We start from the raw sequence: 281462 nt of genomic DNA, 5'->3' as shown, positions 1-281462 counted from the left end.
CAGCACAGCGTCTTGTGGAAGCAGCAGCAGACCTGTGCCACAAGTCTGACAGAATAAAGCTTCATCTTCCAAAAGAGCTTGGAGAAAAGGGCTGGAGAGGCAGGATCATCCTTTTGACACAGGCTTTTGATGTCCCCTTTTGTTACTACTTGAAGATACTTGCTCCTTGAGAAGAGAGAGACTGAAGCCCAGTGCTTGTTCCCAGAAATAAGCAAGCTTTCCTGCTGCTGATCTGCTCGGGTAAAGAATGTCCCGTGGCTTTACCTGCTTCTGGATGAGATGAAAATCCTTGCCGTAGGTGTGGAAAGCCTTTTGGAAGGACTCCTTCTCCTCAGGTGTCCATCTATCAGAGCCTGGCAATAAAAAGCAGCGGCTAGTAAACAGATCCCTTGATCCACACCAAGTAGATTCCTCTGGCTGCCGAAAGAAAACGGTCGCAGGCCGTCATTCACGTGGGTGTACGTGTCTGCTCCCTCAGAAGGTCGTGAAGACAAGAGCAGGCATTGCCCGGAGAGAAGGATTGGAAAACAAGTAAAGCTGAAGGACTAGATGCTGGTGCTTTGCCCACCCACAGAGGAGACAAGACCTTGTGCTGGTGTTAAGCACAATTTCTTGAAGCAGAAACGCTTGCCACAACAATGAAGGGGACGGCAGCATCTGTCAGGGACGCAAGAAGCTCTGCTTTGCCTACCTGCGTAATGATAATCAGCCATGGGATGGCCTTGAGCTGTTGCAGGCCCCTCTGAGAGCAGCATCTCCAGAGCCTCCTGCAAGATCAAGAGGGAAAAGGCTTTAGCCGCCCCAGCACATTAAAAATGAGCCAAAAAATCACAGGTGCTGCCTTTCAGCTCCTTTGCCTCTCCAGACATTCAAGCGACTGTATCCCATGTGGGTGAAACACTGGGATTTGCTCCCAGTCCCTAGTTTTTGCTGCCCAACCCTTTGATCCTGGTCCCCAAGAGTGGCCTTTTGCTCACCAAGCTGAGGATTTTGCTGCTCCTGCAGCCAGAATGGCCTCAGCTGAGTGAGGCTTCTGGGAATTTCCCCTCCAAATGTCTTAGAGAAGCCAAATCTCCAGGCCATTTACAAGGCAGCAGGACCTTCCGCCGCCGCCGCCTCCAGGAGGGAGATTCTCCCTGCTGGAGCCCTTTGGGCTCAGCCCTGACGCAGCTGGAGGAGACCCAGCAGGCAGCAAGTGCTCTGCTCCCTGTTAAGACCCTTCTTCCAAGAGCAGCCAGGAAAGGCTGTCCCAGTGCCCAGGCCTTCTGCATTCCCTGTGCCCTCTCCTCTGCGCCCAAACAGCCGCTTCTTACCGGAACGCTGCCGCGTGCCTGGTGCAGGCAGTGCAGGGCGCGCTCCAGGTTAGCTGCTGCCCCGGGAATGCCACGGGAGCTGGCCATGTCCAACAGTTCTCTTACTGCAAGCACAAGAAAAAACCCACCAAAAGTCAGCCTGGAGGCCAGCAAAGGGCAAAGGTTGCCATGCAAGGCAGAAGGAAAGGCCGGCAGCTAAAGACAGCAGCTTGGAGAGAGAGCATGAAAAGGAGAGCAAAGACAGAGCCAGCTGAAGCAAGGGCCCACGCAGTGCTGGCTCTCCCTCCAAAGCAGCTTCTGTAAGAAGAAGTGGGGGCCAATCTCCCCTCTTCCAGTGGCAAACGGCCCTGACCAGTTTGGAGAGCAAGGTGCTTGCTCTTTCTCCTTGCCTCTAACACTTCTACATGGGAAGATGGGCGAGACAAGGAGAGAAGCAGAGCCTGCAAAAGGCTGCCTTTTTAGGCATAAGGAGCCTTTTCAAGACCCAAGTAGCTCAGGGCTGGAAGCAAAGCTTGAAGCAAAGCTACCTCTGTCAGGTTTTTCCATGTCAGAGTCATCCTCTCCCCAGGGCTTCCAGACCAGGGTTGCAGGCTCTTCATCCTCACTTGGTGCTCTGTTCTGCAGCTCTGGGAGCTCAGCCTGAAAGTCGCTGCCAACATTGATGTGTCTAAAGGAAGAAGGAGGTGGAGGTGAGAAAGGCAAGTGGTCAAGAGAGCCTTGCTGTGCACCCACAGGCTTGAACCAATCCCAGCCTGACTGTGAAAGAGCAGTTCTCCTCCTCGCCATTCCTCCAGTTTGCTGTCCTTTAACCCTAGGCCAAAACTCACGGCTGAATCTGGGCTCTTGCTTTCCTTTTCATTGTGCCTCTCCTTTCCACCTGAAAGAGATCAAAGCAATGCTCCAGTTCAAAATCCTTCTGCCAAGGATGTGTCAGTAGCCTTCCTTCTCATCCTCATCATTGCAAAGCCCGAGCTCCCGTGTCCCAGCTCCTTTCTCTTTGCTCTCATTGCTGCCTTTTTGACATGGAATGTCCTAGGCAGGACCCTCCAGCAGTCAGCAGCTTCCTCAGGAGGGCAAGCAGAAGGCCATGCACTACTCTCTTCACTCCCGGGGCCACGGAGAAGAGCCAAGAGAATGGCAGGGGAGATGTGCCAGTGCAGGCTTAGGTTGGATCGAAGGAAAAGCTTCTTCAGTCAGAGGCTGCTTGGGCACTGCAACAGCCTCCCCAGGGAAGGGGGCACAGCACCAAGGCTGACTGAGCTCCAAAAGTGTTTGGACACTGCTCTTGGGCACAGGCTGTGATTGTTGAGGCTGCCCCGGGCAGGCCCTGCAGTTGGGCTCAGTGATCTTTCAGAATCCCTTCCAAGGCAGAAAATTCTGTGCTACTGTGATTGTGCTCTTGAGGAGATGGCATTTGACGGCCGCCCCTGAGCATGAGGTAGAACCAGCCCTACGTGCACTGAAAAAAGAATCTCTAAAGATCTTAAAATAGAATGGATCTATAGGCGATGTAAATACGTAAGTAGATAAGAATTGCTGATCCCAGATGGTTTTTGAAGTTGAAAGCCTGTGTTTGCAGAGAAGCCCAGTCAAATGCTTCCATGCCCTGAACGACAGGGATGCCAGAGGAGAAGTGCCATCATTGTGGTGTTTGAAGCTTTGGAGCGGGTGTGAGCAGAGTCAGGGCATAAGGGGATTTGTTGACACTGAAGCCCTGACCTGCTCAGCCAGGAACAATTTGTTTTGGGGTCAGCACAAGATAGTTTGAGGACTGAAATGGGTGCCAAGAACGTTTAATCAGGTGATGCGTGGACGAGGATCTGCAACTGCACTGGGACACCTCTCTAGGTCCTCTATGGAAAGGTCTGTGTTTCCCCTGGAGGCAACACAATTCCTTCAGAAGCTGCACCCTGCTTTCACGTGGAAGCTCGTCTGGGGAAAGTGAGCACGCAGCCTGTGTGTCGTGCTTGGTGGGAGAGGCAGCTGGAGCCTCCTGCCCTTGTGCTAGTGCTTTGAGGGCAAACGGGGATTTTCTTACCTTGGAGGGTTCCCAAGTGCTCTGGGGATGCCCGGAGGCAGACGAGGAGACCAGGATGTCGGTGCAGAGGCCGGGTCTGGCGCTGAGTGCAGAAGGCGGCTGGTCAGGGACAGCCCAGGAGCTGATCCTGCAGCTGCTGCTCCAGCGCTGCTCCAGCAGCATTCCAGCAAGGGCCGCAGGAGCAGGAGACAACGACAGTTGCTATGGGCACAGCCCAACATTCCATCTAGAACCCCTGGGGGAGCCATGGGACAGAAAGAGGCATGGGCCGCCTCTGCCCCTTGTACTTCTTCTGCTGCAAGTTTGCTCTGAGAAGCTTCCCATTGGGCCTTTTCTCCTCAGTCGTCTGATGAGACGGGCAAAAGCAGTGCAGGGACAGCCCTGGCTCTTCCCGGTGCTTCTCTGCAAGGTGCCTCCAGCTGAAGGTGCACAGGAGCCTGCCTCTGTGCAAGGGCCCAGACCTCATCTCCTGCCCTGGAGAACCAGAAGGGCTCCTCCCACTGGCTCTCCTCCAGCTCTGAGAGGAGCTGGAATTTGCAAGTTGCCTAGCGCAGAGCCAACTCCAAAGCTTCCTCTCAAAGTGGAGGCATTCATCCTGCCCCCTTTCTCAATTCTCCTTTTGCTGCCCAATAATGTCACTGCATGGTTTCCCTCCTTTGGGCCTCTGAGCTGGTCTCTCACCTCATCACTCCTCCCTTGAAACTTGGAGAAACAGGATCTTTTTCAGGCCAACTGATGGGGACACACACACACACACCCAGGGACAGCACACGGGCATTTCTCTAGCAAACATTCAGGCAGAATTTCTAGATCCCTCTTCCAGCTCCCTTGGAGAAGCTCGGTGGTTGTCCCAAAAGACTCTGGCATTCCTCTAAGGAAGCAACACTTACAGAATTGCCTTTCCACACTGCTGGCCTTCACATTGCTTTTAACGCCTAGATCCCAGATATGAGAAAAAGCCAGGCAGCTTTGCTGCTTTCCTGCCTGTCCTTAAGGAAAAGCAAATCTTGCTTCAGTCCCAATCTTGCTTCCTTCCCAGCCTGCATGTTACCCACTGGCCAGCAAACTGAGGGGGCAGCTGGAACAAGTCCCACTGCAAGGCAGATACTTTGTAGCCTCCAAAGCCCACCTGCACCGGCTCCATCAGACAAGGGCAAGCTTGCCTCGGCTTCCCAGAAGCAGCCTGCCAATTGCCCCCTCCCTCGCCCCCTCTCCATCCACCCTCCACAGCCCCTGCCACCAAAGCCTTGCTAGGCAGGGCCATTTGCTGGCCTCCATAAAAGAGTGACTTGGATTCTTCTTTGGCGCAAGTGCCCCAGCTGTGACAAGTCAGAGGATAATGATCACACCCGCTCGGCTTTAGCTAAGGAGATTGCTGGAGGCCCAGAGCGGGACACTGGTCCTTTCAGGAGAAACTGCAACTGAACTAGCCATGCCTTTGTGGTGCATGCCGATAGGAATTGGATAGAATCGGAGGGCTTAGAAACGTCCTCCAAGCTGGTCAGCTCCATCAGTCCCCCAAAATGAAAGAAATTTTTCTGTCTGGGCTCCAAAAAGGACTCAACCCGCTGCTTTTATGCCAGAAAATATGGTGAGACCAGACCACTCATCTAGATGCAATTCAGTGAATTAAACAAAGCCTCCCTTTCCACTCCCAGCTGAGATGTTGAGGAATCAAAGGCTGAAGCCCCAGCGGTATTTCACTGGCAGTAAAGGAGACACACCTCAGGAAGTCCTGCCAGCTGAGCAAGGGGCTGGGCCTGGGGGAGGTGGCGCCTGCCCAGCTTCTTCTCTCAGGGCAAGTGCCGTCTTTGCAACACCAGGCAAATGGAACAAACATTGCTGGAGTGCTTTCATACAGACAAACAGACAAAATAGAACAAACATTGGTTTAATGATAAAGACAGATTAGGTCTCAACAAAGGCAAAATGACAAAGAGCATATGGCAGAGCATACAAAACACCCAACCTCTGACATTTACTGATAAATCTAATAATACTAATGAGTCCTGAATAATACTAATGTACCTTAACTACTAAATTGAGGAGGTTACTATCATGTAAACTAACTAAGTAGAAGATTAAACAACCCAAAAAGCTTAAAAAACAGTCCTATTCCTATCTAACTAATATCTAACAGTTGTATTCCTATCTAACTAATCTGCCTAACTCTTGCTAGCCCTGGACAACCTGCAGGGTTGTCTAATTTGGTCTTTTCTTCTTGGGGAGAGGCTCTGCTGTCTTCCGAGGCCGATGTCTTCTGCTGTGTTTGTTCCTTTCCTTCATGCTTTCAAACACCCTGCAAGATAGGAAGCAAACCATCCATTGCTCACGCTAGTACACACCATGAAACCAAGTGCCAAGATCTCCGTTTGAGTATGAATTTCTGTCTTTTCGGGCAGTGGCACATTTGTCAATGGATCAGCACCATGAGTCTGATGGTTCTACTTTCAATGCCTTGAAATGTCTTCCTCCTTTTGCTGCATCCTCTTTTGAATTTGATCAGCAGCATCAAACCAAGCTTTGATGGATCTATTCCTACTTGTATCAACTGTGTCTTGTTGGGGCACGGCAAGGTTTCATTGTGAAGGCTGGGTTTTACCTAAGCTCTTTGGGTTTGAGGTGGGTGTTAAGCTTGAGCACGGCTGCCGGGGGCGATGCTGCAAGTGCCCCCAGCTTCCCCTGCGGTGCCTTTGAAAAGGGTCAGCCCCTTTTAGTCCAAAGGCGCAGCTTTGAGCAGAAAGAGGAGGAACTTGCGCACCGTTTGCACTGCCCGCAGGGAAAGGGGCCTCCCGCCGAAGGGGGCGGCTGGCGCGGTTGGCAGCAGGGACACTGGGCGCTGCGAGCCCTCTTGCGGCTTCTCTTCCCTGGCTCCCCGTTCTCCTTTCTGGGAGGGCTTTTGCTCCTCTTTGCTTTGCCCACGCTCTGGAAATCAAAGAGTCCTTATCAATGCTTCCTTCCTCTCACAAAGCTGGAAATCAGAGCATCCAGCACAAAAATCTATCGGCCTAAGCAAATCCTTCCAAAGCCTCAAGAGCTGAGAAAACGGCTGCCTTTGCCAATGGGCTGCGGCGGGCTGCCAACACAGAGCTTGGAGGAAAATACTCCTCTTTTCTACAGGCCAAAGGGGTGGGAGAAAGACCTGGCTATTTAGAGCTCTACATTTCTTATTTCTACCTTTCTGCCTAACATCTATTTCTCTCTGCTTTTCCTCCACAAATGTCTAGGCAATGGCATTTCAATTCAGTCCAATTAGGGTAGACACATGCTTAGCCATTTTCTAGTCCCCAAAATAATCTCCCTCCCTATCTCTCTCTCTCTCTCTCTCTCTCTCTCACATGATGGGAAGCAAATTGCTCTTTGCCGCTAAGGAAAGATTTAGGGGAGCCACAGCACCAGCAGCTCCTTCTTGGGGACTATGCTGGCATGCTAGAAAAACTCCCTGAAAATCTGCAGCATATCCACAAAGGCAGCCTGGACTGCTGATGTCAGCAAGCAGTGGGGAATTTGGGGTCTGATTGGAGTCAGCGAGGGTGCCAGCCCTTGAGAAGCCCATCTGTAGAGAGTCAAAGCCCATTTTGGTGGCGGTGCTGCTTTCTTGGGTCAAAGTTAGGCTCCAGAATTGCATACTTCAGGGCAGCAGCACAAGGAAGGCCCGGGCAGCATCTGCTGTGCCTTTCCCAGCACATGGGACGATGTGATCCTGGCAAAGGGGCATCTGGCATGGCTCGCCAGCAGCTTTTCTCCCCTTCTCCCAGTTTCTCGACCTTCCTGGCACCTCTCCATTTTCTTGCCCCTCACCTGAGCAAGAGTGCTGGCAAGTTTATGCTCCTTTTTCCAGGAGTAGTAGTACTCCACACACTGGGCCACGGTCTTAGTCTGGATCTGTTGTGAAGAGAAAAAGAAGGAATCGAAAATGGTGTCGGGTGCACTGGGGAAAAAGTAGACTATGGAGTGAACTAGGAAGTAAAAGCATGAATGAAATGGAGTAGGGTGTAAAATGAAATCAACATGGAGAAAGAGAGGCATCATGCAATGTCTTAAACCCTGTATGATGCTAGGTGCTAATACACGCAATGCACAGATCAACAACAAATCCACCTAGCACAGTTCTTCTTTCCCCGCTTCACTCCAGTTATGCCAGCACAGCGTCTTGTGGAAGCAGCAGCAGACCTGTGCCACAAGTCTGACAGAATAAAGCTTCATCTTCCAAAAGAGCTTGGAGAAAAGGGCTGGAGAGGCAGGATCATCCTTTTGACACAGGCTTTTGATGTCCCCTTTTGTTACTACTTGAAGATACTTGCTCCTTGAGAAGAGAGAGACTGAAGCCCAGTGCTTGTTCCCAGAAATAAGCAAGCTTTCCTGCTGCTGATCTGCTCGGGTAAAGAATGTCCCGTGGCTTTACCTGCTTCTGGATGAGATGAAAATCCTTGCCGTAGGTGTGGAAAGCCTTTTGGAAGGACTCCTTCTCCTCAGGTGTCCATCTATCAGAGCCTGGCAATAAAAAGCAGCGGCTAGTAAACAGATCCCTTGATCCACACCAAGTAGATTCCTCTGGCTGCCGAAAGAAAACGGTCGCAGGCCGTCATTCACGTGGGTGTACGTGTCTGCTCCCTCAGAAGGTCGTGAAGACAAGAGCAGGCATTGCCCGGGGAGAAGGATTGGAAAACAAGTAAAGCTGAAGGACTAGATGCTGGTGCTTTGCCCACCCACAGAGGAGACAAGACCTTGTGCTGGTGTTAAGCACAATTTCTTGAAGCAGAAACGCTTGCCACAACAATGAAGGGGACGGCAGCATCTGTCAGGGACGCAAGAAGCTCTGCTTTGCCTACCTGCGTAATGATAATCAGCCATGGGATGGCCTTGAGCTGTTGCAGGCCCCTCTGAGAGCAGCATCTCCAGAGCCTCCTGCAAGATCAAGAGGGAAAAGGCTTTAGCCGCCCCAGCACATTAAAAATGAGCCAAAAAATCACAGGTGCTGCCTTTCAGCTCCTTTGCCTCTCCAGACATTCAAGCGACTGTATCCCATGTGGGTGAAACACTGGGATTTGCTCCCAGTCCCTAGTTTTTGCTGCCCAACCCTTTGATCCTGGTCCCCAAGAGTGGCCTTTTGCTCACCAAGCTGAGGATTTTGCTGCTCCTGCAGCCAGAATGGCCTCAGCTGAGTGAGGCTTCTGGGAATTTCCCCTCCAAATGTCTTAGAGAAGCCAAATCTCCAGGCCATTTACAAGGCAGCAGGACCTTCCGCCGCCGCCGCCTCCAGGAGGGAGATTCTCCCTGCTGGAGCCCTTTGGGCTCAGCCCTGACGCAGCTGGAGGAGACCCAGCAGGCAGCAAGTGCTCTGCTCCCTGTTAAGACCCTTCTTCCAAGAGCAGCCAGGAAAGGCTGTCCCAGTGCCCAGGCCTTCTGCATTCCCTGTGCCCTCTCCTCTGCGCCCAAACAGCCGCTTCTTACCGGAACGCTGCCGCGTGCCTGGTGCAGGCAGTGCAGGGCGCGCTCCAGGTTAGCTGCTGCCCCGGGAATGCCACGGGAGCTGGCCATGTCCAACAGTTCTCTTACTGCAAGCACAAGAAAAAACCCACCAAAAGTCAGCCTGGAGGCCAGCAAAGGGCAAAGGTTGCCATGCAAGGCAGAAGGAAAGGCCGGCAGCTAAAGACAGCAGCTTGGAGAGAGAGCATGAAAAGGAGAGCAAAGACAGAGCCAGCTGAAGCAAGGGCCCACGCAGTGCTGGCTCTCCCTCCAAAGCAGCTTCTGTAAGAAGAAGTGGGGGCCAATCTCCCCTCTTCCAGTGGCAAACGGCCCTGACCAGTTTGGAGAGCAAGGTGCTTGCTCTTTCTCCTTGCCTCTAACACTTCTACATGGGAAGATGGGCGAGACAAGGAGAGAAGCAGAGCCTGCAAAAGGCTGCCTTTTTAGGCATAAGGAGCCTTTTCAAGACCCAAGTAGCTCAGGGCTGGAAGCAAAGCTTGAAGCAAAGCTACCTCTGTCAGGTTTTTCCATGTCAGAGTCATCCTCTCCCCAGGGCTTCCAGACCAGGGTTGCAGGCTCTTCATCCTCACTTGGTGCTCTGTTCTGCAGCTCTGGGAGCTCAGCCTGAAAGTCGCTGCCAACATTGATGTGTCTAAAGGAAGAAGGAGGTGGAGGTGAGAAAGGCAAGTGGTCAAGAGAGCCTTGCTGTGCACCCACAGGCTTGAACCAATCCCAGCCTGACTCTGAAAGAGCAGTTCTCCTCCTCGCCATTCCTCCAGTTTGCTGTCCTTTAACCCTAGGCCAAAACTCACGGCTGAATCTGGGCTCTTGCTTTCCTTTTCATTGTGCCTCTCCTTTCCACCTGAAAGAGATCAAAGCAATGCTCCAGTTCAAAATCCTTCTGCCAAGGATGTGTCAGTAGCCTTCCTTCTCATCCTCATCATTGCAAAGCCCGAGCTCCCGTGTCCCAGCTCCTTTCTCTTTGCTCTCATTGCTGCCTTTTTGACATGGAATGTCCTAGGCAGGACCCTCCAGCAGTCAGCAGCTTCCTCAGGAGGGCAAGCAGAAGGCCATGCACTACTCTCTTCACTCCCGGGGCCACGGAGAAGAGCCAAGAGAATGGCAGGGGAGATGTGCCAGTGCAGGCTTAGGTTGGATCGAAGGAAAAGCTTCTTCAGTCAGAGGCTGCTTGGGCACTGCAACAGCCTCCCCAGGGAAGGGGGCACAGCACCAAGGCTGACTGAGCTCCAAAAGTGTTTGGACACTGCTCTTGGGCACAGGCTGTGATTGTTGAGGCTGCCCCGGGCAGGCCCTGCAGTTGGGCTCAGTGATCTTTCAGAATCCCTTCCAAGGCAGAAAATTCTGTGCTACTGTGATTGTGCTCTTGAGGAGATGGCATTTGACGGCCGCCCCTGAGCATGAGGTAGAACCAGCCCTACGTGCACTGAAAAAAGAATCTCTAAAGATCTTAAAATAGAATGGATCTATAGGCGATGTAAATACGTAAGTAGATAAGAATTGCTGATCCCAGATGGTTTTTGAAGTTGAAAGCCTGTGTTTGCAGAGAAGCCCAGTCAAATGCTTCCATGCCCTGAACGACAGGGATGCCAGAGGAGAAGTGCCATCATTGTGGTGTTTGAAGCTTTGGAGCGGGTGTGAGCAGAGTCAGGGCATAAGGGGATTTGTTGACACTGAAGCCCTGACCTGCTCAGCCAGGAACAATTTGTTTTGGGGTCAGCACAAGATAGTTTGAGGACTGAAATGGGTGCCAAGAACGTTTAATCAGGTGATGCGTGGACGAGGATCTGCAACTGCACTGGGACACCTCTCTAGGTCCTCTATGGAAAGGTCTGTGTTTCCCCTGGAGGCAACACAATTCCTTCAGAAGCTGCACCCTGCTTTCACGTGGAAGCTCCTCTGGGGAAAGTGAGCACGCAGCCTGTGTGTCGTGCTTGGTGGGAGAGGCAGCTGGAGCCTCCTGCCCTTGTGCTAGTGCTTTGAGGGCAAACGGGGATTTTCTTACCTTGGAGGGTTCCCAAGTGCTCTGGGGATGCCCGGAGGCAGACGAGGAGACCAGGATGTCGGTGCAGAGGCCGGGTCTGGCGCTGAGTGCAGAAGGCGGCTGGTCAGGGACAGCCCAGGAGCTGATCCTGCAGCTGCTGCTCCAGCGCTGCTCCAGCAGTGTTCCAGCAAGGGCCGCAGGAGCAGGAGACAACGACAGTTGCTATGGGCACAGCCCAACATTCCATCTGGAACCCCTGGGGGAGCCATGGGACAGAAAGGGGCATGGGCCGCCTCTGCCCCTTGTACTTCTTCTGCTGCAAGTTTGCTCTGAGAAGCTTCCCATTGGGCCTTTTCTCCTCAGTCGTCTGATGAGACGGGCAAAAGCAGTGCAGGGACAGCCCTGGCTCTTCCCGGTGCTTCTCTGCAAGGTGCCTCCAGCTGAAGGTGCACAGGAGCCTGCCTCTGTGCAAGGGCCCAGACCTCATCTCCTGCCCTGGAGAACCAGAAGGGCTCCTCCCACTGGCTCTCCTCCAGCTCTGAGAGGAGCTGGAATTTGCAAGTTGCCTAGCGCAGAGCCAACTCCAAAGCTTCCTCTCAAAGTGGAGGCATTCATCCTGCCCCCTTTCTCAATTCTCCTTTTGCTGCCCAATAATGTCACTGCATGGTTTCCCTCCTTTGGGCCTCTGAGCTGGTCTCTCACCTCATCACTCCTCCCTTGAAACTTGGAGAAACAGGATCTTTTTCAGGCCAACTGATGGGGACACACACACACACACCCAGGGACAGCACACGGGCATTTCTCTAGCAAACATTCAGGCAGAATTTCTAGATCCCTCTTCCAGCTCCCTTGGAGAAGCTCGGTGGTTGTCCCAAAAGACTCTGGCATTCCTCTAAGGAAGCAACACTTACAGAATTGCCTTTCCACACTGCTGGCCTTCACATTGCTTTTAACGCCTAGATCCCAGATATGAGAAAAAGCCAGGCAGCTTTGCTGCTTTCCTGCCTGTCCTTAAGGAAAAGCAAATCTTGCTTCAGTCCCAATCTTGCTTCCTTCCCAGCCTGCATGTTACCCACTGGCCAGCAAACTGAGGGGGCAGCTGGAACAAGTCCCACTGCAAGGCAGATACTTTGTAGCCTCCAAAGCCCACCTGCACCGGCTCCATCAGACAAGGGCAAGCTTGCCTCGGCTTCCCAGAAGCAGCCTGCCAATTGCCCCCTCCCTCGCCCCCTCTCCATCCACCCTCCACAGCCCCTGCCACCAAAGCCTTGCTAGGCAGGGCCATTTGCTGGCCTCCATAAAAGAGTGACTTGGATTCTTCTTTGGCGCAAGTGCCCCAGCTGTGACAAGTCAGAGGATAATGATCACACCCGCTCGGCTTTAGCTAAGGAGATTGCTGGAGGCCCAGAGCGGGACACTGGTCCTTTCAGGAGAAACTGCAACTGAACTAGCCATGCCTTTGTGGTGCATGCCGATAGGAATTGGATAGAATCGGAGGGCTTAGAAACGTCCTCCAAGCTGGTCAGCTCCATCAGTCCCCCAAAATGAAAGAAATTTTTCTGTCTGGGCTCCAAAAAGGACTCAACCCGCTGCTTTTATGCCAGAAAATATGGTGAGACCAGACCACTCATCTAGATGCAATTCAGTGAATTAAACAAAGCCTCCCTTTCCACTCCCAGCTGAGATGTTGAGGAATCAAAGGCTGAAGCCCCAGCGGTATTTCACTGGCAGTAAAGGAGACACACCTCAGGAAGTCCTGCCAGCTGAGCAAGGGGCTGGGCCTGGGGGAGGTGGCGCCTGCCCAGCTTCTTCTCTCAGGGCAAGTGCCGTCTTTGCAACACCAGGCAAATGGAACAAACATTGCTGGAGTGCTTTCATACAGACAAACAGACAAAATAGAACAAACATTGGTTTAATGATAAAGACAGATTAGGTCTCAACAAAGGCAAAATGACAAAGAGCATATGGCAGAGCATACAAAACACCCAACCTCTGACATTTACTGATAAATCTAATAATACTAATGAGTCCTGAATAATACTAATGTACCTTAACTACTAAATTGAGGAGGTTACTATCATGTAAACTAACTAAGTAGAAGATTAAACAACCCAAAAAGCTTAAAAAACAGTCCTATTCCTATCTAACTAATATCTAACAGTTGTATTCCTATCTAACTAATCTGCCTAACTCTTGCTAGCCCTGGACAACCTGCAGGGTTGTCTAATTTGGTCTTTTCTTCTTGGGGAGAGGCTCTGCTGTCTTCCGAGGCCGATGTCTTCTGCTGTGTTTGTTCCTTTCCTTCATGCTTTCAAACACCCTGCAAGATAGGAAGCAAACCATCCATTGCTGACGCTAGTACACACCATGAAACCAAGTGCCAAGATCTCCGTTTGAGTATGAATTTCTGTCTTTTCGGGCAGTGGCACATTTGTCAATGGATCAGCACCATGAGTCTGATGGTTCTACTTTCAATGCCTTGAAATGTCTTCCTCCTTTTGCTGCATCCTCTTTTGAATTTGATCAGCAGCATCAAACCAAGCTTTGATGGATCTATTCCTACTTGTATCAACTGTGTCTTGTTGGGGCACGGCAAGGTTTCATTGTGAAGGCTGGGTTTTACCTAAGCTCTTTGGGTTTGAGGTGGGTGTTAAGCTTGAGCACGGCTGCCGGGGGCGATGCTGCAAGTGCCCCCAGCTTCCCCTGCGGTGCCTTTGAAAAGGGTCAGCCCCTTTTAGTCCAAAGGCGCAGCTTTGAGCAGAAAGAGGAGGAACTTGCGCACCGTTTGCACTGCCCGCAGGGAAAGGGGCCTCCCGCCGAAGGGGGCGGCTGGCGCGGTTGGCAGCAGGGACACTGGGCGCTGCGAGCCCTCTTGCGGCTTCTCTTCCCTGGCTCCCCGTTCTCCTTTCTGGGAGGGCTTTTGCTCCTCTTTGCTTTGCCCACGCTCTGGAAATCAAAGAGTCCTTATCAATGCTTCCTTCCTCTCACAAAGCTGGAAATCAGAGCATCCAGCACAAAAATCTATCGGCCTAAGCAAATCCTTCCAAAGCCTCAAGAGCTGAGAAAACGGCTGCCTTTGCCAATGGGCTGCGGCGGGCTGCCAACACAGAGCTTGGAGGAAAATACTCCTCTTTTCTACAGGCCAAAGGGGTGGGAGAAAGACCTGGCTATTTAGAGCTCTACATTTCTTATTTCTACCTTTCTGCCTAACATCTATTTCTCTCTGCTTTTCCTCCACAAATGTCTAGGCAATGGCATTTCAATTCAGTCCAATTAGGGTAGACACATGCTTAGCCATTTTCTAGTCCCCAAAATAATCTCCCTCCCTATCTCTCTCTCTCTCTCTCTCTCTCTCTCACATGATGGGAAGCAAATTGCTCTTTGCCGCTAAGGAAAGATTTAGGGGAGCCACAGCACCAGCAGCTCCTTCTTGGGGACTATGCTGGCATGCTAGAAAAACTCCCTGAAAATCTGCAGCATATCCACAAAGGCAGCCTGGACTGCTGATGTCAGCAAGCAGTGGGGAATTTGGGGTCTGATTGGAGTCAGCGAGGGTGCCAGCCCTTGAGAAGCCCATCTGTAGAGAGTCAAAGCCCATTTTGGTGGCGGTGCTGCTTTCTTGGGTCAAAGTTAGGCTCCAGAATTGCATACTTCAGGGCAGCAGCACAAGGAAGGCCCGGGCAGCATCTGCTGTGCCTTTCCCAGCACATGGGACGATGTGATCCTGGCAAAGGGGCATCTGGCATGGCTCGCCAGCAGCTTTTCTCCCCTTCTCCCAGTTTCTCGACCTTCCTGGCACCTCTCCATTTTCTTGCCCCTCACCTGAGCAAGAGTGCTGGCAAGTTTATGCTCCTTTTTCCAGGAGTAGTAGTACTCCACACACTGGGCCACGGTCTTAGTCTGGATCTGTTGTGAAGAGAAAAAGAAGGAATCGAAAATGGTGTCGGGTGCACTGGGGAAAAAGTAGACTATGGAGTGAACTAGGAAGTAAAAGCATGAAGTAAATGGAGTAGGGTGTAAAATGAAATCAACATGGAGAAAGAGAGGCATCATGCAATGTCTTAAACCCTGTATGATGCTAGGTGCTAATACACGCAATGCACAGATCAACAACAAATCCACCTAGCACAGTTCTTCTTTCCCCGCTTCACTCCAGTTATGCCAGCACAGCGTCTTGTGGAAGCAGCAGCAGACCTGTGCCACAAGTCTGACAGAATAAAGCTTCATCTTCCAAAAGAGCTTGGAGAAAAGGGCTGGAGAGGCAGGATCATCCTTTTGACACAGGCTTTTGATGTCCCCTTTTGTTACTACTTGAAGATACTTGCTCCTTGAGAAGAGAGAGACTGAAGCCCAGTGCTTGTTCCCAGAAATAAGCAAGCTTTCCTGCTGCTGATCTGCTCGGGTAAAGAATGTCCCGTGGCTTTACCTGCTTCTGGATGAGATGAAAATCCTTGCCGTAGGTGTGGAAAGCCTTTTGGAAGGACTCCTTCTCCTCAGGTGTCCATCTATCAGAGCCTGGCAATAAAAAGCAGCGGCTAGTAAACAGATCCCTTGATCCACACCAAGTAGATTCCTCTGGCTGCCGAAAGAAAACGGTCGCAGGCCGTCATTCACGTGGGTGTACGTGTCTGCTCCCTCAGAAGGTCGTGAAGACAAGAGCAGGCATTGCCCGGAGAGAAGGATTGGAAAACAAGTAAAGCTGAAGGACTAGATGCTGGTGCTTTGCCCACCCACAGAGGAGACAAGACCTTGTGCTGGTGTTAAGCACAATTTCTTGAAGCAGAAACGCTTGCCACAACAATGAAGGGGACGGCAGCATCTGTCAGGGACGCAAGAAGCTCTGCTTTGCCTACCTGCGTAATGATAATCAGCCATGGGATGGCCTTGAGGTGTTGCAGGCCCCTCTGAGAGCAGCATCTCCAGAGCCTCCTGCAAGATCAAGAGGGAAAAGGCTTTAGCCGCCCCAGCACATTAAAAATGAGCCAAAAAATCACAGGTGCTGCCTTTCAGCTCCTTTGCCTCTCCAGACATTCAAGCGACTGTATCCCATGTGGGTGAAACACTGGGATTTGCTCCCAGTCCCTAGTTTTTGCTGCCCAACCCTTTGATCCTGGTCCCCAAGAGTGGCCTTTTGCTCACCAAGCTGAGGATTTTGCTGCTCCTGCAGCCAGAATGGCCTCAGCTGAGTGAGGCTTCTGGGAATTTCCCCTCCAAATGTCTTAGAGAAGCCAAATCTCCAGGCCATTTACAAGGCAGCAGGACCTTCCGCCGCCGCCGCCTCCAGGAGGGAGATTCTCCCTGCTGGAGCCCTTTGGGCTCAGCCCTGACGCAGCTGGAGGAGACCCAGCAGGCAGCAAGTGCTCTGCTCCCTGTTAAGACCCTTCTTCCAAGAGCAGCCAGGAAAGGCTGTCCCAGTGCCCAGGCCTTCTGCATTCCCTGTGCCCTCTCCTCTGCGCCCAAACAGCCGCTTCTTACCGGAACGCTGCCGCGTGCCTGGTGCAGGCAGTGCAGGGCGCGCTCCAGGTTAGCTGCTGCCCCGGGAATGCCACGGGAGCTGGCCATGTCCAACAGTTCTCTTACTGCAAGCACAAGAAAAAACCCACCAAAAGTCAGCCTGGAGGCCAGCAAAGGGCAAAGGTTGCCATGCAAGGCAGAAGGAAAGGCCGGCAGCTAAAGACAGCAGCTTGGAGAGAGAGCATGAAAAGGAGAGCAAAGACAGAGCCAGCTGAAGCAAGGGCCCACGCAGTGCTGGCTCTCCCTCCAAAGCAGCTTCTGTAAGAAGAAGTGGGGGCCAATCTCCCCTCTTCCAGTGGCAAACGGCCCTGACCAGTTTGGAGAGCAAGGTGCTTGCTCTTTCTCCTTGCCTCTAACACTTCTACATGGGAAGATGGGCGAGACAAGGAGAGAAGCAGAGCCTGCAAAAGGCTGCCTTTTTAGGCATAAGGAGCCTTTTCAAGACCCAAGTAGCTCAGGGCTGGAAGCAAAGCTTGAAGCAAAGCTACCTCTGTCAGGTTTTTCCATGTCAGAGTCATCCTCTCCCCAGGGCTTCCAGACCAGGGTTGCAGGCTCTTCATCCTCACTTGGTGCTCTGTTCTGCAGCTCTGGGAGCTCAGCCTGAAAGTCGCTGCCAACATTGATGTGTCTAAAGGAAGAAGGAGGTGGAGGTGAGAAAGGCAAGTGGTCAAGAGAGCCTTGCTGTGCACCCACAGGCTTGAACCAATCCCAGCCTGACTGTGAAAGAGCAGTTCTCCTCCTCGCCATTCCTCCAGTTTGCTGTCCTTTAACCCTAGGCCAAAACTCACGGCTGAATCTGGGCTCTTGCTTTCCTTTTCATTGTGCCTCTCCTTTCCACCTGAAAGAGATCAAAGCAATGCTCCAGTTCAAAATCCTTCTGCCAAGGATGTGTCAGTAGCCTTCCTTCTCATCCTCATCATTGCAAAGCCCGAGCTCCCGTGTCCCAGCTCCTTTCTCTTTGCTCTCATTGCTGCCTTTTTGACATGGAATGTCCTAGGCAGGACCCTCCAGCAGTCAGCAGCTTCCTCAGGAGGGCAAGCAGAAGGCCATGCACTACTCTCTTCACTCCCGGGGCCACGGAGAAGAGCCAAGAGAATGGCAGGGGAGATGTGCCAGTGCAGGCTTAGGTTGGATCGAAGGAAAAGCTTCTTCAGCCAGAGGCTGCTTGGGCACTGCAACAGCCTCCCCAGGGAAGGGGGCACAGCACCAAGGCTGACTGAGCTCCAAAAGTGTTTGGACACTGCTCTTGGGCACAGGCTGTGATTGTTGAGGCTGCCCCGGGCAGGCCCTGCAGTTGGGCTCAGTGATCTTTCAGAATCCCTTCCAAGGCAGAAAATTCTGTGCTACTGTGATTGTGCTCTTGAGGAGATGGCATTTGACGGCCGCCCCTGAGCATGAGGTAGAACCAGCCCTACGTGCACTGAAAAAAGAATCTCTAAAGATCTTAAAATAGAATGGATCTATAGGCGATGTAAATACGTAAGTAGATAAGAATTGCTGATCCCAGATGGTTTTTGAAGTTGAAAGCCTGTGTTTGCAGAGAAGCCCAGTCAAATGCTTCCATGCCCTGAACGACAGGGATGCCAGAGGAGAAGTGCCATCATTGTGGTGTTTGAAGCTTTGGAGCGGGTGTGAGCAGAGTCAGGGCATAAGGGGATTTGTTGACACTGAAGCCCTGACCTGCTCAGCCAGGAACAATTTGTTTTGGGGTCAGCACAAGATAGTTTGAGGACTGAAATGGGTGCCAAGAACGTTTAATCAGGTGATGCGTGGACGAGGATCTGCAACTGCACTGGGACACCTCTCTAGGTCCTCTATGGAAAGGTCTGTGTTTCCCCTGGAGGCAACACAATTCCTTCAGAAGCTGCACCCTGCTTTCACGTGGAAGCTCGTCTGGGGAAAGTGAGCACGCAGCCTGTGTGTCGTGCTTGGTGGGAGAGGCAGCTGGAGCCTCCTGCCCTTGTGCTAGTGCTTTGAGGGCAAACGGGGATTTTCTTACCTTGGAGGGTTCCCAAGTGCTCTGGGGATGCCCGGAGGCAGACGAGGAGACCAGGATGTCGGTGCAGAGGCCGGGTCTGGCGCTGAGTGCAGAAGGCGGCTGGTCAGGGACAGCCCAGGAGCTGATCCTGCAGCTGCTGCTCCAGCGCTGCTCCAGCAGCATTCCAGCAAGGGCCGCAGGAGCAGGAGACAACGACAGTTGCTATGGGCACAGCCCAACATTCCATCTGGAACCCCTGGGGGAGCCATGGGACAGAAAGGGGCATGGGCCGCCTCTGCCCCTTGTACTTCTTCTGCTGCAAGTTTGCTCTGAGAAGCTTCCCATTGGGCCTTTTCTCCTCAGTCGTCTGATGAGACGGGCAAAAGCAGTGCAGGGACAGCCCTGGCTCTTCCCGGTGCTTCTCTGCAAGGTTCCTCCAGCTGAAGGTGCACAGGAGCCTGCCTCTGTGCAAGGGCCCAGACCTCATCTCCTGCCCTGGAGAACCAGAAGGGCTCCTCCCACTGGCTCTCCTCCAGCTCTGAGAGGAGCTGGAATTTGCAAGTTGCCTAGCGCAGAGCCAACTCCAAAGCTTCCTCTCAAAGTGGAGGCATTCATCCTGCCCCCTTTCTCAATTCTCCTTTTGCTGCCCAATAATGTCACTGCATGGTTTCCCTCCTTTGGGCCTCTGAGCTGGTCTCTCACCTCATCACTCCTCCCTTGAAACTTGGAGAAACAGGATCTTTTTCAGGCCAACTGATGGGGACACACACACACACACCCAGGGACAGCACACGGGCATTTCTCTAGCAAACATTCAGGCAGAATTTCTAGATCCCTCTTCCAGCTCCCTTGGAGAAGCTCGGTGGTTGTCCCAAAAGACTCTGGCATTCCTCTAAGGAAGCAACACTTACAGAATTGCCTTTCCACACTGCTGGCCTTCACATTGCTTTTAACGCCTAGATCCCAGATATGAGAAAAAGCCAGGCAGCTTTGCTGCTTTCCTGCCTGTCCTTAAGGAAAAGCAAATCTTGCTTCAGTCCCAATCTTGCTTCCTTCCCAGCCTGCATGTTACCCACTGGCCAGCAAACTGAGGGGGCAGCTGGAACAAGTCCCACTGCAAGGCAGATACTTTGTAGCCTCCAAAGCCCACCTGCACCGGCTCCATCAGACAAGGGCAAGCTTGCCTCGGCTTCCCAGAAGCAGCCTGCCAATTGCCCCCTCCCTCGCCCCCTCTCCATCCACCCTCCACAGCCCCTGCCACCAAAGCCTTGCTAGGCAGGGCCATTTGCTGGCCTCCATAAAAGAGTGACTTGGATTCTTCTTTGGCGCAAGTGCCCCAGCTGTGACAAGTCAGAGGATAATGATCACACCCGCTCGGCTTTAGCTAAGGAGATTGCTGGAGGCCCAGAGCGGGACACTGGTCCTTTCAGGAGAAACTGCAACTGAACTAGCCATGCCTTTGTGGTGCATGCCGATAGGAATTGGATAGAATCGGAGGGCTTAGAAACGTCCTCCAAGCTGGTCAGCTCCATCAGTCCCCCAAAATGAAAGAAATTTTTCTGTCTGGGCTCCAAAAAGGACTCAACCCGCTGCTTTTATGCCAGAAAATATGGTGAGACCAGACCACTCATCTAGATGCAATTCAGTGAATTAAACAAAGCCTCCCTTTCCACTCCCAGCTGAGATGTTGAGGAATCAAAGGCTGAAGCCCCAGCGGTATTTCACTGGCAGTAAAGGAGACACACCTCACTTAGTCCTGCCAGCTGAGCAAGGGGCTGGGCCTGGGGGAGGTGGCGCCTGCCCAGCTTCTTCTCTCAGGGCAAGTGCCGTCTTTGCAACACCAGGCAAATGGAACAAACATTGCTGGAGTGCTTTCATACAGACAAACAGACAAAATAGAACAAACATTGGTTTAATGATAAAGACAGATTAGGTCTCAACAAAGGCAAAATGACAAAGAGCATATGGCAGAGCATACAAAACACCCAACCTCTGACATTTACTGATAAATCTAATAATACTAATGAGTCCTGAATAATACTAATGTACCTTAACTACTAAATTGAGGAGGTTACTATCATGTAAACTAACTAAGTAGAAGATTAAACAACCCAAAAAGCTTAAAAAACAGTCCTATTCCTATCTAACTAATATCTAACAGTTGTATTCCTATCTAACTAATCTGCCTAACTCTTGCTAGCCCTGGACAACCTGCAGGGTTGTCTAATTTGGTCTTTTCTTCTTGGGGAGAGGCTCTGCTGTCTTCCGAGGCCGATGTCTTCTGCTGTGTTTGTTCCTTTCCTTCATGCTTTCAAACACCCTGCAAGATAGGAAGCAAACCATCCATTGCTCACGCTAGTACACACCATGAAACCAAGTGCCAAGATCTCCGTTTGAGTATGAATTTCTGTCTTTTCGGGCAGTGGCACATTTGTCAATGGATCAGCACCATGAGTCTGATGGTTCTACTTTCAATGCCTTGAAATGTCTTCCTCCTTTTGCTGCATCCTCTTTTGAATTTGATCAGCAGCATCAAACCAAGCTTTGATGGATCTATTCCTACTTGTATCAACTGTGTCTTGTTGGGGCACGGCAAGGTTTCATTGTGAAGGCTGGGTTTTACCTAAGCTCTTTGGGTTTGAGGTGGGTGTTAAGCTTGAGCACGGCTGCCGGGGGCGATGCTGCAAGTGCCCCCAGCTTCCCCTGCGGTGCCTTTGAAAAGGGTCAGCCCCTTTTAGTCCAAAGGCGCAGCTTTGAGCAGAAAGAGGAGGAACTTGCGCACCGTTTGCACTGCCCGCAGGGAAAGGGGCCTCCCGCCGAAGGGGGCGGCTGGCGCGGTTGGCAGCAGGGACACTGGGCGCTGCGAGCCCTCTTGCGGCTTCTCTTCCCTGGCTCCCCGTTCTCCTTTCTGGGAGGGCTTTTGCTCCTCTTTGCTTTGCCCACGCTCTGGAAATCAAAGAGTCCTTATCAATGCTTCCTTCCTCTCACAAAGCTGGAAATCAGAGCATCCAGCACAAAAATCTATCGGCCTAAGCAAATCCTTCCAAAGCCTCAAGAGCTGAGAAAACGGCTGCCTTTGCCAATGGGCTGCGGCGGGCTGCCAACACAGAGCTTGGAGGAAAATACTCCTCTTTTCTACAGGCCAAAGGGGTGGGAGAAAGACCTGGCTATTTAGAGCTCTACATTTCTTATTTCTACCTTTCTGCCTAACATCTATTTCTCTCTGCTTTTCCTCCACAAATGTCTAGGCAATGGCATTTCAATTCAGTCCAATTAGGGTAGACACATGCTTAGCCATTTTCTAGTCCCCAAAATAATCTCCCTCCCTATCTCTCTCTCTCTCTCTCTCTCTCTCTCACATGATGGGAAGCAAATTGCTCTTTGCCGCTAAGGAAAGATTTAGGGGAGCCACAGCACCAGCAGCTCCTTCTTGGGGACTATGCTGGCATGCTAGAAAAACTCCCTGAAAATCTGCAGCATATCCACAAAGGCAGCCTGGACTGCTGATGTCAGCAAGCAGTGGGGAATTTGGGGTCTGATTGGAGTCAGCGAGGGTGCCAGCCCTTGAGAAGCCCATCTGTAGAGAGTCAAAGCCCATTTTGGTGGCGGTGCTGCTTTCTTGGGTCAAAGTTAGGCTCCAGAATTGCATACTTCAGGGCAGCAGCACAAGGAAGGCCCGGGCAGCATCTGCTGTGCCTTTCCCAGCACATGGGACGATGTGATCCTGGCAAAGGGGCATCTGGCATGGCTCGCCAGCAGCTTTTCTCCCCTTCTCCCAGTTTCTCGACCTTCCTGGCACCTCTCCATTTTCTTGCCCCTCACCTGAGCAAGAGTGCTGGCAAGTTTATGCTCCTTTTTCCAGGAGTAGTAGTACTCCACACACTGGGCCACGGTCTTAGTCTGGATCTGTTGTGAAGAGAAAAAGAAGGAATCGAAAATGGTGTCGGGTGCACTGGGGAAAAAGTAGACTATGGAGTGAACTAGGAAGTAAAAGCATGAATGAAATGGAGTAGGGTGTAAAATGAAATCAACATGGAGAAAGAGAGGCATCATGCAATGTCTTAAACCCTGTATGATGCTAGGTGCTAATACACGCAATGCACAGATCAACAACAAATCCACCTAGCACAGTTCTTCTTTCCCCGCTTCACTCCAGTTATGCCAGCACAGCGTCTTGTGGAAGCAGCAGCAGACCTGTGCCACAAGTCTGACAGAATAAAGCTTCATCTTCCAAAAGAGCTTGGAGAAAAGGGCTGGAGAGGCAGGATCATCCTTTTGACACAGGCTTTTGATGTCCCCTTTTGTTACTACTTGAAGATACTTGCTCCTTGAGAAGAGAGAGACTGAAGCCCAGTGCTTGTTCCCAGAAATAAGCAAGCTTTCCTGCTGCTGATCTGCTCGGGTAAAGAATGTCCCGTGGCTTTACCTGCTTCTGGATGAGATGAAAATCCTTGCCGTAGGTGTGGAAAGCCTTTTGGAAGGACTCCTTCTCCTCAGGTGTCCATCTATCAGAGCCTGGCAATAAAAAGCAGCGGCTAGTAAACAGATCCCTTGATCCACACCAAGTAGATTCCTCTGGCTGCCGAAAGAAAACGGTCGCAGGCCGTCATTCACGTGGGTGTACGTGTCTGCTCCCTCAGAAGGTCGTGAAGACAAGAGCAGGCATTGCCCGGGGAGAAGGATTGGAAAACAAGTAGAGCTGAAGGACTAGATGCTGGTGCTTTGCCCACCCACAGAGGAGACAAGACCTTGTGCTGGTGTTAAGCACAATTTCTTGAAGCAGAAACGCTTGCCACAACAATGAAGGGGACGGCAGCATCTGTCAGGGACGCAAGAAGCTCTGCTTTGCCTACCTGCATAATGATAATCAGCCATGGGATGGCCTTGAGCTGTTGCAGGCCCCTCTGAGAGCAGCATCTCCAGAGCCTCCTGCAAGATCAAGAGGGAAAAGGCTTTAGCCGCCCCAGCACATTAAAAATGAGCCAAAAAATCACAGGTGCTGCCTTTCAGCTCCTTTGCCTCTCCAGACATTCAAGCGACTCTATCCCATGTGGGTGAAACACTGTCATTTGCTCCCAGTCCCTAGTTTTTGCTGCCCAACCCTTTGATCCTGGTCCCCAAGAGTGGCCTTTTGCTCACCAAGCTGAGGATTTTGCTGCTCCTGCAGCCAGAATGGCCTCAGCTGAGTGAGGCTTCTGGGAATTTCCCCTCCAAATGTCTTAGAGAAGCCAAATCTCCAGGCCATTTACAAGGCAGCAGGACCTTCCGCCGCCGCCGCCTCCAGGAGGGAGATTCTCCCTGCTGGAGCCCTTTGGGCTCAGCCCTGACGCAGCTGGAGGAGACCCAGCAGGCAGCAAGTGCTCTGCTCCCTGTTAAGACCCTTCTTCCAAGAGCAGCCAGGAAAGGCTGTCCCAGTGCCCAGGCCTTCTGCATTCCCTGTGCCCTCTCCTCTGCGCCCAAACAGCCGCTTCTTACCGGAACGCTGCCGCGTGCCTGGTGCAGGCAGTGCAGGGCGCGCTCCAGGTTAGCTGCTGCCCCGGGAATGCCACGGGAGCTGGCCATGTCCAACAGTTCTCTTACTGCAAGCATAAGAAAAAACCCACCGAAAGTCAGCCTGGAGGCCAGCAAAGGGCAAAGGTTGCCATGCAAGGCAGAAGGAAAGGCCGGCAGCTAAAGACAGCAGCTTGGAGAGAGAGCATGAAAAGGAGAGCAAAGACAGAGCCAGCTGAAGCAAGGGCCCACGCAGTGCTGGCTCTCCCTCCAAAGCAGCTTCTGTAAGAAGAAGTGGGGGCCAATCTCCCCTCTTCCAGTGGCAAACGGCCCTGACCAGTTTGGAGAGCAAGGTGCTTGCTCTTTCTCCTTGCCTCTAACACTTCTACATGGGAAGATGGGCGAGACAAGGAGAGAAGCAGAGCCTGCAAAAGGCTGCCTTTTTAGGCATAAGGAGCCTTTTCAAGACCCAAGTAGCTCAGGGCTGGAAGCAAAGCTTGAAGCAAAGCTACCTCTGTCAGGTTTTTCCATGTCAGAGTCATCCTCTCCCCAGGGCTTCCAGACCAGGCTTGCAGGCTCTTCATCCTCACTTGGTGCTCTGTTCTGCAGCTCTGGGAGCTCAGCCTGAAAGTCGCTGCCAACATTGATGTGTCTAAAGGAAGAAGGAGGTGGAGGTGAGAAAGGCAAGTGGTCAAGAGAGCCTTGCTGTGCACCCACAGGCTTGAACCAATCCCAGCCTGACTGTGAAAGAGCAGTTCTCCTCCTCGCCATTCCTCCAGTTTGCTGTCCTTTAACCCTAGGCCAAAACTCACGGCTGAATCTGGGCTCTTGCTTTCCTTTTCATTGTGCCTCTCCTTTCCACCTGAAAGAGATCAAAGCAATGCTCCAGTTCAAAGTCCTTCTGCCAAGGATGTGTCAGTAGCCTTCCTTCTCATCCTCATCATTGCAAAGCCCGAGCTCCCGTGTCCCAGCTCCTTTCTCTTTGCTGTCATTGCTGCCTTTTTGACATGGAATGTCCTAGGCAGGACCCTCCAGCAGTCAGCAGCTTCCTCAGGAGGGCAAGCAGAAGGCCATGCACTACTCTCTTCACTCCCGGGGCCACGGAGAAGAGCCAAGAGAATGGCAGGGGAGATGTGCCAGTGCAGGCTTAGGTTGGATCGAAGGAAAAGCTTCTTCAGCCAGAGGCTGCTTGGGCACTGCAACAGCCTCCCCAGGGAAGGGGGCACAGCACCAAGGCTGACTGAGCTCCAAAAGTGTTTGGACACTGCTCTTGGGCACAGGCTGTGATTGTTGAGGCTGCCCCGGGCAGGCCCTGCAGTTGGGCTCAGTGATCTTTCAGAATCCCTTCCAAGGCAGAAAATTCTGTGCTACTGTGATTGTGCTCTTGAGGAGATGGCATTTGACGGCCGCCCCTGAGCATGAGGTAGAACCAGCCCTACGTGCACTGAAAAAAGAATCTCTAAAGATCTTAAAATAGAATGGATCTAGGCGATGTAAATACGTAAGTAGATAAGAATTGCTGATCCCAGATGGTTTTTGAAGTTGAAAGCCTGTGTTTGCAGAGAAGCCCAGTCAAATGCTTCCATGCCCTGAACGACAGGGATGCCAGAGGAGAAGTGCCATCATTGTGGTGTTTGAAGCTTTGGAGCGGGTGTGAGCAGAGTCAGGGCATAAGGGGATTTGTTGACACTGAAGCCCTGACCTGCTCAGCCAGGAACAATTTGTTTTGGGGTCAGCACAAGATAGTTTGAGGACTGAAATGGGTGCCAAGAACGTTTAATCAGGTGATGCGTGGACGAGGATCTGCAACTGCACTGGGACACCTCTCTAGGTCCTCTCTGGAAAGGTCTGTGTTTCCCCTGGAGGCAACACAATTCCTTCAGAAGCTGCACCCTGCTTTCACGTGGAAGCTCGTCTGGGGAAAGTGAGCACGCAGCCTGTGTGTCGTGCTTGGTGGGAGAGGCAGCTGGAGCCTCCTGCCCTTGTGCTAGTGCTTTGAGGGCAAACGGGGATTTTCTTACCTTGGAGGGTTCCCAAGTGCTCTGGGGATGCCCGGAGGCAGACGAGGAGACCAGGATGTCGGTGCAGAGGCCGGGTCTGGCGCTGAGTGCAGAAGGCGGCTGGTCAGGGACAGCCCAGGAGCTGATCCTGCAGCTGCTGCTCCAGCGCTGCTCCAGCAGTGTTCCAGCAAGGGCCGCAGGAGCAGGAGACAACGACAGTTGCTATGGGCACAGCCCAACATTCCATCTGGAACCCCTGGGGGAGCCATGGGACAGAAAGGGGCATGGGCCGCCTCTGCCCCTTGTACTTCTTCTGCTGCAAGTTTGCTCTGAGAAGCTTCCCATTGGGCCTTTTCTCCTCAGTCGTCTGATGAGACGGGCAAAAGCAGTGCAGGGACAGCCCTGGCTCTTCCCGGTGCTTCTCTGCAAGGTTCCTCCAGCTGAAGGTGCACAGGAGCCTGCCTCTGTGCAAGGGCCCAGACCTCATCTCCTGCCCTGGAGAACCAGAAGGGCTCCTCCCACTGGCTCTCCTCCAGCTCTGAGAGGAGCTGGAATTTGCAAGTTGCCTAGCGCAGAGCCAACTCCAAAGCTTCCTCTCAAAGTGGAGGCATTCATCCTGCCCCCTTTCTCAATTCTCCTTTTGCTGCCCAATAATGTCACTGCATGGTTTCCCTCCTTTGGGCCTCTGAGCTGGTCTCTCACCTCATCACTCCTCCCTTGAAACTTGGAGAAACAGGATCTTTTTCAGGCCAACTGATGGGGACACACACACACACACCCAGGGACAGCACACGGGCATTTCTCTAGCAAACATTCAGGCAGAATTTCTAGATCCCTCTTCCAGCTCCCTTGGAGAAGCTCGGTGGTTGTCCCAAAAGACTCTGGCATTCCTCTAAGGAAGCAACACTTACAGAATTGCCTTTCCACACTGCTGGCCTTCACATTGCTTTTAACGCCTAGATCCCAGATATGAGAAAAAGCCAGGCAGCTTTGCTGCTTTCCTGCCTGTCCTTAAGGAAAAGCAAATCTTGCTTCAGTCCCAATCTTGCTTCCTTCCCAGCCTGCATGTTACCCACTGGCCAGCAAACTGAGGGGGCAGCTGGAACAAGTCCCACTGCAAGGCAGATACTTTGTAGCCTCCAAAGCCCACCTGCACCGGCTCCATCAGACAAGGGCAAGCTTGCCTCGGCTTCCCAGAAGCAGCCTGCCAATTGCCCCCTCCCTCGCCCCCTCTCCATCCACCCTCCACAGCCCCTGCCACCAAAGCCTTGCTAGGCAGGGCCATTTGCTGGCCTCCATAAAAGAGTGACTTGGATTCTTCTTTGGCGCAAGTGCCCCAGCTGTGACAAGTCAGAGGATAATGATCACACCCGCTCGGCTTTAGCTAAGGAGATTGCTGGAGGCCCAGAGCGGGACACTGGTCCTTTCAGGAGAAACTGCAACTGAACTAGCCATGCCTTTGTGGTGCATGCCGATAGGAATTGGATAGAATCGGAGGGCTTAGAAACGTCCTCCAAGCTGGTCAGCTCCATCAGTCCCCCAAAATGAAAGAAATTTTTCTGTCTGGGCTCCAAAAAGGACTCAACCCGCTGCTTTTATGCCAGAAAATATGGTGAGACCAGACCACTCATCTAGATGCAATTCAGTGAATTAAACAAAGCCTCCCTTTCCACTCCCAGCTGAGATGTTGAGGAATCAAAGGCTGAAGCCCCAGCGGTATTTCACTGGCAGTAAAGGAGACACACCTCACTTAGTCCTGCCAGCTGAGCAAGGGGCTGGGCCTGGGGGAGGTGGCGCCTGCCCAGCTTCTTCTCTCAGGGCAAGTGCCGTCTTTGCAACACCAGGCAAATGGAACAAACATTGCTGGAGTGCTTTCATACAGACAAACAGACAAAATAGAACAAACATTGGTTTAATGATAAAGACAGATTAGGTCTCAACAAAGGCAAAATGACAAAGAGCATATGGCAGAGCATACAAAACACCCAACCTCTGACATTTACTGATAAATCTAATAATACTAATGAGTCCTGAATAATACTAATGTACCTTAACTACTAAATTGAGGAGGTTACTATCATGTAAACTAACTAAGTAGAAGATTAAACAACCCAAAAAGCTTAAAAAACAGTCCTATTCCTATCTAACTAATATCTAACAGTTGTATTCCTATCTAACTAATCTGCCTAACTCTTGCTAGCCCTGGACAACCTGCAGGGTTGTCTAATTTGGTCTTTTCTTCTTGGGGAGAGGCTCTGCTGTCTTCCGAGGCCGATGTCTTCTGCTGTGTTTGTTCCTTTCCTTCATGCTTTCAAACACCCTGCAAGATAGGAAGCAAACCATCCATTGCTCACGCTAGTACACACCATGAAACCAAGTGCCAAGATCTCCGTTTGAGTATGAATTTCTGTCTTTTCGGGCAGTGGCACATTTGTCAATGGATCAGCACCATGAGTCTGATGGTTCTACTTTCAATGCCTTGAAATGTCTTCCTCCTTTTGCTGCATCCTCTTTTGAATTTGATCAGCAGCATCAAACCAAGCTTTGATGGATCTATTCCTACTTGTATCAACTGTGTCTTGTTGGGGCACGGCAAGGTTTCATTGTGAAGGCTGGGTTTTACCTAAGCTCTTTGGGTTTGAGGTGGGTGTTAAGCTTGAGCACGGCTGCCGGGGGCGATGCTGCAAGTGCCCCCAGCTTCCCCTGCGGTGCCTTTGAAAAGGGTCAGCCCCTTTTAGTCCAAAGGCGCAGCTTTGAGCAGAAAGAGGAGGAACTTGCGCACCGTTTGCACTGCCCGCAGGGAAAGGGGCCTCCCGCCGAAGGGGGCGGCTGGCGCGGTTGGCAGCAGGGACACTGGGCGCTGCGAGCCCTCTTGCGGCTTCTCTTCCCTGGCTCCCCCTTCTCCTTTCTGGGAGGGCTTTTGCTCCTCTTTGCTTTGCCCACGCTCTGGAAATCAAAGAGTCCTTATCAATGCTTCCTTCCTCTCACAAAGCTGGAAATCAGAGCATCCAGCACAAAAATCTATCGGCCTAAGCAAATCCTTCCAAAGCCTCAAGAGCTGAGAAAACGGCTGCCTTTGCCAATGGGCTGCGGCGGGCTGCCAACACAGAGCTTGGAGGAAAATACTCCTCTTTTCTACAGGCCAAAGGGGTGGGAGAAAGACCTGGCTATTTAGAGCTCTACATTTCTTATTTCTACCTTTCTGCCTAACATCTATTTCTCTCTGCTTTTCCTCCACAAATGTCTAGGCAATGGCATTTCAATTCAGTCCAATTAGGGTAGACACATGCTTAGCCATTTTCTAGTCCCCAAAATAATCTCCCTCCCTATCTCTCTCTCTCTCTCTCTCTCTCTCACATGATGGGAAGCAAATTGCTCTTTGCCGCTAAGGAAAGATTTAGGGGAGCCACAGCACCAGCAGCTCCTTCTTGGGGACTATGCTGGCATGCTAGAAAAACTCCCTGAAAATCTGCAGCATATCCACAAAGGCAGCCTGGACTGCTGATGTCAGCAAGCAGTGGGGAATTTGGGGTCTGATTGGAGTCAGCGAGGGTGCCAGCCCTTGAGAAGCCCATCTGTAGAGAGTCAAAGCCCATTTTGGTGGCGGTGCTGCTTTCTTGGGTCAAAGTTAGGCTCCAGAATTGCATACTTCAGGGCAGCAGCACAAGGAAGGCCCGGGCAGCATCTGCTGTGCCTTTCCCAGCACATGGGACGATGTGATCCTGGCAAAGGGGCATCTGGCATGGCTCGCCAGCAGCTTTTCTCCCCTTCTCCCAGTTTCTCGACCTTCCTGGCACCTCTCCATTTTCTTGCCCCTCACCTGAGCAAGAGTGCTGGCAAGTTTATGCTCCTTTTTCCAGGAGTAGTAGTACTCCACACACTGGGCCACGGTCTTAGTCTGGATCTGTTGTGAAGAGAAAAAGAAGGAATCGAAAATGGTGTCGGGTGCACTGGGGAAAAAGTAGACTATGGAGTGAACTAGGAAGTAAAAGCATGAATGAAATGGAGTAGGGTGTAAAATGAAATCAACATGGAGAAAGAGAGGCATCATGCAATGTCTTAAACCCTGTATGATGCTAGGTGCTAATACACGCAATGCACAGATCAACAACAAATCCACCTAGCACAGTTCTTCTTTCCCCGCTTCACTCCAGTTATGCCAGCACAGCGTCTTGTGGAAGCAGCAGCAGACCTGTGCCACAAGTCTGACAGAATAAAGCTTCATCTTCCAAAAGAGCTTGGAGAAAAGGGCTGGAGAGGCAGGATCATCCTTTTGACACAGGCTTTTGATGTCCCCTTTTGTTACTACTTGAAGATACTTGCTCCTTGAGAAGAGAGAGACTGAAGCCCAGTGCTTGTTCCCAGAAATAAGCAAGCTTTCCTGCTGCTGATCTGCTCGGGTAAAGAATGTCCCGTGGCTTTACCTGCTTCTGGATGAGATGAAAATCCTTGCCGTAGGTGTGGAAAGCCTTTTGGAAGGACTCCTTCTCCTCAGGTGTCCATCTATCAGAGCCTGGCAATAAAAAGCAGCGGCTAGTAAACAGATCCCTTGATCCACACCAAGTAGATTCCTCTGGCTGCCGAAAGAAAACGGTCGCAGGCCGTCATTCACGTGGGTGTACGTGTCTGCTCCCTCAGAAGGTCGTGAAGACAAGAGCAGGCATTGCCCGGGGAGAAGGATTGGAAAACAAGTAGAGCTGAAGGACTAGATGCTGGTGCTTTGCCCACCCACAGAGGAGACAAGACCTTGTGCTGGTGTTAAGCACAATTTCTTGAAGCAGAAACGCTTGCCACAACAATGAAGGGGACGGCAGCATCTGTCAGGGACGCAAGAAGCTCTGCTTTGCCTACCTGCATAATGATAATCAGCCATGGGATGGCCTTGAGCTGTTGCAGGCCCCTCTGAGAGCAGCATCTCCAGAGCCTCCTGCAAGATCAAGAGGGAAAAGGCTTTAGCCGCCCCAGCACATTAAAAATGAGCCAAAAAATCACAGGTGCTGCCTTTCAGCTCCTTTGCCTCTCCAGACATTCAAGCGACTCTATCCCATGTGGGTGAAACACTGTCATTTGCTCCCAGTCCCTAGTTTTTGCTGCCCAACCCTTTGATCCTGGTCCCCAAGAGTGGCCTTTTGCTCACCAAGCTGAGGATTTTGCTGCTCCTGCAGCCAGAATGGCCTCAGCTGAGTGAGGCTTCTGGGAATTTCCCCTCCAAATGTCTTAGAGAAGCCAAATCTCCAGGCCATTTACAAGGCAGCAGGACCTTCCGCCGCCGCCGCCTCCAGGAGGGAGATTCTCCCTGCTGGAGCCCTTTGGGCTCAGCCCTGACGCAGCTGGAGGAGACCCAGCAGGCAGCAAGTGCTCTGCTCCCTGTTAAGACCCTTCTTCCAAGAGCAGCCAGGAAAGGCTGTCCCAGTGCCCAGGCCTTCTGCATTCCCTGTGCCCTCTCCTCTGCGCCCAAACAGCCGCTTCTTACCGGAACGCTGCCGCGTGCCTGGTGCAGGCAGTGCAGGGCGCGCTCCAGGTTAGCTGCTGCCCCGGGAATGCCACGGGAGCTGGCCATGTCCAACAGTTCTCTTACTGCAAGCACAAGAAAAAACCCACCGAAAGTCAGCCTGGAGGCCAGCAAAGGGCAAAGGTTGCCATGCAAGGCAGAAGGAAAGGCCGGCAGCTAAAGACAGCAGCTTGGAGAGAGAGCATGAAAAGGAGAGCAAAGACAGAGCCAGCTGAAGCAAGGGCCCACGCAGTGCTGGCTCTCCCTCCAAAGCAGCTTCTGTAAGAAGAAGTGGGGGCCAATCTCCCCTCTTCCAGTGGCAAACGGCCCTGACCAGTTTGGAGAGCAAGGTGCTTGCTCTTTCTCCTTGCCTCTAACACTTCTACATGGGAAGATGGGCGAGACAAGGAGAGAAGCAGAGCCTGCAAAAGGCTGCCTTTTTAGGCATAAGGAGCCTTTTCAAGACCCAAGTAGCTCAGGGCTGGAAGCAAAGCTTGAAGCAAAGCTACCTCTGTCAGGTTTTTCCATGTCAGAGTCATCCTCTCCCCAGGGCTTCCAGACCAGGGTTGCAGGCTCTTCATCCTCACTTGGTGCTCTGTTCTGCAGCTCTGGGAGCTCAGCCTGAAAGTCGCTGCCAACATTGATGTGTCTAAAGGAAGAAGGAGGTGGAGGTGAGAAAGGCAAGTGGTCAAGAGAGCCTTGCTGTGCACCCACAGGCTTGAACCAATCCCAGCCTGACTGTGAAAGAGCAGTTCTCCTCCTCGCCATTCCTCCAGTTTGCTGTCCTTTAACCCTAGGCCAAAACTCACGGCTGAATCTGGGCTCTTGCTTTCCTTTTCATTGTGCCTCTCCTTTCCACCTGAAAGAGATCAAAGCAATGCTCCAGTTCAAAGTCCTTCTGCCAAGGATGTGTCAGTAGCCTTCCTTCTCATCCTCATCATTGCAAAGCCCGAGCTCCCGTGTCCCAGCTCCTTTCTCTTTGCTGTCATTGCTGCCTTTTTGACATGGAATGTCCTAGGCAGGACCCTCCAGCAGTCAGCAGCTTCCTCAGGAGGGCAAGCAGAAGGCCATGCACTACTCTCTTCACTCCCGGGGCCACGGAGAAGAGCCAAGAGAATGGCAGGGGAGATGTGCCAGTGCAGGCTTAGGTTGGATCGAAGGAAAAGCTTCTTCAGCCAGAGGCTGCTTGGGCACTGCAACAGCCTCCCCAGGGAAGGGGGCACAGCACCAAGGCTGACTGAGCTCCAAAAGTGTTTGGACACTGCTCTTGGGCACAGGCTGTGATTGTTGAGGCTGCCCCGGGCAGGCCCTGCAGTTGGGCTCAGTGATCTTTCAGAATCCCTTCCAAGGCAGAAAATTCTGTGCTACTGTGATTGTGCTCTTGAGGAGATGGCATTTGACGGCCGCCCCTGAGCATGAGGTAGAACCAGCCCTACGTGCACTGAAAAAAGAATCTCTAAAGATCTTAAAATAGAATGGATCTATAGGCGATGTAAATACGTAAGTAGATAAGAATTGCTGATCCCAGATGGTTTTTGAAGTTGAAAGCCTGTGTTTGCAGAGAAGCCCAGTCAAATGCTTCCATGCCCTGAACGACAGGGATGCCAGAGGAGAAGTGCCATCATTGTGGTGTTTGAAGCTTTGGAGCGGGTGTGAGCAGAGTCAGGGCATAAGGGGATTTGTTGACACTGAAGCCCTGACCTGCTCAGCCAGGAACAATTTGTTTTGGGGTCAGCACAAGATAGTTTGAGGACTGAAATGGGTGCCAAGAACGTTTAATCAGGTGATGCGTGGACGAGGATCTGCAACTGCACTGGGACACCTCTCTAGGTCCTCTATGGAAAGGTCTGTGTTTCCCCTGGAGGCAACACAATTCCTTCAGAAGCTGCACCCTGCTTTCACGTGGAAGCTCGTCTGGGGAAAGTGAGCACGCAGCCTGTGTGTCGTGCTTGGTGGGAGAGGCAGCTGGAGCCTCCTGCCCTTGTGCTAGTGCTTTGAGGGCAAACGGGGATTTTCTTACCTTGGAGGGTTCCCAAGTGCTCTGGGGATGCCCGGAGGCAGACGAGGAGACCAGGATGTCGGTGCAGAGGCCGGGTCTGGCGCTGAGTGCAGAAGGCGGCTGGTCAGGGACAGCCCAGGAGCTGATCCTGCAGCTGCTGCTCCAGCGCTGCTCCAGCAGTGTTCCAGCAAGGGCCGCAGGAGCAGGAGACAACGACAGTTGCTATGGGCACAGCCCAACATTCCATCTGGAACCCCTGGGGGAGCCATGGGACAGAAAGGGGCATGGGCCGCCTCTGCCCCTTGTACTTCTTCTGCTGCAAGTTTGCTCTGAGAAGCTTCCCATTGGGCCTTTTCTCCTCAGTCGTCTGATGAGACAGGCAAAAGCAGTGCAGGGACAGCCCTGGCTCTTCCCGGTGCTTCTCTGCAAGGTTCCTCCAGCTGAAGGTGCACAGGAGCCTGCCTCTGTGCAAGGGCCCAGACCTCATCTCCTGCCCTGGAGAACCAGAAGGGCTCCTCCCACTGGCTCTCCTCCAGCTCTGAGAGGAGCTGGAATTTGCAAGTTGCCTAGCGCAGAGCCAACTCCAAAGCTTCCTCTCAAAGTGGAGGCATTCATCCTGCCCCCTTTCTCAATTCTCCTTTTGCTGCCCAATAATGTCACTGCATGGTTTCCCTCCTTTGGGCCTCTGAGCTGGTCTCTCACCTCATCACTCCTCCCTTGAAACTTGGAGAAACAGGATCTTTTTCAGGCCAACTGATGGGGACACACACACACACACCCAGGGACAGCACACGGGCATTTCTCTAGCAAACATTCAGGCAGAATTTCTAGATCCCTCTTCCAGCTCCCTTGGAGAAGCTCGGTGGTTGTCCCAAAAGACTCTGGCATTCCTCTAAGGAAGCAACACTTACAGAATTGCCTTTCCACACTGCTGGCCTTCACATTGCTTTTAACGCCTAGATCCCAGATATGAGAAAAAGCCAGGCAGCTTTGCTGCTTTCCTGCCTGTCCTTAAGGAAAAGCAAATCTTGCTTCAGTCCCAATCTTGCTTCCTTCCCAGCCTGCATGTTACCCACTGGCCAGCAAACTGAGGGGGCAGCTGGAACAAGTCCCACTGCAAGGCAGATACTTTGTAGCCTCCAAAGCCCACCTGCACCGGCTCCATCAGACAAGGGCAAGCTTGCCTCGGCTTCCCAGAAGCAGCCTGCCAATTGCCCCCTCCCTCGCCCCCTCTCCATCCACCCTCCACAGCCCCTGCCACCAAAGCCTTGCTAGGCAGGGCCATTTGCTGGCCTCCATAAAAGAGTGACTTGGATTCTTCTTTGGCGCAAGTGCCCCAGCTGTGACAAGTCAGAGGATAATGATCACACCCGCTCGGCTTTAGCTAAGGAGATTGCTGGAGGCCCAGAGCGGGACACTGGTCCTTTCAGGAGAAACTGCAACTGAACTAGCCATGCCTTTGTGGTGCATGCCGATAGGAATTGGATAGAATCGGAGGGCTTAGAAACGTCCTCCAAGCTGGTCAGCTCCATCAGTCCCCCAAAATGAAAGAAATTTTTCTGTCTGGGCTCCAAAAAGGACTCAACCCGCTGCTTTTATGCCAGAAAATATGGTGAGACCAGACCACTCATCTAGATGCAATTCAGTGAATTAAACAAAGCCTCCCTTTCCACTCCCAGCTGAGATGTTGAGGAATCAAAGGCTGAAGCCCCAGCGGTATTTCACTGGCAGTAAAGGAGACACACCTCACTTAGTCCTGCCAGCTGAGCAAGGGGCTGGGCCTGGGGGAGGTGGCGCCTGCCCAGCTTCTTCTCTCAGGGCAAGTGCCGTCTTTGCAACACCAGGCAAATGGAACAAACATTGCTGGAGTGCTTTCATACAGACAAACAGACAAAATAGAACAAACATTGGTTTAATGATAAAGACAGATTAGGTCTCAACAAAGGCAAAATGACAAAGAGCATATGGCAGAGCATACAAAACACCCAACCTCTGACATTTACTGATAAATCTAATAATACTAATGAGTCCTGAATAATACTAATGTACCTTAACTACTAAATTGAGGAGGTTACTATCATGTAAACTAACTAAGTAGAAGATTAAACAACCCAAAAAGCTTAAAAAACAGTCCTATTCCTATCTAACTAATATCTAACAGTTGTATTCCTATCTAACTAATCTGCCTAACTCTTGCTAGCCCTGGACAACCTGCAGGGTTGTCTAATTTGGTCTTTTCTTCTTGGGGAGAGGCTCTGCTGTCTTCCGAGGCCGATGTCTTCTGCTGTGTTTGTTCCTTTCCTTCATGCTTTCAAACACCCTGCAAGATAGGAAGCAAACCATCCATTGCTCACGCTAGTACACACCATGAAACCAAGTGCCAAGATCTCCGTTTGAGTATGAATTTCTGTCTTTTCGGGCAGTGGCACATTTGTCAATGGATCAGCACCATGAGTCTGATGGTTCTACTTTCAATGCCTTGAAATGTCTTCCTCCTTTTGCTGCATCCTCTTTTGAATTTGATCAGCAGCATCAAACCAAGCTTTGATGGATCTATTCCTACTTGTATCAACTGTGTCTTGTTGGGGCACGGCAAGGTTTCATTGTGAAGGCTGGGTTTTACCTAAGCTCTTTGGGTTTGAGGTGGGTGTTAAGCTTGAGCACGGCTGCCGGGGGCGATGCTGCAAGTGCCCCCAGCTTCCCCTGCGGTGCCTTTGAAAAGGGTCAGCCCCTTTTAGTCCAAAGGCGCAGCTTTGAGCAGAAAGAGGAGGAACTTGCGCACCGTTTGCACTGCCCGCAGGGAAAGGGGCCTCCCGCCGAAGGGGGCGGCTGGCGCGGTTGGCAGCAGGGACACTGGGCGCTGCGAGCCCTCTTGCGGCTTCTCTTCCCTGGCTCCCCCTTCTCCTTTCTGGGAGGGCTTTTGCTCCTCTTTGCTTTGCCCACGCTCTGGAAATCAAAGAGTCCTTATCAATGCTTCCTTCCTCTCACAAAGCTGGAAATCAGAGCATCCAGCACAAAAATCTATCGGCCTAAGCAAATCCTTCCAAAGCCTCAAGAGCTGAGAAAACGGCTGCCTTTGCCAATGGGCTGCGGCGGGCTGCCAACACAGAGCTTGGAGGAAAATACTCCTCTTTTCTACAGGCCAAAGGGGTGGGAGAAAGACCTGGCTATTTAGAGCTCTACATTTCTTATTTCTACCTTTCTGCCTAACATCTATTTCTCTCTGCTTTTCCTCCACAAATGTCTAGGCAATGGCATTTCAATTCAGTCCAATTAGGGTAGACACATGCTTAGCCATTTTCTAGTCCCCAAAATAATCTCCCTCCCTATCTCTCTCTCTCTCTCTCTCTCTCTCACATGATGGGAAGCAAATTGCTCTTTGCCGCTAAGGAAAGATTTAGGGGAGCCACAGCACCAGCAGCTCCTTCTTGGGGACTATGCTGGCATGCTAGAAAAACTCCCTGAAAATCTGCAGCATATCCACAAAGGCAGCCTGGACTGCTGATGTCAGCAAGCAGTGGGGAATTTGGGGTCTGATTGGAGTCAGCGAGGGTGCCAGCCCTTGAGAAGCCCATCTGTAGAGAGTCAAAGCCCATTTTGGTGGCGGTGCTGCTTTCTTGGGTCAAAGTTAGGCTCCAGAATTGCATACTTCAGGGCAGCAGCACAAGGAAGGCCCGGGCAGCATCTGCTGTGCCTTTCCCAGCACATGGGACGATGTGATCCTGGCAAAGGGGCATCTGGCATGGCTCGCCAGCAGCTTTTCTCCCCTTCTCCCAGTTTCTCGACCTTCCTGGCACCTCTCCATTTTCTTGCCCCTCACCTGAGCAAGAGTGCTGGCAAGTTTATGCTCCTTTTTCCAGGAGTAGTAGTACTCCACACACTGGGCCACGGTCTTAGTCTGGATCTGTTGTGAAGAGAAAAAGAAGGAATCGAAAATGGTGTCGGGTGCACTGGGGAAAAAGTAGACTATGGAGTGAACTAGGAAGTAAAAGCATGAATGAAATGGAGTAGGGTGTAAAATGAAATCAACATGGAGAAAGAGAGGCATCATGCAATGTCTTAAACCCTGTATGATGCTAGGTGCTAATACACGCAATGCACAGATCAACAACAAATCCACCTAGCACAGTTCTTCTTTCCCCGCTTCACTCCAGTTATGCCAGCACAGCGTCTTGTGGAAGCAGCAGCAGACCTGTGCCACAAGTCTGACAGAATAAAGCTTCATCTTCCAAAAGAGCTTGGAGAAAAGGGCTGGAGAGGCAGGATCATCCTTTTGACACAGGCTTTTGATGTCCCCTTTTGTTACTACTTGAAGATACTTGCTCCTTGAGAAGAGAGAGACTGAAGCCCAGTGCTTGTTCCCAGAAATAAGCAAGCTTTCCTGCTGCTGATCTGCTCGGGTAAAGAATGTCCCGTGGCTTTACCTGCTTCTGGATGAGATGAAAATCCTTGCCGTAGGTGTGGAAAGCCTTTTGGAAGGACTCCTTCTCCTCAGGTGTCCATCTATCAGAGCCTGGCAATAAAAAGCAGCGGCTAGTAAACAGATCCCTTGATCCACACCAAGTAGATTCCTCTGGCTGCCGAAAGAAAACGGTCGCAGGCCGTCATTCACGTGGGTGTACGTGTCTGCTCCCTCAGAAGGTCGTGAAGACAAGAGCAGGCATTGCCCGGGGAGAAGGATTGGAAAACAAGTAGAGCTGAAGGACTAGATGCTGGTGCTTTGCCCACCCACAGAGGAGACAAGACCTTGTGCTGGTGTTAAGCACAATTTCTTGAAGCAGAAACGCTTGCCACAACAATGAAGGGGACGGCAGCATCTGTCAGGGACGCAAGAAGCTCTGCTTTGCCTACCTGCATAATGATAATCAGCCATGGGATGGCCTTGAGCTGTTGCAGGCCCCTCTGAGAGCAGCATCTCCAGAGCCTCCTGCAAGATCAAGAGGGAAAAGGCTTTAGCCGCCCCAGCACATTAAAAATGAGCCAAAAAATCACAGGTGCTGCCTTTCAGCTCCTTTGCCTCTCCAGACATTCAAGCGACTCTATCCCATGTGGGTGAAACACTGTCATTTGCTCCCAGTCCCTAGTTTTTGCTGCCCAACCCTTTGATCCTGGTCCCCAAGAGTGGCCTTTTGCTCACCAAGCTGAGGATTTTGCTGCTCCTGCAGCCAGAATGGCCTCAGCTGAGTGAGGCTTCTGGGAATTTCCCCTCCAAATGTCTTAGAGAAGCCAAATCTCCAGGCCATTTACAAGGCAGCAGGACCTTCCGCCGCCGCCGCCTCCAGGAGGGAGATTCTCCCTGCTGGAGCCCTTTGGGCTCAGCCCTGACGCAGCTGGAGGAGACCCAGCAGGCAGCAAGTGCTCTGCTCCCTGTTAAGACCCTTCTTCCAAGAGCAGCCAGGAAAGGCTGTCCCAGTGCCCAGGCCTTCTGCATTCCCTGTGCCCTCTCCTCTGCGCCCAAACAGCCGCTTCTTACCGGAACGCTGCCGCGTGCCTGGTGCAGGCAGTGCAGGGCGCGCTCCAGGTTAGCTGCTGCCCCGGGAATGCCACGGGAGCTGGCCATGTCCAACAGTTCTCTTACTGCAAGCACAAGAAAAAACCCACCGAAAGTCAGCCTGGAGGCCAGCAAAGGGCAAAGGTTGCCATGCAAGGCAGAAGGAAAGGCCGGCAGCTAAAGACAGCAGCTTGGAGAGAGAGCATGAAAAGGAGAGCAAAGACAGAGCCAGCTGAAGCAAGGGCCCACGCAGTGCTGGCTCTCCCTCCAAAGCAGCTTCTGTAAGAAGAAGTGGGGGCCAATCTCCCCTCTTCCAGTGGCAAACGGCCCTGACCAGTTTGGAGAGCAAGGTGCTTGCTCTTTCTCCTTGCCTCTAACACTTCTACATGGGAAGATGGGCGAGACAAGGAGAGAAGCAGAGCCTGCAAAAGGCTGCCTTTTTAGGCATAAGGAGCCTTTTCAAGACCCAAGTAGCTCAGGGCTGGAAGCAAAGCTTGAAGCAAAGCTACCTCTGTCAGGTTTTTCCATGTCAGAGTCATCCTCTCCCCAGGGCTTCCAGACCAGGGTTGCAGGCTCTTCATCCTCACTTGGTGCTCTGTTCTGCAGCTCTGGGAGCTCAGCCTGAAAGTCGCTGCCAACATTGATGTGTCTAAAGGAAGAAGGAGGTGGAGGTGAGAAAGGCAAGTGGTCAAGAGAGCCTTGCTGTGCACCCACAGGCTTGAACCAATCCCAGCCTGACTGTGAAAGAGCAGTTCTCCTCCTCGCCATTCCTCCAGTTTGCTGTCCTTTAACCCTAGGCCAAAACTCACGGCTGAATCTGGGCTCTTGCTTTCCTTTTCATTGTGCCTCTCCTTTCCACCTGAAAGAGATCAAAGCAATGCTCCAGTTCAAAGTCCTTCTGCCAAGGATGTGTCAGTAGCCTTCCTTCTCATCCTCATCATTGCAAAGCCCGAGCTCCCGTGTCCCAGCTCCTTTCTCTTTGCTGTCATTGCTGCCTTTTTGACATGGAATGTCCTAGGCAGGACCCTCCAGCAGTCAGCAGCTTCCTCAGGAGGGCAAGCAGAAGGCCATGCACTACTCTCTTCACTCCCGGGGCCACGGAGAAGAGCCAAGAGAATGGCAGGGGAGATGTGCCAGTGCAGGCTTAGGTTGGATCGAAGGAAAAGCTTCTTCAGCCAGAGGCTGCTTGGGCACTGCAACAGCCTCCCCAGGGAAGGGGGCACAGCACCAAGGCTGACTGAGCTCCAAAAGTGTTTGGACACTGCTCTTGGGCACAGGCTGTGATTGTTGAGGCTGCCCCGGGCAGGCCCTGCAGTTGGGCTCAGTGATCTTTCAGAATCCCTTCCAAGGCAGAAAATTCTGTGCTACTGTGATTGTGCTCTTGAGGAGATGGCATTTGACGGCCGCCCCTGAGCATGAGGTAGAACCAGCCCTACGTGCACTGAAAAAAGAATCTCTAAAGATCTTAAAATAGAATGGATCTATAGGCGATGTAAATACGTAAGTAGATAAGAATTGCTGATCCCAGATGGTTTTTGAAGTTGAAAGCCTGTGTTTGCAGAGAAGCCCAGTCAAATGCTTCCATGCCCTGAACGACAGGGATGCCAGAGGAGAAGTGCCATCATTGTGGTGTTTGAAGCTTTGGAGCGGGTGTGAGCAGAGTCAGGGCATAAGGGGATTTGTTGACACTGAAGCCCTGACCTGCTCAGCCAGGAACAATTTGTTTTGGGGTCAGCACAAGATAGTTTGAGGACTGAAATGGGTGCCAAGAACGTTTAATCAGGTGATGCGTGGACGAGGATCTGCAACTGCACTGGGACACCTCTCTAGGTCCTCTATGGAAAGGTCTGTGTTTCCCCTGGAGGCAACACAATTCCTTCAGAAGCTGCACCCTGCTTTCACGTGGAAGCTCGTCTGGGGAAAGTGAGCACGCAGCCTGTGTGTCGTGCTTGGTGGGAGAGGCAGCTGGAGCCTCCTGCCCTTGTGCTAGTGCTTTGAGGGCAAACGGGGATTTTCTTACCTTGGAGGGTTCCCAAGTGCTCTGGGGATGCCCGGAGGCAGACGAGGAGACCAGGATGTCGGTGCAGAGGCCGGGTCTGGCGCTGAGTGCAGAAGGCGGCTGGTCAGGGACAGCCCAGGAGCTGATCCTGCAGCTGCTGCTCCAGCGCTGCTCCAGCAGTGTTCCAGCAAGGGCCGCAGGAGCAGGAGACAACGACAGTTGCTATGGGCACAGCCCAACATTCCATCTGGAACCCCTGGGGGAGCCATGGGACAGAAAGGGGCATGGGCCGCCTCTGCCCCTTGTACTTCTTCTGCTGCAAGTTTGCTCTGAGAAGCTTCCCATTGGGCCTTTTCTCCTCAGTCGTCTGATGAGACAGGCAAAAGCAGTGCAGGGACAGCCCTGGCTCTTCCCGGTGCTTCTCTGCAAGGTTCCTCCAGCTGAAGGTGCACAGGAGCCTGCCTCTGTGCAAGGGCCCAGACCTCATCTCCTGCCCTGGAGAACCAGAAGGGCTCCTCCCACTGGCTCTCCTCCAGCTCTGAGAGGAGCTGGAATTTGCAAGTTGCCTAGCGCAGAGCCAACTCCAAAGCTTCCTCTCAAAGTGGAGGCATTCATCCTGCCCCCTTTCTCAATTCTCCTTTTGCTGCCCAATAATGTCACTGCATGGTTTCCCTCCTTTGGGCCTCTGAGCTGGTCTCTCACCTCATCACTCCTCCCTTGAAACTTGGAGAAACAGGATCTTTTTCAGGCCAACTGATGGGGACACACACACACACACCCAGGGACAGCACACGGGCATTTCTCTAGCAAACATTCAGGCAGAATTTCTAGATCCCTCTTCCAGCTCCCTTGGAGAAGCTCGGTGGTTGTCCCAAAAGACTCTGGCATTCCTCTAAGGAAGCAACACTTACAGAATTGCCTTTCCACACTGCTGGCCTTCACATTGCTTTTAACGCCTAGATCCCAGATATGAGAAAAAGCCAGGCAGCTTTGCTGCTTTCCTGCCTGTCCTTAAGGAAAAGCAAATCTTGCTTCAGTCCCAATCTTGCTTCCTTCCCAGCCTGCATGTTACCCACTGGCCAGCAAACTGAGGGGGCAGCTGGAACAAGTCCCACTGCAAGGCAGATACTTTGTAGCCTCCAAAGCCCACCTGCACCGGCTCCATCAGACAAGGGCAAGCTTGCCTCGGCTTCCCAGAAGCAGCCTGCCAATTGCCCCCTCCCTCGCCCCCTCTCCATCCACCCTCCACAGCCCCTGCCACCAAAGCCTTGCTAGGCAGGGCCATTTGCTGGCCTCCATAAAAGAGTGACTTGGATTCTTCTTTGGCGCAAGTGCCCCAGCTGTGACAAGTCAGAGGATAATGATCACACCCGCTCGGCTTTAGCTAAGGAGATTGCTGGAGGCCCAGAGCGGGACACTGGTCCTTTCAGGAGAAACTGCAACTGAACTAGCCATGCCTTTGTGGTGCATGCCGATAGGAATTGGATAGAATCGGAGGGCTTAGAAACGTCCTCCAAGCTGGTCAGCTCCATCAGTCCCCCAAAATGAAAGAAATTTTTCTGTCTGGGCTCCAAAAAGGACTCAACCCGCTGCTTTTATGCCAGAAAATATGGTGAGACCAGACCACTCATCTAGATGCAATTCAGTGAATTAAACAAAGCCTCCCTTTCCACTCCCAGCTGAGATGTTGAGGAATCAAAGGCTGAAGCCCCAGCGGTATTTCACTGGCAGTAAAGGAGACACACCTCAGGAAGTCCTGCCAGCTTAGCAAGGGGCTGGGCCTGGGGGAGGTGGCGCCTGCCCAGCTTCTTCTCTCAGGGCAAGTGCCGTCTTTGCAACACCAGGCAAATGGAACAAACATTGCTGGAGTGCTTTCATACAGACAAACAGACAAAATGGAACAAACATTGGTTTAATGATAAAGACAGATTAGGTCTCAACAAAGGCAAAATGACAAAGAGCATATGGCAGAGCATACAAAACACCCAACCTCTGACATTTACTGATAAATCTAATAATACTAATGAGTCCTGAATAATACTAATGTACCTTAACTACTAAATTGAGGAGGTTACTATCATGTAAACTAACGAAGTAGAAGATTAAACAACCCAAAAAGCTTAAAAAACAGTCCTATTCCTATCTAACTAATATCTAACAGTTGTATTCCTATCTAACTAATCTGCCTAACTCTTGCTAGCCCTGGACAACCTGCAGGGTTGTCTAATTTGGTCTTTTCTTCTTGGGGAGAGGCTCTGCTGTCTTCCGAGGCCGATGTCTTCTGCTGTGTTTGTTCCTTTCCTTCATGCTTTCAAACACCCTGCAAGATAGGAAGCAAACCATCCATTGCTCACGCTAGTACACACCATGAAACCAAGTGCCAAGATCTCCGTTTGAGTATGAATTTCTGTCTTTTCGGGCAGTGGCACATTTGTCAATGGATCAGCACCATGAGTCTGATGGTTCTACTTTCAATGCCTTGAAATGTCTTCCTCCTTTTGCTGCATCCTCTTTTGAATTTGATCAGCAGCATCAAACCAAGCTTTGATGGATCTATTCCTACTTGTATCAACTGTGTCTTGTTGGGGCACGGCAAGGTTTCATTGTGAAGGCTGGGTTTTACCTAAGCTCTTTGGGTTTGAGGTGGGTGTTAAGCTTGAGCACGGCTGCCGGGGGCGATGCTGCAAGTGCCCCCAGCTTCCCCTGCGGTGCCTTTGAAAAGGGTCAGCCCCTTTTAGTCCAAAGGCGCAGCTTTGAGCAGAAAGAGGAGGAACTTGCGCACCGTTTGCACTGCCCGCAGGGAAAGGGGCCTCCCGCCGAAGGGGGCGGCTGGCGCGGTTGGCAGCAGGGACACTGGGCGCTGCGAGCCCTCTTGCGGCTTCTCTTCCCTGGCTCCCCGTTCTCCTTTCTGGGAGGGCTTTTGCTCCTCTTTGCTTTGCCCATGCTCTGGAAATCAAAGAGTCCTTATCAATGCTTCCTTCCTCTCACAAAGCTGGAAATCAGAGCATCCAGCAGAAAAATCTATCGGCCTAAGCAAATCCTTCCAAAGCCTCAAGAGCTGAGAAAACGGCTGCCTTTGCCAATGGGCTGCGGCGGGCTGCCAACACAGAGCTTGGAGGAAAATACTCCTCTTTTCTACAGGCCAAAGGGGTGGGAGAAAGACCTGGCTATTTAGAGCTCTACATTTCTTATTTCTACCTTTCTGCCTAACATCTATTTCTCTCTGCTTTTCCTCCACAAATGTCTAGGCAATGGCATTTCAATTCAGTCCAATTAGGGTAGACACATGCTTAGCCATTTTCTAGTCCCCAAAATAATCTCCCTCCCTATCTCTCTCTCTCTCTCTCTCTCTCTCTCACATGATGGGAAGCAAATTGCTCTTTGCCGCTAAGGAAAGATTTAGGGGAGCCACAGCACCAGCAGCTCCTTCTTGGGGACTATGCTGGCATGCTAGAAAAACTCCCTGAAAATCTGCAGCATATCCACAAAGGCAGCCTGGACTGCTGATGTCAGCAAGCAGTGGGGAATTTGGGGTCTGATTGGAGTCAGCGAGGGTGCCAGCCCTTGAGAAGCCCATCTGTAGAGAGTCAAAGCCCATTTTGGTGGCGGTGCTGCTTTCTTGGGTCAAAGTTAGGCTCCAGAATTGCATACTTCAGGGCAGCAGCACAAGGAAGGCCCGGGCAGCATCTGCTGTGCCTTTCCCAGCACATGGGACGATGTGATCCTGGCAAAGGGGCATCTGGCATGGCTCGCCAGCAGCTTTTCTCCCCTTCTCCCAGTTTCTCGACCTTCCTGGCACCTCTCCATTTTCTTGCCCCTCACCTGAGCAAGAGTGCTGGCAAGTTTATGCTCCTTTTTCCAGGAGTAGTAGTACTCCACACACTGGGCCACGGTCTTAGTCTGGATCTGTTGTGAAGAGAAAAAGAAGGAATCGAAAATGGTGTCGGGTGCACTGGGGAAAAAGTAGACTATGGAGTGAACTAGGAAGTAAAAGCATGAAGTAAATGGAGTAGGGTGTAAAATGAAATCAACATGGAGAAAGAGAGGCATCATGCAATGTCTTAAACCCTGTATGATGCTAGGTGCTAATACACGCAATGCACAGATCAACAACAAATCCACCTAGCACAGTTCTTCTTTCCCCGCTTCACTCCAGTTATGCCAGCACAGCGTCTTGTGGAAGCAGCAGCAGACCTGTGCCACAAGTCTGACAGAATAAAGCTTCATCTTCCAAAAGAGCTTGGAGAAAAGGGCTGGAGAGGCAGGATCATCCTTTTGACACAGGCTTTTGATGTCCCCTTTTGTTACTACTTGAAGATACTTGCTCCTTGAGAAGAGAGAGACTGAAGCCCAGTGCTTGTTCCCAGAAATAAGCAAGCTTTCCTGCTGCTGATCTGCTCGGGTAAAGAATGTCCCGTGGCTTTACCTGCTTCTGGATGAGATGAAAATCCTTGCCGTAGGTGTGGAAAGCCTTTTGGAAGGACTCCTTCTCCTCAGGTGTCCATCTATCAGAGCCTGGCAATAAAAAGCAGCGGCTAGTAAACAGATCCCTTGATCCACACCAAGTAGATTCCTCTGGCTGCCGAAAGAAAACGGTCGCAGGCCGTCATTCACGTGGGTGTACGTGTCTGCTCCCTCAGAAGGTCGTGAAGACAAGAGCAGGCATTGCCCGGGGAGAAGGATTGGAAAACAAGTAGAGCTGAAGGACTAGATGCTGGTGCTTTGCCCACCCACAGAGGAGACAAGACCTTGTGCTGGTGTTAAGCACAATTTCTTGAAGCAGAAACGCTTGCCACAACAATGAAGGGGACGGCAGCATCTGTCAGGGACGCAAGAAGCTCTGCTTTGCCTACCTGCATAATGATAATCAGCCATGGGATGGCCTTGAGCTGTTGCAGGCCCCTCTGAGAGCAGCATCTCCAGAGCCTCCTGCAAGATCAAGAGGGAAAAGGCTTTAGCCGCCCCAGCACATTAAAAATGAGCCAAAAAATCACAGGTGCTGCCTTTCAGCTCCTTTGCCTCTCCAGACATTCAAGCGACTCTATCCCATGTGGGTGAAACACTGTCATTTGCTCCCAGTCCCTAGTTTTTGCTGCCCAACCCTTTGATCCTGGTCCCCAAGAGTGGCCTTTTGCTCACCAAGCTGAGGATTTTGCTGCTCCTGCAGCCAGAATGGCCTCAGCTGAGTGAGGCTTCTGGGAATTTCCCCTCCAAATGTCTTAGAGAAGCCAAATCTCCAGGCCATTTACAAGGCAGCAGGACCTTCCGCCGCCGCCGCCTCCAGGAGGGAGATTCTCCCTGCTGGAGCCCTTTGGGCTCAGCCCTGACGCAGCTGGAGGAGACCCAGCAGGCAGCAAGTGCTCTGCTCCCTGTTAAGACCCTTCTTCCAAGAGCAGCCAGGAAAGGCTGTCCCAGTGCCCAGGCCTTCTGCATTCCCTGTGCCCTCTCCTCTGCGCCCAAACAGCCGCTTCTTACCGGAACGCTGCCGCGTGCCTGGTGCAGGCAGTGCAGGGCGCGCTCCAGGTTAGCTGCTGCCCCGGGAATGCCACGGGAGCTGGCCATGTCCAACAGTTCTCTTACTGCAAGCACAAGAAAAAACCCACCGAAAGTCAGCCTGGAGGCCAGCAAAGGGCAAAGGTTGCCATGCAAGGCAGAAGGAAAGGCCGGCAGCTAAAGACAGCAGCTTGGAGAGAGAGCATGAAAAGGAGAGCAAAGACAGAGCCAGCTGAAGCAAGGGCCCACGCAGTGCTGGCTCTCCCTCCAAAGCAGCTTCTGTAAGAAGAAGTGGGGGCCAATCTCCCCTCTTCCAGTGGCAAACGGCCCTGACCAGTTTGGAGAGCAAGGTGCTTGCTCTTTCTCCTTGCCTCTAACACTTCTACATGGGAAGATGGGCGAGACAAGGAGAGAAGCAGAGCCTGCAAAAGGCTGCCTTTTTAGGCATAAGGAGCCTTTTCAAGACCCAAGTAGCTCAGGGCTGGAAGCAAAGCTTGAAGCAAAGCTACCTCTGTCAGGTTTTTCCATGTCAGAGTCATCCTCTCCCCAGGGCTTCCAGACCAGGGTTGCAGGCTCTTCATCCTCACTTGGTGCTCTGTTCTGCAGCTCTGGGAGCTCAGCCTGAAAGTCGCTGCCAACATTGATGTGTCTAAAGGAAGAAGGAGGTGGAGGTGAGAAAGGCAAGTGGTCAAGAGAGCCTTGCTGTGCACCCACAGGCTTGAACCAATCCCAGCCTGACTGTGAAAGAGCAGTTCTCCTCCTCGCCATTCCTCCAGTTTGCTGTCCTTTAACCCTAGGCCAAAACTCACGGCTGAATCTGGGCTCTTGCTTTCCTTTTCATTGTGCCTCTCCTTTCCACCTGAAAGAGATCAAAGCAATGCTCCAGTTCAAAGTCCTTCTGCCAAGGATGTGTCAGTAGCCTTCCTTCTCATCCTCATCATTGCAAAGCCCGAGCTCCCGTGTCCCAGCTCCTTTCTCTTTGCTGTCATTGCTGCCTTTTTGACATGGAATGTCCTAGGCAGGACCCTCCAGCAGTCAGCAGCTTCCTCAGGAGGGCAAGCAGAAGGCCATGCACTACTCTCTTCACTCCCGGGGCCACGGAGAAGAGCCAAGAGAATGGCAGGGGAGATGTGCCAGTGCAGGCTTAGGTTGGATCGAAGGAAAAGCTTCTTCAGCCACAGGCTGCTTGGGCACTGCAACAGCCTCCCCAGGGAAGGGGGCACAGCACCAAGGCTGACTGAGCTCCAAAAGTGTTTGGACACTGCTCTTGGGCACAGGCTGTGATTGTTGAGGCTGCCCCGGGCAGGCCCTGCAGTTGGGCTCAGTGATCTTTCAGAATCCCTTCCAAGGCAGAAAATTCTGTGCTACTGTGATTGTGCTCTTGAGGAGATGGCATTTGACGGCCGCCCCTGAGCATGAGGTAGAACCAGCCCTACGTGCACTGAAAAAAGAATCTCTAAAGATCTTAAAATAGAATGGATCTATAGGCGATGTAAATACGTAAGTAGATAAGAATTGCTGATCCCAGATGGTTTTTGAAGTTGAAAGCCTGTGTTTGCAGAGAAGCCCAGTCAAATGCTTCCATGCCCTGAACGACAGGGATGCCAGAGGAGAAGTGCCATCATTGTGGTGTTTGAAGCTTTGGAGCGGGTGTGAGCAGAGTCAGGGCATAAGGGGATTTGTTGACACTGAAGCCCTGACCTGCTCAGCCAGGAACAATTTGTTTTGGGGTCAGCACAAGATAGTTTGAGGACTGAAATGGGTGCCAAGAACGTTTAATCAGGTGATGCGTGGACGAGGATCTGCAACTGCACTGGGACACCTCTCTAGGTCCTCTATGGAAAGGTCTGTGTTTCCCCTGGAGGCAACACAATTCCTTCAGAAGCTGCACCCTGCTTTCACGTGGAAGCTCGTCTGGGGAAAGTGAGCACGCAGCCTGTGTGTCGTGCTTGGTGGGAGAGGCAGCTGGAGCCTCCTGCCCTTGTGCTAGTGCTTTGAGGGCAAACGGGGATTTTCTTACCTTGGAGGGTTCCCAAGTGCTCTGGGGATGCCCGGAGGCAGACGAGGAGACCAGGATGTCGGTGCAGAGGCCGGGTCTGGCGCTGAGTGCAGAAGGCGGCTGGTCAGGGACAGCCCAGGAGCTGATCCTGCAGCTGCTGCTCCAGCGCTGCTCCAGCAGTGTTCCAGCAAGGGCCGCAGGAGCAGGAGACAACGACAGTTGCTATGGGCACAGCCCAACATTCCATCTGGAACCCCTGGGGGAGCCATGGGACAGAAAGGGGCATGGGCCGCCTCTGCCCCTTGTACTTCTTCTGCTGCAAGTTTGCTCTGAGAAGCTTCCCATTGGGCCTTTTCTCCTCAGTCGTCTGATGAGACGGGCAAAAGCAGTGCAGGGACAGCCCTGGCTCTTCCCGGTGCTTCTCTGCAAGGTTCCTCCAGCTGAAGGTGCACAGGAGCCTGCCTCTGTGCAAGGGCCCAGACCTCATCTCCTGCCCTGGAGAACCAGAAGGGCTCCTCCCACTGGCTCTCCTCCAGCTCTGAGAGGAGCTGGAATTTGCAAGTTGCCTAGCGCAGAGCCAACTCCAAAGCTTCCTCTCAAAGTGGAGGCATTCATCCTGCCCCCTTTCTCAATTCTCCTTTTGCTGCCCAATAATGTCACTGCATGGTTTCCCTCCTTTGGGCCTCTGAGCTGGTCTCTCACCTCATCACTCCTCCCTTGAAACTTGGAGAAACAGGATCTTTTTCAGGCCAACTGATGGGGACACACACACACACACCCAGGGACAGCACACGGGCATTTCTCTAGCAAACATTCAGGCAGAATTTCTAGATCCCTCTTCCAGCTCCCTTGGAGAAGCTCGGTGGTTGTCCCAAAAGACTCTGGCATTCCTCTAAGGAAGCAACACTTACAGAATTGCCTTTCCACACTGCTGGCCTTCACATTGCTTTTAACGCCTAGATCCCAGATATGAGAAAAAGCCAGGCAGCTTTGCTGCTTTCCTGCCTGTCCTTAAGGAAAAGCAAATCTTGCTTCAGTCCCAATCTTGCTTCCTTCCCAGCCTGCATGTTACCCACTGGCCAGCAAACTGAGGGGGCAGCTGGAACAAGTCCCACTGCAAGGCAGATACTTTGTAGCCTCCAAAGCCCACCTGCACCGGCTCCATCAGACAAGGGCAAGCTTGCCTCGGCTTCCCAGAAGCAGCCTGCCAATTGCCCCCTCCCTCGCCCCCTCTCCATCCACCCTCCACAGCCCCTGCCACCAAAGCCTTGCTAGGCAGGGCCATTTGCTGGCCTCCATAAAAGAGTGACTTGGATTCTTCTTTGGCGCAAGTGCCCCAGCTGTGACAAGTCAGAGGATAATGATCACACCCGCTCGGCTTTAGCTAAGGAGATTGCTGGAGGCCCAGAGCGGGACACTGGTCCTTTCAGGAGAAACTGCAACTGAACTAGCCATGCCTTTGTGGTGCATGCCGATAGGAATTGGATAGAATCGGAGGGCTTAGAAACGTCCTCCAAGCTGGTCAGCTCCATCAGTCCCCCAAAATGAAAGAAATTTTTCTGTCTGGGCTCCAAAAAGGACTCAACCCGCTGCTTTTATGCCAGAAAATATGGTGAGACCAGACCACTCATCTAGATGCAATTCAGTGAATTAAACAAAGCCTCCCTTTCCACTCCCAGCTGAGATGTTGAGGAATCAAAGGCTGAAGCCCCAGCGGTATTTCACTGGCAGTAAAGGAGACACACCTCAGGAAGTCCTGCCAGCTTAGCAAGGGGCTGGGCCTGGGGGAGGTGGCGCCTGCCCAGCTTCTTCTCTCAGGGCAAGTGCCGTCTTTGCAACACCAGGCAAATGGAACAAACATTGCTGGAGTGCTTTCATACAGACAAACAGACAAAATGGAACAAACATTGGTTTAATGATAAAGACAGATTAGGTCTCAACAAAGGCAAAATGACAAAGAGCATATGGCAGAGCATACAAAACACCCAACCTCTGACATTTACTGATAAATCTAATAATACTAATGAGTCCTGAATAATACTAATGTACCTTAACTACTAAATTGAGGAGGTTACTATCATGTAAACTAACTAAGTAGAAGATTAAACAACCCAAAAAGCTTAAAAAACAGTCCTATTCCTATCTAACTAATATCTAACAGTTGTATTCCTATCTAACTAATCTGCCTAACTCTTGCTAGCCCTGGACAACCTGCAGGGTTGTCTAATTTGGTCTTTTCTTCTTGGGGAGAGGCTCTGCTGTCTTCCGAGGCCGATGTCTTCTGCTGTGTTTGTTCCTTTCCTTCATGCTTTCAAACACCCTGCAAGATAGGAAGCAAACCATCCATTGCTCACGCTAGTACACACCATGAAACCAAGTGCCAAGATCTCCGTTTGAGTATGAATTTCTGTCTTTTCGGGCAGTGGCACATTTGTCAATGGATCAGCACCATGAGTCTGATGGTTCTACTTTCAATGCCTTGAAATGTCTTCCTCCTTTTGCTGCATCCTCTTTTGAATTTGATCAGCAGCATCAAACCAAGCTTTGATGGATCTATTCCTACTTGTATCAACTGTGTCTTGTTGGGGCACGGCAAGGTTTCATTGTGAAGGCTGGGTTTTACCTAAGCTCTTTGGGTTTGAGGTGGGTGTTAAGCTTGAGCACGGCTGCCGGGGGCGATGCTGCAAGTGCCCCCAGCTTCCCCTGCGGTGCCTTTGAAAAGGGTCAGCCCCTTTTAGTCCAAAGGCGCAGCTTTGAGCAGAAAGAGGAGGAACTTGCGCACCGTTTGCACTGCCCGCAGGGAAAGGGGCCTCCCGCCGAAGGGGGCGGCTGGCGCGGTTGGCAGCAGGGACACTGGGCGCTGCGAGCCCTCTTGCGGCTTCTCTTCCCTGGCTCCCCGTTCTCCTTTCTGGGAGGGCTTTTGCTCCTCTTTGCTTTGCCCACGCTCTGGAAATCAAAGAGTCCTTATCAATGCTTCCTTCCTCTCACAAAGCTGGAAATCAGAGCATCCAGCACAAAAATCTATCGGCCTAAGCAAATCCTTCCAAAGCCTCAAGAGCTGAGAAAACGGCTGCCTTTGCCAATGGGCTGCGGCGGGCTGCCAAGCCAGAGCTTGGAGGAAAATACTCCTCTTTTCTACAGGCCAAAGGGGTGGGAGAAAGACCTGGCTATTTAGAGCTCTACATTTCTTATTTCTACCTTTCTGCCTAACATCTATTTCTCTCTGCTTTTCCTCCACAAATGTCTAGGCAATGGCATTTCAATTCAGTCCAATTAGGGTAGACACATGCTTAGCCATTTTCTAGTCCCCAAAATAATCTCCCTCCCTATCTCTCTCTCTCTCTCTCTCTCTCTCTCACATGATGGGAAGCAAATTGCTCTTTGCCGCTAAGGAAAGATTTAGGGGAGCCACAGCACCAGCAGCTCCTTCTTGGGGACTATGCTGGCATGCTAGAAAAACTCCCTGAAAATCTGCAGCATATCCACAAAGGCAGCCTGGACTGCTGATGTCAGCAAGCAGTGGGGAATTTGGGGTCTGATTGGAGTCAGCGAGGGTGCCAGCCCTTGAGAAGCCCATCTGTAGAGAGTCAAAGCCCATTTTGGTGGCGGTGCTGCTTTCTTGGGTCAAAGTTAGGCTCCAGAATTGCATACTTCAGGGCAGCAGCACAAGGAAGGCCCGGGCAGCATCTGCTGTGCCTTTCCCAGCACATGGGACGATGTGATCCTGGCAAAGGGGCATCTGGCATGGCTCGCCAGCAGCTTTTCTCCCCTTCTCCCAGTTTCTCGACCTTCCTGGCACCTCTCCATTTTCTTGCCCCTCACCTGAGCAAGAGTGCTGGCAAGTTTATGCTCCTTTTTCCAGGAGTAGTAGTACTCCACACACTGGGCCACGGTCTTAGTCTGGATCTGTTGTGAAGAGAAAAAGAAGGAATCGAAAATGGTGTCGGGTGCACTGGGGAAAAAGTAGACTATGGAGTGAACTAGGAAGTAAAAGCATGAATGAAATGGAGTAGGGTGTAAAATGAAATCAACATGGAGAAAGAGAGGCATCATGCAATGTCTTAAACCCTGTATGATGCTAGGTGCTAATACACGCAATGCACAGATCAACAACAAATCCACCTAGCACAGTTCTTCTTTCCCCGCTTCACTCCAGTTATGCCAGCACAGCGTCTTGTGGAAGCAGCAGCAGACCTGTGCCACAAGTCTGACAGAATAAAGCTTCATCTTCCAAAAGAGCTTGGAGAAAAGGGCTGGAGAGGCAGGATCATCCTTTTGACACAGGCTTTTGATGTCCCCTTTTGTTACTACTTGAAGATACTTGCTCCTTGAGAAGAGAGAGACTGAAGCCCAGTGCTTGTTCCCAGAAATAAGCAAGCTTTCCTGCTGCTGATCTGCTCGGGTAAAGAATGTCCCGTGGCTTTACCTGCTTCTGGATGAGATGAAAATCCTTGCCGTAGGTGTGGAAAGCCTTTTGGAAGGACTCCTTCTCCTCAGGTGTCCATCTATCAGAGCCTGGCAATAAAAAGCAGCGGCTAGTAAACAGATCCCTTGATCCACACCAAGTAGATTCCTCTGGCTGCCGAAAGAAAACGGTCGCAGGCCGTCATTCACGTGGGTGTACGTGTCTGCTCCCTCAGAAGGTCGTGAAGACAAGAGCAGGCATTGCCCGGGGAGAAGGATTGGAAAACAAGTAGAGCTGAAGGACTAGATGCTGGTGCTTTGCCCACCCACAGAGGAGACAAGACCTTGTGCTGGTGTTAAGCACAATTTCTTGAAGCAGAAACGCTTGCCACAACAATGAAGGGGACGGCAGCATCTGTCAGGGACGCAAGAAGCTCTGCTTTGCCTACCTGCATAATGATAATCAGCCATGGGATGGCCTTGAGCTGTTGCAGGCCCCTCTGAGAGCAGCATCTCCAGAGCCTCCTGCAAGATCAAGAGGGAAAAGGCTTTAGCCGCCCCAGCACATTAAAAATGAGCCAAAAAATCACAGGTGCTGCCTTTCAGCTCCTTTGCCTCTCCAGACATTCAAGCGACTCTATCCCATGTGGGTGAAACACTGTCATTTGCTCCCAGTCCCTAGTTTTTGCTGCCCAACCCTTTGATCCTGGTCCCCAAGAGTGGCCTTTTGCTCACCAAGCTGAGGATTTTGCTGCTCCTGCAGCCAGAATGGCCTCAGCTGAGTGAGGCTTCTGGGAATTTCCCCTCCAAATGTCTTAGAGAAGCCAAATCTCCAGGCCATTTACAAGGCAGCAGGACCTTCCGCCGCCGCCGCCTCCAGGAGGGAGATTCTCCCTGCTGGAGCCCTTTGGGCTCAGCCCTGACGCAGCTGGAGGAGACCCAGCAGGCAGCAAGTGCTCTGCTCCCTGTTAAGACCCTTCTTCCAAGAGCAGCCAGGAAAGGCTGTCCCAGTGCCCAGGCCTTCTGCATTCCCTGTGCCCTCTCCTCTGCGCCCAAACAGCCGCTTCTTACCGGAACGCTGCCGCGTGCCTGGTGCAGGCAGTGCAGGGCGCGCTCCAGGTTAGCTGCTGCCCCGGGAATGCCACGGGAGCTGGCCATGTCCAACAGTTCTCTTACTGCAAGCACAAGAAAAAACCCACCGAAAGTCAGCCTGGAGGCCAGCAAAGGGCAAAGGTTGCCATGCAAGGCAGAAGGAAAGGCCGGCAGCTAAAGACAGCAGCTTGGAGAGAGAGCATGAAAAGGAGAGCAAAGACAGAGCCAGCTGAAGCAAGGGCCCACGCAGTGCTGGCTCTCCCTCCAAAGCAGCTTCTGTAAGAAGAAGTGGGGGCCAATCTCCCCTCTTCCAGTGGCAAACGGCCCTGACCAGTTTGGAGAGCAAGGTGCTTGCTCTTTCTCCTTGCCTCTAACACTTCTACATGGGAAGATGGGCGAGACAAGGAGAGAAGCAGAGCCTGCAAAAGGCTGCCTTTTTAGGCATAAGGAGCCTTTTCAAGACCCAAGTAGCTCAGGGCTGGAAGCAAAGCTTGAAGCAAAGCTACCTCTGTCAGGTTTTTCCATGTCAGAGTCATCCTCTCCCCAGGGCTTCCAGACCAGGGTTGCAGGCTCTTCATCCTCACTTGGTGCTCTGTTCTGCAGCTCTGGGAGCTCAGCCTGAAAGTCGCTGCCAACATTGATGTGTCTAAAGGAAGAAGGAGGTGGAGGTGAGAAAGGCAAGTGGTCAAGAGAGCCTTGCTGTGCACCCACAGGCTTGAACCAATCCCAGCCTGACTGTGAAAGAGCAGTTCTCCTCCTCGCCATTCCTCCAGTTTGCTGTCCTTTAACCCTAGGCCAAAACTCACGGCTGAATCTGGGCTCTTGCTTTCCTTTTCATTGTGCCTCTCCTTTCCACCTGAAAGAGATCAAAGCAATGCTCCAGTTCAAAGTCCTTCTGCCAAGGATGTGTCAGTAGCCTTCCTTCTCATCCTCATCATTGCAAAGCCCGAGCTCCCGTGTCCCAGCTCCTTTCTCTTTGCTGTCATTGCTGCCTTTTTGACATGGAATGTCCTAGGCAGGACCCTCCAGCAGTCAGCAGCTTCCTCAGGAGGGCAAGCAGAAGGCCATGCACTACTCTCTTCACTCCCGGGGCCACGGAGAAGAGCCAAGAGAATGGCAGGGGAGATGTGCCAGTGCAGGCTTAGGTTGGATCGAAGGAAAAGCTTCTTCAGCCACAGGCTGCTTGGGCACTGCAACAGCCTCCCCAGGGAAGGGGGCACAGCACCAAGGCTGACTGAGCTCCAAAAGTGTTTGGACACTGCTCTTGGGCACAGGCTGTGATTGTTGAGGCTGCCCCGGGCAGGCCCTGCAGTTGGGCTCAGTGATCTTTCAGAATCCCTTCCAAGGCAGAAAATTCTGTGCTACTGTGATTGTGCTCTTGAGGAGATGGCATTTGACGGCCGCCCCTGAGCATGAGGTAGAACCAGCCCTACGTGCACTGAAAAAAGAATCTCTAAAGATCTTAAAATAGAATGGATCTATAGGCGATGTAAATACGTAAGTAGATAAGAATTGCTGATCCCAGATGGTTTTTGAAGTTGAAAGCCTGTGTTTGCAGAGAAGCCCAGTCAAATGCTTCCATGCCCTGAACGACAGGGATGCCAGAGGAGAAGTGCCATCATTGTGGTGTTTGAAGCTTTGGAGCGGGTGTGAGCAGAGTCAGGGCATAAGGGGATTTGTTGACACTGAAGCCCTGACCTGCTCAGCCAGGAACAATTTGTTTTGGGGTCAGCACAAGATAGTTTGAGGACTGAAATGGGTGCCAAGAACGTTTAATCAGGTGATGCGTGGACGAGGATCTGCAACTGCACTGGGACACCTCTCTAGGTCCTCTATGGAAAGGTCTGTGTTTCCCCTGGAGGCAACACAATTCCTTCAGAAGCTGCACCCTGCTTTCACGTGGAAGCTCGTCTGGGGAAAGTGAGCACGCAGCCTGTGTGTCGTGCTTGGTGGGAGAGGCAGCTGGAGCCTCCTGCCCTTGTGCTAGTGCTTTGAGGGCAAACGGGGATTTTCTTACCTTGGAGGGTTCCCAAGTGCTCTGGGGATGCCCGGAGGCAGACGAGGAGACCAGGATGTCGGTGCAGAGGCCGGGTCTGGCGCTGAGTGCAGAAGGCGGCTGGTCAGGGACAGCCCAGGAGCTGATCCTGCAGCTGCTGCTCCAGCGCTGCTCCAGCAGTGTTCCAGCAAGGGCCGCAGGAGCAGGAGACAACGACAGTTGCTATGGGCACAGCCCAACATTCCATCTGGAACCCCTGGGGGAGCCATGGGACAGAAAGGGGCATGGGCCGCCTCTGCCCCTTGTACTTCTTCTGCTGCAAGTTTGCTCTGAGAAGCTTCCCATTGGGCCTTTTCTCCTCAGTCGTCTGATGAGACAGGCAAAAGCAGTGCAGGGACAGCCCTGGCTCTTCCCGGTGCTTCTCTGCAAGGTTCCTCCAGCTGAAGGTGCACAGGAGCCTGCCTCTGTGCAAGGGCCCAGACCTCATCTCCTGCCCTGGAGAACCAGAAGGGCTCCTCCCACTGGCTCTCCTCCAGCTCTGAGAGGAGCTGGAATTTGCAAGTTGCCTAGCGCAGAGCCAACTCCAAAGCTTCCTCTCAAAGTGGAGGCATTCATCCTGCCCCCTTTCTCAATTCTCCTTTTGCTGCCCAATAATGTCACTGCATGGTTTCCCTCCTTTGGGCCTCTGAGCTGGTCTCTCACCTCATCACTCCTCCCTTGAAACTTGGAGAAACAGGATCTTTTTCAGGCCAACTGATGGGGACACACACACACACACCCAGGGACAGCACACGGGCATTTCTCTAGCAAACATTCAGGCAGAATTTCTAGATCCCTCTTCCAGCTCCCTTGGAGAAGCTCGGTGGTTGTCCCAAAAGACTCTGGCATTCCTCTAAGGAAGCAACACTTACAGAATTGCCTTTCCACACTGCTGGCCTTCACATTGCTTTTAACGCCTAGATCCCAGATATGAGAAAAAGCCAGGCAGCTTTGCTGCTTTCCTGCCTGTCCTTAAGGAAAAGCAAATCTTGCTTCAGTCCCAATCTTGCTTCCTTCCCAGCCTGCATGTTACCCACTGGCCAGCAAACTGAGGGGGCAGCTGGAACAAGTCCCACTGCAAGGCAGATACTTTGTAGCCTCCAAAGCCCACCTGCACCGGCTCCATCAGACAAGGGCAAGCTTGCCTCGGCTTCCCAGAAGCAGCCTGCCAATTGCCCCCTCCCTCGCCCCCTCTCCATCCACCCTCCACAGCCCCTGCCACCAAAGCCTTGCTAGGCAGGGCCATTTGCTGGCCTCCATAAAAGAGTGACTTGGATTCTTCTTTGGCGCAAGTGCCCCAGCTGTGACAAGTCAGAGGATAATGATCACACCCGCTCGGCTTTAGCTAAGGAGATTGCTGGAGGCCCAGAGCGGGACACTGGTCCTTTCAGGAGAAACTGCAACTGAACTAGCCATGCCTTTGTGGTGCATGCCGATAGGAATTGGATAGAATCGGAGGGCTTAGAAACGTCCTCCAAGCTGGTCAGCTCCATCAGTCCCCCAAAATGAAAGAAATTTTTCTGTCTGGGCTCCAAAAAGGACTCAACCCGCTGCTTTTATGCCAGAAAATATGGTGAGACCAGACCACTCATCTAGATGCAATTCAGTGAATTAAACAAAGCCTCCCTTTCCACTCCCAGCTGAGATGTTGAGGAATCAAAGGCTGAAGCCCCAGCGGTATTTCACTGGCAGTAAAGGAGACACACCTCAGGAAGTCCTGCCAGCTTAGCAAGGGGCTGGGCCTGGGGGAGGTGGCGCCTGCCCAGCTTCTTCTCTCAGGGCAAGTGCCGTCTTTGCAACACCAGGCAAATGGAACAAACATTGCTGGAGTGCTTTCATACAGACAAACAGACAAAATGGAACAAACATTGGTTTAATGATAAAGACAGATTAGGTCTCAACAAAGGCAAAATGACAAAGAGCATATGGCAGAGCATACAAAACACCCAACCTCTGACATTTACTGATAAATCTAATAATACTAATGAGTCCTGAATAATACTAATGTACCTTAACTACTAAATTGAGGAGGTTACTATCATGTAAACTAACTAAGTAGAAGATTAAACAACCCAAAAAGCTTAAAAAACAGTCCTATTCCTATCTAACTAATATCTAACAGTTGTATTCCTATCTAACTAATCTGCCTAACTCTTGCTAGCCCTGGACAACCTGCAGGGTTGTCTAATTTGGTCTTTTCTTCTTGGGGAGAGGCTCTGCTGTCTTCCGAGGCCGATGTCTTCTGCTGTGTTTGTTCCTTTCCTTCATGCTTTCAAACACCCTGCAAGATAGGAAGCAAACCATCCATTGCTCACGCTAGTACACACCATGAAACCAAGTGCCAAGATCTCCGTTTGAGTATGAATTTCTGTCTTTTCGGGCAGTGGCACATTTGTCAATGGATCAGCACCATGAGTCTGATGGTTCTACTTTCAATGCCTTGAAATGTCTTCCTCCTTTTGCTGCATCCTCTTTTGAATTTGATCAGCAGCATCAAACCAAGCTTTGATGGATCTATTCCTACTTGTATCAACTGTGTCTTGTTGGGGCACGGCAAGGTTTCATTGTGAAGGCTGGGTTTTACCTAAGCTCTTTGGGTTTGAGGTGGGTGTTAAGCTTGAGCACGGCTGCCGGGGGCGATGCTGCAAGTGCCCCCAGCTTCCCCTGCGGTGCCTTTGAAAAGGGTCAGCCCCTTTTAGTCCAAAGGCGCAGCTTTGAGCAGAAAGAGGAAGAACTTGCGCACCGTTTGCACTGTCCGCAGGGAAAGGGGCCTCCCGCCGAAGGGGGCGGCTGGCGCGGTTGGCAGCAGGGACACTGGGCGCTGCGAGCCCTCTTGCGGCTTCTCTTCCCTGGCTCCCCGTTCTCCTTTCTGGGAGGGCTTTTGCTCCTCTTTGCTTTGCCCACGCTCTGGAAATCAAAGAGTCCTTATCAATGCTTCCTTCCTCTCACAAAGCTGGAAATCAGAGCATCCAGCACAAAAATCTATCGGCCTAAGCAAATCCTTCCAAAGCCTCAAGAGCTGAGAAAACGGCTGCCTTTGCCAATGGGCTGCGGCGGGCTGCCAAGCCAGAGCTTGGAGGAAAATACTCCTCTTTTCTACAGGCCAAAGGGGTGGGAGAAAGACCTGGCTATTTAGAGCTCTACATTTCTTATTTCTACCTTTCTGCCTAACATCTATTTCTCTCTGCTTTTCCTCCACAAATGTCTAGGCAATGGCATTTCAATTCAGTCCAATTAGGGTAGACACATGCTTAGCCATTTTCTAGTCCCCAAAATAATCTCCCTCCCTATCTCTCTCTCTCTCTCTCTCTCTCTCTCACATGATGGGAAGCAAATTGCTCTTTGCCGCTAAGGAAAGATTTAGGGGAGCCACAGCACCAGCAGCTCCTTCTTGGGGACTATGCTGGCATGCTAGAAAAACTCCCTGAAAATCTGCAGCATATCCACAAAGGCAGCCTGGACTGCTGATGTCAGCAAGCAGTGGGGAATTTGGGGTCTGATTGGAGTCAGCGAGGGTGCCAGCCCTTGAGAAGCCCATCTGTAGAGAGTCAAAGCCCATTTTGGTGGCGGTGCTGCTTTCTTGGGTCAAAGTTAGGCTCCAGAATTGCATACTTCAGGGCAGCAGCACAAGGAAGGCCCGGGCAGCATCTGCTGTGCCTTTCCCAGCACATGGGACGATGTGATCCTGGCAAAGGGGCATCTGGCATGGCTCGCCAGCAGCTTTTCTTCCCTTCTCCCAGTTTCTCGACCTTCCTGGCACCTCTCCATTTTCTTGCCCCTCACCTGAGCAAGAGTGCTGGCAAGTTTATGCTCCTTTTTCCAGGAGTAGTAGTACTCCACACACTGGGCCACGGTCTTAGTCTGGATCTGTTGTGAAGAGAAAAAGAAGGAATCGAAAATGGTGTCGGGTGCACTGGGGAAAAAGTAGACTATGGAGTGAACTAGGAAGTAAAAGCATGAAGTAAATGGAGTAGGGTGTAAAATGAAATCAACATGGAGAAAGAGAGGCATCATGCAATGTCTTAAACCCTGTATGATGCTAGGTGCTAATACACGCAATGCACAGATCAACAACAAATCCACCTAGCACAGTTCTTCTTTCCCCGCTTCACTCCAGTTATGCCAGCACAGCGTCTTGTGGAAGCAGCAGCAGACCTGTGCCACAAGTCTGACAGAATAAAGCTTCATCTTCCAAAAGAGCTTGGAGAAAAGGGCTGGAGAGGCAGGATCATCCTTTTGACACAGGCTTTTGATGTCCCCTTTTGTTACTACTTGAAGATACTTGCTCCTTGAGAAGAGAGAGACTGAAGCCCAGTGCTTGTTCCCAGAAATAAGCAAGCTTTCCTGCTGCTGATCTGCTCGGGTAAAGAATGTCCCGTGGCTTTACCTGCTTCTGGATGAGATGAAAATCCTTGCCGTAGGTGTGGAAAGCCTTTTGGAAGGACTCCTTCTCCTCAGGTGTCCATCTATCAGAGCCTGGCAATAAAAAGCAGCGGCTAGTAAACAGATCCCTTGATCCACACCAAGTAGATTCCTCTGGCTGCCGAAAGAAAACAGTCGCAGGCCGTCATTCACGTGGGTGTACGTGTCTGCTCCCTCAGAAGGTCGTGAAGACAAGAGCAGGCATTGCCCGGAGAGAAGGATTGGAAAACAAGTAAAGCTGAAGGACTAGATGCTGGTGCTTTGCCCACCCACAGAGGAGACAAGACCTTGTGCTGGTGTTAAGCACAATTTCTTGAAGCAGAAACGCTTGCCACAACAATGAAGGGGACGGCAGCATCTGTCAGGGACGCAAGAAGCTCTGCTTTGCCTACCTGCGTAATGATAATCAGCCATGGGATGGCCTTGAGGTGTTGCAGGCCCCTCTGAGAGCAGCATCTCCAGAGCCTCCTGCAAGATCAAGAGGGAAAAGGCTTTAGCCGCCCCAGCACATTAAAAATGAGCCAAAAAATCACAGGTGCTGCCTTTCAGCTCCTTTGCCTCTCCAGACATTCAAGCGACTCTATCCCATGTGGGTGAAACACTGTCATTTGCTCCCAGTCCCTAGTTTTTGCTGCCCAACCCTTTGATCCTGGTCCCCAAGAGTGGCCTTTTGCTCACCAAGCTGAGGATTTTGCTGCTCCTGCAGCCAGAATGGCCTCAGCTGACTGAGGCTTCTGGGAATTTCCCCTCCAAATGTCTTAGAGAAGCCAAATCTCCAGGCCATTTACAAGGCAGCAGGACCTTCCGCCGCCGCCGCCTCCAGGAGGGAGATTCTCCCTGCTGGAGCCCTTTGGGCTCAGCCCTGACGCAGCTGGAGGAGACCCAGCAGGCAGCAAGTGCTCTGCTCCCTGTTAAGACCCTTCTTCCAAGAGCAGCCAGGAAAGGCTGTCCCAGTGCCCAGGCCTTCTGCATTCCCTGTGCCCTCTCCTCTGCACCCAAACAGCCGCTTCTTACCGGAACGCTGCCGCGTGCCTGGTGCAGGCAGTGCAGGGCGCGCTCCAGGTTAGCTGCTGCCCCGGGAATGCCACGGGAGCTGGCCATGTCCAACAGTTCTCTTACTGCAAGCACAAGAAAAAACCCACCGAAAGTCAGCCTGGAGGCCAGCAAAGGGCAAAGGTTGCCATGCAAGGCAGAAGGAAAGGCCGGCAGCTAAAGACAGCAGCTTGGAGAGAGAGCATGAAAAGGAGAGCAAAGACAGAGCCAGCTGAAGCAAGGGCCCACGCAGTGCTGGCTCTCCCTCCAAAGCAGCTTCTGTAAGAAGAAGTGGGGGCCAATCTCCCCTCTTCCAGTGGCAAACGGCCCTGACCAGTTTGGAGAGCAAGGTGCTTGCTCTTTCTCCTTGCCTCTAACACTTCTACATGGGAAGATGGGCGAGACAAGGAGAGAAGCAGAGCCTGCAAAACGCTGCCTTTTTAGGCATAAGGAGCCTTTTCAAGACCCAAGTAGCTCAGGGCTGGAAGCAAAGCTTGAAGCAAAGCTACCTCTGTCAGGTTTTTCCATGTCAGAGTCATCCTCTCCCCAGGGCTTCCAGACCAGGGTTGCAGGCTCTTCATCCTCACTTGGTGCTCTGTTCTGCAGCTCTGGGAGCTCAGCCTGAAAGTCGCTGCCAACATTGATGTGTCTAAAGGAAGAAGGAGGTGGAGGTGAGAAAGGCAAGTGGTCAAGAGAGCCTTGCTGTGCACCCACAGGCTTGAACCAATCCCAGCCTGACTGTGAAAGAGCAGTTCTCCTCCTCGCCATTCCTCCAGTTTGCTGTCCTTTAACCCTAGGCCAAAACTCACGGCTGAATCTGGGCTCTTGCTTTCCTTTTCATTGTGCCTCTCCTTTCCACCTGAAAGAGATCAAAGCAATGCTCCAGTTCAAAATCCTTCTGCCAAGGATGTGTCAGTAGCCTTCCTTCTCATCCTCATCATTGCAAAGCCCGAGCTCCCGTGTCCCAGCTCCTTTCTCTTTGCTCTCATTGCTGCCTTTTTGACATGGAATGTCCTAGGCAGGACCCTCCAGCAGTCAGCAGCTTCCTCAGGAGGGCAAGCAGAAGGCCATGCACTACTCTCTTCACTCCCGGGGCCACGGAGAAGAGCCAAGAGAATGGCAGGGGAGATGTGCCAGTGCAGGCTTAGGTTGGATCGAAGGAAAAGCTTCTTCAGCCAGAGGCTGCTTGGGCACTGCAACAGCCTCCCCAGGGAAGGGGGCACAGCACCAAGGCTGACTGAGCTCCAAAAGTGTTTGGACACTGCTCTTGGGCACAGGCTGTGATTGTTGAGGCTGCCCCGGGCAGGCCCTGCAGTTGGGCTCAGTGATCTTTCAGAATCCCTTCCAAGGCAGAAAATTCTGTGCTACTGTGATTGTGCTCTTGAGGAGATGGCATTTGACGGCCGCCCCTGAGCATGAGGTAGAACCAGCCCTACGTGCACTGAAAAAAGAATCTCTAAAGATCTTAAAATAGAATGGATCTAGAAGCGATGTAAATACGTAAGTAGATAAGAATTGCTGATCCCAGATGGTTTTTGAAGTTGAAAGCCTGTGTTTGCAGAGAAGCCCAGTCAAATGCTTCCATGCCCTGAACGACAGGGATGCCAGAGGAGAAGTGCCATCATTGTGGTGTTTGAAGCTTTGGAGCGGGTGTGAGCAGAGTCAGGGCATAAGGGGATTTGTTGACACTGAAGCCCTGACCTGCTCAGCCAGGAACAATTTGTTTTGGGGTCAGCACAAGATAGTTTGAGGACTGAAATGGGTGCCAAGAACGTTTAATCAGGTGATGCGTGGACGAGGATCTGCAACTGCACTGGGACACCTCTCTAGGTCCTCTATGGAAAGGTCTGTGTTTCCCCTGGAGGCAACACAATTCCTTCAGAAGCTGCACCCTGCTTTCACGTGGAAGCTCGTCTGGGGAAAGTGAGCACGCAGCCTGTGTGTCGTGCTTGGTGGGAGAGGCAGCTGGAGCCTCCTGCCCTTGTGCTAGTGCTTTGAGGGCAAACGGGGATTTTCTTACCTTGGAGGGTTCCCAAGTGCTCTGGGGATGCCCGGAGGCAGACGAGGAGACCAGGATGTCGGTGCAGAGGCCGGGTCTGGCGCTGAGTGCAGAAGGCGGCTGGTCAGGGACAGCCCAGGAGCTGATCCTGCAGCTGCTGCTCCAGCGCTGCTCCAGCAGTGTTCCAGCAAGGGCCGCAGGAGCAGGAGACAACGACAGTTGCTATGGGCACAGCCCAACATTCCATCTGGAACCCCTGGGGGAGCCATGGGACAGAAAGGGGCATGGGCCGCCTCTGCCCCTTGTACTTCTTCTGCTGCAAGTTTGCTCTGAGAAGCTTCCCATTGGGCCTTTTCTCCTCAGTCGTCTGATGAGACGGGCAAAAGCAGTGCAGGGACAGCCCTGGCTCTTCCCGGTGCTTCTCTGCAAGGTTCCTCCAGCTGAAGGTGCACAGGAGCCTGCCTCTGTGCAAGGGCCCAGACCTCATCTCCTGCCCTGGAGAACCAGAAGGGCTCCTCCCACTGGCTCTCCTCCAGCTCTGAGAGGAGCTGGAATTTGCAAGTTGCCTAGCGCAGAGCCAACTCCAAAGCTTCCTCTCAAAGTGGAGGCATTCATCCTGCCCCCTTTCTCAATTCTCCTTTTGCTGCCCAATAATGTCACTGCATGGTTTCCCTCCTTTGGGCCTCTGAGCTGGTCTCTCACCTCATCACTCCTCCCTTGAAACTTGGAGAAACAGGATCTTTTTCAGGCCAACTGATGGGGACACACACACACACACCCAGGGACAGCACACGGGCATTTCTCTAGCAAACATTCAGGCAGAATTTCTAGATCCCTCTTCCAGCTCCCTTGGAGAAGCTCGGTGGTTGTCCCAAAAGACTCTGGCATTCCTCTAAGGAAGCAACACTTACAGAATTGCCTTTCCACACTGCTGGCCTTCACATTGCTTTTAACGCCTAGATCCCAGATATGAGAAAAAGCCAGGCAGCTTTGCTGCTTTCCTGCCTGTCCTTAAGGAAAAGCAAATCTTGCTTCAGTCCCAATCTTGCTTCCTTCCCAGCCTGCATGTTACCCACTGGCCAGCAAACTGAGGGGGCAGCTGGAACAAGTCCCACTGCAAGGCAGATACTTTGTAGCCTCCAAAGCCCACCTGCACCGGCTCCATCAGACAAGGGCAAGCTTGCCTCGGCTTCCCAGAAGCAGCCTGCCAATTGCCCCCTCCCTCGCCCCCTCTCCATCCACCCTCCACAGCCCCTGCCACCAAAGCCTTGCTAGGCAGGGCCATTTGCTGGCCTCCATAAAAGAGTGACTTGGATTCTTCTTTGGCGCAAGTGCCCCAGCTGTGACAAGTCAGAGGATAATGATCACACCCGCTCGGCTTTAGCTAAGGAGATTGCTGGAGGCCCAGAGCGGGACACTGGTCCTTTCAGGAGAAACTGCAACTGAACTAGCCATGCCTTTGTGGTGCATGCCGATAGGAATTGGATAGAATCGGAGGGCTTAGAAACGTCCTCCAAGCTGGTCAGCTCCATCAGTCCCCCAAAATGAAAGAAATTTTTCTGTCTGGGCTCCAAAAAGGACTCAACCCGCTGCTTTTATGCCAGAAAATATGGTGGACCAGACCACTCCTCTAGATGCAATTCAGTGAATTAAACAAAGCCTCCCTTTCCACTCCCAGCTGAGATGTTGAGGAATCAAAGGCTGAAGCCCCAGCGGTATTTCACTGGCAGTAAAGGAGACACACGTCAGGAAGTCCTGCCAGCTTAGCAAGGGGCTGGGCCTGGGGGAGGTGGCGCCTGCCCAGCTTCTTCTCTCAGGGCAAGTGCCGTCTTTGCAACACCAGGCAAATGGAACAAACATTGCTGGAGTGCTTTCATACAGACAAACAGACAAAATAGAACAAACATTGGTTTAATGATAAAGACAGATTAGGTCTCAACAAAGGCAAAATGACAAAGAGCATATGGCAGAGCATACAAAACACCCAACCTCTGACATTTACTGATAAATCTAATAATACTAATGAGTCCTGAATAATACTAATGTACCTTAACTACTAAATTGAGGAGGTTACTATCATGTAAACTAACTAAGTAGAAGATTAAACAACCCAAAAAGCTTAAAAAACAGTCCTATTCCTATCTAACTAATATCTAACAGTTGTATTCCTATCTAACTAATCTGCCTAACTCTTGCTAGCCCTGGACAACCTGCAGGGTTGTCTAATTTGGTCTTTTCTTCTTGGGGAGAGGCTCTGCTGTCTTCCGAGGCCGATGTCTTCTGCTGTGTTTGTTCCTTTCCTTCATGCTTTCAAACACCCTGCAAGATAGGAAGCAAACCATCCATTGCTCACGCTAGTACACACCATGAAACCAAGTGCCAAGATCTCCGTTTGAGTATGAATTTCTGTCTTTTCGGGCAGTGGCACATTTGTCAATGGATCAGCACCATGAGTCTGATGGTTCTACTTTCAATGCCTTGAAATGTCTTCCTCCTTTTGCTGCATCCTCTTTTGAATTTGATCAGCAGCATCAAACCAAGCTTTGATGGATCTATTCCTACTTGTATCAACTGTGTCTTGTTGGGGCACGGCAAGGTTTCATTGTGAAGGCTGGGTTTTACCTAAGCTCTTTGGGTTTGAGGTGGGTGTTAAGCTTGAGCACGGCTGCCGGGGGCGATGCTGCAAGTGCCCCCAGCTTCCCCTGCGGTGCCTTTGAAAAGGGTCAGCCCCTTTTAGTCCAAAGGCGCAGCTTTGAGCAGAAAGAGGAGGAACTTGCGCACCGTTTGCACTGCCCGCAGGGAAAGGGGCCTCCCGCCGAAGGGGGCGGCTGGCGCGGTTGGCAGCAGGGACACTGGGCGCTGCGAGCCCTCTTGCGGCTTCTCTTCCCTGGCTCCCCGTTCTCCTTTCTGGGAGGGCTTTTGCTCCTCTTTGCTTTGCCCACGCTCTGGAAATCAAAGAGTCCTTATCAATGCTTCCTTCCTCTCACAAAGCTGGAAATCAGAGCATCCAGCAGAAAAATCTATCGGCCTAAGCAAATCCTTCCAAAGCCTCAAGAGCTGAGAAAACGGCTGCCTTTGCCAATGGGCTGCGGCGGGCTGCCAAGCCAGAGCTTGGAGGAAAATACTCCTCTTTTCTACAGGCCAAAGGGGTGGGAGAAAGACCTGGCTATTTAGAGCTCTACATTTCTTATTTCTACCTTTCTGCCTAACATCTATTTCTCTCTGCTTTTCCTCCACAAATGTCTAGGCAATGGCATTTCAATTCAGTCCAATTAGGGTAGACACATGCTTAGCCATTTTCTAGTCCCCAAAATAATCTCCCTCCCTATCTCTCTCTCTCTCTCTCTCTCTCTCTCACATGATGGGAAGCAAATTGCTCTTTGCCGCTAAGGAAAGATTTAGGGGAGCCACAGCACCAGCAGCTCCTTCTTGGGGACTATGCTGGCATGCTAGAAAAACTCCCTGAAAATCTGCAGCATATCCACAAAGGCAGCCTGGACTGCTGATGTCAGCAAGCAGTGGGGAATTTGGGGTCTGATTGGAGTCAGCGAGGGTGCCAGCCCTTGAGAAGCCCATCTGTAGAGAGTCAAAGCCCATTTTGGTGGCGGTGCTGCTTTCTTGGGTCAAAGTTAGGCTCCAGAATTGCATACTTCAGGGCAGCAGCACAAGGAAGGCCCGGGCAGCATCTGCTGTGCCTTTCCCAGCACATGGGACGATGTGATCCTGGCAAAGGGGCATCTGGCATGGCTCGCCAGCAGCTTTTCTTCCCTTCTCCCAGTTTCTCGACCTTCCTGGCACCTCTCCATTTTCTTGCCCCTCACCTGAGCAAGAGTGCTGGCAAGTTTATGCTCCTTTTTCCAGGAGTAGTAGTACTCCACACACTGGGCCACGGTCTTAGTCTGGATCTGTTGTGAAGAGAAAAAGAAGGAATCGAAAATGGTGTCGGGTGCACTGGGGAAAAAGTAGACTATGGAGTGAACTAGGAAGTAAAAGCATGAAGTAAATGGAGTAGGGTGTAAAATGAAATCAACATGGAGAAAGAGAGGCATCATGCAATGTCTTAAACCCTGTATGATGCTAGGTGCTAATACACGCAATGCACAGATCAACAACAAATCCACCTAGCACAGTTCTTCTTTCCCCGCTTCACTCCAGTTATGCCAGCACAGCGTCTTGTGGAAGCAGCAGCAGACCTGTGCCACAAGTCTGACAGAATAAAGCTTCATCTTCCAAAAGAGCTTGGAGAAAAGGGCTGGAGAGGCAGGATCATCCTTTTGACACAGGCTTTTGATGTCCCCTTTTGTTACTACTTGAAGATACTTGCTCCTTGAGAAGAGAGAGACTGAAGCCCAGTGCTTGTTCCCAGAAATAAGCAAGCTTTCCTGCTGCTGATCTGCTCGGGTAAAGAATGTCCCGTGGCTTTACCTGCTTCTGGATGAGATGAAAATCCTTGCCGTAGGTGTGGAAAGCCTTTTGGAAGGACTCCTTCTCCTCAGGTGTCCATCTATCAGAGCCTGGCAATAAAAAGCAGCGGCTAGTAAACAGATCCCTTGATCCACACCAAGTAGATTCCTCTGGCTGCCGAAAGAAAACGGTCGCAGGCCGTCATTCACGTGGGTGTACGTGTCTGCTCCCTCAGAAGGTCGTGAAGACAAGAGCAGGCATTGCCCGGAGAGAAGGATTGGAAAACAAGTAAAGCTGAAGGACTAGATGCTGGTGCTTTGCCCACCCACAGAGGAGACAAGACCTTGTGCTGGTGTTAAGCACAATTTCTTGAAGCAGAAACGCTTGCCACAAGAATGAAGGGGACGGCAGCATCTGTCAGGGACGCAAGAAGCTCTGCTTTGCTTACCTGCGTAATGATAATCAGCCATGGGATGGCCTTGAGCTGTTGCAGGCCCCTCTGAGAGCAGCATCTCCAGAGCCTCCTGCAAGATCAAGAGGGAAAAGGCTTTAGCCGCCCCAGCACATTAAAAATGAGCCAAAAAATCACAGGTGCTGCCTTTCAGCTCCTTTGCCTCTCCAGACATTCAAGCAACTGTATCCCATGTGGGTGAAACACTGTCATTTGCTCCCAGTCCCTAGTTTTTGCTGCCCAACCCTTTGATCCTGGTCCCCAAGAGTGGCCTTTTGCTCACCAAGCTGAGGATTTTGCTGCTCCTGCAGCCAGAATGGCCTCAGCTGACTGAGGCTTCTGGGAATTTCCCCTCCAAATGTCTTAGAGAAGCCAAATCTCCAGGCCATTTACAAGGCAGCAGGACCTTCCGCCGCCGCCGCCTCCAGGAGGGAGATTCTCCCTGCTGGAGCCCTTTGGGCTCAGCCCTGACGCAGCTGGAGGAGACCCAGCAGGCAGCAAGTGCTCTGCTCCCTGTTAAGACCCTTCTTCCAAGAGCAGCCAGGAAAGGCTGTCCCAGTGCCCAGGCCTTCTGCATTCCCTGTGCCCTCTCCTCTGCGCCCAAACAGCCGCTTCTTACCGGAACGCTGCCGCGTGCCTGGTGCAGGCAGTGCAGGGCGCGCTCCAGGTTAGCTGCTGCCCCGGGAATGCCACGGGAGCTGGCCATGTCCAACAGTTCTCTTACTGCAAGCACAAGAAAAAACCCACCGAAAGTCAGCCTGGAGGCCAGCAAAGGGCAAAGGTTGCCATGCAAGGCAGAAGGAAAGGCCGGCAGCTAAAGACAGCAGCTTGGAGAGAGAGCATGAAAAGGAGAGCAAAGACAGAGCCAGCTGAAGCAAGGGCCCACGCAGTGCTGGCTCTCCCTCCAAAGCAGCTTCTGTAAGAAGAAGTGGGGGCCAATCTCCCCTCTTCCAGTGGCAAACGGCCCTGACCAGTTTGGAGAGCAAGGTGCTTGCTCTTTCTCCTTGCCTCTAACACTTCTACATGGGAAGATGGGCGAGACAAGGAGAGAAGCAGAGCCTGCAAAACGCTGCCTTTTTAGGCATAAGGAGCCTTTTCAAGACCCAAGTAGCTCAGGGCTGGAAGCAAAGCTTGAAGCAAAGCTACCTCTGTCAGGTTTTTCCATGTCAGAGTCATCCTCTCCCCAGGGCTTCCAGACCAGGGTTGCAGGCTCTTCATCCTCACTTGGTGCTCTGTTCTGCAGCTCTGGGAGCTCAGCCTGAAAGTCGCTGCCAACATTGATGTGTCTAAAGGAAGAAGGAGGTGGAGGTGAGAAAGGCAAGTGGTCAAGAGAGCCTTGCTGTGCACCCACAGGCTTGAACCAATCCCAGCCTGACTGTGAAAGAGCAGTTCTCCTCCTCGCCATTCCTCCAGTTTGCTGTCCTTTAACCCTAGGCCAAAACTCACGGCTGAATCTGGGCTCTTGCTTTCCTTTTCATTGTGCCTCTCCTTTCCACCTGAAAGAGATCAAAGCAATGCTCCAGTTCAAAGTCCTTCTGCCAAGGATGTGTCAGTAGCCTTCCTTCTCATCCTCATCATTGCAAAGCCCGAGCTCCCGTGTCCCAGCTCCTTTCTCTTTGCTGTCATTGCTGCCTTTTTGACATGGAATGTCCTAGGCAGGACCCTCCAGCAGTCAGCAGCTTCCTCAGGAGGGCAAGCAGAAGGCCATGCACTACTCTCTTCACTCCCGGGGCCACGGAGAAGAGCCAAGAGAATGGCAGGGGAGATGTGCCAGTGCAGGCTTAGGTTGGATCGAAGGAAAAGCTTCTTCAGCCAGAGGCTGCTTGGGCACTGCAACAGCCTCCCCAGGGAAGGGGGCACAGCACCAAGGCTGACTGAGCTCCAAAAGTGTTTGGACACTGCTCTTGGGCACAGGCTGTGATTGTTGAGGCTGCCCCGGGCAGGCCCTGCAGTTGGGCTCAGTGATCTTTCAGAATCCCTTCCAAGGCAGAAAATTCTGTGCTACTGTGATTGTGCTCTTGAGGAGATGGCATTTGACGGCCGCCCCTGAGCATGAGGTAGAACCAGCCCTACGTGCACTGAAAAAAGAATCTCTAAAGATCTTAAAATAGAATGGATCTATAGGCGATGTAAATACGTAAGTAGATAAGAATTGCTGATCCCAGATGGTTTTTGAAGTTGAAAGCCTGTGTTTGCAGAGAAGCCCAGTCAAATGCTTCCATGCCCTGAACGACAGGGATGCCAGAGGAGAAGTGCCATCATTGTGCTGTTTGAAGCTTTGGAGCGGGTGTGAGCAGAGTCAGGGCATAAGGGGATTTGTTGACACTGAAGCCCTGACCTGCTCAGCCAGGAACAATTTGTTTTGGGGTCAGCACAAGATAGTTTGAGGACTGAAATGGGTGCCAAGAACGTTTAATCAGGTGATGCGTGGACGAGGATCTGCAACTGCACTGGGACACCTCTCTAGGTCCTCTATGGAAAGGTCTGTGTTTCCCCTGGAGGCAACACAATTCCTTCAGAAGCTGCACCCTGCTTTCACGTGGAAGCTCGTCTGGGGAAAGTGAGCACGCAGCCTGTGTGTCGTGCTTGGTGGGAGAGGCAGCTGGAGCCTCCTGCCCTTGTGCTAGTGCTTTGAGGGCAAACGGGGATTTTCTTACCTTGGAGGGTTCCCAAGTGCTCTGGGGATGCCCGGAGGCAGACGAGGAGACCAGGATGTCGGTGCAGAGGCCGGGTCTGGCGCTGAGTGCAGAAGGCGGCTGGTCAGGGACAGCCCAGGAGCTGATCCTGCAGCTGCTGCTCCAGCGCTGCTCCAGCAGTGTTCCAGCAAGGGCCGCAGGAGCAGGAGACAACGACAGTTGCTATGGGCACAGCCCAACATTCCATCTGGAACCCCTGGGGGAGCCATGGGACAGAAAGGGGCATGGGCCGCCTCTGCCCCTTGTACTTCTTCTGCTGCAAGTTTGCTCTGAGAAGCTTCCCATTGGGCCTTTTCTCCTCAGTCGTCTGATGAGACGGGCAAAAGCAGTGCAGGGACAGCCCTGGCTCTTCCCGGTGCTTCTCTGCAAGGTTCCTCCAGCTGAAGGTGCACAGGAGCCTGCCTCTGTGCAAGGGCCCAGACCTCATCTCCTGCCCTGGAGAACCAGAAGGGCTCCTCCCACTGGCTCTCCTCCAGCTCTGAGAGGAGCTGGAATTTGCAAGTTGCCTAGCGCAGAGCCAACTCCAAAGCTTCCTCTCAAAGTGGAGGCATTCATCCTGCCCCCTTTCTCAATTCTCCTTTTGCTGCCCAATAATGTCACTGCATGGTTTCCCTCCTTTGGGCCTCTGAGCTGGTCTCTCACCTCATCACTCCTCCCTTGAAACTTGGAGAAACAGGATCTTTTTCAGGCCAACTGATGGGGACACACACACACACACCCAGGGACAGCACATGGGCATTTCTCTAGCAAACATTCAGGCAGAATTTCTAGATCCCTCTTCCAGCTCCCTTGGAGAAGCTCGGTGGTTGTCCCAAAAGACTCTGGCATTCCTCTAAGGAAGCAACACTTACAGAATTGCCTTTCCACACTGCTGGCCTTCACATTGCTTTTAACGCCTAGATCCCAGATATGAGAAAAAGCCAGGCAGCTTTGCTGCTTTCCTGCCTGTCCTTAAGGAAAAGCAAATCTTGCTTCAGTCCCAATCTTGCTTCCTTCCCAGCCTGCATGTTACCCACTGGCCAGCAAACTGAGGGGGCAGCTGGAACAAGTCCCACTGCAAGGCAGATACTTTGTAGCCTCCAAAGCCCACCTGCACCGGCTCCATCAGACAAGGGCAAGCTTGCCTCGGCTTCCCAGAAGCAGCCTGCCAATTGCCCCCTCCCTCGCCCCCTCTCCATCCACCCTCCACAGCCCCTGCCACCAAAGCCTTGCTAGGCAGGGCCATTTGCTGGCCTCCATAAAAGAGTGACTTGGATTCTTCTTTGGCGCAAGTGCCCCAGCTGTGACAAGTCAGAGGATAATGATCACACCCGCTCGGCTTTAGCTAAGGAGATTGCTGGAGGCCCAGAGCGGGACACTGGTCCTTTCAGGAGAAACTGCAACTGAACTAGCCATGCCTTTGTGGTGCATGCCGATAGGAATTGGATAGAATCGGAGGGCTTAGAAACGTCCTCCAAGCTGGTCAGCTCCATCAGTCCCCCAAAATGAAAGAAATTTTTCTGTCTGGGCTCCAAAAAGGACTCAACCCGCTGCTTTTATGCCAGAAAATATGGTGAGACCAGACCACTCCTCTAGATGCAATTCAGTGAATTAAACAAAGCCTCCCTTTCCACTCCCAGCTGAGATGTTGAGGAATCAAAGGCTGAAGCCCCAGCGGTATTTCACTGGCAGTAAAGGAGACACACGTCAGGAAGTCCTGCCAGCTTAGCAAGGGGCTGGGCCTGGGGGAGGTGGCGCCTGCCCAGCTTCTTCTCTCAGGGCAAGTGCCGTCTTTGCAACACCAGGCAAATGGAACAAACATTGCTGGAGTGCTTTCATACAGACAAACAGACAAAATGGAACAAACATTGGTTTAATGATAAAGACAGATTAGGTCTCAACAAAGGCAAAATGACAAAGAGCATATGGCAGAGCATACAAAACACCCAACCTCTGACATTTACTGATAAATCTAATAATACTAATGAGTCCTGAATAATACTAATGTACCTTAACTACTAAATTGAGGAGGTTACTATCATGTAAACTAACTAAGTAGAAGATTAAACAACCCAAAAAGCTTAAAAAACAGTCCTATTCCTATCTAACTAATATCTAACAGTTGTATTCCTATCTAACTAATCTGCCTAACTCTTGCTAGCCCTGGACAACCTGCAGGGTTGTCTAATTTGGTCTTTTCTTCTTGGGGAGAGGCTCTGCTGTCTTCCGAGGCCGATGTCTTCTGCTGTGTTTGTTCCTTTCCTTCATGCTTTCAAACACCCTGCAAGATAGGAAGCAAACCATCCATTGCTCACGCTAGTACACACCATGAAACCAAGTGCCAAGATCTCCGTTTGAGTATGAATTTCTGTCTTTTCGGGCAGTGGCACATTTGTCAATGGATCAGCACCATGAGTCTGATGGTTCTACTTTCAATGCCTTGAAATGTCTTCCTCCTTTTGCTGCATCCTCTTTTGAATTTGATCAGCAGCATCAAACCAAGCTTTGATGGATCTATTCCTACTTGTATCAACTGTGTCTTGTTGGGGCACGGCAAGGTTTCATTGTGAAGGCTGGGTTTTACCTAAGCTCTTTGGGTTTGAGGTGGGTGTTAAGCTTGAGCACGGCTGCCGGGGGCGATGCTGCAAGTGCCCCCAGCTTCCCCTGCGGTGCCTTTGAAAAGGGTCAGCCCCTTTTAGTCCAAAGGCGCAGCTTTGAGCAGAAAGAGGAGGAACTTGCGCACCGTTTGCACTGCCCGCAGGGAAAGGGGCCTCCCGCCGAAGGGGGCGGCTGGCGCGGTTGGCAGCAGGGACACTGGGCGCTGCGAGCCCTCTTGCGGCTTCTCTTCCCTGGCTCCCCGTTCTCCTTTCTGGGAGGGCTTTTGCTCCTCTTTGCTTTGCCCACGCTCTGGAAATCAAAGAGTCCTTATCAATGCTTCCTTCCTCTCACAAAGCTGGAAATCAGAGCATCCAGCACAAAAATCTATCGGCCTAAGCAAATCCTTCCAAAGCCTCAAGAGCTGAGAAAACGGCTGCCTTTGCCAATGGGCTGCGGCGGGCTGCCAAGCCAGAGCTTGGAGGAAAATACTCCTCTTTTCTACAGGCCAAAGGGGTGGGAGAAAGACCTGGCTATTTAGAGCTCTACATTTCTTATTTCTACCTTTCTGCCTAACATCTATTTCTCTCTGCTTTTCCTCCACAAATGTCTAGGCAATGGCATTTCAATTCAGTCCAATTAGGGTAGACACATGCTTAGCCATTTTCTAGTCCCCAAAATAATCTCCCTCCCTATCTCTCTCTCTCTCTCTCTCTCTCTCTCACATGATGGGAAGCAAATTGCTCTTTGCCGCTAAGGAAAGATTTAGGGGAGCCACAGCACCAGCAGCTCCTTCTTGGGGACTATGCTGGCATGCTAGAAAAACTCCCTGAAAATCTGCAGCATATCCACAAAGGCAGCCTGGACTGCTGATGTCAGCAAGCAGTGGGGAATTTGGGGTCTGATTGGAGTCAGCGAGGGTGCCAGCCCTTGAGAAGCCCATCTGTAGAGAGTCAAAGCCCATTTTGGTGGCGGTGCTGCTTTCTTGGGTCAAAGTTAGGCTCCAGAATTGCATACTTCAGGGCAGCAGCACAAGGAAGGCCCGGGCAGCATCTGCTGTGCCTTTCCCAGCACATGGGACGATGTGATCCTGGCAAAGGGGCATCTGGCATGGCTCGCCAGCAGCTTTTCTCCCCTTCTCCCAGTTTCTCGACCTTCCTGGCACCTCTCCATTTTCTTGCCCCTCACCTGAGCAAGAGTGCTGGCAAGTTTATGCTCCTTTTTCCAGGAGTAGTAGTACTCCACACACTGGGCCACGGTCTTAGTCTGGATCTGTTGTGAAGAGAAAAAGAAGGAATCGAAAATGGTGTCGGGGGCACTGGGGAAAAAGTAGACTATGGAGTGAACTAGGAAGTAAAAGCATGAAGTAAATGGAGTAGGGTGTAAAATGAAATCAACATGGAGAAAGAGAGGCATCATGCAATGTCTTAAACCCTGTATGATGCTAGGTGCTAATACACGCAATGCACAGATCAACAACAAATCCACCTAACACAGTTCTTCTTTCCCCGCTTCACTCCAGTTATGCCAGCACAGCGTCTTGTGGAAGCAGCAGCAGACCTGTGCCACAAGTCTGACAGAATAAAGCTTCATCTTCCAAAAGAGCTTGGAGAAAAGGGCTGGAGAGGCAGGATCATCCTTTTGACACAGGCTTTTGATGTCCCCTTTTGTTACTACTTGAAGATACTTGCTCCTTGAGAAGAGAGAGACTGAAGCCCAGTGCTTGTTCCCAGAAATAAGCAAGCTTTCCTGCTGCTGATCTGCTCGGGTAAAGAATGTCCCGTGGCTTTACCTGCTTCTGGATGAGATGAAAATCCTTGCCGTAGGTGTGGAAAGCCTTTTGGAAGGACTCCTTCTCCTCAGGTGTCCATCTATCAGAGCCTGGCAATAAAAAGCAGCGGCTAGTAAACAGATCCCTTGATCCACACCAAGTAGATTCCTCTGGCTGCCGAAAGAAAACGGTCGCAGGCCGTCATTCACGTGGGTGTACGTGTCTGCTCCCTCAGAAGGGCGTGAAGACAAGAGCAGGCATTGCCCGGGGAGAAGGATTGGAAAACAAGTAGAGCTGAAGGACTAGATGCTGGTGCTTTGCCCACCCACAGAGGAGACAAGACCTTGTGCTGGTGTTAAGCACAATTTCTTGAAGCAGAAACGCTTGCCACAACAATGAAGGGGACGGCAGCATCTGTCAGGGACGCAAGAAGCTCTGCTTTGCTTACCTGCGTAATGATAATCAGCCATGGGATGGCCTTGAGCTGTTGCAGGCCCCTCTGAGAGCAGCATCTCCAGAGCCTCCTGCAAGATCAAGAGGGAAAAGGCTTTAGCCGCCCCAGCACATTAAAAATGAGCCAAAAAATCACAGGTGCTGCCTTTCAGCTCCTTTGCCTCTCCAGACATTCAAGCGACTGTATCCCATGTGGGTGAAACACTGTCATTTGCTCCCAGTCCCTAGTTTTTGCTGCCCAACCCTTTGATCCTGGTCCCCAAGAGTGGCCTTTTGCTCACCAAGCTGAGGATTTTGCTGCTCCTGCAGCCAGAATGGCCTCAGCTGAGTGAGGCTTCTGGGAATTTCCCCTCCAAATGTCTTAGAGAAGCCAAATCTCCAGGCCATTTACAAGGCAGCAGGACCTTCCGCCGCCGCCGCCTCCAGGAGGGAGATTCTCCCTGCTGGAGCCCTTTGGGCTCAGCCCTGACGCAGCTGGAGGAGACCCAGCAGGCAGCAAGTGCTCTGCTCCCTGTTAAGACCCTTCTTCCAAGAGCAGCCAGGAAAGGCTGTCCCAGTGCCCAGGCCTTCTGCATTCCCTGTGCCCTCTCCTCTGCGCCCAAACAGCCGCTTCTTACCGGAACGCTGCCGCGTGCCTGGTGCAGGCAGTGCAGGGCGCGCTCCAGGTTAGCTGCTGCCCCGGGAATGCCACGGGAGCTGGCCATGTCCAACAGTTCTCTTACTGCAAGCACAAGAAAAAACCCACCGAAAGTCAGCCTGGAGGCCAGCAAAGGGCAAAGGTTGCCACGCAAGGCAGAAGGAAAGGCCGGCAGCTAAAGACAGCAGCTTGGAGAGAGAGCATGAAAAGGAGAGCAAAGACAGAGCCAGCTGAAGCAAGGGCCCACGCAGTGCTGGCTCTCCCTCCAAAGCAGCTTCTGTAAGAAGAAGTGGGGGCCAATCTCCCCTCTTCCAGTGGCAAACGGCCCTGACCAGTTTGGAGAGCAAGGTGCTTGCTCTTTCTCCTTGCCTCTAACACTTCTACATGGGAAGATGGGCGAGACAAGGAGAGAAGCAGAGCCTGCAAAAGGCTGCCTTTTTAGGCATAAGGAGCCTTTTCAAGACCCAAGTAGCTCAGGGCTGGAAGCAAAGCTTGAAGCAAAGCTACCTCTGTCAGGTTTTTCCATGTCAGAGTCATCCTCTCCCCAGGGCTTCCAGACCAGGGTTGCAGGCTCTTCATCCTCACTTGGTGCTCTGCTCTGCAGCTCTGGGAGCTCAGCCTGAAAGTCGCTGCCAACATTGATGTGTCTAAAGGAAGAAGGAGGTGGAGGTGAGAAAGGCAAGTGGTCAAGAGAGCCTTGCTGTGCACCCACAGGCTTGAACCAATCCCAGCCTGACTGTGAAAGAGCAGTTCTCCTCCTCGCCATTCCTCCAGTTTGCTGTCCTTTAACCCTAGGCCAAAACTCACGGCTGAATCTGGGCTCTTGCTTTCCTTTTCATTGTGCCTCTCCTTTCCACCTGAAAGAGATCAAAGCAATGCTCCAGTTCAAAATCCTTCTGCCAAGGATGTGTCAGTAGCCTTCCTTCTCATCCTCATCATTGCAAAGCCCGAGCTCCCGTGTCCCAGCTCCTTTCTCTTTGCTCTCATTGCTGCCTTTTTGACATGGAATGTCCTAGGCAGGACCCTCCAGCAGTCAGCAGCTTCCTCAGGAGGGCAAGCAGAAGGCCATGCACTACTCTCTTCACTCCCGGGGCCACGGAGAAGAGCCAAGAGAATGGCAGGGGAGATGTGCCAGTGCAGGCTTAGGTTGGATCGAAGGAAAAGCTTCTTCAGCCAGAGGCTGCTTGGGCACTGCAACAGCCTCCCCAGGGAAGGGGGCACAGCACCAAGGCTGACTGAGCTCCAAAAGTGTTTGGACACTGCTCTTGGGCACAGGCTGTGATTGTTGAGGCTGCCCCGGGCAGGCCCTGCAGTTGGGCTCAGTGATCTTTCAGAATCCCTTCCAAGGCAGAAAATTCTGTGCTACTGTGATTGTGCTCTTGAGGAGATGGCATTTGACGGCCGCCCCTGAGCATGAGGTAGAACCAGCCCTACGTGCACTGAAAAAAGAATCTCTAAAGATCTTAAAATAGAATGGATCTATAGGCGATGTAAATACGTAAGTAGATAAGAATTGCTGATCCCAGATGGTTTTTGAAGTTGAAAGCCTGTGTTTGCAGAGAAGCCCAGTCAAATGCTTCCATGCCCTGAACGACAGGGATGCCAGAGGAGAAGTGCCATCATTGTGCTGTTTGAAGCTTTGGAGCGGGTGTGAGCAGAGTCAGGGCATAAGGGGATTTGTTGACACTGAAGCCCTGACCTGCTCAGCCAGGAACAATTTGTTTTGGGGTCAGCACAAGATAGTTTGAGGACTGAAATGGGTGCCAAGAACGTTTAATCAGGTGATGCGTGGACGAGGATCTGCAACTGCACTGGGACACCTCTCTAGGTCCTCTATGGAAAGGTCTGTGTTTCCCCTGGAGGCAACACAATTCCTTCAGAAGCTGCACCCTGCTTTCACGTGGAAGCTCGTCTGGGGAAAGTGAGCACGCAGCCTGTGTGTCGTGCTTGGTGGGAGAGGCAGCTGGAGCCTCCTGCCCTTGTGCTAGTGCTTTGAGGGCAAACGGGGATTTTCTTACCTTGGAGGGTTCCCAAGTGCTCTGGGGATGCCCGGAGGCAGACGAGGAGACCAGGATGTCGGTGCAGAGGCCGGGTCTGGCGCTGAGTGCAGAAGGCGGCTGGTCAGGGACAGCCCAGGAGCTGATCCTGCAGCTGCTGCTCCAGCGCTGCTCCAGCAGTGTTCCAGCAAGGGCCGCAGGAGCAGGAGACAACGACAGTTGCTATGGGCACAGCCCAACATTCCATCTAGAACCCCTGGGGGAGCCATGGGACAGAAAGGGGCATGGGCCGCCTCTGCCCCTTGTACTTCTTCTGCTGCAAGTTTGCTCTGAGAAGCTTCCCATTGGGCCTTTTCTCCTCAGTCGTCTGATGAGACGGGCAAAAGCAGTGCAGGGACAGCCCTGGCTCTTCCCGGTGCTTCTCTGCAAGGTTCCTCCAGCTGAAGGTGCACAGGAGCCTGCCTCTGTGCAAGGGCCCAGACCTCATCTCCTGCCCTGGAGAACCAGAAGGGCTCCTCCCACTGGCTCTCCTCCAGCTCTGAGAGGAGCTGGAATTTGCAAGTTGCCTAGCGCAGAGCCAACTCCAAAGCTTCCTCTCAAAGTGGAGGCATTCATCCTGCCCCCTTTCTCAATTCTCCTTTTGCTGCCCAATAATGTCACTGCATGGTTTCCCTCCTTTGGGCCTCTGAGCTGGTCTCTCACCTCATCACTCCTCCCTTGAAACTTGGAGAAACAGGATCTTTTTCAGGCCAACTGATGGGGACACACACACACACACACCCCCAGGGACAGCACACGGGCATTTCTCTAGCAAACATTCAGGCAGAATTTCTAGATCCCTCTTCCAGCTCCCTTGGAGAAGCTCGGTGGTTGTCCCAAAAGACTCTGGCATTCCTCTAAGGAAGCAACACTTACAGAATTGCCTTTCCACACTGCTGGCCTTCACATTGCTTTTAACGCCTAGATCCCAGATATGAGAAAAAGCCAGGCAGCTTTGCTGCTTTCCTGCCTGTCCTTAAGGAAAAGCAAATCTTGCTTCAGTCCCAATCTTGCTTCCTTCCCAGCCTGCATGTTACCCACTGGCCAGCAAACTGAGGGGGCAGCTGGAACAAGTCCCACTGCAAGGCAGATACTTTGTAGCCTCCAAAGCCCACCTGCACCGGCTCCATCAGACAAGGGCAAGCTTGCCTCGGCTTCCCAGAAGCAGCCTGCCAATTGCCCCCTCCCTCGCCCCCTCTCCATCCACCCTCCACAGCCCCTGCCACCAAAGCCTTGCTAGGCAGGGCCATTTGCTGGCCTCCATAAAAGAGTGACTTGGATTCTTCTTTGGCGCAAGTGCCCCAGCTGTGACAAGTCAGAGGATAATGATCACACCCGCTCGGCTTTAGCTAAGGAGATTGCTGGAGGCCCAGAGCGGGACACTGGTCCTTTCAGGAGAAACTGCAACTGAACTAGCCATGCCTTTGTGGTGCATGCCGATAGGAATTGGATAGAATCGGAGGGCTTAGAAACGTCCTCCAAGCTGGTCAGCTCCATCAGTCCCCCAAAATGAAAGAAATTTTTCTGTCTGGGCTCCAAAAAGGACTCAACCCGCTGCTTTTATGCCAGAAAATATGGTGAGACCAGACCACTCATCTAGATGCAATTCAGTGAATTAAACAAAGCCTCCCTTTCCACTCCCAGCTGAGATGTTGAGGAATCAAAGGCTGAAGCCCCAGCGGTATTTCACTGGCAGTAAAGGAGACACACGTCAGGAAGTCCTGCCAGCTTAGCAAGGGGCTGGGCCTGGGGGAGGTGGCGCCTGCCCAGCTTCTTCTCTCAGGGCAAGTGCCGTCTTTGCAACACCAGGCAAATGGAACAAACATTGCTGGAGTGCTTTCATACAGACAAACAGACAAAATGGAACAAACATTGGTTTAATGATAAAGACAGATTAGGTCTCAACAAAGGCAAAATGACAAAGAGCATATGGCAGAGCATACAAAACACCCAACCTCTGACATTTACTGATAAATCTAATAATACTAATGAGTCCTGAATAATACTAATGTACCTTAACTACTAAATTGAGGAGGTTACTATCATGTAAACTAACTAAGTAGAAGATTAAACAACCCAAAAAGCTTAAAAAACAGTCCTATTCCTATCTAACTAATATCTAACAGTTGTATTCCTATCTAACTAATCTGCCTAACTCTTGCTAGCCCTGGACAACCTGCAGGGTTGTCTAATTTGGTCTTTTCTTCTTGGGGAGAGGCTCTGCTGTCTTCCGAGGCCGATGTCTTCTGCTGTGTTTGTTCCTTTCCTTCATGCTTTCAAACACCCTGCAAGATAGGAAGCAAACCATCCATTGCTCACGCTAGTACACACCATGAAACCAAGTGCCAAGATCTCCGTTTGAGTATGAATTTCTGTCTTTTCGGGCAGTGGCACATTTGTCAATGGATCAGCACCATGAGTCTGATGGTTCTACTTTCAATGCCTTGAAATGTCTTCCTCCTTTTGCTGCATCCTCTTTTGAATTTGATCAGCAGCATCAAACCAAGCTTTGATGGATCTATTCCTACTTGTATCAACTGTGTCTTGTTGGGGCACGGCAAGGTTTCATTGTGAAGGCTGGGTTTTACCTAAGCTCTTTGGGTTTGAGGTGGGTGTTAAGCTTGAGCACGGCTGCCGGGGGCGATGCTGCAAGTGCCCCCAGCTTCCCCTGCGGTGCCTTTGAAAAGGGTCAGCCCCTTTTAGTCCAAAGGCGCAGCTTTGAGCAGAAAGAGGAGGAACTTGCGCACCGTTTGCACTGCCCGCAGGGAAAGGGGCCTCCCGCCGAAGGGGGCGGCTGGCGCGGTTGGCAGCAGGGACACTCGGCGCTGCGAGCCCTCTTGCGGCTTCTCTTCCCTGGCTCCCCGTTCTCCTTTCTGGGAGGGCTTTTGCTCCTCTTTGCTTTGCCCATGCTCTGGAAATCAAAGAGTCCTTATCAATGCTTCCTTCCTCTCACAAAGCTGGAAATCAGAGCATCCAGCACAAAAATCGATCGGCCTAAGCAAATCCTTCCAAAGCCTCAAGAGCTGAGAAAACGGCTGCCTTTGCCAATGGGCTGCGGCGGGCTGCCAACACAGAGCTTGGAGGAAAATACTCCTCTTTTCTACAGGCCAAAGGGGTGGGAGAAAGACCTGGCTATTTAGAGCTCTACATTTCTTATTTCTACCTTTCTGCCTAACATCTATTTCTCTCTGCTTTTCCTCCACAAATGTCTAGGCAATGGCATTTCAATTCAGTCCAATTAGGGTAGACACATGCTTAGCCATTTTCTAGTCCCCAAAATAATCTCCCTCCCTGTCTCTCTCTCTCTCTCTCTCTCTCTCTCACATGATGGGAAGCAAATTGCTCTTTGCCGCTAAGGAAAGATTTAGGGGAGCCACAGCACCAGCAGCTCCTTCTTGGGGACTATGCTGGCATGCTAGAAAAACTCCCTGAAAATCTGCAGCATATCCACAAAGGCAGCCTGGACTGCTGATGTCAGCAAGCAGTGGGGAATTTGGGGTCTGATTGGAGTCAGCGAGGGTGCCAGCCCTTGAGAAGCCCATCTGCAGAGAGTCAAAGCCCATTTTGGTGGCGGTGCTGCTTTCTTGGGTCAAAGTTAGGCTCCAGAATTGCATACTTCAGGGCAGCAGCACAAGGAAGGCCCGGGCAGCATCTGCTGTGCCTTTCCCAGCACATGGGACGATGTGATCCTGGCAAAGGGGCATCTGGCATGGCTCGCCAGCAGCTTTTCTCCCCTTCTCCCAGTTTCTCGACCTTCCTGGCACCTCTCCATTTTCTTGCCCCTCACCTGAGCAAGAGTGCTGGCAAGTTTATGCTCCTTTTTCCAGGAGTAGTAGTACTCCACACACTGGGCCACGGTCTTAGTCTGGATCTGTTGTGAAGAGAAAAAGAAGGAATCGAAAATGGTGTCGGGGGCACTGGGGAAAAAGTAGACTATGGAGTGAACTAGGAAGTAAAAGCATGAAGTAAATGGAGTAGGGTGTAAAATGAAATCAACATGGAGAAAGAGAGGCATCATGCAATGTCTTAAACCCTGTATGATGCTAGGTGCTAATACACGCAATGCACAGATCAACAACAAATCCACCTAGCACAGTTCTTCTTTCCCCGCTTCACTCCAGTTATGCCAGCACAGCGTCTTGTGGAAGCAGCAGCAGACCTGTGCCACAAGTCTGACAGAATAAAGCTTCATCTTCCAAAAGAGCTTGGAGAAAAGGGCTGGAGAGGCAGGATCATCCTTTTGACACAGGCTTTTGATGTCCCCTTTTGTTACTACTTGAAGATACTTGCTCCTTGAGAAGAGAGAGACTGAAGCCCAGTGCTTGTTCCCAGAAATAAGCAAGCTTTCCTGCTGCTGATCTGCTCGGGTAAAGAATGTCCCGTGGCTTTACCTGCTTCTGGATGAGATGAAAATCCTTGCCGTAGGTGTGGAAAGCCTTTTGGAAGGACTCCTTCTCCTCAGGTGTCCATCTATCAGAGCCTGGCAATAAAAAGCAGCGGCTAGTAAACAGATCCCTTGATCCACACCAAGTAGATCCCACTGGCTGCCGAAAGAAAACGGTCGCAGGCCGTCATTCACGTGGGTGTACGTGTCTGCTCCCTCAGAAGGGCGTGAAGACAAGAGCAGGCATTGCCCGGGGAGAAGGATTGGAAAACAAGTAAAGCTGAAGGACTAGATGCTGGTGCTTTGCCCACCCACAGAGGAGACAAGACCTTGTGCTGGTGTTAAGCACAATTTCTTGAAGCAGAAACGCTTGCCACAACAATGAAGGGGCCGGCAGCATCTGTCAGGGACGCAAGAAGCTCTGCTTTGCTTACCTGCGTAATGATAATCAGCCATGGGATGGCCTTGAGCTGTTGCAGGCCCCTCTGAGAGCAGCATCTCCAGAGCCTCCTGCAAGATCAAGAGGGAAAAGGCTTTAGCCGCCCCAGCACATTAAAAATGAGCCAAAAAATCACAGGTGCTGCCTTTCAGCTCCTTTGCCTCTCCAGACATTCAAGCGACTGTATCCCATGTGGGTGAAACACTGTCATTTGCTCCCAGTCCCTAGTTTTTGCTGCCCAACCCTTTGATCCTGGTCCCCAAGAGTGGCCTTTTGCTCACCAAGCTGAGGATTTTGCTGCTCCTGCAGCCAGAATGGCCTCAGCTGACTGAGGCTTCTGGGAATTTCCCCTCCAAATGTCTTAGAGAAGCCAAATCTCCAGGCCATTTACAAGGCAGCAGGACCTTCCGCCGCCGCCGCCTCCAGGAGGGAGATTCTCCCTGCTGGAGCCCTTTGGGCTCAGCCCTGACGCAGCTGGAGGAGACCCAGCAGGCAGCAAGTGCTCTGCTCCCTGTTAAGACCCTTCTTCCAAGAGCAGCCAGGAAAGGCTGTCCCAGTGCCCAGGCCTTCTGCATTCCCTGTGCCCTCTCCTCTGCGCCCAAACAGCCGCTTCTTACCGGAACGCTGCCGCGTGCCTGGTGCAGGCAGTGCAGGGCGCGCTCCAGGTTAGCTGCTGCCCCGGGAATGCCACGGGAGCTGGCCATGTCCAACAGTTCTCTTACTGCAAGCACAAGAAAAAACCCACCGAAAGTCAGCCTGGAGGCCAGCAAAGGGCAAAGGTTGCCATGCAAGGCAGAAGGAAAGGCCGGCAGCTAAAGACAGCAGCTTGGAGAGAGAGCATGAAAAGGAGAGCAAAGACAGAGCCAGCTGAAGCAAGGGCCCACGCAGTGCTGGCTCTCCCTCCAAAGCAGCTTCTGTAAGAAGAAGTGGGGGCCAATCTCCCCTCTTCCAGTGGCAAACGGCCCTGACCAGTTTGGAGAGCAAGGTGCTTGCTCTTTCTCCTTGCCTCTAACACTTCTACATGGGAAGATGGGCGAGACAAGGAGAGAAGCAGAGCCTGCAAAACGCTGCCTTTTTAGGCATAAGGAGCCTTTTCAAGACCCAAGTAGCTCAGGGCTGGAAGCAAAGCTTGAAGCAAAGCTACCTCTGTCAGGTTTTTCCATGTCAGAGTCATCCTCTCCCCAGGGCTTCCAGACCAGGGTTGCAGGCTCTTCATCCTCACTTGGTGCTCTGTTCTGCAGCTCTGGGAGCTCAGCCTGAAAGTCGCTGCCAACATTGATGTGTCTAAAGGAAGAAGGAGGTGGAGGTGAGAAAGGCAAGTGGTCAAGAGAGCCTTGCTGTGCACCCACAGGCTTGAACCAATCCCAGCCTGACTGTGAAAGAGCAGTTCTCCTCCTCGCCATTCCTCCAGTTTGCTGTCCTTTAACCCTAGGCCAAAACTCACGGCTGAATCTGGGCTCTTGCTTTCCTTTTCATTGTGCCTCTCCTTTCCACCTGAAAGAGATCAAAGCAATGCTCCAGTTCAAAGTCCTTCTGCCAAGGATGTGTCAGTAGCCTTCCTTCTCATCCTCATCATTGCAAAGCCCGAGCTCCCGTGTCCCAGCTCCTTTCTCTTTGCTGTCATTGCTGCCTTTTTGACATGGAATGTCCTAGGCAGGACCCTCCAGCAGTCAGCAGCTTCCTCAGGAGGGCAAGCAGAAGGCCATGCACTACTCTCTTCACTCCCGGGGCCACGGAGAAGAGCCAAGAGAATGGCAGGGGAGATGTGCCAGTGCAGGCTTAGGTTGGATCGAAGGAAAAGCTTCTTCAGCCACAGGCTGCTTGGGCACTGCAACAGCCTCCCCAGGGAAGGGGGCACAGCACCAAGGCTGACTGAGCTCCAAAAGTGTTTGGACACTGCTCTTGGGCACAGGCTGTGATTGTTGAGGCTGCCCCGGGCAGGCCCTGCAGTTGGGCTCAGTGATCTTTCAGAATCCCTTCCAAGGCAGAAAATTCTGTGCTACTGTGATTGTGCTCTTGAGGAGATGGCATTTGACGGCCGCCCCTGAGCATGAGGTAGAACCAGCCCTACGTGCACTGAAAAAAGAATCTCTAAAGATCTTAAAATAGAATGGATCTATAGGCGATGTAAATACGTAAGTAGATAAGAATTGCTGATCCCAGATGGTTTTTGAAGTTGAAAGCCTGTGTTTGCAGAGAAGCCCAGTCAAATGCTTCCATGCCCTGAACGACAGGGATGCCAGAGGAGAAGTGCCATCATTGTGCTGTTTGAAGCTTTGGAGCGGGTGTGAGCAGAGTCAGGGCATAAGGGGATTTGTTGACACTGAAGCCCTGACCTGCTCAGCCAGGAACAATTTGTTTTGGGGTCAGCACAAGATAGTTTGAGGACTGAAATGGGTGCCAAGAACGTTTAATCAGGTGATGCGTGGACGAGGATCTGCAACTGCACTGGGACACCTCTCTAGGTCCTCTATGGAAAGGTCTGTGTTTCCCCTGGAGGCAACACAATTCCTTCAGAAGCTGCACCCTGCTTTCACGTGGAAGCTCGTCTGGGGAAAGTGAGCACGCAGCCTGTGTGTCGTGCTTGGTGGGAGAGGCAGCTGGAGCCTCCTGCCCTTGTGCTAGTGCTTTGAGGGCAAACGGGGATTTTCTTACCTTGGAGGGTTCCCAAGTGCTCTGGGGATGCCCGGAGGCAGACGAGGAGACCAGGATGTCGGTGCAGAGGCCGGGTCTGGCGCTGAGTGCAGAAGGCGGCTGGTCAGGGACAGCCCAGGAGCTGATCCTGCAGCTGCTGCTCCAGCGCTGCTCCAGCAGCGTTCCAGCAAGGGCCGCAGGAGCAGGAGACAACGACAGTTGCTATGGGCACAGCCCAACATTCCATCTAGAACCCCTGGGGGAGCCATGGGACAGAAAGGGGCATGGGCCGCCTCTGCCCCTTGTACTTCTTCTGCTGCAAGTTTGCTCTGAGAAGCTTCCCATTGGGCCTTTTCTCCTCAGTCGTCTGATGAGACGGGCAAAAGCAGTGCAGGGACAGCCCTGGCTCTTCCCGGTGCTTCTCTGCAAGGTGCCTCCAGCTGAAGGTGCACAGGAGCCTGCCTCTGTGCAAGGGCCCAGACCTCATCTCCTGCCCTGGAGAACCAGAAGGGCTCCTCCCACTGGCTCTCCTCCAGCTCTGAGAGGAGCTGGAATTTGCAAGTTGCCTAGCGCAGAGCCAACTCCAAAGCTTCCTCTCAAAGTGGAGGCATTCATCCTGCCCCCTTTCTCAATTCTCCTTTTGCTGCCCAATAATGTCACTGCATGGTTTCCCTCCTTTGGGCCTCTGAGCTGGTCTCTCACCTCATCACTCCTCCCTTGAAACTTGGAGAAACAGGATCTTTTTCAGGCCAACTGATGGGGACACACACACACACACACCCAGGGACAGCACACGGGCATTTCTCTAGCAAACATTCAGGCAGAATTTCTAGATCCCTCTTCCAGCTCCCTTGGAGAAGCTCGGTGGTTGTCCCAAAAGACTCTGGCATTCCTCTAAGGAAGCAACACTTACAGAATTGCCTTTCCACACTGCTGGCCTTCACATTGCTTTTAACGCCTAGATCCCAGATATGAGAAAAAGCCAGGCAGCTTTGCTGCTTTCCTGCCTGTCCTTAAGGAAAAGCAAATCTTGCTTCAGTCCCAATCTTGCTTCCTTCCCAGCCTGCATGTTACCCACTGGCCAGCAAACTGAGGGGGCAGCTGGAACAAGTCCCACTGCAAGGCAGATACTTTGTAGCCTCCAAAGCCCACCTGCACCGGCTCCATCAGACAAGGGCAAGCTTGCCTCGGCTTCCCAGAAGCAGCCTGCCAATTGCCCCCTCCCTCGCCCCCTCTCCATCCACCCTCCACAGCCCCTGCCACCAAAGCCTTGCTAGGCAGGGCCATTTGCTGGCCTCCATAAAAGAGTGACTTGGATTCTTCTTTGGCGCAAGTGCCCCAGCTGTGACAAGTCAGAGGATAATGATCACACCCGCTCGGCTTTAGCTAAGGAGATTGCTGGAGGCCCAGAGCGGGACACTGGTCCTTTCAGGAGAAACTGCAACTGAACTAGCCATGCCTTTGTGGTGCATGCCGATAGGAATTGGATAGAATCGGAGGGCTTAGAAACGTCCTCCAAGCTGGTCAGCTCCATCAGTCCCCCAAAATGAAAGAAATTTTTCTGTCTGGGCTCCAAAAAGGACTCAACCCGCTGCTTTTATGCCAGAAAATATGGTGAGACCAGACCACTCATCTAGATGCAATTCAGTGAATTAAACAAAGCCTCCCTTTCCACTCCCAGCTGAGATGTTGAGGAATCAAAGGCTGAAGCCCCAGCGGTATTTCACTGGCAGTAAAGGAGACACACCTCAGGAAGTCCTGCCAGCTTAGCAAGGGGCTGGGCCTGGGGGAGGTGGCGCCTGCCCAGCTTCTTCTCTCAGGGCAAGTGCCGTCTTTGCAACACCAGGCAAATGGAACAAACATTGCTGGAGTGCTTTCATACAGACAAACAGACAAAATGGAACAAACATTGGTTTAATGATAAAGACAGATTAGGTCTCAACAAAGGCAAAATGACAAAGAGCATATGGCAGAGCATACAAAACACCCAACCTCTGACATTTACTGATAAATCTAATAATACTAATGAGTCCTGAATAATACTAATGTACCTTAACTACTAAATTGAGGAGGTTACTATCATGTAAACTAACTAAGTAGAAGATTAAACAACCCAAAAAGCTTAAAAAACAGTCCTATTCCTATCTAACTAATATCTAACAGTTGTATTCCTATCTAACTAATCTGCCTAACTCTTGCTAGCCCTGGACAACCTGCAGGGTTGTCTAATTTGGTCTTTTCTTCTTGGGGAGAGGCTCTGCTGTCTTCCGAGGCCGATGTCTTCTGCTGTGTTTGTTCCTTTCCTTCATGCTTTCAAACACCCTGCAAGATAGGAAGCAAACCATCCATTGCTCACGCTAGTACACACCATGAAACCAAGTGCCAAGATCTCCGTTTGAGTATGAATTTCTGTCTTTTCGGGCAGTGGCACATTTGTCAATGGATCAGCACCATGAGTCTGATGGTTCTACTTTCAATGCCTTGAAATGTCTTCCTCCTTTTGCTGCATCCTCTTTTGAATTTGATCAGCAGCATCAAACCAAGCTTTGATGGATCTATTCCTACTTGTATCAACTGTGTCTTGTTGGGGCACGGCAAGGTTTCATTGTGAAGGCTGGGTTTTACCTAAGCTCTTTGGGTTTGAGGTGGGTGTTAAGCTTGAGCACGGCTGCCGGGGGCGATGCTGCAAGTGCCCCCAGCTTCCCCTGCGGTGCCTTTGAAAAGGGTCAGCCCCTTTTAGTCCAAAGGCGCAGCTTTGAGCAGAAAGAGGAGGAACTTGCGCACCGTTTGCACTGCCCGCAGGGAAAGGGGCCTCCCGCCGAAGGGGGCGGCTGGCGCGGTTGGCAGCAGGGACACTCGGCGCTGCGAGCCCTCTTGCGGCTTCTCTTCCCTGGCTCCCCGTTCTCCTTTCTGGGAGGGCTTTTGCTCCTCTTTGCTTTGCCCATGCTCTGGAAATCAAAGAGTCCTTATCAATGCTTCCTTCCTCTCACAAAGCTGGAAATCAGAGCATCCAGCACAAAAATCGATCGGCCTAAGCAAATCCTTCCAAAGCCTCAAGAGCTGAGAAAACGGCTGCCTTTGCCAATGGGCTGCGGCGGGCTGCCAACACAGAGCTTGGAGGAAAATACTCCTCTTTTCTACAGGCCAAAGGGGTGGGAGAAAGACCTGGCTATTTAGAGCTCTACATTTCTTATTTCTACCTTTCTGCCTAACATCTATTTCTCTCTGCTTTTCCTCCACAAATGTCTAGGCAATGGCATTTCAATTCAGTCCAATTAGGGTAGACACATGCTTAGCCATTTTCTAGTCCCCAAAATAATCTCCCTCCCTGTCTCTCTCTCTCTCTCTCTCTCTCTCTCACATGATGGGAAGCAAATTGCTCTTTGCCGCTAAGGAAAGATTTAGGGGAGCCACAGCACCAGCAGCTCCTTCTTGGGGACTATGCTGGCATGCTAGAAAAACTCCCTGAAAATCTGCAGCATATCCACAAAGGCAGCCTGGACTGCTGATGTCAGCAAGCAGTGGGGAATTTGGGGTCTGATTGGAGTCAGCGAGGGTGCCAGCCCTTGAGAAGCCCATCTGCAGAGAGTCAAAGCCCATTTTGGTGGCGGTGCTGCTTTCTTGGGTCAAAGTTAGGCTCCAGAATTGCATACTTCAGGGCAGCAGCACAAGGAAGGCCCGGGCAGCATCTGCTGTGCCTTTCCCAGCACATGGGACGATGTGATCCTGGCAAAGGGGCATCTGGCATGGCTCGCCAGCAGCTTTTCTCCCCTTCTCCCAGTTTCTCGACCTTCCTGGCACCTCTCCATTTTCTTGCCCCTCACCTGAGCAAGAGTGCTGGCAAGTTTATGCTCCTTTTTCCAGGAGTAGTAGTACTCCACACACTGGGCCACGGTCTTAGTCTGGATCTGTTGTGAAGAGAAAAAGAAGGAATCGAAAATGGTGTCGGGGGCACTGGGGAAAAAGTAGACTATGGAGTGAACTAGGAAGTAAAAGCATGAAGTAAATGGAGTAGGGTGTAAAATGAAATCAACATGGAGAAAGAGAGGCATCATGCAATGTCTTAAACCCTGTATGATGCTAGGTGCTAATACACGCAATGCACAGATCAACAACAAATCCACCTAGCACAGTTCTTCTTTCCCCGCTTCACTCCAGTTATGCCAGCACAGCGTCTTGTGGAAGCAGCAGCAGACCTGTGCCACAAGTCTGACAGAATAAAGCTTCATCTTCCAAAAGAGCTTGGAGAAAAGGGCTGGAGAGGCAGGATCATCCTTTTGACACAGGCTTTTGATGTCCCCTTTTGTTACTACTTGAAGATACTTGCTCCTTGAGAAGAGAGAGACTGAAGCCCAGTGCTTGTTCCCAGAAATAAGCAAGCTTTCCTGCTGCTGATCTGCTCGGGTAAAGAATGTCCCGTGGCTTTACCTGCTTCTGGATGAGATGAAAATCCTTGCCGTAGGTGTGGAAAGCCTTTTGGAAGGACTCCTTCTCCTCAGGTGTCCATCTATCAGAGCCTGGCAATAAAAAGCAGCGGCTAGTAAACAGATCCCTTGATCCACACCAAGTAGATCCCACTGGCTGCCGAAAGAAAACGGTCGCAGGCCGTCATTCACGTGGGTGTACGTGTCTGCTCCCTCAGAAGGGCGTGAAGACAAGAGCAGGCATTGCCCGGGGAGAAGGATTGGAAAACAAGTAAAGCTGAAGGACTAGATGCTGGTGCTTTGCCCACCCACAGAGGAGACAAGACCTTGTGCTGGTGTTAAGCACAATTTCTTGAAGCAGAAACGCTTGCCACAACAATGAAGGGGCCGGCAGCATCTGTCAGGGACGCAAGAAGCTCTGCTTTGCTTACCTGCGTAATGATAATCAGCCATGGGATGGCCTTGAGCTGTTGCAGGCCCCTCTGAGAGCAGCATCTCCAGAGCCTCCTGCAAGATCAAGAGGGAAAAGGCTTTAGCCGCCCCAGCACATTAAAAATGAGCCAAAAAATCACAGGTGCTGCCTTTCAGCTCCTTTGCCTCTCCAGACATTCAAGCGACTGTATCCCATGTGGGTGAAACACTGTCATTTGCTCCCAGTCCCTAGTTTTTGCTGCCCAACCCTTTGATCCTGGTCCCCAAGAGTGGCCTTTTCCTCACCAAGCTGAGGATTTTGCTGCTCCTGCAGCCAGAATGGCCTCAGCTGACTGAGGCTTCTGGGAATTTCCCCTCCAAATGTCTTAGAGAAGCCAAATCTCCAGGCCATTTACAAGGCAGCAGGACCTTCCGCCGCCGCCGCCTCCAGGAGGGAGATTCTCCCTGCTGGAGCCCTTTGGGCTCAGCCCTGACGCAGCTGGAGGAGACCCAGCAGGCAGCAAGTGCTCTGCTCCCTGTTAAGACCCTTCTTCCAAGAGCAGCCAGGAAAGGCTGTCCCAGTGCCCAGGCCTTCTGCATTCCCTGTGCCCTCTCCTCTGCGCCCAAACAGCCGCTTCTTACCGGAACGCTGCCGCGTGCCTGGTGCAGGCAGTGCAGGGCGCGCTCCAGGTTAGCTGCTGCCCCGGGAATGCCACGGGAGCTGGCCATGTCCAACAGTTCTCTTACTGCAAGCACAAGAAAAAACCCACCGAAAGTCAGCCTGGAGGCCAGCAAAGGGCAAAGGTTGCCATGCAAGGCAGAAGGAAAGGCCGGCAGCTAAAGACAGCAGCTTGGAGAGAGAGCATGAAAAGGAGAGCAAAGACAGAGCCAGCTGAAGCAAGGGCCCACGCAGTGCTGGCTCTCCCTCCAAAGCAGCTTCTGTAAGAAGAAGTGGGGGCCAATCTCCCCTCTTCCAGTGGCAAACGGCCCTGACCAGTTTGGAGAGCAAGGTGCTTGCTCTTTCTCCTTGCCTCTAACACTTCTACATGGGAAGATGGGCGAGACAAGGAGAGAAGCAGAGCCTGCAAAACGCTGCCTTTTTAGGCATAAGGAGCCTTTTCAAGACCCAAGTAGCTCAGGGCTGGAAGCAAAGCTTGAAGCAAAGCTACCTCTGTCAGGTTTTTCCATGTCAGAGTCATCCTCTCCCCAGGGCTTCCAGACCAGGGTTGCAGGCTCTTCATCCTCACTTGGTGCTCTGTTCTGCAGCTCTGGGAGCTCAGCCTGAAAGTCGCTGCCAACATTGATGTGTCTAAAGGAAGAAGGAGGTGGAGGTGAGAAAGGCAAGTGGTCAAGAGAGCCTTGCTGTGCACCCACAGGCTTGAACCAATCCCAGCCTGACTGTGAAAGAGCAGTTCTCCTCCTCGCCATTCCTCCAGTTTGCTGTCCTTTAACCCTAGGCCAAAACTCACGGCTGAATCTGGGCTCTTGCTTTCCTTTTCATTGTGCCTCTCCTTTCCACCTGAAAGAGATCAAAGCAATGCTCCAGTTCAAAATCCTTCTGCCAAGGATGTGTCAGTAGCCTTCCTTCTCATCCTCATCATTGCAAAGCCCGAGCTCCCGTGTCCCAGCTCCTTTCTCTTTGCTCTCATTGCTGCCTTTTTGACATGGAATGTCCTAGGCAGGACCCTCCAGCAGTCAGCAGCTTCCTCAGGAGGGCAAGCAGAAGGCCATGCACTACTCTCTTCACTCCCGGGGCCACGGAGAAGAGCCAAGAGAATGGCAGGGGAGATGTGCAGGCTTAGGTTGGATCGAAGGAAAAGCTTCTTCAGCCAGAGGCTGCTTGGGCACTGCAACAGCCTCCCCAGGGAAGGGGGCACAGCACCAAGGCTGACTGAGCTCCAAAAGTGTTTGGACACTGCTCTTGGGCACAGGCTGTGATTGTTGAGGCTGCCCCGGGCAGGCCCTGCAGTTGGGCTCAGTGATCTTTCAGAATCCCTTCCAAGGCAGAAAATTCTGTGCTACTGTGATTGTGCTCTTGAGGAGATGGCATTTGACGGCCGCCCCTGAGCATGAGGTAGAACCAGCCCTACGTGCACTGAAAAAAGAATCTCTAAAGATCTTAAAATAGAATGGATCTATAGGCGATGTAAATACGTAAGTAGATAAGAATTGCTGATCCCAGATGGTTTTTGAAGTTGAAAGCCTGTGTTTGCAGAGAAGCCCAGTCAAATGCTTCCATGCCCTGAACGACAGGGATGCCAGAGGAGAAGTGCCATCATTGTGCTGTTTGAAGCTTTGGAGCGGGTGTGAGCAGAGTCAGGGCATAAGGGGATTTGTTGACACTGAAGCCCTGACCTGCTCAGCCAGGAACAATTTGTTTTGGGGTCAGCACAAGATAGTTTGAGGACTGAAATGGGTGCCAAGAACGTTTAATCAGGTGATGCGTGGACGAGGATCTGCAACTGCACTGGGACACCTCTCTAGGTCCTCTATGGAAAGGTCTGTGTTTCCCCTGGAGGCAACACAATTCCTTCAGAAGCTGCACCCTGCTTTCACGTGGAAGCTCCTCTGGGGAAAGTGAGCACGCAGCCTGTGTGTCGTGCTTGGTGGGAGAGGCAGCTGGAGCCTCCTGCCCTTGTGCTAGTGCTTTGAGGGCAAACGGGGATTTTCTTACCTTGGAGGGTTCCCAAGTGCTCTGGGGATGCCCGGAGGCAGACGAGGAGACCAGGATGTCGGTGCAGAGGCCGGGTCTGGCGCTGAGTGCAGAAGGCGGCTGGTCAGGGACAGCCCAGGAGCTGATCCTGCAGCTGCTGCTCCAGCGCTGCTCCAGCAGCGTTCCAGCAAGGGCCGCAGGAGCAGGAGACAACGACAGTTGCTATGGGCACAGCCCAACATTCCATCTAGAACCCCTGGGGGAGCCATGGGACAGAAAGGGGCATGGGCCGCCTCTGCCCCTTGTACTTCTTCTGCTGCAAGTTTGCTCTGAGAAGCTTCCCATTGGGCCTTTTCTCCTCAGTCGTCTGATGAGACGGGCAAAAGCAGTGCAGGGACAGCCCTGGCTCTTCCCGGTGCTTCTCTGCAAGGTGCCTCCAGCTGAAGGTGCACAGGAGCCTGCCTCTGTGCAAGGGCCCAGACCTCATCTCCTGCCCTGGAGAACCAGAAGGGCTCCTCCCACTGGCTCTCCTCCAGCTCTGAGAGGAGCTGGAATTTGCAAGTTGCCTAGCGCAGAGCCAACTCCAAAGCTTCCTCTCAAAGTGGAGGCATTCATCCTGCCCCCTTTCTCAATTCTCCTTTTGCTGCCCAATAATGTCACTGCATGGTTTCCCTCCTTTGGGCCTCTGAGCTGGTCTCTCACCTCATCACTCCTCCCTTGAAACTTGGAGAAACAGGATCTTTTTCAGGCCAACTGATGGGGACACACACACACACACACCCAGGGACAGCACACGGGCATTTCTCTAGCAAACATTCAGGCAGAATTTCTAGATCCCTCTTCCAGCTCCCTTGGAGAAGCTCGGTGGTTGTCCCAAAAGACTCTGGCATTCCTCTAAGGAAGCAACACTTACAGAATTGCCTTTCCACACTGCTGGCCTTCACATTGCTTTTAACGCCTAGATCCCAGATATGAGAAAAAGCCAGGCAGCTTTGCTGCTTTCCTGCCTGTCCTTAAGGAAAAGCAAATCTTGCTTCAGTCCCAATCTTGCTTCCTTCCCAGCCTGCATGTTACCCACTGGCCAGCAAACTGAGGGGGCAGCTGGAACAAGTCCCACTGCAAGGCAGATACTTTGTAGCCTCCAAAGCCCACCTGCACCGGCTCCATCAGACAAGGGCAAGCTTGCCTCGGCTTCCCAGAAGCAGCCTGCCAATTGCCCCCTCCCTCGCCCCCTCTCCATCCACCCTCCACAGCCCCTGCCACCAAAGCCTTGCTAGGCAGGGCCATTTGCTGGCCTCCATAAAAGAGTGACTTGGATTCTTCTTTGGCGCAAGTGCCCCAGCTGTGACAAGTCAGAGGATAATGATCACACCCGCTCGGCTTTAGCTAAGGAGATTGCTGGAGGCCCAGAGCGGGACACTGGTCCTTTCAGGAGAAACTGCAACTGAACTAGCCATGCCTTTGTGGTGCATGCCGATAGGAATTGGATAGAATCGGAGGGCTTAGAAACGTCCTCCAAGCTGGTCAGCTCCATCAGTCCCCCAAAATGAAAGAAATTTTTCTGTCTGGGCTCCAAAAAGGACTCAACCCGCTGCTTTTATGCCAGAAAATATGGTGAGACCAGACCACTCATCTAGATGCAATTCAGTGAATTAAACAAAGCCTCCCTTTCCACTCCCAGCTGAGATGTTGAGGAATCAAAGGCTGAAGCCCCAGCGGTATTTCACTGGCAGTAAAGGAGACACACCTCAGGAAGTCCTGCCAGCTGAGCAAGGGGCTGGGCCTGGGGGAGGTGGCGCCTGCCCAGCTTCTTCTCTCAGGGCAAGTGCCGTCTTTGCAACACCAGGCAAATGGAACAAACATTGCTGGAGTGCTTTCATACAGACAAACAGACAAAATGGAACAAACATTGGTTTAATGATAAAGACAGATTAGGTCTCAACAAAGGCAAAATGACAAAGAGCATATGGCAGAGCATACAAAACACCCAACCTCTGACATTTACTGATAAATCTAATAATACTAATGAGTCCTGAATAATACTAATGTACCTTAACTACTAAATTGAGGAGGTTACTATCATGTAAACTAACTAAGTAGAAGATTAAACAACCCAAAAAGCTTAAAAAACAGTCCTATTCCTATCTAACTAATATCTAACAGTTGTATTCCTATCTAACTAATCTGCCTAACTCTTGCTAGCCCTGGACAACCTGCAGGGTTGTCTAATTTGGTCTTTTCTTCTTGGGGAGAGGCTCTGCTGTCTTCCGAGGCCGATGTCTTCTGCTGTGTTTGTTCCTTTCCTTCATGCTTTCAAACACCCTGCAAGATAGGAAGCAAACCATCCATTGCTCACGCTAGTACACACCATGAAACCAAGTGCCAAGATCTCCGTTTGAGTATGAATTTCTGTCTTTTCGGGCAGTGGCACATTTGTCAATGGATCAGCACCATGAGTCTGATGGTTCTACTTTCAATGCCTTGAAATGTCTTCCTCCTTTTGCTGCATCCTCTTTTGAATTTGATCAGCAGCATCAAACCAAGCTTTGATGGATCTATTCCTACTTGTATCAACTGTGTCTTGTTGGGGCACGGCAAGGTTTCATTGTGAAGGCTGGGTTTTACCTAAGCTCTTTGGGTTTGAGGTGGGTGTTAAGCTTGAGCACGGCTGCCGGGGGCGATGCTGCAAGTGCCCCCAGCTTCCCCTGCGGTGCCTTTGAAAAGGGTCAGCCCCTTTTAGTCCAAAGGCGCAGCTTTGAGCAGAAAGAGGAGGAACTTGCGCACCGTTTGCACTGCCCGCAGGGAAAGGGGCCTCCCGCCGAAGGGGGCGGCTGGCGCGGTTGGCAGCAGGGACACTCGGCGCTGCGAGCCCTCTTGCGGCTTCTCTTCCCTGGCTCCCCGTTCTCCTTTCTGGGAGGGCTTTTGCTCCTCTTTGCTTTGCCCATGCTCTGGAAATCAAAGAGTCCTTATCAATGCTTCCTTCCTCTCACAAAGCTGGAAATCAGAGCATCCAGCACAAAAATCGATCGGCCTAAGCAAATCCTTCCAAAGCCTCAAGAGCTGAGAAAACGGCTGCCTTTGCCAATGGGCTGCGGCGGGCTGCCAAGCCAGAGCTTGGAGGAAAATACTCCTCTTTTCTACAGGCCAAAGGGGTGGGAGAAAGACCTGGCTATTTAGAGCTCTACATTTCTTATTTCTACCTTTCTGCCTAACATCTATTTCTCTCTGCTTTTCCTCCACAAATGTCTAGGCAATGGCATTTCAATTCAGTCCAATTAGGGTAGACACATGCTTAGCCATTTTCTAGTCCCCAAAATAATCTCCCTCCCTGTCTCTCTCTCTCTCTCTCTCTCTCTCACATGATGGGAAGCAAATTGCTCTTTGCCGCTAAGGAAAGATTTAGGGGAGCCACAGCACCAGCAGCTCCTTCTTGGGGACTATGCTGGCATGCTAGAAAAACTCCCTGAAAATCTGCAGCATATCCACAAAGGCAGCCTGGACTGCTGATGTCAGCAAGCAGTGGGGAATTTGGGGTCTGATTGGAGTCAGCGAGGGTGCCAGCCCTTGAGAAGCCCATCTGCAGAGAGTCAAAGCCCATTTTGGTGGCGGTGCTGCTTTCTTGGGTCAAAGTTAGGCTCCAGAATTGCATACTTCAGGGCAGCAGCACAAGGAAGGCCCGGGCAGCATCTGCTGTGCCTTTCCCAGCACATGGGACGATGTGATCCTGGCAAAGGGGCATCTGGCATGGCTCGCCAGCAGCTTTTCTCCCCTTCTCCCAGTTTCTCGACCTTCCTGGCACCTCTCCATTTTCTTGCCCCTCACCTGAGCAAGAGTGCTGGCAAGTTTATGCTCCTTTTTCCAGGAGTAGTAGTACTCCACACACTGGGCCACGGTCTTAGTCTGGATCTGTTGTGAAGAGAAAAAGAAGGAATCGAAAATGGTGTCGGGGGCACTGGGGAAAAAGTAGACTATGGAGTGAACTAGGAAGTAAAAGCATGAAGTAAATGGAGTAGGGTGTAAAATGAAATCAACATGGAGAAAGAGAGGCATCATGCAATGTCTTAAACCCTGTATGATGCTAGGTGCTAATACACGCAATGCACAGATCAACAACAAATCCACCTAGCACAGTTCTTCTTTCCCCGCTTCACTCCAGTTATGCCAGCACAGCGTCTTGTGGAAGCAGCAGCAGACCTGTGCCACAAGTCTGACAGAATAAAGCTTCATCTTCCAAAAGAGCTTGGAGAAAAGGGCTGGAGAGGCAGGATCATCCTTTTGACACAGGCTTTTGATGTCCCCTTTTGTTACTACTTGAAGATACTTGCTCCTTGAGAAGAGAGAGACTGAAGCCCAGTGCTTGTTCCCAGAAATAAGCAAGCTTTCCTGCTGCTGATCTGCTCGGGTAAAGAATGTCCCGTGGCTTTACCTGCTTCTGGATGAGATGAAAATCCTTGCCGTAGGTGTGGAAAGCCTTTTGGAAGGACTCCTTCTCCTCAGGTGTCCATCTATCAGAGCCTGGCAATAAAAAGCAGCGGCTAGTAAACAGATCCCTTGATCCACACCAAGTAGATCCCACTGGCTGCCGAAAGAAAACGGTCGCAGGCCGTCATTCACGTGGGTGTACGTGTCTGCTCCCTCAGAAGGGCGTGAAGACAAGAGCAGGCATTGCCCGGGGAGAAGGATTGGAAAACAAGTAAAGCTGAAGGACTAGATGCTGGTGCTTTGCCCACCCACAGAGGAGACAAGACCTTGTGCTGGTGTTAAGCACAATTTCTTGAAGCAGAAACGCTTGCCACAACAATGAAGGGGCCGGCAGCATCTGTCAGGGACGCAAGAAGCTCTGCTTTGCTTACCTGCGTAATGATAATCAGCCATGGGATGGCCTTGAGCTGTTGCAGGCCCCTCTGAGAGCAGCATCTCCAGAGCCTCCTGCAAGATCAAGAGGGAAAAGGCTTTAGCCGCCCCAGCACATTAAAAATGAGCCAAAAAATCACAGGTGCTGCCTTTCAGCTCCTTTGCCTCTCCAGACATTCAAGCGACTGTATCCCATGTGGGTGAAACACTGTCATTTGCTCCCAGTCCCTAGTTTTTGCTGCCCAACCCTTTGATCCTGGTCCCCAAGAGTGGCCTTTTGCTCACCAAGCTGAGGATTTTGCTGCTCCTGCAGCCAGAATGGCCTCAGCTGACTGAGGCTTCTGGGAATTTCCCCTCCAAATGTCTTAGAGAAGCCAAATCTCCAGGCCATTTACAAGGCAGCAGGACCTTCCGCCGCCGCCGCCTCCAGGAGGGAGATTCTCCCTGCTGGAGCCCTTTGGGCTCAGCCCTGACGCAGCTGGAGGAGACCCAGCAGGCAGCAAGTGCTCTGCTCCCTGTTAAGACCCTTCTTCCAAGAGCAGCCAGGAAAGGCTGTCCCAGTGCCCAGGCCTTCTGCATTCCCTGTGCCCTCTCCTCTGCGCCCAAACAGCCGCTTCTTACCGGAACGCTGCCGCGTGCCTGGTGCAGGCAGTGCAGGGCGCGCTCCAGGTTAGCTGCTGCCCCGGGAATGCCACGGGAGCTGGCCATGTCCAACAGTTCTCTTACTGCAAGCACAAGAAAAAACCCACCGAAAGTCAGCCTGGAGGCCAGCAAAGGGCAAAGGTTGCCATGCAAGGCAGAAGGAAAGGCCGGCAGCTAAAGACAGCAGCTTGGAGAGAGAGCATGAAAAGGAGAGCAAAGACAGAGCCAGCTGAAGCAAGGGCCCACGCAGTGCTGGCTCTCCCTCCAAAGCAGCTTCTGTAAGAAGAAGTGGGGGCCAATCTCCCCTCTTCCAGTGGCAAACGGCCCTGACCAGTTTGGAGAGCAAGGTGCTTGCTCTTTCTCCTTGCCTCTAACACTTCTACATGGGAAGATGGGCGAGACAAGGAGAGAAGCAGAGCCTGCAAAACGCTGCCTTTTTAGGCATAAGGAGCCTTTTCAAGACCCAAGTAGCTCAGGGCTGGAAGCAAAGCTTGAAGCAAAGCTACCTCTGTCAGGTTTTTCCATGTCAGAGTCATCCTCTCCCCAGGGCTTCCAGACCAGGGTTGCAGGCTCTTCATCCTCACTTGGTGCTCTGTTCTGCAGCTCTGGGAGCTCAGCCTGAAAGTCGCTGCCAACATTGATGTGTCTAAAGGAAGAAGGAGGTGGAGGTGAGAAAGGCAAGTGGTCAAGAGAGCCTTGCTGTGCACCCACAGGCTTGAACCAATCCCAGCCTGACTGTGAAAGAGCAGTTCTCCTCCTCGCCATTCCTCCAGTTTGCTGTCCTTTAACCCTAGGCCAAAACTCACGGCTGAATCTGGGCTCTTGCTTTCCTTTTCATTGTGCCTCTCCTTTCCACCTGAAAGAGATCAAAGCAATGCTCCAGTTCAAAATCCTTCTGCCAAGGATGTGTCAGTAGCCTTCCTTCTCATCCTCATCATTGCAAAGCCCGAGCTCCCGTGTCCCAGCTCCTTTCTCTTTGCTCTCATTGCTGCCTTTTTGACATGGAATGTCCTAGGCAGGACCCTCCAGCAGTCAGCAGCTTCCTCAGGAGGGCAAGCAGAAGGCCATGCACTACTCTCTTCACTCCCGGGGCCACGGAGAAGAGCCAAGAGAATGGCAGGGGAGATGTGCAGGCTTAGGTTGGATCGAAGGAAAAGCTTCTTCAGCCAGAGGCTGCTTGGGCACTGCAACAGCCTCCCCAGGGAAGGGGGCACAGCACCAAGGCTGACTGAGCTCCAAAAGTGTTTGGACACTGCTCTTGGGCACAGGCTGTGATTGTTGAGGCTGCCCCGGGCAGGCCCTGCAGTTGGGCTCAGTGATCTTTCAGAATCCCTTCCAAGGCAGAAAATTCTGTGCTACTGTGATTGTGCTCTTGAGGAGATGGCATTTGACGGCCGCCCCTGAGCATGAGGTAGAACCAGCCCTACGTGCACTGAAAAAAGAATCTCTAAAGATCTTAAAATAGAATGGATCTATAGGCGATGTAAATACGTAAGTAGATAAGAATTGCTGATCCCAGATGGTTTTTGAAGTTGAAAGCCTGTGTTTGCAGAGAAGCCCAGTCAAATGCTTCCATGCCCTGAACGACAGGGATGCCAGAGGAGAAGTGCCATCATTGTGCTGTTTGAAGCTTTGGAGCGGGTGTGAGCAGAGTCAGGGCATAAGGGGATTTGTTGACACTGAAGCCCTGACCTGCTCAGCCAGGAACAATTTGTTTTGGGGTCAGCACAAGATAGTTTGAGGACTGAAATGGGTGCCAAGAACGTTTAATCAGGTGATGCGTGGACGAGGATCTGCAACTGCACTGGGACACCTCTCTAGGTCCTCTATGGAAAGGTCTGTGTTTCCCCTGGAGGCAACACAATTCCTTCAGAAGCTGCACCCTGCTTTCACGTGGAAGCTCCTCTGGGGAAAGTGAGCACGCAGCCTGTGTGTCGTGCTTGGTGGGAGAGGCAGCTGGAGCCTCCTGCCCTTGTGCTAGTGCTTTGAGGGCAAACGGGGATTTTCTTACCTTGGAGGGTTCCCAAGTGCTCTGGGGATGCCCGGAGGCAGACGAGGAGACCAGGATGTCGGTGCAGAGGCCGGGTCTGGCGCTGAGTGCAGAAGGCGGCTGGTCAGGGACAGCCCAGGAGCTGATCCTGCAGCTGCTGCTCCAGCGCTGCTCCAGCAGCATTCCAGCAAGGGCCGCAGGAGCAGGAGACAACGACAGTTGCTATGGGCACAGCCCAACATTCCATCTAGAACCCCTGGGGGAGCCATGGGACAGAAAGAGGCATGGGCCGCCTCTGCCCCTTGTACTTCTTCTGCTGCAAGTTTGCTCTGAGAAGCTTCCCATTGGGCCTTTTCTCCTCAGTCGTCTGATGAGACGGGCAAAAGCAGTGCAGGGACAGCCCTGGCTCTTCCCGGTGCTTCTCTGCAAGGTGCCTCCAGCTGAAGGTGCACAGGAGCCTGCCTCTGTGCAAGGGCCCAGACCTCATCTCCTGCCCTGGAGAACCAGAAGGGCTCCTCCCACTGGCTCTCCTCCAGCTCTGAGAGGAGCTGGAATTTGCAAGTTGCCTAGCGCAGAGCCAACTCCAAAGCTTCCTCTCAAAGTGGAGGCATTCATCCTGCCCCCTTTCTCAATTCTCCTTTTGCTGCCCAATAATGTCACTGCATGGTTTCCCTCCTTTGGGCCTCTGAGCTGGTCTCTCACCTCATCACTCCTCCCTTGAAACTTGGAGAAACAGGATCTTTTTCAGGCCAACTGATGGGGACACACACACACACACCCAGGGACAGCACACGGGCATTTCTCTAGCAAACATTCAGGCAGAATTTCTAGATCCCTCTTCCAGCTCCCTTGGAGAAGCTCGGTGGTTGTCCCAAAAGACTCTGGCATTCCTCTAAGGAAGCAACACTTACAGAATTGCCTTTCCACACTGCTGGCCTTCACATTGCTTTTAACGCCTAGATCCCAGATATGAGAAAAAGCCAGGCAGCTTTGCTGCTTTCCTGCCTGTCCTTAAGGAAAAGCAAATCTTGCTTCAGTCCCAATCTTGCTTCCTTCCCAGCCTGCATGTTACCCACTGGCCAGCAAACTGAGGGGGCAGCTGGAACAAGTCCCACTGCAAGGCAGATACTTTGTAGCCTCCAAAGCCCACCTGCACCGGCTCCATCAGACAAGGGCAAGCTTGCCTCGGCTTCCCAGAAGCAGCCTGCCAATTGCCCCCTCCCTCGCCCCCTCTCCATCCACCCTCCACAGCCCCTGCCACCAAAGCCTTGCTAGGCAGGGCCATTTGCTGGCCTCCATAAAAGAGTGACTTGGATTCTTCTTTGGCGCAAGTGCCCCAGCTGTGACAAGTCAGAGGATAATGATCACACCCGCTCGGCTTTAGCTAAGGAGATTGTTGGAGGCCCAGAGCGGGACACTGGTCCTTTCAGGAGAAACTGCAACTGAACTAGCCATGCCTTTGTGGTGCATGCCGATAGGAATTGGATAGAATCGGAGGGCTTAGAAACGTCCTCCAAGCTGGTCAGCTCCATCAGTCCCCCAAAATGAAAGAAATTTTTCTGTCTGGGCTCCAAAAAGGACTCAACCCGCTGCTTTTATGCCAGAAAATATGGTGAGACCAGACCACTCATCTAGATGCAATTCAGTGAATTAAACAAAGCCTCCCTTTCCACTCCCAGCTGAGATGTTGAGGAATCAAAGGCTGAAGCCCCAGCGGTATTTCACTGGCAGTAAAGGAGACACACCTCAGGAAGTCCTGCCAGCTGAGCAAGGGGCTGGGCCTGGGGGAGGTGGCGCCTGCCCAGCTTCTTCTCTCAGGGCAAGTGCCGTCTTTGCAACACCAGGCAAATGGAACAAACATTGCTGGAGTGCTTTCATACAGACAAACAGACAAAATGGAACAAACATTGGTTTAATGATAAAGACAGATTAGGTCTCAACAAAGGCAAAATGACAAAGAGCATATGGCAGAGCATACAAAACACCCAACCTCTGACATTTACTGATAAATCTAATAATACTAATGAGTCCTGAATAATACTAATGTACCTTAACTACTAAATTGAGGAGGTTACTATCATGTAAACTAACTAAGTAGAAGATTAAACAACCCAAAAAGCTTAAAAAACAGTCCTATTCCTATCTAACTAATATCTAACAGTTGTATTCCTATCTAACTAATCTGCCTAACTCTTGCTAGCCCTGGACAACCTGCAGGGTTGTCTAATTTGGTCTTTTCTTCTTGGGGAGAGGCTCTGCTGTCTTCTGAGGCCGATGTCTTCTGCTGTGTTTGTTCCTTTCCTTCATGCTTTCAAACACCCTGCAAGATAGGAAGCAAACCATCCATTGCTCACGCTAGTACACACCATGAAACCAAGTGCCAAGATCTCCGTTTGAGTATGAATTTCTGTCTTTTCGGGCAGTGGCACATTTGTCAATGGATCAGCACCATGAGTCTGATGGTTCTACTTTCAATGCCTTGAAATGTCTTCCTCCTTTTGCTGCATCCTCTTTTGAATTTGATCAGCAGCATCAAACCAAGCTTTGATGGATCTATTCCTACTTGTATCAACTGTGTCTTGTTGGGGCACGGCAAGGTTTCATTGTGAAGGCTGGGTTTTACCTAAGCTCTTTGGGTTTGAGGTGGGTGTTAAGCTTGAGCACGGCTGCCGGGGGCGATGCTGCAAGTGCCCCCAGCTTCCCCTGCGGTGCCTTTGAAAAGGGTCAGCCCCTTTTAGTCCAAAGGCGCAGCTTTGAGCAGAAAGAGGAGGAACTTGCGCACCGTTTGCACTGCCCGCAGGGAAAGGGGCCTCCCGCCGAAGGGGGCGGCTGGCGCGGTTGGCAGCAGGGACACTGGGCGCTGCGAGCCCTCTTGCGGCTTCTCTTCCCTGGCTCCCCGTTCTCCTTTCTGGGAGGGCTTTTGCTCCTCTTTGCTTTGCCCATGCTCTGGAAATCAAAGAGTCCTTATCAATGCTTCCTTCCTCTCACAAAGCTGGAAATCAGAGCATCCAGCACAAAAATCGATCGGCCTAAGCAAATCCTTCCAAAGCCTCAAGAGCTGAGAAAACGGCTGCCTTTGCCAATGGGCTGCGGCGGGCTGCCAACACAGAGCTTGGAGGAAAATACTCCTCTTTTCTACAGGCCAAAGGGGTGGGAGAAAGACCTGGCTATTTAGAGCTCTACATTTCTTATTTCTACCTTTCTGCCTAACATCTATTTCTCTCTGCTTTTCCTCCACAAATGTCTAGGCAATGGCATTTCAATTCAGTCCAATTAGGGTAGACACATGCTTAGCCATTTTCTAGTCCCCAAAATAATCTCCCTCCCTGTCTCTCTCTCTCTCTCTCTCTCTCTCACATGATGGGAAGCAAATTGCTCTTTGCCGCTAAGGAAAGATTTAGGGGAGCCACAGCACCAGCAGCTCCTTCTTGGGGACTATGCTGGCATGCTAGAAAAACTCCCTGAAAATCTGCAGCATATCCACAAAGGCAGCCTGGACTGCTGATGTCAGCAAGCAGTGGGGAATTTGGGGTCTGATTGGAGTCAGCGAGGGTGCCAGCCCTTGAGAAGCCCATCTGCAGAGAGTCAAAGCCCATTTTGGTGGCGGTGCTGCTTTCTTGGGTCAAAGTTAGGCTCCAGAATTGCATACTTCAGGGCAGCAGCACAAGGAAGGCCCGGGCAGCATCTGCTGTGCCTTTCCCAGCACATGGGACGATGTGATCCTGGCAAAGGGGCATCTGGCATGGCTCGCCAGCAGCTTTTCTCCCCTTCTCCCAGTTTCTCGACCTTCCTGGCACCTCTCCATTTTCTTGCCCCTCACCTGAGCAAGAGTGCTGGCAAGTTTATGCTCCTTTTTCCAGGAGTAGTAGTACTCCACACACTGGGCCACGGTCTTAGTCTGGATCTGTTGTGAAGAGAAAAAGAAGGAATCGAAAATGGTGTCGGGGGCACTGGGGAAAAAGTAGACTATGGAGTGAACTAGGAAGTAAAAGCATGAAGTAAATGGAGTAGGGTGTAAAATGAAATCAACATGGAGAAAGAGAGGCATCATGCAATGTCTTAAACCCTGTATGATGCTAGGTGCTAATACACGCAATGCACAGATCAACAACAAATCCACCTAGCACAGTTCTTCTTTCCCCGCTTCACTCCAGTTATGCCAGCACAGCGTCTTGTGGAAGCAGCAGCAGACCTGTGCCACAAGTCTGACAGAATAAAGCTTCATCTTCCAAAAGAGCTTGGAGAAAAGGGCTGGAGAGGCAGGATCATCCTTTTGACACAGGCTTTTGATGTCCCCTTTTGTTACTACTTGAAGATACTTGCTCCTTGAGAAGAGAGAGACTGAAGCCCAGTGCTTGTTCCCAGAAATAAGCAAGCTTTCCTGCTGCTGATCTGCTCGGGTAAAGAATGTCCCGTGGCTTTACCTGCTTCTGGATGAGATGAAAATCCTTGCCGTAGGTGTGGAAAGCCTTTTGGAAGGACTCCTTCTCCTCAGGTGTCCATCTATCAGAGCCTGGCAATAAAAAGCAGCGGCTAGTAAACAGATCCCTTGATCCACACCAAGTAGATCCCACTGGCTGCCGAAAGAAAACGGTCGCAGGCCGTCATTCACGTGGGTGTACGTGTCTGCTCCCTCAGAAGGGCGTGAAGACAAGAGCAGGCATTGCCCGGGGAGAAGGATTGGAAAACAAGTAAAGCTGAAGGACTAGATGCTGGTGCTTTGCCCACCCACAGAGGAGACAAGACCTTGTGCTGGTGTTAAGCACAATTTCTTGAAGCAGAAACGCTTGCCACAACAATGAAGGGGCCGGCAGCATCTGTCAGGGACGCAAGAAGCTCTGCTTTGCTTACCTGCGTAATGATAATCAGCCATGGGATGGCCTTGAGCTGTTGCAGGCCCCTCTGAGAGCAGCATCTCCAGAGCCTCCTGCAAGATCAAGAGGGAAAAGGCTTTAGCCGCCCCAGCACATTAAAAATGAGCCAAAAAATCACAGGTGCTGCCTTTCAGCTCCTTTGCCTCTCCAGACATTCAAGCGACTCTATCCCATGTGGGTGAAACACTGTCATTTGCTCCCAGTCCCTAGTTTTTGCTGCCCAACCCTTTGATCCTGGTCCCCAAGAGTGGCCTTTTGCTCACCAAGCTGAGGATTTTGCTGCTCCTGCAGCCAGAATGGCCTCAGCTGACTGAGGCTTCTGGGAATTTCCCCTCCAAATGTCTTAGAGAAGCCAAATCTCCAGGCCATTTACAAGGCAGCAGGACCTTCCGCCGCCGCCGCCTCCAGGAGGGAGATTCTCCCTGCTGGAGCCCTTTGGGCTCAGCCCTGACGCAGCTGGAGGAGACCCAGCAGGCAGCAAGTGCTCTGCTCCCTGTTAAGACCCTTCTTCCAAGAGCAGCCAGGAAAGGCTGTCCCAGTGCCCAGGCCTTCTGCATTCCCTGTGCCCTCTCCTCTGCGCCCAAACAGCCGCTTCTTACCGGAACGCTGCCGCGTGCCTGGTGCAGGCAGTGCAGGGCGCGCTCCAGGTTAGCTGCTGCCCCGGGAATGCCACGGGAGCTGGCCATGTCCAACAGTTCTCTTACTGCAAGCACAAGAAAAAACCCACCGAAAGTCAGCCTGGAGGCCAGCAAAGGGCAAAGGTTGCCATGCAAGGCAGAAGGAAAGGCCGGCAGCTAAAGACAGCAGCTTGGAGAGAGAGCATGAAAAGGAGAGCAAAGACAGAGCCAGCTGAAGCAAGGGCCCACGCAGTGCTGGCTCTCCCTCCAAAGCAGCTTCTGTAAGAAGAAGTGGGGGCCAATCTCCCCTCTTCCAGTGGCAAACGGCCCTGACCAGTTTGGAGAGCAAGGTGCTTGCTCTTTCTCCTTGCCTCTAACACTTCTACATGGGAAGATGGGCGAGACAAGGAGAGAAGCAGAGCCTGCAAAACGCTGCCTTTTTAGGCATAAGGAGCCTTTTCAAGACCCAAGTAGCTCAGGGCTGGAAGCAAAGCTTGAAGCAAAGCTACCTCTGTCAGGTTTTTCCATGTCAGAGTCATCCTCTCCCCAGGGCTTCCAGACCAGGGTTGCAGGCTCTTCATCCTCACTTGGTGCTCTGTTCTGCAGCTCTGGGAGCTCAGCCTGAAAGTCGCTGCCAACATTGATGTGTCTAAAGGAAGAAGGAGGTGGAGGTGAGAAAGGCAAGTGGTCAAGAGAGCCTTGCTGTGCACCCACAGGCTTGAACCAATCCCAGCCTGACTGTGAAAGAGCAGTTCTCCTCCTCGCCATTCCTCCAGTTTGCTGTCCTTTAACCCTAGGCCAAAACTCACGGCTGAATCTGGGCTCTTGCTTTCCTTTTCATTGTGCCTCTCCTTTCCACCTGAAAGACATCAAAGCAATGCTCCAGTTCAAAATCCTTCTGCCAAGGATGTGTCAGTAGCCTTCCTTCTCATCCTCATCATTGCAAAGCCCGAGCTCCCGTGTCCCAGCTCCTTTCTCTTTGCTGTCATTGCTGCCTTTTTGACATGGAATGTCCTAGGCAGGACCCTCCAGCAGTCAGCAGCTTCCTCAGGAGGGCAAGCAGAAGGCCATGCACTACTCTCTTCACTCCCGGGGCCACGGAGAAGAGCCAAGAGAATGGCAGGGGAGATGTGCAGGCTTAGGTTGGATCGAAGGAAAAGCTTCTTCAGCCAGAGGCTGCTTGGGCACTGCAACAGCCTCCCCAGGGAAGGGGGCACAGCACCAAGGCTGACTGAGCTCCAAAAGTGTTTGGACACTGCTCTTGGGCACAGGCTGTGATTGTTGAGGCTGCCCCGGGCAGGCCCTGCAGTTGGGCTCAGTGATCTTTCAGAATCCCTTCCAAGGCAGAAAATTCTGTGCTACTGTGATTGTGCTCTTGAGGAGATGGCATTTGACGGCCGCCCCTGAGCATGAGGTAGAACCAGCCCTACGTGCACTGAAAAAAGAATCTCTAAAGATATTAAAATAGAAGGGATCTATAGGCGATGTAAATACGTAAGTAGATAAGAATTGCTGATCCCAGATGGTTTTTGAAGTTGAAAGCCTGTGTTTGCAGAGAAGCCCAGTCAAATGCTTCCATGCCCTGAACGACAGGGATGCCAGAGGAGAAGTGCCATCATTGTGCTGTTTGAAGCTTTGGAGCGGGTGTGAGCAGAGTCAGGGCATAAGGGGATTTGTTGACACTGAAGCCCTGACCTGCTCAGCCAGGAACAATTTGTTTTGGGGTCAGCACAAGATAGTTTGAGGACTGAAATGGGTGCCAAGAACGTTTAATCAGGTGATGCGTGGACGAGGATCTGCAACTGCACTGGGACACCTCTCTAGGTCCTCTATGGAAAGGTCTGTGTTTCCCCTGGAGGCAACACAATTCCTTCAGAAGCTGCACCCTGCTTTCACGTGGAAGCTCCTCTGGGGAAAGTGAGCACGCAGCCTGTGTGTCGTGCTTGGTGGGAGAGGCAGCTGGAGCCTCCTGCCCTTGTGCTAGTGCTTTGAGGGCAAACGGGGATTTTCTTACCTTGGAGGGTTCCCAAGTGCTCTGGGGATGCCCGGAGGCAGACGAGGAGACCAGGATGTCGGTGCAGAGGCCGGGTCTGGCGCTGAGTGCAGAAGGCGGCTGGTCAGGGACAGCCCAGGAGCTGATCCTGCAGCTGCTGCTCCAGCGCTGCTCCAGCAGTGTTCCAGCAAGGGCCGCAGGAGCAGGAGACAACGACAGTTGCTATGGGCACAGCCCAACATTCCATCTAGAACCCCTGGGGGAGCCATGGGACAGAAAGGGGCATGGGCCGCCTCTGCCCCTTGTACTTCTTCTGCTGCAAGTTTGCTCTGAGAAGCTTCCCATTGGGCCTTTTCTCCTCAGTCGTCTGATGAGACGGGCAAAAGCAGTGCAGGGACAGCCCTGGCTCTTCCCGGTGCTTCTCTGCAAGGTTCCTCCAGCTGAAGGTGCACAGGAGCCTGCCTCTGTGCAAGGGCCCAGACCTCATCTCCTGCCCTGGAGAACCAGAAGGGCTCCTCCCACTGGCTCTCCTCCAGCTCTGAGAGGAGCTGGAATTTGCAAGTTGCCTAGCGCAGAGCCAACTCCAAAGCTTCCTCTCAAAGTGGAGGCATTCATCCTGCCCCCTTTCTCAATTCTCCTTTTGCTGCCCAATAATGTCACTGCATGGTTTCCCTCCTTTGGGCCTCTGAGCTGGTCTCTCACCTCATCACTCCTCCCTTGAAACTTGGAGAAACAGGATCTTTTTCAGGCCAACTGATGGGGACACACACACACACGCACAGGGACAGCACACGGGCATTTCTCTAGCAAACATTCAGGCGGAATTTCTAGATCCCTCTTCCAGCTCCCTTGGAGAAGCTCGGTGGTTGTCCCAAAAGACTCTGGCATTCCTCTAAGGAAGCAACACTTACAGAATTGCCTTTCCACACTGCTGGCCTTCACATTGCTTTTAACGCCTAGATCCCAGATATGAGAAAAAGCCAGGCAGCTTTGCTGCTTTCCTGCCTGTCCTTAAGGAAAAGCAAATCTTGCTTCAGTCCCAATCTTGCTTCCTTCCCAGCCTGCATGTTACCCACTGGCCAGCAAACTGAGGGGGCAGCTGGAACAAGTCCCACTGCAAGGCAGATACTTTGTAGCCTCCAAAGCCCACCTGCACCGGCTCCATCAGACAAGGGCAAGCTTGCCTCGGCTTCCCAGAAGCAGCCTGCCAATTGCCCCCTCCCTCGCCCCCTCTCCATCCACCCTCCACAGCCCCTGCCACCAAAGCCTTGCTAGGCAGGGCCATTTGCTGGCCTCCATAAAAGAGTGACTTGGATTCTTCTTTGGCGCAAGTGCCCCAGCTGTGACAAGTCAGAGGATAATGATCACACCCGCTCGGCTTTAGCTAAGGAGATTGCTGGAGGCCCAGAGCGGGACACTGGTCCTTTCAGGAGAAACTGCAACTGAACTAGCCATGCCTTTGTGGTGCATGCCGATAGGAATTGGATAGAATCGGAGGGCTTAGAAACGTCCTCCAAGCTGGTCAGCTCCATCAGTCCCCCAAAATGAAAGAAATTTTTCTGTCTGGGCTCCAAAAAGGACTCAACCCGCTGCTTTTATGCCAGAAAATATGGTGAGACCAGACCACTCATCTAGATGCAATTCAGTGAATTAAACAAAGCCTCCCTTTCCACTCCCAGCTGAGATGTTGAGGAATCAAAGGCTGAAGCCCCAGCGGTATTTCACTGGCAGTAAAGGAGACACACCTCAGGAAGTCCTGCCAGCTGAGCAAGGGGCTGGGCCTGGGGGAGGTGGCGCCTGCCCAGCTTCTTCTCTCAGGGCAAGTGCCGTCTTTGCAACACCAGGCAAATGGAACAAACATTGCTGGAGTGCTTTCATACAGACAAACAGACAAAATGGAACAAACATTGGTTTAATGATAAAGACAGATTAGGTCTCAACAAAGGCAAAATGACAAAGAGCATATGGCAGAGCATACAAAACACCCAACCTCTGACATTTACTGATAAATCTAATAATACTAATGAGTCCTGAATAATACTAATGTACCTTAACTACTAAATTGAGGAGGTTACTATCATGTAAACTAACTAAGTAGAAGATTAAACAACCCAAAAAGCTTAAAAAACAGTCCTATTCCTATCTAACTAATATCTAACAGTTGTATTCCTATCTAACTAATCTGCCTAACTCTTGCTAGCCCTGGACAACCTGCAGGGTTGTCTAATTTGGTCTTTTCTTCTTGGGGAGAGGCTCTGCTGTCTTCCGAGGCCGATGTCTTCTGCTGTGTTTGTTCCTTTCCTTCATGCTTTCAAACACCCTGCAAGATAGGAAGCAAACCATCCATTGCTCACGCTAGTACACACCATGAAACCAAGTGCCAAGATCTCCGTTTGAGTATGAATTTCTGTCTTTTCGGGCAGTGGCACATTTGTCAATGGATCAGCACCATGAGTCTGATGGTTCTACTTTCAATGCCTTGAAATGTCTTCCTCCTTTTGCTGCATCCTCTTTTGAATTTGATCAGCAGCATCAAACCAAGCTTTGATGGATCTATTCCTACTTGTATCAACTGGGTCTTGTTGGGGCACGGCAAGGTTTCATTGTGAAGGCTGGGTTTTACCTAAGCTCTTTGGGTTTGAGGTGGGTGTTAAGCTTGAGCACGGCTGCCGGGGGCGATGCTGCAAGTGCCCCCAGCTTCCCCTGCGGTGCCTTTGAAAAGGGTCAGCCCCTTTTAGTCCAAAGGCGCAGCTTTGAGCAGAAAGAGGAGGAACTTGCGCACCGTTTGCACTGCCCGCAGGGAAAGGGGCCTCCCGCCGAAGGGGGCGGCTGGCGCGGTTGGCAGCAGGGACACTGGGCGCTGCGAGCCCTCTTGCGGCTTCTCTTCCCTGGCTCCCCGTTCTCCTTTCTGGGAGGGCTTTTGCTCCTCTTTGCTTTGCCCATGCTCTGGAAATCAAAGAGTCCTTATCAATGCTTCCTTCCTCTCACAAAGCTGGAAATCAGAGCATCCAGCACAAAAATCGATCGGCCTAAGCAAATCCTTCCAAAGCCTCAAGAGCTGAGAAAACGGCTGCCTTTGCCAATGGGCTGCGGCGGGCTGCCAAGCCAGAGCTTGGAGGAAAATACTCCTCTTTTCTACAGGCCAAAGGGGTGGGAGAAAGACCTGGCTATTTAGAGCTCTACATTTCTTATTTCTACCTTTCTGCCTAACATCTATTTCTCTCTGCTTTTCCTCCACAAATGTCTAGGCAATGGCATTTCAATTCAGTCCAATTAGGGTAGACACATGCTTAGCCATTTTCTAGTCCCCAAAATAATCTCCCTCCCTGTCTCTCTCTCTCTCTCTCTCTCTCTCACATGATGGGAAGCAAATTGCTCTTTGCCGCTAAGGAAAGATTTAGGGGAGCCACAGCACCAGCAGCTCCTTCTTGGGGACTATGCTGGCATGCTAGAAAAACTCCCTGAAAATCTGCAGCATATCCACAAAGGCAGCCTGGACTGCTGATGTCAGCAAGCAGTGGGGAATTTGGGGTCTGATTGGAGTCAGCGAGGGTGCCAGCCCTTGAGAAGCCCATCTGCAGAGAGTCAAAGCCCATTTTGGTGGCGGTGCTGCTTTCTTGGGTCAAAGTTAGGCTCCAGAATTGCATACTTCAGGGCAGCAGCACAAGGAAGGCCCGGGCAGCATCTGCTGTGCCTTTCCCAGCACATGGGACGATGTGATCCTGGCAAAGGGGCATCTGGCATGGCTCGCCAGCAGCTTTTCTCCCCTTCTCCCAGTTTCTCGACCTTCCTGGCACCTCTCCATTTTCTTGCCCCTCACCTGAGCAAGAGTGCTGGCAAGTTTATGCTCCTTTTTCCAGGAGTAGTAGTACTCCACACACTGGGCCACGGTCTTAGTCTGGATCTGTTGTGAAGAGAAAAAGAAGGAATCGAAAATGGTGTCGGGGGCACTGGGGAAAAAGTAGACTATGGAGTCAACTAGGAAGTAAAAGCATGAAGTAAATGGAGTAGGGTGTAAAATGAAATCAACATGGAGAAAGAGAGGCATCATGCAATGTCTTAAACCCTGTATGATGCTAGGTGCTAATACACGCAATGCACAGATCAACAACAAATCCACCTAGCACAGTTCTTCTTTCCCCGCTTCACTCCAGTTATGCCAGCACAGCGTCTTGTGGAAGCAGCAGCAGACCTGTGCCACAAGTCTGACAGAATAAAGCTTCATCTTCCAAAAGAGCTTGGAGAAAAGGGCTGGAGAGGCAGGATCATCCTTTTGACACAGGCTTTTGATGTCCCCTTTTGTTACTACTTGAAGATACTTGCTCCTTGAGAAGAGAGAGACTGAAGCCCAGTGCTTGTTCCCAGAAATAAGCAAGCTTTCCTGCTGCTGATCTGCTCGGGTAAAGAATGTCCCGTGGCTTTACCTGCTTCTGGATGAGATGAAAATCCTTGCCGTAGGTGTGGAAAGCCTTTTGGAAGGACTCCTTCTCCTCAGGTGTCCATCTATCAGAGCCTGGCAATAAAAAGCAGCGGCTAGTAAACAGATCCCTTGATCCACACCAAGTAGATCCCACTGGCTGCCGAAAGAAAACGGTCGCAGGCCGTCATTCACGTGGGTGTACGTGTCTGCTCCCTCAGAAGGGCGTGAAGACAAGAGCAGGCATTGCCCGGGGAGAAGGATTGGAAAACAAGTAAAGCTGAAGGACTAGATGCTGGTGCTTTGCCCACCCACAGAGGAGACAAGACCTTGTGCTGGTGTTAAGCACAATTTCTTGAAGCAGAAACGCTTGCCACAACAATGAAGGGGACGGCAGCATCTGTCAGGGACGCAAGAAGCTCTGCTTTGCTTACCTGCGTAATGATAATCAGCCATGGGATGGCCTTGAGCTGTTGCAGGCCCCTCTGAGAGCAGCATCTCCAGAGCCTCCTGCAAGATCAAGAGGGAAAAGGCTTTAGCCGCCCCAGCACATTAAAAATGAGCCAAAAAATCACAGGTGCTGCCTTTCAGCTCCTTTGCCTCTCCAGACATTCAAGCGACTGTATCCCATGTGGGTGAAACACTGTCATTTGCTCCCAGTCCCTAGTTTTTGCTGCCCAACCCTTTGATCCTGGTCCCCAAGAGTGGCCTTTTGCTCACCAAGCTGAGGATTTTGCTGCTCCTGCAGCCAGAATGGCCTCAGCTGACTGAGGCTTCTGGGAATTTCCCCTCCAAATGTCTTAGAGAAGCCAAATCTCCAGGCCATTTACAAGGCAGCAGGACCTTCCGCCGCCGCCGCCTCCAGGAGGGAGATTCTCCCTGCTGGAGCCCTTTGGGCTCAGCCCTGACGCAGCTGGAGGAGACCCAGCAGGCAGCAAGTGCTCTGCTCCCTGTTAAGACCCTTCTTCCAAGAGCAGCCAGGAAAGGCTGTCCCAGTGCCCAGGCCTTCTGCATTCCCTGTGCCCTCTCCTCTGCGCCCAAACAGCCGCTTCTTACCGGAACGCTGCCGCGTGCCTGGTGCAGGCAGTGCAGGGCGCGCTCCAGGTTAGCTGCTGCCCCGGGAATGCCACGGGAGCTGGCCATGTCCAACAGTTCTCTTACTGCAAGCACAAGAAAAAACCCACCGAAAGTCAGCCTGGAGGCCAGCAAAGGGCAAAGGTTGCCATGCAAGGCAGAAGGAAAGGCCGGCAGCTAAAGACAGCAGCTTGGAGAGAGAGCATGAAAAGGAGAGCAAAGACAGAGCCAGCTGAAGCAAGGGCCCACGCAGTGCTGGCTCTCCCTCCAAAGCAGCTTCTGTAAGAAGAAGTGGGGGCCAATCTCCCCTCTTCCAGTGGCAAACGGCCCTGACCAGTTTGGAGAGCAAGGTGCTTGCTCTTTCTCCTTGCCTCTAACACTTCTACATGGGAAGATGGGCGAGACAAGGAGAGAAGCAGAGCCTGCAAAACGCTGCCTTTTTAGGCATAAGGAGCCTTTTCAAGACCCAAGTAGCTCAGGGCTGGAAGCAAAGCTTGAAGCAAAGCTACCTCTGTCAGGTTTTTCCATGTCAGAGTCATCCTCTCCCCAGGGCTTCCAGACCAGGGTTGCAGGCTCTTCATCCTCACTTGGTGCTCTGTTCTGCAGCTCTGGGAGCTCAGCCTGAAAGTCGCTGCCAACATTGATGTGTCTAAAGGAAGAAGGAGGTGGAGGTGAGAAAGGCAAGTGGTCAAGAGAGCCTTGCTGTGCACCCACAGGCTTGAACCAATCCCAGCCTGACTGTGAAAGAGCAGTTCTCCTCCTCGCCATTCCTCCAGTTTGCTGTCCTTTAACCCTAGGCCAAAACTCACGGCTGAATCTGGGCTCTTGCTTTCCTTTTCATTGTGCCTCTCCTTTCCACCTGAAAGAGATCAAAGCAATGCTCCAGTTCAAAATCCTTCTGCCAAGGATGTGTCAGTAGCCTTCCTTCTCATCCTCATCATTGCAAAGCCCGAGCTCCCGTGTCCCAGCTCCTTTCTCTTTGCTGTCATTGCTGCCTTTTTGACATGGAATGTCCTAGGCAGGACCCTCCAGCAGTCAGCAGCTTCCTCAGGAGGGCAAGCAGAAGGCCATGCACTACTCTCTTCACTCCCGGGGCCACGGAGAAGAGCCAAGAGAATGGCAGGGGAGATGTGCAGGCTTAGGTTGGATCGAAGGAAAAGCTTCTTCAGCCAGAGGCTGCTTGGGCACTGCAACAGCCTCCCCAGGGAAGGGGGCACAGCACCAAGGCTGACTGAGCTCCAAAAGTGTTTGGACACTGCTCTTGGGCACAGGCTGTGATTGTTGAGGCTGCCCCGGGCAGGCCCTGCAGTTGGGCTCAGTGATCTTTCAGAATCCCTTCCAAGGCAGAAAATTCTGTGCTACTGTGATTGTGCTCTTGAGGAGATGGCATTTGACGGCCGCCCCTGAGCATGAGGTAGAACCAGCCCTACGTGCACTGAAAAAAGAATCTCTAAAGATCTTAAAATAGAATGGATCTATAGGCGATGTAAATACGTAAGTAGATAAGAATTGCTGATCCCAGATGGTTTTTGAAGTTGAAAGCCTGTGTTTGCAGAGAAGCCCAGTCAAATGCTTCCATGCCCTGAACGACAGGGATGCCAGAGGAGAAGTGCCATCATTGTGCTGTTTGAAGCTTTGGAGCGGGTGTGAGCAGAGTCAGGGCATAAGGGGATTTGTTGACACTGAAGCCCTGACCTGCTCAGCCAGGAACAATTTGTTTTGGGGTCAGCACAAGATAGTTTGAGGACTGAAATGGGTGCCAAGAACGTTTAATCAGGTGATGCGTGGACGAGGATCTGCAACTGCACTGGGACACCTCTCTAGGTCCTCTATGGAAAGGTCTGTGTTTCCCCTGGAGGCAACACAATTCCTTCAGAAGCTGCACCCTGCTTTCACGTGGAAGCTCCTCTGGGGAAAGTGAGCACGCAGCCTGTGTGTCGTGCTTGGTGGGAGAGGCAGCTGGAGCCTCCTGCCCCTGTGCTAGTGCTTTGAGGGCAAACGGGGATTTTCTTACCTTGGAGGGTTCCCAAGTGCTCTGGGGATGCCCGGAGGCAGACGAGGAGACCAGGATGTCGGTGCAGAGGCCGGGTCTGGCGCTGAGTGCAGAAGGCGGCTGGTCAGGGACAGCCCAGGAGCTGATCCTGCAGCTGCTGCTCCAGCGCTGCTCCAGCAGCATTCCAGCAAGGGCCGCAGGAGCAGGAGACAACGACAGTTGCTATGGGCACAGCCCAACATTCCATCTAGAACCCCTGGGGGAGCCATGGGACAGAAAGAGGCATGGGCCGCCTCTGCCCCTTGTACTTCTTCTGCTGCAAGTTTGCTCTGAGAAGCTTCCCATTGGGCCTTTTCTCCTCAGTCGTCTGATGAGACGGGCAAAAGCAGTGCAGGGACAGCCCTGGCTCTTCCCGGTGCTTCTCTGCAAGGTGCCTCCAGCTGAAGGTGCACAGGAGCCTGCCTCTGTGCAAGGGCCCAGACCTCATCTCCTGCCCTGGAGAACCAGAAGGGCTCCTCCCACTGGCTCTCCTCCAGCTCTGAGAGGAGCTGGAATTTGCAAGTTGCCTAGCGCAGAGCCAACTCCAAAGCTTCCTCTCAAAGTGGAGGCATTCATCCTGCCCCCTTTCTCAATTCTCCTTTTGCTGCCCAATAATGTCACTGCATGGTTTCCCTCCTTTGGGCCTCTGAGCTGGTCTCTCACCTCATCACTCCTCCCTTGAAACTTGGAGAAACAGGATCTTTTTCAGGCCAACTGATGGGGACACACACACACACACCCAGGGACAGCACACGGGCATTTCTCTAGCAAACATTCAGGCAGAATTTCTAGATCCCTCTTCCAGCTCCCTTGGAGAAGCTCGGTGGTTGTCCCAAAAGACTCTGGCATTCCTCTAAGGAAGCAACACTTACAGAATTGCCTTTCCACACTGCTGGCCTTCACATTGCTTTTAACGCCTAGATCCCAGATATGAGAAAAAGCCAGGCAGCTTTGCTGCTTTCCTGCCTGTCCTTAAGGAAAAGCAAATCTTGCTTCAGTCCCAATCTTGCTTCCTTCCCAGCCTGCATGTTACCCACTGGCCAGCAAACTGAGGGGGCAGCTGGAACAAGTCCCACTGCAAGGCAGATACTTTGTAGCCTCCAAAGCCCACCTGCACCGGCTCCATCAGACAAGGGCAAGCTTGCCTCGGCTTCCCAGAAGCAGCCTGCCAATTGCCCCCTCCCTCGCCCCCTCTCCATCCACCCTCCACAGCCCCTGCCACCAAAGCCTTGCTAGGCAGGGCCATTTGCTGGCCTCCATAAAAGAGTGACTTGGATTCTTCTTTGGCGCAAGTGCCCCAGCTGTGACAAGTCAGAGGATAATGATCACACCCGCTCGGCTTTAGCTAAGGAGATTGTTGGAGGCCCAGAGCGGGACACTGGTCCTTTCAGGAGAAACTGCAACTGAACTAGCCATGCCTTTGTGGTGCATGCCGATAGGAATTGGATAGAATCGGAGGGCTTAGAAACGTCCTCCAAGCTGGTCAGCTCCATCAGTCCCCCAAAATGAAAGAAATTTTTCTGTCTGGGCTCCAAAAAGGACTCAACCCGCTGCTTTTATGCCAGAAAATATGGTGAGACCAGACCACTCATCTAGATGCAATTCAGTGAATTAAACAAAGCCTCCCTTTCCACTCCCAGCTGAGATGTTGAGGAATCAAAGGCTGAAGCCCCAGCGGTATTTCACTGGCAGTAAAGGAGACACACCTCAGGAAGTCCTGCCAGCTGAGCAAGGGGCTGGGCCTGGGGGAGGTGGCGCCTGCCCAGCTTCTTCTCTCAGGGCAAGTGCCGTCTTTGCAACACCAGGCAAATGGAACAAACATTGCTGGAGTGCTTTCATACAGACAAACAGACAAAATGGAACAAACATTGGTTTAATGATAAAGACAGATTAGGTCTCAACAAAGGCAAAATGACAAAGAGCATATGGCAGAGCATACAAAACACCCAACCTCTGACATTTACTGATAAATCTAATAATACTAATGAGTCCTGAATAATACTAATGTACCTTAACTACTAAATTGAGGAGGTTACTATCATGTAAACTAACTAAGTAGAAGATTAAACAACCCAAAAAGCTTAAAAAACAGTCCTATTCCTATCTAACTAATATCTAACAGTTGTATTCCTATCTAACTAATCTGCCTAACTCTTGCTAGCCCTGGACAACCTGCAGGGTTGTCTAATTTGGTCTTTTCTTCTTGGGGAGAGGCTCTGCTGTCTTCTGAGGCCGATGTCTTCTGCTGTGTTTGTTCCTTTCCTTCATGCTTTCAAACACCCTGCAAGATAGGAAGCAAACCATCCATTGCTCACGCTAGTACACACCATGAAACCAAGTGCCAAGATCTCCGTTTGAGTATGAATTTCTGTCTTTTCGGGCAGTGGCACATTTGTCAATGGATCAGCACCATGAGTCTGATGGTTCTACTTTCAATGCCTTGAAATGTCTTCCTCCTTTTGCTGCATCCTCTTTTGAATTTGATCAGCAGCATCAAACCAAGCTTTGATGGATCTATTCCTACTTGTATCAACTGTGTCTTGTTGGGGCACGGCAAGGTTTCATTGTGAAGGCTGGGTTTTACCTAAGCTCTTTGGGTTTGAGGTGGGTGTTAAGCTTGAGCACGGCTGCCGGGGGCGATGCTGCAAGTGCCCCCAGCTTCCCCTGCGGTGCCTTTGAAAAGGGTCAGCCCCTTTTAGTCCAAAGGCGCAGCTTTGAGCAGAAAGAGGAGGAACTTGCGCACCGTTTGCACTGCCCGCAGGGAAAGGGGCCTCCCGCCGAAGGGGGCGGCTGGCGCGGTTGGCAGCAGGGACACTGGGCGCTGCGAGCCCTCTTGCGGCTTCTCTTCCCTGGCTCCCCGTTCTCCTTTCTGGGAGGGCTTTTGCTCCTCTTTGCTTTGCCCATGCTCTGGAAATCAAAGAGTCCTTATCAATGCTTCCTTCCTCTCACAAAGCTGGAAATCAGAGCATCCAGCACAAAAATCGATCGGCCTAAGCAAATCCTTCCAAAGCCTCAAGAGCTGAGAAAACGGCTGCCTTTGCCAATGGGCTGCGGCGGGCTGCCAACACAGAGCTTGGAGGAAAATACTCCTCTTTTCTACAGGCCAAAGGGGTGGGAGAAAGACCTGGCTATTTAGAGCTCTACATTTCTTATTTCTACCTTTCTGCCTAACATCTATTTCTCTCTGCTTTTCCTCCACAAATGTCTAGGCAATGGCATTTCAATTCAGTCCAATTAGGGTAGACACATGCTTAGCCATTTTCTAGTCCCCAAAATAATCTCCCTCCCTGTCTCTCTCTCTCTCTCTCTCTCTCTCTCACATGATGGGAAGCAAATTGCTCTTTGCCGCTAAGGAAAGATTTAGGGGAGCCACAGCACCAGCAGCTCCTTCTTGGGGACTATGCTGGCATGCTAGAAAAACTCCCTGAAAATCTGCAGCATATCCACAAAGGCAGCCTGGACTGCTGATGTCAGCAAGCAGTGGGGAATTTGGGGTCTGATTGGAGTCAGCGAGGGTGCCAGCCCTTGAGAAGCCCATCTGCAGAGAGTCAAAGCCCATTTTGGTGGCGGTGCTGCTTTCTTGGGTCAAAGTTAGGCTCCAGAATTGCATACTTCAGGGCAGCAGCACAAGGAAGGCCCGGGCAGCATCTGCTGTGCCTTTCCCAGCACATGGGACGATGTGATCCTGGCAAAGGGGCATCTGGCATGGCTCGCCAGCAGCTTTTCTCCCCTTCTCCCAGTTTCTCGACCTTCCTGGCACCTCTCCATTTTCTTGCCCCTCACCTGAGCAAGAGTGCTGGCAAGTTTATGCTCCTTTTTCCAGGAGTAGTAGTACTCCACACACTGGGCCACGGTCTTAGTCTGGATCTGTTGTGAAGAGAAAAAGAAGGAATCGAAAATGGTGTCGGGGGCACTGGGGAAAAAGTAGACTATGGAGTGAACTAGGAAGTAAAAGCATGAAGTAAATGGAGTAGGGTGTAAAATGAAATCAACATGGAGAAAGAGAGGCATCATGCAATGTCTTAAACCCTGTATGATGCTAGGTGCTAATACACGCAATGCACAGATCAACAACAAATCCACCTAGCACAGTTCTTCTTTCCCCGCTTCACTCCAGTTATGCCAGCACAGCGTCTTGTGGAAGCAGCAGCAGACCTGTGCCACAAGTCTGACAGAATAAAGCTTCATCTTCCAAAAGAGCTTGGAGAAAAGGGCTGGAGAGGCAGGATCATCCTTTTGACACAGGCTTTTGATGTCCCCTTTTGTTACTACTTGAAGATACTTGCTCCTTGAGAAGAGAGAGACTGAAGCCCAGTGCTTGTTCCCAGAAATAAGCAAGCTTTCCTGCTGCTGATCTGCTCGGGTAAAGAATGTCCCGTGGCTTTACCTGCTTCTGGATGAGATGAAAATCCTTGCCGTAGGTGTGGAAAGCCTTTTGGAAGGACTCCTTCTCCTCAGGTGTCCATCTATCAGAGCCTGGCAATAAAAAGCAGCGGCTAGTAAACAGATCCCTTGATCCACACCAAGTAGATCCCACTGGCTGCCGAAAGAAAACGGTCGCAGGCCGTCATTCACGTGGGTGTACGTGTCTGCTCCCTCAGAAGGGCGTGAAGACAAGAGCAGGCATTGCCCGGGGAGAAGGATTGGAAAACAAGTAAAGCTGAAGGACTAGATGCTGGTGCTTTGCCCACCCACAGAGGAGACAAGACCTTGTGCTGGTGTTAAGCACAATTTCTTGAAGCAGAAACGCTTGCCACAACAATGAAGGGGCCGGCAGCATCTGTCAGGGACGCAAGAAGCTCTGCTTTGCTTACCTGCGTAATGATAATCAGCCATGGGATGGCCTTGAGCTGTTGCAGGCCCCTCTGAGAGCAGCATCTCCAGAGCCTCCTGCAAGATCAAGAGGGAAAAGGCTTTAGCCGCCCCAGCACATTAAAAATGAGCCAAAAAATCACAGGTGCTGCCTTTCAGCTCCTTTGCCTCTCCAGACATTCAAGCGACTGTATCCCATGTGGGTGAAACACTGTCATTTGCTCCCAGTCCCTAGTTTTTGCTGCCCAACCCTTTGATCCTGGTCCCCAAGAGTGGCCTTTTGCTCACCAAGCTGAGGATTTTGCTGCTCCTGCAGCCAGAATGGCCTCAGCTGACTGAGGCTTCTGGGAATTTCCCCTCCAAATGTCTTAGAGAAGCCAAATCTCCAGGCCATTTACAAGGCAGCAGGACCTTCCGCCGCCGCCGCCTCCAGGAGGGAGATTCTCCCTGCTGGAGCCCTTTGGGCTCAGCCCTGACGCAGCTGGAGGAGACCCAGCAGGCAGCAAGTGCTCTGCTCCCTGTTAAGACCCTTCTTCCAAGAGCAGCCAGGAAAGGCTGTCCCAGTGCCCAGGCCTTCTGCATTCCCTGTGCCCTCTCCTCTGCGCCCAAACAGCCGCTTCTTACCGGAACGCTGCCGCGTGCCTGGTGCAGGCAGTGCAGGGCGCGCTCCAGGTTAGCTGCTGCCCCGGGAATGCCACGGGAGCTGGCCATGTCCAACAGTTCTCTTACTGCAAGCACAAGAAAAAACCCACCGAAAGTCAGCCTGGAGGCCAGCAAAGGGCAAAGGTTGCCACGCAAGGCAGAAGGAAAGGCCGGCAGCTAAAGACAGCAGCTTGGAGAGAGAGCATGAAAAGGAGAGCAAAGACAGAGCCAGCTGAAGCAAGGGCCCACGCAGTGCTGGCTCTCCCTCCAAAGCAGCTTCTGTAAGAAGAAGTGGGGGCCAATCTCCCCTCTTCCAGTGGCAAACGGCCCTGACCAGTTTGGAGAGCAAGGTGCTTGCTCTTTCTCCTTGCCTCTAACACTTCTACATGGGAAGATGGGCGAGACAAGGAGAGAAGCAGAGCCTGCAAAACGCTGCCTTTTTAGGCATAAGGAGCCTTTTCAAGACCCAAGTAGCTCAGGGCTGGAAGCAAAGCTTGAAGCAAAGCTACCTCTGTCAGGTTTTTCCATGTCAGAGTCATCCTCTCCCCAGGGCTTCCAGACCAGGGTTGCAGGCTCTTCATCCTCACTTGGTGCTCTGTTCTGCAGCTCTGGGAGCTCAGCCTGAAAGTCGCTGCCAACATTGATGTGTCTAAAGGAAGAAGGAGGTGGAGGTGAGAAAGGCAAGTGGTCAAGAGAGCCTTGCTGTGCACCCACAGGCTTGAACCAATCCCAGCCTGACTGTGAAAGAGCAGTTCTCCTCCTCGCCATTCCTCCAGTTTGCTGTCCTTTAACCCTAGGCCAAAACTCACGGCTGAATCTGGGCTCTTGCTTTCCTTTTCATTGTGCCTCTCCTTTCCACCTGAAAGAGATCAAAGCAATGCTCCAGTTCAAAATCCTTCTGCCAAGGATGTGTCAGTAGCCTTCCTTCTCATCCTCATCATTGCAAAGCCCGAGCTCCCGTGTCCCAGCTCCTTTCTCTTTGCTGTCATTGCTGCCTTTTTGACATGGAATGTCCTAGGCAGGACCCTCCAGCAGTCAGCAGCTTCCTCAGGAGGGCAAGCAGAAGGCCATGCACTACTCTCTTCACTCCCGGGGCCACGGAGAAGAGCCAAGAGAATGGCAGGGGAGATGTGCAGGCTTAGGTTGGATCGAAGGAAAAGCTTCTTCAGCCACAGGCTGCTTGGGCACTGCAACAGCCTCCCCAGGGAAGGGGGCACAGCACCAAGGCTGACTGAGCTCCAAAAGTGTTTGGACACTGCTCTTGGGCACAGGCTGTGATTGTTGAGGCTGCCCCGGGCAGGCCCTGCAGTTGGGCTCAGTGATCTTTCAGAATCCCTTCCAAGGCAGAAAATTCTGTGCTACTGTGATTGTGCTCTTGAGGAGATGGCATTTGACGGCCGCCCCTGAGCATGAGGTAGAACCAGCCCTACGTGCACTGAAAAAAGAATCTCTAAAGATATTAAAATAGAAGGGATCTATAGGCGATGTAAATACGTAAGTAGATAAGAATTGCTGATCCCAGATGGTTTTTGAAGTTGAAAGCCTGTGTTTGCAGAGAAGCCCAGTCAAATGCTTCCATGCCCTGAACGACAGGGATGCCAGAGGAGAAGTGCCATCATTGTGCTGTTTGAAGCTTTGGAGCGGGTGTGAGCAGAGTCAGGGCATAAGGGGATTTGTTGACACTGAAGCCCTGACCTGCTCAGCCAGGAACAATTTGTTTTGGGGTCAGCACAAGATAGTTTGAGGACTGAAATGGGTGCCAAGAACGTTTAATCAGGTGATGCGTGGACGAGGATCTGCAACTGCACTGGGACACCTCTCTAGGTCCTCTATGGAAAGGTCTGTGTTTCCCCTGGAGGCAACACAATTCCTTCAGAAGCTGCACCCTGCTTTCACGTGGAAGCTCCTCTGGGGAAAGTGAGCACGCAGCCTGTGTGTCGTGCTTGGTGGGAGAGGCAGCTGGAGCCTCCTGCCCTTGTGCTAGTGCTTTGAGGGCAAACGGGGATTTTCTTACCTTGGAGGGTTCCCAAGTGCTCTGGGGATGCCCGGAGGCAGACGAGGAGACCAGGATGTCGGTGCAGAGGCCGGGTCTGGCGCTGAGTGCAGAAGGCGGCTGGTCAGGGACAGCCCAGGAGCTGATCCTGCAGCTGCTGCTCCAGCGCTGCTCCAGCAGTGTTCCAGCAAGGGCCGCAGGAGCAGGAGACAACGACAGTTGCTATGGGCACAGCCCAACATTCCATCTAGAACCCCTGGGGGAGCCATGGGACAGAAAGGGGCATGGGCCGCCTCTGCCCCTTGTACTTCTTCTGCTGCAAGTTTGCTCTGAGAAGCTTCCCATTGGGCCTTTTCTCCTCAGTCGTCTGATGAGACGGGCAAAAGCAGTGCAGGGACAGCCCTGGCTCTTCCCGGTGCTTCTCTGCAAGGTTCCTCCAGCTGAAGGTGCACAGGAGCCTGCCTCTGTGCAAGGGCCCAGACCTCATCTCCTGCCCTGGAGAACCAGAAGGGCTCCTCCCACTGGCTCTCCTCCAGCTCTGAGAGGAGCTGGAATTTGCAAGTTGCCTAGCGCAGAGCCAACTCCAAAGCTTCCTCTCAAAGTGGAGGCATTCATCCTGCCCCCTTTCTCAATTCTCCTTTTGCTGCCCAATAATGTCACTGCATGGTTTCCCTCCTTTGGGCCTCTGAGCTGGTCTCTCACCTCATCACTCCTCCCTTGAAACTTGGAGAAACAGGATCTTTTTCAGGCCAACTGATGGGGACACACACACACACGCACAGGGACAGCACACGGGCATTTCTCTAGCAAACATTCAGGCGGAATTTCTAGATCCCTCTTCCAGCTCCCTTGGAGAAGCTCGGTGGTTGTCCCAAAAGACTCTGGCATTCCTCTAAGGAAGCAACACTTACAGAATTGCCTTTCCACACTGCTGGCCTTCACATTGCTTTTAACGCCTAGATCCCAGATATGAGAAAAAGCCAGGCAGCTTTGCTGCTTTCCTGCCTGTCCTTAAGGAAAAGCAAATCTTGCTTCAGTCCCAATCTTGCTTCCTTCCCAGCCTGCATGTTACCCACTGGCCAGCAAACTGAGGGGGCAGCTGGAACAAGTCCCACTGCAAGGCAGATACTTTGTAGCCTCCAAAGCCCACCTGCACCGGCTCCATCAGACAAGGGCAAGCTTGCCTCGGCTTCCCAGAAGCAGCCTGCCAATTGCCCCCTCCCTCGCCCCCTCTCCATCCACCCTCCACAGCCCCTGCCACCAAAGCCTTGCTAGGCAGGGCCATTTGCTGGCCTCCATAAAAGAGTGACTTGGATTCTTCTTTGGCGCAAGTGCCCCAGCTGTGACAAGTCAGAGGATAATGATCACACCCGCTCGGCTTTAGCTAAGGAGATTGCTGGAGGCCCAGAGCGGGACACTGGTCCTTTCAGGAGAAACTGCAACTGAACTAGCCATGCCTTTGTGGTGCATGCCGATAGGAATTGGATAGAATCGGAGGGCTTAGAAACGTCCTCCAAGCTGGTCAGCTCCATCAGTCCCCCAAAATGAAAGAAATTTTTCTGTCTGGGCTCCAAAAAGGACTCAACCCGCTGCTTTTATGCCAGAAAATATGGTGAGACCAGACCACTCATCTAGATGCAATTCAGTGAATTAAACAAAGCCTCCCTTTCCACTCCCAGCTGAGATGTTGAGGAATCAAAGGCTGAAGCCCCAGCGGTATTTCACTGGCAGTAAAGGAGACACACCTCAGGAAGTCCTGCCAGCTGAGCAAGGGGCTGGGCCTGGGGGAGGTGGCGCCTGCCCAGCTTCTTCTCTCAGGGCAAGTGCCGTCTTTGCAACACCAGGCAAATGGAACAAACATTGCTGGAGTGCTTTCATACAGACAAACAGACAAAATGGAACAAACATTGGTTTAATGATAAAGACAGATTAGGTCTCAACAAAGGCAAAATGACAAAGAGCATATGGCAGAGCATACAAAACACCCAACCTCTGACATTTACTGATAAATCTAATAATACTAATGAGTCCTGAATAATACTAATGTACCTTAACTACTAAATTGAGGAGGTTACTATCATGTAAACTAACTAAGTAGAAGATTAAACAACCCAAAAAGCTTAAAAAACAGTCCTATTCCTATCTAACTAATATCTAACAGTTGTATTCCTATCTAACTAATCTGCCTAACTCTTGCTAGCCCTGGACAACCTGCAGGGTTGTCTAATTTGGTCTTTTCTTCTTGGGGAGAGGCTCTGCTGTCTTCCGAGGCCGATGTCTTCTGCTGTGTTTGTTCCTTTCCTTCATGCTTTCAAACACCCTGCAAGATAGGAAGCAAACCATCCATTGCTCACGCTAGTACACACCATGAAACCAAGTGCCAAGATCTCCGTTTGAGTATGAATTTCTGTCTTTTCGGGCAGTGGCACATTTGTCAATGGATCAGCACCATGAGTCTGATGGTTCTACTTTCAATGCCTTGAAATGTCTTCCTCCTTTTGCTGCATCCTCTTTTGAATTTGATCAGCAGCATCAAACCAAGCTTTGATGGATCTATTCCTACTTGTATCAACTGTGTCTTGTTGGGGCACGGCAAGGTTTCATTGTGAAGGCTGGGTTTTACCTAAGCTCTTTGGGTTTGAGGTGGGTGTTAAGCTTGAGCACGGCTGCCGGGGGCGATGCTGCAAGTGCCCCCAGCTTCCCCTGCGGTGCCTTTGAAAAGGGTCAGCCCCTTTTAGTCCAAAGGCGCAGCTTTGAGCAGAAAGAGGAGGAACTTGCGCACCGTTTGCACTGCCCGCAGGGAAAGGGGCCTCCCGCCGAAGGGGGCGGCTGGCGCGGTTGGCAGCAGGGACACTGGGCGCTGCGAGCCCTCTTGCGGCTTCTCTTCCCTGGCTCCCCGTTCTCCTTTCTGGGAGGGCTTTTGCTCCTCTTTGCTTTGCCCATGCTCTGGAAATCAAAGAGTCCTTATCAATGCTTCCTTCCTCTCACAAAGCTGGAAATCAGAGCATCCAGCACAAAAATCGATCGGCCTAAGCAAATCCTTCCAAAGCCTCAAGAGCTGAGAAAACGGCTGCCTTTGCCAATGGGCTGCGGCGGGCTGCCAAGCCAGAGCTTGGAGGAAAATACTCCTCTTTTCTACAGGCCAAAGGGGTGGGAGAAAGACCTGGCTATTTAGAGCTCTACATTTCTTATTTCTACCTTTCTGCCTAACATCTATTTCTCTCTGCTTTTCCTCCACAAATGTCTAGGCAATGGCATTTCAATTCAGTCCAATTAGGGTAGACACATGCTTAGCCATTTTCTAGTCCCCAAAATAATCTCCCTCCCTGTCTCTCTCTCTCTCTCTCTCTCTCTCACATGATGGGAAGCAAATTGCTCTTTGCCGCTAAGGAAAGATTTAGGGGAGCCACAGCACCAGCAGCTCCTTCTTGGGGACTATGCTGGCATGCTAGAAAAACTCCCTGAAAATCTGCAGCATATCCACAAAGGCAGCCTGGACTGCTGATGTCAGCAAGCAGTGGGGAATTTGGGGTCTGATTGGAGTCAGCGAGGGTGCCAGCCCTTGAGAAGCCCATCTGCAGAGAGTCAAAGCCCATTTTGGTGGCGGTGCTGCTTTCTTGGGTCAAAGTTAGGCTCCAGAATTGCATACTTCAGGGCAGCAGCACAAGGAAGGCCCGAGCAGCATCTGCTGTGCCTTTCCCAGCACATGGGACGATGTGATCCTGGCAAAGGGGCATCTGGCATGGCTCGCCAGCAGCTTTTCTCCCCTTCTCCCAGTTTCTCGACCTTCCTGGCACCTCTCCATTTTCTTGCCCCTCACCTGAGCAAGAGTGCTGGCAAGTTTATGCTCCTTTTTCCAGGAGTAGTAGTACTCCACACACTGGGCCACGGTCTTAGTCTGGATCTGTTGTGAAGAGAAAAAGAAGGAATCGAAAATGGTGTCGGGGGCACTGGGGAAAAAGTAGACTATGGAGTGAACTAGGAAGTAAAAGCATGAAGTAAATGGAGTAGGGTGTAAAATGAAATCAACATGGAGAAAGAGAGGCATCATGCAATGTCTTAAACCCTGTATGATGCTAGGTGCTAATACACGCAATGCACAGATCAACAACAAATCCACCTAGCACAGTTCTTCTTTCCCCGCTTCACTCCAGTTATGCCAGCACAGCGTCTTGTGGAAGCAGCAGCAGACCTGTGCCACAAGTCTGACAGAATAAAGCTTCATCTTCCAAAAGAGCTTGGAGAAAAGGGCTGGAGAGGCAGGATCATCCTTTTGACACAGGCTTTTGATGTCCCCTTTTGTTACTACTTGAAGATACTTGCTCCTTGAGAAGAGAGAGACTGAAGCCCAGTGCTTGTTCCCAGAAATAAGCAAGCTTTCCTGCTGCTGATCTGCTCGGGTAAAGAATGTCCCGTGGCTTTACCTGCTTCTGGATGAGATGAAAATCCTTGCCGTAGGTGTGGAAAGCCTTTTGGAAGGACTCCTTCTCCTCAGGTGTCCATCTATCAGAGCCTGGCAATAAAAAGCAGCGGCTAGTAAACAGATCCCTTGATCCACACCAAGTAGATCCCACTGGCTGCCGAAAGAAAACGGTCGCAGGCCGTCATTCACGTGGGTGTACGTGTCTGCTCCCTCAGAAGGGCGTGAAGACAAGAGCAGGCATTGCCCGGGGAGAAGGATTGGAAAACAAGTAAAGCTGAAGGACTAGATGCTGGTGCTTTGCCCACCCACAGAGGAGACAAGACCTTGTGCTGGTGTTAAGCACAATTTCTTGAAGCAGAAACGCTTGCCACAACAATGAAGGGGCCGGCAGCATCTGTCAGGGACGCAAGAAGCTCTGCTTTGCTTACCTGCGTAATGATAATCAGCCATGGGATGGCCTTGAGCTGTTGCAGGCCCCTCTGAGAGCAGCATCTCCAGAGCCTCCTGCAAGATCAAGAGGGAAAAGGCTTTAGCCGCCCCAGCACATTAAAAATGAGCCAAAAAATCACAGGTGCTGCCTTTCAGCTCCTTTGCCTCTCCAGACATTCAAGCGACTGTATCCCATGTGGGTGAAACACTGTCATTTGCTCCCAGTCCCTAGTTTTTGCTGCCCAACCCTTTGATCCTGGTCCCCAAGAGTGGCCTTTTGCTCACCAAGCTGAGGATTTTGCTGCTCCTGCAGCCAGAATGGCCTCAGCTGACTGAGGCTTCTGGGAATTTCCCCTCCAAATGTCTTAGAGAAGCCAAATCTCCAGGCCATTTACAAGGCAGCAGGACCTTCCGCCGCCGCCGCCTCCAGGAGGGAGATTCTCCCTGCTGGAGCCCTTTGGGCTCAGCCCTGACGCAGCTGGAGGAGACCCAGCAGGCAGCAAGTGCTCTGCTCCCTGTTAAGACCCTTCTTCCAAGAGCAGCCAGGAAAGGCTGTCCCAGTGCCCAGGCCTTCTGCATTCCCTGTGCCCTCTCCTCTGCGCCCAAACAGCCGCTTCTTACCGGAACGCTGCCGCGTGCCTGGTGCAGGCAGTGCAGGGCGCGCTCCAGGTTAGCTGCTGCCCCGGGAATGCCACGGGAGCTGGCCATGTCCAACAGTTCTCTTACTGCAAGCACAAGAAAAAACCCACCGAAAGTCAGCCTGGAGGCCAGCAAAGGGCAAAGGTTGCCATGCAAGGCAGAAGGAAAGGCCGGCAGCTAAAGACAGCAGCTTGGAGAGAGAGCATGAAAAGGAGAGCAAAGACAGAGCCAGCTGAAGCAAGGGCCCACGCAGTGCTGGCTCTCCCTCCAAAGCAGCTTCTGTAAGAAGAAGTGGGGGCCAATCTCCCCTCTTCCAGTGGCAAACGGCCCTGACCAGTTTGGAGAGCAAGGTGCTTGCTCTTTCTCCTTGCCTCTAACACTTCTACATGGGAAGATGGGCGAGACAAGGAGAGAAGCAGAGCCTGCAAAACGCTGCCTTTTTAGGCATAAGGAGCCTTTTCAAGACCCAAGTAGCTCAGGGCTGGAAGCAAAGCTTGAAGCAAAGCTACCTCTGTCAGGTTTTTCCATGTCAGAGTCATCCTCTCCCCAGGGCTTCCAGACCAGGGTTGCAGGCTCTTCATCCTCACTTGGTGCTCTGTTCTGCAGCTCTGGGAGCTCAGCCTGAAAGTCGCTGCCAACATTGATGTGTCTAAAGGAAGAAGGAGGTGGAGGTGAGAAAGGCAAGTGGTCAAGAGAGCCTTGCTGTGCACCCACAGGCTTGAACCAATCCCAGCCTGACTGTGAAAGAGCAGTTCTCCTCCTCGCCATTCCTCCAGTTTGCTGTCCTTTAACCCTAGGCCAAAACTCACGGCTGAATCTGGGCTCTTGCTTTCCTTTTCATTGTGCCTCTCCTTTCCACCTGAAAGAGATCAAAGCAATGCTCCAGTTCAAAATCCTTCTGCCAAGGATGTGTCAGTAGCCTTCCTTCTCATCCTCATCATTGCAAAGCCCGAGCTCCCGTGTCCCAGCTCCTTTCTCTTTGCTGTCATTGCTGCCTTTTTGACATGGAATGTCCTAGGCAGGACCCTCCAGCAGTCAGCAGCTTCCTCAGGAGGGCAAGCAGAAGGCCATGCACTACTCTCTTCACTCCCGGGGCCACGGAGAAGAGCCAAGAGAATGGCAGGGGAGATGTGCAGGCTTAGGTTGGATCGAAGGAAAAGCTTCTTCAGCCAGAGGCTGCTTGGGCACTGCAACAGCCTCCCCAGGGAAGGGGGCACAGCACCAAGGCTGACTGAGCTCCAAAAGTGTTTGGACACTGCTCTTGGGCACAGGCTGTGATTGTTGAGGCTGCCCCGGGCAGGCCCTGCAGTTGGGCTCAGTGATCTTTCAGAATCCCTTCCAAGGCAGAAAATTCTGTGCTACTGTGATTGTGCTCTTGAGGAGATGGCATTTGACGGCCGCCCCTGAGCATGAGGTAGAACCAGCCCTACGTGCACTGAAAAAAGAATCTCTAAAGATATTAAAATAGAAGGGATCTATAGGCGATGTAAATACGTAAGTAGATAAGAATTGCTGATCCCAGATGGTTTTTGAAGTTGAAAGCCTGTGTTTGCAGAGAAGCCCAGTCAAATGCTTCCATGCCCTGAACGACAGGGATGCCAGAGGAGAAGTGCCATCATTGTGCTGTTTGAAGCTTTGGAGCGGGTGTGAGCAGAGTCAGGGCATAAGGGGATTTGTTGACACTGAAGCCCTGACCTGCTCAGCCAGGAACAATTTGTTTTGGGGTCAGCACAAGATAGTTTGAGGACTGAAATGGGTGCCAAGAACGTTTAATCAGGTGATGCGTGGACGAGGATCTGCAACTGCACTGGGACACCTCTCTAGGTCCTCTATGGAAAGGTCTGTGTTTCCCCTGGAGGCAACACAATTCCTTCAGAAGCTGCACCCTGCTTTCACGTGGAAGCTCCTCTGGGGAAAGTGAGCACGCAGCCTGTGTGTCGTGCTTGGTGGGAGAGGCAGCTGGAGCCTCCTGCCCTTGTGCTAGTGCTTTGAGGGCAAACGGGGATTTTCTTACCTTGGAGGGTTCCCAAGTGCTCTGGGGATGCCCGGAGGCAGACGAGGAGACCAGGATGTCGGTGCAGAGGCCGGGTCTGGCGCTGAGTGCAGAAGGCGGCTGGTCAGGGACAGCCCAGGAGCTGATCCTGCAGCTGCTGCTCCAGCGCTGCTCCAGCAGCATTCCAGCAAGGGCCGCAGGAGCAGGAGACAACGACAGTTGCTATGGGCACAGCCCAACATTCCATCTAGAACCCCTGGGGGAGCCATGGGACAGAAAGGGGCATGGGCCGCCTCTGCCCCTTGTACTTCTTCTGCTGCAAGTTTGCTCTGAGAAGCTTCCCATTGGGCCTTTTCTCCTCAGTCGTCTGATGAGACGGGCAAAAGCAGTGCAGGGACAGCCCTGGCTCTTCCCGGTGCTTCTCTGCAAGGTGCCTCCAGCTGAAGGTGCACAGGAGCCTGCCTCTGTGCAAGGGCCCAGACCTCATCTCCTGCCCTGGAGAACCAGAAGGGCTCCTCCCACTGGCTCTCCTCCAGCTCTGAGAGGAGCTGGAATTTGCAAGTTGCCTAGCGCAGAGCCAACTCCAAAGCTTCCTCTCAAAGTGGAGGCATTCATCCTGCCCCCTTTCTCAATTCTCCTTTTGCTGCCCAATAATGTCACTGCATGGTTTCCCTCCTTTGGGCCTCTGAGCTGGTCTCTCACCTCATCACTCCTCCCTTGAAACTTGGAGAAACAGGATCTTTTTCAGGCCAACTGATGGGGACACACACACACACACCCAGGGACAGCACACGGGCATTTCTCTAGCAAACATTCAGGCAGAATTTCTAGATCCCTCTTCCAGCTCCCTTGGAGAAGCTCGGTGGTTGTCCCAAAAGACTCTGGCATTCCTCTAAGGAAGCAACACTTACAGAATTGCCTTTCCACACTGCTGGCCTTCACATTGCTTTTAACGCCTAGATCCCAGATATGAGAAAAAGCCAGGCAGCTTTGCTGCTTTCCTGCCTGTCCTTAAGGAAAAGCAAATCTTGCTTCAGTCCCAATCTTGCTTCCTTCCCAGCCTGCATGTTACCCACTGGCCAGCAAACTGAGGGGGCAGCTGGAACAAGTCCCACTGCAAGGCAGATACTTTGTAGCCTCCAAAGCCCACCTGCACCGGCTCCATCAGACAAGGGCAAGCTTGCCTCGGCTTCCCAGAAGCAGCCTGCCAATTGCCCCCTCCCTCGCCCCCTCTCCATCCACCCTCCACAGCCCCTGCCACCAAAGCCTTGCTAGGCAGGGCCATTTGCTGGCCTCCATAAAAGAGTGACTTGGATTCTTCTTTGGCGCAAGTGCCCCAGCTGTGACAAGTCAGAGGATAATGATCACACCCGCTCGGCTTTAGCTAAGGAGATTGCTGGAGGCCCAGAGCGGGACACTGGTCCTTTCAGGAGAAACTGCAACTGAACTAGCCATGCCTTTGTGGTGCATGCCGATAGGAATTGGATAGAATCGGAGGGCTTAGAAACGTCCTCCAAGCTGGTCAGCTCCATCAGTCCCCCAAAATGAAAGAAATTTTTCTGTCTGGGCTCCAAAAAGGACTCAACCCGCTGCTTTTATGCCAGAAAATATGGTGAGACCAGACCACTCATCTAGATGCAATTCAGTGAATTAAACAAAGCCTCCCTTTCCACTCCCAGCTGAGATGTTGAGGAATCAAAGGCTGAAGCCCCAGCGGTATTTCACTGGCAGTAAAGGAGACACACCTCAGGAAGTCCTGCCAGCTGAGCAAGGGGCTGGGCCTGGGGGAGGTGGCGCCTGCCCAGCTTCTTCTCTCAGGGCAAGTGCCGTCTTTGCAACACCAGGCAAATGGAACAAACATTGCTGGAGTGCTTTCATACAGACAAACAGACAAAATGGAACAAACATTGGTTTAATGATAAAGACAGATTAGGTCTCAACAAAGGCAAAATGACAAAGAGCATATGGCAGAGCATACAAAACACCCAACCTCTGACATTTACTGATAAATCTAATAATACTAATGAGTCCTGAATAATACTAATGTACCTTAACTACTAAATTGAGGAGGTTACTATCATGTAAACTAACTAAGTAGAAGATTAAACAACCCAAAAAGCTTAAAAAACAGTCCTATTCCTATCTAACTAATATCTAACAGTTGTATTCCTATCTAACTAATCTGCCTAACTCTTGCTAGCCCTGGACAACCTGCAGGGTTGTCTAATTTGGTCTTTTCTTCTTGGGGAGAGGCTCTGCTGTCTTCTGAGGCCGATGTCTTCTGCTGTGTTTGTTCCTTTCCTTCATGCTTTCAAACACCCTGCAAGATAGGAAGCAAACCATCCATTGCTCACGCTAGTACACACCATGAAACCAAGTGCCAAGATCTCCGTTTGAGTATGAATTTCTGTCTTTTCGGGCAGTGGCACATTTGTCAATGGATCAGCACCATGAGTCTGATGGTTCTACTTTCAATGCCTTGAAATGTCTTCCTCCTTTTGCTGCATCCTCTTTTGAATTTGATCAGCAGCATCAAACCAAGCTTTGATGGATCTATTCCTACTTGTATCAACTGTGTCTTGTTGGGGCACGGCAAGGTTTCATTGTGAAGGCTGGGTTTTACCTAAGCTCTTTGGGTTTGAGGTGGGTGTTAAGCTTGAGCACGGCTGCCGGGGGCGATGCTGCAAGTGCCCCCAGCTTCCCCTGCGGTGCCTTTGAAAAGGGTCAGCCCCTTTTAGTCCAAAGGCGCAGCTTTGAGCAGAAAGAGGAGGAACTTGCGCACCGTTTGCACTGCCCGCAGGGAAAGGGGCCTCCCGCCGAAGGGGGCGGCTGGCGCGGTTGGCAGCAGGGACACTGGGCGCTGCGAGCCCTCTTGCGGCTTCTCTTCCCTGGCTCCCCGTTCTCCTTTCTGGGAGGGCTTTTGCTCCTCTTTGCTTTGCCCATGCTCTGGAAATCAAAGAGTCCTTATCAATGCTTCCTTCCTCTCACAAAGCTGGAAATCAGAGCATCCAGCACAAAAATCGATCGGCCTAAGCAAATCCTTCCAAAGCCTCAAGAGCTGAGAAAACGGCTGCCTTTGCCAATGGGCTGCGGCGGGCTGCCAAGCCAGAGCTTGGAGGAAAATACTCCTCTTTTCTACAGGCCAAAGGGGTGGGAGAAAGACCTGGCTATTTAGAGCTCTACATTTCTTATTTCTACCTTTCTGCCTAACATCTATTTCTCTCTGCTTTTCCTCCACAAATGTCTAGGCAATGGCATTTCAATTCAGTCCAATTAGGGTAGACACATGCTTAGCCATTTTCTAGTCCCCAAAATAATCTCCCTCCCTCTCTCTCTCTCTCTCTCTCTCTCTCTCACATGATGGGAAGCAAATTGCTCTTTGCCGCTAAGGAAAGATTTAGGGGAGCCACAGCACCAGCAGCTCCTTCTTGGGGACTATGCTGGCATGCTAGAAAAACTCCCTGAAAATCTGCAGCATATCCACAAAGGCAGCCTGGACTGCTGATGTCAGCAAGCAGTGGGGAATTTGGGGTCTGATTGGAGTCAGCGAGGGTGCCAGCCCTTGAGAAGCCCATCTGCAGAGAGTCAAAGCCCATTTTGGTGGCGGTGCTGCTTTCTTGGGTCAAAGTTAGGCTCCAGAATTGCATACTTCAGGGCAGCAGCACAAGGAAGGCCCGGGCAGCATCTGCTGTGCCTTTCCCAGCACATGGGACGATGTGATCCTGGCAAAGGGGCATCTGGCATGGCTCGCCAGCAGCTTTTCTCCCCTTCTCCCAGTTTCTCGACCTTCCTGGCACCTCTCCATTTTCTTGCCCCTCACCTGAGCAAGAGTGCTGGCAAGTTTATGCTCCTTTTTCCAGGAGTAGTAGTACTCCACACACTGGGCCACGGTCTTAGTCTGGATCTGTTGTGAAGAGAAAAAGAAGGAATCGAAAATGGTGTCGGGGGCACTGGGGAAAAAGTAGACTATGGAGTGAACTAGGAAGTAAAAGCATGAAGTAAATGGAGTAGGGTGTAAAATGAAATCAACATGGAGAAAGAGAGGCATCATGCAATGTCTTAAACCCTGTATGATGCTAGGTGCTAATACACGCAATGCACAGATCAACAACAAATCCACCTAGCACAGTTCTTCTTTCCCCGCTTCACTCCAGTTATGCCAGCACAGCGTCTTGTGGAAGCAGCAGCAGACCTGTGCCACAAGTCTGACAGAATAAAGCTTCATCTTCCAAAAGAGCTTGGAGAAAAGGGCTGGAGAGGCAGGATCATCCTTTTGACACAGGCTTTTGATGTCCCCTTTTGTTACTACTTGAAGATACTTGCTCCTTGAGAAGAGAGAGACTGAAGCCCAGTGCTTGTTCCCAGAAATAAGCAAGCTTTCCTGCTGCTGATCTGCTCGGGTAAAGAATGTCCCGTGGCTTTACCTGCTTCTGGATGAGATGAAAATCCTTGCCGTAGGTGTGGAAAGCCTTTTGGAAGGACTCCTTCTCCTCAGGTGTCCATCTATCAGAGCCTGGCAATAAAAAGCAGCGGCTAGTAAACAGATCCCTTGATCCACACCAAGTAGATCCCACTGGCTGCCGAAAGAAAACGGTCGCAGGCCGTCATTCACGTGGGTGTACGTGTCTGCTCCCTCAGAAGGGCGTGAAGACAAGAGCAGGCATTGCCCGGGGAGAAGGATTGGAAAACAAGTAAAGCTGAAGGACTAGATGCTGGTGCTTTGCCCACCCACAGAGGAGACAAGACCTTGTGCTGGTGTTAAGCACAATTTCTTGAAGCAGAAACGCTTGCCACAACAATGAAGGGGCCGGCAGCATCTGTCAGGGACGCAAGAAGCTCTGCTTTGCTTACCTGCGTAATGATAATCAGCCATGGGATGGCCTTGAGCTGTTGCAGGCCCCTCTGAGAGCAGCATCTCCAGAGCCTCCTGCAAGATCAAGAGGGAAAAGGCTTTAGCCGCCCCAGCACATTAAAAATGAGCCAAAAAATCACAGGTGCTGCCTTTCAGCTCCTTTGCCTCTCCAGACATTCAAGCGACTGTATCCCATGTGGGTGAAACACTGTCATTTGCTCCCAGTCCCTAGTTTTTGCTGCCCAACCCTTTGATCCTGGTCCCCAAGAGTGGCCTTTTGCTCACCAAGCTGAGGATTTTGCTGCTCCTGCAGCCAGAATGGCCTCAGCTGACTGAGGCTTCTGGGAATTTCCCCTCCAAATGTCTTAGAGAAGCCAAATCTCCAGGCCATTTACAAGGCAGCAGGACCTTCCGCCGCCGCCGCCTCCAGGAGGGAGATTCTCCCTGCTGGAGCCCTTTGGGCTCAGCCCTGACGCAGCTGGAGGAGACCCAGCAGGCAGCAAGTGCTCTGCTCCCTGTTAAGACCCTTCTTCCAAGAGCAGCCAGGAAAGGCTGTCCCAGTGCCCAGGCCTTCTGCATTCCCTGTGCCCTCTCCTCTGCGCCCAAACAGCCGCTTCTTACCGGAACGCTGCCGCGTGCCTGGTGCAGGCAGTGCAGGGCGCGCTCCAGGTTAGCTGCTGCCCCGGGAATGCCACGGGAGCTGGCCATGTCCAACAGTTCTCTTACTGCAAGCACAAGAAAAAACCCACCGAAAGTCAGCCTGGAGGCCAGCAAAGGGCAAAGGTTGCCATGCAAGGCAGAAGGAAAGGCCGGCAGCTAAAGACAGCAGCTTGGAGAGAGAGCATGAAAAGGAGAGCAAAGACAGAGCCAGCTGAAGCAAGGGCCCACGCAGTGCTGGCTCTCCCTCCAAAGCAGCTTCTGTAAGAAGAAGTGGGGGCCAATCTCCCCTCTTCCAGTGGCAAACGGCCCTGACCAGTTTGGAGAGCAAGGTGCTTGCTCTTTCTCCTTGCCTCTAACACTTCTACATGGGAAGATGGGCGAGACAAGGAGAGAAGCAGAGCCTGCAAAACGCTGCCTTTTTAGGCATAAGGAGCCTTTTCAAGACCCAAGTAGCTCAGGGCTGGAAGCAAAGCTTGAAGCAAAGCTACCTCTGTCAGGTTTTTCCATGTCAGAGTCATCCTCTCCCCAGGGCTTCCAGACCAGGGTTGCAGGCTCTTCATCCTCACTTGGTGCTCTGTTCTGCAGCTCTGGGAGCTCAGCCTGAAAGTCGCTGCCAACATTGATGTGTCTAAAGGAAGAAGGAGGTGGAGGTGAGAAAGGCAAGTGGTCAAGAGAGCCTTGCTGTGCACCCACAGGCTTGAACCAATCCCAGCCTGACTGTGAAAGAGCAGTTCTCCTCCTCGCCATTCCTCCAGTTTGCTGTCCTTTAACCCTAGGCCAAAACTCACGGCTGAATCTGGGCTCTTGCTTTCCTTTTCATTGTGCCTCTCCTTTCCACCTGAAAGAGATCAAAGCAATGCTCCAGTTCAAAATCCTTCTGCCAAGGATGTGTCAGTAGCCTTCCTTCTCATCCTCATCATTGCAAAGCCCGAGCTCCCGTGTCCCAGCTCCTTTCTCTTTGCTGTCATTGCTGCCTTTTTGACATGGAATGTCCTAGGCAGGACCCTCCAGCAGTCAGCAGCTTCCTCAGGAGGGCAAGCAGAAGGCCATGCACTACTCTCTTCACTCCCGGGGCCACGGAGAAGAGCCAAGAGAATGGCAGGGGAGATGTGCAGGCTTAGGTTGGATCGAAGGAAAAGCTTCTTCAGCCAGAGGCTGCTTGGGCACTGCAACAGCCTCCCCAGGGAAGGGGGCACAGCACCAAGGCTGACTGAGCTCCAAAAGTGTTTGGACACTGCTCTTGGGCACAGGCTGTGATTGTTGAGGCTGCCCCGGGCAGGCCCTGCAGTTGGGCTCAGTGATCTTTCAGAATCCCTTCCAAGCCAGAAAATTCTGTGCTACTGTGATTGTGCTCTTGAGGAGATGGCATTTGACGGCCGCCCCTGAGCATGAGGTAGAACCAGCCCTACGTGCACTGAAAAAAGAATCTCTAAAGATCTTAAAATAGAATGGATCTATAGGCGATGTAAATACGTAAGTAGATAAGAATTGCTGATCCCAGATGGTTTTTGAAGTTGAAAGCCTGTGTTTGCAGAGAAGCCCAGTCAAATGCTTCCATGCCCTGAACGACAGGGATGCCAGAGGAGAAGTGCCATCATTGTGCTGTTTGAAGCTTTGGAGCGGGTGTGAGCAGAGTCAGGGCATAAGGGGATTTGTTGACACTGAAGCCCTGACCTGCTCAGCCAGGAACAATTTGTTTTGGGGTCAGCACAAGATAGTTTGAGGACTGAAATGGGTGCCAAGAACGTTTAATCAGGTGATGCGTGGACGAGGATCTGCAACTGCACTGGGACACCTCTCTAGGTCCTCTATGGAAAGGTCTGTGTTTCCCCTGGAGGCAACACAATTCCTTCAGAAGCTGCACCCTGCTTTCACGTGGAAGCTCCTCTGGGGAAAGTGAGCACGCAGCCTGTGTGTCGTGCTTGGTGGGAGAGGCAGCTGGAGCCTCCTGCCCTTGTGCTAGTGCTTTGAGGGCAAACGGGGATTTTCTTACCTTGGAGGGTTCCCAAGTGCTCTGGGGATGCCCGGAGGCAGACGAGGAGACCAGGATGTCGGTGCAGAGGCCGGGTCTGGCGCTGAGTGCAGAAGGCGGCTGGTCAGGGACAGCCCAGGAGCTGATCCTGCAGCTGCTGCTCCAGCGCTGCTCCAGCAGCATTCCAGCAAGGGCCGCAGGAGCAGGAGACAACGACAGTTGCTATGGGCACAGCCCAACATTCCATCTAGAACCCCTGGGGGAGCCATGGGACAGAAAGGGGCATGGGCCGCCTCTGCCCCTTGTACTTCTTCTGCTGCAAGTTTGCTCTGAGAAGCTTCCCATTGGGCCTTTTCTCCTCAGTCGTCTGATGAGACGGGCAAAAGCAGTGCAGGGACAGCCCTGGCTCTTCCCGGTGCTTCTCTGCAAGGTGCCTCCAGCTGAAGGTGCACAGGAGCCTGCCTCTGTGCAAGGGCCCAGACCTCATCTCCTGCCCTGGAGAACCAGAAGGGCTCCTCCCACTGGCTCTCCTCCAGCTCTGAGAGGAGCTGGAATTTGCAAGTTGCCTAGCGCAGAGCCAACTCCAAAGCTTCCTCTCAAAGTGGAGGCATTCATCCTGCCCCCTTTCTCAATTCTCCTTTTGCTGCCCAATAATGTCACTGCATGGTTTCCCTCCTTTGGGCCTCTGAGCTGGTCTCTCACCTCATCACTCCTCCCTTGAAACTTGGAGAAACAGGATCTTTTTCAGGCCAACTGATGGGGACACACACACACACACCCAGGGACAGCACACGGGCATTTCTCTAGCAAACATTCAGGCGGAATTTCTAGATCCCTCTTCCAGCTCCCTTGGAGAAGCTCGGTGGTTGTCCCAAAAGACTCTGGCATTCCTCTAAGGAAGCAACACTTACAGAATTGCCTTTCCACACTGCTGGCCTTCACATTGCTTTTAACGCCTAGATCCCAGATATGAGAAAAAGCCAGGCAGCTTTGCTGCTTTCCTGCCTGTCCTTAAGGAAAAGCAAATCTTGCTTCAGTCCCAATCTTGCTTCCTTCCCAGCCTGCATGTTACCCACTGGCCAGCAAACTGAGGGGGCAGCTGGAACAAGTCCCACTGCAAGGCAGATACTTTGTAGCCTCCAAAGCCCACCTGCACCGGCTCCATCAGACAAGGGCAAGCTTGCCTCGGCTTCCCAGAAGCAGCCTGCCAATTGCCCCCTCCCTCGCCCCCTCTCCATCCACCCTCCACAGCCCCTGCCACCAAAGCCTTGCTAGGCAGGGCCATTTGCTGGCCTCCATAAAAGAGTGACTTGGATTCTTCTTTGGCGCAAGTGCCCCAGCTGTGACAAGTCAGAGGATAATGATCACACCCGCTCGGCTTTAGCTAAGGAGATTGCTGGAGGCCCAGAGCGGGACACTGGTCCTTTCAGGAGAAACTGCAACTGAACTAGCCATGCCTTTGTGGTGCATGCCGATAGGAATTGGATAGAATCGGAGGGCTTAGAAACGTCCTCCAAGCTGGTCAGCTCCATCAGTCCCCCAAAATGAAAGAAATTTTTCTGTCTGGGCTCCAAAAAGGACTCAACCCGCTGCTTTTATGCCAGAAAATATGGTGAGACCAGACCACTCATCTAGATGCAATTCAGTGAATTAAACAAAGCCTCCCTTTCCACTCCCAGCTGAGATGTTGAGGAATCAAAGGCTGAAGCCCCAGCGGTATTTCACTGGCAGTAAAGGAGACACACCTCAGGAAGTCCTGCCAGCTGAGCAAGGGGCTGGGCCTGGGGGAGGTGGCGCCTGCCCAGCTTCTTCTCTCAGGGCAAGTGCCGTCTTTGCAACACCAGGCAAATGGAACAAACATTGCTGGAGTGCTTTCATACAGACAAACAGACAAAATGGAACAAACATTGGTTTAATGATAAAGACAGATTAGGTCTCAACAAAGGCAAAATGACAAAGAGCATATGGCAGAGCATACAAAACACCCAACCTCTGACATTTACTGATAAATCTAATAATACTAATGAGTCCTGAATAATACTAATGTACCTTAACTACTAAATTGAGGAGGTTACTATCATGTAAACTAACTAAGTAGAAGATTAAACAACCCAAAAAGCTTAAAAAACAGTCCTATTCCTATCTAACTAATATCTAACAGTTGTATTCCTATCTAACTAATCTGCCTAACTCTTGCTAGCCCTGGACAACCTGCAGGGTTGTCTAATTTGGTCTTTTCTTCTTGGGGAGAGGCTCTGCTGTCTTCTGAGGCCGATGTCTTCTGCTGTGTTTGTTCCTTTCCTTCATGCTTTCAAACACCCTGCAAGATAGGAAGCAAACCATCCATTGCTCACGCTAGTACACACCATGAAACCAAGTGCCAAGATCTCCGTTTGAGTATGAATTTCTGTCTTTTCGGGCAGTGGCACATTTGTCAATGGATCAGCACCATGAGTCTGATGGTTCTACTTTCAATGCCTTGAAATGTCTTCCTCCTTTTGCTGCATCCTCTTTTGAATTTGATCAGCAGCATCAAACCAAGCTTTGATGGATCTATTCCTACTTGTATCAACTGTGTCTTGTTGGGGCACGGCAAGGTTTCATTGTGAAGGCTGGGTTTTACCTAAGCTCTTTGGGTTTGAGGTGGGTGTTAAGCTTGAGCACGGCTGCCGGGGGCGATGCTGCAAGTGCCCCCAGCTTCCCCTGCGGTGCCTTTGAAAAGGGTCAGCCCCTTTTAGTCCAAAGGCGCAGCTTTGAGCAGAAAGAGGAGGAACTTGCGCACCGTTTGCACTGCCCGCAGGGAAAGGGGCCTCCCGCCGAAGGGGGCGGCTGGCGCGGTTGGCAGCAGGGACACTGGGCGCTGCGAGCCCTCTTGCGGCTTCTCTTCCCTGGCTCCCCGTTCTCCTTTCTGGGAGGGCTTTTGCTCCTCTTTGCTTTGCCCACGCTCTGGAAATCAAAGAGTCCTTATCAATGCTTCCTTCCTCTCACAAAGCTGGAAATCAGAGCATCCAGCACAAAAATCTATCGGCCTAAGCAAATCCTTCCAAAGCCTCAAGAGCTGAGAAAACGGCTGCCTTTGCCAATGGGCTGCGGCGGGCTGCCAAGCCAGAGCTTGGAGGAAAATACTCCTCTTTTCTACAGGCCAAAGGGGTGGGAGAAAGACCAGGCTATTTAGAGCTCTACATTTCTTATTTCTACCTTTCTGCCTAACATCTATTTCTCTCTGCTTTTCCTCCACAAATGTCTAGGCAATGGCATTTCAATTCAGTCCAATTAGGGTAGACACATGCTTAGCCATTTTCTAGTCCCCAAAATAATCTCCCTCCCTGTCTCTCTCTCTCTCTCTCTCTCTCTCTCACATGATGGGAAACAAATTGCTCTTTGCCGCTAAGGAAAGATTTAGGGGAGCCACAGCACCAGCAGCTCCTTCTTGGGGACTATGCTGGCATGCTAGAAAAACTCCCTGAAAATCTGCAGCATATCCACAAAGGCAGCCTGGACTGCTGATGTCAGCAAGCAGTGGGGAATTTGGGGTCTGATTGGAGTCAGCGAGGGTGCCAGCCCTTGAGAAGCCCATCTGTAGAGAGTCAAAGCCCATTTTGGTGGCGGTGCTGCTTTCTTGGGTCAAAGTTAGGCTCCAGAATTGCATACTTCAGGGCAGCAGCACAAGGAAGGCCCGGGCAGCATCTGCTGTGCCTTTCCCAGCACATGGGACGATGTGATCCTGGCAAAGGGGCATCTGGCATGGCTCGCCAGCAGCTTTTCTCCCCTTCTCCCAGTTTCTCGACCTTCCTGGCACCTCTCCATTTTCTTGCCCCTCACCTGAGCAAGAGTGCTGGCAAGTTTATGCTCCTTTTTCCAGGAGTAGTAGTACTCCACACACTGGGCCACGGTCTTAGTCTGGATCTGTTGTGAAGAGAAAAAGAAGGAATCGAAAATGGTGTCGGGGGCACTGGGGAAAAAGTAGACTATGGAGTCAACTAGGAAGTAAAAGCATGAAGTAAATGGAGTAGGGTGTAAAATGAAATCAACATGGAGAAAGAGAGGCATCATGCAATGTCTTAAACCCTGTATGATGCTAGGTGCTAATACACGCAATGCACAGATCAACAACAAATCCACCTAGCACAGTTCTTCTTTCCCCGCTTCACTCCAGTTATGCCAGCACAGCGTCTTGTGGAAGCAGCAGCAGACCTGTGCCACAAGTCTGACAGAATAAAGCTTCATCTTCCAAAAGAGCTTGGAGAAAAGGGCTGGAGAGGCAGGATCATCCTTTTGACACAGGCTTTTGATGTCCCCTTTTGTTACTACTTGAAGATACTTGCTCCTTGAGAAGAGAGAGACTGAAGCCCAGTGCTTGTTCCCAGAAATAAGCAAGCTTTCCTGCTGCTGATCTGCTCGGGTAAAGAATGTCCCGTGGCTTTACCTGCTTCTGGATGAGATGAAAATCCTTGCCGTAGGTGTGGAAAGCCTTTTGGAAGGACTCCTTCTCCTCAGGTGTCCATCTATCAGAGCCTGGCAATAAAAAGCAGCGGCTAGTAAACAGATCCCTTGATCCACACCAAGTAGATTCCTCTGGCTGCCGAAAGAAAACGGTCGCAGGCCGTCATTCACGTGGGTGTACGTGTCTGCTCCCTCAGAAGGTCGTGAAGACAAGAGCAGGCATTGCCCGGGGAGAAGGATTGGAAAACAAGTAAAGCTGAAGGACTAGATGCTGGTGCTTTGCCCACCCACAGAGGAGACAAGACCTTGTGCTGGTGTTAAGCACAATTTCTTGAAGCAGAAACGCTTGCCACAACAATGAAGGGGCCGGCAGCATCTGTCAGGGACGCAAGAAGCTCTGCTTTGCTTACCTGCGTAATGATAATCAGCCATGGGATGGCCTTGAGCTGTTGCAGGCCCCTCTGAGAGCAGCATCTCCAGAGCCTCCTGCAAGATCAAGAGGGAAAAGGCTTTAGCCGCCCCAGCACATTAAAAATGAGCCAAAAAATCACAGGTGCTGCCTTTCAGCTCCTTTGCCTCTCCAGACATTCAAGCGACTGTATCCCATGTGGGTGAAACACTGTCATTTGCTCCCAGTCCCTAGTTTTTGCTGCCCAACCCTTTGATCCTGGTCCCCAAGAGTGGCCTTTTGCTCACCAAGCTGAGGATTTTGCTGCTCCTGCAGCCAGAATGGCCTCAGCTGACTGAGGCTTCTGGGAATTTCCCCTCCAAATGTCTTAGAGAAGCCAAATCTCCAGGCCATTTACAAGGCAGCAGGACCTTCCGCCGCCGCCGCCTCCAGGAGGGAGATTCTCCCTGCTGGAGCCCTTTGGGCTCAGCCCTGACGCAGCTGGAGGAGACCCAGCAGGCAGCAAGTGCTCTGCTCCCTGTTAAGACCCTTCTTCCAAGAGCAGCCAGGAAAGGCTGTCCCAGTGCCCAGGCCTTCTGCATTCCCTGTGCCCTCTCCTCTGCGCCCAAACAGCCGCTTCTTACCGGAACGCTGCCGCGTGCCTGGTGCAGGCAGTGCAGGGCGCGCTCCAGGTTAGCTGCTGCCCCGGGAATGCCACGGGAGCTGGCCATGTCCAACAGTTCTCTTACTGCAAGCACAAGAAAAAACCCACCGAAAGTCAGCCTGGAGGCCAGCAAAGGGCAAAGGTTGCCATGCAAGGCAGAAGGAAAGGCCGGCAGCTAAAGACAGCAGCTTGGAGAGAGAGCATGAAAAGGAGAGCAAAGACAGAGCCAGCTGAAGCAAGGGCCCACGCAGTGCTGGCTCTCCCTCCAAAGCAGCTTCTGTAAGAAGAAGTGGGGGCCAATCTCCCCTCTTCCAGTGGCAAACGGCCCTGACCAGTTTGGAGAGCAAGGTGCTTGCTCTTTCTCCTTGCCTCTAACACTTCTACATGGGAAGATGGGCGAGACAAGGAGAGAAGCAGAGCCTGCAAAACGCTGCCTTTTTAGGCATAAGGAGCCTTTTCAAGACCCAAGTAGCTCAGGGCTGGAAGCAAAGCTTGAAGCAAAGCTACCTCTGTCAGGTTTTTCCATGTCAGAGTCATCCTCTCCCCAGGGCTTCCAGACCAGGGTTGCAGGCTCTTCATCCTCACTTGGTGCTCTGTTCTGCAGCTCTGGGAGCTCAGCCTGAAAGTCGCTGCCAACATTGATGTGTCTAAAGGAAGAAGGAGGTGGAGGTGAGAAAGGCAAGTGGTCAAGAGAGCCTTGCTGTGCACCCACAGGCTTGAACCAATCCCAGCCTGACTGTGAAAGAGCAGTTCTCCTCCTCGCCATTCCTCCAGTTTGCTGTCCTTTAACCCTAGGCCAAAACTCACGGCTGAATCTGGGCTCTTGCTTTCCTTTTCATTGTGCCTCTCCTTTCCACCTGAAAGAGATCAAAGCAATGCTCCAGTTCAAAATCCTTCTGCCAAGGATGTGTCAGTAGCCTTCCTTCTCATCCTCATCATTGCAAAGCCCGAGCTCCCGTGTCCCAGCTCCTTTCTCTTTGCTCTCATTGCTGCCTTTTTGACATGGAATGTCCTAGGCAGGACCCTCCAGCAGTCAGCAGCTTCCTCAGGAGGGCAAGCAGAAGGCCATGCACTACTCTCTTCACTCCCGGGGCCACGGAGAAGAGCCAAGAGAATGGCAGGGGAGATGTGCCAGTGCAGGCTTAGGTTGGATCGAAGGAAAAGCTTCTTCAGCCAGAGGCTGCTTGGGCACTGCAACAGCCTCCCCAGGGAAGGGGGCACAGCACCAAGGCTGACTGAGCTCCAAAAGTGTTTGGACACTGCTCTTGGGCACAGGCTGTGATTGTTGAGGCTGCCCCGGGCAGGCCCTGCAGTTGGGCTCAGTGATCTTTCAGAATCCCTTCCAAGGCAGAAAATTCTGTGCTACTGTGATTGTGCTCTTGAGGAGATGGCATTTGACGGCCGCCCCTGAGCATGAGGTAGAACCAGCCCTACCTGCACTGAAAAAAGAATCTCTAAAGATCTTAAAATAGAATGGATCTATAGGCGATGTAAATACGTAAGTAGATAAGAATTGCTGATCCCAGATGGTTTTTGAAGTTGAAAGCCTGTGTTTGCAGAGAAGCCCAGTCAAATGCTTCCATGCCCTGAACGACAGGGATGCCAGAGGAGAAGTGCCATCATTGTGGTGTTTGAAGCATTGGAGCGGGTGTGAGCAGAGTCAGGGCATAAGGGGATTTGTTGACACTGAAGCCCTGACCTGCTCAGCCAGGAACAATTTGTTTTGGGGTCAGCACAAGATAGTTTGAGGACTGAAATGGGTGCCAAGAACGTTTAATCAGGTGATGCGTGGACGAGGATCTGCAACTGCACTGGGACACCTCTCTAGGTCCTCTATGGAAAGGTCTGTGTTTCCCCTGGAGGCAACACAATTCCTTCAGAAGCTGCACCCTGCTTTCACGTGGAAGCTCGTCTGGGGAAAGTGAGCACGCAGCCTGTGTGTCGTGCTTGGTGGGAGAGGCAGCTGGAGCCTCCTGCCCTTGTGCTAGTGCTTTGAGGGCAAACGGGGATTTTCTTACCTTGGAGGGTTCCCAAGTGCTCTGGGGATGCCCGGAGGCAGACGAGGAGACAAGGATGTCGGTGCAGAGGCCGGGTCTGGCGCTGAGTGCAGAAGGCGGCTGGTCAGGGACAGCCCAGGAGCTGATCCTGCAGCTGCTGCTCCAGCGCTGCTCCAGCAGCATTCCAGCAAGGGCCGCAGGAGCAGGAGACAACGACAGTTGCTATGGGCACAGCCCAACATTCCATCTAGAACCCCCGGGGGAGCCATGGGACAGAAAGGGGCATGGGCCGCCTCTGCCCCTTGTACTTCTTCTGCTGCAAGTTTGCTCTGAGAAGCTTCCCATTGGGCCTTTTCTCCTCAGTCGTCTGATGAGACGGGCAAAAGCAGTGCAGGGACAGCCCTGGCTCTTCCCGGTGCTTCTCTGCAAGGTGCCTCCAGCTGAAGGTGCACAGGAGCCTGCCTCTGTGCAAGGGCCCAGACCTCATCTCCTGCCCTGGAGAACCAGAAGGGCTCCTCCCACTGGCTCTCCTCCAGCTCTGAGAGGAGCTGGAATTTGCAAGTTGCCTAGCGCAGAGCCAACTCCAAAGCTTCCTCTCAAAGTGGAGGCATTCATCCTGCCCCCTTTCTCAATTCTCCTTTTGCTGCCCAATAATGTCACTGCATGGTTTCCCTCCTTTGGGCCTCTGAGCTGGTCTCTCACCTCATCACTCCTCCCTTGAAACTTGGAGAAACAGGATGTTTTTCAGGCCAACTGATGGGGACACACACACACACACACACCCAGGGACAGCACACGGGCATTTCTCTAGCAAACATTCAGGCAGAATTTCTAGATCCCTCTTCCAGCTCCCTTGGAGAAGCTCGGTGGTTGTCCCAAAAGACTCTGGCATTCCTCTAAGGAAGCAACACTTACAGAATTGCCTTTCCACACTGCTGGCCTTCACATTGCTTTTAACGCCTAGATCCCAGATATGAGAAAAAGCCAGGCAGCTTTGCTGCTTTCCTGCCTGTCCTTAAGGAAAAGCAAATCTTGCTTCAGTCCCAATCTTGCTTCCTTCCCAGCCTGCATGTTACCCACTGGCCAGCAAACTGAGGGGGCAGCTGGAACAAGTCCCACTGCAAGGCAGATACTTTGTAGCCTCCAAAGCCCACCTGCACCGGCTCCATCAGACAAGGGCAAGCTTGCCTCGGCTTCCCAGAAGCAGCCTGCCAATTGCCCCCTCCCTCGCCCCCTCTCCATCCACCCTCCACAGCCCCTGCCACCAAAGCCTTGCTAGGCAGGGCCATTTGCTGGCCTCCATAAAAGAGTGACTTGGATTCTTCTTTGGCGCAAGTGCCCCAGCTGTGACAAGTCAGAGGATAATGATCACACCCGCTCGGCTTTAGCTAAGGAGATTGCTGGAGGCCCAGAGCGGGACACTGGTCCTTTCAGGAGAAACTGCAACTGAACTAGCCATGCCTTTGTGGTGCATGCCGATAGGAATTGGATAGAATCGGAGGGCTTAGAAACGTCCTCCAAGCTGGTCAGCTCCATCAGTCCCCCAAAATGAAAGAAATTTTTCTGTCTGGGCTCCAAAAAGGACTCAACCCGCTGCTTTTATGCCAGAAAATATGGTGAGACCAGACCACTCATCTAGATGCAATTCAGTGAATTAAACAAAGCCTCCCTTTCCACTCCCAGCTGAGATGTTGAGGAATCAAAGGCTGAAGCCCCAGCGGTATTTCACTGGCAGTAAAGGAGACACACCTCAGGAAGTCCTGCCAGCTGAGCAAGGGGCTGGGCCTGGGGGAGGTGGCGCCTGCCCAGCTTCTTCTCTCAGGGCAAGTGCCGTCTTTGCAACACCAGGCAAATGGAACAAACATTGCTGGAGTGCTTTCATACAGACAAACAGACAAAATGGAACAAACATTGGTTTAATGATAAAGACAGATTAGGTCTCAACAAAGGCAAAATGACAAAGAGCATATGGCAGAGCATACAAAACACCCAACCTCTGACATTTACTGATAAATCTAATAATACTAATGAGTCCTGAATAATACTAATGTACCTTAACTACTAAATTGAGGAGGTTACTATCATGTAAACTAACGAAGTAGAAGATTAAACAACCCAAAAAGCTTAAAAAACAGTCCTATTCCTATCTAACTAATATCTAACAGTTGTATTCCTATCTAACTAATCTGCCTAACTCTTGCTAGCCCTGGACAACCTGCAGGGTTGTCTAATTTGGTCTTTTCTTCTTGGGGAGAGGCTCTGCTGTCTTCCGAGGCCGATGTCTTCTGCTGTGTTTGTTCCTTTCCTTCATGCTTTCAAACACCCTGCAAGATAGGAAGCAAACCATCCATTGCTCACGCTAGTACACACCATGAAACCAAGTGCCAAGATCTCCGTTTGAGTATGAATTTCTGTCTTTTCGGGCAGTGGCACATTTGTCAATGGATCAGCACCATGAGTCTGATGGTTCTACTTTCAATGCCTTGAAATGTCTTCCTCCTTTTGCTGCATCCTCTTTTGAATTTGATCAGCAGCATCAAACCAAGCTTTGATGGATCTATTCCTACTTGTATCAACTGTGTCTTGTTGGGGCACGGCAAGGTTTCATTGTGAAGGCTGGGTTTTACCTAAGCTCTTTGGGTTTGAGGTGGGTGTTAAGCTTGAGCACGGCTGCCGGGGGCGATGCTGCAAGTGCCCCCAGCTTCCCCTGCGGTGCCTTTGAAAAGGGTCAGCCCCTTTTAGTCCAAAGGCGCAGCTTTGAGCAGAAAGAGGAGGAACTTGCGCACCGTTTGCACTGCCCGCAGGGAAAGGGGCCTCCCGCCGAAGGGGGCGGCTGGCGCGGTTGGCAGCAGGGACACTGGGCGCTGCGAGCCCTCTTGCGGCTTCTCTTCCCTGGCTCCCCGTTCTCCTTTCTGGGAGGGCTTTTGCTCCTCTTTGCTTTGCCCACGCTCTGGAAATCAAAGAGTCCTTATCAATGCTTCCTTCCTCTCACAAAGCTGGAAATCAGAGCATCCAGCACAAAAATCTATCGGCCTAAGCAAATCCTTCCAAAGCCTCAAGAGCTGAGAAAACGGCTGCCTTTGCCAATGGGCTGTGGCGGGCTGCCAAGCCAGAGCTTGGAGGAAAATACTCCTCTTTTCTACAGGCCAAAGGGGTGGGAGAAAGACCTGGCTATTTAGAGCTCTACATTTCTTATTTCTACCTTTCTGCCTAACATCTATTTCTCTCTGCTTTTCCTCCACAAATGTCTAGGCAATGGCATTTCAATTCAGTCCAATTAGGGTAGACACATGCTTAGCCATTTTCTAGTCCCCAAAATAATCGCCCTCCCTGTCTCTCTCTCTCTCTCTCTCTCTCTCTCACATGATGGGAAACAAATTGCTCTTTGCCGCTAAGGAAAGATTTAGGGGAGCCACAGCACCAGCAGCTCCTTCTTGGGGACTATGCTGGCATGCTAGAAAAACTCCCTGAAAATCTGCAGCATATCCACAAAGGCAGCCTGGACTGCTGATGTCAGCAAGCAGTGGGGAATTTGGGGTCTGATTGGAGTCAGCGAGGGTGCCAGCCCTTGAGAAGCCCATCTGTAGAGAGTCAAAGCCCATTTTGGTGGCGGTGCTGCTTTCTTGGGTCAAAGTTAGGCTCCAGAATTGCATACTTCAGGGCAGCAGCACAAGGAAGGCCCGGGCAGCATCTGCTGTGCCTTTCCCAGCACATGGGACGATGTGATCCTGGCAAAGGGGCATCTGGCATGGCTCGCCAGCAGCTTTTCTCCCCTTCTCCCAGTTTCTCGACCTTCCTGGCACCTCTCCATTTTCTTGCCCCTCACCTGAGCAAGAGTGCTGGCAAGTTTATGCTCCTTTTTCCAGGAGTAGTAGTACTCCACACACTGGGCCACGGTCTTAGTCTGGATCTGTTGTGAAGAGAAAAAGAAGGAATCGAAAATGGTGTCGGGGGCACTGGGGAAAAAGTAGACTATGGAGTCAACTAGGAAGTAAAAGCATGAAGTAAATGGAGTAGGGTGTAAAATGAAATCAACATGGAGAAAGAGAGGCATCATGCAATGTCTTAAACCCTGTATGATGCTAGGTGCTAATACACGCAATGCACAGATCAACAACAAATCCACCTAGCACAGTTCTTCTTTCCCCGCTTCACTCCAGTTATGCCAGCACAGCGTCTTGTGGAAGCAGCAGCAGACCTGTGCCACAAGTCTGACAGAATAAAGCTTCATCTTCCAAAAGAGCTTGGAGAAAAGGGCTGGAGAGGCAGGATCATCCTTTTGACACAGGCTTTTGATGTCCCCTTTTCTTACTACTTGAAGATACTTGCTCCTTGAGAAGAGAGAGACTGAAGCCCAGTGCTTGTTCCCAGAAATAAGCAAGCTTTCCTGCTGCTGATCTGCTCGGGTAAAGAATGTCCCGTGGCTTTACCTGCTTCTGGATGAGATGAAAATCCTTGCCGTAGGTGTGGAAAGCCTTTTGGAAGGACTCCTTCTCCTCAGGTGTCCATCTATCAGAGCCTGGCAATAAAAAGCAGCGGCTAGTAAACAGATCCCTTGATCCACACCAAGTAGATTCCTCTGGCTGCCGAAAGAAAACGGTCGCAGGCCGTCATTCACGTGGGTGTACGTGTCTGCTCCCTCAGAAGGGCGTGAAGACAAGAGCAGGCATTGCCCGGGGAGAAGGATTGGAAAACAAGTAAAGCTGAAGGACTAGATGCTGGTGCTTTGCCCACCCACAGAGGAGACAAGACCTTGTGCTGGTGTTAAGCACAATTTCTTGAAGCAGAAACGCTTGCCACAACAATGAAGGGGCCGGCAGCATCTGTCAGGGACGCAAGAAGCTCTGCTTTGCTTACCTGCGTAATGATAATCAGCCATGGGATGGCCTTGAGCTGTTGCAGGCCCCTCTGAGAGCAGCATCTCCAGAGCCTCCTGCAAGATCAAGAGGGAAAAGGCTTTAGCCGCCCCAGCACATTAAAAATGAGCCAAAAAATCACAGGTGCTGCCTTTCAGCTCCTTTGCCTCTCCAGACATTCAAGCGACTGTATCCCATGTGGGTGAAACACTGTCATTTGCTCCCAGTCCCTAGTTTTTGCTGCCCAACCCTTTGATCCTGGTCCCCAAGAGTGGCCTTTTGCTCACCAAGCTGAGGATTTTGCTGCTCCTGCAGCCAGAATGGCCTCAGCTGACTGAGGCTTCTGGGAATTTCCCCTCCAAATGTCTTAGAGAAGCCAAATCTCCAGGCCATTTACAAGGCAGCAGGACCTTCCGCCGCCGCCGCCTCCAGGAGGGAGATTCTCCCTGCTGGAGCCCTTTGGGCTCAGCCCTGACGCAGCTGGAGGAGACCCAGCAGGCAGCAAGTGCTCTGCTCCCTGTTAAGACCCTTCTTCCAAGAGCAGCCAGGAAAGGCTGTCCCAGTGCCCAGGCCTTCTGCATTCCCTGTGCCCTCTCCTCTGCGCCCAAACAGCCGCTTCTTACCGGAACGCTGCCGCGTGCCTGGTGCAGGCAGTGCAGGGCGCGCTCCAGGTTAGCTGCTGCCCCGGGAATGCCACGGGAGCTGGCCATGTCCAACAGTTCTCTTACTGCAAGCACAAGAAAAAACCCACCGAAAGTCAGCCTGGAGGCCAGCAAAGGGCAAAGGTTGCCATGCAAGGCAGAAGGAAAGGCCGGCAGCTAAAGACAGCAGCTTGGAGAGAGAGCATGAAAAGGAGAGCAAAGACAGAGCCAGCTGAAGCAAGGGCCCACGCAGTGCTGGCTCTCCCTCCAAAGCAGCTTCTGTAAGAAGAAGTGGGGGCCAATCTCCCCTCTTCCAGTGGCAAACGGCCCTGACCAGTTTGGAGAGCAAGGTGCTTGCTCTTTCTCCTTGCCTCTAACACTTCTACATGGGAAGATGGGCGAGACAAGGAGAGAAGCAGAGCCTGCAAAACGCTGCCTTTTTAGGCATAAGGAGCCTTTTCAAGACCCAAGTAGCTCAGGGCTGGAAGCAAAGCTTGAAGCAAAGCTACCTCTGTCAGGTTTTTCCATGTCAGAGTCATCCTCTCCCCAGGGCTTCCAGACCAGGCTTGCAGGCTCTTCATCCTCACTTGGTGCTCTGTTCTGCAGCTCTGGGAGCTCAGCCTGAAAGTCGCTGCCAACATTGATGTGTCTAAAGGAAGAAGGAGGTGGAGGTGAGAAAGGCAAGTGGTCAAGAGAGCCTTGCTGTGCACCCACAGGCTTGAACCAATCCCAGCCTGACTGTGAAAGAGCAGTTCTCCTCCTCGCCATTCCTCCAGTTTGCTGTCCTTTAACCCTAGGCCAAAACTCACGGCTGAATCTGGGCTCTTGCTTTCCTTTTCATTGTGCCTCTCCTTTCCACCTGAAAGAGATCAAAGCAATGCTCCAGTTCAAAATCCTTCTGCCAAGGATGTGTCAGTAGCCTTCCTTCTCATCCTCATCATTGCAAAGCCCGAGCTCCCGTGTCCCAGCTCCTTTCTCTTTGCTGTCATTGCTGCCTTTTTGACATGGAATGTCCTAGGCAGGACCCTCCAGCAGTCAGCAGCTTCCTCAGGAGGGCAAGCAGAAGGCCATGCACTACTCTCTTCACTCCTGGGGCCACGGAGAAGAGCCAAGAGAATGGCAGGGGAGATGTGCAGGCTTAGGTTGGATCGAAGGAAAAGCTTCTTCAGCCAGAGGCTGCTTGGGCACTGCAACAGCCTCCCCAGGGAAGGGGGCACAGCACCAAGGCTGACTGAGCTCCAAAAGTGTTTGGACACTGCTCTTGGGCACAGGCTGTGATTGTTGAGGCTGCCCCGGGCAGGCCCTGCAGTTGGGCTCAGTGATCTTTCAGAATCCCTTCCAAGGCAGAAAATTCTGTGCTACTGTGATTGTGCTCTTGAGGAGATGGCATTTGACGGCCGCCCCTGAGCATGAGGTAGAACCAGCCCTACGTGCACTGAAAAAAGAATCTCTAAAGATCTTAAAATAGAATGGATCTATAGGCGATGTAAATACGTAAGTAGATAAGAATTGCTGATCCCAGATGGTTTTTGAAGTTGAAAGCCTGTGTTTGCAGAGAAGCCCAGTCAAATGCTTCCATGCCCTGAACGACAGGGATGCCAGAGGAGAAGTGCCATCATTGTGGTGTTTGAAGCATTGGAGCGGGTGTGAGCAGAGTCAGGGCATAAGGGGATTTGTTGACACTGAAGCCCTGACCTGCTCAGCCAGGAACAATTTGTTTTGGGGTCAGCACAAGATAGTTTGAGGACTGAAATGGGTGCCAAGAACGTTTAATCAGGTGATGCGTGGACGAGGATCTGCAACTGCACTGGGACACCTCTCTAGGTCCTCTATGGAAAGGTCTGTGTTTCCCCTGGAGGCAACACAATTCCTTCAGAAGCTGCACCCTGCTTTCACGTGGAAGCTCGTCTGGGGAAAGTGAGCACGCAGCCTGTGTGTCGTGCTTGGTGGGAGAGGCAGCTGGAGCCTCCTGCCCTTGTGCTAGTGCTTTGAGGGCAAACGGGGATTTTCTTACCTTGGAGGGTTCCCAAGTGCTCTGGGGATGCCCGGAGGCAGACGAGGAGACAAGGATGTCGGTGCAGAGGCCGGGTCTGGCGCTGAGTGCAGAAGGCGGCTGGTCAGGGACAGCCCAGGAGCTGATCCTGCAGCTGCTGCTCCAGCGCTGCTCCAGCAGCATTCCAGCAAGGGCCGCAGGAGCAGGAGACAACGACAGTTGCTATGGGCACAGCCCAACATTCCATCTAGAACCCCCGGGGGAGCCATGGGACAGAAAGGGGCATGGGCCGCCTCTGCCCCTTGTACTTCTTCTGCTGCAAGTTTGCTCTGAGAAGCTTCCCATTGGGCCTTTTCTCCTCAGTCGTCTGATGAGACGGGCAAAAGCAGTGCAGGGACAGCCCTGGCTCTTCCCGGTGCTTCTCTGCAAGGTGCCTCCAGCTGAAGGTGCACAGGAGCCTGCCTCTGTGCAAGGGCCCAGACCTCATCTCCTGCCCTGGAGAACCAGAAGGGCTCCTCCCACTGGCTCTCCTCCAGCTCTGAGAGGAGCTGGAATTTGCAAGTTGCCTAGCGCAGAGCCAACTCCAAAGCTTCCTCTCAAAGTGGAGGCATTCATCCTGCCCCCTTTCTCAATTCTCCTTTTGCTGCCCAATAATGTCACTGCATGGTTTCCCTCCTTTGGGCCTCTGAGCTGGTCTCTCACCTCATCACTCCTCCCTTGAAACTTGGAGAAACAGGATGTTTTTCAGGCCAACTGATGGGGACACACACACACACACACACCCAGGGACAGCACACGGGCATTTCTCTAGCAAACATTCAGGCAGAATTTCTAGATCCCTCTTCCAGCTCCCTTGGAGAAGCTCGGTGGTTGTCCCAAAAGACTCTGGCATTCCTCTAAGGAAGCAACACTTACAGAATTGCCTTTCCACACTGCTGGCCTTCACATTGCTTTTAACGCCTAGATCCCAGATATGAGAAAAAGCCAGGCAGCTTTGCTGCTTTCCTGCCTGTCCTTAAGGAAAAGCAAATCTTGCTTCAGTCCCAATCTTGCTTCCTTCCCAGCCTGCATGTTACCCACTGGCCAGCAAACTGAGGGGGCAGCTGGAACAAGTCCCACTGCAAGGCAGATACTTTGTAGCCTCCAAAGCCCACCTGCACCGGCTCCATCAGACAAGGGCAAGCTTGCCTCGGCTTCCCAGAAGCAGCCTGCCAATTGCCCCCTCCCTCGCCCCCTCTCCATCCACCCTCCACAGCCCCTGCCACCAAAGCCTTGCTAGGCAGGGCCATTTGCTGGCCTCCATAAAAGAGTGACTTGGATTCTTCTTTGGCGCAAGTGCCCCAGCTGTGACAAGTCAGAGGATAATGATCACACCCGCTCGGCTTTAGCTAAGGAGATTGCTGGAGGCCCAGAGCGGGACACTGGTCCTTTCAGGAGAAACTGCAACTGAACTAGCCATGCCTTTGTGGTGCATGCCGATAGGAATTGGATAGAATCGGAGGGCTTAGAAACGTCCTCCAAGCTGGTCAGCTCCATCAGTCCCCCAAAATGAAAGAAATTTTTCTGTCTGGGCTCCAAAAAGGACTCAACCCGCTGCTTTTATGCCAGAAAATATGGTGAGACCAGACCACTCATCTAGATGCAATTCAGTGAATTAAACAAAGCCTCCCTTTCCACTCCCAGCTGAGATGTTGAGGAATCAAAGGCTGAAGCCCCAGCGGTATTTCACTGGCAGTAAAGGAGACACACCTCAGGAAGTCCTGCCAGCTGAGCAAGGGGCTGGGCCTGGGGGAGGTGGCGCCTGCCCAGCTTCTTCTCTCAGGGCAAGTGCCGTCTTTGCAACACCAGGCAAATGGAACAAACATTGCTGGAGTGCTTTCATACAGACAAACAGACAAAATGGAACAAACATTGGTTTAATGATAAAGACAGATTAGGTCTCAACAAAGGCAAAATGACAAAGAGCATATGGCAGAGCATACAAAACACCCAACCTCTGACATTTACTGATAAATCTAATAATACTAATGAGTCCTGAATAATACTAATGTACCTTAACTACTAAATTGAGGAGGTTACTATCATGTAAACTAACTAAGTAGAAGATTAAACAACCCAAAAAGCTTAAAAAACAGTCCTATTCCTATCTAACTAATATCTAACAGTTGTATTCCTATCTAACTAATCTGCCTAACTCTTGCTAGCCCTGGACAACCTGCAGGGTTGTCTAATTTGGTCTTTTCTTCTTGGGGAGAGGCTCTGCTGTCTTCCGAGGCCGATGTCTTCTGCTGTGTTTGTTCCTTTCCTTCATGCTTTCAAACACCCTGCAAGATAGGAAGCAAACCATCCATTGCTCACGCTAGTACACACCATGAAACCAAGTGCCAAGATCTCCGTTTGAGTATGAATTTCTGTCTTTTCAGGCAGTGGCACATTTGTCAATGGATCAGCACCATGAGTCTGATGGTTCTACTTTCAATGCCTTGAAATGTCTTCCTCCTTTTGCTGCATCCTCTTTTGAATTTGATCAGCAGCATCAAACCAAGCTTTGATGGATCTATTCCTACTTGTATCAACTGTGTCTTGTTGGGGCACGGCAAGGTTTCATTGTGAAGGCTGGGTTTTACCTAAGCTCTTTGGGTTTGAGGTGGGTGTTAAGCTTGAGCACGGCTGCCGGGGGCGATGCTGCAAGTGCCCCCAGCTTCCCCTGCGGTGCCTTTGAAAAGGGTCAGCCCCTTTTAGTCCAAAGGCGCAGCTTTGAGCAGAAAGAGGAGGAACTTGCGCACCGTTTGCACTGCCCGCAGGGAAAGGGGCCTCCCGCCGAAGGGGGCGGCTGGCGCGGTTGGCAGCAGGGACACTGGGCGCTGCGAGCCCTCTTGCGGCTTCTCTTCCCTGGCTCCCCGTTCTCCTTTCTGGGAGGGCTTTTGCTCCTCTTTGCTTTGCCCACGCTCTGGAAATCAAAGAGTCCTTATCAATGCTTCCTTCCTCTCACAAAGCTGGAAATCAGAGCATCCAGCACAAAAATCTATCGGCCTAAGCAAATCCTTCCAAAGCCTCAAGAGCTGAGAAAACGGCTGCCTTTGCCAATGGGCTGTGGCGGGCTGCCAAGCCAGAGCTTGGAGGAAAATACTCCTCTTTTCTACAGGCCAAAGGGGTGGGAGAAAGACCTGGCTATTTAGAGCTCTACATTTCTTATTTCTACCTTTCTGCCTAACATCTATTTCTCTCTGCTTTTCCTCCACAAATGTCTAGGCAATGGCATTTCAATTCAGTCCAATTAGGGTAGACACATGCTTAGCCATTTTCTAGTCCCCAAAATAATCGCCCTCCCTGTCTCTCTCTCTCTCTCTCTCTCTCTCTCACATGATGGGAAACAAATTGCTCTTTGCCGCTAAGGAAAGATTTAGGGGAGCCACAGCACCAGCAGCTCCTTCTTGGGGACTATGCTGGCATGCTAGAAAAACTCCCTGAAAATCTGCAGCATATCCACAAAGGCAGCCTGGACTGCTGATGTCAGCAAGCAGTGGGGAATTTGGGGTCTGATTGGAGTCAGCGAGGGTGCCAGCCCTTGAGAAGCCCATCTGTAGAGAGTCAAAGCCCATTTTGGTGGCGGTGCTGCTTTCTTGGGTCAAAGTTAGGCTCCAGAATTGCATACTTCAGGGCAGCAGCACAAGGAAGGCCCGGGCAGCATCTGCTGTGCCTTTCCCAGCACATGGGACGATGTGATCCTGGCAAAGGGGCATCTGGCATGGCTCGCCAGCAGCTTTTCTCCCCTTCTCCCAGTTTCTCGACCTTCCTGGCACCTCTCCATTTTCTTGCCCCTCACCTGAGCAAGAGTGCTGGCAAGTTTATGCTCCTTTTTCCAGGAGTAGTAGTACTCCACACACTGGGCCACGGTCTTAGTCTGGATCTGTTGTGAAGAGAAAAAGAAGGAATCGAAAATGGTGTCGGGGGCACTGGGGAAAAAGTAGACTATGGAGTGAACTAGGAAGTAAAAGCATGAAGTAAATGGAGTAGGGTGTAAAATGAAATCAACATGGAGAAAGAGAGGCATCATGCAATGTCTTAAACCCTGTATGATGCTAGGTGCTAATACACGCAATGCACAGATCAACAACAAATCCACCTAGCACAGTTCTTCTTTCCCCGCTTCACTCCAGTTATGCCAGCACAGCGTCTTGTGGAAGCAGCAGCAGACCTGTGCCACAAGTCTGACAGAATAAAGCTTCATCTTCCAAAAGAGCTTGGAGAAAAGGGCTGGAGAGGCAGGATCATCCTTTTGACACAGGCTTTTGATGTCCCCTTTTCTTACTACTTGAAGATACTTGCTCCTTGAGAAGAGAGAGACTGAAGCCCAGTGCTTGTTCCCAGAAATAAGCAAGCTTTCCTGCTGCTGATCTGCTCGGGTAAAGAATGTCCCGTGGCTTTACCTGCTTCTGGATGAGATGAAAATCCTTGCCGTAGGTGTGGAAAGCCTTTTGGAAGGACTCCTTCTCCTCAGGTGTCCATCTATCAGAGCCTGGCAATAAAAAGCAGCGGCTAGTAAACAGATCCCTTGATCCACACCAAGTAGATTCCTCTGGCTGCCGAAAGAAAACGGTCGCAGGCCGTCATTCACGTGGGTGTACGTGTCTGCTCCCTCAGAAGGGCGTGAAGACAAGAGCAGGCATTGCCCGGGGAGAAGGATTGGAAAACAAGTAAAGCTGAAGGACTAGATGCTGGTGCTTTGCCCACCCACAGAGGAGACAAGACCTTGTGCTGGTGTTAAGCACAATTTCTTGAAGCAGAAACGCTTGCCACAACAATGAAGGGGCCGGCAGCATCTGTCAGGGACGCAAGAAGCTCTGCTTTGCTTACCTGCGTAATGATAATCAGCCATGGGATGGCCTTGAGCTGTTGCAGGCCCCTCTGAGAGCAGCATCTCCAGAGCCTCCTGCAAGATCAAGAGGGAAAAGGCTTTAGCCGCCCCAGCACATTAAAAATGAGCCAAAAAATCACAGGTGCTGCCTTTCAGCTCCTTTGCCTCTCCAGACATTCAAGCGACTGTATCCCATGTGGGTGAAACACTGTCATTTGCTCCCAGTCCCTAGTTTTTGCTGCCCAACCCTTTGATCCTGGTCCCCAAGAGTGGCCTTTTGCTCACCAAGCTGAGGATTTTGCTGCTCCTGCAGCCAGAATGGCCTCAGCTGACTGAGGCTTCTGGGAATTTCCCCTCCAAATGTCTTAGAGAAGCCAAATCTCCAGGCCATTTACAAGGCAGCAGGACCTTCCGCCGCCGCCGCCTCCAGGAGGGAGATTCTCCCTGCTGGAGCCCTTTGGGCTCAGCCCTGACGCAGCTGGAGGAGACCCAGCAGGCAGCAAGTGCTCTGCTCCCTGTTAAGACCCTTCTTCCAAGAGCAGCCAGGAAAGGCTGTCCCAGTGCCCAGGCCTTCTGCATTCCCTGTGCCCTCTCCTCTGCGCCCAAACAGCCGCTTCTTACCGGAACGCTGCCGCGTGCCTGGTGCAGGCAGTGCAGGGCGCGCTCCAGGTTAGCTGCTGCCCCGGGAATGCCACGGGAGCTGGCCATGTCCAACAGTTCTCTTACTGCAAGCACAAGAAAAAACCCACCGAAAGTCAGCCTGGAGGCCAGCAAAGGGCAAAGGTTGCCATGCAAGGCAGAAGGAAAGGCCGGCAGCTAAAGACAGCAGCTTGGAGAGAGAGCATGAAAAGGAGAGCAAAGACAGAGCCAGCTGAAGCAAGGGCCCACGCAGTGCTGGCTCTCCCTCCAAAGCAGCTTCTGTAAGAAGAAGTGGGGGCCAATCTCCCCTCTTCCAGTGGCAAACGGCCCTGACCAGTTTGGAGAGCAAGGTGCTTGCTCTTTCTCCTTGCCTCTAACACTTCTACATGGGAAGATGGGCGAGACAAGGAGAGAAGCAGAGCCTGCAAAACGCTGCCTTTTTAGGCATAAGGAGCCTTTTCAAGACCCAAGTAGCTCAGGGCTGGAAGCAAAGCTTGAAGCAAAGCTACCTCTGTCAGGTTTTTCCATGTCAGAGTCATCCTCTCCCCAGGGCTTCCAGACCAGGGTTGCAGGCTCTTCATCCTCACTTGGTGCTCTGTTCTGCAGCTCTGGGAGCTCAGCCTGAAAGTCGCTGCCAACATTGATGTGTCTAAAGGAAGAAGGAGGTGGAGGTGAGAAAGGCAAGTGGTCAAGAGAGCCTTGCTGTGCACCCACAGGCTTGAACCAATCCCAGCCTGACTGTGAAAGAGCAGTTCTCCTCCTCGCCATTCCTCCAGTTTGCTGTCCTTTAACCCTAGGCCAAAACTCACGGCTGAATCTGGGCTCTTGCTTTCCTTTTCATTGTGCCTCTCCTTTCCACCTGAAAGAGATCAAAGCAATGCTCCAGTTCAAAATCCTTCTGCCAAGGATGTGTCAGTAGCCTTCCTTCTCATCCTCATCATTGCAAAGCCCGAGCTCCCGTGTCCCAGCTCCTTTCTCTTTGCTGTCATTGCTGCCTTTTTGACATGGAATGTCCTAGGCAGGACCCTCCAGCAGTCAGCAGCTTCCTCAGGAGGGCAAGCAGAAGGCCATGCACTACTCTCTTCACTCCTGGGGCCACGGAGAAGAGCCAAGAGAATGGCAGGGGAGATGTGCAGGCTTAGGTTGGATCGAAGGAAAAGCTTCTTCAGCCAGAGGCTGCTTGGGCACTGCAACAGCCTCCCCAGGGAAGGGGGCACAGCACCAAGGCTGACTGAGCTCCAAAAGTGTTTGGACACTGCTCTTGGGCACAGGCTGTGATTGTTGAGGCTGCCCCGGGCAGGCCCTGCAGTTGGGCTCAGTGATCTTTCAGAATCCCTTCCAAGGCAGAAAATTCTGTGCTACTGTGATTGTGCTCTTGAGGAGATGGCATTTGACGGCCGCCCCTGAGCATGAGGTAGAACCAGCCCTACGTGCACTGAAAAAAGAATCTCTAAAGATCTTAAAATAGAATGGATCTATAGGCGATGTAAATACGTAAGTAGATAAGAATTGCTGATCCCAGATGGTTTTTGAAGTTGAAAGCCTGTGTTTGCAGAGAAGCCCAGTCAAATGCTTCCATGCCCTGAACGACAGGGATGCCAGAGGAGAAGTGCCATCATTGTGGTGTTTGAAGCATTGGAGCGGGTGTGAGCAGAGTCAGGGCATAAGGGGATTTGTTGACACTGAAGCCCTGACCTGCTCAGCCAGGAACAATTTGTTTTGGGGTCAGCACAAGATAGTTTGAGGACTGAAATGGGTGCCAAGAACGTTTAATCAGGTGATGCGTGGACGAGGATCTGCAACTGCACTGGGACACCTCTCTAGGTCCTCTATGGAAAGGTCTGTGTTTCCCCTGGAGGCAACACAATTCCTTCAGAAGCTGCACCCTGCTTTCACGTGGAAGCTCGTCTGGGGAAAGTGAGCACGCAGCCTGTGTGTCGTGCTTGGTGGGAGAGGCAGCTGGAGCCTCCTGCCCTTGTGCTAGTGCTTTGAGGGCAAACGGGGATTTTCTTACCTTGGAGGGTTCCCAAGTGCTCTGGGGATGCCCGGAGGCAGACGAGGAGACAAGGATGTCGGTGCAGAGGCCGGGTCTGGCGCTGAGTGCAGAAGGCGGCTGGTCAGGGACAGCCCAGGAGCTGATCCTGCAGCTGCTGCTCCAGCGCTGCTCCAGCAGCATTCCAGCAAGGGCCGCAGGAGCAGGAGACAACGACAGTTGCTATGGGCACAGCCCAACATTCCATCTAGAACCCCCGGGGGAGCCATGGGACAGAAAGGGGCATGGGCCGCCTCTGCCCCTTGTACTTCTTCTGCTGCAAGTTTGCTCTGAGAAGCTTCCCATTGGGCCTTTTCTCCTCAGTCGTCTGATGAGACGGGCAAAAGCAGTGCAGGGACAGCCCTGGCTCTTCCCGGTGCTTCTCTGCAAGGTGCCTCCAGCTGAAGGTGCACAGGAGCCTGCCTCTGTGCAAGGGCCCAGACCTCATCTCCTGCCCTGGAGAACCAGAAGGGCTCCTCCCACTGGCTCTCCTCCAGCTCTGAGAGGAGCTGGAATTTGCAAGTTGCCTAGCGCAGAGCCAACTCCAAAGCTTCCTCTCAAAGTGGAGGCATTCATCCTGCCCCCTTTCTCAATTCTCCTTTTGCTGCCCAATAATGTCACTGCATGGTTTCCCTCCTTTGGGCCTCTGAGCTGGTCTCTCACCTCATCACTCCTCCCTTGAAACTTGGAGAAACAGGATCTTTTTCAGGCCAACTGATGGGGACACACACACACACACACACCCAGGGACAGCACACGGGCATTTCTCTAGCAAACATTCAGGCAGAATTTCTAGATCCCTCTTCCAGCTCCCTTGGAGAAGCTCGGTGGTTGTCCCAAAAGACTCTGGCATTCCTCTAAGGAAGCAACACTTACAGAATTGCCTTTCCACACTGCTGGCCTTCACATTGCTTTTAACGCCTAGATCCCAGATATGAGAAAAAGCCAGGCAGCTTTGCTGCTTTCCTGCCTGTCCTTAAGGAAAAGCAAATCTTGCTTCAGTCCCAATCTTGCTTCCTTCCCAGCCTGCATGTTACCCACTGGCCAGCAAACTGAGGGGGCAGCTGGAACAAGTCCCACTGCAAGGCAGATACTTTGTAGCCTCCAAAGCCCACCTGCACCGGCTCCATCAGACAAGGGCAAGCTTGCCTCGGCTTCCCAGAAGCAGCCTGCCAATTGCCCCCTCCCTCGCCCCCTCTCCATCCACCCTCCACAGCCCCTGCCACCAAAGCCTTGCTAGGCAGGGCCATTTGCTGGCCTCCATAAAAGAGTGACTTGGATTCTTCTTTGGCGCAAGTGCCCCAGCTGTGACAAGTCAGAGGATAATGATCACACCCGCTCGGCTTTAGCTAAGGAGATTGCTGGAGGCCCAGAGCGGGACACTGGTCCTTTCAGGAGAAACTGCAACTGAACTAGCCATGCCTTTGTGGTGCATGCCGATAGGAATTGGATAGAATCGGAGGGCTTAGAAACGTCCTCCAAGCTGGTCAGCTCCATCAGTCCCCCAAAATGAAAGAAATTTTTCTGTCTGGGCTCCAAAAAGGACTCAACCCGCTGCTTTTATGCCAGAAAATATGGTGAGACCAGACCACTCATCTAGATGCAATTCAGTGAATTAAACAAAGCCTCCCTTTCCACTCCCAGCTGAGATGTTGAGGAATCAAAGGCTGAAGCCCCAGCGGTATTTCACTGGCAGTAAAGGAGACACACCTCAGGAAGTCCTGCCAGCTGAGCAAGGGGCTGGGCCTGGGGGAGGTGGCGCCTGCCCAGCTTCTTCTCTCAGGGCAAGTGCCGTCTTTGCAACACCAGGCAAATGGAACAAACATTGCTGGAGTGCTTTCATACAGACAAACAGACAAAATGGAACAAACATTGGTTTAATGATAAAGACAGATTAGGTCTCAACAAAGGCAAAATGACAAAGAGCATATGGCAGAGCATACAAAACACCCAACCTCTGACATTTACTGATAAATCTAATAATACTAATGAGTCCTGAATAATACTAATGTACCTTAACTACTAAATTGAGGAGGTTACTATCATGTAAACTAACTAAGTAGAAGATTAAACAACCCAAAAAGCTTAAAAAACAGTCCTATTCCTATCTAACTAATATCTAACAGTTGTATTCCTATCTAACTAATCTGCCTAACTCTTGCTAGCCCTGGACAACCTGCAGGGTTGTCTAATTTGGTCTTTTCTTCTTGGGGAGAGGCTCTGCTGTCTTCCGAGGCCGATGTCTTCTGCTGTGTTTGTTCCTTTCCTTCATGCTTTCAAACACCCTGCAAGATAGGAAGCAAACCATCCATTGCTCACGCTAGTACACACCATGAAACCAAGTGCCAAGATCTCCGTTTGAGTATGAATTTCTGTCTTTTCGGGCAGTGGCACATTTGTCAATGGATCAGCACCATGAGTCTGATGGTTCTACTTTCAATGCCTTGAAATGTCTTCCTCCTTTTGCTGCATCCTCTTTTGAATTTGATCAGCAGCATCAAACCAAGCTTTGATGGATCTATTCCTACTTGTATCAACTGTGTCTTGTTGGGGCACGGCAAGGTTTCATTGTGAAGGCTGGGTTTTACCTAAGCTCTTTGGGTTTGAGGTGGGTGTTAAGCTTGAGCACGGCTGCCGGGGGCGATGCTGCAAGTGCCCCCAGCTTCCCCTGCGGTGCCTTTGAAAAGGGTCAGCCCCTTTTAGTCCAAAGGCGCAGCTTTGAGCAGAAAGAGGAGGAACTTGCGCACCGTTTGCACTGCCCGCAGGGAAAGGGGCCTCCCGCCGAAGGGGGCGGCTGGCGCGGTTGGCAGCAGGGACACTGGGCGCTGCGAGCCCTCTTGCGGCTTCTCTTCCCTGGCTCCCCGTTCTCCTTTCTGGGAGGGCTTTTGCTCCTCTTTGCTTTGCCCACGCTCTGGAAATCAAAGAGTCCTTATCAATGCTTCCTTCCTCTCACAAAGCTGGAAATCAGAGCATCCAGCAGAAAAATCTATCGGCCTAAGCAAATCCTTCCAAAGCCTCAAGAGCTGAGAAAACGGCTGCCTTTGCCAATGGGCTGTGGCGGGCTGCCAAGCCAGAGCTTGGAGGAAAATACTCCTCTTTTCTACAGGCCAAAGGGGTGGGAGAAAGACCTGGCTATTTAGAGCTCTACATTTCTTATTTCTACCTTTCTGCCTAACATCTATTTCTCTCTGCTTTTCCTCCACAAATGTCTAGGCAATGGCATTTCAATTCAGTCCAATTAGGGTAGACACATGCTTAGCCATTTTCTAGTCCCCAAAATAATCTCCCTCCCTGTCTCTCTCTCTCTCTCTCTCTCTCTCTCACATGATGGGAAACAAATTGCTCTTTGCCGCTAAGGAAAGATTTAGGGGAGCCACAGCACCAGCAGCTCCTTCTTGGGGACTATGCTGGCATGCTAGAAAAACTCCCTGAAAATCTGCAGCATATCCACAAAGGCAGCCTGGACTGCTGATGTCAGCAAGCAGTGGGGAATTTGGGGTCTGATTGGAGTCAGCGAGGGTGCCAGCCCTTGAGAAGCCCATCTGTAGAGAGTCAAAGCCCATTTTGGTGGCGGTGCTGCTTTCTTGGGTCAAAGTTAGGCTCCAGAATTGCATACTTCAGGGCAGCAGCACAAGGAAGGCCCGGGCAGCATCTGCTGTGCCTTTCCCAGCACATGGGACGATGTGATCCTGGCAAAGGGGCATCTGGCATGGCTCGCCAGCAGCTTTTCTCCCCTTCTCCCAGTTTCTCGACCTTCCTGGCACCTCTCCATTTTCTTGCCCCTCACCTGAGCAAGAGTGCTGGCAAGTTTATGCTCCTTTTTCCAGGAGTAGTAGTACTCCACACACTGGGCCACGGTCTTAGTCTGGATCTGTTGTGAAGAGAAAAAGAAGGAATCGAAAATGGTGTCGGGGGCACTGGGGAAAAAGTAGACTATGGAGTCAACTAGGAAGTAAAAGCATGAAGTAAATGGAGTAGGGTGTAAAATGAAATCAACATGGAGAAAGAGAGGCATCATGCAATGTCTTAAACCCTGTATGATGCTAGGTGCTAATACACGCAATGCACAGATCAACAACAAATCCACCTAGCACAGTTCTTCTTTCCCCGCTTCACTCCAGTTATGCCAGCACAGCGTCTTGTGGAAGCAGCAGCAGACCTGTGCCACAAGTCTGACAGAATAAAGCTTCATCTTCCAAAAGAGCTTGGAGAAAAGGGCTGGAGAGGCAGGATCATCCTTTTGACACAGGCTTTTGATGTCCCCTTTTGTTACTACTTGAAGATACTTGCTCCTTGAGAAGAGAGAGACTGAAGCCCAGTGCTTGTTCCCAGAAATAAGCAAGCTTTCCTGCTGCTGATCTGCTCGGGTAAAGAATGTCCCGTGGCTTTACCTGCTTCTGGATGAGATGAAAATCCTTGCCGTAGGTGTGGAAAGCCTTTTGGAAGGACTCCTTCTCCTCAGGTGTCCATCTATCAGAGCCTGGCAATAAAAAGCAGCGGCTAGTAAACAGATCCCTTGATCCACACCAAGTAGATCCCACTGGCTGCCGAAAGAAAACGGTCGCAGGCCGTCATTCACGTGGGTGTACGTGTCTGCTCCCTCAGAAGGTCGTGAAGACAAGAGCAGGCATTGCCCGGGGAGAAGGATTGGAAAACAAGTAAAGCTGAAGGACTAGATGCTGGTGCTTTGCCCACCCACAGAGGAGACAAGACCTTGTGCTGGTGTTAAGCACAATTTCTTGAAGCAGAAACGCTTGCCACAACAATGAAGGGGCCGGCAGCATCTGTCAGGGACGCAAGAAGCTCTGCTTTGCTTACCTGCGTAATGATAATCAGCCATGGGATGGCCTTGAGCTGTTGCAGGCCCCTCTGAGAGCAGCATCTCCAGAGCCTCCTGCAAGATCAAGAGGGAAAAGGCTTTAGCCGCCCCAGCACATTAAAAATGAGCCAAAAAATCACAGGTGCTGCCTTTCAGCTCCTTTGCCTCTCCAGACATTCAAGCGACTGTATCCCATGTGGGTGAAACACTGTCATTTGCTCCCAGTCCCTAGTTTTTGCTGCCCAACCCTTTGATCCTGGTCCCCAAGAGTGGCCTTTTCCTCACCAAGCTGAGGATTTTGCTGCTCCTGCAGCCAGAATGGCCTCAGCTGACTGAGGCTTCTGGGAATTTCCCCTCCAAATGTCTTAGAGAACCCAAATCTCCAGGCCATTTACAAGGCAGCAGGACCTTCCGCCGCCGCCGCCTCCAGGAGGGAGATTCTCCCTGCTGGAGCCCTTTGGGCTCAGCCCTGACGCAGCTGGAGGAGACCCAGCAGGCAGCAAGTGCTCTGCTCCCTGTTAAGACCCTTCTTCCAAGAGCAGCCAGGAAAGGCTGTCCCAGTGCCCAGGCCTTCTGCATTCCCTGTGCCCTCTCCTCTGCGCCCAAACAGCCGCTTCTTACCGGAACGCTGCCGCGTGCCTGGTGCAGGCAGTGCAGGGCGCGCTCCAGGTTAGCTGCTGCCCCGGGAATGCCACGGGAGCTGGCCATGTCCAACAGTTCTCTTACTGCAAGCACAAGAAAAAACCCACCGAAAGTCAGCCTGGAGGCCAGCAAAGGGCAAAGGTTGCCATGCAAGGCAGAAGGAAAGGCCGGCAGCTAAAGACAGCAGCTTGGAGAGAGAGCATGAAAAGGAGAGCAAAGACAGAGCCAGCTGAAGCAAGGGCCCACGCAGTGCTGGCTCTCCCTCCAAAGCAGCTTCTGTAAGAAGAAGTGGGGGCCAATCTCCCCTCTTCCAGTGGCAAACGGCCCTGACCAGTTTGGAGAGCAAGGTGCTTGCTCTTTCTCCTTGCCTCTAACACTTCTACATGGGAAGATGGGCGAGACAAGGAGAGAAGCAGAGCCTGCAAAACGCTGCCTTTTTAGGCATAAGGAGCCTTTTCAAGACCCAAGTAGCTCAGGGCTGGAAGCAAAGCTTGAAGCAAAGCTACCTCTGTCAGGTTTTTCCATGTCAGAGTCATCCTCTCCCCAGGGCTTCCAGACCAGGGTTGCAGGCTCTTCATCCTCACTTGCTGCTCTGTTCTGCAGCTCTGGGAGCTCAGCCTGAAAGTCGCTGCCAACATTGATGTGTCTAAAGGAAGAAGGAGGTGGAGGTGAGAAAGGCAAGTGGTCAAGAGAGCCTTGCTGTGCACCCACAGGCTTGAACCAATCCCAGCCTGACTGTGAAAGAGCAGTTCTCCTCCTCGCCATTCCTCCAGTTTGCTGTGCTTTAACCCTAGGCCAAAACTCACGGCTGAATCTGGGCTCTTGCTTTCCTTTTCATTGTGCCTCTCCTTTCCACCTGAAAGAGATCAAAGCAATGCTCCAGTTCAAAATCCTTCTGCCAAGGATGTGTCAGTAGCCTTCCTTCTCATCCTCATCATTGCAAAGCCCGAGCTCCCGTGTCCCAGCTCCTTTCTCTTTGCTCTCATTGCTGCCTTTTTGACATGGAATGTCCTAGGCAGGACCCTCCAGCAGTCAGCAGCTTCCTCAGGAGGGCAAGCAGAAGGCCATGCACTACTCTCTTCACTCCTGGGGCCACGGAGAAGAGCCAAGAGAATGGCAGGGGAGATGTGCAGGCTTAGGTTGGATCGAAGGAAAAGCTTCTTCAGCCAGAGGCTGCTTGGGCACTGCAACAGCCTCCCCAGGGAAGGGGGCACAGCACCAAGGCTGACTGAGCTCCAAAAGTGTTTGGACACTGCTCTTGGGCACAGGCTGTGATTGTTGAGGCTGCCCCGGGCAGGCCCTGCAGTTGGGCTCAGTGATCTTTCAGAATCCCTTCCAAGGCAGAAAATTCTGTGCTACTGTGATTGTGCTCTTGAGGAGATGGCATTTGACGGCCGCCCCTGAGCATGAGGTAGAACCAGCCCTACGTGCACTGAAAAAAGAATCTCTAAAGATCTTAAAATAGAATGGATCTATAGGCGATGTAAATACGTAAGTAGATAAGAATTGCTGATCCCAGATGGTTTTTGAAGTTGAAAGCCTGTGTTTGCAGAGAAGCCCAGTCAAATGCTTCCATGCCCTGAACGACAGGGATGCCAGAGGAGAAGTGCCATCATTGTGGTGTTTGAAGCATTGGAGCGGGTGTGAGCAGAGTCAGGGCATAAGGGGATTTGTTGACACTGAAGCCCTGACCTGCTCAGCCAGGAACAATTTGTTTTGGGGTCAGCACAAGATAGTTTGAGGACTGAAATGGGTGCCAAGAACGTTTAATCAGGTGATGCGTGGACGAGGATCTGCAACTGCACTGGGACACCTCTCTAGGTCCTCTATGGAAAGGTCTGTGTTTCCCCTGGAGGCAACACAATTCCTTCAGAAGCTGCACCCTGCTTTCACGTGGAAGCTCGTCTGGGGAAAGTGAGCACGCAGCCTGTGTGTCGTGCTTGGTGGGAGAGGCAGCTGGAGCCTCCTGCCCTTGTGCTAGTGCTTTGAGGGCAAACGGGGATTTTCTTACCTTGGAGGGTTCCCAAGTGCTCTGGGGATGCCCGGAGGCAGACGAGGAGACAAGGATGTCGGTGCAGAGGCCGGGTCTGGCGCTGAGTGCAGAAGGCGGCTGGTCAGGGACAGCCCAGGAGCTGATCCTGCAGCTGCTGCTCCAGCGCTGCTCCAGCAGCATTCCAGCAAGGGCCGCAGGAGCAGGAGACAACGACAGTTGCTATGGGCACAGCCCAACATTCCATCTAGAACCCCCGGGGGAGCCATGGGACAGAAAGGGGCATGGGCCGCCTCTGCCCCTTGTACTTCTTCTGCTGCAAGTTTGCTCTGAGAAGCTTCCCATTGGGCCTTTTCTCCTCAGTCGTCTGATGAGACGGGCAAAAGCAGTGCAGGGACAGCCCTGGCTCTTCCCGGTGCTTCTCTGCAAGGTGCCTCCAGCTGAAGGTGCACAGGAGCCTGCCTCTGTGCAAGGGCCCAGACCTCATCTCCTGCCCTGGAGAACCAGAAGGGCTCCTCCCACTGGCTCTCCTCCAGCTCTGAGAGGAGCTGGAATTTGCAAGTTGCCTAGCGCAGAGCCAACTCCAAAGCTTCCTCTCAAAGTGGAGGCATTCATCCTGCCCCCTTTCTCAATTCTCCTTTTGCTGCCCAATAATGTCACTGCATGGTTTCCCTCCTTTGGGCCTCTGAGCTGGTCTCTCACCTCATCACTCCTCCCTTGAAACTTGGAGAAACAGGATCTTTTTCAGGCCAACTGATGGGGACACACACACACACACACACCCAGGGACAGCACACGGGCATTTCTCTAGCAAACATTCAGGCAGAATTTCTAGATCCCTCTTCCAGCTCCCTTGGAGAAGCTCGGTGGTTGTCCCAAAAGACTCTGGCATTCCTCTAAGGAAGCAACACTTACAGAATTGCCTTTCCACACTGCTGGCCTTCACATTGCTTTTAACGCCTAGATCCCAGATATGAGAAAAAGCCAGGCAGCTTTGCTGCTTTCCTGCCTGTCCTTAAGGAAAAGCAAATCTTGCTTCAGTCCCAATCTTGCTTCCTTCCCAGCCTGCATGTTACCCACTGGCCAGCAAACTGAGGGGGCAGCTGGAACAAGTCCCACTGCAAGGCAGATACTTTGTAGCCTCCAAAGCCCACCTGCACCGGCTCCATCAGACAAGGGCAAGCTTGCCTCGGCTTCCCAGAAGCAGCCTGCCAATTGCCCCCTCCCTCGCCCCCTCTCCATCCACCCTCCACAGCCCCTGCCACCAAAGCCTTGCTAGGCAGGGCCATTTGCTGGCCTCCATAAAAGAGTGACTTGGATTCTTCTTTGGCGCAAGTGCCCCAGCTGTGACAAGTCAGAGGATAATGATCACACCCGCTCGGCTTTAGCTAAGGAGATTGCTGGAGGCCCAGAGCGGGACACTGGTCCTTTCAGGAGAAACTGCAACTGAACTAGCCATGCCTTTGTGGTGCATGCCGATAGGAATTGGATAGAATCGGAGGGCTTAGAAACGTCCTCCAAGCTGGTCAGCTCCATCAGTCCCCCAAAATGAAAGAAATTTTTCTGTCTGGGCTCCAAAAAGGACTCAACCCGCTGCTTTTATGCCAGAAAATATGGTGAGACCAGACCACTCATCTAGATGCAATTCAGTGAATTAAACAAAGCCTCCCTTTCCACTCCCAGCTGAGATGTTGAGGAATCAAAGGCTGAAGCCCCAGCGGTATTTCACTGGCAGTAAAGGAGACACACCTCAGGAAGTCCTGCCAGCTGAGCAAGGGGCTGGGCCTGGGGGAGGTGGCGCCTGCCCAGCTTCTTCTCTCAGGGCAGTGCCGTCTTTGCAACACCAGGCAAATGGAACAAACATTGCTGGAGTGCTTTCATACAGACAAACAGACAAAATGGAACAAACATTGGTTTAATGATAAAGACAGATTAGGTCTCAACAAAGGCAAAATGACAAAGAGCATATGGCAGAGCATACAAAACACCCAACCTCTGACATTTACTGATAAATCTAATAATACTAATGAGTCCTGAATAATACTAATGTACCTTAACTACTAAATTGAGGAGGTTACTATCATGTAAACTAACTAAGTAGAAGATTAAACAACCCAAAAAGCTTAAAAAACAGTCCTATTCCTATCTAACTAATATCTAACAGTTGTATTCCTATCTAACTAATCTGCCTAACTCTTGCTAGCCCTGGACAACCTGCAGGGTTGTCTAATTTGGTCTTTTCTTCTTGGGGAGAGGCTCTGCTGTCTTCTGAGGCCGATGTCTTCTGCTGTGTTTGTTCCTTTCCTTCATGCTTTCAAACACCCTGCAAGATAGGAAGCAAACCATCCATTGCTCACGCTAGTACACACCATGAAACCAAGTGCCAAGATCTCCGTTTGAGTATGAATTTCTGTCTTTTCGGGCAGTGGCACATTTGTCAATGGATCAGCACCATGAGTCTGATGGTTCTACTTTCAATGCCTTGAAATGTCTTCCTCCTTTTGCTGCATCCTCTTTTGAATTTGATCAGCAGCATCAAACCAAGCTTTGATGGATCTATTCCTACTTGTATCAACTGTGTCTTGTTGGGGCACGGCAAGGTTTCATTGTGAAGGCTGGGTTTTACCTAAGCTCTTTGGGTTTGAGGTGGGTGTTAAGCTTGAGCACGGCTGCCGGGGGCGATGCTGCAAGTGCCCCCAGCTTCCCCTGCGGTGCCTTTGAAAAGGGTCAGCCCCTTTTAGTCCAAAGGCGCAGCTTTGAGCAGAAAGAGGAGGAACTTGCGCACCGTTTGCACTGCCCGCAGGGAAAGGGGCCTCCCGCCAAAGGGGGCGGCTGGCGCGGTTGGCAGCAGGGACACTGGGCGCTGCGAGCCCTCTTGCGGCTTCTCTTCCCTGGCTCCCCGTTCTCCTTTCTGGGAGGGCTTTTGCTCCTCTTTGCTTTGCCCACGCTCTGGAAATCAAAGAGTCCTTATCAATGCTTCCTTCCTCTCACAAAGCTGGAAATCAGAGCATCCAGCACAAAAATCTATCGGCCTAAGCAAATCCTTCCAAAGCCTCAAGAGCTGAGAAAACGGCTGCCTTTGCCAATGGGCTGCGGCGGGCTGCCAAGCCAGAGCTTGGAGGAAAATACTCCTCTTTTCTACAGGCCAAAGGGGTGGGAGAAAGACCTGGCTATTTAGAGCTCTACATTTCTTATTTCTACCTTTCTGCCTAACATCTATTTCTCTCTGCTTTTCCTCCACAAATGTCTAGGCAATGGCATTTCAATTCAGTCCAATTAGGGTAGACACATGCTTAGCCATTTTCTAGTCCCCAAAATAATCTCCCTCCCTGTCTCTCTCTCTCTCTCTCTCTCTCTCTCACATGATGGGAAACAAATTGCTCTTTGCCGCTAAGGAAAGATTTAGGGGAGCCACAGCACCAGCAGCTCCTTCTTGGGGACTATGCTGGCATGCTAGAAAAACTCCCTGAAAATCTGCAGCATATCCACAAAGGCAGCCTGGACTGCTGATGTCAGCAAGCAGTGGGGAATTTGGGGTCTGATTGGAGTCAGCGAGGGTGCCAGCCCTTGAGAAGCCCATCTGTAGAGAGTCAAAGCCCATTTTGGTGGCGGTGCTGCTTTCTTGGGTCAAAGTTAGGCTCCAGAATTGCATACTTCAGGGCAGCAGCACAAGGAAGGCCCGGGCAGCATCTGCTGTGCCTTTCCCAGCACATGGGACGATGTGATCCTGGCAAAGGGGCATCTGGCATGGCTCGCCAGCAGCTTTTCTCCCCTTCTCCCAGTTTCTCGACCTTCCTGGCACCTCTCCATTTTCTTGCCCCTCACCTGAGCAAGAGTGCTGGCAAGTTTATGCTCCTTTTTCCAGGAGTAGTAGTACTCCACACACTGGGCCACGGTCTTAGTCTGGATCTGTTGTGAAGAGAAAAAGAAGGAATCGAAAATGGTGTCGGGGGCACTGGGGAAAAAGTAGACTATGGAGTCAACTAGGAAGTAAAAGCATGAAGTAAATGGAGTAGGGTGTAAAATGAAATCAACATGGAGAAAGAGAGGCATCATGCAATGTCTTAAACCCTGTATGATGCTAGGTGCTAATACACGCAATGCACAGATCAACAACAAATCCACCTAGCACAGTTCTTCTTTCCCCGCTTCATTCCAGTTATGCCAGCACAGCGTCTTGTGGAAGCAGCAGCAGACCTGTGCCACAAGTCTGACAGAATAAAGCTTCATCTTCCAAAAGAGCTTGGAGAAAAGGGCTGGAGAGGCAGGATCATCCTTTTGACACAGGCTTTTGATGTCCCCTTTTGTTACTACTTGAAGATACTTGCTCCTTGAGAAGAGAGAGACTGAAGCCCAGTGCTTGTTCCCAGAAATAAGCAAGCTTTCCTGCTGCTGATCTGCTCGGGTAAAGAATGTCCCGTGGCTTTACCTGCTTCTGGATGAGATGAAAATCCTTGCCGTAGGTGTGGAAAGCCTTTTGGAAGGACTCCTTCTCCTCAGGTGTCCATCTATCAGAGCCTGGCAATAAAAAGCAGCGGCTAGTAAACAGATCCCTTGATCCACACCAAGTAGATCCCACTGGCTGCCGAAAGAAAACGGTCGCAGGCCGTCATTCACGTGGGTGTACGTGTCTGCTCCCTCAGAAGGTCGTGAAGACAAGAGCAGGCATTGCCCGGGGAGAAGGATTGGAAAACAAGTAAAGCTGAAGGACTAGATGCTGGTGCTTTGCCCACCCACAGAGGAGACAAGACCTTGTGCTGGTGTTAAGCACAATTTCTTGAAGCAGAAACGCTTGCCACAACAATGAAGGGGCCGGCAGCATCTGTCAGGGACGCAAGAAGCTCTGCTTTGCTTACCTGCGTAATGATAATCAGCCATGGGATGGCCTTGAGCTGTTGCAGGCCCCTCTGAGAGCAGCATCTCCAGAGCCTCCTGCAAGATCAAGAGGGAAAAGGCTTTAGCCGCCCCAGCACATTAAAAATGAGCCAAAAAATCACAGGTGCTGCCTTTCAGCTCCTTTGCCTCTCCAGACATTCAAGCGACTGTATCCCATGTGGGTGAAACACTGTCATTTGCTCCCAGTCCCTAGTTTTTGCTGCCCAACCCTTTGATCCTGGTCCCCAAGAGTGGCCTTTTCCTCACCAAGCTGAGGATTTTGCTGCTCCTGCAGCCAGAATGGCCTCAGCTGACTGAGGCTTCTGGGAATTTCCCCTCCAAATGTCTTAGAGAAGCCAAATCTCCAGGCCATTTACAAGGCAGCAGGACCTTCCGCCGCCGCCGCCTCCAGGAGGGAGATTCTCCCTGCTGGAGCCCTTTGGGCTCAGCCCTGACGCAGCTGGAGGAGACCCAGCAGGCAGCAAGTGCTCTGCTCCCTGTTAAGACCCTTCTTCCAAGAGCAGCCAGGAAAGGCTGTCCCAGTGCCCAGGCCTTCTGCATTCCCTGTGCCCTCTCCTCTGCGCCCAAACAGCCGCTTCTTACCGGAACGCTGCCGCGTGCCTGGTGCAGGCAGTGCAGGGCGCGCTCCAGGTTAGCTGCTGCCCCGGGAATGCCACGGGAGCTGGCCATGTCCAACAGTTCTCTTACTGCAAGCACAAGAAAAAACCCACCGAAAGTCAGCCTGGAGGCCAGCAAAGGGCAAAGGTTGCCATGCAAGGCAGAAGGAAAGGCCGGCAGCTAAAGACAGCAGCTTGGAGAGAGAGCATGAAAAGGAGAGCAAAGACAGAGCCAGCTGAAGCAAGGGCCCACGCAGTGCTGGCTCTCCCTCCAAAGCAGCTTCTGTAAGAAGAAGTGGGGGCCAATCTCCCCTCTTCCAGTGGCAAACGGCCCTGACCAGTTTGGAGAGCAAGGTGCTTGCTCTTTCTCCTTGCCTCTAACACTTCTACATGGGAAGATGGGCGAGACAAGGAGAGAAGCAGAGCCTGCAAAACGCTGCCTTTTTAGGCATAAGGAGCCTTTTCAAGACCCAAGTAGCTCAGGGCTGGAAGCAAAGCTTGAAGCAAAGCTACCTCTGTCAGGTTTTTCCATGTCAGAGTCATCCTCTCCCCAGGGCTTCCAGACCAGGGTTGCAGGCTCTTCATCCTCACTTGGTGCTCTGTTCTGCAGCTCTGGGAGCTCAGCCTGAAAGTCGCTGCCAACATTGATGTGTCTAAAGGAAGAAGGAGGTGGAGGTGAGAAAGGCAAGTGGTCAAGAGAGCCTTGCTGTGCACCCACAGGCTTGAACCAATCCCAGCCTGACTGTGAAAGAGCAGTTCTCCTCCTCGCCATTCCTCCAGTTTGCTGTGCTTTAACCCTAGGCCAAAACTCACGGCTGAATCTGGGCTCTTGCTTTCCTTTTCATTGTGCCTCTCCTTTCCACCTGAAAGAGATCAAAGCAATGCTCCAGTTCAAAATCCTTCTGCCAAGGATGTGTCAGTAGCCTTCCTTCTCATCCTCATCATTGCAAAGCCCGAGCTCCCGTGTCCCAGCTCCTTTCTCTTTGCTGTCATTGCTGCCTTTTTGACATGGAATGTCCTAGGCAGGACCCTCCAGCAGTCAGCAGCTTCCTCAGGAGGGCAAGCAGAAGGCCATGCACTACTCTCTTCACTCCCGGGGCCACGGAGAAGAGCCAAGAGAATGGCAGGGGAGATGTGCAGGCTTAGGTTGGATCGAAGGAAAAGCTTCTTCAGCCAGAGGCTGCTTGGGCACTGCAACAGCCTCCCCAGGGAAGGGGGCACAGCACCAAGGCTGACTGAGCTCCAAAAGTGTTTGGACACTGCTCTTGGGCACAGGCTGTGATTGTTGAGGCTGCCCCGGGCAGGCCCTGCAGTTGGGCTCAGTGATCTTTCAGAATCCCTTCCAAGGCAGAAAATTCTGTGCTACTGTGATTGTGCTCTTGAGGAGATGGCATTTGACGGCCGCCCCTGAGCATGAGGTAGAACCAGCCCTACGTGCACTGAAAAAAGAATCTCTAAAGATCTTAAAATAGAATGGATCTATAGGCGATGTAAATACGTAAGTAGATAAGAATTGCTGATCCCAGATGGTTTTTGAAGTTGAAAGCCTGTGTTTGCAGAGAAGCCCAGTCAAATGCTTCCATGCCCTGAACGACAGGGATGCCAGAGGAGAAGTGCCATCATTGTGGTGTTTGAAGCATTGGAGCGGGTGTGAGCAGAGTCAGGGCATAAGGGGATTTGTTGACACTGAAGCCCTGACCTGCTCAGCCAGGAACAATTTGTTTTGGGGTCAGCACAAGATAGTTTGAGGACTGAAATGGGTGCCAAGAACGTTTAATCAGGTGATGCGTGGACGAGGATCTGCAACTGCACTGGGACACCTCTCTAGGTCCTCTATGGAAAGGTCTGTGTTTCCCCTGGAGGCAACACAATTCCTTCAGAAGCTGCACCCTGCTTTCACGTGGAAGCTCGTCTGGGGAAAGTGAGCATGCAGCCTGTGTGTCGTGCTTGGTGGGAGAGGCAGCTGGAGCCTCCTGCCCTTGTGCTAGTGCTTTGAGGGCAAACGGGGATTTTCTTACCTTGGAGGGTTCCCAAGTGCTCTGGGGATGCCCGGAGGCAGACGAGGAGACAAGGATGTCGGTGCAGAGGCCGGGTCTGGCGCTGAGTGCAGAAGGCGGCTGGTCAGGGACAGCCCAGGAGCTGATCCTGCAGCTGCTGCTCCAGCGCTGCTCCAGCAGCATTCCAGCAAGGGCCGCAGGAGCAGGAGACAACGACAGTTGCTATGGGCACAGCCCAACATTCCATCTAGAACCCCCGGGGGAGCCATGGGACAGAAAGGGGCATGGGCCGCCTCTGCCCCTTGTACTTCTTCTGCTGCAAGTTTGCTCTGAGAAGCTTCCCATTGGGCCTTTTCTCCTCAGTCGTCTGATGAGACGGGCAAAAGCAGTGCAGGGACAGCCCTGGCTCTTCCCGGTGCTTCTCTGCAAGGTGCCTCCAGCTGAAGGTGCACAGGAGCCTGCCTCTGTGCAAGGGCCCAGACCTCATCTCCTGCCCTGGAGAACCAGAAGGGCTCCTCCCACTGGCTCTCCTCCAGCTCTGAGAGGAGCTGGAATTTGCAAGTTGCCTAGCGCAGAGCCAACTCCAAAGCTTCCTCTCAAAGTGGAGGCATTCATCCTGCCCCCTTTCTCAATTCTCCTTTTGCTGCCCAATAATGTCACTGCATGGTTTCCCTCCTTTGGGCCTCTGAGCTGGTCTCTCACCTCATCACTCCTCCCTTGAAACTTGGAGAAACAGGATCTTTTTCAGGCCAACTGATGGGGACACACACACACACACACACCCAGGGACAGCACACGGGCATTTCTCTAGCAAACATTCAGGCAGAATTTCTAGATCCCTCTTCCAGCTCCCTTGGAGAAGCTCGGTGGTTGTCCCAAAAGACTCTGGCATTCCTCTAAGGAAGCAACACTTACAGAATTGCCTTTCCACACTGCTGGCCTTCACATTGCTTTTAACGCCTAGATCCCAGATATGAGAAAAAGCCAGGCAGCTTTGCTGCTTTCCTGCCTGTCCTTAAGGAAAAGCAAATCTTGCTTCAGTCCCAATCTTGCTTCCTTCCCAGCCTGCATGTTACCCACTGGCCAGCAAACTGAGGGGGCAGCTGGAACAAGTCCCACTGCAAGGCAGATACTTTGTAGCCTCCAAAGCCCACCTGCACCGGCTCCATCAGACAAGGGCAAGCTTGCCTCGGCTTCCCAGAAGCAGCCTGCCAATTGCCCCCTCCCTCGCCCCCTCTCCATCCACCCTCCACAGCCCCTGCCACCAAAGCCTTGCTAGGCAGGGCCATTTGCTGGCCTCCATAAAAGAGTGACTTGGATTCTTCTTTGGCGCAAGTGCCCCAGCTGTGACAAGTCAGAGGATAATGATCACACCCGCTCGGCTTTAGCTAAGGAGATTGCTGGAGGCCCAGAGCGGGACACTGGTCCTTTCAGGAGAAACTGCAACTGAACTAGCCATGCCTTTGTGGTGCATGCCGATAGGAATTGGATAGAATCGGAGGGCTTAGAAACGTCCTCCAAGCTGGTCAGCTCCATCAGTCCCCCAAAATGAAAGAAATTTTTCTGTCTGGGCTCCAAAAAGGACTCAACCCGCTGCTTTTATGCCAGAAAATATGGTGAGACCAGACCACTCATCTAGATGCAATTCAGTGAATTAAACAAAGCCTCCCTTTCCACTCCCAGCTGAGATGTTGAGGAATCAAAGGCTGAAGCCCCAGCGGTATTTCACTGGCAGTAAAGGAGACACACCTCAGGAAGTCCTGCCAGCTGAGCAAGGGGCTGGGCCTGGGGGAGGTGGCGCCTGCCCAGCTTCTTCTCTCAGGGCAAGTGCCGTCTTTGCAACACCAGGCAAATGGAACAAACATTGCTGGAGTGCTTTCATACAGACAAACAGACAAAATGGAACAAACATTGGTTTAATGATAAAGACAGATTAGGTCTCAACAAAGGCAAAATGACAAAGAGCATATGGCAGAGCATACAAAACACCCAACCTCTGACATTTACTGATAAATCTAATAATACTAATGAGTCCTGAATAATACTAATGTACCTTAACTACTAAATTGAGGAGGTTACTATCATGTAAACTAACTAAGTAGAAGATTAAACAACCCAAAAAGCTTAAAAAACAGTCCTATTCCTATCTAACTAATATCTAACAGTTGTATTCCTATCTAACTAATCTGCCTAACTCTTGCTAGCCCTGGACAACCTGCAGGGTTGTCTAATTTGGTCTTTTCTTCTTGGGGAGAGGCTCTGCTGTCTTCTGAGGCCGATGTCTTCTGCTGTGTTTGTTCCTTTCCTTCATGCTTTCAAACACCCTGCAAGATAGGAAGCAAACCATCCATTGCTCACGCTAGTACACACCATGAAACCAAGTGCCAAGATCTCCGTTTGAGTATGAATTTCTGTCTTTTCGGGCAGTGGCACATTTGTCAATGGATCAGCACCATGAGTCTGATGGTTCTACTTTCAATGCCTTGAAATGTCTTCCTCCTTTTGCTGCATCCTCTTTTGAATTTGATCAGCAGCATCAAACCAAGCTTTGATGGATCTATTCCTACTTGTATCAACTGTGTCTTGTTGGGGCACGGCAAGGTTTCATTGTGAAGGCTGGGTTTTACCTAAGCTCTTTGGGTTTGAGGTGGGTGTTAAGCTTGAGCACGGCTGCCGGGGGCGATGCTGCAAGTGCCCCCAGCTTCCCCTGCGGTGCCTTTGAAAAGGGTCAGCCCCTTTTAGTCCAAAGGCGCAGCTTTGAGCAGAAAGAGGAGGAACTTGCGCACCGTTTGCACTGCCCGCAGGGAAAGGGGCCTCCCGCCGAAGGGGGCGGCTGGCGCGGTTGGCAGCAGGGACACTGGGCGCTGCGAGCCCTCTTGCGGCTTCTCTTCCCTGGCTCCCCGTTCTCCTTTCTGGGAGGGCTTTTGCTCCTCTTTGCTTTGCCCACGCTCTGGAAATCAAAGAGTCCTTATCAATGCTTCCTTCCTCTCACAAAGCTGGAAATCAGAGCATCCAGCACAAAAATCTATCGGCCTAAGCAAATCCTTCCAAAGCCTCAAGAGCTGAGAAAACGGCTGCCTTTGCCAATGGGCTGCGGCGGGCTGCCAAGCCAGAGCTTGGAGGAAAATACTCCTCTTTTCTACAGGCCAAAGGGGTGGGAGAAAGACCTGGCTATTTAGAGCTCTACATTTCTTATTTCTACCTTTCTGCCTAACATCTATTTCTCTCTGCTTTTCCTCCACAAATGTCTAGGCAATGGCATTTCAATTCAGTCCAATTAGGGTAGACACATGCTTAGCCATTTTCTAGTCCCCAAAATAATCTCCCTCCCTCTCTCTCTCTCTCTCTCTCTCTCTCTCTCTCTCTCACATGATGGGAAACAAATTGCTCTTTGCCGCTAAGGAAAGATTTAGGGGAGCCACAGCACCAGCAGCTCCTTCTTGGGGACTATGCTGGCATGCTAGAAAAACTCCCTGAAAATCTGCAGCATATCCACAAAGGCAGCCTGGACTGCTGATGTCAGCAAGCAGTGGGGAATTTGGGGTCTGATTGGAGTCAGCGAGGGTGCCAGCCCTTGAGAAGCCCATCTGTAGAGAGTCAAAGCCCATTTTGGTGGCGGTGCTGCTTTCTTGGGTCAAAGTTAGGCTCCAGAATTGCATACTTCAGGGCAGCAGCACAAGGAAGGCCCGGGCAGCATCTGCTGTGCCTTTCCCAGCACATGGGACGATGTGATCCTGGCAAAGGGGCGTCTGGCATGGCTCGCCAGCAGCTTTTCTCCCCTTCTCCCAGTTTCTCGACCTTCCTGGCACCTCTCCATTTTCTTGCCCCTCACCTGAGCAAGAGTGCTGGCAAGTTTATGCTCCTTTTTCCAGGAGTAGTAGTACTCCACACACTGGGCCACGGTCTTAGTCTGGATCTGTTGTGAAGAGAAAAAGAAGGAATCGAAAATGGTGTCGGGGGCACTGGGGAAAAAGTAGACTATGGAGTCAACTAGGAAGTAAAAGCATGAAGTAAATGGAGTAGGGTGTAAAATGAAATCAACATGGAGAAAGAGAGGCATCATGCAATGTCTTAAACCCTGTATGATGCTAGGTGCTAATACACGCAATGCACAGATCAACAACAAATCCACCTAGCACAGTTCTTCTTTCCCCGCTTCACTCCAGTTATGCCAGCACAGCGTCTTGTGGAAGCAGCAGCAGACCTGTGCCACAAGTCTGACAGAATAAAGCTTCATCTTCCAAAAGAGCTTGGAGAAAAGGGCTGGAGAGGCAGGATCATCCTTTTGACACAGGCTTTTGATGTCCCCTTTTGTTACTACTTGAAGATACTTGCTCCTTGAGAAGAGAGAGACTGAAGCCCAGTGCTTGTTCCCAGAAATAAGCAAGCTTTCCTGCTGCTGATCTGCTCGGGTAAAGAATGTCCCGTGGCTTTACCTGCTTCTGGATGAGATGAAAATCCTTGCCGTAGGTGTGGAAAGCCTTTTGGAAGGACTCCTTCTCCTCAGGTGTCCATCTATCAGAGCCTGGCAATAAAAAGCAGCGGCTAGTAAACAGATCCCTTGATCCACACCAAGTAGATTCCTCTGGCTGCCGAAAGAAAACGGTCGCAGGCCGTCATTCACGTGGGTGTACGTGTCTGCTCCCTCAGAAGGTCGTGAAGACAAGAGCAGGCATTGCCCGGGGAGAAGGATTGGAAAACAAGTAAAGCTGAAGGACTAGATGCTGGTGCTTTGCCCACCCACAGAGGAGACAAGACCTTGTGCTGGTGTTAAGCACAATTTCTTGAAGCAGAAACGCTTGCCACAACAATGAAGGGGCCGGCAGCATCTGTCAGGGACGCAAGAAGCTCTGCTTTGCTTACCTGCGTAATGATAATCAGCCATGGGATGGCCTTGAGCTGTTGCAGGCCCCTCTGAGAGCAGCATCTCCAGAGCCTCCTGCAAGATCAAGAGGGAAAAGGCTTTAGCCGCCCCAGCACATTAAAAATGAGCCAAAAAATCACAGGTGCTGCCTTTCAGCTCCTTTGCCTCTCCAGACATTCAAGCGACTGTATCCCATGTGGGTGAAACACTGTCATTTGCTCCCAGTCCCTAGTTTTTGCTGCCCAACCCTTTGATCCTGGTCCCCAAGAGTGGCCTTTTCCTCACCAAGCTGAGGATTTTGCTGCTCCTGCAGCCAGAATGGCCTCAGCTGACTGAGGCTTCTGGGAATTTCCCCTCCAAATGTCTTAGAGAAGCCAAATCTCCAGGCCATTTACAAGGCAGCAGGACCTTCCGCCGCCGCCGCCTCCAGGAGGGAGATTCTCCCTGCTGGAGCCCTTTGGGCTCAGCCCTGACGCAGCTGGAGGAGACCCAGCAGGCAGCAAGTGCTCTGCTCCCTGTTAAGACCCTTCTTCCAAGAGCAGCCAGGAAAGGCTGTCCCAGTGCCCAGGCCTTCTGCATTCCCTGTGCCCTCTCCTCTGCGCCCAAACAGCCGCTTCTTACCGGAACGCTTCTGCGTGCCTGGTGCAGGCAGTGCAGGGCGCGCTCCAGGTTAGCTGCTGCCCCGGGAATGCCACGGGAGCTGGCCATGTCCAACAGTTCTCTTACTGCAAGCACAAGAAAAAACCCACCGAAAGTCAGCCTGGAGGCCAGCAAAGGGCAAAGGTTGCCATGCAAGGCAGAAGGAAAGGCCGGCAGCTAAAGACAGCAGCTTGGAGAGAGAGCATGAAAAGGAGAGCAAAGACAGAGCCAGCTGAAGCAAGGGCCCACGCAGTGCTGGCTCTCCCTCCAAAGCAGCTTCTGTAAGAAGAAGTGGGGGCCAATCTCCCCTCTTCCAGTGGCAAACGGCCCTGACCAGTTTGGAGAGCAAGGTGCTTGCTCTTTCTCCTTGCCTCTAACACTTCTACATGGGAAGATGGGCGAGACAAGGAGAGAAGCAGAGCCTGCAAAACGCTGCCTTTTTAGGCAAAAGGAGCCTTTTCAAGACCCAAGTAGCTCAGGGCTGGAAGCAAAGCTTGAAGCAAAGCTACCTCTGTCAGGTTTTTCCATGTCAGAGTCATCCTCTCCCCAGGGCTTCCAGACCAGGCTTGCAGGCTCTTCATCCTCACTTGGTGCTCTGTTCTGCAGCTCTGGGAGCTCAGCCTGAAAGTCGCTGCCAACATTGATGTGTCTAAAGGAAGAAGGAGGTGGAGGTGAGAAAGGCAAGTGGTCAAGAGAGCCTTGCTGTGCACCCACAGGCTTGAACCAATCCCAGCCTGACTGTGAAAGAGCAGTTCTCCTCCTCGCCATTCCTCCAGTTTGCTGTGCTTTAACCCTAGGCCAAAACTCACGGCTGAATCTGGGCTCTTGCTTTCCTTTTCATTGTGCCTCTCCTTTCCACCTGAAAGAGATCAAAGCAATGCTCCAGTTCAAAATCCTTCTGCCAAGGATGTGTCAGTAGCCTTCCTTCTCATCCTCATCATTGCAAAGCCCGAGCTCCCGTGTCCCAGCTCCTTTCTCTTTGCTGTCATTGCTGCCTTTTTGACATGGAATGTCCTAGGCAGGACCCTCCAGCAGTCAGCAGCTTCCTCAGGAGGGCAAGCAGAAGGCCATGCACTACTCTCTTCACTCCCGGGGCCACGGAGAAGAGCCAAGAGAATGGCAGGGGAGATGTGCCAGTGCAGGCTTAGGTTGGATCGAAGGAAAAGCTTCTTCAGCCAGAGGCTGCTTGGGCACTGCAACAGCCTCCCCAGGGAAGGGGGCACAGCACCAAGGCTGACTGAGCTCCAAAAGTGTTTGGACACTGCTCTTGGGCACAGGCTGTGATTGTTGAGGCTGCCCCGGGCAGGCCCTGCAGTTGGGCTCAGTGATCTTTCAGAATCCCTTCCAAGGCAGAAAATTCTGTGCTACTGTGATTGTGCTCTTGAGGAGATGGCATTTGACGGCCGCCCCTGAGCATGAGGTAGAACCAGCCCTACGTGCACTGAAAAAAGAATCTCTAAAGATCTTAAAATAGAAGGGATCTATAGGCGATGTAAATACGTAAGTAGATAAGAATTGCTGATCCCAGATGGTTTTTGAAGTTGAAAGCCTGTGTTTGCAGAGAAGCCCAGTCAAATGCTTCCATGCCCTGAACGACAGGGATGCCAGAGGAGAAGTGCCATCATTGTGGTGTTTGAAGCATTGGAGCGGGTGTGAGCAGAGTCAGGGCATAAGGGGATTTGTTGACACTGAAGCCCTGACCTGCTCAGCCAGGAACAATTTGTTTTGGGGTCAGCACAAGATAGTTTGAGGACTGAAATGGGTGCCAAGAACGTTTAATCAGGTGATGCGTGGACGAGGATCTGCAACTGCACTGGGACACCTCTCTAGGTCCTCTATGGAAAGGTCTGTGTTTCCCCTGGAGGCAACACAATTCCTTCAGAAGCTGCACCCTGCTTTCACGTGGAAGCTCGTCTGGGGAAAGTGAGCATGCAGCCTGTGTGTCGTGCTTGGTGGGAGAGGCAGCTGGAGCCTCCTGCCCTTGTGCTAGTGCTTTGAGGGCAAACGGGGATTTTCTTACCTTGGAGGGTTCCCAAGTGCTCTGGGGATGCCCGGAGGCAGACGAGGAGACAAGGATGTCGGTGCAGAGGCCGGGTCTGGCGCTGAGTGCAGAAGGCGGCTGGTCAGGGACAGCCCAGGAGCTGATCCTGCAGCTGCTGCTCCAGCGCTGCTCCAGCAGCATTCCAGCAAGGGCCGCAGGAGCAGGAGACAACGACAGTTGCTATGGGCACAGCCCAACATTCCATCTAGAACCCCCGGGGGAGCCATGGGACAGAAAGGGGCATGGGCCGCCTCTGCCCCTTGTACTTCTTCTGCTGCAAGTTTGCTCTGAGAAGCTTCCCATTGGGCCTTTTCTCCTCAGTCGTCTGATGAGACGGGCAAAAGCAGTGCAGGGACAGCCCTGGCTCTTCCCGGTGCTTCTCTGCAAGGTGCCTCCAGCTGAAGGTGCACAGGAGCCTGCCTCTGTGCAAGGGCCCAGACCTCATCTCCTGCCCTGGAGAACCAGAAGGGCTCCTCCCACTGGCTCTCCTCCAGCTCTGAGAGGAGCTGGAATTTGCAAGTTGCCTAGCGCAGAGCCAACTCCAAAGCTTCCTCTCAAAGTGGAGGCATTCATCCTGCCCCCTTTCTCAATTCTCCTTTTGCTGCCCAATAATGTCACTGCATGGTTTCCCTCCTTTGGGCCTCTGAGCTGGTCTCTCACCTCATCACTCCTCCCTTGAAACTTGGAGAAACAGGATCTTTTTCAGGCCAACTGATGGGGACACACACACACACACACACCCAGGGACAGCACACGGGCATTTCTCTAGCAAACATTCAGGCAGAATTTCTAGATCCCTCTTCCAGCTCCCTTGGAGAAGCTCGGTGGTTGTCCCAAAAGACTCTGGCATTCCTCTAAGGAAGCAACACTTACAGAATTGCCTTTCCACACTGCTGGCCTTCACATTGCTTTTAACGCCTAGATCCCAGATATGAGAAAAAGCCAGGCAGCTTTGCTGCTTTCCTGCCTGTCCTTAAGGAAAAGCAAATCTTGCTTCAGTCCCAATCTTGCTTCCTTCCCAGCCTGCATGTTACCCACTGGCCAGCAAACTGAGGGGGCAGCTGGAACAAGTCCCACTGCAAGGCAGATACTTTGTAGCCTCCAAAGCCCACCTGCACCGGCTCCATCAGACAAGGGCAAGCTTGCCTCGGCTTCCCAGAAGCAGCCTGCCAATTGCCCCCTCCCTCGCCCCCTCTCCATCCACCCTCCACAGCCCCTGCCACCAAAGCCTTGCTAGGCAGGGCCATTTGCTGGCCTCCATAAAAGAGTGACTTGGATTCTTCTTTGGCGCAAGTGCCCCAGCTGTGACAAGTCAGAGGATAATGATCACACCCGCTCGGCTTTAGCTAAGGAGATTGCTGGAGGCCCAGAGCGGGACACTGGTCCTTTCAGGAGAAACTGCAACTGAACTAGCCATGCCTTTGTGGTGCATGCCGATAGGAATTGGATAGAATCGGAGGGCTTAGAAACGTCCTCCAAGCTGGTCAGCTCCATCAGTCCCCCAAAATGAAAGAAATTTTTCTGTCTGGGCTCCAAAAAGGACTCAACCCGCTGCTTTTATGCCAGAAAATATGGTGAGACCAGACCACTCATCTAGATGCAATTCAGTGAATTAAACAAAGCCTCCCTTTCCACTCCCAGCTGAGATGTTGAGGAATCAAAGGCTGAAGCCCCAGCGGTATTTCACTGGCAGTAAAGGAGACACACCTCAGGAAGTCCTGCCAGCTGAGCAAGGGGCTGGGCCTGGGGGAGGTGGCGCCTGCCCAGCTTCTTCTCTCAGGGCAAGTGCCGTCTTTGCAACACCAGGCAAATGGAACAAACATTGCTGGAGTGCTTTCATACAGACAAACAGACAAAATGGAACAAACATTGGTTTAATGATAAAGACAGATTAGGTCTCAACAAAGGCAAAATGACAAAGAGCATATGGCAGAGCATACAAAACACCCAACCTCTGACATTTACTGATAAATCTAATAATACTAATGAGTCCTGAATAATACTAATGTACCTTAACTACTAAATTGAGGAGGTTACTATCATGTAAACTAACTAAGTAGAAGATTAAACAACCCAAAAAGCTTAAAAAACAGTCCTATTCCTATCTAACTAATATCTAACAGTTGTATTCCTATCTAACTAATCTGCCTAACTCTTGCTAGCCCTGGACAACCTGCAGGGTTGTCTAATTTGGTCTTTTCTTCTTGGGGAGAGGCTCTGCTGTCTTCCGAGGCCGATGTCTTCTGCTGTGTTTGTTCCTTTCCTTCATGCTTTCAAACACCCTGCAAGATAGGAAGCAAACCATCCATTGCTCACGCTAGTACACACCATGAAACCAAGTGCCAAGATCTCCGTTTGAGTATGAATTTCTGTCTTTTCAGGCAGTGGCACATTTGTCAATGGATCAGCACCATGAGTCTGATGGTTCTACTTTCAATGCCTTGAAATGTCTTCCTCCTTTTGCTGCATCCTCTTTTGAATTTGATCAGCAGCATCAAACCAAGCTTTGATGGATCTATTCCTACTTGTATCAACTGTGTCTTGTTGGGGCACGGCAAGGTTTCATTGTGAAGGCTGGGTTTTACCTAAGCTCTTTGGGTTTGAGGTGGGTGTTAAGCTTGAGCACGGCTGCCGGGGGCGATGCTGCAAGTGCCCCCAGCTTCCCCTGCGGTGCCTTTGAAAAGGGTCAGCCCCTTTTAGTCCAAAGGCGCAGCTTTGAGCAGAAAGAGGAGGAACTTGCGCACCGTTTGCACTGCCCGCAGGGAAAGGGGCCTCCCGCCGAAGGGGGCGGCTGGCGCGGTTGGCAGCAGGGACACTGGGCGCTGCGAGCCCTCTTGCGGCTTCTCTTCCCTGGCTCCCCGTTCTCCTTTCTGGGAGGGCTTTTGCTCCTCTTTGCTTTGCCCACGCTCTGGAAATCAAAGAGTCCTTATCAATGCTTCCTTCCTCTCACAAAGCTGGAAATCAGAGCATCCAGCACAAAAATCTATCGGCCTAAGCAAATCCTTCCAAAGCCTCAAGAGCTGAGAAAACGGCTGCCTTTGCCAATGGGCTGCGGCGGGCTGCCAACACAGAGCTTGGAGGAAAATACTCCTCTTTTCTACAGGCCAAAGGGGTGGGAGAAAGACCTGGCTATTTAGAGCTCTACATTTCTTATTTCTACCTTTCTGCCTAACATCTATTTCTCTCTGCTTTTCCTCCACAAATGTCTAGGCAATGGCATTTCAATTCAGTCCAATTAGGGTAGACACATGCTTAGCCATTTTCTAGTCCCCAAAATAATCTCCCTCCCTCTCTCTCTCTCTCTCTCTCTCTCTCTCTCTCTCTCACATGATGGGAAGCAAATTGCTCTTTGCCGCTAAGGAAAGATTTAGGGGAGCCACAGCACCAGCAGCTCCTTCTTGGGGACTATGCTGGCATGCTAGAAAAACTCCCTGAAAATCTGCAGCATATCCACAAAGGCAGCCTGGACTGCTGATGTCAGCAAGCAGTGGGGAATTTGGGGTCTGATTGGAGTCAGCGAGGGTGCCAGCCCTTGAGAAGCCCATCTGTAGAGAGTCAAAGCCCATTTTGGTGGCGGTGCTGCTTTCTTGGGTCAAAGTTAGGCTCCAGAATTGCATACTTCAGGGCAGCAGCACAAGGAAGGCCCGGGCAGCATCTGCTGTGCCTTTCCCAGCACATGGGACGATGTGATCCTGGCAAAGGGGCATCTGGCATGGCTCGCCAGCAGCTTTTCTCCCCTTCTCCCAGTTTCTCGACCTTCCTGGCACCTCTCCATTTTCTTGCCCCTCACCTGAGCAAGAGTGCTGGCAAGTTTATGCTCCTTTTTCCAGGAGTAGTAGTACTCCACACACTGGGCCACGGTCTTAGTCTGGATCTGTTGTGAAGAGAAAAAGAAGGAATCGAAAATGGTGTCGGGTGCTGTCATGGTTTGACACTGGCACAATGCCAGTGCCCCCATGAAAATACCTTCTCCCTGGTTTCTGCTGTGAGATGTGACCAGGAATAAGCAAAGCAGGCTCCTACTTAGGGAAAAAGAAAACAAAACTTTATTAACTACACTACAACTACAAAGGAAAAGGAACACACATACACAGGGAAAATGAAAACTTCACAAATGCATTTCCTCCTCCCCCCACCAAATTTCCAGCTCAATACATTTGTTCCTCAAATCACCAACTCTCAGTCCTGCACCACCCTTCAAACAATCAATCCTCAGTTCATCAAGAGGAGAGGAGTCCTTCTTGTGCCATGGGCTTCCCCTGGAAACACAGCTGAAACCTCGTGTGTTTCCGTGTCACTCATGGCACCGCCCGGAGTACATCTGCCGTCGTGACCTCTTCCTTTCATGTCCAGTGCTCTCACCACTGAACACGGACCAGAACTGCTTCTAGGGTTGTTTTTTAAGGATGCTCTGTCCCGATCCAAAAAAAGGCACAGTCTCTCCTTTGGGACACCTGTCCCCACAATCTCTCCTTTGGGACACCTGTCCCCCCCATATTTTTTCACCCCCTGGGGCCGAGGGGCATCAACGCTGAACCCTCTTGGCTCTGAGGCCATTGCCTCCCCCTAGAATGCAGTCTCTGTGTCACAAGGAACATGGTTCTGTCCATGGCTATACAAAAAGAGTCCAGCAAAAGCTACTCCATCATCTCTTCCCACTAGGATTCTTCTCTACTCTTCTACTATCTCTCACTCGCCCAGACCTCTCTCACACTGGCCCATTTTCTTCCTCATCTTCCACTCTATCTTCTAGGAAAGGTCAATGTTCTGTAAAGTTCTCATTTTCCAAAAAGGGGTTAAAAGCTCCTACAAGTGGCCGGCTGAACCCCCCCTTCTTCTCCGTCCCAGCCGTGCTGCCGGCACAGGCCCATGTTTATCAAGCTTCAAGGTCACAGTCTCAGGCAGCGGCTCTTTCTCTCTCTCTCTCTCTCTGTCTCTCGGGGGGGGGCACCCGATGGCTCCCGGTGTCTCTCTCTCTCTCTCTCTTCCACCCTTCCACCCCCGGGCTCAGGCCTACCTCTCTCGGCCACATGGCTTTCCCCTCCCCCTGCCCAGCCAGCAGCTGGGCCGGGGGAGAGACCCGAACTCTTTCCCGCCGGAAACCCAAGAGGACCCTCCCAGGGGAGAGCTCTGCTTTTAACCCTGTGTTCTCAGAGGCGTGTCCATGTCTCAGTGGCCAGGTTAAATGCCAATATTAAAGCCTGAATATCCATTGGCCAAAAACACAGCATCCCAAAAAACACATTTCCTGTCAAACCACCACAGGTGCACTGGGGAAAAAGTAGACTATGGAGTGAACTAGGAAGTAAAAGCATGAAGTAAATGGAGTAGGGTGTAAAATGAAATCAACATGGAGAAAGAGAGGCATCATGCAATGTCTTAAACCCTGTATGATGCTAGGTGCTAATACACGCAATGCACAGATCAACAACAAATCCACCTAGCACAGTTCTTCTTTCCCCGCTTCACTCCAGTTATGCCAGCACAGCGTCTTGTGGAAGCAGCAGCAGACCTGTGCCACAAGTCTGACAGAATAAAGCTTCATCTTCCAAAAGAGCTTGGAGAAAAGGGCTGGAGAGGCAGGATCATCCTTTTGACACAGGCTTTTGATGTCCCCTTTTGTTACTACTTGAAGATACTTGCTCCTTGAGAAGAGAGAGACTGAAGCCCAGTGCTTGTTCCCAGAAATAAGCAAGCTTTCCTGCTGCTGATCTGCTCGGGTAAAGAATGTCCCGTGGCTTTACCTGCTTCTGGATGAGATGAAAATCCTTGCCGTAGGTGTGGAAAGCCTTTTGGAAGGACTCCTTCTCCTCAGGTGTCCATCTATCAGAGCCTGGCAATAAAAAGCAGCGGCTAGTAAACAGATCCCTTGATCCACACCAAGTAGATTCCTCTGGCTGCCGAAAGAAAACGGTCGCAGGCCGTCATTCACGTGGGTGTACGTGTCTGCTCCCTCAGAAGGGCGTGAAGACAAGAGCAGGCATTGCCCGGGGAGAAGGATTGGAAAACAAGTAAAGCTGAAGGACTAGATGCTGGTGCTTTGCCCACCCACAGAGGAGACAAGACCTTGTGCTGGTGTTAAGCACAATTTCTTGAAGCAGAAACGCTTGCCACAACAATGAAGGGGACGGCAGCATCTGTCAGGGACGCAAGAAGCTCTGCTTTGCTTACCTGCGTAATGATAATCAGCCATGGGATGGCCTTGAGCTGTTGCAGGCCCCTCTGAGAGCAGCATCTCCAGAGCCTCCTGCAAGATCAAGAGGGAAAAGGCTTTAGCCGCCCCAGCACATTAAAAATGAGCCAAAAAATCACAGGTGCTGCCTTTCAGCTCCTTTGCCTCTCCAGACATTCAAGCAACTGTATCCCATGTGGGTGAAACACTGTCATTTGCTCCCAGTCCCTAGTTTTTGCTGCCCAACCCTTTGATCCTGGTCCCCAAGAGTGGCCTTTTGCTCACCAAGCTGAGGATTTTGCTGCTCCTGCAGCCAGAATGGCCTCAGCTGACTGAGGCTTCTGGGAATTTCCCCTCCAAATGTCTTAGAGAAGCCAAATCTCCAGGCCATTTACAAGGCAGCAGGACCTTCCGCCGCCGCCGCCTCCAGGAGGGAGATTCTCCCTGCTGGAGCCCTTTGGGCTCAGCCCTGATGCAGCTGGAGGAGACCCAGCAGGCAGCAAGTGCTCTGCTCCCTGTTAAGACCCTTCTTCCAAGAGCAGCCAGGAAAGGCTGTCCCAGTGCCCAGGCCTTCTGCATTCCCTGTGCCCTCTCCTCTGCGCCCAAACAGCCGCTTCTTACCGGAACGCTGCCGCGTGCCTGGTGCAGGCAGTGCAGGGCGCGCTCCAGGTTAGCTGCTGCCCCGGGAATGCCACGGGAGCTGGCCATGTCCAACAGTTCTCTTACTGCAAGCACAAGAAAAAACCCACCGAAAGTCAGCCTGGAGGCCAGCAAAGGGCAAAGGTTGCCATGCAAGGCAGAAGGAAAGGCCGGCAGCTAAAGACAGCAGCTTGGAGAGAGAGCATGAAAAGGAGAGCAAAGACAGAGCCAGCTGAAGCAAGGGCCCACGCAGTGCTGGCTCTCCCTCCAAAGCAGCTTCTGTAAGAAGAAGTGGGGGCCAATCTCCCCTCTTCCAGTGGCAAACGGCCCTGACCAGTTTGGAGAGCAAGGTGCTTGCTCTTTCTCCTTGCCTCTAACACTTCTACATGGGAAGATGGGCGAGACAAGGAGAGAAGCAGAGCCTGCAAAACGCTGCCTTTTTAGGCAAAAGGAGCCTTTTCAAGACCCAAGTAGCTCAGGGCTGGAAGCAAAGCTTGAAGCAAAGCTACCTCTGTCAGGTTTTTCCATGTCAGAGTCATCCTCTCCCCAGGGCTTCCAGACCAGGGTTGCAGGCTCTTCATCCTCACTTGGTGCTCTGTTCTGCAGCTCTGGGAGCTCAGCCTGAAAGTCGCTGCCAACATTGATGTGTCTAAAGGAAGAAGGAGGTGGAGGTGAGAAAGGCAAGTGGTCAAGAGAGCCTTGCTGTGCACCCACAGGCTTGAACCAATCCCAGCCTGACTGTGAAAGAGCAGTTCTCCTCCTCGCCATTCCTCCAGTTTGCTGTCCTTTAACCCTAGGCCAAAACTCACGGCTGAATCTGGGCTCTTGCTTTCCTTTTCATTGTGCCTCTCCTTTCCACCTGAAAGAGATCAAAGCAATGCTCCAGTTCAAAATCCTTCTGCCAAGGATGTGTCAGTAGCCTTCCTTCTCATCCTCATCATTGCAAAGCCCGAGCTCCCGTGTCCCAGCTCCTTTCTCTTTGCTGTCATTGCTGCCTTTTTGACATGGAATGTCCTAGGCAGGACCCTCCAGCAGTCAGCAGCTTCCTCAGGAGGGCAAGCAGAAGGCCATGCACTACTCTCTTCACTCCCGGGGCCACTGAGAAGAGCCAAGAGAATGGCAGGGAAGATGTGCCAGTGCAGGCTTAGGTTGGATCGAAGGAAAAGCTTCTTCAGCCAGAGGCTGCTTGGGCACTGCAACAGCCTCCCCAGGGAAGGGGGCACAGCACCAAGGCTGACTGAGCTCCAAAAGTGTTTGGACACTGCTCTTGGGCACAGGCTGTGATTGTTGAGGCTGCCCCGGGCAGGCCCTGCAGTTGGGCTCAGTGATCTTTCAGAATCCCTTCCAAGGCAGAAAATTCTGTGCTACTGTGATTGTGCTCTTGAGGAGATGGCATTTGACGGCCGCCCCTGAGCATGAGGTAGAACCAGCCCTACCTGCACTGAAAAAAGAATCTCTAAAGATCTTAAAATAGAAGGGATCTATAGGCGATGTAAATACGTAAGTAGATAAGAATTGCTGATCCCAGATGGTTTTTGAAGTTGAAAGCCTGTGTTTGCAGAGAAGCCCAGTCAAATGCTTCCATGCCCTGAACGACAGGGATGCCAGAGGAGAAGTGCCATCATTGTGCTGTTTGAAGCATTGGAGCGGGTGTGAGCAGAGTCAGGGCATAAGGGGATTTGTTGACACTGAAGCCCTGACCTGCTCAGCCAGGAACAATTTGTTTTGGGGTCAGCACAAGATAGTTTGAGGACTGAAATGGGTGCCAAGAACGTTTAATCAGGTGATGCGTGGACGAGGATCTGCAACTGCACTGGGACACCTCTCTAGGTCCTCTATGGAAAGGTCTGTGTTTCCCCTGGAGGCAACACAATTCCTTCAGAAGCTGCACCCTGCTTTCACGTGGAAGCTCGTCTGGGGAAAGTGAGCACGCAGCCTGTGTGTCGTGCTTGGTGGGAGAGGCAGCTGGAGCCTCCTGCCCTTGTGCTAGTGCTTTGAGGGCAAACGGGGATTTTCTTACCTTGGAGGGTTCCCAAGTGCTCTGGGGATGCCCGGAGGCAGACGAGGAGACCAGGATGTCGGTGCAGAGGCCGGGTCTGGCGCTGAGTGCAGAAGGCGGCTGGTCAGGGACAGCCCAGGAGCTGATCCTGCAGCTGCTGCTCCAGCGCTGCTCCAGCAGCATTCCAGCAAGGGCCGCAGGAGCAGGAGACAACGACAGTTGCTATGGGCACAGCCCAACATTCCATCTAGAACCCCCGGGGGAGCCATGGGACAGAAAGGGGCATGGGCCGCCTCTGCCCCTTGTACTTCTTCTGCTGCAAGTTTGCTCTGAGAAGCTTCCCATTGGGCCTTTTCTCCTCAGTCGTCTGATGAGACGGGCAAAAGCAGTGCAGGGACAGCCCTGGCTCTTCCCGGTGCTTCTCTGCAAGGTGCCTCCAGCTGAAGGTGCACAGGAGCCTGCCTCTGTGCAAGGGCCCAGACCTCATCTCCTGCCCTGGAGAACCAGAAGGGCTCCTCCCACTGGCTCTCCTCCAGCTCTGAGAGGAGCTGGAATTTGCAAGTTGCCTAGCGCAGAGCCAACTCCAAAGCTTCCTCTCAAAGTGGAGGCATTCATCCTGCCCCCTTTCTCAATTCTCCTTTTGCTGCCCAATAATGTCACTGCATGGTTTCCCTCCTTTGGGCCTCTGAGCTGGTCTCTCACCTCATCACTCCTCCCTTGAAACTTGGAGAAACAGGATGTTTTTCAGGCCAACTGATGGGGACACACACACACACACCCAGGGACAGCACACGGGCATTTCTCTAGCAAACATTCAGGCAGAATTTCTAGATCCCTCTTCCAGCTCCCTTGGAGAAGCTCGGTGGTTGTCCCAAAAGACTCTGGCATTCCTCTAAGGAAGCAACACTTACAGAATTGCCTTTCCACACTGCTGGCCTTCACATTGCTTTTAACGCCTAGATCCCAGATATGAGAAAAAGCCAGGCAGCTTTGCTGCTTTCCTGCCTGTCCTTAAGGAAAAGCAAATCTTGCTTCAGTCCCAATCTTGCTTCCTTCCCAGCCTGCATGTTACCCACTGGCCAGCAAACTGAGGGGGCAGCTGGAACAAGTCCCACTGCAAGGCAGATACTTTGTAGCCTCCAAAGCCCACCTGCACCGGCTCCATCAGACAAGGGCAAGCTTGCCTCGGCTTCCCAGAAGCAGCCTGCCAATTGCCCCCTCCTTCGCCCCCTCTCCATCCACCCTCCACAGCCCCTGCCACCAAAGCCTTGCTAGGCAGGGCCATTTGCTGGCCTCCATAAAAGAGTGACTTGGATTCTTCTTTGGCGCAAGTGCCCCAGCTGTGACAAGTCAGAGGATAATGATCACACCCGCTCGGCTTTAGCTAAGGAGATTGCTGGAGGCCCAGAGCGGGACACTGGTCCTTTCAGGAGAAACTGCAACTGAACTAGCCATGCCTTTGTGGTGCATGCCGATAGGAATTGGATAGAATCGGAGGGCTTAGAAACGTCCTCCAAGCTGGTCAGCTCCATCAGTCCCCCAAAATGAAAGAAATTTTTCTGTCTGGGCTCCAAAAAGGACTCAACCCGCTGCTTTTATGCCAGAAAATATGGTGAGACCAGACCACTCATCTAGATGCAATTCAGTGAATTAAACAAAGCCTCCCTTTCCACTCCCAGCTGAGATGTTGAGGAATCAAAGGCTGAAGCCCCAGCGGTATTTCACTGGCAGTAAAGGAGACACACCTCAGGAAGTCCTGCCAGCTGAGCAAGGGGCTGGGCCTGGGGGAGGTGGCGCCTGCCCAGCTTCTTCTCTCAGGGCAAGTGCCGTCTTTGCAACACCAGGCAAATGGAACAAACATTGCTGGAGTGCTTTCATACAGACAAACAGACAAAATGGAACAAACATTGGTTTAATGATAAAGACAGATTAGGTCTCAACAAAGGCAAAATGACAAAGAGCATATGGCAGAGCATACAAAACACCCAACCTCTGACATTTACTGATAAATCTAATAATACTAATGAGTCCTGAATAATACTAATGTACCTTAGCTACTAAATTGAGGAGGTTACTATCATGTAAACTAACGAAGTAGAAGATTAAACAACCCAAAAAGCTTAAAAAACAGTCCTATTCCTATCTAACTAATATCTAACAGTTGTATTCCTATCTAACTAATCTGCCTAACTCTTGCTAGCCCTGGACAACCTGCAGGGTTGTCTAATTTGGTCTTTTCTTCTTGGGGAGAGGCTCTGCTGTCTTCCGAGGCCGATGTCTTCTGCTGTGTTTGTTCCTTTCCTTCATGCTTTCAAACACCCTGCAAGATAGGAAGCAAACCATCCATTGCTCACGCTAGTACACACCATGAAACCAAGTGCCAAGATCTCCGTTTGAGTATGAATTTCTGTCTTTTCAGGCAGTGGCACATTTGTCAATGGATCAGCACCATGAGTCTGATGGTTCTACTTTCAATGCCTTGAAATGTCTTCCTCCTTTTGCTGCATCCTCTTTTGAATTTGATCAGCAGCATCAAACCAAGCTTTGATGGATCTATTCCTACTTGTATCAACTGTGTCTTGTTGGGGCACGGCAAGGTTTCATTGTGAAGGCTGGGTTTTACCTAAGCTCTTTGGGTTTGAGGTGGGTGTTAAGCTTGAGCACGGCTGCCGGGGGCGATGCTGCAAGTGCCCCCAGCTTCCCCTGCGGTGCCTTTGAAAAGGGTCAGCCCCTTTTAGTCCAAAGGCGCAGCTTTGAGCAGAAAGAGGAGGAACTTGCGCACCGTTTGCACTGCCCGCAGGGAAAGGGGCCTCCCGCCGAAGGGGGCGGCTGGCGCGGTTGGCAGCAGGGACACTGGGCGCTGCGAGCCCTCTTGCGGCTTCTCTTCCCTGGCTCCCCGTTCTCCTTTCTGGGAGGGCTTTTGCTCCTCTTTGCTTTGCCCACGCTCTGGAAATCAAAGAGTCCTTATCAATGCTTCCTTCCTCTCACAAAGCTGGAAATCAGAGCATCCAGCACAAAAATCTATCGGCCTAAGCAAATCCTTCCAAAGCCTCAAGAGCTGAGAAAACGGCTGCCTTTGCCAATGGGCTGCGGCGGGCTGCCAACACAGAGCTTGGAGGAAAATACTCCTCTTTTCTACAGGCCAAAGGGGTGGGAGAAAGACCTGGCTATTTAGAGCTCTACATTTCTTATTTCTACCTTTCTGCCTAACATCTATTTCTCTCTGCTTTTCCTCCACAAATGTCTAGGCAATGGCATTTCAATTCAGTCCAATTAGGGTAGACACATGCTTAGCCATTTTCTAGTCCCCAAAATAATCTCCCTCCCTCTCTCTCTCTCTCTCTCTCTCTCTCTCACATGATGGGAAACAAATTGCTCTTTGCCGCTAAGGAAAGATTTAGGGGAGCCACAGCACCAGCAGCTCCTTCTTGGGGACTATGCTGGCATGCTAGAAAAACTCCCTGAAAATCTGCAGCATATCCACAAAGGCAGCCTGGACTGCTGATGTCAGCAAGCAGTGGGGAATTTGGGGTCTGATTGGAGTCAGCGAGGGTGCCAGCCCTTGAGAAGCCCATCTGTAGAGAGTCAAAGCCCATTTTGGTGGCGGTGCTGCTTTCTTGGGTCAAAGTTAGGCTCCAGAATTGCATACTTCAGGGCAGCAGCACAAGGAAGGCCCGGGCAGCATCTGCTGTGCCTTTCCCAGCACATGGGACGATGTGATCCTGGCAAAGGGGCATCTGGCATGGCTCGCCAGCAGCTTTTCTCCCCTTCTCCCAGTTTCTCGACCTTCCTGGCACCTCTCCATTTTCTTGCCCCTCACCTGAGCAAGAGTGCTGGCAAGTTTATGCTCCTTTTTCCAGGAGTAGTAGTACTCCACACACTGGGCCACGGTCTTAGTCTGGATCTGTTGTGAAGAGAAAAAGAAGGAATCGAAAATGGTGTCGGGGGCACTGGGGAAAAAGTAGACTATGGAGTGAACTAGGAAGTAAAAGCATGAAGTAAATGGAGTAGGGTGTAAAATGAAATCAACATGGAGAAAGAGAGGCATCATGCAATGTCTTAAACCCTGTATGATGCTAGGTGCTAATACACGCAATGCACAGATCAACAACAAATCCACCTAGCACAGTTCTTCTTTCCCCGCTTCACTCCAGTTATGCCAGCACAGCGTCTTGTGGAAGCAGCAGCAGACCTGTGCCACAAGTCTGACAGAATAAAGCTTCATCTTCCAAAAGAGCTTGGAGAAAAGGGCTGGAGAGGCAGGATCATCCTTTTGACACAGGCTTTTGATGTCCCCTTTTGTTACTACTTGAAGATACTTGCTCCTTGAGAAGAGAGAGACTGAAGCCCAGTGCTTGTTCCCAGAAATAAGCAAGCTTTCCTGCTGCTGATCTGCTCGGGTAAAGAATGTCCCGTGGCTTTACCTGCTTCTGGATGAGATGAAAATCCTTGCCGTAGGTGTGGAAAGCCTTTTGGAAGGACTCCTTCTCCTCAGGTGTCCATCTATCAGAGCCTGGCAATAAAAAGCAGCGGCTAGTAAACAGATCCCTTGATCCACACCAAGTAGATTCCTCTGGCTGCCGAAAGAAAACGGTCGCAGGCCGTCATTCACGTGGGTGTACGTGTCTGCTCCCTCAGAAGGTCGTGAAGACAAGAGCAGGCATTGCCCGGGGAGAAGGATTGGAAAACAAGTAAAGCTGAAGGACTAGATGCTGGTGCTTTGCCCACCCACAGAGGAGACAAGACCTTGTGCTGGTGTTAAGCACAATTTCTTGAAGCAGAAACGCTTGCCACAACAATGAAGGGGACGGCAGCATCTGTCAGGGACGCAAGAAGCTCTGCTTTGCTTACCTGCGTAATGATAATCAGCCATGGGATGGCCTTGAGCTGTTGCAGGCCCCTCTGAGAGCAGCATCTCCAGAGCCTCCTGCAAGATCAAGAGGGAAAAGGCTTTAGCCGCCCCAGCACATTAAAAATGAGCCAAAAAATCACAGGTGCTGCCTTTCAGCTCCTTTGCCTCTCCAGACATTCAAGCAACTGTATCCCATGTGGGTGAAACACTGTCATTTGCTCCCGGTCCCTAGTTTTTGCTGCCCAACCCTTTGATCCTGGTCCCCAAGAGTGGCCTTTTGCTCACCAAGCTGAGGATTTTGCTGCTCCTGCAGCCAGAATGGCCTCAGCTGACTGAGGCTTCTGGGAATTTCCCCTCCAAATGTCTTAGAGAAGCCAAATCTCCAGGCCATTTACAAGGCAGCAGGACCTTCCGCCGCCGCCGCCTCCAGGAGGGAGATTCTCCCTGCTGGAGCCCTTTGGGCTCAGCCCTGACGCAGCTGGAGGAGACCCAGCAGGCAGCAAGTGCTCTGCTCCCTGTTAAGACCCTTCTTCCAAGAGCAGCCAGGAAAGGCTGTCCCAGTGCCCAGGCCTTCTGCATTCCCTGTGCCCTCTCCTCTGCGCCCAAACAGCCGCTTCTTACCGGAACGCTGCCGCGTGCCTGGTGCAGGCAGTGCAGGGCGCGCTCCAGGTTAGCTGCTGCCCCGGGAATGCCACGGGAGCTGGCCATGTCCAACAGTTCTCTTACTGCAAGCACAAGAAAAAACCCACCGAAAGTCAGCCTGGAGGCCAGCAAAGGGCAAAGGTTGCCATGCAAGGCAGAAGGAAAGGCCGGCAGCTAAAGACAGCAGCTTGGAGAGAGAGCATGAAAAGGAGAGCAAAGACAGAGCCAGCTGAAGCAAGGGCCCACGCAGTGCTGGCTCTCCCTCCAAAGCAGCTTCTGTAAGAAGAAGTGGGGGCCAATCTCCCCTCTTCCAGTGGCAAACGGCCCTGACCAGTTTGGAGAGCAAGGTGCTTGCTCTTTCTCCTTGCCTCTAACACTTCTACATGGGAAGATGGGCGAGACAAGGAGAGAAGCAGAGCCTGCAAAACGCTGCCTTTTTAGGCAAAAGGAGCCTTTTCAAGACCCAAGTAGCTCAGGGCTGGAAGCAAAGCTTGAAGCAAAGCTACCTCTGTCAGGTTTTTCCATGTCAGAGTCATCCTCTCCCCAGGGCTTCCAGACCAGGCTTGCAGGCTCTTCATCCTCACTTGGTGCTCTGTTCTGCAGCTCTGGGAGCTCAGCCTGAAAGTCGCTGCCAACATTGATGTGTCTAAAGGAAGAAGGAGGTGGAGGTGAGAAAGGCAAGTGGTCAAGAGAGCCTTGCTGTGCACCCACAGGCTTGAACCAATCCCAGCCTGACTGTGAAAGAGCAGTTCTCCTCCTCGCCATTCCTCCAGTTTGCTGTGCTTTAACCCTAGGCCAAAACTCACGGCTGAATCTGGGCTCTTGCTTTCCTTTTCATTGTGCCTCTCCTTTCCACCTGAAAGAGATCAAAGCAATGCTCCAGTTCAAAATCCTTCTGCCAAGGATGTGTCAGTAGCCTTCCTTCTCATCCTCATCATTGCAAAGCCCGAGCTCCCGTGTCCCAGCTCCTTTCTCTTTGCTCTCATTGCTGCCTTTTTGACATGGAATGTCCTAGGCAGGACCCTCCAGCAGTCAGCAGCTTCCTCAGGAGGGCAAGCAGAAGGCCATGCACTACTCTCTTCACTCCCGGGGCCACGGAGAAGAGCCAAGAGAATGGCAGGGGAGATGTGCCAGTGCAGGCTTAGGTTGGATCGAAGGAAAAGCTTCTTCAGCCAGAGGCTGCTTGGGCACTGCAACAGCCTCCCCAGGGAAGGGGGCACAGCACCAAGGCTGACTGAGCTCCAAAAGTGTTTGGACACTGCTCTTGGGCACAGGCTGTGATTGTTGAGGCTGCCCCGGGCAGGCCCTGCAGTTGGGCTCAGTGATCTTTCAGAATCCCTTCCAAGGCAGAAAATTCTGTGCTACTGTGATTGTGCTCTTGAGGAGATGGCATTTGACGGCCGCCCCTGAGCATGAGGTAGAACCAGCCCTACCTGCACTGAAAAAAGAATCTCTAAAGATCTTAAAATAGAAGGGATCTATAGGCGATGTAAATACGTAAGTAGATAAGAATTGCTGATCCCAGATGGTTTTTGAAGTTGAAAGCCTGTGTTTGCAGAGAAGCCCAGTCAAATGCTTCCATGCCCTGAACGACAGGGATGCCAGAGGAGAAGTGCCATCATTGTGCTGTTTGAAGCATTGGAGCGGGTGTGAGCAGAGTCAGGGCATAAGGGGATTTGTTGACACTGAAGCCCTGACCTGCTCAGCCAGGAACAATTTGTTTTGGGGTCAGCACAAGATAGTTTGAGGACTGAAATGGGTGCCAAGAACGTTTAATCAGGTGATGCGTGGACGAGGATCTGCAACTGCACTGGGACACCTCTCTAGGTCCTCTATGGAAAGGTCTGTGTTTCCCCTGGAGGCAACACAATTCCTTCAGAAGCTGCACCCTGCTTTCACGTGGAAGCTCGTCTGGGGAAAGTGAGCACGCAGCCTGTGTGTCGTGCTTGGTGGGAGAGGCAGCTGGAGCCTCCTGCCCTTGTGCTAGTGCTTTGAGGGCAAACGGGGATTTTCTTACCTTGGAGGGTTCCCAAGTGCTCTGGGGATGCCCGGAGGCAGACGAGGAGACCAGGATGTCGGTGCAGAGGCCGGGTCTGGCGCTGAGTGCAGAAGGCGGCTGGTCAGGGACAGCCCAGGAGCTGATCCTGCAGCTGCTGCTCCAGCGCTGCTCCAGCAGCATTCCAGCAAGGGCCGCAGGAGCAGGAGACAACGACAGTTGCTATGGGCACAGCCCAACATTCCATCTAGAACCCCCGGGGGAGCCATGGGACAGAAAGGGGCATGGGCCGCCTCTGCCCCTTGTACTTCTTCTGCTGCAAGTTTGCTCTGAGAAGCTTCCCATTGGGCCTTTTCTCCTCAGTCGTCTGATGAGACGGGCAAAAGCAGTGCAGGGACAGCCCTGGCTCTTCCCGGTGCTTCTCTGCAAGGTGCCTCCAGCTGAAGGTGCACAGGAGCCTGCCTCTGTGCAAGGGCCCAGACCTCATCTCCTGCCCTGGAGAACCAGAAGGGCTCCTCCCACTGGCTCTCCTCCAGCTCTGAGAGGAGCTGGAATTTGCAAGTTGCCTAGCGCAGAGCCAACTCCAAAGCTTCCTCTCAAAGTGGAGGCATTCATCCTGCCCCCTTTCTCAATTCTCCTTTTGCTGCCCAATAATGTCACTGCATGGTTTCCCTCCTTTGGGCCTCTGAGCTGGTCTCTCACCTCATCACTCCTCCCTTGAAACTTGGAGAAACAGGATGTTTTTCAGGCCAACTGATGGGGACACACACACACACACCCAGGGACAGCACACGGGCATTTCTCTAGCAAACATTCAGGCAGAATTTCTAGATCCCTCTTCCAGCTCCCTTGGAGAAGCTCGGTGGTTGTCCCAAAAGACTCTGGCATTCCTCTAAGGAAGCAACACTTACAGAATTGCCTTTCCACACTGCTGGCCTTCACATTGCTTTTAACGCCTAGATCCCAGATATGAGAAAAAGCCAGGCAGCTTTGCTGCTTTCCTGCCTGTCCTTAAGGAAAAGCAAATCTTGCTTCAGTCCCAATCTTGCTTCCTTCCCAGCCTGCATGTTACCCACTGGCCAGCAAACTGAGGGGGCAGCTGGAACAAGTCCCACTGCAAGGCAGATACTTTGTAGCCTCCAAAGCCCACCTGCACCGGCTCCATCAGACAAGGGCAAGCTTGCCTCGGCTTCCCAGAAGCAGCCTGCCAATTGCCCCCTCCTTCGCCCCCTCTCCATCCACCCTCCACAGCCCCTGCCACCAAAGCCTTGCTAGGCAGGGCCATTTGCTGGCCTCCATAAAAGAGTGACTTGGATTCTTCTTTGGCGCAAGTGCCCCAGCTGTGACAAGTCAGAGGATAATGATCACACCCGCTCGGCTTTAGCTAAGGAGATTGCTGGAGGCCCAGAGCGGGACACTGGTCCTTTCAGGAGAAACTGCAACTGAACTAGCCATGCCTTTGTGGTGCATGCCGATAGGAATTGGATAGAATCGGAGGGCTTAGAAACGTCCTCCAAGCTGGTCAGCTCCATCAGTCCCCCAAAATGAAAGAAATTTTTCTGTCTGGGCTCCAAAAAGGACTCAACCCGCTGCTTTTATGCCAGAAAATATGGTGAGACCAGACCACTCATCTAGATGCAATTCAGTGAATTAAACAAAGCCTCCCTTTCCACTCCCAGCTGAGATGTTGAGGAATCAAAGGCTGAAGCCCCAGCGGTATTTCACTGGCAGTAAAGGAGACACACCTCAGGAAGTCCTGCCAGCTGAGCAAGGGGCTGGGCCTGGGGGAGGTGGCGCCTGCCCAGCTTCTTCTCTCAGGGCAAGTGCCGTCTTTGCAACACCAGGCAAATGGAACAAACATTGCTGGAGTGCTTTCATACAGACAAACAGACAAAATGGAACAAACATTGGTTTAATGATAAAGACAGATTAGGTCTCAACAAAGGCAAAATGACAAAGAGCATATGGCAGAGCATACAAAACACCCAACCTCTGACATTTACTGATAAATCTAATAATACTAATGAGTCCTGAATAATACTAATGTACCTTAGCTACTAAATTGAGGAGGTTACTATCATGTAAACTAACGAAGTAGAAGATTAAACAACCCAAAAAGCTTAAAAAACAGTCCTATTCCTATCTAACTAATATCTAACAGTTGTATTCCTATCTAACTAATCTGCCTAACTCTTGCTAGCCCTGGACAACCTGCAGGGTTGTCTAATTTGGTCTTTTCTTCTTGGGGAGAGGCTCTGCTGTCTTCCGAGGCCGATGTCTTCTGCTGTGTTTGTTCCTTTCCTTCATGCTTTCAAACACCCTGCAAGATAGGAAGCAAACCATCCATTGCTCACGCTAGTACACACCATGAAACCAAGTGCCAAGATCTCCGTTTGAGTATGAATTTCTGTCTTTTCAGGCAGTGGCACATTTGTCAATGGATCAGCACCATGAGTCTGATGGTTCTACTTTCAATGCCTTGAAATGTCTTCCTCCTTTTGCTGCATCCTCTTTTGAATTTGATCAGCAGCATCAAACCAAGCTTTGATGGATCTATTCCTACTTGTATCAACTGTGTCTTGTTGGGGCACGGCAAGGTTTCATTGTGAAGGCTGGGTTTTACCTAAGCTCTTTGGGTTTGAGGTGGGTGTTAAGCTTGAGCACGGCTGCCGGGGGCGATGCTGCAAGTGCCCCCAGCTTCCCCTGCGGTGCCTTTGAAAAGGGTCAGCCCCTTTTAGTCCAAAGGCGCAGCTTTGAGCAGAAAGAGGAGGAACTTGCGCACCGTTTGCACTGCCCGCAGGGAAAGGGGCCTCCCGCCGAAGGGGGCGGCTGGCGCGGTTGGCAGCAGGGACACTGGGCGCTGCGAGCCCTCTTGCGGCTTCTCTTCCCTGGCTCCCCGTTCTCCTTTCTGGGAGGGCTTTTGCTCCTCTTTGCTTTGCCCACGCTCTGGAAATCAAAGAGTCCTTATCAATGCTTCCTTCCTCTCACAAAGCTGGAAATCAGAGCATCCAGCACAAAAATCTATCGGCCTAAGCAAATCCTTCCAAAGCCTCAAGAGCTGAGAAAACGGCTGCCTTTGCCAATGGGCTGCGGCGGGCTGCCAAGCCAGAGCTTGGAGGAAAATACTCCTCTTTTCTACAGGCCAAAGGGGTGGGAGAAAGACCTGGCTATTTAGAGCTCTACATTTCTTATTTCTACCTTTCTGCCTAACATCTATTTCTCTCTGCTTTTCCTCCACAAATGTCTAGGCAATGGCATTTCAATTCAGTCCAATTAGGGTAGACACATGCTTAGCCATTTTCTAGTCCCCAAAATAATCTCCCTCCCTCTCTCTCTCTCTCTCTCTCTCTCTCTCACATGATGGGAAACAAATTGCTCTTTGCCGCTAAGGAAAGATTTAGGGGAGCCACAGCACCAGCAGCTCCTTCTTGGGGACTATGCTGGCATGCTAGAAAAACTCCCTGAAAATCTGCAGCATATCCACAAAGGCAGCCTGGACTGCTGATGTCAGCAAGCAGTGGGGAATTTGGGGTCTGATTGGAGTCAGCGAGGGTGCCAGCCCTTGAGAAGCCCATCTGTAGAGAGTCAAAGCCCATTTTGGTGGCGGTGCTGCTTTCTTGGGTCAAAGTTAGGCTCCAGAATTGCATACTTCAGGGCAGCAGCACAAGGAAGGCCCGGGCAGCATCTGCTGTGCCTTTCCCAGCACATGGGACGATGTGATCCTGGCAAAGGGGCATCTGGCATGGCTCGCCAGCAGCTTTTCTCCCCTTCTCCCAGTTTCTCGACCTTCCTGGCACCTCTCCATTTTCTTGCCCCTCACCTGAGCAAGAGTGCTGGCAAGTTTATGCTCCTTTTTCCAGGAGTAGTAGTACTCCACACACTGGGCCACGGTCTTAGTCTGGATCTGTTGTGAAGAGAAAAAGAAGGAATCGAAAATGGTGTCGGGGGCACTGGGGAAAAAGTAGACTATGGAGTGAACTAGGAAGTAAAAGCATGAAGTAAATGGAGTAGGGTGTAAAATGAAATCAACATGGAGAAAGAGAGGCATCATGCAATGTCTTAAACCCTGTATGATGCTAGGTGCTAATACACGCAATGCACAGATCAACAACAAATCCACCTAGCACAGTTCTTCTTTCCCCGCTTCACTCCAGTTATGCCAGCACAGCGTCTTGTGGAAGCAGCAGCAGACCTGTGCCACAAGTCTGACAGAATAAAGCTTCATCTTCCAAAAGAGCTTGGAGAAAAGGGCTGGAGAGGCAGGATCATCCTTTTGACACAGGCTTTTGATGTCCCCTTTTGTTACTACTTGAAGATACTTGCTCCTTGAGAAGAGAGAGACTGAAGCCCAGTGCTTGTTCCCAGAAATAAGCAAGCTTTCCTGCTGCTGATCTGCTCGGGTAAAGAATGTCCCGTGGCTTTACCTGCTTCTGGATGAGATGAAAATCCTTGCCGTAGGTGTGGAAAGCCTTTTGGAAGGACTCCTTCTCCTCAGGTGTCCATCTATCAGAGCCTGGCAATAAAAAGCAGCGGCTAGTAAACAGATCCCTTGATCCACACCAAGTAGATTCCTCTGGCTGCCGAAAGAAAACGGTCGCAGGCCGTCATTCACGTGGGTGTACGTGTCTGCTCCCTCAGAAGGTCGTGAAGACAAGAGCAGGCATTGCCCGGGGAGAAGGATTGGAAAACAAGTAAAGCTGAAGGACTAGATGCTGGTGCTTTGCCCACCCACAGAGGAGACAAGACCTTGTGCTGGTGTTAAGCACAATTTCTTGAAGCAGAAACGCTTGCCACAACAATGAAGGGGACGGCAGCATCTGTCAGGGACGCAAGAAGCTCTGCTTTGCTTACCTGCGTAATGATAATCAGCCATGGGATGGCCTTGAGCTGTTGCAGGCCCCTCTGAGAGCAGCATCTCCAGAGCCTCCTGCAAGATCAAGAGGGAAAAGGCTTTAGCCGCCCCAGCACATTAAAAATGAGCCAAAAAATCACAGGTGCTGCCTTTCAGCTCCTTTGCCTCTCCAGACATTCAAGCAACTGTATCCCATGTGGGTGAAACACTGTCATTTGCTCCCGGTCCCTAGTTTTTGCTGCCCAACCCTTTGATCCTGGTCCCCAAGAGTGGCCTTTTGCTCACCAAGCTGAGGATTTTGCTGCTCCTGCAGCCAGAATGGCCTCAGCTGACTGAGGCTTCTGGGAATTTCCCCTCCAAATGTCTTAGAGAAGCCAAATCTCCAGGCCATTTACAAGGCAGCAGGACCTTCCGCCGCCGCCGCCTCCAGGAGGGAGATTCTCCCTGCTGGAGCCCTTTGGGCTCAGCCCTGACGCAGCTGGAGGAGACCCAGCAGGCAGCAAGTGCTCTGCTCCCTGTTAAGACCCTTCTTCCAAGAGCAGCCAGGAAAGGCTGTCCCAGTGCCCAGGCCTTCTGCATTCCCTGTGCCCTCTCCTCTGCGCCCAAACAGCCGCTTCTTACCGGAACGCTGCCGCGTGCCTGGTGCAGGCAGTGCAGGGCGCGCTCCAGGTTAGCTGCTGCCCCGGGAATGCCACGGGAGCTGGCCATGTCCAACAGTTCTCTTACTGCAAGCACAAGAAAAAACCCACCGAAAGTCAGCCTGGAGGCCAGCAAAGGGCAAAGGTTGCCATGCAAGGCAGAAGGAAAGGCCGGCAGCTAAAGACAGCAGCTTGGAGAGAGAGCATGAAAAGGAGAGCAAAGACAGAGCCAGCTGAAGCAAGGGCCCACGCAGTGCTGGCTCTCCCTCCAAAGCAGCTTCTGTAAGAAGAAGTGGGGGCCAATCTCCCCTCTTCCAGTGGCAAACGGCCCTGACCAGTTTGGAGAGCAAGGTGCTTGCTCTTTCTCCTTGCCTCTAACACTTCTACATGGGAAGATGGGCGAGACAAGGAGAGAAGCAGAGCCTGCAAAACGCTGCCTTTTTAGGCAAAAGGAGCCTTTTCAAGACCCAAGTAGCTCAGGGCTGGAAGCAAAGCTTGAAGCAAAGCTACCTCTGTCAGGTTTTTCCATGTCAGAGTCATCCTCTCCCCAGGGCTTCCAGACCAGGCTTGCAGGCTCTTCATCCTCACTTGGTGCTCTGTTCTGCAGCTCTGGGAGCTCAGCCTGAAAGTCGCTGCCAACATTGATGTGTCTAAAGGAAGAAGGAGGTGGAGGTGAGAAAGGCAAGTGGTCAAGAGAGCCTTGCTGTGCACCCACAGGCTTGAACCAATCCCAGCCTGACTGTGAAAGAGCAGTTCTCCTCCTCGCCATTCCTCCAGTTTGCTGTCCTTTAACCCTAGGCCAAAACTCACGGCTGAATCTGGGCTCTTGCTTTCCTTTTCATTGTGCCTCTCCTTTCCACCTGAAAGAGATCAAAGCAATGCTCCAGTTCAAAATCCTTCTGCCAAGGATGTGTCAGTAGCCTTCCTTCTCATCCTCATCATTGCAAAGCCCGAGCTCCCGTGTCCCAGCTCCTTTCTCTTTGCTCTCATTGCTGCCTTTTTGACATGGAATGTCCTAGGCAGGACCCTCCAGCAGTCAGCAGCTTCCTCAGGAGGGCAAGCAGAAGGCCATGCACTACTCTCTTCACTCCCGGGGCCACTGAGAAGAGCCAAGAGAATGGCAGGGAAGATGTGCCAGTGCAGGCTTAGGTTGGATCGAAGGAAAAGCTTCTTCAGCCAGAGGCTGCTTGGGCACTGCAACAGCCTCCCCAGGGAAGGGGGCACAGCACCAAGGCTGACTGAGCTCCAAAAGTGTTTGGACACTGCTCTTGGGCACAGGCTGTGATTGTTGAGGCTGCCCCGGGCAGGCCCTGCAGTTGGGCTCAGTGATCTTTCAGAATCCCTTCCAAGGCAGAAAATTCTGTGCTACTGTGATTGTGCTCTTGAGGAGATGGCATTTGACGGCCGCCCCTGAGCATGAGGTAGAACCAGCCCTACGTGCACTGAAAAAAGAATCTCTAAAGATCTTAAAATAGAAGGGATCTATAGGCGATGTAAATACGTAAGTAGATAAGAATTGCTGATCCCAGATGGTTTTTGAAGTTGAAAGCCTGTGTTTGCAGAGAAGCCCAGTCAAATGCTTCCATGCCCTGAACGACAGGGATGCCAGAGGAGAAGTGCCATCATTGTGCTGTTTGAAGCATTGGAGCGGGTGTGAGCAGAGTCAGGGCATAAGGGGATTTGTTGACACTGAAGCCCTGACCTGCTCAGCCAGGAACAATTTGTTTTGGGGTCAGCACAAGATAGTTTGAGGACTGAAATGGGTGCCAAGAACGTTTAATCAGGTGATGCGTGGACGAGGATCTGCAACTGCACTGGGACACCTCTCTAGGTCCTCTATGGAAAGGTCTGTGTTTCCCCTGGAGGCAACACAATTCCTTCAGAAGCTGCACCCTGCTTTCACGTGGAAGCTCGTCTGGGGAAAGTGAGCACGCAGCCTGTGTGTCGTGCTTGGTGGGAGAGGCAGCTGGAGCCTCCTGCCCCTGTGCTAGTGCTTTGAGGGCAAACGGGGATTTTCTTACCTTGGAGGGTTCCCAAGTGCTCGGGGGATGCCCGGAGGCAGACGAGGAGACCAGGATGTCGGTGCAGAGGCCGGGTCTGGCGCTGAGTGCAGAAGGCGGCTGGTCAGGGACAGCCCAGGAGCTGATCCTGCAGCTGCTGCTCCAGCGCTGCTCCACCAGTGTTCCAGCAAGGGCCGCAGGAGCAGGAGACAACGACAGTTGCTATGGGCACAGCCCAACATTCCATCTAGAACCCCCGGGGGAGCCATGGGACAGAAAGAGGCATGGGCCGCCTCTGCCCCTTGTACTTCTTCTGCTGCAAGTTTGCTCTGAGAAGCTTCCCATTGGGCCTTTTCTCCTCAGTCGTCTGATGAGACGGGCAAAAGCAGTGCAGGGACAGCCCTGGCTCTTCCCGGTGCTTCTCTGCAAGGTGCCTCCAGCTGAAGGTGCACAGGAGCCTGCCTCTGTGCAAGGGCCCAGACCTCATCTCCTGCCCTGGAGAACCAGAAGGGCTCCTCCCACTGGCTCTCCTCCAGCTCTGAGAGGAGCTGGAATTTGCAAGTTGCCTAGCGCAGAGCCAACTCCAAAGCTTCCTCTCAAAGTGGAGGCATTCATCCTGCCCCCTTTCTCAATTCTCCTTTTGCTGCCCAATAATGTCACTGCATGGTTTCCCTCCTTTGGGCCTCTGAGCTGGTCTCTCACCTCATCACTCCTCCCTTGAAACTTGGAGAAACAGGATGTTTTTCAGGCCAACTGATGGGGACACACACACACACACCCAGGGACAGCACACGGGCATTTCTCTAGCAAACATTCAGGCAGAATTTCTAGATCCCTCTTCCAGCTCCCTTGGAGAAGCTCGGTGGTTGTCCCAAAAGACTCTGGCATTCCTCTAAGGAAGCAACACTTACAGAATTGCCTTTCCACACTGCTGGCCTTCACATTGCTTTTAACGCCTAGATCCCAGATATGAGAAAAAGCCAGGCAGCTTTGCTGCTTTCCTGCCTGTCCTTAAGGAAAAGCAAATCTTGCTTCAGTCCCAATCTTGCTTCCTTCCCAGCCTGCATGTTACCCACTGGCCAGCAAACTGAGGGGGCAGCTGGAACAAGTCCCACTGCAAGGCAGATACTTTGTAGCCTCCAAAGCCCACCTGCACCGGCTCCATCAGACAAGGGCAAGCTTGCCTCGGCTTCCCAGAAGCAGCCTGCCAATTGCCCCCTCCTTCGCCCCCTCTCCATCCACCCTCCACAGCCCCTGCCACCAAAGCCTTGCTAGGCAGGGCCATTTGCTGGCCTCCATAAAAGAGTGACTTGGATTCTTCTTTGGCGCAAGTGCCCCAGCTGTGACAAGTCAGAGGATAATGATCACACCCGCTCGGCTTTAGCTAAGGAGATTGCTGGAGGCCCAGAGCGGGACACTGGTCCTTTCAGGAGAAACTGCAACTGAACTAGCCATGCCTTTGTGGTGCATGCCGATAGGAATTGGATAGAATCGGAGGGCTTAGAAACGTCCTCCAAGCTGGTCAGCTCCATCAGTCCCCCAAAATGAAAGAAATTTTTCTGTCTGGGCTCCAAAAAGGACTCAACCCGCTGCTTTTATGCCAGAAAATATGGTGAGACCAGACCACTCATCTAGATGCAATTCAGTGAATTAAACAAAGCCTCCCTTTCCACTCCCAGCTGAGATGTTGAGGAATCAAAGGCTGAAGCCCCAGCGGTATTTCACTGGCAGTAAAGGAGACACACCTCAGGAAGTCCTGCCAGCTGAGCAAGGGGCTGGGCCTGGGGGAGGTGGCGCCTGCCCAGCTTCTTCTCTCAGGGCAAGTGCCGTCTTTGCAACACCAGGCAAATGGAACAAACATTGCTGGAGTGCTTTCATACAGACAAACAGACAAAATGGAACAAACATTGGTTTAATGATAAAGACAGATTAGGTCTCAACAAAGGCAAAATGACAAAGAGCATATGGCAGAGCATACAAAACACCCAACCTCTGACATTTACTGATAAATCTAATAATACTAATGAGTCCTGAATAATACTAATGTACCTTAGCTACTAAATTGAGGAGGTTACTATCATGTAAACTAACGAAGTAGAAGATTAAACAACCCAAAAAGCTTAAAAAACAGTCCTATTCCTATCTAACTAATATCTAACAGTTGTATTCCTATCTAACTAATCTGCCTAACTCTTGCTAGCCCTGGACAACCTGCAGGGTTGTCTAATTTGGTCTTTTCTTCTTGGGGAGAGGCTCTGCTGTCTTCCGAGGCCGATGTCTTCTGCTGTGTTTGTTCCTTTCCTTCATGCTTTCAAACACCCTGCAAGATAGGAAGCAAACCATCCATTGCTCACGCTAGTACACACCATGAAACCAAGTGCCAAGATCTCCGTTTGAGTATGAATTTCTGTCTTTTCAGGCAGTGGCACATTTGTCAATGGATCAGCACCATGAGTCTGATGGTTCTACTTTCAATGCCTTGAAATGTCTTCCTCCTTTTGCTGCATCCTCTTTTGAATTTGATCAGCAGCATCAAACCAAGCTTTGATGGATCTATTCCTACTTGTATCAACTGTGTCTTGTTGGGGCACGGCAAGGTTTCATTGTGAAGGCTGGGTTTTACCTAAGCTCTTTGGGTTTGAGGTGGGTGTTAAGCTTGAGCACGGCTGCCGGGGGCGATGCTGCAAGTGCCCCCAGCTTCCCCTGCGGTGCCTTTGAAAAGGGTCAGCCCCTTTTAGTCCAAAGGCGCAGCTTTGAGCAGAAAGAGGAGGAACTTGCGCACTGTTTGCACTGCCCGCAGGGAAAGGGGCCTCCCGCCGAAGGGGGCGGCTGGCGCGGTTGGCAGCAGGGACACTGGGCGCTGCGAGCCCTCTTGCGGCTTCTCTTCCCTGGCTCCCCGTTCTCCTTTCTGGGAGGGCTTTTGCTCCTCTTTGCTTTGCCCACGCTCTGGAAATCAAAGAGTCCTTATCAATGCTTCCTTCCTCTCACAAAGCTGGAAATCAGAGCATCCAGCACAAAAATCTATCGGCCTAAGCAAATCCTTCCAAAGCCTCAAGAGCTGAGAAAACGGCTGCCTTTGCCAATGGGCTGCGGCGGGCTGCCAACACAGAGCTTGGAGGAAAATACTCCTCTTTTCTACAGGCCAAAGGGGTGGGAGAAAGACCTGGCTATTTAGAGCTCTACATTTCTTATTTCTACCTTTCTGCCTAACATCTATTTCTCTCTGCTTTTCCTCCACAAATGTCTAGGCAATGGCATTTCAATTCAGTCCAATTAGGGTAGACACATGCTTAGCCATTTTCTAGTCCCCAAAATAATCTCCCTCCCTCTCTCTCTCTCTCTCTCTCTCTCTCTCTCTCTCTCTCTCACATGATGGGAAACAAATTGCTCTTTGCCGCTAAGGAAAGATTTAGGGGAGCCACAGCACCAGCAGCTCCTTCTTGGGGACTATGCTGGCATGCTAGAAAAACTCCCTGAAAATCTGCAGCATATCCACAAAGGCAGCCTGGACTGCTGATGTCAGCAAGCAGTGGGGAATTTGGGGTCTGATTGGAGTCAGCGAGGGTGCCAGCCCTTGAGAAGCCCATCTGTAGAGAGTCAAAGCCCATTTTGGTGGCGGTGCTGCTTTCTTGGGTCAAAGTTAGGCTCCAGAATTGCATACTTCAGGGCAGCAGCACAAGGAAGGCCCGGGCAGCATCTGCTGTGCCTTTCCCAGCACATGGGACGATGTGATCCTGGCAAAGGGGCGTCTGGCATGGCTCGCCAGCAGCTTTTCTCCCCTTCTCCCAGTTTCTCGACCTTCCTGGCACCTCTCCATTTTCTTGCCCCTCACCTGAGCAAGAGTGCTGGCAAGTTTATGCTCCTTTTTCCAGGAGTAGTAGTACTCCACACACTGGGCCACGGTCTTAGTCTGGATCTGTTGTGAAGAGAAAAAGAAGGAATCGAAAATGGTGTCGGGTGCACTGGGGAAAAAGTAGACTATGGAGTGAACTAGGAAGTAAAAGCATGAAGTAAATGGAGTAGGGTGTAAAATGAAATCAACATGGAGAAAGAGAGGCATCATGCAATGTCTTAAACCCTGTATGATGCTAGGTGCTAATACACGCAATGCACAGATCAACAACAAATCCACCTAGCACAGTTCTTCTTTCCCCGCTTCACTCCAGTTATGCCAGCACAGCGTCTTGTGGAAGCAGCAGCAGACCTGTGCCACAAGTCTGACAGAATAAAGCTTCATCTTCCAAAAGAGCTTGGAGAAAAGGGCTGGAGAGGCAGGATCATCCTTTTGACACAGGCTTTTGATGTCCCCTTTTGTTACTACTTGAAGATACTTGCTCCTTGAGAAGAGAGAGACTGAAGCCCAGTGCTTGTTCCCAGAAATAAGCAAGCTTTCCTGCTGCTGATCTGCTCGGGTAAAGAATGTCCCGTGGCTTTACCTGCTTCTGGATGAGATGAAAATCCTTGCCGTAAGGTGTGGAAAGCCTTTTGGAAGGACTCCTTCTCCTCAGGTGTCCATCTATCAGAGCCTGGCAATAAAAAGCAGCGGCTAGTAAACAGATCCCTTGATCCACACCAAGTAGATTCCTCTGGCTGCCGAAAGAAAACGGTCGCAGGCCGTCATTCACGTGGGTGTACGTGTCTGCTCCCTCAGAAGGTCGTGAAGACAAGAGCAGGCATTGCCCGGGGAGAAGGATTGGAAAACAAGTAAAGCTGAAGGACTAGATGCTGGTGCTTTGCCCACCCACAGAGGAGACAAGACCTTGTGCTGGTGTTAAGCACAATTTCTTGAAGCAGAAACGCTTGCCACAACAATGAAGGGGCCGGCAGCATCTGTCAGGGACGCAAGAAGCTCTGCTTTGCTTACCTGCGTAATGATAATCAGCCATGGGATGGCCTTGAGCTGTTGCAGGCCCCTCTGAGAGCAGCATCTCCAGAGCCTCCTGCAAGATCAAGAGGGAAAAGGCTTTAGCCGCCCCAGCACATTAAAAATGAGCCAAAAAATCACAGGTGCTGCCTTTCAGCTCCTTTGCCTCTCCAGACATTCAAGCAACTGTATCCCATGTGGGTGAAACACTGTCATTTGCTCCCAGTCCCTAGTTTTTGCTGCCCAACCCTTTGATCCTGGTCCCCAAGAGTGGCCTTTTGCTCACCAAGCTGAGGATTTTGCTGCTCCTGCAGCCAGAATGGCCTCAGCTGACTGAGGCTTCTGGGAATTTCCCCTCCAAATGTCTTAGAGAAGCCAAATCTCCAGGCCATTTACAAGGCAGCAGGACCTTCCGCCGCCGCCGCCTCCAGGAGGGAGATTCTCCCTGCTGGAGCCCTTTGGGCTCAGCCCTGACGCAGCTGGAGGAGACCCAGCAGGCAGCAAGTGCTCTGCTCCCTGTTAAGACCCTTCTTCCAAGAGCAGCCAGGAAAGGCTGTCCCAGTGCCCAGGCCTTCTGCATTCCCTGTGCCCTCTCCTCTGCGCCCAAACAGCCGCTTCTTACCGGAACGCTGCCGCGTGCCTGGTGCAGGCAGTGCAGGGCGCGCTCCAGGTTAGCTGCTGCCCCGGGAATGCCACGGGAGCTGGCCATGTCCAACAGTTCTCTTACTGCAAGCACAAGAAAAAACCCACCGAAAGTCAGCCTGGAGGCCAGCAAAGGGCAAAGGTTGCCATGCAAGGCAGAAGGAAAGGCCGGCAGCTAAAGACAGCAGCTTGGAGAGAGAGCATGAAAAGGAGAGCAAAGACAGAGCCAGCTGAAGCAAGGGCCCACGCAGTGCTGGCTCTCCCTCCAAAGCAGCTTCTGTAAGAAGAAGTGGGGGCCAATCTCCCCTCTTCCAGTGGCAAACGGCCCTGACCAGTTTGGAGAGCAAGGTGCTTGCTCTTTCTCCTTGCCTCTAACACTTCTACATGGGAAGATGGGCGAGACAAGGAGAGAAGCAGAGCCTGCAAAACGCTGCCTTTTTAGGCAAAAGGAGCCTTTTCAAGACCCAAGTAGCTCAGGGCTGGAAGCAAAGCTTGAAGCAAAGCTACCTCTGTCAGGTTTTTCCATGTCAGAGTCATCCTCTCCCCAGGGCTTCCAGACCAGGCTTGCAGGCTCTTCATCCTCACTTGGTGCTCTGTTCTGCAGCTCTGGGAGCTCAGCCTGAAAGTCGCTGCCAACATTGATGTGTCTAAAGGAAGAAGGAGGTGGAGGTGAGAAAGGCAAGTGGTCAAGAGAGCCTTGCTGTGCACCCACAGGCTTGAACCAATCCCAGCCTGACTGTGAAAGAGCAGTTCTCCTCCTCGCCATTCCTCCAGTTTGCTGTGCTTTAACCCTAGGCCAAAACTCACGGCTGAATCTGGGCTCTTGCTTTCCTTTTCATTGTGCCTCTCCTTTCCACCTGAAAGAGATCAAAGCAATGCTCCAGTTCAAAATCCTTCTGCCAAGGATGTGTCAGTAGCCTTCCTTCTCATCCTCATCATTGCAAAGCCCGAGCTCCCGTGTCCCAGCTCCTTTCTCTTTGCTCTCATTGCTGCCTTTTTGACATGGAATGTCCTAGGCAGGACCCTCCAGCAGTCAGCAGCTTCCTCAGGAGGGCAAGCAGAAGGCCATGCACTACTCTCTTCACTCCCGGGGCCACGGAGAAGAGCCAAGAGAATGGCAGGGGAGATGTGCCAGTGCAGGCTTAGGTTGGATCGAAGGAAAAGCTTCTTCAGCCAGAGGCTGCTTGGGCACTGCAACAGCCTCCCCAGGGAAGGGGGCACAGCACCAAGGCTGACTGAGCTCCAAAAGTGTTTGGACACTGCTCTTGGGCACAGGCTGTGATTGTTGAGGCTGCCCCGGGCAGGCCCTGCAGTTGGGCTCAGTGATCTTTCAGAATCCCTTCCAAGGCAGAAAATTCTGTGCTACTGTGATTGTGCTCTTGAGGAGATGGCATTTGACGGCCGCCCCTGAGCATGAGGTAGAACCAGCCCTACCTGCACTGAAAAAAGAATCTCTAAAGATCTTAAAATAGAAGGGATCTATAGGCGATGTAAATACGTAAGTAGATAAGAATTGCTGATCCCAGATGGTTTTTGAAGTTGAAAGCCTGTGTTTGCAGAGAAGCCCAGTCAAATGCTTCCATGCCCTGAACGACAGGGATGCCAGAGGAGAAGTGCCATCATTGTGCTGTTTGAAGCATTGGAGCGGGTGTGAGCAGAGTCAGGGCATAAGGGGATTTGTTGACACTGAAGCCCTGACCTGCTCAGCCAGGAACAATTTGTTTTGGGGTCAGCACAAGATAGTTTGAGGACTGAAATGGGTGCCAAGAACGTTTAATCAGGTGATGCGTGGACGAGGATCTGCAACTGCACTGGGACACCTCTCTAGGTCCTCTATGGAAAGGTCTGTGTTTCCCCTGGAGGCAACACAATTCCTTCAGAAGCTGCACCCTGCTTTCACGTGGAAGCTCCTCTGGGGAAAGTGAGCACGCAGCCTGTGTGTCGTGCTTGGTGGGAGAGGCAGCTGGAGCCTCCTGCCCTTGTGCTAGTGCTTTGAGGGCAAACGGGGATTTTCTTACCTTGGAGGGTTCCCAAGTGCTCTGGGGATGCCCGGAGGCAGACGAGGAGACCAGGATGTCGGTGCAGAGGCCGGGTCTGGCGCTGAGTGCAGAAGGCGGCTGGTCAGGGACAGCCCAGGAGCTGATCCTGCAGCTGCTGCTCCAGCGCTGCTCCAGCAGCATTCCAGCAAGGGCCGCAGGAGCAGGAGACAACGACAGTTGCTATGGGCACAGCCCAACATTCCATCTAGAACCCCCGGGGGAGCCATGGGACAGAAAGGGGCATGGGCCGCCTCTGCCCCTTGTACTTCTTCTGCTGCAAGTTTGCTCTGAGAAGCTTCCCATTGGGCCTTTTCTCCTCAGTCGTCTGATGAGACGGGCAAAAGCAGTGCAGGGACAGCCCTGGCTCTTCCCGGTGCTTCTCTGCAAGGTGCCTCCAGCTGAAGGTGCACAGGAGCCTGCCTCTGTGCAAGGGCCCAGACCTCATCTCCTGCCCTGGAGAACCAGAAGGGCTCCTCCCACTGGCTCTCCTCCAGCTCTGAGAGGAGCTGGAATTTGCAAGTTGCCTAGCGCAGAGCCAACTCCAAAGCTTCCTCTCAAAGTGGAGGCATTCATCCTGCCCCCTTTCTCAATTCTCCTTTTGCTGCCCAATAATGTCACTGCATGGTTTCCCTCCTTTGGGCCTCTGAGCTGGTCTCTCACCTCATCACTCCTCCCTTGAAACTTGGAGAAACAGGATGTTTTTCAGGCCAACTGATGGGGACACACACACACACACCCAGGGACAGCACACGGGCATTTCTCTAGCAAACATTCAGGCAGAATTTCTAGATCCCTCTTCCAGCTCCCTTGGAGAAGCTCGGTGGTTGTCCCAAAAGACTCTGGCATTCCTCTAAGGAAGCAACACTTACAGAATTGCCTTTCCACACTGCTGGCCTTCACATTGCTTTTAACGCCTAGATCCCAGATATGAGAAAAAGCCAGGCAGCTTTGCTGCTTTCCTGCCTGTCCTTAAGGAAAAGCAAATCTTGCTTCAGTCCCAATCTTGCTTCCTTCCCAGCCTGCATGTTACCCACTGGCCAGCAAACTGAGGGGGCAGCTGGAACAAGTCCCACTGCAAGGCAGATACTTTGTAGCCTCCAAAGCCCACCTGCACCGGCTCCATCAGACAAGGGCAAGCTTGCCTCGGCTTCCCAGAAGCAGCCTGCCAATTGCCCCCTCCTTCGCCCCCTCTCCATCCACCCTCCACAGCCCCTGCCACCAAAGCCTTGCTAGGCAGGGCCATTTGCTGGCCTCCATAAAAGAGTGACTTGGATTCTTCTTTGGCGCAAGTGCCCCAGCTGTGACAAGTCAGAGGATAATGATCACACCCGCTCGGCTTTAGCTAAGGAGATTGCTGGAGGCCCAGAGCGGGACACTGGTCCTTTCAGGAGAAACTGCAACTGAACTAGCCATGCCTTTGTGGTGCATGCCGATAGGAATTGGATAGAATCGGAGGGCTTAGAAACGTCCTCCAAGCTGGTCAGCTCCATCAGTCCCCCAAAATGAAAGAAATTTTTCTGTCTGGGCTCCAAAAAGGACTCAACCCGCTGCTTTTATGCCAGAAAATATGGTGAGACCAGACCACTCATCTAGATGCAATTCAGTGAATTAAACAAAGCCTCCCTTTCCACTCCCAGCTGAGATGTTGAGGAATCAAAGGCTGAAGCCCCAGCGGTATTTCACTGGCAGTAAAGGAGACACACCTCAGGAAGTCCTGCCAGCTGAGCAAGGGGCTGGGCCTGGGGGAGGTGGCGCCTGCCCAGCTTCTTCTCTCAGGGCAAGTGCCGTCTTTGCAACACCAGGCAAATGGAACAAACATTGCTGGAGTGCTTTCATACAGACAAACAGACAAAATGGAACAAACATTGGTTTAATGATAAAGACAGATTAGGTCTCAACAAAGGCAAAATGACAAAGAGCATATGGCAGAGCATACAAAACACCCAACCTCTGACATTTACTGATAAATCTAATAATACTAATGAGTCCTGAATAATACTAATGTACCTTAGCTACTAAATTGAGGAGGTTACTATCATGTAAACTAACTAAGTAGAAGATTAAACAACCCAAAAAGCTTAAAAAACAGTCCTATTCCTATCTAACTAATATCTAACAGTTGTATTCCTATCTAACTAATCTGCCTAACTCTTGCTAGCCCTGGACAACCTGCAGGGTTGTCTAATTTGGTCTTTTCTTCTTGGGGAGAGGCTCTGCTGTCTTCCGAGGCCGATGTCTTCTGCTGTGTTTGTTCCTTTCCTTCATGCTTTCAAACACCCTGCAAGATAGGAAGCAAACCATCCATTGCTCACGCTAGTACACACCATGAAACCAAGTGCCAAGATCTCCGTTTGAGTATGAATTTCTGTCTTTTCAGGCAGTGGCACATTTGTCAATGGATCAGCACCATGAGTCTGATGGTTCTACTTTCAATGCCTTGAAATGTCTTCCTCCTTTTGCTGCATCCTCTTTTGAATTTGATCAGCAGCATCAAACCAAGCTTTGATGGATCTATTCCTACTTGTATCAACTGTGTCTTGTTGGGGCACGGCAAGGTTTCATTGTGAAGGCTGGGTTTTACCTAAGCTCTTTGGGTTTGAGGTGGGTGTTAAGCTTGAGCACGGCTGCCGGGGGCGATGCTGCAAGTGCCCCCAGCTTCCCCTGCGGTGCCTTTGAAAAGGGTCAGCCCCTTTTAGTCCAAAGGCGCAGCTTTGAGCAGAAAGAGGAGGAACTTGCGCACCGTTTGCACTGCCCGCAGGGAAAGGGGCCTCCCGCCGAAGGGGGCGGCTGGCGCGGTTGGCAGCAGGGACACTGGGCGCTGCGAGCCCTCTTGCGGCTTCTCTTCCCTGGCTCCCCGTTCTCCTTTCTGGGAGGGCTTTTGCTCCTCTTTGCTTTGCCCACGCTCTGGAAATCAAAGAGTCCTTATCAATGCTTCCTTCCTCTCACAAAGCTGGAAATCAGAGCATCCAGCACAAAAATCTATCGGCCTAAGCAAATCCTTCCAAAGCCTCAAGAGCTGAGAAAACGGCTGCCTTTGCCAATGGGCTGCGGCGGGCTGCCAACACAGAGCTTGGAGGAAAATACTCCTCTTTTCTACAGGCCAAAGGGGTGGGAGAAAGACCTGGCTATTTAGAGCTCTACATTTCTTATTTCTACCTTTCTGCCTAACATCTATTTCTCTCTGCTTTTCCTCCACAAATGTCTAGGCAATGGCATTTCAATTCAGTCCAATTAGGGTAGACACATGCTTAGCCATTTTCTAGTCCCCAAAATAATCTCCCTCCCTCTCTCTCTCTCTCTCTCTCTCTCTCTCACATGATGGGAAACAAATTGCTCTTTGCCGCTAAGGAAAGATTTAGGGGAGCCACAGCACCAGCAGCTCCTTCTTGGGGACTATGCTGGCATGCTAGAAAAACTCCCTGAAAATCTGCAGCATATCCACAAAGGCAGCCTGGACTGCTGATGTCAGCAAGCAGTGGGGAATTTGGGGTCTGATTGGAGTCAGCGAGGGTGCCAGCCCTTGAGAAGCCCATCTGTAGAGAGTCAAAGCCCATTTTGGTGGCGGTGCTGCTTTCTTGGGTCAAAGTTAGGCTCCAGAATTGCATACTTCAGGGCAGCAGCACAAGGAAGGCCCGGGCAGCATCTGCTGTGCCTTTCCCAGCACATGGGACGATGTGATCCTGGCAAAGGGGCATCTGGCATGGCTCGCCAGCAGCTTTTCTCCCCTTCTCCCAGTTTCTCGACCTTCCTGGCACCTCTCCATTTTCTTGCCCCTCACCTGAGCAAGAGTGCTGGCAAGTTTATGCTCCTTTTTCCAGGAGTAGTAGTACTCCACACACTGGGCCACGGTCTTAGTCTGGATCTGTTGTGAAGAGAAAAAGAAGGAATCGAAAATGGTGTCGGGGGCACTGGGGAAAAAGTAGACTATGGAGTGAACTAGGAAGTAAAAGCATGAAGTAAATGGAGTAGGGTGTAAAATGAAATCAACATGGAGAAAGAGAGGCATCATGCAATGTCTTAAACCCTGTATGATGCTAGGTGCTAATACACGCAATGCACAGATCAACAACAAATCCACCTAGCACAGTTCTTCTTTCCCCGCTTCACTCCAGTTATGCCAGCACAGCGTCTTGTGGAAGCAGCAGCAGACCTGTGCCACAAGTCTGACAGAATAAAGCTTCATCTTCCAAAAGAGCTTGGAGAAAAGGGCTGGAGAGGCAGGATCATCCTTTTGACACAGGCTTTTGATGTCCCCTTTTGTTACTACTTGAAGATACTTGCTCCTTGAGAAGAGAGAGACTGAAGCCCAGTGCTTGTTCCCAGAAATAAGCAAGCTTTCCTGCTGCTGATCTGCTCGGGTAAAGAATGTCCCGTGGCTTTACCTGCTTCTGGATGAGATGAAAATCCTTGCCGTAGGTGTGGAAAGCCTTTTGGAAGGACTCCTTCTCCTCAGGTGTCCATCTATCAGAGCCTGGCAATAAAAAGCAGCGGCTAGTAAACAGATCCCTTGATCCACACCAAGTAGATTCCTCTGGCTGCCGAAAGAAAACGGTCGCAGGCCGTCATTCACGTGGGTGTACGTGTCTGCTCCCTCAGAAGGTCGTGAAGACAAGAGCAGGCATTGCCCGGGGAGAAGGATTGGAAAACAAGTAAAGCTGAAGGACTAGATGCTGGTGCTTTGCCCACCCACAGAGGAGACAAGACCTTGTGCTGGTGTTAAGCACAATTTCTTGAAGCAGAAACGCTTGCCACAACAATGAAGGGGACGGCAGCATCTGTCAGGGACGCAAGAAGCTCTGCTTTGCTTACCTGCGTAATGATAATCAGCCATGGGATGGCCTTGAGCTGTTGCAGGCCCCTCTGAGAGCAGCATCTCCAGAGCCTCCTGCAAGATCAAGAGGGAAAAGGCTTTAGCCGCCCCAGCACATTAAAAATGAGCCAAAAAATCACAGGTGCTGCCTTTCAGCTCCTTTGCCTCTCCAGACATTCAAGCAACTGTATCCCATGTGGGTGAAACACTGTCATTTGCTCCCGGTCCCTAGTTTTTGCTGCCCAACCCTTTGATCCTGGTCCCCAAGAGTGGCCTTTTGCTCACCAAGCTGAGGATTTTGCTGCTCCTGCAGCCAGAATGGCCTCAGCTGACTGAGGCTTCTGGGAATTTCCCCTCCAAATGTCTTAGAGAAGCCAAATCTCCAGGCCATTTACAAGGCAGCAGGACCTTCCGCCGCCGCCGCCTCCAGGAGGGAGATTCTCCCTGCTGGAGCCCTTTGGGCTCAGCCCTGACGCAGCTGGAGGAGACCCAGCAGGCAGCAAGTGCTCTGCTCCCTGTTAAGACCCTTCTTCCAAGAGCAGCCAGGAAAGGCTGTCCCAGTGCCCAGGCCTTCTGCATTCCCTGTGCCCTCTCCTCTGCGCCCAAACAGCCGCTTCTTACCGGAACGCTGCCGCGTGCCTGGTGCAGGCAGTGCAGGGCGCGCTCCAGGTTAGCTGCTGCCCCGGGAATGCCACGGGAGCTGGCCATGTCCAACAGTTCTCTTACTGCAAGCACAAGAAAAAACCCACCGAAAGTCAGCCTGGAGGCCAGCAAAGGGCAAAGGTTGCCATGCAAGGCAGAAGGAAAGGCCGGCAGCTAAAGACAGCAGCTTGGAGAGAGAGCATGAAAAGGAGAGCAAAGACAGAGCCAGCTGAAGCAAGGGCCCACGCAGTGCTGGCTCTCCCTCCAAAGCAGCTTCTGTAAGAAGAAGTGGGGGCCAATCTCCCCTCTTCCAGTGGCAAACGGCCCTGACCAGTTTGGAGAGCAAGGTGCTTGCTCTTTCTCCTTGCCTCTAACACTTCTACATGGGAAGATGGGCGAGACAAGGAGAGAAGCAGAGCCTGCAAAACGCTGCCTTTTTAGGCAAAAGGAGCCTTTTCAAGACCCAAGTAGCTCAGGGCTGGAAGCAAAGCTTGAAGCAAAGCTACCTCTGTCAGGTTTTTCCATGTCAGAGTCATCCTCTCCCCAGGGCTTCCAGACCAGGCTTGCAGGCTCTTCATCCTCACTTGGTGCTCTGTTCTGCAGCTCTGGGAGCTCAGCCTGAAAGTCGCTGCCAACATTGATGTGTCTAAAGGAAGAAGGAGGTGGAGGTGAGAAAGGCAAGTGGTCAAGAGAGCCTTGCTGTGCACCCACAGGCTTGAACCAATCCCAGCCTGACTGTGAAAGAGCAGTTCTCCTCCTCGCCATTCCTCCAGTTTGCTGTCCTTTAACCCTAGGCCAAAACTCACGGCTGAATCTGGGCTCTTGCTTTCCTTTTCATTGTGCCTCTCCTTTCCACCTGAAAGAGATCAAAGCAATGCTCCAGTTCAAAATCCTTCTGCCAAGGATGTGTCAGTAGCCTTCCTTCTCATCCTCATCATTGCAAAGCCCGAGCTCCCGTGTCCCAGCTCCTTTCTCTTTGCTCTCATTGCTGCCTTTTTGACATGGAATGTCCTAGGCAGGACCCTCCAGCAGTCAGCAGCTTCCTCAGGAGGGCAAGCAGAAGGCCATGCACTACTCTCTTCACTCCCGGGGCCACTGAGAAGAGCCAAGAGAATGGCAGGGAAGATGTGCCAGTGCAGGCTTAGGTTGGATCGAAGGAAAAGCTTCTTCAGCCAGAGGCTGCTTGGGCACTGCAACAGCCTCCCCAGGGAAGGGGGCACAGCACCAAGGCTGACTGAGCTCCAAAAGTGTTTGGACACTGCTCTTGGGCACAGGCTGTGATTGTTGAGGCTGCCCCGGGCAGGCCCTGCAGTTGGGCTCAGTGATCTTTCAGAATCCCTTCCAAGGCAGAAAATTCTGTGCTACTGTGATTGTGCTCTTGAGGAGATGGCATTTGACGGCCGCCCCTGAGCATGAGGTAGAACCAGCCCTACGTGCACTGAAAAAAGAATCTCTAAAGATCTTAAAATAGAAGGGATCTATAGGCGATGTAAATACGTAAGTAGATAAGAATTGCTGATCCCAGATGGTTTTTGAAGTTGAAAGCCTGTGTTTGCAGAGAAGCCCAGTCAAATGCTTCCATGCCCTGAACGACAGGGATGCCAGAGGAGAAGTGCCATCATTGTGGTGTTTGAAGCATTGGAGCGGGTGTGAGCAGAGTCAGGGCATAAGGGGATTTGTTGACACTGAAGCCCTGACCTGCTCAGCCAGGAACAATTTGTTTTGGGGTCAGCACAAGATAGTTTGAGGACTGAAATGGGTGCCAAGAACGTTTAATCAGGTGATGCGTGGACGAGGATCTGCAACTGCACTGGGACACCTCTCTAGGTCCTCTATGGAAAGGTCTGTGTTTCCCCTGGAGGCAACACAATTCCTTCAGAAGCTGCACCCTGCTTTCACGTGGAAGCTCGTCTGGGGAAAGTGAGCACGCAGCCTGTGTGTCGTGCTTGGTGGGAGAGGCAGCTGGAGCCTCCTGCCCCTGTGCTAGTGCTTTGAGGGCAAACGGGGATTTTCTTACCTTGGAGGGTTCCCAAGTGCTCGGGGGATGCCCGGAGGCAGACGAGGAGACCAGGATGTCGGTGCAGAGGCCGGGTCTGGCGCTGAGTGCAGAAGGCGGCTGGTCAGGGACAGCCCAGGAGCTGATCCTGCAGCTGCTGCTCCAGCGCTGCTCCAGCAGTGTTCCAGCAAGGGCCGCAGGAGCAGGAGACAACGACAGTTGCTATGGGCACAGCCCAACATTCCATCTAGAACCCCCGGGGGAGCCATGGGACAGAAAGGGGCATGGGCCGCCTCTGCCCCTTGTACTTCTTCTGCTGCAAGTTTGCTCTGAGAAGCTTCCCATTGGGCCTTTTCTCCTCAGTCGTCTGATGAGACGGGCAAAAGCAGTGCAGGGACAGCCCTGGCTCTTCCCGGTGCTTCTCTGCAAGGTGCCTCCAGCTGAAGGTGCACAGGAGCCTGCCTCTGTGCAAGGGCCCAGACCTCATCTCCTGCCCTGGAGAACCAGAAGGGCTCCTCCCACTGGCTCTCCTCCAGCTCTGAGAGGAGCTGGAATTTGCAAGTTGCCTAGCGCAGAGCCAACTCCAAAGCTTCCTCTCAAAGTGGAGGCATTCATCCTGCCCCCTTTCTCAATTCTCCTTTTGCTGCCCAATAATGTCACTGCATGGTTTCCCTCCTTTGGGCCTCTGAGCTGGTCTCTCACCTCATCACTCCTCCCTTGAAACTTGGAGAAACAGGATGTTTTTCAGGCCAACTGATGGGGACACACACACACACACCCAGGGACAGCACACGGGCATTTCTCTAGCAAACATTCAGGCAGAATTTCTAGATCCCTCTTCCAGCTCCCTTGGAGAAGCTCGGTGGTTGTCCCAAAAGACTCTGGCATTCCTCTAAGGAAGCAACACTTACAGAATTGCCTTTCCACACTGCTGGCCTTCACATTGCTTTTAACGCCTAGATCCCAGATATGAGAAAAAGCCAGGCAGCTTTGCTGCTTTCCTGCCTGTCCTTAAGGAAAAGCAAATCTTGCTTCAGTCCCAATCTTGCTTCCTTCCCAGCCTGCATGTTACCCACTGGCCAGCAAACTGAGGGGGCAGCTGGAACAAGTCCCACTGCAAGGCAGATACTTTGTAGCCTCCAAAGCCCACCTGCACCGGCTCCATCAGACAAGGGCAAGCTTGCCTCGGCTTCCCAGAAGCAGCCTGCCAATTGCCCCCTCCTTCGCCCCCTCTCCATCCACCCTCCACAGCCCCTGCCACCAAAGCCTTGCTAGGCAGGGCCATTTGCTGGCCTCCATAAAAGAGTGACTTGGATTCTTCTTTGGCGCAAGTGCCCCAGCTGTGACAAGTCAGAGGATAATGATCACACCCGCTCGGCTTTAGCTAAGGAGATTGCTGGAGGCCCAGAGCGGGACACTGGTCCTTTCAGGAGAAACTGCAACTGAACTAGCCATGCCTTTGTGGTGCATGCCGATAGGAATTGGATAGAATCGGAGGGCTTAGAAACGTCCTCCAAGCTGGTCAGCTCCATCAGTCCCCCAAAATGAAAGAAATTTTTCTGTCTGGGCTCCAAAAAGGACTCAACCCGCTGCTTTTATGCCAGAAAATATGGTGAGACCAGACCACTCATCTAGATGCAATTCAGTGAATTAAACAAAGCCTCCCTTTCCACTCCCAGCTGAGATGTTGAGGAATCAAAGGCTGAAGCCCCAGCGGTATTTCACTGGCAGTAAAGGAGACACACCTCAGGAAGTCCTGCCAGCTGAGCAAGGGGCTGGGCCTGGGGGAGGTGGCGCCTGCCCAGCTTCTTCTCTCAGGGCAAGTGCCGTCTTTGCAACACCAGGCAAATGGAACAAACATTGCTGGAGTGCTTTCATACAGACAAACAGACAAAATGGAACAAACATTGGTTTAATGATAAAGACAGATTAGGTCTCAACAAAGGCAAAATGACAAAGAGCATATGGCAGAGCATACAAAACACCCAACCTCTGACATTTACTGATAAATCTAATAATACTAATGAGTCCTGAATAATACTAATGTACCTTAGCTACTAAATTGAGGAGGTTACTATCATGTAAACTAACGAAGTAGAAGATTAAACAACCCAAAAAGCTTAAAAAACAGTCCTATTCCTATCTAACTAATATCTAACAGTTGTATTCCTATCTAACTAATCTGCCTAACTCTTGCTAGCCCTGGACAACCTGCAGGGTTGTCTAATTTGGTCTTTTCTTCTTGGGGAGAGGCTCTGCTGTCTTCCGAGGCCGATGTCTTCTGCTGTGTTTGTTCCTTTCCTTCATGCTTTCAAACACCCTGCAAGATAGGAAGCAAACCATCCATTGCTCACGCTAGTACACACCATGAAACCAAGTGCCAAGATCTCCGTTTGAGTATGAATTTCTGTCTTTTCAGGCAGTGGCACATTTGTCAATGGATCAGCACCATGAGTCTGATGGTTCTACTTTCAATGCCTTGAAATGTCTTCCTCCTTTTGCTGCATCCTCTTTTGAATTTGATCAGCAGCATCAAACCAAGCTTTGATGGATCTATTCCTACTTGTATCAACTGTGTCTTGTTGGGGCACGGCAAGGTTTCATTGTGAAGGCTGGGTTTTACCTAAGCTCTTTGGGTTTGAGGTGGGTGTTAAGCTTGAGCACGGCTGCCGGGGGCGATGCTGCAAGTGCCCCCAGCTTCCCCTGCGGTGCCTTTGAAAAGGGTCAGCCCCTTTTAGTCCAAAGGCGCAGCTTTGAGCAGAAAGAGGAGGAACTTGCGCACCGTTTGCACTGCCCGCAGGGAAAGGGGCCTCCCGCCGAAGGGGGCGGCTGGCGCGGTTGGCAGCAGGGACACTGGGCGCTGCGAGCCCTCTTGCGGCTTCTCTTCCCTGGCTCCCCGTTCTCCTTTCTGGGAGGGCTTTTGCTCCTCTTTGCTTTGCCCACGCTCTGGAAATCAAAGAGTCCTTATCAATGCTTCCTTCCTCTCACAAAGCTGGAAATCAGAGCATCCAGCACAAAAATCTATCGGCCTAAGCAAATCCTTCCAAAGCCTCAAGAGCTGAGAAAACGGCTGCCTTTGCCAATGGGCTGCGGCGGGCTGCCAACACAGAGCTTGGAGGAAAATACTCCTCTTTTCTACAGGCCAAAGGGGTGGGAGAAAGACCTGGCTATTTAGAGCTCTACATTTCTTATTTCTACCTTTCTGCCTAACATCTATTTCTCTCTGCTTTTCCTCCACAAATGTCTAGGCAATGGCATTTCAATTCAGTCCAATTAGGGTAGACACATGCTTAGCCATTTTCTAGTCCCCAAAATAATCTCCCTCCCTCTCTCTCTCTCTCTCTCTCTCTCTCTCTCTCTCTCTCTCACATGATGGGAAACAAATTGCTCTTTGCCGCTAAGGAAAGATTTAGGGGAGCCACAGCACCAGCAGCTCCTTCTTGGGGACTATGCTGGCATGCTAGAAAAACTCCCTGAAAATCTGCAGCATATCCACAAAGGCAGCCTGGACTGCTGATGTCAGCAAGCAGTGGGGAATTTGGGGTCTGATTGGAGTCAGCGAGGGTGCCAGCCCTTGAGAAGCCCATCTGTAGAGAGTCAAAGCCCATTTTGGTGGCGGTGCTGCTTTCTTGGGTCAAAGTTAGGCTCCAGAATTGCATACTTCAGGGCAGCAGCACAAGGAAGGCCCGGGCAGCATCTGCTGTGCCTTTCCCAGCACATGGGACGATGTGATCCTGGCAAAGGGGCGTCTGGCATGGCTCGCCAGCAGCTTTTCTCCCCTTCTCCCAGTTTCTCGACCTTCCTGGCACCTCTCCATTTTCTTGCCCCTCACCTGAGCAAGAGTGCTGGCAAGTTTATGCTCCTTTTTCCAGGAGTAGTAGTACTCCACACACTGGGCCACGGTCTTAGTCTGGATCTGTTGTGAAGAGAAAAAGAAGGAATCGAAAATGGTGTCGGGTGCACTGGGGAAAAAGTAGACTATGGAGTGAACTAGGAAGTAAAAGCATGAAGTAAATGGAGTAGGGTGTAAAATGAAATCAACATGGAGAAAGAGAGGCATCATGCAATGTCTTAAACCCTGTATGATGCTAGGTGCTAATACACGCAATGCACAGATCAACAACAAATCCACCTAGCACAGTTCTTCTTTCCCCGCTTCACTCCAGTTATGCCAGCACAGCGTCTTGTGGAAGCAGCAGCAGACCTGTGCCACAAGTCTGACAGAATAAAGCTTCATCTTCCAAAAGAGCTTGGAGAAAAGGGCTGGAGAGGCAGGATCATCCTTTTGACACAGGCTTTTGATGTCCCCTTTTGTTACTACTTGAAGATACTTGCTCCTTGAGAAGAGAGAGACTGAAGCCCAGTGCTTGTTCCCAGAAATAAGCAAGCTTTCCTGCTGCTGATCTGCTCGGGTAAAGAATGTCCCGTGGCTTTACCTGCTTCTGGATGAGATGAAAATCCTTGCCGTAAGGTGTGGAAAGCCTTTTGGAAGGACTCCTTCTCCTCAGGTGTCCATCTATCAGAGCCTGGCAATAAAAAGCAGCGGCTAGTAAACAGATCCCTTGATCCACACCAAGTAGATTCCTCTGGCTGCCGAAAGAAAACGGTCGCAGGCCGTCATTCACGTGGGTGTACGTGTCTGCTCCCTCAGAAGGTCGTGAAGACAAGAGCAGGCATTGCCCGGGGAGAAGGATTGGAAAACAAGTAAAGCTGAAGGACTAGATGCTGGTGCTTTGCCCACCCACAGAGGAGACAAGACCTTGTGCTGGTGTTAAGCACAATTTCTTGAAGCAGAAACGCTTGCCACAACAATGAAGGGGACGGCAGCATCTGTCAGGGACGCAAGAAGCTCTGCTTTGCTTACCTGCGTAATGATAATCAGCCATGGGATGGCCTTGAGCTGTTGCAGGCCCCTCTGAGAGCAGCATCTCCAGAGCCTCCTGCAAGATCAAGAGGGAAAAGGCTTTAGCCGCCCCAGCACATTAAAAATGAGCCAAAAAATCACAGGTGCTGCCTTTCAGCTCCTTTGCCTCTCCAGACATTCAAGCAACTGTATCCCATGTGGGTGAAACACTGTCATTTGCTCCCAGTCCCTAGTTTTTGCTGCCCAACCCTTTGATCCTGGTCCCCAAGAGTGGCCTTTTGCTCACCAAGCTGAGGATTTTGCTGCTCCTGCAGCCAGAATGGCCTCAGCTGACTGAGGCTTCTGGGAATTTCCCCTCCAAATGTCTTAGAGAACCCAAATCTCCAGGCCATTTACAAGGCAGCAGGACCTTCCGCCGCCGCCGCCTCCAGGAGGGAGATTCTCCCTGCTGGAGCCCTTTGGGCTCAGCCCTGACGCAGCTGGAGGAGACCCAGCAGGCAGCAAGTGCTCTGCTCCCTGTTAAGACCCTTCTTCCAAGAGCAGCCAGGAAAGGCTGTCCCAGTGCCCAGGCCTTCTGCATTCCCTGTGCCCTCTCCTCTGCGCCCAAACAGCCGCTTCTTACCGGAACGCTGCCGCGTGCCTGGTGCAGGCAGTGCAGGGCGCGCTCCAGGTTAGCTGCTGCCCCGGGAATGCCACGGGAGCTGGCCATGTCCAACAGTTCTCTTACTGCAAGCACAAGAAAAAACCCACCGAAAGTCAGCCTGGAGGCCAGCAAAGGGCAAAGGTTGCCACGCAAGGCAGAAGGAAAGGCCGGCAGCTAAAGACAGCAGCTTGGAGAGAGAGCATGAAAAGGAGAGCAAAGACAGAGCCAGCTGAAGCAAGGGCCCACGCAGTGCTGGCTCTCCCTCCAAAGCAGCTTCTGTAAGAAGAAGTGGGGGCCAATCTCCCCTCTTCCAGTGGCAAACGGCCCTGACCAGTTTGGAGAGCAAGGTGCTTGCTCTTTCTCCTTGCCTCTAACACTTCTACATGGGAAGATGGGCGAGACAAGGAGAGAAGCAGAGCCTGCAAAACGCTGCCTTTTTAGGCATAAGGAGCCTTTTCAAGACCCAAGTAGCTCAGGGCTGGAAGCAAAGCTTGAAGCAAAGCTACCTCTGTCAGGTTTTTCCATGTCAGAGTCATCCTCTCCCCAGGGCTTCCAGATCAGGGTTGCAGGCTCTTCATCCTCACTTGGTGCTCTGTTCTGCAGCTCTGGGAGCTCAGCCTGAAAGTCGCTGCCAACATTGATGTGTCTAAAGGAAGAAGGAGGTGGAGGTGAGAAAGGCAAGTGGTCAAGAGAGCCTTGCTGTGCACCCACAGGCTTGAACCAATCCCAGCCTGACTGTGAAAGAGCAGTTCTCCTCCTCGCCATTCCTCCAGTTTGCTGTGCTTTAACCCTAGGCCAAAACTCACGGCTGAATCTGGGCTCTTGCTTTCCTTTTCATTGTGCCTCTCCTTTCCACCTGAAAGACATCAAAGCAATGCTCCAGTTCAAAATCCTTCTGCCAAGGATGTGTCAGTAGCCTTCCTTCTCATCCTCATCATTGCAAAGCCCGAGCTCCCGTGTCCCAGCTCCTTTCTCTTTGCTCTCATTGCTGCCTTTTTGACATGGAATGTCCTAGGCAGGACCCTCCAGCAGTCAGCAGCTTCCTCAGGAGGGCAAGCAGAAGGCCATGCACTACTCTCTTCACTCCCGGGGCCACGGAGAAGAGCCAAGAGAATGGCAGGGGAGATGTGCCAGTGCAGGCTTAGGTTGGATCGAAGGAAAAGCTTCTTCAGCCAGAGGCTGCTTGGGCACTGCAACAGCCTCCCCAGGGAAGGGGGCACAGCACCAAGGCTGACTGAGCTCCAAAAGTGTTTGGACACTGCTCTTGGGCACAGGCTGTGATTGTTGAGGCTGCCCCGGGCAGGCCCTGCAGTTGGGCTCAGTGATCTTTCAGAATCCCTTCCAAGGCAGAAAATTCTGTGCTACTGTGATTGTGCTCTTGAGGAGATGGCATTTGACGGCCGCCCCTGAGCATGAGGTAGAACCAGCCCTACCTGCACTGAAAAAAGAATCTCTAAAGATCTTAAAATAGAAGGGATCTATAGGCGATGTAAATACGTAAGTAGATAAGAATTGCTGATCCCAGATGGTTTTTGAAGTTGAAAGCCTGTGTTTGCAGAGAAGCCCAGTCAAATGCTTCCATGCCCTGAACGACAGGGATGCCAGAGGAGAAGTGCCATCATTGTGCTGTTTGAAGCATTGGAGCGGGTGTGAGCAGAGTCAGGGCATAAGGGGATTTGTTGACACTGAAGCCCTGACCTGCTCAGCCAGGAACAATTTGTTTTGGGGTCAGCACAAGATAGTTTGAGGACTGAAATGGGTGCCAAGAACGTTTAATCAGGTGATGCGTGGACGAGGATCTGCAACTGCACTGGGACACCTCTCTAGGTCCTCTATGGAAAGGTCTGTGTTTCCCCTGGAGGCAACACAATTCCTTCAGAAGCTGCACCCTGCTTTCACGTGGAAGCTCGTCTGGGGAAAGTGAGCACGCAGCCTGTGTGTCGTGCTTGGTGGGAGAGGCAGCTGGAGCCTCCTGCCCCTGTGCTAGTGCTTTGAGGGCAAACGGGGATTTTCTTACCTTGGAGGGTTCCCAAGTGCTCGGGGGATGCCCGGAGGCAGACGAGGAGACCAGGATGTCGGTGCAGAGGCCGGGTCTGGCGCTGAGTGCAGAAGGCGGCTGGTCAGGGACAGCCCAGGAGCTGATCCTGCAGCTGCTGCTCCAGCGCTGCTCCAGCAGTGTTCCAGCAAGGGCCGCAGGAGCAGGAGACAACGACAGTTGCTATGGGCACAGCCCAACATTCCATCTAGAACCCCCGGGGGAGCCATGGGACAGAAAGAGGCATGGGCCGCCTCTGCCCCTTGTACTTCTTCTGCTGCAAGTTTGCTCTGAGAAGCTTCCCATTGGGCCTTTTCTCCTCAGTCGTCTGATGAGACGGGCAAAAGCAGTGCAGGGACAGCCCTGGCTCTTCCCGGTGCTTCTCTGCAAGGTGCCTCCAGCTGAAGGTGCACAGGAGCCTGCCTCTGTGCAAGGGCCCAGACCTCATCTCCTGCCCTGGAGAACCAGAAGGGCTCCTCCCACTGGCTCTCCTCCAGCTCTGAGAGGAGCTGGAATTTGCAAGTTGCCTAGCGCAGAGCCAACTCCAAAGCTTCCTCTCAAAGTGGAGGCATTCATCCTGCCCCCTTTCTCAATTCTCCTTTTGCTGCCCAATAATGTCACTGCATGGTTTCCCTCCTTTGGGCCTCTGAGCTGGTCTCTCACCTCATCACTCCTCCCTTGAAACTTGGAGAAACAGGATGTTTTTCAGGCCAACTGATGGGGACACACACACACACGCACAGGGACAGCACACGGGCATTTCTCTAGCAAACATTCAGGCAGAATTTCTAGATCCCTCTTCCAGCTCCCTTGGAGAAGCTCGGTGGTTGTCCCAAAAGACTCTGGCATTCCTCTAAGGAAGCAACACTTACAGAATTGCCTTTCCACACTGCTGGCCTTCACATTGCTTTTAACGCCTAGATCCCAGATATGAGAAAAAGCCAGGCAGCTTTGCTGCTTTCCTGCCTGTCCTTAAGGAAAAGCAAATCTTGCTTCAGTCCCAATCTTGCTTCCTTCCCAGCCTGCATGTTACCCACTGGCCAGCAAACTGAGGGGGCAGCTGGAACAAGTCCCACTGCAAGGCAGATACTTTGTAGCCTCCAAAGCCCACCTGCACCGGCTCCATCAGACAAGGGCAAGCTTGCCTCGGCTTCCCAGAAGCAGCCTGCCAATTGCCCCCTCCTTCGCCCCCTCTCCATCCACCCTCCACAGCCCCTGCCACCAAAGCCTTGCTAGGCAGGGCCATTTGCTGGCCTCCATAAAAGAGTGACTTGGATTCTTCTTTGGCGCAAGTGCCCCAGCTGTGACAAGTCAGAGGATAATGATCACACCCGCTCGGCTTTAGCTAAGGAGATTGCTGGAGGCCCAGAGCGGGACACTGGTCCTTTCAGGAGAAACTGCAACTGAACTAGCCATGCCTTTGTGGTGCATGCCGATAGGAATTGGATAGAATCGGAGGGCTTAGAAACGTCCTCCAAGCTGGTCAGCTCCATCAGTCCCCCAAAATGAAAGAAATTTTTCTGTCTGGGCTCCAAAAAGGACTCAACCCGCTGCTTTTATGCCAGAAAATATGGTGAGACCAGACCACTCATCTAGATGCAATTCAGTGAATTAAACAAAGCCTCCCTTTCCACTCCCAGCTGAGATGTTGAGGAATCAAAGGCTGAAGCCCCAGCGGTATTTCACTGGCAGTAAAGGAGACACACCTCAGAAAGTCCTGCCAGCTGAGCAAGGGGCTGGGCCTGGGGGAGGTGGCGCCTGCCCAGCTTCTTCTCTCAGGGCAAGTGCCGTCTTTGCAACACCAGGCAAATGGAACAAACATTGCTGGAGTGCTTTCATACAGACAAACAGACAAAATGGAACAAACATTGGTTTAATGATAAAGACAGATTAGGTCTCAACAAAGGCAAAATGACAAAGAGCATATGGCAGAGCATACAAAACACCCAACCTCTGACATTTACTGATAAATCTAATAATACTAATGAGTCCTGAATAATACTAATGTACCTTAACTACTAAATTGAGGAGGTTACTATCATGTAAACTAACTAAGTAGAAGATTAAACAACCCAAAAAGCTTAAAAAACAGTCCTATTCCTATCTAACTAATATCTAACAGTTGTATTCCTATCTAACTAATCTGCCTAACTCTTGCTAGCCCTGGACAACCTGCAGGGTTGTCTAATTTGGTCTTTTCTTCTTGGGGAGAGGCTCTGCTGTCTTCCGAGGCCGATGTCTTCTGCTGTGTTTGTTCCTTTCCTTCATGCTTTCAAACACCCTGCAAGATAGGAAGCAAACCATCCATTGCTCACGCTAGTACACACCATGAAACCAAGTGCCAAGATCTCCGTTTGAGTATGAATTTCTGTCTTTTCGGGCAGTGGCACATTTGTCAATGGATCAGCACCATGAGTCTGATGGTTCTACTTTCAATGCCTTGAAATGTCTTCCTCCTTTTGCTGCATCCTCTTTTGAATTTGATCAGCAGCATCAAACCAAGCTTTGATGGATCTATTCCTACTTGTATCAACTGTGTCTTGTTGGGGCACGGCAAGGTTTCATTGTGAAGGCTGGGTTTTACCTAAGCTCTTTGGGTTTGAGGTGGGTGTTAAGCTTGAGCACGGCTGCCGGGGGCGATGCTGCAAGTGCCCCCAGCTTCCCCTGCGGTGCCTTTGAAAAGGGTCAGCCCCTTTTAGTCCAAAGGCGCAGCTTTGAGCAGAAAGAGGAGGAACTTGCGCACCGTTTGCACTGCCCGCAGGGAAAGGGGCCTCCCGCCGAAGGGGGCGGCTGGCGCGGTTGGCAGCAGGGACACTCGGCGCTGCGAGCCCTCTTGCGGCTTCTCTTCCCTGGCTCCCCGTTCTCCTTTCTGGGAGGGCTTTTGCTCCTCTTTGCTTTGCCCACGCTCTGGAAATCAAAGAGTCCTTATCAATGCTTCCTTCCTCTCACAAAGCTGGAAATCAGAGCATCCAGCACAAAAATCTATCGGCCTAAGCAAATCCTTCCAAAGCCTCAAGAGCTGAGAAAACGGCTGCCTTTGCCAATGGGCTGCGGCGGGCTGCCAACACAGAGCTTGGAGGAAAATACTCCTCTTTTCTACAGGCCAAAGGGGTGGGAGAAAGACCTGGCTATTTAGAGCTCTACATTTCTTATTTCTACCTTTCTGCCTAACATCTATTTCTCTCTGCTTTTCCTCCACAAATGTCTAGGCAATGGCATTTCAATTCAGTCCAATTAGGGTAGACACATGCTTAGCCATTTTCTAGTCCCCAAAATAATCTCCCTCCCTCTCTCTCTCTCTCTCTCTCACATGATGGGAAACAAATTGCTCTTTGCCGCTAAGGAAAGATTTAGGGGAGCCACAGCACCAGCAGCTCCTTCTTGGGGACTATGCTGGCATGCTAGAAAAACTCCCTGAAAATCTGCAGCATATCCACAAAGGCAGCCTGGACTGCTGATGTCAGCAAGCAGTGGGGAATTTGGGGTCTGATTGGAGTCAGCGAGGGTGCCAGCCCTTGAGAAGCCCATCTGTAGAGAGTCAAAGCCCATTTTGGTGGCGGTGCTGCTTTCTTGGGTCAAAGTTAGGCTCCAGAATTGCATACTTCAGGGCAGCAGCACAAGGAAGGCCCGGGCAGCATCTGCTGTGCCTTTCCCAGCACATGGGACGATGTGATCCTGGCAAAGGGGCATCTGGCATGGCTCGCCAGCAGCTTTTCTCCCCTTCTCCCAGTTTCTCGACCTTCCTGGCACCTCTCCATTTTCTTGCCCCTCACCTGAGCAAGAGTGCTGGCAAGTTTATGCTCCTTTTTCCAGGAGTAGTAGTACTCCACACACTGGGCCACGGTCTTAGTCTGGATCTGTTGTGAAGAGAAAAAGAAGGAATCGAAAATGGTGTCGGGTGCACTGGGGAAAAAGTAGACTATGGAGTGAACTAGGAAGTAAAAGCATGAAGTAAATGGAGTAGGGTGTAAAATGAAATCAACATGGAGAAAGAGAGGCATCATGCAATGTCTTAAACCCTGTATGATGCTAGGTGCTAATACACGCAATGCACAGATCAACAACAAATCCACCTAGCACAGTTCTTCTTTCCCCGCTTCACTCCAGTTATGCCAGCACAGCGTCTTGTGGAAGCAGCAGCAGACCTGTGCCACAAGTCTGACAGAATAAAGCTTCATCTTCCAAAAGAGCTTGGAGAAAAGGGCTGGAGAGGCAGGATCATCCTTTTGACACAGGCTTTTGATGTCCCCTTTTGTTACTACTTGAAGATACTTGCTCCTTGAGAAGAGAGAGACTGAAGCCCAGTGCTTGTTCCCAGAAATAAGCAAGCTTTCCTGCTGCTGATCTGCTCGGGTAAAGAATGTCCCGTGGCTTTACCTGCTTCTGGATGAGATGAAAATCCTTGCCGTAGGTGTGGAAAGCCTTTTGGAAGGACTCCTTCTCCTCAGGTGTCCATCTATCAGAGCCTGGCAATAAAAAGCAGCGGCTAGTAAACAGATCCCTTGATCCACACCAAGTAGATTCCTCTGGCTGCCGAAAGAAAACGGTCGCAGGCCGTCATTCACGTGGGTGTACGTGTCTGCTCCCTCAGAAGGGCGTGAAGACAAGAGCAGGCATTGCCCGGGGAGAAGGATTGGAAAACAAGTAAAGCTGAAGGACTAGATGCTGGTGCTTTGCCCACCCACAGAGGAGACAAGACCTTGTGCTGGTGTTAAGCACAATTTCTTGAAGCAGAAACGCTTGCCACAACAATGAAGGGGACGGCAGCATCTGTCAGGGACGCAAGAAGCTCTGCTTTGCTTACCTGCGTAATGATAATCAGCCATGGGATGGCCTTGAGCTGTTGCAGGCCCCTCTGAGAGCAGCATCTCCAGAGCCTCCTGCAAGATCAAGAGGGAAAAGGCTTTAGCCGCCCCAGCACATTAAAAATGAGCCAAAAAATCACAGGTGCTGCCTTTCAGCTCCTTTGCCTCTCCAGACATTCAAGCGACTGTATCCCATGTGGGTGAAACACTGTCATTTGCTCCCAGTCCCTAGTTTTTGCTGCCCAACCCTTTGATCCTGGTCCCCAAGAGTGGCCTTTTGCTCACCAAGCTGAGGATTTTGCTGCTCCTGCAGCCAGAATGGCCTCAGCTGACTGAGGCTTCTGGGAATTTCCCCTCCAAATGTCTTAGAGAACCCAAATCTCCAGGCCATTTACAAGGCAGCAGGACCTTCCGCCGCCGCCGCCTCCAGGAGGGAGATTCTCCCTGCTGGAGCCCTTTGGGCTCAGCCCTGACGCAGCTGGAGGAGACCCAGCAGGCAGCAAGTGCTCTGCTCCCTGTTAAGACCCTTCTTCCAAGAGCAGCCAGGAAAGGCTGTCCCAGTGCCCAGGCCTTCTGCATTCCCTGTGCCCTCTCCTCTGCGCCCAAACAGCCGCTTCTTACCGGAACGCTGCCGCGTGCCTGGTGCAGGCAGTGCAGGGCGCGCTCCAGGTTAGCTGCTGCCCCGGGAATGCCACGGGAGCTGGCCATGTCCAACAGTTCTCTTACTGCAAGCACAAGAAAAAACCCACCGAAAGTCAGCCTGGAGGCCAGCAAAGGGCAAAGGTTGCCACGCAAGGCAGAAGGAAAGGCCGGCAGCTAAAGACAGCAGCTTGGAGAGAGAGCATGAAAAGGAGAGCAAAGACAGAGCCAGCTGAAGCAAGGGCCCACGCAGTGCTGGCTCTCCCTCCAAAGCAGCTTCTGTAAGAAGAAGTGGGGGCCAATCTCCCCTCTTCCAGTGGCAAACGGCCCTGACCAGTTTGGAGAGCAAGGTGCTTGCTCTTTCTCCTTGCCTCTAACACTTCTACATGGGAAGATGGGCGAGACAAGGAGAGAAGCAGAGCCTGCAAAACGCTGCCTTTTTAGGCATAAGGAGCCTTTTCAAGACCCAAGTAGCTCAGGGCTGGAAGCAAAGCTTGAAGCAAAGCTACCTCTGTCAGGTTTTTCCATGTCAGAGTCATCCTCTCCCCAGGGCTTCCAGATCAGGGTTGCAGGCTCTTCATCCTCACTTGGTGCTCTGTTCTGCAGCTCTGGGAGCTCAGCCTGAAAGTCGCTGCCAACATTGATGTGTCTAAAGGAAGAAGGAGGTGGAGGTGAGAAAGGCAAGTGGTCAAGAGAGCCTTGCTGTGCACCCACAGGCTTGAACCAATCCCAGCCTGACTGTGAAAGAGCAGTTCTCCTCCTCGCCATTCCTCCAGTTTGCTGTGCTTTAACCCTAGGCCAAAACTCACGGCTGAATCTGGGCTCTTGCTTTCCTTTTCATTGTGCCTCTCCTTTCCACCTGAAAGAGATCAAAGCAATGCTCCAGTTCAAAATCCTTCTGCCAAGGATGTGTCAGTAGCCTTCCTTCTCATCCTCATCATTGCAAAGCCCGAGCTCCCGTGTCCCAGCTCCTTTCTCTTTGCTCTCATTGCTGCCTTTTTGACATGGAATGTCCTAGGCAGGACCCTCCAGCAGTCAGCAGCTTCCTCAGGAGGGCAAGCAGAAGGCCATGCACTACTCTCTTCACTCCCGGGGCCACGGAGAAGAGCCAAGAGAATGGCAGGGGAGATGTGCCAGTGCAGGCTTAGGTTGGATCGAAGGAAAAGCTTCTTCAGCCAGAGGCTGCTTGGGCACTGCAACAGCCTCCCCAGGGAAGGGGGCACAGCACCAAGGCTGACTGAGCTCCAAAAGTGTTTGGACACTGCTCTTGGGCACAGGCTGTGATTGTTGAGGCTGCCCCGGGCAGGCCCTGCAGTTGGGCTCAGTGATCTTTCAGAATCCCTTCCAAGGCAGAAAATTCTGTGCTACTGTGATTGTGCTCTTGAGGAGATGGCATTTGACGGCCGCCCCTGAGCATGAGGTAGAACCAGCCCTACCTGCACTGAAAAAAGAATCTCTAAAGATCTTAAAATAGAAGGGATCTATAGGCGATGTAAATACGTAAGTAGATAAGAATTGCTGATCCCAGATGGTTTTTGAAGTTGAAAGCCTGTGTTTGCAGAGAAGCCCAGTCAAATGCTTCCATGCCCTGAACGACAGGGATGCCAGAGGAGAAGTGCCATCATTGTGCTGTTTGAAGCATTGGAGCGGGTGTGAGCAGAGTCAGGGCATAAGGGGATTTGTTGACACTGAAGCCCTGACCTGCTCAGCCAGGAACAATTTGTTTTGGGGTCAGCACAAGATAGTTTGAGGACTGAAATGGGTGCCAAGAACGTTTAATCAGGTGATGCGTGGACGAGGATCTGCAACTGCACTGGGACACCTCTCTAGGTCCTCTATGGAAAGGTCTGTGTTTCCCCTGGAGGCAACACAATTCCTTCAGAAGCTGCACCCTGCTTTCACGTGGAAGCTCGTCTGGGGAAAGTGAGCACGCAGCCTGTGTGTCGTGCTTGGTGGGAGAGGCAGCTGGAGCCTCCTGCCCCTGTGCTAGTGCTTTGAGGGCAAACGGGGATTTTCTTACCTTGGAGGGTTCCCAAGTGCTCGGGGGATGCCCGGAGGCAGACGAGGAGACCAGGATGTCGGTGCAGAGGCCGGGTCTGGCGCTGAGTGCAGAAGGCGGCTGGTCAGGGACAGCCCAGGAGCTGATCCTGCAGCTGCTGCTCCAGCGCTGCTCCAGCAGTGTTCCAGCAAGGGCCGCAGGAGCAGGAGACAACGACAGTTGCTATGGGCACAGCCCAACATTCCATCTAGAACCCCCGGGGGAGCCATGGGACAGAAAGAGGCATGGGCCGCCTCTGCCCCTTGTACTTCTTCTGCTGCAAGTTTGCTCTGAGAAGCTTCCCATTGGGCCTTTTCTCCTCAGTCGTCTGATGAGACGGGCAAAAGCAGTGCAGGGACAGCCCTGGCTCTTCCCGGTGCTTCTCTGCAAGGTGCCTCCAGCTGAAGGTGCACAGGAGCCTGCCTCTGTGCAAGGGCCCAGACCTCATCTCCTGCCCTGGAGAACCAGAAGGGCTCCTCCCACTGGCTCTCCTCCAGCTCTGAGAGGAGCTGGAATTTGCAAGTTGCCTAGCGCAGAGCCAACTCCAAAGCTTCCTCTCAAAGTGGAGGCATTCATCCTGCCCCCTTTCTCAATTCTCCTTTTGCTGCCCAATAATGTCACTGCATGGTTTCCCTCCTTTGGGCCTCTGAGCTGGTCTCTCACCTCATCACTCCTCCCTTGAAACTTGGAGAAACAGGATGTTTTTCAGGCCAACTGATGGGGACACACACACACACGCACAGGGACAGCACACGGGCATTTCTCTAGCAAACATTCAGGCAGAATTTCTAGATCCCTCTTCCAGCTCCCTTGGAGAAGCTCAGTGGTTGTCCCAAAAGACTCTGGCATTCCTCTAAGGAAGCAACACTTACAGAATTGCCTTTCCACACTGCTGGCCTTCACATTGCTTTTAACGCCTAGATCCCAGATATGAGAAAAAGCCAGGCAGCTTTGCTGCTTTCCTGCCTGTCCTTAAGGAAAAGCAAATCTTGCTTCAGTCCCAATCTTGCTTCCTTCCCAGCCTGCATGTTACCCACTGGCCAGCAAACTGAGGGGGCAGCTGGAACAAGTCCCACTGCAAGGCAGATACTTTGTAGCCTCCAAAGCCCACCTGCACCGGCTCCATCAGACAAGGGCAAGCTTGCCTCGGCTTCCCAGAAGCAGCCTGCCAATTGCCCCCTCCTTCGCCCCCTCTCCATCCACCCTCCACAGCCCCTGCCACCAAAGCCTTGCTAGGCAGGGCCATTTGCTGGCCTCCATAAAAGAGTGACTTGGATTCTTCTTTGGCGCAAGTGCCCCAGCTGTGACAAGTCAGAGGATAATGATCACACCCGCTCGGCTTTAGCTAAGGAGATTGCTGGAGGCCCAGAGCGGGACACTGGTCCTTTCAGGAGAAACTGCAACTGAACTAGCCATGCCTTTGTGGTGCATGCCGATAGGAATTGGATAGAATCGGAGGGCTTAGAAACGTCCTCCAAGCTGGTCAGCTCCATCAGTCCCCCAAAATGAAAGAAATTTTTCTGTCTGGGCTCCAAAAAGGACTCAACCCGCTGCTTTTATGCCAGAAAATATGGTGAGACCAGACCACTCATCTAGATGCAATTCAGTGAATTAAACAAAGCCTCCCTTTCCACTCCCAGCTGAGATGTTGAGGAATCAAAGGCTGAAGCCCCAGCGGTATTTCACTGGCAGTAAAGGAGACACACCTCAGAAAGTCCTGCCAGCTGAGCAAGGGGCTGGGCCTGGGGGAGGTGGCGCCTGCCCAGCTTCTTCTCTCAGGGCAAGTGCCGTCTTTGCAACACCAGGCAAATGGAACAAACATTGCTGGAGTGCTTTCATACAGACAAACAGACAAAATGGAACAAACATTGGTTTAATGATAAAGACAGATTAGGTCTCAACAAAGGCAAAATGACAAAGAGCATATGGCAGAGCATACAAAACACCCAACCTCTGACATTTACTGATAAATCTAATAATACTAATGAGTCCTGAATAATACTAATGTACCTTAGCTACTAAATTGAGGAGGTTACTATCATGTAAACTAACTAAGTAGAAGATTAAACAACCCAAAAAGCTTAAAAAACAGTCCTATTCCTATCTAACTAATATCTAACAGTTGTATTCCTATCTAACTAATCTGCCTAACTCTTGCTAGCCCTGGACAACCTGCAGGGTTGTCTAATTTGGTCTTTTCTTCTTGGGGAGAGGCTCTGCTGTCTTCCGAGGCCGATGTCTTCTGCTGTGTTTGTTCCTTTCCTTCATGCTTTCAAACACCCTGCAAGATAGGAAGCAAACCATCCATTGCTCACGCTAGTACACACCATGAAACCAAGTGCCAAGATCTCCGTTTGAGTATGAATTTCTGTCTTTTCGGGCAGTGGCACATTTGTCAATGGATCAGCACCATGAGTCTGATGGTTCTACTTTCAATGCCTTGAAATGTCTTCCTCCTTTTGCTGCATCCTCTTTTGAATTTGATCAGCAGCATCAAACCAAGCTTTGATGGATCTATTCCTACTTGTATCAACTGTGTCTTGTTGGGGCACGGCAAGGTTTCATTGTGAAGGCTGGGTTTTACCTAAGCTCTTTGGGTTTGAGGTGGGTGTTAAGCTTGAGCACGGCTGCCGGGGGCGATGCTGCAAGTGCCCCCAGCTTCCCCTGCGGTGCCTTTGAAAAGGGTCAGCCCGTTTTAGTCCAAAGGCGCAGCTTTGAGCAGAAAGAGGAGGAACTTGCGCACCGTTTGCACTGCCCGCAGGGAAAGGGGCCTCCCGCCGAAGGGGGCGGCTGGCGCGGTTGGCAGCAGGGACACTCGGCGCTGCGAGCCCTCTTGCGGCTTCTCTTCCCTGGCTCCCCGTTCTCCTTTCTGGGAGGGCTTTTGCTCCTCTTTGCTTTGCCCACGCTCTGGAAATCAAAGAGTCCTTATCAATGCTTCCTTCCTCTCACAAAGCTGGAAATCAGAGCATCCAGCACAAAAATCTATCGGCCTAAGCAAATCCTTCCAAAGCCTCAAGAGCTGAGAAAACGGCTGCCTTTGCCAATGGGCTGCGGCGGGCTGCCAACACAGAGCTTGGAGGAAAATACTCCTCTTTTCTACAGGCCAAAGGGGTGGGAGAAAGACCTGGCTATTTAGAGCTCTACATTTCTTATTTCTACCTTTCTGCCTAACATCTATTTCTCTCTGCTTTTCCTCCACAAATGTCTAGGCAATGGCATTTCAATTCAGTCCAATTAGGGTAGACACATGCTTAGCCATTTTCTAGTCCCCAAAATAATCTCCCTCCCTCTCTCTCTCTCTCTCTCTCACATGATGGGAAACAAATTGCTCTTTGCCGCTAAGGAAAGATTTAGGGGAGCCACAGCACCAGCAGCTCCTTCTTGGGGACTATGCTGGCATGCTAGAAAAACTCCCTGAAAATCTGCAGCATATCCACAAAGGCAGCCTGGACTGCTGATGTCAGCAAGCAGTGGGGAATTTGGGGTCTGATTGGAGTCAGCGAGGGTGCCAGCCCTTGAGAAGCCCATCTGTAGAGAGTCAAAGCCCATTTTGGTGGCGGTGCTGCTTTCTTGGGTCAAAGTTAGGCTCCAGAATTGCATACTTCAGGGCAGCAGCACAAGGAAGGCCCGGGCAGCATCTGCTGTGCCTTTCCCAGCACATGGGACGATGTGATCCTGGCAAAGGGGCATCTGGCATGGCTCGCCAGCAGCTTTTCTCCCCTTCTCCCAGTTTCTCGACCTTCCTGGCACCTCTCCATTTTCTTGCCCCTCACCTGAGCAAGAGTGCTGGCAAGTTTATGCTCCTTTTTCCAGGAGTAGTAGTACTCCACACACTGGGCCACGGTCTTAGTCTGGATCTGTTGTGAAGAGAAAAAGAAGGAATCGCAAATGGTGTCGGGTGCACTGGGGAAAAAGTAGACTATGGAGTGAACTAGGAAGTAAAAGCATGAAGTAAATGGAGTAGGGTGTAAAATGAAATCAACATGGAGAAAGAGAGGCATCATGCAATGTCTTAAACCCTGTATGATGCTAGGTGCTAATACACGCAATGCACAGATCAACAACAAATCCACCTAGCACAGTTCTTCTTTCCCCGCTTCACTCCAGTTATGCCAGCACAGCGTCTTGTGGAAGCAGCAGCAGACCTGTGCCACAAGTCTGACAGAATAAAGCTTCATCTTCCAAAAGAGCTTGGAGAAAAGGGCTGGAGAGGCAGGATCATCCTTTTGACACAGGCTTTTGATGTCCCCTTTTGTTACTACTTGAAGATACTTGCTCCTTGAGAAGAGAGAGACTGAAGCCCAGTGCTTGTTCCCAGAAATAAGCAAGCTTTCCTGCTGCTGATCTGCTCGGGTAAAGAATGTCCCGTGGCTTTACCTGCTTCTGGATGAGATGAAAATCCTTGCCGTAGGTGTGGAAAGCCTTTTGGAAGGACTCCTTCTCCTCAGGTGTCCATCTATCAGAGCCTGGCAATAAAAAGCAGCGGCTAGTAAACAGATCCCTTGATCCACACCAAGTAGATTCCTCTGGCTGCCGAAAGAAAACGGTCGCAGGCCGTCATTCACGTGGGTGTACGTGTCTGCTCCCTCAGAAGGGCGTGAAGACAAGAGCAGGCATTGCCCGGGGAGAAGGATTGGAAAACAAGTAAAGCTGAAGGACTAGATGCTGGTGCTTTGCCCACCCACAGAGGAGACAAGACCTTGTGCTGGTGTTAAGCACAATTTCTTGAAGCAGAAACGCTTGCCACAACAATGAAGGGGACGGCAGCATCTGTCAGGGACGCAAGAAGCTCTGCTTTGCTTACCTGCGTAATGATAATCAGCCATGGGATGGCCTTGAGCTGTTGCAGGCCCCTCTGAGAGCAGCATCTCCAGAGCCTCCTGCAAGATCAAGAGGGAAAAGGCTTTAGCCGCCCCAGCACATTAAAAATGAGCCAAAAAATCACAGGTGCTGCCTTTCAGCTCCTTTGCCTCTCCAGACATTCAAGCGACTGTATCCCATGTGGGTGAAACACTGTCATTTGCTCCCAGTCCCTAGTTTTTGCTGCCCAACCCTTTGATCCTGGTCCCCAAGAGTGGCCTTTTGCTCACCAAGCTGAGGATTTTGCTGCTCCTGCAGCCAGAATGGCCTCAGCTGACTGAGGCTTCTGGGAATTTCCCCTCCAAATGTCTTAGAGAACCCAAATCTCCAGGCCATTTACAAGGCAGCAGGACCTTCCGCCGCCGCCGCCTCCAGGAGGGAGATTCTCCCTGCTGGAGCCCTTTGGGCTCAGCCCTGACGCAGCTGGAGGAGACCCAGCAGGCAGCAAGTGCTCTGCTCCCTGTTAAGACCCTTCTTCCAAGAGCAGCCAGGAAAGGCTGTCCCAGTGCCCAGGCCTTCTGCATTCCCTGTGCCCTCTCCTCTGCGCCCAAACAGCCGCTTCTTACCGGAACGCTGCCGCGTGCCTGGTGCAGGCAGTGCAGGGCGCGCTCCAGGTTAGCTGCTGCCCCGGGAATGCCACGGGAGCTGGCCATGTCCAACAGTTCTCTTACTGCAAGCACAAGAAAAAACCCACCGAAAGTCAGCCTGGAGGCCAGCAAAGGGCAAAGGTTGCCATGCAAGGCAGAAGGAAAGGCCGGCAGCTAAAGACAGCAGCTTGGAGAGAGAGCATGAAAAGGAGAGCAAAGACAGAGCCAGCTGAAGCAAGGGCCCACGCAGTGCTGGCTCTCCCTCCAAAGCAGCTTCTGTAAGAAGAAGTGGGGGCCAATCTCCCCTCTTCCAGTGGCAAACGGCCCTGACCAGTTTGGAGAGCAAGGTGCTTGCTCTTTCTCCTTGCCTCTAACACTTCTACATGGGAAGATGGGCGAGACAAGGAGAGAAGCAGAGCCTGCAAAACGCTGCCTTTTTAGGCATAAGGAGCCTTTTCAAGACCCAAGTAGCTCAGGGCTGGAAGCAAAGCTTGAAGCAAAGCTACCTCTGTCAGGTTTTTCCATGTCAGAGTCATCCTCTCCCCAGGGCTTCCAGATCAGGGTTGCAGGCTCTTCATCCTCACTTGGTGCTCTGTTCTGCAGCTCTGGGAGCTCAGCCTGAAAGTCGCTGCCAACATTGATGTGTCTAAAGGAAGAAGGAGGTGGAGGTGAGAAAGGCAAGTGGTCAAGAGAGCCTTGCTGTGCACCCACAGGCTTGAACCAATCCCAGCCTGACTGTGAAAGAGCAGTTCTCCTCCTCGCCATTCCTCCAGTTTGCTGTGCTTTAACCCTAGGCCAAAACTCACGGCTGAATCTGGGCTCTTGCTTTCCTTTTCATTGTGCCTCTCCTTTCCACCTGAAAGAGATCAAAGCAATGCTCCAGTTCAAAATCCTTCTGCCAAGGATGTGTCAGTAGCCTTCCTTCTCATCCTCATCATTGCAAAGCCCGAGCTCCCGTGTCCCAGCTCCTTTCTCTTTGCTCTCATTGCTGCCTTTTTGACATGGAATGTCCTAGGCAGGACCCTCCAGCAGTCAGCAGCTTCCTCAGGAGGGCAAGCAGAAGGCCATGCACTACTCTCTTCACTCCCGGGGCCACGGAGAAGAGCCAAGAGAATGGCAGGGGAGATGTGCCAGTGCAGGCTTAGGTTGGATCGAAGGAAAAGCTTCTTCAGCCAGAGGCTGCTTGGGCACTGCAACAGCCTCCCCAGGGAAGGGGGCACAGCACCAAGGCTGACTGAGCTCCAAAAGTGTTTGGACACTGCTCTTGGGCACAGGCTGTGATTGTTGAGGCTGCCCCGGGCAGGCCCTGCAGTTGGGCTCAGTGATCTTTCAGAATCCCTTCCAAGGCAGAAAATTCTGTGCTACTGTGATTGTGCTCTTGAGGAGATGGCATTTGACGGCCGCCCCTGAGCATGAGGTAGAACCAGCCCTACCTGCACTGAAAAAAGAATCTCTAAAGATCTTAAAATAGAAGGGATCTATAGGCGATGTAAATACGTAAGTAGATAAGAATTGCTGATCCCAGATGGTTTTTGAAGTTGAAAGCCTGTGTTTGCAGAGAAGCCCAGTCAAATGCTTCCATGCCCTGAACGACAGGGATGCCAGAGGAGAAGTGCCATCATTGTGCTGTTTGAAGCATTGGAGCGGGTGTGAGCAGAGTCAGGGCATAAGGGGATTTGTTGACACTGAAGCCCTGACCTGCTCAGCCAGGAACAATTTGTTTTGGGGTCAGCACAAGATAGTTTGAGGACTGAAATGGGTGCCAAGAACGTTTAATCAGGTGATGCGTGGACGAGGATCTGCAACTGCACTGGGACACCTCTCTAGGTCCTCTATGGAAAGGTCTGTGTTTCCCCTGGAGGCAACACAATTCCTTCAGAAGCTGCACCCTGCTTTCACGTGGAAGCTCGTCTGGGGAAAGTGAGCACGCAGCCTGTGTGTCGTGCTTGGTGGGAGAGGCAGCTGGAGCCTCCTGCCCCTGTGCTAGTGCTTTGAGGGCAAACGGGGATTTTCTTACCTTGGAGGGTTCCCAAGTGCTCGGGGGATGCCCGGAGGCAGACGAGGAGACCAGGATGTCGGTGCAGAGGCCGGGTCTGGCGCTGAGTGCAGAAGGCGGCTGGTCAGGGACAGCCCAGGAGCTGATCCTGCAGCTGCTGCTCCAGCGCTGCTCCAGCAGTGTTCCAGCAAGGGCCGCAGGAGCAGGAGACAACGACAGTTGCTATGGGCACAGCCCAACATTCCATCTAGAACCCCCGGGGGAGCCATGGGACAGAAAGAGGCATGGGCCGCCTCTGCCCCTTGTACTTCTTCTGCTGCAAGTTTGCTCTGAGAAGCTTCCCATTGGGCCTTTTCTCCTCAGTCGTCTGATGAGACGGGCAAAAGCAGTGCAGGGACAGCCCTGGCTCTTCCCGGTGCTTCTCTGCAAGGTGCCTCCAGCTGAAGGTGCACAGGAGCCTGCCTCTGTGCAAGGGCCCAGACCTCATCTCCTGCCCTGGAGAACCAGAAGGGCTCCTCCCACTGGCTCTCCTCCAGCTCTGAGAGGAGCTGGAATTTGCAAGTTGCCTAGCGCAGAGCCAACTCCAAAGCTTCCTCTCAAAGTGGAGGCATTCATCCTGCCCCCTTTCTCAATTCTCCTTTTGCTGCCCAATAATGTCACTGCATGGTTTCCCTCCTTTGGGCCTCTGAGCTGGTCTCTCACCTCATCACTCCTCCCTTGAAACTTGGAGAAACAGGATGTTTTTCAGGCCAACTGATGGGGACACACACACACACACACAGGGACAGCACACGGGCATTTCTCTAGCAAACATTCAGGCAGAATTTCTAGATCCCTCTTCCAGCTCCCTTGGAGAAGCTCGGTGGTTGTCCCAAAAGACTCTGGCATTCCTCTAAGGAAGCAACACTTACAGAATTGCCTTTCCACACTGCTGGCCTTCACATTGCTTTTAACGCCTAGATCCCAGATATGAGAAAAAGCCAGGCAGCTTTGCTGCTTTCCTGCCTGTCCTTAAGGAAAAGCAAATCTTGCTTCAGTCCCAATCTTGCTTCCTTCCCAGCCTGCATGTTACCCACTGGCCAGCAAACTGAGGGGGCAGCTGGAACAAGTCCCACTGCAAGGCAGATACTTTGTAGCCTCCAAAGCCCACCTGCACCGGCTCCATCAGACAAGGGCAAGCTTGCCTCGGCTTCCCAGAAGCAGCCTGCCAATTGCCCCCTCCTTCGCCCCCTCTCCATCCACCCTCCACAGCCCCTGCCACCAAAGCCTTGCTAGGCAGGGCCATTTGCTGGCCTCCATAAAAGAGTGACTTGGATTCTTCTTTGGCGCAAGTGCCCCAGCTGTGACAAGTCAGAGGATAATGATCACACCCGCTCGGCTTTAGCTAAGGAGATTGCTGGAGGCCCAGAGCGGGACACTGGTCCTTTCAGGAGAAACTGCAACTGAACTAGCCATGCCTTTGTGGTGCATGCCGATAGGAATTGGATAGAATCGGAGGGCTTAGAAACGTCCTCCAAGCTGGTCAGCTCCATCAGTCCCCCAAAATGAAAGAAATTTTTCTGTCTGGGCTCCAAAAAGGACTCAACCCGCTGCTTTTATGCCAGAAAATATGGTGAGACCAGACCACTCATCTAGATGCAATTCAGTGAATTAAACAAAGCCTCCCTTTCCACTCCCAGCTGAGATGTTGAGGAATCAAAGGCTGAAGCCCCAGCGGTATTTCACTGGCAGTAAAGGAGACACACCTCAGGAAGTCCTGCCAGCTGAGCAAGGGGCTGGGCCTGGGGGAGGTGGCGCCTGCCCAGCTTCTTCTCTCAGGGCAAGTGCCGTCTTTGCAACACCAGGCAAATGGAACAAACATTGCTGGAGTGCTTTCATACAGACAAACAGACAAAATGGAACAAACATTGGTTTAATGATAAAGACAGATTAGGTCTCAACAAAGGCAAAATGACAAAGAGCATATGGCAGAGCATACAAAACACCCAACCTCTGACATTTACTGATAAATCTAATAATACTAATGAGTCCTGAATAATACTAATGTACCTTAGCTACTAAATTGAGGAGGTTACTATCATGTAAACTAACGAAGTAGAAGATTAAACAACCCAGAAAGCTTAAAAAACAGTCCTATTCCTATCTAACTAATATCTAACAGTTGTATTCCTATCTAACTAATCTGCCTAACTCTTGCTAGCCCTGGACAACCTGCAGGGTTGTCTAATTTGGTCTTTTCTTCTTGGGGAGAGGCTCTGCTGTCTTCCGAGGCCGATGTCTTCTGCTGTGTTTGTTCCTTTCCTTCATGCTTTCAAACACCCTGCAAGATAGGAAGCAAACCATCCATTGCTCACGCTAGTACACACCATGAAACCAAGTGCCAAGATCTCCGTTTGAGTATGAATTTCTGTCTTTTCAGGCAGTGGCACATTTGTCAATGGATCAGCACCATGAGTCTGATGGTTCTACTTTCAATGCCTTGAAATGTCTTCCTCCTTTTGCTGCATCCTCTTTTGAATTTGATCAGCAGCATCAAACCAAGCTTTGATGGATCTATTCCTACTTGTATCAACTGTGTCTTGTTGGGGCACGGCAAGGTTTCATTGTGAAGGCTGGGTTTTACCTAAGCTCTTTGGGTTTGAGGTGGGTGTTAAGCTTGAGCACGGCTGCCGGGGGCGATGCTGCAAGTGCCCCCAGCTTCCCCTGCGGTGCCTTTGAAAAGGGTCAGCCCCTTTTAGTCCAAAGGCGCAGCTTTGAGCAGAAAGAGGAGGAACTTGCGCACCGTTTGCACTGCCCGCAGGGAAAGGGGCCTCCCGCCGAAGGGGGCGGCTGGCGCGGTTGGCAGCAGGGACACTGGGCGCTGCGAGCCCTCTTGCGGCTTCTCTTCCCTGGCTCCCCGTTCTCCTTTCTGGGAGGGCTTTTGCTCCTCTTTGCTTTGCCCACGCTCTGGAAATCAAAGAGTCCTTATCAATGCTTCCTTCCTCTCACAAAGCTGGAAATCAGAGCATCCAGCACAAAAATCTATCGGCCTAAGCAAATCCTTCCAAAGCCTCAAGAGCTGAGAAAACGGCTGCCTTTGCCAATGGGCTGCGGCGGGCTGCCAAGCCAGAGCTTGGAGGAAAATACTCCTCTTTTCTACAGGCCAAAGGGGTGGGAGAAAGACCTGGCTATTTAGAGCTCTACATTTCTTATTTCTACCTTTCTGCCTAACATCTATTTCTCTCTGCTTTTCCTCCACAAATGTCTAGGCAATGGCATTTCAATTCAGTCCAATTAGGGTAGACACATGCTTAGCCATTTTCTAGTCCCCAAAATAATCTCCCTCCCTCTCTCTCTCTCTCTCTCTCTCTCTCTCTCTCTCTCACATGATGGGAAACAAATTGCTCTTTGCCGCTAAGGAAAGATTTAGGGGAGCCACAGCACCAGCAGCTCCTTCTTGGGGACTATGCTGGCATGCTAGAAAAACTCCCTGAAAATCTGCAGCATATCCACAAAGGCAGCCTGGACTGCTGATGTCAGCAAGCAGTGGGGAATTTGGGGTCTGATTGGAGTCAGCGAGGGTGCCAGCCCTTGAGAAGCCCATCTGTAGAGAGTCAAAGCCCATTTTGGTGGCGGTGCTGCTTTCTTGGGTCAAAGTTAGGCTCCAGAATTGCATACTTCAGGGCAGCAGCACAAGGAAGGCCCGGGCAGCATCTGCTGTGCCTTTCCCAGCACATGGGACGATGTGATCCTGGCAAAGGGGCATCTGGCATGGCTCGCCAGCAGCTTTTCTCCCCTTCTCCCAGTTTCTCGACCTTCCTGGCACCTCTCCATTTTCTTGCCCCTCACCTGAGCAAGAGTGCTGGCAAGTTTATGCTCCTTTTTCCAGGAGTAGTAGTACTCCACACACTGGGCCACGGTCTTAGTCTGGATCTGTTGTGAAGAGAAAAAGAAGGAATCGAAAATGGTGTCGGGTGCACTGGGGAAAAAGTAGACTATGGAGTGAACTAGGAAGTAAAAGCATGAAGTAAATGGAGTAGGGTGTAAAATGAAATCAACATGGAGAAAGAGAGGCATCATGCAATGTCTTAAACCCTGTATGATGCTAGGTGCTAATACACGCAATGCACAGATCAACAACAAATCCACCTAGCACAGTTCTTCTTTCCCCGCTTCACTCCAGTTATGCCAGCACAGCGTCTTGTGGAAGCAGCAGCAGACCTGTGCCACAAGTCTGACAGAATAAAGCTTCATCTTCCAAAAGAGCTTGGAGAAAAGGGCTGGAGAGGCAGGATCATCCTTTTGACACAGGCTTTTGATGTCCCCTTTTGTTACTACTTGAAGATACTTGCTCCTTGAGAAGAGAGAGACTGAAGCCCAGTGCTTGTTCCCAGAAATAAGCAAGCTTTCCTGCTGCTGATCTGCTCGGGTAAAGAATGTCCCGTGGCTTTACCTGCTTCTGGATGAGATGAAAATCCTTGCCGTAGGTGTGGAAAGCCTTTTGGAAGGACTCCTTCTCCTCAGGTGTCCATCTATCAGAGCCTGGCAATAAAAAGCAGCGGCTAGTAAACAGATCCCTTGATCCACACCAAGTAGATTCCTCTGGCTGCCGAAAGAAAACGGTCGCAGGCCGTCATTCACGTGGGTGTACGTGTCTGCTCCCTCAGAAGGGCGTGAAGACAAGAGCAGGCATTGCCCGGGGAGAAGGATTGGAAAACAAGTAAAGCTGAAGGACTAGATGCTGGTGCTTTGCCCACCCACAGAGGAGACAAGACCTTGTGCTGGTGTTAAGCACAATTTCTTGAAGCAGAAACGCTTGCCACAACAATGAAGGGGACGGCAGCATCTGTCAGGGACGCAAGAAGCTCTGCTTTGCTTACCTGCGTAATGATAATCAGCCATGGGATGGCCTTGAGCTGTTGCAGGCCCCTCTGAGAGCAGCATCTCCAGAGCCTCCTGCAAGATCAAGAGGGAAAAGGCTTTAGCCGCCCCAGCACATTAAAAATGAGCCAAAAAATCACAGGTGCTGCCTTTCAGCTCCTTTGCCTCTCCAGACATTCAAGCAACTGTATCCCATGTGGGTGAAACACTGTCATTTGCTCCCAGTCCCTAGTTTTTGCTGCCCAACCCTTTGATCCTGGTCCCCAAGAGTGGCCTTTTGCTCACCAAGCTGAGGATTTTGCTGCTCCTGCAGCCAGAATGGCCTCAGCTGACTGAGGCTTCTGGGAATTTCCCCTCCAAATGTCTTAGAGAACCCAAATCTCCAGGCCATTTACAAGGCAGCAGGACCTTCCGCCGCCGCCGCCTCCAGGAGGGAGATTCTCCCTGCTGGAGCCCTTTGGGCTCAGCCCTGACGCAGCTGGAGGAGACCCAGCAGGCAGCAAGTGCTCTGCTCCCTGTTAAGACCCTTCTTCCAAGAGCAGCCAGGAAAGGCTGTCCCAGTGCCCAGGCCTTCTGCATTCCCTGTGCCCTCTCCTCTGCGCCCAAACAGCCGCTTCTTACCGGAACGCTGCCGCGTGCCTGGTGCAGGCAGTGCAGGGCGCGCTCCAGGTTAGCTGCTGCCCCGGGAATGCCACGGGAGCTGGCCATGTCCAACAGTTCTCTTACTGCAAGCACAAGAAAAAACCCACCGAAAGTCAGCCTGGAGGCCAGCAAAGGGCAAAGGTTGCCATGCAAGGCAGAAGGAAAGGCCGGCAGCTAAAGACAGCAGCTTGGAGAGAGAGCATGAAAAGGAGAGCAAAGACAGAGCCAGCTGAAGCAAGGGCCCACGCAGTGCTGGCTCTCCCTCCAAAGCAGCTTCTGTAAGAAGAAGTGGGGGCCAATCTCCCCTCTTCCAGTGGCAAACGGCCCTGACCAGTTTGGAGAGCAAGGTGCTTGCTCTTTCTCCTTGCCTCTAACACTTCTACATGGGAAGATGGGCGAGACAAGGAGAGAAGCAGAGCCTGCAAAACGCTGCCTTTTTAGGCATAAGGAGCCTTTTCAAGACCCAAGTAGCTCAGGGCTGGAAGCAAAGCTTGAAGCAAAGCTACCTCTGTCAGGTTTTTCCATGTCAGAGTCATCCTCTCCCCAGGGCTTCCAGATCAGGGTTGCAGGCTCTTCATCCTCACTTGGTGCTCTGTTCTGCAGCTCTGGGAGCTCAGCCTGAAAGTCGCTGCCAACATTGATGTGTCTAAAGGAAGAAGGAGGTGGAGGTGAGAAAGGCAAGTGGTCAAGAGAGCCTTGCTGTGCACCCACAGGCTTGAACCAATCCCAGCCTGACTGTGAAAGAGCAGTTCTCCTCCTCGCCATTCCTCCAGTTTGCTGTGCTTTAACCCTAGGCCAAAACTCACGGCTGAATCTGGGCTCTTGCTTTCCTTTTCATTGTGCCTCTCCTTTCCACCTGAAAGAGATCAAAGCAATGCTCCAGTTCAAAATCCTTCTGCCAAGGATGTGTCAGTAGCCTTCCTTCTCATCCTCATCATTGCAAAGCCCGAGCTCCCGTGTCCCAGCTCCTTTCTCTTTGCTCTCATTGCTGCCTTTTTGACATGGAATGTCCTAGGCAGGACCCTCCAGCAGTCAGCAGCTTCCTCAGGAGGGCAAGCAGAAGGCCATGCACTACTCTCTTCACTCCCGGGGCCACGGAGAAGAGCCAAGAGAATGGCAGGGGAGATGTGCCAGTGCAGGCTTAGGTTGGATCGAAGGAAAAGCTTCTTCAGCCAGAGGCTGCTTGGGCACTGCAACAGCCTCCCCAGGGAAGGGGGCACAGCACCAAGGCTGACTGAGCTCCAAAAGTGTTTGGACACTGCTCTTGGGCACAGGCTGTGATTGTTGAGGCTGCCCCGGGCAGGCCCTGCAGTTGGGCTCAGTGATCTTTCAGAATCCCTTCCAAGGCAGAAAATTCTGTGCTACTGTGATTGTGCTCTTGAGGAGATGGCATTTGACGGCCGCCCCTGAGCATGAGGTAGAACCAGCCCTACCTGCACTGAAAAAAGAATCTCTAAAGATCTTAAAATAGAAGGGATCTATAGGCGATGTAAATACGTAAGTAGATAAGAATTGCTGATCCCAGATGGTTTTTGAAGTTGAAAGCCTGTGTTTGCAGAGAAGCCCAGTCAAATGCTTCCATGCCCTGAACGACAGGGATGCCAGAGGAGAAGTGCCATCATTGTGCTGTTTGAAGCATTGGAGCGGGTGTGAGCAGAGTCAGGGCATAAGGGGATTTGTTGACACTGAAGCCCTGACCTGCTCAGCCAGGAACAATTTGTTTTGGGGTCAGCACAAGATAGTTTGAGGACTGAAATGGGTGCCAAGAACGTTTAATCAGGTGATGCGTGGACGAGGATCTGCAACTGCACTGGGACACCTCTCTAGGTCCTCTATGGAAAGGTCTGTGTTTCCCCTGGAGGCAACACAATTCCTTCAGAAGCTGCACCCTGCTTTCACGTGGAAGCTCGTCTGGGGAAAGTGAGCACGCAGCCTGTGTGTCGTGCTTGGTGGGAGAGGCAGCTGGAGCCTCCTGCCCCTGTGCTAGTGCTTTGAGGGCAAACGGGGATTTTCTTACCTTGGAGGGTTCCCAAGTGCTCGGGGGATGCCCGGAGGCAGACGAGGAGACCAGGATGTCGGTGCAGAGGCCGGGTCTGGCGCTGAGTGCAGAAGGCGGCTGGTCAGGGACAGCCCAGGAGCTGATCCTGCAGCTGCTGCTCCAGCGCTGCTCCAGCAGTGTTCCAGCAAGGGCCGCAGGAGCAGGAGACAACGACAGTTGCTATGGGCACAGCCCAACATTCCATCTAGAACCCCCGGGGGAGCCATGGGACAGAAAGAGGCATGGGCCGCCTCTGCCCCTTGTACTTCTTCTGCTGCAAGTTTGCTCTGAGAAGCTTCCCATTGGGCCTTTTCTCCTCAGTCGTCTGATGAGACGGGCAAAAGCAGTGCAGGGACAGCCCTGGCTCTTCCCGGTGCTTCTCTGCAAGGTGCCTCCAGCTGAAGGTGCACAGGAGCCTGCCTCTGTGCAAGGGCCCAGACCTCATCTCCTGCCCTGGAGAACCAGAAGGGCTCCTCCCACTGGCTCTCCTCCAGCTCTGAGAGGAGCTGGAATTTGCAAGTTGCCTAGCGCAGAGCCAACTCCAAAGCTTCCTCTCAAAGTGGAGGCATTCATCCTGCCCCCTTTCTCAATTCTCCTTTTGCTGCCCAATAATGTCACTGCATGGTTTCCCTCCTTTGGGCCTCTGAGCTGGTCTCTCACCTCATCACTCCTCCCTTGAAACTTGGAGAAACAGGATGTTTTTCAGGCCAACTGATGGGGACACACACACACACACACAGGGACAGCACACGGGCATTTCTCTAGCAAACATTCAGGCAGAATTTCTAGATCCCTCTTCCAGCTCCCTTGGAGAAGCTCGGTGGTTGTCCCAAAAGACTCTGGCATTCCTCTAAGGAAGCAACACTTACAGAATTGCCTTTCCACACTGCTGGCCTTCACATTGCTTTTAACGCCTAGATCCCAGATATGAGAAAAAGCCAGGCAGCTTTGCTGCTTTCCTGCCTGTCCTTAAGGAAAAGCAAATCTTGCTTCAGTCCCAATCTTGCTTCCTTCCCAGCCTGCATGTTACCCACTGGCCAGCAAACTGAGGGGGCAGCTGGAACAAGTCCCACTGCAAGGCAGATACTTTGTAGCCTCCAAAGCCCACCTGCACCGGCTCCATCAGACAAGGGCAAGCTTGCCTCGGCTTCCCAGAAGCAGCCTGCCAATTGCCCCCTCCTTCGCCCCCTCTCCATCCACCCTCCACAGCCCCTGCCACCAAAGCCTTGCTAGGCAGGGCCATTTGCTGGCCTCCATAAAAGAGTGACTTGGATTCTTCTTTGGCGCAAGTGCCCCAGCTGTGACAAGTCAGAGGATAATGATCACACCCGCTCGGCTTTAGCTAAGGAGATTGCTGGAGGCCCAGAGCGGGACACTGGTCCTTTCAGGAGAAACTGCAACTGAACTAGCCATGCCTTTGTGGTGCATGCCGATAGGAATTGGATAGAATCGGAGGGCTTAGAAACGTCCTCCAAGCTGGTCAGCTCCATCAGTCCCCCAAAATGAAAGAAATTTTTCTGTCTGGGCTCCAAAAAGGACTCAACCCGCTGCTTTTATGCCAGAAAATATGGTGAGACCAGACCACTCATCTAGATGCAATTCAGTGAATTAAACAAAGCCTCCCTTTCCACTCCCAGCTGAGATGTTGAGGAATCAAAGGCTGAAGCCCCAGCGGTATTTCACTGGCAGTAAAGGAGACACACCTCAGGAAGTCCTGCCAGCTGAGCAAGGGGCTGGGCCTGGGGGAGGTGGCGCCTGCCCAGCTTCTTCTCTCAGGGCAAGTGCCGTCTTTGCAACACCAGGCAAATGGAACAAACATTGCTGGAGTGCTTTCATACAGACAAACAGACAAAATGGAACAAACATTGGTTTAATGATAAAGACAGATTAGGTCTCAACAAAGGCAAAATGACAAAGAGCATATGGCAGAGCATACAAAACACCCAACCTCTGACATTTACTGATAAATCTAATAATACTAATGAGTCCTGAATAATACTAATGTACCTTAGCTACTAAATTGAGGAGGTTACTATCATGTAAACTAACGAAGTAGAAGATTAAACAACCCAGAAAGCTTAAAAAACAGTCCTATTCCTATCTAACTAATATCTAACAGTTGTATTCCTATCTAACTAATCTGCCTAACTCTTGCTAGCCCTGGACAACCTGCAGGGTTGTCTAATTTGGTCTTTTCTTCTTGGGGAGAGGCTCTGCTGTCTTCCGAGGCCGATGTCTTCTGCTGTGTTTGTTCCTTTCCTTCATGCTTTCAAACACCCTGCAAGATAGGAAGCAAACCATCCATTGCTCACGCTAGTACACACCATGAAACCAAGTGCCAAGATCTCCGTTTGAGTATGAATTTCTGTCTTTTCAGGCAGTGGCACATTTGTCAATGGATCAGCACCATGAGTCTGATGGTTCTACTTTCAATGCCTTGAAATGTCTTCCTCCTTTTGCTGCATCCTCTTTTGAATTTGATCAGCAGCATCAAACCAAGCTTTGATGGATCTATTCCTACTTGTATCAACTGTGTCTTGTTGGGGCACGGCAAGGTTTCATTGTGAAGGCTGGGTTTTACCTAAGCTCTTTGGGTTTGAGGTGGGTGTTAAGCTTGAGCACGGCTGCCGGGGGCGATGCTGCAAGTGCCCCCAGCTTCCCCTGCGGTGCCTTTGAAAAGGGTCAGCCCCTTTTAGTCCAAAGGCGCAGCTTTGAGCAGAAAGAGGAGGAACTTGCGCACCGTTTGCACTGCCCGCAGGGAAAGGGGCCTCCCGCCGAAGGGGGCGGCTGGCGCGGTTGGCAGCAGGGACACTGGGCGCTGCGAGCCCTCTTGCGGCTTCTCTTCCCTGGCTCCCCGTTCTCCTTTCTGGGAGGGCTTTTGCTCCTCTTTGCTTTGCCCACGCTCTGGAAATCAAAGAGTCCTTATCAATGCTTCCTTCCTCTCACAAAGCTGGAAATCAGAGCATCCAGCACAAAAATCTATCGGCCTAAGCAAATCCTTCCAAAGCCTCAAGAGCTGAGAAAACGGCTGCCTTTGCCAATGGGCTGCGGCGGGCTGCCAAGCCAGAGCTTGGAGGAAAATACTCCTCTTTTCTACAGGCCAAAGGGGTGGGAGAAAGACCTGGCTATTTAGAGCTCTACATTTCTTATTTCTACCTTTCTGCCTAACATCTATTTCTCTCTGCTTTTCCTCCACAAATGTCTAGGCAATGGCATTTCAATTCAGTCCAATTAGGGTAGACACATGCTTAGCCATTTTCTAGTCCCCAAAATAATCTCCCTCCCTGTCTCTCTCTCTCTCTCTCTCTCTCTCTCTCTCTCACATGATGGGAAACAAATTGCTCTTTGCCGCTAAGGAAAGATTTAGGGGAGCCACAGCACCAGCAGCTCCTTCTTGGGGACTATGCTGGCATGCTAGAAAAACTCCCTGAAAATCTGCAGCATATCCACAAAGGCAGCCTGGACTGCTGATGTCAGCAAGCAGTGGGGAATTTGGGGTCTGATTGGAGTCAGCGAGGGTGCCAGCCCTTGAGAAGCCCATCTGTAGAGAGTCAAAGCCCATTTTGGTGGCGGTGCTGCTTTCTTGGGTCAAAGTTAGGCTCCAGAATTGCATACTTCAGGGCAGCAGCACAAGGAAGGCCCGGGCAGCATCTGCTGTGCCTTTCCCAGCACATGGGACGATGTGATCCTGGCAAAGGGGCATCTGGCATGGCTCGCCAGCAGCTTTTCTCCCCTTCTCCCAGTTTCTCGACCTTCCTGGCACCTCTCCATTTTCTTGCCCCTCACCTGAGCAAGAGTGCTGGCAAGTTTATGCTCCTTTTTCCAGGAGTAGTAGTACTCCACACACTGGGCCACGGTCTTAGTCTGGATCTGTTGTGAAGAGAAAAAGAAGGAATCGAAAATGGTGTCGGGTGCACTGGGGAAAAAGTAGACTATGGAGTGAACTAGGAAGTAAAAGCATGAATGAAATGGAGTAGGGTGTAAAATGAAATCAACATGGAGAAAGAGAGGCATCATGCAATGTCTTAAACCCTGTATGATGCTAGGTGCTAATACACGCAATGCACAGATCAACAACAAATCCACCTAGCACAGTTCTTCTTTCCCCGCTTCACTCCAGTTATGCCAGCACAGCGTCTTGTGGAAGCAGCAGCAGACCTGTGCCACAAGTCTGACAGAATAAAGCTTCATCTTCCAAAAGAGCTTGGAGAAAAGGGCTGGAGAGGCAGGATCATCCTTTTGACACAGGCTTTTGATGTCCCCTTTTGTTACTACTTGAAGATACTTGCTCCTTGAGAAGAGAGAGACTGAAGCCCAGTGCTTGTTCCCAGAAATAAGCAAGCTTTCCTGCTGCTGATCTGCTCGGGTAAAGAATGTCCCGTGGCTTTACCTGCTTCTGGATGAGATGAAAATCCTTGCCGTAGGTGTGGAAAGCCTTTTGGAAGGACTCCTTCTCCTCAGGTGTCCATCTATCAGAGCCTGGCAATAAAAAGCAGCGGCTAGTAAACAGATCCCTTGATCCACACCAAGTAGATTCCTCTGGCTGCCGAAAGAAAACGGTCGCAGGCCGTCATTCACGTGGGTGTACGTGTCTGCTCCCTCAGAAGGGCGTGAAGACAAGAGCAGGCATTGCCCGGGGAGAAGGATTGGAAAACAAGTAAAGCTGAAGGACTAGATGCTGGTGCTTTGCCCACCCACAGAGGAGACAAGACCTTGTGCTGGTGTTAAGCACAATTTCTTGAAGCAGAAACGCTTGCCACAACAATGAAGGGGACGGCAGCATCTGTCAGGGACGCAAGAAGCTCTGCTTTGCTTACCTGCGTAATGATAATCAGCCATGGGATGGCCTTGAGCTGTTGCAGGCCCCTCTGAGAGCAGCATCTCCAGAGCCTCCTGCAAGATCAAGAGGGAAAAGGCTTTAGCCGCCCCAGCACATTAAAAATGAGCCAAAAAATCACAGGTGCTGCCTTTCAGCTCCTTTGCCTCTCCAGACATTCAAGCAACTGTATCCCATGTGGGTGAAACACTGTCATTTGCTCCCAGTCCCTAGTTTTTGCTGCCCAACCCTTTGATCCTGGTCCCCAAGAGTGGCCTTTTGCTCACCAAGCTGAGGATTTTGCTGCTCCTGCAGCCAGAATGGCCTCAGCTGACTGAGGCTTCTGGGAATTTCCCCTCCAAATGTCTTAGAGAACCCAAATCTCCAGGCCATTTACAAGGCAGCAGGACCTTCCGCCGCCGCCGCCTCCAGGAGGGAGATTCTCCCTGCTGGAGCCCTTTGGGCTCAGCCCTGACGCAGCTGGAGGAGACCCAGCAGGCAGCAAGTGCTCTGCTCCCTGTTAAGACCCTTCTTCCAAGAGCAGCCAGGAAAGGCTGTCCCAGTGCCCAGGCCTTCTGCATTCCCTGTGCCCTCTCCTCTGCGCCCAAACAGCCGCTTCTTACCGGAACGCTGCCGCGTGCCTGGTGCAGGCAGTGCAGGGCGCGCTCCAGGTTAGCTGCTGCCCCGGGAATGCCACGGGAGCTGGCCATGTCCAACAGTTCTCTTACTGCAAGCACAAGAAAAAACCCACCGAAAGTCAGCCTGGAGGCCAGCAAAGGGCAAAGGTTGCCATGCAAGGCAGAAGGAAAGGCCGGCAGCTAAAGACAGCAGCTTGGAGAGAGAGCATGAAAAGGAGAGCAAAGACAGAGCCAGCTGAAGCAAGGGCCCACGCAGTGCTGGCTCTCCCTCCAAAGCAGCTTCTGTAAGAAGAAGTGGGGGCCAATCTCCCCTCTTCCAGTGGCAAACGGCCCTGACCAGTTTGGAGAGCAAGGTGCTTGCTCTTTCTCCTTGCCTCTAACACTTCTACATGGGAAGATGGGCGAGACAAGGAGAGAAGCAGAGCCTGCAAAACGCTGCCTTTTTAGGCATAAGGAGCCTTTTCAAGACCCAAGTAGCTCAGGGCTGGAAGCAAAGCTTGAAGCAAAGCTACCTCTGTCAGGTTTTTCCATGTCAGAGTCATCCTCTCCCCAGGGCTTCCAGACCAGGGTTGCAGGCTCTTCATCCTCACTTGGTGCTCTGTTCTGCAGCTCTGGGAGCTCAGCCTGAAAGTCGCTGCCAACATTGATGTGTCTAAAGGAAGAAGGAGGTGGAGGTGAGAAAGGCAAGTGGTCAAGAGAGCCTTGCTGTGCACCCACAGGCTTGAACCAATCCCAGCCTGACTGTGAAAGAGCAGTTCTCCTCCTCGCCATTCCTCCAGTTTGCTGTGCTTTAACCCTAGGCCAAAACTCACGGCTGAATCTGGGCTCTTGCTTTCCTTTTCATTGTGCCTCTCCTTTCCACCTGAAAGACATCAAAGCAATGCTCCAGGTCAAAATCCTTCTGCCAAGGATGTGTCAGTAGCCTTCCTTCTCATCCTCATCATTGCAAAGCCCGAGCTCCCGTGTCCCAGCTCCTTTCTCTTTGCTCTCATTGCTGCCTTTTTGACATGGAATGTCCTAGGCAGGACCCTCCAGCAGTCAGCAGCTTCCTCAGGAGGGCAAGCAGAAGGCCATGCACTACTCTCTTCACTCCCGGGGCCACGGAGAAGAGCCAAGAGAATGGCAGGGGAGATGTGCCAGTGCAGGCTTAGGTTGGATCGAAGGAAAAGCTTCTTCAGCCAGAGGCTGCTTGGGCACTGCAACAGCCTCCCCAGGGAAGGGGGCACAGCACCAAGGCTGACTGAGCTCCAAAAGTGTTTGGACACTGCTCTTGGGCACAGGCTGTGATTGTTGAGGCTGCCCCGGGCAGGCCCTGCAGTTGGGCTCAGTGATCTTTCAGAATCCCTTCCAAGGCAGAAAATTCTGTGCTACTGTGATTGTGCTCTTGAGGAGATGGCATTTGACGGCCGCCCCTGAGCATGAGGTAGAACCAGCCCTACGTGCACTGAAAAAAGAATCTCTAAAGATCTTAAAATAGAAGGGATCTATAGGCGATGTAAATACGTAAGTAGATAAGAATTGCTGATCCCAGATGGTTTTTGAAGTTGAAAGCCTGTGTTTGCAGAGAAGCCCAGTCAAATGCTTCCATGCCCTGAACGACAGGGATGCCAGAGGAGAAGTGCCATCATTGTGCTGTTTGAAGCATTGGAGCGGGTGTGAGCAGAGTCAGGGCATAAGGGGATTTGTTGACACTGAAGCCCTGACCTGCTCAGCCAGGAACAATTTGTTTTGGGGTCAGCACAAGATAGTTTGAGGACTGAAATGGGTGCCAAGAACGTTTAATCAGGTGATGCGTGGACGAGGATCTGCAACTGCACTGGGACACCTCTCTAGGTCCTCTATGGAAAGGTCTGTGTTTCCCCTGGAGGCAACACAATTCCTTCAGAAGCTGCACCCTGCTTTCACGTGGAAGCTCGTCTGGGGAAAGTGAGCACGCAGCCTGTGTGTCGTGCTTGGTGGGAGAGGCAGCTGGAGCCTCCTGCCCCTGTGCTAGTGCTTTGAGGGCAAACGGGGATTTTCTTACCTTGGAGGGTTCCCAAGTGCTCGGGGGATGCCCGGAGGCAGACGAGGAGACCAGGATGTCGGTGCAGAGGCCGGGTCTGGCGCTGAGTGCAGAAGGCGGCTGGTCAGGGACAGCCCAGGAGCTGATCCTGCAGCTGCTGCTCCAGCGCTGCTCCAGCAGTGTTCCAGCAAGGGCCGCAGGAGCAGGAGACAACGACAGTTGCTATGGGCACAGCCCAACATTCCATCTAGAACCCCCGGGGGAGCCATGGGACAGAAAGAGGCATGGGCCGCCTCTGCCCCTTGTACTTCTTCTGCTGCAAGTTTGCTCTGAGAAGCTTCCCATTGGGCCTTTTCTCCTCAGTCGTCTGATGAGACGGGCAAAAGCAGTGCAGGGACAGCCCTGGCTCTTCCCGGTGCTTCTCTGCAAGGTGCCTCCAGCTGAAGGTGCACAGGAGCCTGCCTCTGTGCAAGGGCCCAGACCTCATCTCCTGCCCTGGAGAACCAGAAGGGCTCCTCCCACTGGCTCTCCTCCAGCTCTGAGAGGAGCTGGAATTTGCAAGTTGCCTAGCGCAGAGCCAACTCCAAAGCTTCCTCTCAAAGTGGAGGCATTCATCCTGCCCCCTTTCTCAATTCTCCTTTTGCTGCCCAATAATGTCACTGCATGGTTTCCCTCCTTTGGGCCTCTGAGCTGGTCTCTCACCTCATCACTCCTCCCTTGAAACTTGGAGAAACAGGATGTTTTTCAGGCCAACTGATGGGGACACACACACACACGCACAGGGACAGCACACGGGCATTTCTCTAGCAAACATTCAGGCAGAATTTCTAGATCCCTCTTCCAGCTCCCTTGGAGAAGCTCGGTGGTTGTCCCAAAAGACTCTGGCATTCCTCTAAGGAAGCAACACTTACAGAATTGCCTTTCCACACTGCTGGCCTTCACATTGCTTTTAACGCCTAGATCCCAGATATGAGAAAAAGCCAGGCAGCTTTGCTGCTTTCCTGCCTGTCCTTAAGGAAAAGCAAATCTTGCTTCAGTCCCAATCTTGCTTCCTTCCCAGCCTGCATGTTACCCACTGGCCAGCAAACTGAGGGGGCAGCTGGAACAAGTCCCACTGCAAGGCAGATACTTTGTAGCCTCCAAAGCCCACCTGCACCGGCTCCATCAGACAAGGGCAAGCTTGCCTCGGCTTCCCAGAAGCAGCCTGCCAATTGCCCCCTCCTTCGCCCCCTCTCCATCCACCCTCCACAGCCCCTGCCACCACCCCCTCCTTCGCCCCCTCTCCATCCACCCTCCACAGCCCCTGCCACCAAAGCCTTGCTAGGCAGGGCCATTTGCTGGCCTCCATAAAAGAGTGACTTGGATTCTTCTTTGGCGCAAGTGCCCCAGCTGTGACAAGTCAGAGGATAATGATCACACCCGCTCGGCTTTAGCTAAGGAGATTGCTGGAGGCCCAGAGCGGGACACTGGTCCTTTCAGGAGAAACTGCAACTGAACTAGCCATGCCTTTGTGGTGCATGCCGATAGGAATTGGATAGAATCGGAGGGCTTAGAAACGTCCTCCAAGCTGGTCAGCTCCATCAGTCCCCCAAAATGAAAGAAATTTTTCTGTCTGGGCTCCAAAAAGGACTCAACCCGCTGCTTTTATGCCAGAAAATATGGTGAGACCAGACCACTCATCTAGATGCAATTCAGTGAATTAAACAAAGCCTCCCTTTCCACTCCCAGCTGAGATGTTGAGGAATCAAAGGCTGAAGCCCCAGCGGTATTTCACTGGCAGTAAAGGAGACACACCTCAGAAAGTCCTGCCAGCTGAGCAAGGGGCTGGGCCTGGGGGAGGTGGCGCCTGCCCAGCTTCTTCTCTCAGGGCAAGTGCCGTCTTTGCAACACCAGGCAAATGGAACAAACATTGCTGGAGTGCTTTCATACAGACAAACAGACAAAATGGAACAAACATTGGTTTAATGATAAAGACAGATTAGGTCTCAACAAAGGCAAAATGACAAAGAGCATATGGCAGAGCATACAAAACACCCAACCTCTGACATTTACTGATAAATCTAATAATACTAATGAGTCCTGAATAATACTAATGTACCTTAGCTACTAAATTGAGGAGGTTACTATCATGTAAACTAACGAAGTAGAAGATTAAACAACCCAAAAAGCTTAAAAAACAGTCCTATTCCTATCTAACTAATATCTAACAGTTGTATTCCTATCTAACTAATCTGCCTAACTCTTGCTAGCCCTGGACAACCTGCAGGGTTGTCTAATTTGGTCTTTTCTTCTTGGGGAGAGGCTCTGCTGTCTTCCGAGGCCGATGTCTTCTGCTGTGTTTGTTCCTTTCCTTCATGCTTTCAAACACCCTGCAAGATAGGAAGCAAACCATCCATTGCTCACGCTAGTACACACCATGAAACCAAGTGCCAAGATCTCCGTTTGAGTATGAATTTCTGTCTTTTCAGGCAGTGGCACATTTGTCAATGGATCAGCACCATGAGTCTGATGGTTCTACTTTCAATGCCTTGAAATGTCTTCCTCCTTTTGCTGCATCCTCTTTTGAATTTGATCAGCAGCATCAAACCAAGCTTTGATGGATCTATTCCTACTTGTATCAACTGTGTCTTGTTGGGGCACGGCAAGGTTTCATTGTGAAGGCTGGGTTTTACCTAAGCTCTTTGGGTTTGAGGTGGGTGTTAAGCTTGAGCACGGCTGCCGGGGGCGATGCTGCAAGTGCCCCCAGCTTCCCCTGCGGTGCCTTTGAAAAGGGTCAGCCCCTTTTAGTCCAAAGGCGCAGCTTTGAGCAGAAAGAGGAGGAACTTGCGCACCGTTTGCACTGCCCGCAGGGAAAGGGGCCTCCCGCCGAAGGGGGCGGCTGGCGCGGTTGGCAGCAGGGACACTGGGCGCTGCGAGCCCTCTTGCGGCTTCTCTTCCCTGGCTCCCCGTTCTCCTTTCTGGGAGGGCTTTTGCTCCTCTTTGCTTTGCCCACGCTCTGGAAATCAAAGAGTCCTTATCAATGCTTCCTTCCTCTCACAAAGCTGGAAATCAGAGCATCCAGCACAAAAATCTATCGGCCTAAGCAAATCCTTCCAAAGCCTCAAGAGCTGAGAAAACGGCTGCCTTTGCCAATGGGCTGCGGCGGGCTGCCAACACAGAGCTTGGAGGAAAATACTCCTCTTTTCTACAGGCCAAAGGGGTGGGAGAAAGACCTGGCTATTTAGAGCTCTACATTTCTTATTTCTACCTTTCTGCCTAACATCTATTTCTCTCTGCTTTTCCTCCACAAATGTCTAGGCAATGGCATTTCAATTCAGTCCAATTAGGGTAGACACATGCTTAGCCATTTTCTAGTCCCCAAAATAATCTCCCTCCCTGTCTCTCTCTCTCTCTCTCTCTCTCTCTCTCACATGATGGGAAACAAATTGCTCTTTGCCGCTAAGGAAAGATTTAGGGGAGCCACAGCACCAGCAGCTCCTTCTTGGGGACTATGCTGGCATGCTAGAAAAACTCCCTGAAAATCTGCAGCATATCCACAAAGGCAGCCTGGACTGCTGATGTCAGCAAGCAGTGGGGAATTTGGGGTCTGATTGGAGTCAGCGAGGGTGCCAGCCCTTGAGAAGCCCATCTGTAGAGAGTCAAAGCCCATTTTGGTGGCGGTGCTGCTTTCTTGGGTCAAAGTTAGGCTCCAGAATTGCATACTTCAGGGCAGCAGCACAAGGAAGGCCCGGGCAGCATCTGCTGTGCCTTTCCCAGCACATGGGACGATGTGATCCTGGCAAAGGGGCATCTGGCATGGCTCGCCAGCAGCTTTTCTCCCCTTCTCCCAGTTTCTCGACCTTCCTGGCACCTCTCCATTTTCTTGCCCCTCACCTGAGCAAGAGTGCTGGCAAGTTTATGCTCCTTTTTCCAGGAGTAGTAGTACTCCACACACTGGGCCACGGTCTTAGTCTGGATCTGTTGTGAAGAGAAAAAGAAGGAATCGAAAATGGTGTCGGGTGCACTGGGGAAAAAGTAGACTATGGAGTGAACTAGGAAGTAAAAGCATGAAGTAAATGGAGTAGGGTGTAAAATGAAATCAACATGGAGAAAGAGAGGCATCATGCAATGTCTTAAACCCTGTATGATGCTAGGTGCTAATACACGCAATGCACAGATCAACAACAAATCCACCTAGCACAGTTCTTCTTTCCCCGCTTCACTCCAGTTATGCCAGCACAGCGTCTTGTGGAAGCAGCAGCAGACCTGTGCCACAAGTCTGACAGAATAAAGCTTCATCTTCCAAAAGAGCTTGGAGAAAAGGGCTGGAGAGGCAGGATCATCCTTTTGACACAGGCTTTTGATGTCCCCTTTTGTTACTACTTGAAGATACTTGCTCCTTGAGAAGAGAGAGACTGAAGCCCAGTGCTTGTTCCCAGAAATAAGCAAGCTTTCCTGCTGCTGATCTGCTCGGGTAAAGAATGTCCCGTGGCTTTACCTGCTTCTGGATGAGATGAAAATCCTTGCCGTAGGTGTGGAAAGCCTTTTGGAAGGACTCCTTCTCCTCAGGTGTCCATCTATCAGAGCCTGGCAATAAAAAGCAGCGGCTAGTAAACAGATCCCTTGATCCACACCAAGTAGATTCCTCTGGCTGCCGAAAGAAAACGGTCGCAGGCCGTCATTCACGTGGGTGTACGTGTCTGCTCCCTCAGAAGGGCGTGAAGACAAGAGCAGGCATTGCCCGGGGAGAAGGATTGGAAAACAAGTAAAGCTGAAGGACTAGATGCTGGTGCTTTGCCCACCCACAGAGGAGACAAGACCTTGTGCTGGTGTTAAGCACAATTTCTTGAAGCAGAAACGCTTGCCACAACAATGAAGGGGACGGCAGCATCTGTCAGGGACGCAAGAAGCTCTGCTTTGCTTACCTGCGTAATGATAATCAGCCATGGGATGGCCTTGAGCTGTTGCAGGCCCCTCTGAGAGCAGCATCTCCAGAGCCTCCTGCAAGATCAAGAGGGAAAAGGCTTTAGCCGCCCCAGCACATTAAAAATGAGCCAAAAAATCACAGGTGCTGCCTTTCAGCTCCTTTGCCTCTCCAGACATTCAAGCAACTGTATCCCATGTGGGTGAAACACTGTCATTTGCTCCCAGTCCCTAGTTTTTGCTGCCCAACCCTTTGATCCTGGTCCCCAAGAGTGGCCTTTTGCTCACCAAGCTGAGGATTTTGCTGCTCCTGCAGCCAGAATGGCCTCAGCTGACTGAGGCTTCTGGGAATTTCCCCTCCAAATGTCTTAGAGAACCCAAATCTCCAGGCCATTTACAAGGCAGCAGGACCTTCCGCCGCCGCCGCCTCCAGGAGGGAGATTCTCCCTGCTGGAGCCCTTTGGGCTCAGCCCTGATGCAGCTGGAGGAGACCCAGCAGGCAGCAAGTGCTCTGCTCCCTGTTAAGACCCTTCTTCCAAGAGCAGCCAGGAAAGGCTGTCCCAGTGCCCAGGCCTTCTGCATTCCCTGTGCCCTCTCCTCTGCGCCCAAACAGCCGCTTCTTACCGGAACGCTGCCGCGTGCCTGGTGCAGGCAGTGCAGGGCGCGCTCCAGGTTAGCTGCTGCCCCGGGAATGCCACGGGAGCTGGCCATGTCCAACAGTTCTCTTACTGCAAGCACAAGAAAAAACCCACCGAAAGTCAGCCTGGAGGCCAGCAAAGGGCAAAGGTTGCCATGCAAGGCAGAAGGAAAGGCCGGCAGCTAAAGACAGCAGCTTGGAGAGAGAGCATGAAAAGGAGAGCAAAGACAGAGCCAGCTGAAGCAAGGGCCCACGCAGTGCTGGCTCTCCCTCCAAAGCAGCTTCTGTAAGAAGAAGTGGGGGCCAATCTCCCCTCTTCCAGTGGCAAACGGCCCTGACCAGTTTGGAGAGCAAGGTGCTTGCTCTTTCTCCTTGCCTCTAACACTTCTACATGGGAAGATGGGCGAGACAAGGAGAGAAGCAGAGCCTGCAAAACGCTGCCTTTTTAGGCATAAGGAGCCTTTTCAAGACCCAAGTAGCTCAGGGCTGGAAGCAAAGCTTGAAGCAAAGCTACCTCTGTCAGGTTTTTCCATGTCAGAGTCATCCTCTCCCCAGGGCTTCCAGACCAGGGTTGCAGGCTCTTCATCCTCACTTGGTGCTCTGTTCTGCAGCTCTGGGAGCTCAGCCTGAAAGTCGCTGCCAACATTGATGTGTCTAAAGGAAGAAGGAGGTGGAGGTGAGAAAGGCAAGTGGTCAAGAGAGCCTTGCTGTGCACCCACAGGCTTGAACCAATCCCAGCCTGACTGTGAAAGAGCAGTTCTCCTCCTCGCCATTCCTCCAGTTTGCTGTGCTTTAACCCTAGGCCAAAACTCACGGCTGAATCTGGGCTCTTGCTTTCCTTTTCATTGTGCCTCTCCTTTCCACCTGAAAGACATCAAAGCAATGCTCCAGGTCAAAATCCTTCTGCCAAGGATGTGTCAGTAGCCTTCCTTCTCATCCTCATCATTGCAAAGCCCGAGCTCCCGTGTCCCAGCTCCTTTCTCTTTGCTCTCATTGCTGCCTTTTTGACATGGAATGTCCTAGGCAGGACCCTCCAGCAGTCAGCAGCTTCCTCAGGAGGGCAAGCAGAAGGCCATGCACTACTCTCTTCACTCCCGGGGCCACGGAGAAGAGCCAAGAGAATGGCAGGGGAGATGTGCCAGTGCAGGCTTAGGTTGGATCGAAGGAAAAGCTTCTTCAGCCATAACCTGCTTGGGCACTGCAACAGCCTCCCCAGGGAAGGGGGCACAGCACCAAGGCTGACTGAGCTCCAAAAGTGTTTGGACACTGCTCTTGGGCACAGGCTGTGATTGTTGAGGCTGCCCCGGGCAGGCCCTGCAGTTGGGCTCAGTGATCTTTCAGAATCCCTTCCAAGGCAGAAAATTCTGTGCTACTGTGATTGTGCTCTTGAGGAGATGGCATTTGACGGCCGCCCCTGAGCATGAGGTAGAACCAGCCCTACGTGCACTGAAAAAAGAATCTCTAAAGATCTTAAAATAGAAGGGATCTATAGGCGATGTAAATACGTAAGTAGATAAGAATTGCTGATCCCAGATGGTTTTTGAAGTTGAAAGCCTGTGTTTGCAGAGAAGCCCAGTCAAATGCTTCCATGCCCTGAACGACAGGGATGCCAGAGGAGAAGTGCCATCATTGTGCTGTTTGAAGCATTGGAGCGGGTGTGAGCAGAGTCAGGGCATAAGGGGATTTGTTGACACTGAAGCCCTGACCTGCTCAGCCAGGAACAATTTGTTTTGGGGTCAGCACAAGATAGTTTGAGGACTGAAATGGGTGCCAAGAACGTTTAATCAGGTGATGCGTGGACGAGGATCTGCAACTGCACTGGGACACCTCTCTAGGTCCTCTATGGAAAGGTCTGTGTTTCCCCTGGAGGCAACACAATTCCTTCAGAAGCTGCACCCTGCTTTCACGTGGAAGCTCGTCTGGGGAAAGTGAGCACGCAGCCTGTGTGTCGTGCTTGGTGGGAGAGGCAGCTGGAGCCTCCTGCCCCTGTGCTAGTGCTTTGAGGGCAAACGGGGATTTTCTTACCTTGGAGGGTTCCCAAGTGCTCGGGGGATGCCCGGAGGCAGACGAGGAGACCAGGATGTCGGTGCAGAGGCCGGGTCTGGCGCTGAGTGCAGAAGGCGGCTGGTCAGGGACAGCCCAGGAGCTGATCCTGCAGCTGCTGCTCCAGCGCTGCTCCAGCAGTGTTCCAGCAAGGGCCGCAGGAGCAGGAGACAACGACAGTTGCTATGGGCACAGCCCAACATTCCATCTAGAACCCCCGGGGGAGCCATGGGACAGAAAGAGGCATGGGCCGCCTCTGCCCCTTGTACTTCTTCTGCTGCAAGTTTGCTCTGAGAAGCTTCCCATTGGGCCTTTTCTCCTCAGTCGTCTGATGAGACGGGCAAAAGCAGTGCAGGGACAGCCCTGGCTCTTCCCGGTGCTTCTCTGCAAGGTGCCTCCAGCTGAAGGTGCACAGGAGCCTGCCTCTGTGCAAGGGCCCAGACCTCATCTCCTGCCCTGGAGAACCAGAAGGGCTCCTCCCACTGGCTCTCCTCCAGCTCTGAGAGGAGCTGGAATTTGCAAGTTGCCTAGCGCAGAGCCAACTCCAAAGCTTCCTCTCAAAGTGGAGGCATTCATCCTGCCCCCTTTCTCAATTCTCCTTTTGCTGCCCAATAATGTCACTGCATGGTTTCCCTCCTTTGGGCCTCTGAGCTGGTCTCTCACCTCATCACTCCTCCCTTGAAACTTGGAGAAACAGGATGTTTTTCAGGCCAACTGATGGGGACACACACACACACGCACAGGGACAGCACACGGGCATTTCTCTAGCAAACATTCAGGCAGAATTTCTAGATCCCTCTTCCAGCTCCCTTGGAGAAGCTCGGTGGTTGTCCCAAAAGACTCTGGCATTCCTCTAAGGAAGCAACACTTACAGAATTGCCTTTCCACACTGCTGGCCTTCACATTGCTTTTAACGCCTAGATCCCAGATATGAGAAAAAGCCAGGCAGCTTTGCTGCTTTCCTGCCTGTCCTTAAGGAAAAGCAAATCTTGCTTCAGTCCCAATCTTGCTTCCTTCCCAGCCTGCATGTTACCCACTGGCCAGCAAACTGAGGGGGCAGCTGGAACAAGTCCCACTGCAAGGCAGATACTTTGTAGCCTCCAAAGCCCACCTGCACCGGCTCCATCAGACAAGGGCAAGCTTGCCTCGGCTTCCCAGAAGCAGCCTGCCAATTGCCCCCTCCTTCGCCCCCTCTCCATCCACCCTCCACAGCCCCTGCCACCACCCCCTCCTTCGCCCCCTCTCCATCCACCCTCCACAGCCCCTGCCACCAAAGCCTTGCTAGGCAGGGCCATTTGCTGGCCTCCATAAAAGAGTGACTTGGATTCTTCTTTGGCGCAAGTGCCCCAGCTGTGACAAGTCAGAGGATAATGATCACACCCGCTCGGCTTTAGCTAAGGAGATTGCTGGAGGCCCAGAGCGGGACACTGGTCCTTTCAGGAGAAACTGCAACTGAACTAGCCATGCCTTTGTGGTGCATGCCGATAGGAATTGGATAGAATCGGAGGGCTTAGAAACGTCCTCCAAGCTGGTCAGCTCCATCAGTCCCCCAAAATGAAAGAAATTTTTCTGTCTGGGCTCCAAAAAGGACTCAACCCGCTGCTTTTATGCCAGAAAATATGGTGAGACCAGACCACTCATCTAGATGCAATTCAGTGAATTAAACAAAGCCTCCCTTTCCACTCCCAGCTGAGATGTTGAGGAATCAAAGGCTGAAGCCCCAGCGGTATTTCACTGGCAGTAAAGGAGACACACCTCAGGAAGTCCTGCCAGCTGAGCAAGGGGCTGGGCCTGGGGGAGGTGGCGCCTGCCCAGCTTCTTCTCTCAGGGCAAGTGCCGTCTTTGCAACACCAGGCAAATGGAACAAACATTGCTGGAGTGCTTTCATACAGACAAACAGACAAAATGGAACAAACATTGGTTTAATGATAAAGACAGATTAGGTCTCAACAAAGGCAAAATGACAAAGAGCATATGGCAGAGCATACAAAACACCCAACCTCTGACATTTACTGATAAATCTAATAATACTAATGAGTCCTGAATAATACTAATGTACCTTAGCTACTAAATTGAGGAGGTTACTATCATGTAAACTAACTAAGTAGAAGATTAAACAACCCAAAAAGCTTAAAAAACAGTCCTATTCCTATCTAACTAATATCTAACAGTTGTATTCCTATCTAACTAATCTGCCTAACTCTTGCTAGCCCTGGACAACCTGCAGGGTTGTCTAATTTGGTCTTTTCTTCTTGGGGAGAGGCTCTGCTGTCTTCCGAGGCCGATGTCTTCTGCTGTGTTTGTTCCTTTCCTTCATGCTTTCAAACACCCTGCAAGATAGGAAGCAAACCATCCATTGCTCACGCTAGTACACACCATGAAACCAAGTGCCAAGATCTCCGTTTGAGTATGAATTTCTGTCTTTTCAGGCAGTGGCACATTTGTCAATGGATCAGCACCATGAGTCTGATGGTTCTACTTTCAATGCCTTGAAATGTCTTCCTCCTTTTGCTGCATCCTCTTTTGAATTTGATCAGCAGCATCAAACCAAGCTTTGATGGATCTATTCCTACTTGTATCAACTGTGTCTTGTTGGGGCACGGCAAGGTTTCATTGTGAAGGCTGGGTTTTACCTAAGCTCTTTGGGTTTGAGGTGGGTGTTAAGCTTGAGCACGGCTGCCGGGGGCGATGCTGCAAGTGCCCCCAGCTTCCCCTGCGGTGCCTTTGAAAAGGGTCAGCCCCTTTTAGTCCAAAGGCGCAGCTTTGAGCAGAAAGAGGAGGAACTTGCGCACCGTTTGCACTGCCCGCAGGGAAAGGGGCCTCCCGCCGAAGGGGGCGGCTGGCGCGGTTGGCAGCAGGGACACTGGGCGCTGCGAGCCCTCTTGCGGCTTCTCTTCCCTGGCTCCCCGTTCTCCTTTCTGGGAGGGCTTTTGCTCCTCTTTGCTTTGCCCACGCTCTGGAAATCAAAGAGTCCTTATCAATGCTTCCTTCCTCTCACAAAGCTGGAAATCAGAGCATCCAGCACAAAAATCTATCGGCCTAAGCAAATCCTTCCAAAGCCTCAAGAGCTGAGAAAACGGCTGCCTTTGCCAATGGGCTGCGGCGGGCTGCCAACACAGAGCTTGGAGGAAAATACTCCTCTTTTCTACAGGCCAAAGGGGTGGGAGAAAGACCTGGCTATTTAGAGCTCTACATTTCTTATTTCTACCTTTCTGCCTAACATCTATTTCTCTCTGCTTTTCCTCCACAAATGTCTAGGCAATGGCATTTCAATTCAGTCCAATTAGGGTAGACACATGCTTAGCCATTTTCTAGTCCCCAAAATAATCTCCCTCCCTGTCTCTCTCTCTCTCTCTCTCTCTCTCTCTCACATGATGGGAAACAAATTGCTCTTTGCCGCTAAGGAAAGATTTAGGGGAGCCACAGCACCAGCAGCTCCTTCTTGGGGACTATGCTGGCATGCTAGAAAAACTCCCTGAAAATCTGCAGCATATCCACAAAGGCAGCCTGGACTGCTGATGTCAGCAAGCAGTGGGGAATTTGGGGTCTGATTGGAGTCAGCGAGGGTGCCAGCCCTTGAGAAGCCCATCTGTAGAGAGTCAAAGCCCATTTTGGTGGCGGTGCTGCTTTCTTGGGTCAAAGTTAGGCTCCAGAATTGCATACTTCAGGGCAGCAGCACAAGGAAGGCCCGGGCAGCATCTGCTGTGCCTTTCCCAGCACATGGGACGATGTGATCCTGGCAAAGGGGCATCTGGCATGGCTCGCCAGCAGCTTTTCTCCCCTTCTCCCAGTTTCTCGACCTTCCTGGCACCTCTCCATTTTCTTGCCCCTCACCTGAGCAAGAGTGCTGGCAAGTTTATGCTCCTTTTTCCAGGAGTAGTAGTACTCCACACACTGGGCCACGGTCTTAGTCTGGATCTGTTGTGAAGAGAAAAAGAAGGAATCGAAAATGGTGTCGGGTGCACTGGGGAAAAAGTAGACTATGGAGTGAACTAGGAAGTAAAAGCATGAAGTAAATGGAGTAGGGTGTAAAATGAAATCAACATGGAGAAAGAGAGGCATCATGCAATGTCTTAAACCCTGTATGATGCTAGGTGCTAATACACGCAATGCACAGATCAACAACAAATCCACCTAGCACAGTTCTTCTTTCCCCGCTTCACTCCAGTTATGCCAGCACAGCGTCTTGTGGAAGCAGCAGCAGACCTGTGCCACAAGTCTGACAGAATAAAGCTTCATCTTCCAAAAGAGCTTGGAGAAAAGGGCTGGAGAGGCAGGATCATCCTTTTGACACAGGCTTTTGATGTCCCCTTTTGTTACTACTTGAAGATACTTGCTCCTTGAGAAGAGAGAGACTGAAGCCCAGTGCTTGTTCCCAGAAATAAGCAAGCTTTCCTGCTGCTGATCTGCTCGGGTAAAGAATGTCCCGTGGCTTTACCTGCTTCTGGATGAGATGAAAATCCTTGCCGTAGGTGTGGAAAGCCTTTTGGAAGGACTCCTTCTCCTCAGGTGTCCATCTATCAGAGCCTGGCAATAAAAAGCAGCGGCTAGTAAACAGATCCCTTGATCCACACCAAGTAGATTCCTCTGGCTGCCGAAAGAAAACGGTCGCAGGCCGTCATTCACGTGGGTGTACGTGTCTGCTCCCTCAGAAGGGCGTGAAGACAAGAGCAGGCATTGCCCGGGGAGAAGGATTGGAAAACAAGTAAAGCTGAAGGACTAGATGCTGGTGCTTTGCCCACCCACAGAGGAGACAAGACCTTGTGCTGGTGTTAAGCACAATTTCTTGAAGCAGAAACGCTTGCCACAACAATGAAGGGGACGGCAGCATCTGTCAGGGACGCAAGAAGCTCTGCTTTGCTTACCTGCGTAATGATAATCAGCCATGGGATGGCCTTGAGCTGTTGCAGGCCCCTCTGAGAGCAGCATCTCCAGAGCCTCCTGCAAGATCAAGAGGGAAAAGGCTTTAGCCGCCCCAGCACATTAAAAATGAGCCAAAAAATCACAGGTGCTGCCTTTCAGCTCCTTTGCCTCTCCAGACATTCAAGCAACTGTATCCCATGTGGGTGAAACACTGTCATTTGCTCCCAGTCCCTAGTTTTTGCTGCCCAACCCTTTGATCCTGGTCCCCAAGAGTGGCCTTTTGCTCACCAAGCTGAGGATTTTGCTGCTCCTGCAGCCAGAATGGCCTCAGCTGACTGAGGCTTCTGGGAATTTCCCCTCCAAATGTCTTAGAGAAGCCAAATCTCCAGGCCATTTACAAGGCAGCAGGACCTTCCGCCGCCGCCGCCTCCAGGAGGGAGATTCTCCCTGCTGGAGCCCTTTGGGCTCAGCCCTGATGCAGCTGGAGGAGACCCAGCAGGCAGCAAGTGCTCTGCTCCCTGTTAAGACCCTTCTTCCAAGAGCAGCCAGGAAAGGCTGTCCCAGTGCCCAGGCCTTCTGCATTCCCTGTGCCCTCTCCTCTGCGCCCAAACAGCCGCTTCTTACCGGAACGCTGCCGCGTGCCTGGTGCAGGCAGTGCAGGGCGCGCTCCAGGTTAGCTGCTGCCCCGGGAATGCCACGGGAGCTGGCCATGTCCAACAGTTCTCTTACTGCAAGCACAAGAAAAAACCCACCGAAAGTCAGCCTGGAGGCCAGCAAAGGGCAAAGGTTGCCATGCAAGGCAGAAGGAAAGGCCGGCAGCTAAAGACAGCAGCTTGGAGAGAGAGCATGAAAAGGAGAGCAAAGACAGAGCCAGCTGAAGCAAGGGCCCACGCAGTGCTGGCTCTCCCTCCAAAGCAGCTTCTGTAAGAAGAAGTGGGGGCCAATCTCCCCTCTTCCAGTGGCAAACGGCCCTGACCAGTTTGGAGAGCAAGGTGCTTGCTCTTTCTCCTTGCCTCTAACACTTCTACATGGGAAGATGGGCGAGACAAGGAGAGAAGCAGAGCCTGCAAAACGCTGCCTTTTTAGGCATAAGGAGCCTTTTCAAGACCCAAGTAGCTCAGGGCTGGAAGCAAAGCTTGAAGCAAAGCTACCTCTGTCAGGTTTTTCCATGTCAGAGTCATCCTCTCCCCAGGGCTTCCAGACCAGGGTTGCAGGCTCTTCATCCTCACTTGGTGCTCTGTTCTGCAGCTCTGGGAGCTCAGCCTGAAAGTCGCTGCCAACATTGATGTGTCTAAAGGAAGAAGGAGGTGGAGGTGAGAAAGGCAAGTGGTCAAGAGAGCCTTGCTGTGCACCCACAGGCTTGAACCAATCCCAGCCTGACTGTGAAAGAGCAGTTCTCCTCCTCGCCATTCCTCCAGTTTGCTGTGCTTTAACCCTAGGCCAAAACTCACGGCTGAATCTGGGCTCTTGCTTTCCTTTTCATTGTGCCTCTCCTTTCCACCTGAAAGACATCAAAGCAATGCTCCAGGTCAAAATCCTTCTGCCAAGGATGTGTCAGTAGCCTTCCTTCTCATCCTCATCATTGCAAAGCCCGAGCTCCCGTGTCCCAGCTCCTTTCTCTTTGCTCTCATTGCTGCCTTTTTGACATGGAATGTCCTAGGCAGGACCCTCCAGCAGTCAGCAGCTTCCTCAGGAGGGCAAGCAGAAGGCCATGCACTACTCTCTTCACTCCCGGGGCCACGGAGAAGAGCCAAGAGAATGGCAGGGGAGATGTGCCAGTGCAGGCTTAGGTTGGATCGAAGGAAAAGCTTCTTCAGCCAGAGGCTGCTTGGGCACTGCAACAGCCTCCCCAGGGAAGGGGGCACAGCACCAAGGCTGACTGAGCTCCAAAAGTGTTTGGACACTGCTCTTGGGCACAGGCTGTGATTGTTGAGGCTGCCCCGGGCAGGCCCTGCAGTTGGGCTCAGTGATCTTTCAGAATCCCTTCCAAGGCAGAAAATTCTGTGCTACTGTGATTGTGCTCTTGAGGAGATGGCATTTGACGGCCGCCCCTGAGCATGAGGTAGAACCAGCCCTACCTGCACTGAAAAAAGAATCTCTAAAGATCTTAAAATAGAAGGGATCTATAGGCGATGTAAATACGTAAGTAGATAAGAATTGCTGATCCCAGATGGTTTTTGAAGTTGAAAGCCTGTGTTTGCAGAGAAGCCCAGTCAAATGCTTCCATGCCCTGAACGACAGGGATGCCAGAGGAGAAGTGCCATCATTGTGCTGTTTGAAGCATTGGAGCGGGTGTGAGCAGAGTCAGGGCATAAGGGGATTTGTTGACACTGAAGCCCTGACCTGCTCAGCCAGGAACAATTTGTTTTGGGGTCAGCACAAGATAGTTTGAGGACTGAAATGGGTGCCAAGAACGTTTAATCAGGTGATGCGTGGACGAGGATCTGCAACTGCACTGGGACACCTCTCTAGGTCCTCTATGGAAAGGTCTGTGTTTCCCCTGGAGGCAACACAATTCCTTCAGAAGCTGCACCCTGCTTTCACGTGGAAGCTCGTCTGGGGAAAGTGAGCACGCAGCCTGTGTGTCGTGCTTGGTGGGAGAGGCAGCTGGAGCCTCCTGCCCCTGTGCTAGTGCTTTGAGGGCAAACGGGGATTTTCTTACCTTGGAGGGTTCCCAAGTGCTCGGGGGATGCCCGGAGGCAGACGAGGAGACCAGGATGTCGGTGCAGAGGCCGGGTCTGGCGCTGAGTGCAGAAGGCGGCTGGTCAGGGACAGCCCAGGAGCTGATCCTGCAGCTGCTGCTCCAGCGCTGCTCCAGCAGTGTTCCAGCAAGGGCCGCAGGAGCAGGAGACAACGACAGTTGCTATGGGCACAGCCCAACATTCCATCTAGAACCCCCGGGGGAGCCATGGGACAGAAAGAGGCATGGGCCGCCTCTGCCCCTTGTACTTCTTCTGCTGCAAGTTTGCTCTGAGAAGCTTCCCATTGGGCCTTTTCTCCTCAGTCGTCTGATGAGACGGGCAAAAGCAGTGCAGGGACAGCCCTGGCTCTTCCCGGTGCTTCTCTGCAAGGTGCCTCCAGCTGAAGGTGCACAGGAGCCTGCCTCTGTGCAAGGGCCCAGACCTCATCTCCTGCCCTGGAGAACCAGAAGGGCTCCTCCCACTGGCTCTCCTCCAGCTCTGAGAGGAGCTGGAATTTGCAAGTTGCCTAGCGCAGAGCCAACTCCAAAGCTTCCTCTCAAAGTGGAGGCATTCATCCTGCCCCCTTTCTCAATTCTCCTTTTGCTGCCCAATAATGTCACTGCATGGTTTCCCTCCTTTGGGCCTCTGAGCTGGTCTCTCACCTCATCACTCCTCCCTTGAAACTTGGAGAAACAGGATGTTTTTCAGGCCAACTGATGGGGACACACACACACACGCACAGGGACAGCACACGGGCATTTCTCTAGCAAACATTCAGGCAGAATTTCTAGATCCCTCTTCCAGCTCCCTTGGAGAAGCTCGGTGGTTGTCCCAAAAGACTCTGGCATTCCTCTAAGGAAGCAACACTTACAGAATTGCCTTTCCACACTGCTGGCCTTCACATTGCTTTTAACGCCTAGATCCCAGATATGAGAAAAAGCCAGGCAGCTTTGCTGCTTTCCTGCCTGTCCTTAAGGAAAAGCAAATCTTGCTTCAGTCCCAATCTTGCTTCCTTCCCAGCCTGCATGTTACCCACTGGCCAGCAAACTGAGGGGGCAGCTGGAACAAGTCCCACTGCAAGGCAGATACTTTGTAGCCTCCAAAGCCCACCTGCACCGGCTCCATCAGACAAGGGCAAGCTTGCCTCGGCTTCCCAGAAGCAGCCTGCCAATTGCCCCCTCCTTCGCCCCCTCTCCATCCACCCTCCACAGCCCCTGCCACCACCCCCTCCTTCGCCCCCTCTCCATCCACCCTCCACAGCCCCTGCCACCAAAGCCTTGCTAGGCAGGGCCATTTGCTGGCCTCCATAAAAGAGTGACTTGGATTCTTCTTTGGCGCAAGTGCCCCAGCTGTGACAAGTCAGAGGATAATGATCACACCCGCTCGGCTTTAGCTAAGGAGATTGCTGGAGGCCCAGAGCGGGACACTGGTCCTTTCAGGAGAAACTGCAACTGAACTAGCCATGCCTTTGTGGTGCATGCCGATAGGAATTGGATAGAATCGGAGGGCTTAGAAACGTCCTCCAAGCTGGTCAGCTCCATCAGTCCCCCAAAATGAAAGAAATTTTTCTGTCTGGGCTCCAAAAAGGACTCAACCCGCTGCTTTTATGCCAGAAAATATGGTGAGACCAGACCACTCATCTAGATGCAATTCAGTGAATTAAACAAAGCCTCCCTTTCCACTCCCAGCTGAGATGTTGAGGAATCAAAGGCTGAAGCCCCAGCGGTATTTCACTGGCAGTAAAGGAGACACACCTCAGGAAGTCCTGCCAGCTGAGCAAGGGGCTGGGCCTGGGGGAGGTGGCGCCTGCCCAGCTTCTTCTCTCAGGGCAAGTGCCGTCTTTGCAACACCAGGCAAATGGAACAAACATTGCTGGAGTGCTTTCATACAGACAAACAGACAAAATGGAACAAACATTGGTTTAATGATAAAGACAGATTAGGTCTCAACAAAGGCAAAATGACAAAGAGCATATGGCAGAGCATACAAAACACCCAACCTCTGACATTTACTGATAAATCTAATAATACTAATGAGTCCTGAATAATACTAATGTACCTTAGCTACTAAATTGAGGAGGTTACTATCATGTAAACTAACGAAGTAGAAGATTAAACAACCCAAAAAGCTTAAAAAACAGTCCTATTCCTATCTAACTAATATCTAACAGTTGTATTCCTATCTAACTAATCTGCCTAACTCTTGCTAGCCCTGGACAACCTGCAGGGTTGTCTAATTTGGTCTTTTCTTCTTGGGGAGAGGCTCTGCTGTCTTCCGAGGCCGATGTCTTCTGCTGTGTTTGTTCCTTTCCTTCATGCTTTCAAACACCCTGCAAGATAGGAAGCAAACCATCCATTGCTCACGCTAGTACACACCATGAAACCAAGTGCCAAGATCTCCGTTTGAGTATGAATTTCTGTCTTTTCAGGCAGTGGCACATTTGTCAATGGATCAGCACCATGAGTCTGATGGTTCTACTTTCAATGCCTTGAAATGTCTTCCTCCTTTTGCTGCATCCTCTTTTGAATTTGATCAGCAGCATCAAACCAAGCTTTGATGGATCTATTCCTACTTGTATCAACTGTGTCTTGTTGGGGCACGGCAAGGTTTCATTGTGAAGGCTGGGTTTTACCTAAGCTCTTTGGGTTTGAGGTGGGTGTTAAGCTTGAGCACGGCTGCCGGGGGCGATGCTGCAAGTGCCCCCAGCTTCCCCTGCGGTGCCTTTGAAAAGGGTCAGCCCCTTTTAGTCCAAAGGCGCAGCTTTGAGCAGAAAGAGGAGGAACTTGCGCACCGTTTGCACTGCCCGCAGGGAAAGGGGCCTCCCGCCGAAGGGGGCGGCTGGCGCGGTTGGCAGCAGGGACACTGGGCGCTGCGAGCCCTCTTGCGGCTTCTCTTCCCTGGCTCCCCGTTCTCCTTTCTGGGAGGGCTTTTGCTCCTCTTTGCTTTGCCCACGCTCTGGAAATCAAAGAGTCCTTATCAATGCTTCCTTCCTCTCACAAAGCTGGAAATCAGAGCATCCAGCACAAAAATCTATCGGCCTAAGCAAATCCTTCCAAAGCCTCAAGAGCTGAGAAAACAGCTGCCTTTGCCAATGGGCTGCGGCGGGCTGCCAACACAGAGCTTGGAGGAAAATACTCCTCTTTTCTACAGGCCAAAGGGGTGGGAGAAAGACCTGGCTATTTAGAGCTCTACATTTCTTATTTCTACCTTTCTGCCTAACATCTATTTCTCTCTGCTTTTCCTCCACAAATGTCTAGGCAATGGCATTTCAATTCAGTCCAATTAGGGTAGACACATGCTTAGCCATTTTCTAGTCCCCAAAATAATCTCCCTCCCTGTCTCTCTCTCTCTCTCTCTCTCTCTCTCTCACATGATGGGAAACAAATTGCTCTTTGCCGCTAAGGAAAGATTTAGGGGAGCCACAGCACCAGCAGCTCCTTCTTGGGGACTATGCTGGCATGCTAGAAAAACTCCCTGAAAATCTGCAGCATATCCACAAAGGCAGCCTGGACTGCTGATGTCAGCAAGCAGTGGGGAATTTGGGGTCTGATTGGAGTCAGCGAGGGTGCCAGCCCTTGAGAAGCCCATCTGTAGAGAGTCAAAGCCCATTTTGGTGGCGGTGCTGCTTTCTTGGGTCAAAGTTAGGCTCCAGAATTGCATACTTCAGGGCAGCAGCACAAGGAAGGCCCGGGCAGCATCTGCTGTGCCTTTCCCAGCACATGGGACGATGTGATCCTGGCAAAGGGGCATCTGGCATGGCTCGCCAGCAGCTTTTCTCCCCTTCTCCCAGTTTCTCGACCTTCCTGGCACCTCTCCATTTTCTTGCCCCTCACCTGAGCAAGAGTGCTGGCAAGTTTATGCTCCTTTTTCCAGGAGTAGTAGTACTCCACACACTGGGCCACGGTCTTAGTCTGGATCTGTTGTGAAGAGAAAAAGAAGGAATCGAAAATGGTGTCGGGTGCACTGGGGAAAAAGTAGACTATGGAGTGAACTAGGAAGTAAAAGCATGAATGAAATGGAGTAGGGTGTAAAATGAAATCAACATGGAGAAAGAGAGGCATCATGCAATGTCTTAAACCCTGTATGATGCTAGGTGCTAATACACGCAATGCACAGATCAACAACAAATCCACCTAGCACAGTTCTTCTTTCCCCGCTTCACTCCAGTTATGCCAGCACAGCGTCTTGTGGAAGCAGCAGCAGACCTGTGCCACAAGTCTGACAGAATAAAGCTTCATCTTCCAAAAGAGCTTGGAGCAAAGGGCTGGAGAGGCAGGATCATCCTTTTGACACAGGCTTTTGATGTCCCCTTTTGTTGCTACTTGAAGATACTTGCTCCTTGAGAAGAGAGAGACTGAAGCCCAGTGCTTGTTCCCAGAAATAAGCAAGCTTTCCTGCTGCTGATCTGCTCGGGTAAAGAATGTCCCGTGGCTTTACCTGCTTCTGGATGAGATGAAAATCCTTGCCGTAGGTGTGGAAAGCCTTTTGGAAGGACTCCTTCTCCTCAGGTGTCCATCTATCAGAGCCTGGCAATAAAAAGCAGCGGCTAGTAAACAGATCCCTTGATCCACACCAAGTAGATTCCTCTGGCTGCCGAAAGAAAACGGTCGCAGGCCGTCATTCACGTGGGTGTACGTGTCTGCTCCCTCAGAAGGGCGTGAAGACAAGAGCAGGCATTGCCCGGGGAGAAGGATTGGAAAACAAGTAAAGCTGAAGGACTAGATGCTGGTGCTTTGCCCACCCACAGAGGAGACAAGACCTTGTGCTGGTGTTAAGCACAATTTCTTGAAGCAGAAACGCTTGCCACAACAATGAAGGGGACGGCAGCATCTGTCAGGGACGCAAGAAGCTCTGCTTTGCTTACCTGCGTAATGATAATCAGCCATGGGATGGCCTTGAGCTGTTGCAGGCCCCTCTGAGAGCAGCATCTCCAGAGCCTCCTGCAAGATCAAGAGGGAAAAGGCTTTAGCCGCCCCAGCACATTAAAAATGAGCCAAAAAATCACAGGTGCTGCCTTTCAGCTCCTTTGCCTCTCCAGACATTCAAGCAACTGTATCCCATGTGGGTGAAACACTGTCATTTGCTCCCAGTCCCTAGTTTTTGCTGCCCAACCCTTTGATCCTGGTCCCCAAGAGTGGCCTTTTGCTCACCAAGCTGAGGATTTTGCTGCTCCTGCAGCCAGAATGGCCTCAGCTGACTGAGGCTTCTGGGAATTTCCCCTCCAAATGTCTTAGAGAAGCCAAATCTCCAGGCCATTTACAAGGCAGCAGGACCTTCCGCCGCCGCCGCCTCCAGGAGGGAGATTCTCCCTGCTGGAGCCCTTTGGGCTCAGCCCTGATGCAGCTGGAGGAGACCCAGCAGGCAGCAAGTGCTCTGCTCCCTGTTAAGACCCTTCTTCCAAGAGCAGCCAGGAAAGGCTGTCCCAGTGCCCAGGCCTTCTGCATTCCCTGTGCCCTCTCCTCTGCGCCCAAACAGCCGCTTCTTACCGGAACGCTGCCGCGTGCCTGGTGCAGGCAGTGCAGGGCGCGCTCCAGGTTAGCTGCTGCCCCGGGAATGCCACGGGAGCTGGCCATGTCCAACAGTTCTCTTACTGCAAGCACAAGAAAAAACCCACCGAAAGTCAGCCTGGAGGCCAGCAAAGGGCAAAGGTTGCCATGCAAGGCAGAAGGAAAGGCCGGCAGCTAAAGACAGCAGCTTGGAGAGAGAGCATGAAAAGGAGAGCAAAGACAGAGCCAGCTGAAGCAAGGGCCCACGCAGTGCTGGCTCTCCCTCCAAAGCAGCTTCTGTAAGAAGAAGTGGGGGCCAATCTCCCCTCTTCCAGTGGCAAACGGCCCTGACCAGTTTGGAGAGCAAGGTGCTTGCTCTTTCTCCTTGCCTCTAACACTTCTACATGGGAAGATGGGCGAGACAAGGAGAGAAGCAGAGCCTGCAAAACGCTGCCTTTTTAGGCATAAGGAGCCTTTTCAAGACCCAAGTAGCTCAGGGCTGGAAGCAAAGCTTGAAGCAAAGCTACCTCTGTCAGGTTTTTCCATGTCAGAGTCATCCTCTCCCCAGGGCTTCCAGACCAGGGTTGCAGGCTCTTCATCCTCACTTGGTGCTCTGTTCTGCAGCTCTGGGAGCTCAGCCTGAAAGTCGCTGCCAACATTGATGTGTCTAAAGGAAGAAGGAGGTGGAGGTGAGAAAGGCAAGTGGTCAAGAGAGCCTTGCTGTGCACCCACAGGCTTGAACCAATCCCAGCCTGACTGTGAAAGAGCAGTTCTCCTCCTCGCCATTCCTCCAGTTTGCTGTGCTTTAACCCTAGGCCAAAACTCACGGCTGAATCTGGGCTCTTGCTTTCCTTTTCATTGTGCCTCTCCTTTCCACCTGAAAGACATCAAAGCAATGCTCCAGGTCAAAATCCTTCTGCCAAGGATGTGTCAGTAGCCTTCCTTCTCATCCTCATCATTGCAAAGCCCGAGCTCCCGTGTCCCAGCTCCTTTCTCTTTGCTCTCATTGCTGCCTTTTTGACATGGAATGTCCTAGGCAGGACCCTCCAGCAGTCAGCAGCTTCCTCAGGAGGGCAAGCAGAAGGCCATGCACTACTCTCTTCACTCCCGGGGCCACGGAGAAGAGCCAAGAGAATGGCAGGGGAGATGTGCCAGTGCAGGCTTAGGTTGGATCGAAGGAAAAGCTTCTTCAGCCAGAGGCTGCTTGGGCACTGCAACAGCCTCCCCAGGGAAGGGGGCACAGCACCAAGGCTGACTGAGCTCCAAAAGTGTTTGGACACTGCTCTTGGGCACAGGCTGTGATTGTTGAGGCTGCCCCGGGCAGGCCCTGCAGTTGGGCTCAGTGATCTTTCAGAATCCCTTCCAAGGCAGAAAATTCTGTGCTACTGTGATTGTGCTCTTGAGGAGATGGCATTTGACGGCCGCCCCTGAGCATGAGGTAGAACCAGCCCTACGTGCACTGAAAAAAGAATCT

The sequence above is a fragment of the Agelaius phoeniceus genome, chromosome Z (assembly GCF_051311805.1).
Source record: "Agelaius phoeniceus isolate bAgePho1 chromosome Z, bAgePho1.hap1, whole genome shotgun sequence".
Taxonomy (NCBI): domain Eukaryota; kingdom Metazoa; phylum Chordata; class Aves; order Passeriformes; family Icteridae; genus Agelaius; species Agelaius phoeniceus.
Note: the sequence above shows the minus strand (reverse complement) of the source record.